This window comes from Bufo gargarizans, chromosome 5, assembly GCF_014858855.1.
Source record: "Bufo gargarizans isolate SCDJY-AF-19 chromosome 5, ASM1485885v1, whole genome shotgun sequence".
Classification (NCBI taxonomy): Eukaryota; Metazoa; Chordata; class Amphibia; order Anura; family Bufonidae; genus Bufo; species Bufo gargarizans.
Genome location: NC_058084.1, coordinates 419812178 through 420100535, shown reverse-complemented (window position 1 = coordinate 420100535; position 288358 = coordinate 419812178). Strand labels below are relative to the sequence as shown.

The window sequence follows — 288358 nt, the reverse complement described above, 5'->3', positions numbered from 1 at the left end:
ATTTTATTTTTTATGGTTAATTATTTTTATGACCATAATTAATAATTCTTAATTGAATTATTATCCCCTGACAAAGTGGTGTTGAGAGTGTTCCGCCTGTGCTATTGGACGAGGTGAAAAGCATGACCAAAAAGCACCCTTACATTCTATTGTAAGCCAAAAACCATTGGCGATAGTTGCAATTGACCATGTGAAGCTGGAACCAAGTCCCTCAGGCTACACATACGCTATGACCATCATTGACCACTACACCAAATTCATTGTAGCCATACCTGTTAAAGACTTGACCGCTAAAACAACTGCAGATGCCTTCTGGAAACATTTCCTGTTACCATACGGATGTCCAGAGAAAATTCTTACAGATCAAGGATCTGCCTTTGAGTCGCAACTCTTCAAAGAACTGTGTTCACTTCACAATTGCCAGAAAATCAGAACGACAGCCTACCATCCCCAAGGTAATGGACATTGTGAAAAGATGAACCAGACCTCAATAGAAATGCTTAGAGCTGTGCCACCTGCTACCAGGAATGATTGGCCTACTCTTCTACCTAAATTGGTGTATACCTATAATAATACCATTCCCTGTTCCACGGGGTATACACCTTACTACCTCATGTTTGGCCAACAAGGAAAACTACCTGCTGACCATACTTTGGACTTACAAGTGCCTGAGGCCATCAATCCATTAAAAACATCTAGCTGATACACAAGAAATTGTTCACCACCACATGGAAAATGCTCACAAAAAGCAGCAAAAAGATTATAACCAATCTGCCAAAGCAGAGCCTCTTGAAATTGGTGATTGTGTGTGGCTAAAGAACAATCATCGCACCAGCAAGTTGGACAGTAAGTGGGAAAGAGACCCCTACATCATTTCTGCTATCCCTAATCCAGCAACTGACACCTATGAGATCACCAGAGAAAACAAATCACCTCAAATAGTTCATCGCAATCGCTTGAAACTGTGTAACAAGGAGAAAGATACTTCAGGAGGAATCCTTCCAGATGAGACTGTTACAGAGGAACATCAGCCTCCAATTCAAGTGCCTGAACTACCAGTTAAGTTTGTAGAGCCTATGCAAACTGTTGAAAAACTAATGACAGAAACAGATCCTCTAAAATGGTTCCTTACACCATGGTTAAACATTGCTGTGCCAGCACCCGTCAGTACAGTGTCACGTCAGCCAGATGAACCACCTCAAGAAGAAGTTTCAGTAGTGCAAGAAACTCTAGAAGTACCAAGTCCCCTTGTGCCAAGGCCAGAAGAAGGACCACCACTTCACAGATCCAGTCAGATTACCAAGGGACAACCACCTGCTCGTTATAGGGAGTATCTACTGCAAACCCAGAGGAGAATTAATGTGGATTACAATTTTGCTTCTTGGTGAGACTACAGAGCCTGGGAAAGAGACTTCTTGACTCTGATTATTTGCCTTACTCCAAGGACTCTCTACAGTCTTTTTTGTTTTGTTTTCACAACATTCAAGCCTGTGCCCAGAGATAGACTCAAACGTACCTGAGCCTCTGTGTTGTTCATCGTCTTTATATCCCCTATGCCCTGTGAGCCTCCTGACCTACATCCCTGTTCATTATTTCCCCATTATAGACTATCCTGGTGTACAATTGTTCCGCTGTGCCAGGTCAGCGCCCCTGTTCACCAGTCTCCAGAGGGAAGGAACGATGCCCCTTTTCACTTGTTTACCACCATTCTTGATGTTTGCCTGATATTTACAATTGTGTCTAACCAATTGCTTTTTAAGATCTCAAGAAAAAGTATTGTTATGGGTTACGGTACTGTTCTTCATGCCTGCAGAATTGTTCCCTTTTGTATTTTTCAGGAGACCTTCATCTTCGTGTCGAGGGCAACACGTGTTGAACAAGGGGGGTATGCAGTGTCCCACTACCCTCGTGGGTACTGCAAAGTTGTGTATTGCTTTGTATTCCTTATCTAGCCTGTTTTATGCTGCAATGCATCTTTATGTCTAATTCCTGCTTACAGATGTATTTAGATTGCATTACACTGAGTCTACCACTACGGGGAGATAATACCTCCCATATATATAGTCCAGCTCAGGCCTAGTCAGTGAGTCTCTAGCCAGTTAGTTCCAGTTCAGTCTGAGTCTGGAGTTTGATCTCTGAGTTGAAGTGCTCCATTTATTCAGCAGGATATTAATTCAAAGAATAAAAAAGGAGATCCCAAAAGGGTTACGGCCATCTCTACAAGTGACTTAGGACCTTTGGATTCAAAAGTGAAAGATTCACCAGCCTCCGGCAGCCTCACTAGCCTGCACTGGGATAGCAAGGACCAGCATGAAAGTCCTCTACCAGTAAGCACATAAATATGTATTATTTAAGAGCTAGAGAGTCACTACACCTGTCAGCAGTGGACCTCTGTCCATCTTAAAGAGACTGTACTATACTTGGATGTTACTGTTACCAGGAGCAACGTTCAGTAAAAGCTATCAGTTGAATTACACCATCATTTTCTCAGTCTTCAGTTCTCCAATTAACACTACAGTAAATGGTTGTACCACCACAAAAGGTACTGGCGTCACGACTACAAGGGACCTTGCCATAGGCACATTAATACAGACCATCAAGGGCACCTCGAACCACTATCTGACCTGTGTCTCTTACACCAGAGTGTGCCCCAGAGAATTCTTGTGCCATTCTCCTCTTCACTTATGCGAGCCTGCCCAAGGATGACGTAACGAGCAACCAGAACTGTATTTACCTCGGCCCACCTATTGCTCACACCGTGACCTCTCGTGTAATTCCCCTGTTTGGTCTAGCATACTGCAGTTTCTTCTTCTTTAAGAAAATGGATGGTTCCCTTCTGCTGTGTGTCAATTACTGCTGTTTGAATAAGATTACTGTAAAAACAAGTACCCTTTGCCCCTATCCCTAAACTGTTTTAAAGACTCCATGGTCTCAGGGTGTTCACAAAGCTGGATCTTTGTGGGGGCTTACAATCTTATCCATATTTGGGAGGGTGAGGAATGGAAGACAGCATTCAATACCTGTGACAGCCATTACACAAATCTTATGCACTTTGACCTGTACAACACTCTTCCAGGAATTGGTCAACGACATCTTCCATTATTTACTTTATGTCTGTGTCATGGTCTACCTGGATGACATCCTAGTTTTCTTCCCAGATCTAAACTCTCATCATAAACATGTCTGGACTGTTCCTCAAAAACAGGTTATATGCCAAGTTGAAAAGTGCCTGTTTTAGAAGACTTCCCTTTCCTTCTTGGGCTACATAATCTCCAACCAAGGCATTCTGATGGACCCAGAGAATGTGACTGCAGTTCTGGAATGGCCTCATCCCACTGGCCTGAGAGAAATCCAACGGTTGTTGGACCTTGCAAATTACTACAGCAATGTATCACTTATTTCTCTACTATAACTGTTTCTATCTCAACTGTTACTCTCAAAGGAGTATGGTAAATGACAAAGAGTGGACACCTCGCCTCCGTTTTGCCAGATTTCACAAAGCAGTTCTTAATAGAGGTGGATGCACCCTCCGTGGGAGCTTGAGCTGTCCTCACCCAGAAGGAATTCTCCAGTAAGATGGTTATCTGTTTTTTTCTCATTGTCCTTTTCCCCTACAGAGCCCAACAATTCTATCAGGGACACAGAACTGATCGTCATCAAGTGTTGGCTCTTGAAGAGTGGAAACATCTCCTATATGCCGCCCCTCATCCTGTGATCATCTACACAGACCACAAGAACCTGGCCTATCTTCCATCTGCTCAGCATCTCAACCCTCATGGTCATTGTTCTTCACCTAATTTTGTTCTACATTTCCACCTAGAAGAATATCAAGGCCAATACCATTTCTCGCTTGTTTGACCCAGCTAGCCAGTTAGAGGAGCCCCAGCACATCATAGATCCTGCTCGCATCATTTCTGTTGCCTCAGTTCTTCTTAAGGACATTCTACTAGATGTTTGTCCCTGTGGCCAAAAGAAAGCAGGTCCTGGCCTGTTGACATCACTGCAAACTTGCTGGCCACCTAGATATCCACTAAACTGCTGCTTTGATCTTTTGACATTGGTGGCTTATGATCTCCAGGGACATCAAGGAATAAGTAGCTTTCTGTACCACCTTTGCCCAGAATAAACCCCCTAAACAAAGACCTGCAGAACTCCTGCTTTCTTCGCCTGTGTCTGAAGCGCCATGGCAGCACATAGCTATCAATTTTATCACCCCAGGATACACTGTAGTCTGATTTTCTAAAGTGGCTCACTTTTTTACCCTTGTCTTTCCTCTGTTAGTCAATTGGCCAGTTGGGCTGCCCTTACACATTGGGGGTCATTTATGGGCGTGGTGGGGAAGGGCCAGTAGGCCCGTCTCATTTACCATTTTTTACACCTGGTTTAGGTGTAAAAAATTGTATAACTATAAGACAGTTAGAAAGCTGTCTTACATTTAGAAGCGGTGGTGGACAAGGTCTGGCCCGCCTCCAAAAACATCAGACCCCTCATACAAGTTGGCACCCAGTTTCATTGGTCTTTTTCAGGATTTGAGACAGTTAAACCTGGTCAGTTAGAAGTTACATCTTCCTTCTTCTCTATGCATCCCTAATTCTTTTCATATTTCCCTTCTCAAACCATTTGCTCCAGACCGTTACTCCAGATGATTGGTTCCTGATTCTGCTCCTGTTGGCACACCAAATGAGCATGAAGTCAAGTTTTTCTGGATATGAAGAAAGTCAGAGTTAAAAGCTTCTTCCTGGTGGACTGAAAACATTTTGGCGCAAAGGAAAGATCTTAAACCAGCAGAAAACATTAATTATCCTGTTCTTCTGAAGAGATTTTTGCCTGTTGCTGCCTCTGCCTTGCTCAGCCAATCTGGTGCCCTAGGTCCTGATTTCCTCTCCCTCCCAGTGGACCTGGCTACTGCCCCTCCTACGCAGGCTGCGGCCTGCTTCTTGCCAGTAAGGCCACTCCTCCTCTACCCATAGGGCACATGCACACATTCTCCCTCCAGCTCTTAGAGTCAGCGCACACACCCTAATCCACACCGGCCAATGACTGGTCCCCTGGGAGTACTTAAGGCACCTTCCCCTATGGTAGGGTGCCCAAATAATAGGTGTCACGGATGATATTGCAGATAGCTGGAAGTTATGGATAAACATCCGACTGGCTTGATCCCAAACTAAGGAGCATAAAGGTGACCCCTGTAAAACCCTAAGAGCTCACCCTGACTGCTAAGCACATACAAGGGTCTCAGAGGTAGACGATTGCATGCCCTCGTACCTAGACTGTGTGACATCTGAAAACCCTATAATAGTGAGGGGACACGACCACCGGCTCCCTGCACTAAATACGGAGGGAGTCAGGGTCACCTAGAATCAAGCCAGCAAAGAAACACAATACAAGGAAGGACTTATCTGAACAAGCAGTAACAGAAGTGTCCATCAGTGATCACTTCAATCCAGGAAGTAGTATAAACCGCAAAGTGAGGCAGTATGGGAGGTAATATAAAGGGAGGCAATTAGTGTGAATAGGTGACAGCTGGGAGAAGGAAAGGAGATGACAAAGTGAAACCAAAACAAAGAACATCATGCAAGAGGTACAGAAGAACGTCTGCCAGACCTTCTCAGAGAGCTGGTGGTGCAATAGGTTCCAGTATGCTAGTATCCTGCCAAGGTATGGTGTTATACATTTTTCTGCCTTCTGGATTTGACCCTTCTGGATTTGACCCTTCACTGACTGACCTGATCTCTGCACTGAACCTGAGCACCCCACCCTGACTTCAGACTGTTTATCAGATTGCAAGTACTCTGCCTACTCCGACCTTGGTTTGTCAATGACTACGGTTTCACTGATAACTTGGTGCTCTGCACCGATGTCTTTTGAATCCATGGGTCAGCTGTCAACCAAACAGTGACTACTTCAAGAGGTAGCAGCGTAGTGGTTCCCCTGCAGCGAAGTCCAGATCCCTGTATAGGTGTCAAAGGGTGAAATCCAGGGACTACTAGTGTAATGCCCTTAGGAGTAGCCCCAAATAGGTTGACATAGTGGTTCCACACCCACTGTGTAACAGATGCTTAGAACTCTGCAACTTAGGTGCCTCAAGGAGACCTTTGTGTATGCATCATTCCTCTGATTTGCCCCCCATGATTGTGGTTCATTCAATGGACTAGGTTTACGTGGATTCTAATTTAAAGTGACCCTCCAGTTCAAGATAAAAAAAAATAGATTAACTGGGGAATGAACAGAATACTTTTCAAGTGATCCGCCTATTCCCAGGCTCCTCTTCTGCCATTCAAGATTGCTGCACTTCTACTTAGACTATCTGATGCACACTGTGCATCACTATCCAAAGACATTTCCTGCTTGTCCAGCCTTGCTCTTGTATTGACCAGAACTCCTAACATGAGCAGTGCAAGCCAATCTGAGGGTGGCAGGAAGTATCTTGAACTGCTTTAATCACCTGAGCTCCCCTAGCTTAAACCACTTTTTACAATTCTGCACTACACTACTTTCACTGTTTATTGCTCGGTCATACAACTTACCAGCCAAATGAATTTTACCTCCTTTTCTTCTCACTAATAGAGCTTTCATTTGGTGGTATTTCATTGCTGTTGACATTTTTACTTTTTTTCATATTAATCAAAATTGACCAAAATGTCTGCACAAAAATGACATTTTTCACTTTCTGTTGTAAAATTTTTCAAATAAAACTACATTTCTATATAAATTTTTCTAAAAATAAGTGTATATTTATTGGTTTGGGTAAAAGTTATAGCGTTTACAAACTATGTACAAACTATGGTGCAAAATTTTTTATTTATGCACTTTGACTTTCTGAGCACCTGTCATGTTTCCTGAGGTTCTACAATGCCCAGACAGTAGAAACACCCCACAAATGACCCCATTTCAGAAGGTAGACACCCCAAGGTATTCGTTGATGGGCATAGTGAGTTCATGGAAGTTTTTATTTTTTGTCACAAGTTAGCGGAAAATGTTTTCACTAACTTGTGGAATCTTCTTTCCAAAATGAGGTCACATAAGGGGTATTTATACTGCCCTTGCATTTTAGGGGCCCTAAAGCGTGAGAAGTAGTTTGGAATCCAAATGCGTAAAAATGCACTGTGAAATCCTAAAAGTACTTATTGGAATTTGGGCCCCTTTGCGCACCTAGGCTGCAAAAAGGTGTCACACATGTGGTATTGCCGTACTCAGGAGAAGTAGGGCAATGTGTTTTGGGGAGTATTTTTACATATACCCATGCTGGGTGAGATAAAAGACAACTTTTCCCATTTTTTTATACATAGTTGTCATTTTACAGAGATATTTCTCTTACCCAGCATAGGTATATGTAAAAAGACACCCCAAAACACATTGCCCTACTTCTCCTGAGTACGGCGATACAACATGTGTGACACTTTTTTGCAGCCTAGGTGCACAAAGGGGCCCAAATTCCAATAAGTACCTTTTAGGAGGGCATTTTTAGACATTTGGATTCCAGACTTCTTCTCACGCTTTAGGGCCCCTAAAATGCCAGGGCAGTATAAATACCCCACATGTGACTCCATTTTGGAAAGAAGATACCCCAAGGTATTCCGTGAGGGGCATGGCGAGTTCATAGATTTCTTTTTTTACACAAGTTAGCGGAAATTGATTTTTTTTTGTTGTTTTTTCTCACAAAGTCTCCCTTTCCGCTAACTTGGGACAAAAACTTCAATCTTTCATGGACTCAATATGCCCCTCAGCGAATACCTTGGGGTGTCTTCTTTCCAAAATTGGGTAATTTGTGGGGTGTTTGTACTGTCCTGGCATTTGAGGGTCTCCACAATTATTACCAGCATTAGGAGTATGGCCAGCATTAGGAGTTTCTGCTATTCTCCTTATATTGAGCATACGGGTAATGAGATTTTTTTTCAGCCTCTGGGCTGAAAGATAAAATGAACGGCACAGATTTCTTCATTCGCATCGATCAATGTGGATGAAAAAATCTCTGCCAAAAAATGTGCAAAAAAAAAAAAGGAGAGGAAAGGCGTCTGCCAGGACATAGGAGCTCCGCCCAACATCCAAACCCACTCAGCCCGTATGCCCTGGCAAACCCGATTTCTCAATTCACATCAATCGATGTGGATGAATAAATCATTGCCGGAATTTTATTTATTTTTATTTTATATACAAAGTGTTTGCCAAAGCATATGAACACCGCCACCTCCTCAGCTCATATGCCTCGGCAAACGTATCTTTTACTGCAGAGGAGAAATCTCGTCTTGCAGCGCCGCATACACCGACTTTTGTGTAATCTGACAGCAGCGCAATGCTTCTGTCAGAATGCACATCAGTGCTGCAGCTGGTTAATCGGTTGGTCGGCCTAGAAGGTAAAAAATAAATTAAAAAAATAACAGGCCGCAATGCAATAAATGTATTAATATCAACTTTATATAACATTTGAAACAGAACATTAACTTTTATAAACTTTATTGAACTTTTGGAACATTAACTTTTTTGCTTACCTGTGATATTTTTTTTTTTTTTTTTACCTTTATAGGACAAACCTCTCCTTCCCCATGGGGCAATGTGCAAAGCGCAAATCGCCCAGAGATGTGGCGAAGTACATTATGCACTTTGTCACAGGTGAAAGGAGAGGTTGGCAGCAGCTCTGTGTGAAAGGGCCCTAATAGCCCTGTGTGCCTGTCCTGTGTCACGCAATCCCTATACTAAGTGTACCTGTGTGTGGTACTTCCGGAAACACTCCCCTAAGCATAGGGCAGGGTGGTCAGGGCAGTCAGGACAGAAATAGCAGGTGTCACGCCTTATTCCACTCCTGCTACAGACACATGTTTTTCAGGGTGACGCTTGGTTTGAGGTACCAGCAACGACATTGGGAAAATGTCGCTCGTGTAGACGGCTCACTACACTGGTGGTTGGGGCCACGGAACCTCCTGGATACAGGAGGTTCGCGATGATCTCTTCCTGAAATTTGAGGAAGGATTCTGTTCTCCCAGCCTTACTGTAGAGAACAAAACTATTATATACAGCCAATTGAATTAGGTATACAGACCAGCGTCTGGTGCGGCGGGACACTAAATAGGGAACCAACATCTGGTCATTGAAGTCCACCCCTCCCATGAGCAAATTATAGTTGTGGACACAGAGGGGCTTTTCAATGACTCCAGTTGCTCGTTCAATTTGGATTGTCGTGTCTGCGTGAATGGAGGAGAGCATGTAAACGTCACGCTTGTCTCTCCATTTCACCAAGAGCAGTTCTTCGTTACACAAGGCAGCCCTCTCCCCCCTTGCAAGACGGGTGGTAACGAGCCGTTGGGGGAAGGCCCGGCGACTAGGTCGCGCGGTGCCACAGCAGCCAATCTGTTCTAGAAACAAATGTCTGAAGAGGGGCACACTTGTGTAGAAATTAGAAGAAAAGACCGGCACTCACTTTATCTTCTGCGACTTAAATCCTTTATTCGTTACATACAACTTGCAATTATCTGTGACGCGCATTTCGGCTCCAATACGAGCCTTTCTCAAACAGATATAGCATGCTATATCTGTTTGAGAAAGGCTCGTATTGGAGCCGAAACGCGCATCACAGAAAATTGCAACTTATATGTGATGAATAAAGGATTTAAGTCGCAGAAGATAAAGTGAGTGACGGTCTTTTCTTCTAATACAAGTGGGATTGTGATCTCGGACACTTGCACCACGCCTCTTGGACAGAGTGCCGGCTGACCACTACCTGATTATGTAGAAATTGTCCACATAAAGATGGTACCCCTTGCCAAATAAGGGTGACACCAAATCCCAGACTGTCTTCCCACTGCTCCCCAGGTAGTCAGGGCTACTGACCGACACCAGGGTCTGATCTTCACCCTCATAGACACGAAATTTGTGCGTATAGCCTGTGGCCCTTTCACAGAGCTTATACAATTTGACCCCATACCGGGCGCGCTTGCTTGGGATGTATTGTTTGAAGCCAAGGCGCCCGGTAAAATGTATCAGGGACTCGTCTATGCAGATGCTTTGCTCAGGGGTATACAAATCTGCAAATTTGGTGTTAAAGTGGTCTATGAGGGGCCGAATTTTGTGGAGCCGGTCAAAAGCTGGGTGGCCTCTGGGACGAGAGGTGCTATTATCACTAAAGTGCAGGAAACACAGGATGGTCTCAAATCGTGTCCTGGACATGGCAGCAGAGAACATGGGCATGTGATGAATTGGGTTCGTGGACCAATATGACCGCAATTCATGCTTTTTTGTCAGGCCCATGTTGAGGAGAAGGCCCAGAAAAGTTTTAAATTCAGAAACTTGGACGGGTTTCCACCGGAAAGACTGGGCATAAAAGCTTCCCGGGTTGGCGGCTATAAATTGAGTGGCATACCGGTATGTTTCTGCCACGACTAAGTCAAAGAGCTCCACAGTAAAGAACAGCTCAAAAAAAAACTGTGCCGATCCGATCTGAGCTGTCTCAACCCGAACTCCAGACTGGGCGGTGAAAGGGGGAACTATTGGTGCGGCTGAAGATGGGGGCTGCCAATCAGGGTTTGCCAGCACCTCAGGGACTCTAGGGGCTCTATGGTCCTGTCTGTGCGGTGGCTGCGACGGGGGAACTACTGTCACCACCAGACATCTGAGAAGCTCTGTCAGACGTTCTTCAGAACCTCCTGCTTGAGGTTCCTTTTGTTTTGCTTTCGTTTTCTCATCTCGTTAGCCTCTCTCAGCTGTCATGTAGTTGCACTGATTGCATCCCTTTAAATCCCTTCCCATACTGCATCACTTTGCGGTTTATACAACTTCCTGAGTGTGTGCATGCTGGATGCAACTACTGAGTCTTCTACAGATAAGTTTTGTTCATTCATTTGTGTTTTCCTGTTTGCTGGATCCCAGGTGACCCTGACTTCTCCGTATCAAGTGTAGGGAGCCGGTGGTCGTGTCCCCTCACTATTATAGGGTGTTCAGATGTTATACAGTCGAGGAACGAGGATATGCTATCATCTACCATTGAGATTTTTGCATAGGCTGAGAAGTTAGGGAGAGAGCCAGGTCTTTTGCAGGGCTTTCCCTTTGGTTACTTAGTTTTGGATCCAGTCAGTCGGATCTTCATTTTGTGTCTTCTAGTTTTCTGTACACCTTCCGTGACAACTACTGCACGTGCCACCGTACCAGCCTCAACTGCCCTTCTGGTGCTCGCCACTTCACCATGTTCTATGGCAGTGCTGGTACTAGGTCCAGGGTGGGCTGCGCTGCTTGTGTATGCCTCACCACGTAATCCGACAGCGCCAGCCCCACTCTGCTGCCCTTGAAGCGGATCCTGCGCAACCTGTGGTCTAGCAACACGGGGCCGGGTACGCCTGGTGGTATCAGGAACCTCAACCTCATCGTCTGAACTTTGGGTCAGACTGCCACTGCTTTCTACAGGTTCGTATTCTGACCCGCTGGATTCGTCAGATGAGGGTTCCCATTCCTCATTCGACTGGGTCAGAAGCCTGTAGGCCTCTTCAGAAGAATACCCCTTATTTGCCATTTGGTCAACTAAATTTAGGGGGTATTCCCTGAGACTACCCAAGAAAAAAAAGTAAGCCTGTCTTACAAATGGGAGGCTAGCGAAGTACAGGAAGCCGCTGCGATTGATAAAAAAAATATAAAAACTGATTTTTTTATCGCCGCAGCGCTTGTGTAGTGATTGTGCAGTGATAAAAAAATAATAATAATTGTCACTGCGGCGGGGCGTGCGTGGGTGAATGCACGTGTGGGTGACTAATCAGGTCTGATCGGGCAAACACTGCGTTTGGGGTGGAGGGCGAGCTAAGGTGACACTAATACTATTATAGATCTGACTGTGATCAGTTCTGATCACTTACAGATACTATAAAAGTACCAATGCTGATTAGCAATACGCTAATCAGCGAATCAGTGACTGCGGTGCGGTGGGCTGGGCGCTAACTGAAGCTAACTGCCTAACCAAGGGGTCTAAACTAACCTAAACCTAACAGTCAATACTGGTGAAAGAAAAAAAAAGTGACAGTTTACACTGATCACTTTTTTTCCTTTCACTAGTGATTGACAGGGGTGATCAAGGGGTTAATTGGGGTGATGGGGGGGTGATCTGTGGCTAAATGTGTTGTGCTTGGTGTACTCACAGTGATCTGTGCTCTCTGCTGGGACCAACCGACGAAAAGGAACCAGCAGAGAGCACAGAAGCCATTTAACACTATATATTTATAAATACAATGTGTTAAATGGCTTGTGATTTGAATTTTTAATAGTCACTAACCTGCCAGCACTGATCATTGGCTGGCAGGCTGGTGACGAACTTCTGCTGTGACTTTTCCCGGCCCGCACTGCGCATGTGCGGGCCGGCTATGCGCGTAATCTTGTGTTTTGCGAGATGACACCTATATATGCGTCTACGAGGAATAAACCGACCGCCCGCAGGACGCATCCCTGCGTTAGGCGGTCGGGAGGCGGTTAAAGGGATTATCCCAGGATTAATGTAAAAAAATTAAATCCGACATCATATAGTACATGCCAATCTCTTTCTAACAAAGCTAGAACCAGCCCTGGACCTCACATGGATCCAGAGATCTCCCCATTCACTGCTCTGCTAGATTTATATAAAGCTGACAGCTCAAGGGGAGTGTCTTTTCTGCTGCAGCTCAGCGGGCGTGTCCATGCTCTGCCTATCACAGCTCAGCGGGCGTGTCCATGCTCTGCCTATCACAGCTCAGAAGGCAGTTGAAGGATGAAACTGAGCATGTGCGGCCTTCTCAGTGAGCTGGACAAAGAAATAAGAAAAAGTTGCTATACTAAATTTTTAATTACATGAAATTACAAAAGTATTCAGATACAGCTGCTGGTTTGAAAACTAGAATATTTTTCGTGGGATAGACCCTTTTTTTTTTTTCTATCTCCAGAGACTGCAGTATATTATAAACTGACTTTTGAGCTGGCGAATGGTCTTGATGAATCATGTGTTGTGACGTGCATCTTCCTTTCCCCCTACCTTCTTACCTTTTTTTATTTTTCTTGCTAAAAAAAAATTTCTTTATTTCTAACTATACTGTCCTTTTTTTTGTCTTTCAGTTTCTTTTTTATCTTTTTACTTTGGGGTGGTTGTAGTGGTGACACTAATTTGTAGTTTTTGTGTTCATAAATCAACATGAATTTACCCTCATAAATGACCCTTGTGGCCCAGAAAATAATCACATTTATTTACACAAAGTAGCAGTAGCTACACAATTCTGTTTGTGGCCGTGTACTTAAAGTAAAACATCACTTTTATTTCTAGATCATTAAAAATTTGTATATTTTTACCTAAAGCCATATGTGATTTTAAAACCATACTGAGAATTGGTATAATTTAACTGATATAGCTACATGTTATGTATGAGAGAGAGCAGTGTGTTGCGGTGGAGAGTAGGAGATGTGTTATTTTCACACTATATCCACTATCATCACCGCCATATTTGGCTTATACTCATTGCCAGATATCCACCTTTTGTAATTTAGCTGAGGTAATAACACTATCTAAACTCAAGTTAGCTACTTTCTTTCTCCCTGAGATATCTGCTTATCACACACTCTCTGTTTGTCAGCGTTATTGCAGTATTATAAGCTATTAGACGTGGGAGAAGACGTCTGCAGTACGTCCCCCAGACATCCCTGTCTATGCATCAGTTATTAAAATCACAGTCCCTTTTGCCCCCCCCCCCCGACATGTTTTGCCTTCATCAGGGGTAAGGAGCAAAAAGCTGATGTCACGAGGGTGTCAAGAGCCACGTCTGACTCCGTTATACCCGGGGTCAGGAAGTCGCAGCGGGTGGCTGCGCGCTCTATGCCTAAAGATCACGGTGTTTCTTAGTGTTTGTTTTCTGTGTTTGCCTTGCTATCCTTTTTGTCTCACTCAGGGATCCGTAGCTTCTCCTCCTCAGCTGTTTCTTGTCTGCCACTCCCAAACTCCTTATATTCTCCTCTCACACTTCTCTTGTTGCCAGTTATAGAGCTTCCTGCCTGGACATCTATGCTGACCCACTGGAGCTGAGAATCTGGTTGTTGTTCCAGAGTGCTACCCTCCGGATCCCTGTTGGGCTTTTGTTGTCTCCTGTTGTTGCCCACCTGGGATTATATGTTTAGTTTGTATTGTCTGTCCTCCCCTTGGTGTTTTCCTCTAGAGCTAGTGGTGCGGACTAGTGTTCCCACCGCCCTGTTCACTATCTAGGGCTCATCCTAGGGAAAGCCAGGGTTTTAGGCACGTGATCGGCGTACGGGTGAGGAACCCGTCTAGGGACGACAGGGCAGCCAGGTGCCAGACGCAAGGTGAGTCAGGGGTCACCACCTTCCCTCTCACTAGGGCAGGGCCTCCCTCTGTTCCTCCCTCCGTGTCACGTATGTGACAGTTACGCCGATCGTGATATTATAACTGGCCCTTATTTTTTGAGAAAAAAAAAAAAAAAAAAAAAATATATTTAATTTTTTTTTTCTCTACTTAGAATCCAATATGGATCCTATTGCTGCTTTGGCAAAACAGCTTCAAGGCCTGTCTTTGGAGGTGGCAGGATTGAAGGCGTCTGTCCTCCAACAGCAGCAGCAAATGCAGCAGACCGTAAGCCCAGCGGTTGCTATGGGTAACCAGGTTGTTACAGAACCCAAGGTTGTTCTTCCTGACAGATTCTCTGGGGGAAGGGACAAATTTGTGTTGTTCCGTGAGGCCTGCAAATTATATTTTAAGCTGCGCCCTTACTCCTCAGGTAATGAAGAACAGCGGGTGGGGATTGTTATTTCCCTGCTTCAGGGGGACCCGCAATCCTGGGCGTTCTCGTTACCCCCTGGTTCCCAGGCTCTCCGGTCAGTGGAGGGATTTTTTGGGGCTTTGGGTCTCATATATGATGACCCTGACCGTGTCGCCCTGGCTGAGTCGAAGTTACGGAGACTCCTACAGGGAGATCGGCCAGCAGAGGAATATTGCTCAGAGTTCCGCAGGTGGGCTACGGATACTCAGTGGAACGACCCGGCTCTCAGGAGTCAGTTCTGCTCTGGGTTATCTGAAAGGGTTAAGGATGCGCTGGCGCTGTATGAGACCCCCCTTTCCCTTGATGCTGTTATGTCCCTCTCTATCAGGATAGATAGACGTCTTAGGGAGAGATCGAAAATTCCTGAGCAATCGGTAACCTCTCCCAAGCAGCAGTTAGTCTGTACTGACTTGGATGAGCCTATGCAGCTAGGAGGAACTTCTCGTCAGGTCCGTCCTCCTGAGGTTCGCCGTAGGTGGGGGGCTTGTTTTTTCTGTGGGGGGAAGGGTCATTTCATTAATGTCTGTCCCTCCTTTCCCAAAAACAAAAGACCGTCGGAAACTACTAACCCCAGGCTGTGCGGAGGATGTCAGCCGGGGGGTATACGTTTCCTCCATACGAACATCTCAATTTGTGTTGCCAGCGGTTATTGTTTTTGGTGTTAAGACGGAGTCTATTTCTTTTTTTCTAGACAGTGGTGCAGGGGTAAATTTGATAGATGCCCATTTTGCCCGCACTATGGGTTTGTCTCTCTGTACGCTGCAGAGACCCATTCCCATATTCGCTATTGACTCTGCTCCTCTGTCTCAGAGAAACCTCACTCACGTTGTCCATAACTTACATCTTCGGGTAGGGGACCACCATAAGGAGCGTCTTTCATGTTACGTTCTGGAGGGCCTTCCCTCTCCTGTGGTATTGGGTCTTCCCTGGTTGGTAGCGCACAATCCAGTGGTGGATTGGCAGGCCAGGGAGATATTGGAGTGGAGTGAGCATTGCAGAGAGAATTGCTTAAATAACAATTGCTTAATCGCCTCCATAGCTTCCCTACCTACATTTATTTCGGACTTTGAGGACGTTTTTTCTGAAAAGGGTTGTCAGAAGCTACCACCTCATCGTCCTTATGATTGCCCGGTTAACCTGATTCCCGGTGCAAAATTACCCAAGTCCAGGTTGTATAATCTTTCGGGTCCCGAGAGACAAGCCATGAAAGATTATATCTCCGAGAGTCTGGCCAAGGGACACATCAGACCCTCTTCTTCACCCGTGGCTGCAGGGTTTTTCTTTGTTAAAAAGAAAGATGGGGGCCTGCGTCCTTGCCTAGATTTCCGTGAGCTAAACCGGATAACCGTCCGAGACCCATACCCTCTTCCTCTCATTCCTGACCTTTTTAATCAGATTGCGGGTGCTAGGTGGTTCTCCAAACTTGATCTTAGGGGGGCCTACAATCTGATTCGTATCAAGGAAGGGGATGAGTGGAAGACAGCTTTTAACACCCCTGAGGGGCATTACGAAAATTTAGTCATGCCTTTCGGTCTGACCAATGCCCCTGCTGTCTTCCAACATTTCGTTAATGATATTTTTAGTCATCTCATCGGCAGGTTTGTAGTCATATACCTAGATGATATCTTAATTTATTCGGCTGATCTGAAAACACATGAAGTACATGTCAGGCAAGTACTGCAGGTCCTACGGACGAATAAATTATATGCGAAAATTGAAAAATGTGTCTTCGCCGTTCAGGAAATACAATTCCTGGGATATCTATTATCTGCTTCAGGTTTCCGTATGGATCCTGGGAAGGTCCAGGCAATTTTAGATTGGGATCTTCCTGAGAACCTTAAAGCTCTACAACGGTTTTTGGGTTTCGCAAATTTCTACAGAAAGTTTATTAAAAATTATTCAGTGATCGTTAAACCCCTTACTGACATGACTAGGAAGGGGACTGATTTTTCTAAATGGTCTGACGCCGCTAAAATTGCATTTTCCTCTCTAAAAGAGAGATTTACCTCGGCACCTGTTCTAATTCAACCTGATGTCTCCCAGCCTTTTATTGTTGAAGTTGATGCGTCGGAGGTGGGAGTGGGGGCTGTATTGTCTCAGGGTCCGTCTCCTGGCAAATGGCGTCCTTGCGCTTTCTTTTCCAAAAAATTATCTGCAGCAGAAAAGAACTATGATATTGGAAATAGGGAACTGTTGGCGATTAAACTGGCGTTTGAAGAGTGGCGTCACTTCTTAGAGGGAGCAATCCACCCCGTCACGGTAATTACGGATCACAAAAACCTTCTGTACCTAGAATCGGCTAAGCGTCTCACCCCTAGACAAGCTAGGTGGTCGCTATTCTTTACCAGATTTAACTTTGTAATCACCTATCGTCCTGGGGCAAAAAATACCAAGGCAGACGCATTGTCTCGTAGTTTCCCTGGAGGGGGTAATGTTAGTGATCCGGTACCTATTTTACAAAGAGGAGTGGTTGTCTCGGCTGTACACTCTGTTCTAGAGGGAAAGGTGTTAGAGGCCCAGGGGGACGCCCCGGCCTCTTGCCCCTCAGAGAAATTGTTTGTACCGTTAAACCTGCGTCTTGAGTTATTGAAGGAACATCATAATTCGGCACTTGCTGGGCACCCAGGGTAGTAAAGCAACCTTGGAGCTATTGTCTCGTCGTTTTTGGTGGCCAAGGTTGCGTCAGGATGTAATAGATTTCGTGTCTACTTGTTCTACTTGTGCACGCGCGAAAGTCTCTCATACACGTCCAGCAGGGTCTTTATTGCCACTTTTCATCCCCAATAGACCATGGACACATCTATCAATGGATTTCATCACTGACTTACCTTTGTCTGCGGGTAAAACAGTTATCTTGGTAGTAGTAGACAGGTTTAGCAAAATGGTACACTTTATTGCGCTACCCGCACTTCCTAATGCTAAGACTCTTGCTCAGGTGTTTATCAGTGAAATCGTGAAGCTTCACGGGGTCCCTTCCGATGTGGTTTCGGATCGGGGAACCCAGTTTATTTCTAAGTTTTGGAAAGCTTTTTGTACCCGTTTAGGGGTACACTTATCCTTTTCCTCAGCTTTCCATCCTCAGTCGAATGGACAGACTGAGCGTACCAACCAAAACCTAGAAACATATTTAAGGTGTTTTGCGTCTGAAAACCAAGAGGTGTGGTCATCATATTTACCGTTAGCCGAGTTTGCCATAAATAATCGCCGTCAGGAATCCACTGGCAAGTCACCATTTCTTGGTGCATACGGTTTTCATCCCCAATTTTGTACTTTCAAAGAGGGGGGGTCTTCTGGGGTTCCCGAAGAGGAACGGTTTTCTTCATCTCTTTCATCGGTATGGCAGAAGGTGCAAGCTAACTTGAAAAATATGAGTGGTAAATACAAATGCATGGCCGATAAGAAACGGTCGCCAGGTCCGGACCTAGGAGTGAATGACTATGTGTGGTTGTCTACTAGGAATATTAAGTTGAAGGTTCCCTCTTGGAAACTGGGTCCTAGGTTCATTGGTCCTTATAAAATTGTAGCCGTCATTAACCCTGTGGCTTTTCGCCTGGAGCTACCTCAGACTTTTAAGATCCATAACGTCTTCCATAAGTCGTTGCTCAAGAAGTATGTTCCACCTCTAGAACCATCACCGCTGCCACCTCCTCCTGTTGTTGTGGATGGTAATCTGGAGTTTCAAATATCCAGAATTGTTGATTCTCGTCGGGTCCGCCGCTCTCTTCAGTATCTGGTGCATTGGAGGGGTTACGGTCCCGAGGAAAGAATGTGGGTTCCAGCGTCAGAGGTAAACGCCAACAGGTTGATTCAGGCTTTCCATGTCTCTCATCCGGAGAGACCTGGTCCTGAGTGTCCGGAGGCCCCTCGTGAAAGGGGGGGTACTGTCACGAGGGTGTCAAGAGCCACGTCTGACTCCGTTATACCCGGGGTCAGGAAGTCGCAGCGGGTGGCTGCGCGCTCTATGTCCTAAAGATCACGGTGTTTCTTAGTGTTTGTTTTCTGTGTTTGCCTTGCTATCCTTTTTGTCTCACTCAGGGATCCGTAGCTTCTCCTCCTCAGCTGTTTCTTGTCTGCCACTCCCAAACTCCTTATATTCTCCTCTCACACTTCTCTTGTTGCCAGTTATAGAGCTTCCTGCCTGGACATCTATGCTGACCCACTGGAGCTGAGAATCTGGTTGTTGTTCCAGAGTGCTACCCTCCGGATCCCTGTTGGGCTTTTGTTGTCTCCTGTTGTTGCCCACCTGGGATTATATGTTTAGTTTGTATTGTCTGTCCTCCCCTTGGTGTTTTCCTCTAGAGCTAGTGGTGCGGACTAGTGTTCCCACCGCCCTGTTCACTATCTAGGGCTCATCCTAGGGAAAGCCAGGGTTTTAGGCACGTGATCGGCGTACGGGTGAGGAACCCGTCTAGGGACGACAGGGCAGCCAGGTGCCAGACGCAAGGTGAGTCAGGGGTCACCACCTTCCCTCTCACTAGGGCAGGGCCTCCCTCTGTTCCTCCCTCCGTGTCACGTATGTGACAGTTACGCCGATCGTGATAGCTGAGCGCTTAAAATGCTAACTACTTATAGCGCGTTTAAACCCTCCTACTTCCTAGTGATCCATTCTAATCGCGCCTCGTATCTAAAAAGGTGGGACAGTGTATCCTTATTGGTGGTAGGATTGTCAATCCTAAAGGAGACACCTATGACTTACCTAAGTCATAGGTGTGCCATTCAGCCAATTCACTCCTTGCTCCGGCGCTTGCGCGCGGGACTTAGAGTTTCACAGTCCGCTCGTCCAGGTTATCAAAGCGCATGTTGGAGGACTTAGACTATTTTATTCCTTTCAGATGTACTGCGCATGTATTCCCACTTAGTCAAAAATGTTGTCTCCTCTGTATGTATACCAATTAATGTTTCTCTGCATGTTTCCCACTTGGTCAGGATTGTTCTCTCTGTATGTATACCAATAAATATCATTCTTAGAAAAACTACCTTCTATTTTTCAAAGGAGATTTTGTTTTGGGCATAATTGAATATTTTATAAAATGTACCGGTAATAACTAAGCTATAAAACTATATAAATATAATAGGTGGCTAATGTTCGCAACCGGTAGTAATGCCGATCGTGGACATTTAACCCCTCAGATGCCGTGGTCAAACCTGACCAAGGCTTCTGAGCGTGCTAGAAACCAAAAGCACGTGCTTCCGGATATGCTCCAGTTCTCCCGTGTGGCAATCGGAGGAGCCAGAGCTTGTGTGCCTGCCTGTAATAGGTCTCCATAGGAAAGTAGTAAAATCATCATAGACTCCAATGTGTAAACAAGTGTAAACAAAAAATTAATAAAGTTTTTACAAAAAAATAAAAAATATATAAAAGTTCAAATCACCCCCCTTTCCTCAAATGTAAAAAAATAAAATAAAAATATAAAAAATAAATAAAAAATACACATAATGGGTATCGTCACGTGCATAAACTATCAAAATATAACATTATTAATGCCATATGGGAAAAATGCGAAACAAAAAAAGGGTCAAAATGGCCGATTTGCTATTTTTTGGTCGCTTCTCCTCCCACAAAAATTTTATAAAAAGTTATCAAAAAGTACACACCCTTGAATGGTATCAATGAAAAGTACAGGCCCCCCCACAAAAAATGAGTCCTCATAGAGCTCCGCACACACTAGAAAAAAGTTATAGGGGTCAGAAAATGACAGAAAAAAAATACATTTTTTTTCCAAGCTTTTTATTCTTTTTTCAGCATCAAAACGCAAGGATAGTATACATGTGGTATCGTCGGATTCGTACTGAACTGGAGAATTAAGTCAGTTTTACTGCATAATGAAAGCTGTAAAAAGAAAAAAGTTAAACTGTGGCAAAATTGTGGGGTTTTTTTCCTATTCCACCACTTTTCCAATGGTGGCATTGGAAAGTACAACTTGTCCTGCAAAAAACAAGCCCTCATATGACTATGTGAACAGAAAAATAAAAAAGTTATGGCTCTAAGAAGGTGGGTAGTGAAAAACGAAAACGCTAAGTAAAAAAAAAACTCTGAGGTATAAAGGGTTAAATCCTAAGATGCCTGGGTCAATAGCATCCACAACATCGGAGCAGTTAGAGAGCGGGAGAGGGCTCACCCTGTCCACTGATCTGAGCCTCAGTGGCGAAATCGCAGGGGGCTCCACTCAGTTGCAATGACAGTCTGCACCGTGTGAAAGTTCCCAGGCCAACCATAGTAAGCTGCCTGAGGCACAGCTTGACGGGCAGCCTGTAAAAATACTATAGACTACAATAGTATTCTATTGCAGTCTATGGTACAAGTGATCAGACTAAAGATTACAGTGAATAAAAAAAAAAAAATATATATATATATATATACGCACATATATATATACTGGTGTGTGTATATATAAAATGCGGATTGGGTGTGGAGCAAAAATACGGCTGTCTGAATGGGGCCGTCTCGCTCCCGTTAATAAAAAAAATGATATATAGACACACACACACACCGGGTATATATATGTGTATATATATACATATATATATATATATACACATATATATATACCGGTGTGTGTGTATATATAATTTTTTTTTCACAGGAACGAGACGGCCCCATTCAGACAGCCGTATTTTTGTTCCACACCTGTTCCGCATTTTTTGTGGATCAGATGTGGACCCGTTAATTTCAATCGGGCTGCAAAAAATGTGGACAGAACACCACCTGCTGTCCACATCCACACCTGCGGTACACATCCATATGTCCGTTTTGGGTACGCAATAAAAAAAAGGTTGCAACACGGGTGTCATCTGGTCGTGTAAATGCAGTAGTGATTTGCAAGTTGTTCTGTATCTCAAGTTACTGTGTTTTTGTATATTTTGTAGCATAAATCCAAAGAGGACACCTGGACGACAGAGGAGCTGAAGAAACACCTAAAGGTAACATTTGTTTTCTGCACATTACGATTATCCTTGGATTGTTTTCTGCCAAATGTTCTGGTCGGCTGCAGGTTTTATACTCCCTGGAGGGTTCCTGCATGCAAACTAAAAACCAAACGGCCACCGGTGAAGCGCAGAGCGGTACGATTTGCCGTAACCTAGGAGACAGCAGAGAACTACATTTTACTTATAAAATTGTCATACATAATACGAGGTGAGAAGGATTCCAGGCTTCACAAGGCCATCAGTCTGTTAGTCTGCTATCTGACAGGTTGTTGCTGGAAGGCAAGTCTCATATAGGCAGAAGACACCAACGGGGGGACCATGGCTCTGAAACTGGCTTCTATCGTCTTAAAATAAAAAACTGAAGAACAGTTTAACCATTTCTAATTGAAATACAGAAATGTAAGTATGTTATGGAAACAATGGATCTTAAAAAGCCATGGACAGTGCCATAATTGGAGGTATAGTAGTATTTACCAACTTACAGGCCAAAGATAGACTGGTGTATGATGAAAAAGAAAAATGTTAATCAGTCCAAATAATTTCAAATCTGTGCAACTGACGCCAATTGGGATCTCACTGTATGCTCCCAGATTGGCCATTTGACCTTCACTGAATCTGAGAAAATATATAAAAATAAACTATAGATAAGATATATAAAAAATCCTCAGCGTTCATCTATAAAAAAGTAAATAAAAATAAGGAATATAAATTAAGGTATGAAATCCATAATTAGAATAAATGCCCTTTCATTAAATCATACTGTAATAAATAGAAAAGATAAAAATAAAATTATAAACTATTAGTATCATGAAATAATAATTTTCCTAAATTATGAATAATGTATTTGAATATCAATTAATTTAATATATCTAAATTTCTGTTGCATGATTTTTTATCCATTTAAAGGGAACCTGTCACCTCCAAAACACATTTTAAACCGTCATCATTACCTTACAGTAGCCCCCAGTGTGTTCTTAATTATGTTTTTCATTCCTCCTATACTCTATAAAAACGCTGTTTTAATCAGTGTTTTCGCTATCCTCAGAGTCGGCTTAAAGTCAAGGGGGCAGCGCCCTCTTTGCGTCAAGTCAAGCTAAGCCCGCCCCTTACCCATCCTCCCTTCACTGTGATTGACATCCTGCTGTGAGGCTGGGATCGTGCAAGCCTCGCGCATGCGTGGTGCGCTCCTTCTCACTGTGCGATTCCAGGTCTGGCTCCCGCACTCAGCTGGCAGCTTTCCTCTCTCTGCGCAAGCACCGGGCTTTTCCATCATATGCACGCGCGCCCGGTCCATGTGCACAGAGATGAAATCGGCTGGCTGAGTGCGGGAGCCGGAATCGCACAGTGACAAGGAGCGCACCGCGCATGCGCAAGACTTGCACGATCCCAGCCTCACAGCAGGATGTCAATCACAGTGAAGAGAGAATGGGTAAGGGGCGGGCTTAGCTTGACTTAAAGCAAGGAGGCCGCTGCCCCTTGACTTCAAGCTGACTCTGAAAGGAATAAAATAGTCTAAGTCCTCCCACATGCGCTCTGATAACCTGGACACGCGGACTGTGAAACTCTAAGTCCTGCGCGCAAGCGCCGGAGCAAGGAGTGAATTGGCCGAATAGCACACCTATGAATTAGGTAAGTCATAGGTGTCTCCTTTAGGATTGACAATCCTACCACCAATAAGGATACACTGTCCCACCTTTTTAGATACGAGGCGCGATTAGAATGGATCACTAGGAAGTAGGAGGGTTTAAACCCGCTATAAGTAGTTAGCATTTTAGCGCTAGGCTTGTTGCTCCTTACCCCTGATGAAGCCACATGTGTGGTGAAACATATCGGGGGGGGGGGGGGGGGTTCAATAGGGACTCTGATTTTAATAACTGAGGCATAGGCAGAGAGGTATGGGGGACGTACTGCAGACGTCTTCTCCCACGTCTAATAGCTTATAATACAGCAATAACGCTGACAAATGAGAGTGTGTGATAAGCAGATATCTCAGGGAGAAAGAAAGTAGCTAACTTGAGTTTAGATAGTGTTATTACCTCAGCTAAATTAGAAAAGGTGGATATCTGGCAATGAGTATAAGCCAAATATGGCGGTGATGATAGTGGATATAGTGTGAAAATAACAGATCTCCTACTCTCCACCGCAACGCACTGCTCTCTCTCATACATAACATGTAGCTATATCAGTTAAATAATACCAATGTCTCAGTATGGTTTTAAAATCACATAGGTAAAAAATACACATTTAATGATCTAGAAATAAAAGGGATATTTTCCTTTAAGTACACGGCCACAAACAGAATTTTGTAGCTACTGCTACTTTGTGTAAATAAACATAAATCAACATGAGACTCCTTTTCTCCTATATAATATGGACTCTGATTCTTTTCGCTGATTTCTCATTCAACATATACCTTTTATATATATTAATTACACCTTGTATGGGGTCACTGTTAATTTGCCTACATAGTTTCACTACATCCCATCTTTTGATCACACAGTAATTTTCATTGCAATATGGAATTATTGATGTACCACACACTACCCCATTGGTATGTTTTCAGTATCTATTTATTTAGTTTGTATTTTATAATAGTTTACTTATACTCTTGTTTTATGTGTGAATTTTACACACTCATAATGCTTGTATCCCCTCCTACATTTACTGTAATTTAATTTTATGTTATTGTATTTATGTTATGAAATTGTAGCATAGTTAACCCCGTAAAGACCAGTGACGTACATGTACGATCGCGGGGGAATCTGGGCACCATGGCTGCTCTTACCGGCAGGCAGCCATGCCAAGCGCTGTGATTGGCTGGTCAATGAAGACCGGCACATCGCAGCGCCGGAAGCTGTATACAGCTGGGGGCGGGGGGAGGTCAGGGGGAGGTGACCGATGCTGGGGATACCAGTGTTTTGCATCCCCTGCCAGCGCTGCGATTGGCTAGAACAACGCTCCAGCCAGTGGCAGCACTATAGCTGCACAGCGTTTTGATGTCCGCCTGACGATGCAGAGCCAAACGGATCCGTCCTGACTTACAATGTAAGTCAATGGGGACGGATCCGTTTTCACTGACACAATATGGTGCAATTGAAAACGGATCCGCCTCCCATTGACTTTCAATGTAAGTCAAAACGGATCCGTTTGCATTGTTCATGGTAATGCAAACGGATCCGTTCTGAACGGATACAATCGTTTGCATTATAGGTGTGGATCCATCTGTGCAGATACCAGACGGATCCGCACCTAACGCAGGTGTGAAAGTAGCCTTATGCGTACGTGCTATTTCAATCTGCAGGCCACACAGGAACTTTCCTTCATTTCTAAGAGGTGGTTATCAAGGCCCTAATTTTTCAAAGCCAGGCCGGGGAGGGTCCCAGTACTTTAGGAAGTCATGGTACTCGTGTTGTACCAGGGCAACATTTTCCAGGTCAAGTCCCCCAGGCAGCAAGGAAGGGAAGGACCCCAAAAAAGATGCAGGGTGTGTTCCAAAAGGGGATGAGGAAAGACACCATTTACCACTGCGAAACCTGCCCGGAAAAACCTGGCCTGTGCATGTAGGAGTGCTTCAGAATCTACCACTCATCCATGGAGTATTAATTTAATTTCATCCATGATGTACATACAGTACAGACCAAAAGTTTGGACACACCTTCTCATTCAAAGAGTTTTCTTTATTTTCAGGACTATGAAAATTGTAGATTCACACTGAAGGCATCAAAACTATGAATTAACACATGTGGAATTATATACATATCAAAAAAGTATGAAACAACTGAAAATATGTCATATTCTAGGTTCTTCAAAGTAGCCACCTTTTGCTTTGATTACTGCTTTGCGCAATCTTGGCATTCTCTTGATGAGCTTTAAGAGGTAGTCACCTTAAATGGTCTTCCAACAGTCTTGAAGGAGTTCCCAGAGATGCTTAGCACTTGTTGGCCCTTTTGCCTTCACTCTGCGGTCCAGCTCACCCCAAACCATCTCGATTGGGTTCAGGTCCGGTGACTGTGGAGGCCAGGTCATCTGGTGCAGCACCCCATCACTCTCCTTCATGGTCAAATAGCCCTTACACAGCGTGGAGGTGTGTTTGGGGTCATTGTCCTGTTGAAAAATAAATGATGGTCCAACTAAACGCAAACAGGATGGAATAGCATGCCGCTGCAAGATGCTGTGGTAGCCATGCTGGTTCAGTATGCCTTCAATTTTGAATAAATCCCCAACAGTGTCACCAGCAAAGCACCCCCACACCATCACACCTCCTCCTCCATGCTTCACGGTGGGAACCAGGCATGTAGAGTCCATCCGTTCACCTTTTCTGCGTCGCACAAAGACACGGTGGTTGGAACCAAAGATCTCAAATTTGGACTCATCAGACCAAAGCACAGATTTCCACTGGTCTAATGTTCATTCCTTGTGTTCTTTAGCTCAAACAAGTCTCTTCTGCTTGTTGTCTGTCCTTAGCAGTGGTTTCCTAGCAGATATTCTACCATGAAGGTCTGATTCACACAGTCTCCTCTTAACAGTAGTTCTAGAGATGTGTCTGCAGCTAGAACTCTGTGTGGCATTGACCTGGTCTCTAATTTGAGCTGCTGTTAACCTGCGATTTCTGAGGCTGGTGACTCGGATGAACTTATCCTCCGCAGCAGAGATGACTCTTGGTCTTTCTTTCCTGTGGCGGTCCGCATGTGAGCCAGTTTCTTTGTAGCACTTGATGGTTTTTGTGACTGCACTTGGAGACACTTTAAAAGTTTTCCCAATTTTTTGGACTGACTGACCTTAATTTCTTAAAGTAATGATGGCCACTCGTTTTTCTTTACTTAGCTGCTTTTTTCTTGCCATATTACAAATTCTAACAGTCTATTCAGTAGGACTATCAGTGTCACGGCCATGACCGTGACTCTCTAACCACATGCGGTTGCCTGCGGTTTCGTGTGGGTTTAAACCACAGGTGAGGGCCGCTGGCGTGTGGCCTAACTTGTGGTTGCCGCGGGCAACTGGTAGTCTCATGTGTATGTGTCAGCAGCAGCCTGAGCGTGGCTAGGCAGCTTGCTGCGGTTGCATGCGTTTGCACCTAACTATCTTTCGGTTAGGTGCGTGTGTGTTTATGCACTGTTGTTTGTCTGTGTGCACGCTGTGTAGTATGTGTGGTGTGCACTGACCCTTCCCCTCACTGTGGTTGTCCGTGGCAACGTTTGCTGGTATTGTGTACATGTGGTGGCACTGTCCCAGCCTCCGGGCTGACTCCCAGGACAGGGTTGCCATCCATGTCGTTGCCAGCGGCAACAGCCACAGTGTGTGATGTTTGTTGGACACTTCCCCTTTATGTTTGTGAGTTTCCCTTCTGTGGTGTTGGAAGGGTTAACTCCCTTCCCAGTGTGTGTGATGTCACTGGGTGTGTCCTTCCGTTGGGTGTGGCTTCTTGGCCTATATAGCCTGGGCCTTTGGCAAGGCTCAGTAGGTTGCCTAAGCCTTGCTAGCTGGAGCAGCCTCCTGTGTTGCTATCTGCCAGTGAGAGCCAAGAACACAGTGGTGTGGTCATAGGTCTATGTTCAGGTCTAAGTTTATGTTCAGCGGGGGGCGTGGCCTGGCTGCTGAGCGAGATGGCCGCATGAAAGAGGAGCTCCTGCACCGCAGCGACATATCCGCAGCCAGCCCTTCATCAACAGCTTCTGAGTGGCTGATCTTCTACCTCCCGCCGTCTCTGCCGTCCCCTGCAGCCATGGGGAAATCGAAAAGGTCCCTACCGAAGCTACAGTACGGGTCAGTGGACTCTTTCTTCACAAGGGGGAGAGGGAAAGATGGCGCCGGCCCCATGACGGAATCCCCGCCAGCGTCTCCTCTCAGCGCTCCGTCGCCTTCACCTGCAGTCCGCTCCCCGTCCCCACCGGACCACTTAGAGCTGACTCACCTCCTCCATGGCCCCCAGCCGTCTCTTCCTCCGACTCCTGCAGACATTGCAGACCCGGCACATGCTGGACAAGATGGCGCCCGATCCCCTTCAGACGGCGCGGGCCTCCGTGAATGGCCACAACTCAGAGACTCCCAGCATCTGAACATGGATGTCTCCGAATCATATGCTGTACAGGTCAGTGACTTTGCTAACAAGTCTCATGCTGCTGAACAGCCGGATGACCCGTTCCACAGTCTCTCTACCTCTGATAAATTAGTCACTGAGGACTCCCTAAAGAATATGCTGCTGGCCTTAAAATTCTCCCTCAGCACTGATATGGGGAAGCTACTTAACCCCATGCTCGCCAGAATGCAGACAGCTGAACGCAAAATTGACCACGTTGAAACGAAAATGGGCGAATTTGCGGCGTCCCAAAACGAGCTTATTGACGCTCATAATGACATGGCGGACCAGATTGAAGCCATTAATTTAAAGATTGCTGATATGGAAGATCGCTCAAGGTGAAATAACATCAAGTTTAGAGGCATCCCTGAAGAGGTGACCCCTGAGGAATTGCAACCATATTTGAAAGGCCTCATGAAATTGCTCCTGCCTCAGATTCCGGGTCCGGACATGATTATAGATCGAGCTCACAGGATTCCAAAGCCCTCTCATTTAGGGTCCCATATCCCGCGCGACACCCTTGCTCGCATCCACTTTTTTCACACCAAGGAAGCCATGATGTCAGCGGCGCGAAGAAAGCAACCACTCCCAGCTCCGTATGAAACAGTGAAGCTTTTTACGGATCTGTCCAGATTTACGCTCCGCCGTCGCAGAGAACTAATACCTATAACTACGGCTCTTCAGGAATGTGATGTTCCTTATAAATGGGGCTACCCCCTGAAAATTCTTATTCGCAGGAATGGGCAAGTTCATGCGATCAAAAATCTGGACGAGGGGAAACATCTCCTCCGGCTCTGGGGTATCCCTTTATCCGCTAAGCCCACTGGGGATAATCCCCCTGTCTCACTATAACCTTGTCCATTCTCCACAGGGACTGATACGTGCCCTTTCCTTGATATGCAGTACTCCTGCTAGGAACGGACGTCTTGAATATATGGAACCCACCGGATGATGGAATTAACATGGCACTTGGACTCTAATAATGGGCTGCTTTCTATTGCTTACACAGGACCGGTGCGATCTCCTACCTCCTTCTACTTGTTCTTTCCCTCGCCAGCCCTGGCAGTAGACTTTCGCCCCTAGTTTGTCTAGGTGACGGGATTTGTCGCCTCCCATCCTAATCTGTCCTAATCCTCTTTCTTTCCTCCCTTTGTCTGTTTAACCCCTCCCTCTCTGTCCAGGGGAGTTGTTCTTATTTCTGTAATTTCAAGGAATATTTGTCTGATTTTATAGTTCCATTTTGTATTGCACTGAGCTGAAGTTGTATCTCCGTTGCTTTCCTAACATATAGGTGTCCTTCATTGTGTAGAGATGGGTCTCAAGATTATGAGCTTCAATGTCAAAGGCCTCAACTGCCCTCAAAAGCGTACCTATCTCTGGGCTGAAGCCTTGGCTTCCCACGCCCATGTGCTGTGTGTACAGGAATCCCACCTGCTCCAAGCAGACGCCTTTCGAGTACGTCATCGCCTCTTTTCAAACGTCTTTCACTCACACTTCTCCAGGAAAAAACGAGGTACTTTTATTGCAGTTAAAAACACGGTAGCATTCACCCTAATTGCCTCCAAGACAGCCCCTTCTGGCCGGTATGTGATATTAGTCTGCTCCATCAATAATATAGTATACACTCTTGTCAATCTATATGCCCCTAATTCACATCAGCGTTTTTACATAAAGTCATGCGTCAGGTTAACTCACTTAAGCAAGGTAAATTGATTATTTGTGGAGACTTCAATTCGGTCCTGCAAACTGCCTTAGATTCTTCCTCCCCCTCCCGTAGAACAGATGTGGGTATAGCCTCCTTTTTGCAGTCAGAGGGATTGAATGACGTATGGAGAGCCCAACATAGCCTGGAGAGAGATTATACCTTTTTCTCGGTCCCACATCTCTCTTATTCTAGAATTGACCTTTTTATGGTGGACCATACCTCCCTGCTACACACCATCTCCTCAGAGATAGGCCTGATAAAGTGGTCTGACCATGCTCCCATCACTATCACTCTGGATGAACAATACCAATCTCATAGGGCCCCAGTGTGGAGAAACAACACTTTTCTTTTTAATAACCCTAAATATATCGAGGAAATGTCTGCCCACCTCCGTGAGTTCTTTCAGTTCAACGTTGGCTCTGTCTCGAATAACTTTGTTTTATGGCAGGCTCATAAAGCCTTCATGAGAGGTTCCCTAATTAAATTGAACATTAATTTAAAGAAGCACAGAGAGAGGGAGATAGCGTTGATCTTGAAGGAAATAACGGATCTGGAAACTACTAATAAGTCCTCCCCCACTTTACAAGGCTCTAATTCCCTCCGGGTGGCGCGAACTAAATTGAGTGCTTTACTGTTACAAAACTATCATAAATCTCTCCTTAGAATGAAATCAAAGTTTTACGCCCAGGGAAATAAGGCGGGCCGTCTCTTGGCCCAGCAGCTTAAAAAACAACAGGCCAAATCCAAAATCCCATACTTACTTCACCCGGTTACAAAGGCGAGATTGATGGACCCGAGAGACATCGCTGATCAATTCAAACTATATTATCAAACCCTGTACAATTTAAAAGACCATACCCCTCTGCCGCAAGACTACCCGACACTAGTGGCAGACTTTCTATCCAAAGCGTCTTTGCCCACTCTAAACGAAGCGCAACTTCAGTCCCTCAATGCCCCTGTTTCCTCCAAGGAATTGACAAAAGTAGTCTTGTCTTTACCGTTGGGTAAGTCCCCGGGCCCTGATGGTTTGTTGAACGAATATTATCGTCATTTTCTACCCGACCTCCTCCCCCACCTGCTAAGTCTGTTTAATAGGGTGATGGAGGGCGACCCCTTCCCTGCAGACATGCTTGAGGCTCTAGTGGTCACAATACCCAAGCCTGGCAAACCCCCTGATATACCCCAACATTTCAGGCCGATCTCCCTGCTAAATTCTGATATAAAACTCTTTGCCAAGCTCATTGCAAGCAGGCTTTCTCCCCTGATTCCTTCCTTGATCCACTCGGACCAGACCGGCTTTGTGGCAGGAAGACAGGCTTCCGACAATACCAGACGCATTGTAGATCTGGTTAATTTCGCGGAGGTTCATTCCCTCCCAATGCTTGCAGTGACTTTGGACGCCGAAAAAGCGTTTGATCGCTTACACTGGGATTACGCCTTTTCCACTCTCCGATGGATGGGGTTCTCGGGTCAGATTATTCATGCCATCGCTAGTCTATACTCGCACCCCTCGGCGAGAGTATGGGTTAATGGAATCCTATCGGACCCTTTTATAATAACTAACGGTTCGAGACAGGGCTGTCCATTGTCCCCGCTTCTATTTATTCTTGCATTGGAGCCACTGGCACAACATATCAGAACCCTGCCCAACATCTCTGGGATTTTAGTTGGTGATAGAGCCCACACCATTACCCTGTATGCTGATGACATCATACTCACGTTGACGAACCCCTCACAATCCCTTTCGGCCACATTCGATGTGATCTCCCATTATGGATCCCTCTCATATTATAAGATTAAAGGGGTTGTCCAGGTTCAGAGCTGAACCTGGACATCCCTCCATTTTCACCCCGGCAGCCCCCCTGACATGAGCATCGGAGCAGTTCATGCTCCGATGCTCTCCTTTGCCCTGCGCTAAATCGCGCAGGGCAAAGGCATTTTTCTGAGTTCCGGTGACATACCGGGCTCTCTATGGAGCTGACAGGCAGCCCGGTGGCGTCACCGGCACTGATGGGCGGGATTTGGCTCTGCCCTAGCCAGTAAAACGGCTAGGGCAGAGCTAAAGCCCGCCCCTCAGAGCCGGTGACGTCACCGAACACACTGCTGGGCGGAAGTTACCGCCCGGCCGTGTGTTATTGAAAACACAAGAGCCTGTGCCCTGCGCGATCTAGCGCAGGGCACTGGAGCGCATCGGAGCCTGAGATGCTCCGATGCCAGGCTCAGGAGGGCTGCCGGGGTGAAAATAAGGGTATGTCCGGGTTCAGCTCTGAACCCGGACAACCCCTTTAACAGCTCGAAATCACAGGCCCTCCCCGTCAACATTTCACCCGCGGATTTAGCCACTCTGAAAGCTTCCCATGACCTTGACTGGCAGTGTTCAGAGATTTCCTATTTAGGAATCAAGATCACCTCGCCCTGTTCTTTATTGTACAAACAGAACTATGTCCCCCTTCTTACCACCCTGTCTATTGACTTCGCGAGCTTCTCTATGCAGACAGTCTCTTGGGTGGGTAGGATTCCAGATGATGACCTTGCCGAAGATGATTTATATCTTTCGGGCCCTCCCAATCCCGATCCCAGCTGCATTTTTTCAGAAAGCCCAAGCATTATTAGGCAAGTACATATGGGGAGGTTCTAAGCCTAGAGTGGCTCGCAAACTCTTGACCAAAAGGAGGCGTGCGGGTGGAGCAGGTCTCCCTAACATTAAAGATTATTTTATAGCAATCGGCCTTTCCTTTGCTAGGGAATGGTGGTCGTCGAATAATGAAAAAGCGTGGCAACAGATTGAAAGCCATGCGCTGCAACATGTTCCGGTTAATACTTAGTCCACCTGTTGTGGGGTCCTGCTTCCCCCGCACGAACTCTTCTCACGATATCACATGTTGGAGCCCTGTGGACCACCATTCATAACACGTCGAAAGATGAATCATCCCAGCTCTTTAAAATTGCTTCCACACGGGCTATCGAGTTGTCCATACCCGACATTAACTTAGCGCCATGGCGAGATAGAGGGATCGTCACTATTTCCCAACTGATGGCAGACCACTCCATTCTCCCGTTTGCTACCATTCAAAGTGCTTTTGCATTACCTCACTCTGAATTCTTCACATATTTAAGGATACGTCACTTCCTTTCAAAGACCCTTCAATCCCCTCCGCAGGTCAACTCATCTGTAATGAGATTATTTCGGTTCCCCTCCCTGTTCAGAAAACACTCCACAAGAAACCTATATGATTTACTGGGGGATAAAGCTACTTTTGTTAAATCCCCTCCCGTCCTTAGATGGGAAAGGGAACTAAATAGGACCTTTCCAGAGGACTCTTGGAATGATGCCATTGGTTTTGTAACATCAAATTTCAAGTGTGTCACTCATTATGAGGCAGGTTTAAAAACCATCCTCCGTTGGTACTTTACCCCCCAGAGACTTCATATAATTTACCCTTCTACATCGCCATACTGTTGGAGGAACTGTGGAGGAGGCGGATCCTTACTCCATATCCTTTGGTCTTGTCCCATCCTCAATGACTATTGGAAGTCAGTCTTCCGTTTGGTTTCTACTCTAGTGGGCGAAAAATAGACCCGTCCCCAGAGTTAGCCTTGTTGTTCATTGGGATTAAGGGGATATCGCTCCCGAATAGACACATCACAGGCCATATTCTGCTCAGCGCCAAACTGGTTGTTACCCGACACTGGAAGAACCAGGCCCCTCCTTCGATTTCCGAAGTTATACAAGAGATTAATCAGACTTGCAGGTATGAACATTCTTTACCCTCATCAATTATTCCCATTAAATTGAGGCAGGCGACTTGGAGTGAGTGGATCCGTAGCCCCTTCTACTCCCCTTGGGGGAGGATCCCTGGATAACGGTGGAAGCAGCGGAGATACAGCTGGAATACAACTCGGGTACCTCTTATCCCCTTCCTTTTGTGTCCTCCTTTCCCTCTCTCCATTATTTCCTCTTCTCAAGAAGTGGCCTTACCCCAGGTTGCTCTGTGGTAACCCACAGTTTTTGGTTCTGTTTAAATTGTTGGTTGTCACTGAACAGTGACTACTTGGTTCACTCTTTTGTGTATCTGTGTGCTCTCAGATCGGTACGACTGCAATGCCTAGGCTGCGGAATGTGGATTACACTTGTAGGTGTTTTAGTGCTACACCTGTATTACGGTCGACATGTACGGCTACTATGTCGAATATACTTGATAGACCTCTGATATCAGTTATTGTTTAATAGTGGCTGCGTCCACAGCTGTATTGTCATTGCTTATGCACTCGTCTGACTGGTGTGCTGTTGTCCATGCTCGTATGCTCCTTTGTTTTTATTTGATAAAATAAAAAACTATTGAAACTAAGTTTATGTTCAGTTTGCCTGTGTGTTTATTTTGTATGTTATATTCTGTTGGGACCTTCCTGTGTATTTGGTACAGCATACGGTTCTGGATTCCTGTCTGCTGAGGGATCCAGTCAGCAAGGCTGTGGCAGGTTGGTGGAACGTCTCGTTCGCCTGCCATTCCCGTATTGCTGTTAATGTTCCTCTTTTCCCAACAGCTCGGCCTTTGAGACTCCTGCTCCTCCGTGCCTAGAAGGAGTAGGTCGTCTTACCCAGCACCTAGCGCAGGGATCTGCGGAGGGTAAGACAAGGCTCCGAGGTTCCTGCGCATGGGCCCTCCTACCTTTAAGGTCGGCCCATGCAGGTTAGGAGTTAGGGTCAGGGTAGGGACGCTGTAGGAGGTGACCTGCTCCCTATCCTGTTCGCATGGCCAAGTAGCCTTTACAACACCTGGCATCTCACGGCTGAGGGTTTCCCCCATCCTCAGCCGTGACAATCAGCTGTGTATTCACCTGACTTCTCCACAACGCAACTGATGGTCCCAACCCAATTTATAAGGCAAGAAATCCCACTTATTAAACCTGACAGGGCACACCTGTGAAGTGAAAACCATTTCAGGTGACTACCTCTTGAAGCTCATCAAGAGAATGCCAAGAGTGTGCAAAGCAGTAATCAAAGCAAAAGGTGGCTACTTTAAAGAACCTAGAATATGACATATTTTTAGTTGTTTCACACTTTTTTGATAAGTATATAATTCCACATGTGTTAATTCATAGTTTTGATGCGTTCAGTGTGAATCTACAATTTTCATAGTCATGAAAATAAAGAAAACTCTTTGAATGAGAAGGTGTGTCAAAACTTTTGGTCTGTACTGTATGTACATTTACTTGAGTTTCAGAGGGGAAGGAAGCAAAGTCCATGTGCTCCTTCTTCTTGGGCCTCAAGTTCAAGATCCAATATGGCGGCGCGTGCATCACGCGAGGCCCAGCGTCTCCTCAGATTTTGCAAGTTAGCATTGTTGGAGCCTACTAGGCAACGCCCTAGCCCCACTTGGGGCAGTCTGATCACCTTTCTTTGTTTCTTACCCCCAAGTACTTGCCACTTATCAACCGTGTGAAACCATCAGTGAAGACAATCAAAGTCTGGCCAGCGGGGGTAGGTTCTATACTCCAGTACAGGTTTAAAGACACGGACTGGAGCATGTTTGCCTCTCAGGCCACCTGTGGTTCTCACACTAATATCGACTCTTAGGGCTCTTTCACACTTGCATTCTTTTCTTCCGGCATAGAGTTCCGTCGTTGGGGCTCTATGCCGGAAGAATCCTGATCAGTTTTATCCTAATGCATTCTGAATGGAGTGAAATCCGTTCAGGATGCATCAGGATGTCTTCAGTTCCAGACCGGGAAGTTTTTTGGCCGGAGAAAATACCGCCAGGCCGAATCCGGAATTAATGCCCATTGAAAGGCATTGATCCGGATCCGGCCTTAAGCTAAACGTCGCTTCGGCGCATTGCCGGATCCGACGTTTAGCTTTTTCTGAATGGTTACCATGGCTGCCGGGACGCTAAAGTCCTGGCAGCCATGGTAAAGTGTAGTGGGGAGCGGGGAGCAGCACAATTACCGTCTGTGCGGCTCCCGGGGCGCTTCAGAGTGACGTCAGGGCGCCCCACGCGCATGGATGACGGGATCACATGGCACGTCATCCATGCGCATGGGGCGCTCTGACGTCATTCTGGAGCGCCCCGGGAGCCGCACGGACTGTAAGTATACCGCTCCCCCGCTCCCCACTACTACTATGGCAACCAGGACTTTAATAGCGTCCTGGCTGCCATAGTAACACTGAAAGCATTTTGAAGACGGATCCGTCTTCAAATGCTTTCAGTTTACTTGCGTTTTTCCGGATCTGGCGTGTAATTCCGGCAAGTGGAGTACACTCCGGATCCGGACAACGCAAGTGTGAAAGAGGCCTTACACATACTCAGTACTGGAGTACATCAACACCACAATTGACAATGTTACCACAGAGAAGCAGATCACAATGTATCCAAATCAGAAACCATGGATGAACAAGGAAGTGTGGCTTCTACTAAAGGCACGTAATGATGCCTTCAGATCAGGTGACGCTCAGGCCTACAGTATGTCCAGGGCAGACCTGAAGGGGGGGCATCAAGAAGGCCAAGCACAGCTACAAGCTGAAAGTGGAGGAACACTTTGTCAACTCTGATCCACAACGCATGTGGCTGGGCATTTAGGCCATCTCTGACTATAAACTCAGCAATTCCACACAGACACCCATGACTATGTCCTCCCTCACTGAGCTAAATGATTTTTATGCTCGTTTTGACAAGGACAATAAGTAAAAGTTTGCCAAAACCCTAACCTCTGATGACTGCCATATCTTTACTTTCACCATCACAGATGTCCATAACGCACTGAGCAGTATCAATGCTCACAAGGCTGCTGGCCCTGACTGCATTCCTGGACGTGTGCTTCGACCATGTGCTTGCAGCTTGCCCAGGCAGTAGTGCAGTACGCCGCCCTGCAGGGTATTGCGATGTGAGGTCACCGTTAATGGGCAAACGAGGGTTACTCACAGTTTGTAGGGAGACCCTGTGCAGGCGTACAGCAGTGATGGAGAGGCTGACACAGGGGTCCTCTGGGGCACTCTCTGTATTTAGGGACCAGGCATGATGGTGCCCTGGATGTTGCAGGTGTTTAATGTGCCTAGGGCAAGGCCCCTTTAAGATTCGTGACGCCAGTGCCTGTAACGGTGGCACACCGATTTATAGTAATAACGAGTGAGGAACACGGTGTTGTGGTGAACCAAACTTTCTTTACTGGAAAACAGTTCAACTTTATACAGTTTGAGTTCAGTTCCACTTTGCAGCAGCAGTTAATAAGCAGGCTTTTACATCAATGGCAGGTACACTGTTCTTTGCAAGATACTCAGAGGGTAAGAACAACGCTCACAGACCAGGCTGCACTCTTCTTTAGAAATCCTGTGCACTATTCCTCCGATATCCTGGCTGTCTCAATCCCAAGGCCCGTATGCCCTAATGCTGGCTTTATCCTTGGTAGAAAACTTCCTCCGGTATATATCCTTGCTTTAGGTTAATGATCCTTCTGCCCTTCAGCTTACTTGTCTGGCTGGAATACTCTTCTGCTCTGCTCTTTGCTCTGTGGGAACTGCAGGTTTCTCCCAGGGGGAAAACCCTTCTCCTGGGGCAAATCTTCTGAGCTAACTCAGGCTCAAGGACTTCAGGCAGGCTAGACTCCTTCCACTAGCCTCCTGGTGGCAACTAGAAGCCTGGGCTGTCTAGCTGCATGTCAGGAGGAGGCCCTCAGCATATCTCTGGCTGGTGCCCTCTCACTTCTGTCTCTCCACAGACTCCTGACTACAGACCTACCCCTCCCTGTCTGGGCCTGAATATATATACTAGGGGCTCCCTATCTCCCTCTAGTGTCTAGGATGATAACTACACCCTAATAGGCCTGCTGCACATGTCACAGGGGAGAATACACATAAATACATATGAAAATGCATTAAAATGGACTGCAAAATACACTGCCACTGTCCCTTAGGAGTAGGAGGACAACGTGGCCCAATTGACCCTTGTGTAGTGCCCACATTCACCTAGTGGGACACTACAGTAGTACCAGCGTGCTTCAAGACCACCTCTAGTGTGCCAGTGACGAAACACTCATCACCAATGTGCCTGAACGACTATCGCCCTGTAACACTCATGCCTATAGTTATGAAGTGGCACACCTCAAGTTATGCTTGCCCCCACACTGGATCCTCACCAATCTGCCTATGGAAGTAATAGGAGTACAGAGGATGCTGTATGTACAGCGCTTCACTGTGTGCTCTCACATCTGGATAACAAGAATACTTATGCAAGAATGCTGTTTGTTGATTTCAGCTCAGCATTCAATACAGTCATTCCCTCCAAGTTGATCACTAAACTTGTGGATCTTGGAATCAGCAACCCTATCTGTAACTGGATCATGGACTTTTTGACCAACAGACCCCAGCATGTTAGATCAGGAAATAACTGTTCCACCATCATCACACTCAACACTGCCACTCCACAGGGCTGTGTGCTGAGCCCGTTCCTCTACTCCTTTTTCACCTATGACTGCAGGCCTAGGCATGGATCCAATTCCATCATTAAAGGTGTTATACCATCTTAGACAATGGGGGGATATCGCTAGGATATGCCCCCATTGTCTGATAGGGACCTGCACCTACAAGGAGAACGGAGCCGGGGAGAGTTGTGGCTGGAGGACCCCACGTTTCCTAGAGTCCGTCCACCACCAGGCGCAGCTCCCGACCTCTCCCATTGAAGTGAATGGGAGCGCACCTCGCATGCGCGGCCACCACTCCCATTCATTTCTATGGGGCCGACGGAAATAGCCAAGCCAGCGCTCAGCTATTTTCAGCAGCTCCATAGAAATGAATGGAGGGCGGCTGCGCATGCGCAGTGCACCCTCCTCTACTTTCTCCGCTCCGTTCTCCTTGTAGGTGCAAGTCCCAGCGGTGGGATCTGCACCTATCAGACAATAGGGGCACATCCTAGCGATATGCCCCCATTGTCTAAGATGGGATAACACCTTTAAGTTTGCAGATGACACCACGGTGATTGGTCTCATCACTGACAACAATGAGTCTGACTATAGGGAAGAGGTAAAGCTCCTAGCTGTGGGGTGCGCTGACAATAACCTGCTCCTGAATACCAGCAAAACAAAAGAGCTCATTGTGGACTTCAGGAAGGAGAAGAGAGACACCCATGACCCCATCCACATAAATGCATGGCTGCTGAACAGTTTTCCAGCTTTAAGTTCCTGGGGACCTACATCTCTGAGGATCTGTCCTGGTCAACCAACATCTCCAGCCTGGTGAAGAAGGCACATCAGAACCTCTTTTTTTTTTAGGACACTGAAGAAAAACCACCTGTCTGCTGACATACTGGGTAACGTCCATGGCTGTGCGACAGAGAGCATCCTGACAACTGTGTTACAGGCTGGTATGGGAACTGCTCTGTTGCCGACCGCAAGGCACTGCAGCGGGTGGTGAAAACCGCCCAACGCATCACAGGGACTCCACTTCCTGCTATTGAGGATGTTCACAAGAAGAGATGTCTACGTCGGGCACGCATCATTCTTAGGGACTCCTCTCATCCTGCCAATAAACTCTTCCAGCTCCTTCCTTCCAGAAGGCGCTACAGGACCCTTCAGACTAAAACCAGCAGGTTTAGGCCTCCTGCCCAGAAACGTTTTTTTCCGTTTAAGTTCCATTTTTTTGCATTCCGTATATGGACTGTATACGGAACCCTTCATTTTAATGGATCCGAAAAAAAAAAAAAAAAATGCCTTCCTTTTTTTCCGTATTTCCGTTCTGTTCAAAGATAGAACATGTCCTATTATTGCCCGCAAATCACATTCCGTGGCTCCATTCAAGTCAATGGGTCCGCAAAAAAAAAACAAATGCATACGGAATGCATCCATATGTTCCGTATGCGTTCTGTTTTTGCTGAGCCATCTATTGAAAATGTTATGTCCAGCCCAATTTTTTTATGTACTTACTGTTTAAACATTATTGTATGCTTCCGTTTCCATTTGCGATCCTCAAAAAGCGGATCACAAACGGAAACCGAATGGCAAAACGGAATGGAAACGGAAACACTACTGAAACAAAAAAAAAAGAGAAACAGATCCTTTTAAAACGGACCGCAAAACCATACAGTCGTGTGCAAGATCCCCACAGCTGTTACTCTACTGAACTCAGTCCCCCGCTGAACCCTTTCATCCACACTCACTTAACCCTCTACACTCCTCCTCCCCTCCATTCTTTCCAATGACCATGATCATGACTGTCATTCATTCTCAATATTCCCGGTATGTTCACATTGGTTACTGCTATAGTTGGGACACTGGCATAGCAAAAGTCTCTGCTATAGTACGTACTTACACTTACATTGTTCACCATTATAGTCTGTTCATAGCGCTACTCTTCCACTTCTGGAGCTATATTCATAGCATTCTGCAGATCTGTTTACTATACATCTGTAAATTTGTATATACGCAGCACATCTGTACACTTGTTCATAGTACTTCTGTATATTTGCCATCTGTATTGCAATATAGAAACAGTTGATCTGTATATATGTATACATCAGTAAATCTGTATATCTCTATACCTCAGCACATCTGTATATATGTATACATCAGTACATCTGTATACCTCAGCACATCTGTATATATGTATACATCAGTACATCTGTATATCTGTATACCTCAGTACATCTGCATATTTGTCCATAGTACATCTGTATATTTTCTCTCTATATAGCAATATAAACACCTGTATACTTAATTTATCTGTACATAATGTGTACATAACTATTCCTACACTATCCTTATCCATATTTAACCTGTTTTTATTGCACTTGCTGCTCTTTGCACTTCTGATTGGATGCAAACTGTATTTCGTTACCCTGTATTATACATGTGGAATGACAATAAAGTTGAATCAAATCAATCAAATCAAAATCAGATCCACTTTTCACCAACCACTACATATTTATTTTTGTAAAACACCTGTTAGGTCAAAAGTGTCCTTTCCACCACTTAACATGTTAGTACAGGGGTGCTCTTTCCAAAATGGGGTCACTTCTTGGGGTTTTTATTTTCTGGGGATCTCAGGAATTTTCTTAATGCGACATGGCACCTAAAATCCATGTCTGCCAATTCAGGCCTGCCAGCAAAAATTGATATATTGCTCTTTGCGCCCATACAGCAGGCTACAAACGAATATGGGGTGTTTCCTGAATGGGGAGAAAATGGGGAACACATACTGGGGTGCATTTTCAACTTTAACCCCTTGTGAAAAAAAAATTGGGGTCTGCTAGTAATTCATTTTTTTTCACAAATGTGTGCTTTAAAATTGTTTAGGCCTTTGCTGGCCATGCCCGTGCTGAGGGCTGCATACAGCGGTTCCGCAATACACGGGTAACCATCCGTGTGCATTCAACATCACGGATGCGGACCCATTCACTTGAATGGGTCCGCAAATCCGGAGATGCAGTGTGGAATGGAACGGAACCCCACGGAAGCACTACGGAGTGCTTCCGCGAGGTTTCGTTCCGTGCTTCCGTTGCGCAAAAAAATAGAACTTGTTCTATCTTTTTGCGAAACGGATAGATCGCAGACCCCATTCAAGCTAATGGGTCCGCGATCCACATGCGGCTGCCCCACGGTCGATGCATTGTGGATCGCAATTTGCGGTCCGCAGCACGGGCACGGCCAGCACACGGCCATGTGCAAGAGGCCTCAACAAGTGTTTCTGCCTTCTGTGAGACACCTGTTTGTTGAAAAGTACCCTTTCTACCACTTAAAATGTCCGTACGGGGGTGCTCTTTCCAAAATGGGGTCACTTCTTGGGGTTTTTAATTTCTGGGGACCTCAGGAATCTTTCAAATGCGACATGGCACCTAAAATCAATGTCTGCCAATTCAGGTTAGCAAAATCCATATTGACTCTACAGCCCTGCTCTGCGCCCATACATAATTTTCTGAGCACATATGGGGTGTTGCTGTATTCGGGGGGAAATGAGTAACAACATTTGGGGTATATTTTGTCCTGTTACACCTTGTGAAAGTGAAAAATGTGGGTATAAAGCAACTTTTTCAGGAAAAAATTGTAATTTTTCCTTTTCACAGCCAAATGTTTCATAAGGCCTCTTGCACACGACCGTATGGCTTTTTCAGTATTTTGCGGTCCATTGTTAACGGATCCGTTGTTCCATTTTTTGTTTTCGTTGTGTTTCCCTTCCTGAGTTCCTCAAAAAAAATCTCCGTATGGTCTCCATATGCAATCCGTTGTTTGCGGATTACAAACAGAAACATAAAATTTTAAATTAATGTAATGTACAGTAATGTGTTTTAACAGTATACACGGGCAAAGTGGGCATGGAGCCGCAAAAAACGGATGACATACGCATGTGTTCCTTATGCATTCCGTAGTTTTTGCGGACCCATTGACTTGAATGGAGCCACGGATCGTTATGTGCAGGCAATAATAGGACAAGTTCTATCTTTCAGCGGAACGGATATACGGAAATACAGAAATGGAATGCATACGGCGTACATTCCGTTTTTCTTTTTTTTGAGGAACCATTGAAATGAATGGTTCCGCATACAGACCGCAAATGGAATCCGCATAAACGGAACGGACAAAAGTGCAAGAGGCCTAATTCTGTGAAACACCTGATGGGTCAAAGTGCTCACTACACACCTTGAAATATTCCTTGACGTTTCCGGAATGGGGTCACTTTTTGGTGGTTTCCACTGTAGGGCCACCTCACGGTGTCTTCATATGCGACATTGCTCCCAATTACCATTCCAGCTAAATCTGCTCTCCGAAAGCCATATAAGGTGCTCCTTCCACTCTGAAGCCTGCTGTGCGCCCATACATTACATACATTATTTTTTGAGCACATATGGGGTGTTGCCATATTCGGGGGGAAATGGGGAACAAAATGTGGGGTGCATTTTGTCCTGTTACCCCTTGTGAAAGTGAAAAATGTTGGTGTAAAGCAACTTTTTCAGGAATAAATTTTAATTTTTACTTTACACAGCCAAGTGTTTCCTAATTCTGTGAATCGCCTGATGGGTCAAAGTGCTCACTACACACCTTGAAATATTCCTTGAGGGGTGTAGTTTCTGGAATGGGGTCACTTTTTGGGGATTTCCACTGTAGGGACACCTCAGGGTGTCTTCATATGGGACATAGCTCCCAATTACCATTCCAGCTAAATTTCTAATATGTAAGCCCCAGAAAGTGACTTCATAATTGAACTGGTCCTGAAAAAATTGGGTTTTGGAAATTTTCTTAAAAATTTTAAGATTTGCTTCTAAACTTCTAAGCCTTCTAATGTCCCCAAAAAAATTAAATGTCATTTTCAAAATGATCCAAACATGAAGTAGACATATGGAGAATAACTATATTTGGAGGTATTACTATGTATTATAAAAGTAGAGAAATAGAAATTTGGAAATGTGCAAATTTTTCTAAATTATTCGCAAATTTGGTATTTTTTTTATAAATAAAAATGAAATGTTTTGACTCAATTTTACCACTGTCATGAAGTATAATATGTGACGAGAAAACAAACTCAGAATTGCCTGGATAAGTAAAAGCGTTTTAAAGTTATTACCACATAAAGTGATACATGTCAGATTTGCAAAAAAATTGGCTGGTCCTTAAGGTGAAAAATGGCTGGGTCCTGAAGGGGTTAAAGCGGTTCTAAGTGACAACAAGCATGCGAAACCCGGTATCCCTGCTGACCATCAACCTTGAAGTTGCAGGAGCTCGTTACTACAGCACTTCTCCATCGACTTCAATGGGAGCAGCCCTGTAGTAGCGAGCTCCCTCCACTACAAGATTGACAATGCTGTGTAGTTTCGGTGACAGTGCCACACTTTAATGGCTGATTGACAAGGGTGCAGGGTTTCAGACACCTGCTAATCAGCTAGTGTTAACCTATCCTGAATATAGGCCACCAATTAAGGCTGGACAACCCCTTTAAGCAGGGCCGTCTTTAATATTTATTGGACACTGGGCAAGAATTTACTTGGGCTCCATGGATCCTGCCTTCCCACACCCTAGCATGTGGCCACTAGAGGTGTTCCTTGGCAGTAATGTAAATACTGCCTTTTTTTCTGAAAAGGCAGTGTTTAAATTAAAAAGCTTGCAGAGACATGTTATAGACACCAGAACTACTACATTTGGCTGTTGTGGTTCTGGTGACTATAGTGTCCCTTAATATAGAGGGGGGGGGGGGGGGAAGAATCAACACAAAAGTATCAAATAAAATGGCTGTATCATTATTCTAAAAATTAAAAAAGCACAACTTCTGACACAAATACATATTATTTAGCAGATTACCTTTTTTTTTTACAATGTGCAGATAGTACTGTACTACTAACCCCTCCCTTCCCCTTCTCCACCCCACCTTCTCAACCACCCAGCACCCTTACTCACATAAAACAAGTAATATATATATACATATATATATATATATATATATATATATATATTTTATAGCTTACAGTGAATTACTGTAAATACATACAGTTCTGAAGACTCCAGCAGGCTCAGGATCAGTGCTGTGGGCAGCTGGGCTCAGGGCTGGAAGTGTGCACCGCTCTGCAGTTCAGGAAGGAGACCGGGACTTCCCCTAGCATTACAGTGCCTCCTCGTGATGTCACGGCGCGCGGCGTGCACAAAGGGCTGGGGAAGTCAGGAGGAGGAGCAAGCAAGTACTGTATTTTTCGTCCTTTAAGACGCACCGGCCCATAAGACGCAGGTTTTAGAGGGGGACAATAAGAAAAGTATATTTTTCATTATACCTCATGTCAGACCACCATTTAGACCCCCAATGTTAATCAGACCTCAGCTAACAGCCCCAATGAAATCCCCAATGTTAATAAGACCTCAGATCAGACCCCAATATGAATGACCCCCAATCAGACCTCAGATAGGAGCCCCATGCCTTTCATCGGCCCTCAGTAGCCTCATATCATCCCCCATTAGACCCATAGCAGCCCCCAGTAGCCTCATAGCAGCCCCCAGTAGCCTCATAGCAGCCCCCAGTAGCCTTATAGCAGCCCCCAGTAGCCTTATAGCAGCCCCCAGTAGCTTCTCATCAGCCCCCAGCAGCCTCTCCATCAGCCCCCAGTGGCTCTCACCAGCCCCCAGAAGTGTCCATCAGCCTCATAAATATAAAACTAAAAACCCACTTACCTCTCCTTCTCCTGGACGACGACGCTCCTCTACTCCAGCGCGATCTGCATCCTCCTGCTGTCGGCTGTGCTGTGAAAGCTGCGCACAGCGTGACGTCACAGAGCGCCTCATGCTGTGCACAGCCCTGCACAGCCGAGGACTAGGAAGCAGTGAGTACAAAACCTTCACCGCTTCCTCCGGAAGATGTCATTGAATTTGTGGGCAGTGGCCAGCAGGGCTCAAGAGGCAGCTGCCCTGGGCCCCCCAGGAGCAACTGGGCCCTTGGCAGCTGCCCCTTTTGCCCCACGTGTTGTAGAAATATTAATAGTTGTAATCTGCTTGCATCAAACTTTGTGTAAAGAAATAGGTAAATCTCTTTTCCCTTAGCCACAGTCAGAGACAGACCCAGGTGTTACCATCTTGATAGAATTCTGAGCAACTCCTCCTCCCTGCCCAGTCTGTCTCTTTTATTTACTAACAAAAGGTGTAAAAGGGGCTGGCCCAAGACAAGGATACAGGAAGTGATGACATAGGAAGACAAGACACCATAATACCCCAGCCAACAAACACATGTATACTATAACCTACCATAACCACTGGAGCTAATTTTATCCAGCCTTGCTCAGTGATCAATGCCAGATGAAGTTACTATGATCCTCATGCATGTTTATTTACAGGACAGCGTCATTATCTCCAGCGGCGGATCAGGCGCACAAGAGACAACAAACGCACGTTCCTTTCATATATTGTTCTCTTACCAAATGCATCCACGCCAAGCCAATAAATCCGCGTCTTGCGCGGGGGCCCTAGCCGGCGTCCATACATCAGTCAACAAAACACCGCTCTGCTGAACACATCAGTCTCCCCCGGCCCACAGCCCAGCGCTTAGCACATGGACCATTCGCCGACGGAGACCTCTGCGCCCAGCAGCTGTGACAGGACCTACACGGGAAGATATCCACTCCAATGGTTTACCCTGACACTGAGAGACATGATGACAATACACAATGTATGAAAATTTCCACAACACGCGTTAAAGACGGGCCTGCCTTTAAGGTATGGGGCAGAGACTTATATGCATTTCTTAAAAATATATGCTATACACCGCATACCAGAAGCATAACTTGTAGCTGCTAGGCACCTGTGCAAAAATATTAATGGTCCCCCCACCATTCATTTATAGAAGTGATCTCCTCATATGAGAGACCATTAATTAAAAAAAAATATTTACAAAACTTGGACAATATCCCTTTAAATATGGTGGCTATTGGAGAGTGGACTAAATATGTAATGACTTGGGATTTAAAGGTATATCACCCTCCATCTACGGGGCCTCTGTGCAACTGCGCAGGTTGCACATGTGGAATATCTGCCCCTGAATCACATAATTTCTGTCATTTTTAACGCTAGAAAAAAGCTGTATTTTAATTGGTTGCCATGTATTAATCCTCTACACCAGGGATGCTCAACCTGCGGCCCTCCAGCGGTTGCAAAACTACAACTCCCAGCATGCCCTAATAGCTGTAGGCTGTCCAGGCATGCTGGGAGTTGTAGTTTTGCAACAGCTGGAGGGCCGCAGGTTGGGCATCCCTGCTCTACACATTTTTTGCCTTTTTCATACATTTTGCCCTGGACTCTCATTTTGCCCTTTGGACACTCATCAACAACGGCAGGACGACCTTTCCTCTTCTGAGTAGAAGTGAGAGTAGCTAGAAATGTAATTGACTTCCATAGAGAACTACATTGTATAACTCAGGGGTCAACAACCTTTGGCACGCCAGCTGCTGTGAAACTACCACTCCCAGCATGCACACTGGCTTAGCAGTTCTTGTAACACCCATAGAAATAATTGGAGCATGCTGGGAATGGTAGTGTCAGAAGAGCTGGAGTGTCGGAAGTTGCTGATCCCTGGTCTAACTGCTGACAAGCACCTGATCTTAATGTCTACTTTTATCTCTAGTGGAGTTTATTGCAGTTCATAGATTTCCTCTTTCACCTAGTAAAGCAGCGATACATTCATCTCAGACACAATACATTTACAAGCCTTATATAGTAAGCAGGGAAATTCCCCATGAAAGCTCCCCTGGGAATCAGCAGAATACATAGATATTTTACAGTGCCTGTATTCTGTGAAAAAGAAGAGTGGCCAAATACAGTAGATGCAGGGGCGGACTGGGAACATAAAGTGACCCTGGAAAAAATACGAAAAGTGGCCGTGTTTTGTAGTTGGGTCCAAATTGATGGGAGGCAGGGCCAGTAATACCATATTGTGGCACATGTTACCACCCCAAATACCACAGACCATCACAAAATACTGTTAGCAGCGCAAAATAAATCCCCCAAAACTTCCACTGGCCAACCATGAGGAGGACCCAGGCAGCCCCCTGGGCATTGGCCCAACTGGAAATTTCCCTGTAAGGTCTATGGCCAATCCGCCCCTGAATAGATGTCAGGACATTTTTTTAGATGGTAAAAGTAAAATAAAAAATAAAATAAACTAAATAAAAAAAACTGTGACAGAATTGCAATTTTTTACCGAACTCACCTCCCCCAATTTTTTTTATAAAAAGTGATCAAATACTCATTTGTACCCTAAAATGGTACCAATAAAACTACAGCCCCCGTCTTACTAAAAACAAGCCCTGAGACAGCTATGTTGACAGAAAAGTTAAAATGTTATGGATGTTAGTATATGGCAATGCAAAATACAACCGATTTTTTTTTATAAAAAGTGATTTTATGATACAAAAGTAGTAAAACACAGAAAAAAAAACAATATAAATTTCTGTATCACCATAATTGTATCAACCTGCAGAATAAAGTTATATATACGACATGGTGAACTCCGTAAAAAGTAAAAATAAAAAAGCACTGACAGAATTGTTATTGTATCTACCTCACCTGTAAAAAAAATTGCTATAAAAAGTTATCAAAAAGCCAAATGTACCTCAAAATGGTACCAATAAAAACTACAGCTTGTGCAACAACAACAAAAAAGCCCTACCACAGCTCGGTCAACAATAAAATAAAAAGTTATGGCTCTTAAAAACCATTTGAACAAATTTCATGCTACAAAATCCAGATGTCGCTCATTCTCTTCTAAGTGCCGCAGTGTCCCCAAACTGCAGTTTTTTTTCAGCACACTTTGGGTATTTCAGTACTCAAGAGAAATTGAGTCAAGTAACATTTTAGGGCCACATGTGGAATATTTCTAAAAACTGCCAGTTCTTTGGTTCTTTTGTTTGGTTCTTTTCCCCCTATTAAGGGCTTATGCACATGGCTGTATTTTGCGGTCCGCGAATTGCGAATCTGTAAAACACAGATCTCGGCTACAGCCTATTTTGATGTATAGCACATAAGCAATATAGGAAAGAGCACAACAGCACTGTATCTGGATTTATAAGGGTGCGTATTTTCCAGCATCAAGAGGCACAATAAAAAATTTGGGGCTAAAGCAACATACTGTTCAATAATTTTTACGGTCAAAGGTTAATAAAGTGAAACACCTGTGGGGTAAAGAACATCATTACGTCCCTAGCTGAATTCATTAAAAAATGGGGTTATTTCTGGGGTTTCCACTATACTGGTATGTTAGGAGTGTTTGGCGACCAAACCCATTCCAGTAAAATCTGGGTTTCAAAAGCCAAATGGTGCTCGTTCCCTTCTGAGCCCTGCTATGTGCCCATACAGCAGGTTAAGACCACATACCCAGTATAGTTGTACTTGGAACAAATTTTAGGGTGCTTTGTTCCTTATTAACACATAAAATAAAAATAAAAAATTAAGCTAAAATATTAGTTCATTCACAGGTGTAGTTTCCAAAATGGGGCCTTTTGAGGATGTTTCTTATGTTTTGTCACCTCAAGGCCTCTGCAAACCTGAAATGGTGCCTAAAAAATTAAGTGGGGGTGGCAAAATTTACAAGGTGCACCTCTGAGAATGGTATTCGAGTCAAACTGCCAACATACAGAGGGTGATGCCCTGCATCAGTCACAGTGGAGTTCAGCCTGCCCTGAGCAGGTTATGGGCATGAAAACTGACATCAAGGTTGGCAGAAGGGGTTAAATGAAATCTGGCCTCTGATGTCGCACTGCCAACATACAGAGGGTGATGCCCTGCATCATATTCATTTGATTGCAGCAGCCCAAATGTATTTTAAAAACATCAATTAGTTATTTAAAGGGGTTCTGCACTTTGTTTAAAGTGATGATCTATTGTCTGGATAGATCATCAGCATCTAATCGGCAGGGGTTCAACACCCGGGACCTCCGCCGATCAGCTGTTTGAGAAGACAGCGGCGCTGGCAGTAGTGCCACGGCCTTCTCACTGTTTACCGCAGGCCCAGTGATGTCACGACTAGTATCACTAACCTGGGCGGGGCTAAGCTCCATTCAGGTAACCAGAGCTTAGCCCCGCCCAGGCCAGTCATATTAGTCGTGACATCACTGGGCCAGTGGTAAACAGTGAGAAGGCCGCAGCGCTGCTAGAGCGCCGCTGCCTTCTCAAACAGCTGATCAGGGGGGGTTCCGGGTGTCGGACCCCTGCCGATCAGAAGCTGAAGATCTATCCAGAGGATAGATCATCACTTTAAACAAAGTGCAGAACCCCTTTAAATCAGTGAAAAGTGTCTGCCCACTTTGATGCCAGTCCTTAGGTCCAGGCTGAGCTCAACTGTATTTGATGCAGGGCATCACCCTCTGTATGATGGCAGTGTGAGATCACTGGCCCAAATTAATTTACCTCATTAAAACCACCAGTTACTTATTCAAATCAATTAAAAGTGTCCGTCTTCCATTCATTTAATTCACACTTTAAATCACACTTTTTTATGCCCACTTTTATGCCAGTCATTTGTATTTGATTTACTTTAGGACAGCTCACTGCAACTTTTTCTATTACATGGGATAAGGTGTCCTCAAAATTCACAAAAAAAAGTCCTCAAAATTTATTTAAACAAATGCAAATAATGTGAATAAGAAACTGAAGAATAAGAAACCAACTTCACCCTCATCTTGGATAAGCAAAAGCATATTTCAAGGTTATTGCCACAGTAACACTTTAGATTTGCAAAAAGGCCTAACTAGGCTTCCTCCTTAAAGAAGGCGAGCTGTGACCTATATGTATGACGTACATGTATTGCACCGTGGGCGGTGACTTAAAGAGAACCTGTCACCAGTTTTATGGTGTCCTAACTAAGGGCAACATAAATAAGTGACTGATTCTCTTAGCAAAATGCTGGGTCACTTTCTTTAATTGACCCAGTCAATCTGCCAACGTCTTGTATTAAAAAGCTCCAGCTGATAATGATGAGTCATTAATATTTATGAGCTCCTGACTCTCCCTGCCTACCTGCTGCTGATTGACAGTTATTCTCCAAATGAATCAGCAGCAGGTGGGCAGGGGAGTGGCTATAGCTCTGAATTAAATAAACGCTGGACTCAATGACATCACGCTGGACTCAAATCAGCTCATTAGCATGCGGCATCTTTGTGTGTATATTATCAGGTAACCATCTGTCACACCAGTAAGTGAATACATCTAAGGCACTTTTTAGTAGTTAATGATTGTATATAATTAGTTAGATTATAATCAAATATCCACATGACAGGTTCCCTTTAAGGACCAGTACTGTACATGTGCGGCGCTCTGATCGGGCAGGTGCAGGAGCTGCGCCCTCTCAATCAGCAGCAGGGGTCTGGCTGTTCCTGACAGTTGAATCTCTGCTGTATACGCCAGCATCAGTGAATACATCAATGCTGACGTATTAACTTTTTGTATGCCATGGTCAGCGTTGACTGCGGCATACACCAGCAGCCCACTGCCTCCTACAGAAGCCAATGAGATCCAGACCCCTTTCCCATAACCAAGTCATAGAAAACTGTAAGAAATAGAAAAAAAAACAACAGAACAACAACAGGTATTGTCAAGTCTGTAACGACTGCCTCTATAAAATTATCACATGACCCACCCAGTCAGGTAACCCTCGTAAAAACCTAAAAACAAAAATAGCAATTTTTTGGTCATCTTGCCTCACATAAAGTTTAATACCAAGTCATCAAAAAGTCGTATGTACCTCAAAATGATACCAATCAAGCCGTCATCTCATCCCCCAAAAACAATCCCCCAAAAAATAAATCGCCCCCAAAAATAATATGGCTTTCAGAAAAAGGCAACACAAAAATGCTTTTACTGTTTAAAACTTAACAAAAAAAAAAATAGACATATTAGGTATGGTAGATTCCATAACGACCTGCTCTATAAAAATATCACATGTAGAAAAAAAAACTGTGCCAGAATAGCCATTTGGTCACCTTGCCTCACAAAAAGTGTAATACCAAGCAATCAAAAAGTCATATGTACTCCAAAACAGTACCAAACCGTCACCTCATCCCGCAAAAAACCCTCAAAGGAGACCATGGCCAGAAAAATAAAAAAATGATGGCTTTCCTAAAATGACAATGCAAAAATATGATTTTTCTTTACCTTTACAAAAATGCATTGTTTAAAAGTGGTAAGACGTAAAAATACTATATAAAATTGGTATCTCTGTAATCCTACTGACCAGCAGAATAAAGATACCGTATTTTTTCGCCCTATAAGACACACCTTTAAAACGCTTTGACTCATCCAGGCCATTCTGAGATTGTGTTTTTTCGTCACATATTGCACTTCATGACAATGGTAAAATGGAGTCCAAAAAATTTATTTTTATTTACCAAATAATACCAAATTTACCCCAAATATGTTAAAAAAAAAAGGAATGCCATACGGTTTTTGGAAGGCAGGTTTTGCTGGACTGATTTTTATTTTTTTACACCATGTCCCATTTGAAGCCCCCCTGATGCACCCCTAGAGTAGAAACTCCATAAAAGTGACCCCATCTAAGAAACTTCACCTCTCAAGGTATTCAAAACAGATTTTACAAACGTTGTTAACCCTTTAGGTGTTCCACAAGAGTTATTGGCAAATGGAGATGAAATTTCAGAATTTAAATTTTTTGCCAAATTTTCCATTTTAATAAATTTTTCCCAGTAACAAAGCAAGGGTTAACAGCCAAACAAAACTCTATATTTATGGCCCTGATTCTGTAGTTTACAGAAACACCCCATATTTGGTCGTAAACTGCACACGGCAGGGCGCAGAACGAAAGGAATGCCATACGGTTTTTGGAAGGCAGATTTTGCTGGACTGTTTTTTTTGACACCATGTCCCATTTGAAGCCCCCCTAATGCACCCCTAGAGTAGAAACTCCAAAAAAGTGACCCCATTATAGAAACTACAGGATAATGTGGCAGTTTTGTTGGTACTAGTTTAGGGTACATATGATTTTTGGTTGCTCTATACTACACTTTTTGTGAGGCAAGGTAACAAGAAATAGCTGTTTTGGCACCGTTTTTATTTTTTGTTATTTACAACATTCATCTGACAGGTTAGATCATGTGATATTTTTATAGACCAGGTTGTCACAGATGCAGCGATACCTAATATGTATACATTTTTTTTCTTTATGTAAGTTCTACACAAAGATTTCTTTTTTTAAGCAAAAATCATGTTTTAGTGTTTCCATAGTCTGAGAGCCATAATTTTTTCAGTTTTTGGGCGATTACCTTGGGTAGGGTATGATTTTTGCGGGATGAGATGACTGTTTTATTGGCACTATTGGCAAACTCCTTTTTGATCGCTTGCTGTTGTACTTTTTGTGATGTAAGGTGACAAATATATTGATTATTTAGCACAGTTTTTATTTATTTTTTACGGTGTTCATCTGAGAGGTTAGGTCATGTGATATGTTTATAGAGCCGGTCGATACGGACGTGGTGATACCTAATATGTATAGTTTTTTTCCCCTCCTATTTTTTACCAATTTTTTTTTAACTTTATTTGGGGAAAATTACATTTTTGTTTATTTTTACTTGAAACTTTTAATTTCTTTGGGGGGAAAACTTTATTTTTCCAACTTTTTTTTTTCACTTTATTTTTTGTCCCACTATATTGGAATGCATTGGCTGTATGAGTAATACTGTGTGTATTACTCATACAGGTCCTGGCCTGTGAGATCCAGGGGGCTGGATCTCACAGGCTCATCACCGGAAGGCAGCGCGATGCCTTCCTTAGACATCGCGCTGCCTTCCATGCCATCGGGTCCCCCCCCCCGATGGCACCACCGCCGCCGCAACTTAGAAAAGCCACAAACCGCAGGTCTGAATTGTAACGGGACTCCCACCCCCCCCCCCCGCGCATTTAGCTGAGGTGCCTGCTCAATGATTTGAGCAGGCACCTTGTTCCGATCACCGCCCGCCGGGCGGCGGTGGTCAGAACAACACATGACGTACCGGTACGTCATGGGTCCTTAAGGACTCGGGAACCATGCCGTCCCGATACGTCATGGGTCCCTAAGGGGTTAAGCAGACCTCAGCTGACAGTCCTAATCAGACCCCTAATGTTAATAAGACCCTCAATCAGACATCAGATCAGACCTCAGCTTAGACCCCAATGTGAACGACCCTCAATAAGACCTCAGATAAGAACCCCAAAATAAATAAGACCCCCCCCCCCCATTGAGACCTCAGATCAGCCCCCATGCTTCTTATCTTCAGCCCCCATGCCTATCATCAGCCCCTATACCTCTTATCACATAAAATAAAATAAAACACTTACCTCTCCTGCTCTGGACGCCGCCGCTCATCACCTCCAGCGCGCTCTGTCTTCTACAGACGGTCGACAGCCGAGGACCAGGAACCCGTGAGTACAGAGCCTTCACTGCTTCCTGGTTCTCCGGTACTAATAAGTCATTAGTATTCGCCTCATAAGACGCTGGGACATTTTTCCCCCACTTTGGGGGCGAAAAATACGGTAACTTGTCATTTTTCCCGCACAGTGTTCTCCACAATAACAAGACACAGAAAGCAATAGCAGTGTTGCTGCCATTTCTTTTTCCTGCTTCGCAAAAAGCTAAATAAAAAGTGAGTTTTATGTACCCCAAAATAGAACCAATGATGATGTCAACTCATCCTGCAAAATATAAGTCCTGACACAGCTCTGTTGAGAGAAAAATAAATGTATGGTTGTCAGTTTTATGTCCAGGCAAAAGATTAGGGCCACATGTAGGGTGTTTATAAAACCAGGAAGCACAGCATAATAATAAGAGGGCTTGATTATTACACTGGCAGATGCGGGGCACAATATATTGGGCACTGAAATGGCATATCTGTGGAAAAATTTAAATTTTTCACTTTGCGTCATCTTCTATTTTCGCAGTCAAGGTTTTCTAAATTCTATGAAACGCCTGTGGGGACAAAGTGCTCACTATACCCCTTGAAAAATTCCATGGGGGGTGCAGTTTCCAAAATGGGGTCACATTTTGGGGTTTTCCAGTGTAGGGGTACATCAAAGTCTCTACAAATGCAGCATGGCTCCTTAAAATTATTACAGTGAAAGCAGCCCTCCAAAAGCTATATGGTACTACTTCCCTTCTGAGCCCTGCCATGTGCCAAAAAAGCAGTTTATTAACACGTCGGGTGTTGCCATATTCAGGAGAAAATAGGTAACAAAATGTGGGGTGCTTTTTCTCCTGTTACCTAAAATTGGACCTAAAGCGACGTTTTCTTGTAAAGTATGTCATTTTTTATTTTCATGGCCAAGTGTTGCTAAATTTGATGAAACACCTATGAAGCCAAAGTGCTTACTACACCCCTTAAAAATGCCATGGGGGGGGGGGGTGCAGTTTCCAAAATGAAGTAACTTTTTGAGGTTTTCTACTGTAGGGGTGCATCAGGGTGTCTTAAAATGCAACATAGCGCCTAAAAATTATTCTAGTGAAATCTGTCTTCCAAAAGCTATATGGTGCCCCTTCTTTCCTAAACCCTGCTTTGTGCCCATTCAGCAATGTATGATCATATATGGTGTGTTTCTATATTCAGGAGAAAATGGGTAACAAATTGTGGGGTGTTTTTCTTTCCTATTACCCCTTGTGAAAAAAAAAATTTGGAGCTAAACAAACATTTTTCATTTTCACAGCCATGTGTTCTAAATTCTATGAAATGCCTGTGGGATCAAAGTATTCACTACACCCCACAAAAAATTACATAACAGGTCACATTTTGGGGGTTTCCACTGTAGGGGTACCTCAGTGTATTTTCAAACGCAACATGGCTCTTGAAAAATACCGGCAAAATATGCCCTCCAAAAACAACATGGCGCTCTTTCCCTTCTGATTCCTGCAGTGTGCTCATACAACAGTTTATGACCACATATGGGGTGTTTCTGTAAACTGCACAATTAGGGTAATAAAAATGTAGGTTTGTTTGGCTGTTAAGCCTTTCTGCATTACAGAATACATTGATTAGAATTAAAAATCTGCAAAAAAAATTGAACTTTTGAAATTTCACCTCCATTTCCCTTTGAATGGATTCTGTCACCAGGATTAACAATATGTAGATATTTATATGTGTCCATTAGTCTTCATGCAGTGTTTACAATAATCCCTCTGTTTATGCTCTGTGTGCCTTATATTCTTATAAAAAGCGATCTAATTTATATGTAAATCACCTCGGTCAGGAGCCCAAGGGGTTGTCCCACGATCTCCTGGAGCCCAGCCGCACACATCGATCCGGAGCCCAGCACTGCCTACCACTTAATTTATTCACTGCACTATCCTGACGTCAGTTCTTCTCAGAGCTGTAATCTCACGCAGAGGGAGCCGGCGCATGCGCAGTTTACTCGTCGAAGCCGCTGCCAGTAGTCCGCACGGGCGCAGACTACAGTGTCCACTGTGCAGTGAATAAATTAAGTAGTAGGCGGTGCTGGGCTTCGGATCGATGGGCGCGGCTGGGCTCCAGGAGATCGTGGGACAACCCCTTGGGCTCCTGACCGAGGTGATTTACATATGAATAAGATCGCTTTTTATAAAAAATATAAGGCACACAGAGCAAAAACAGAGGGATCATTGTAAACACTGCATGAAGACTAATGGGCACATATAAATATCTACATCTCATTAATCCTGGTGACAGAATCCCTTTAACTCCTGTAGATCACCTAAAGAGTTAAAAAAGTTTGTAAAATCAGTTTTAAATATTTTGAGGGGTGAAGTTTCGAAAATGGGGTCATTTATGGCTGGTTTCTTTTGTGTAAGCCCCTGAAAGTGACTTCATAACTTAGTTGGTCCTTTAACTCTTAGGCTACCGGGGTGGAATTGGAAAAAAACACAATTCCTCCATCGTTTTACAGGTTTTGTTAGCACGGTGTTCCATTTGCAGCAAAGCTAACCCATGCTCTTTAGTCTCTGGGTCAGTACAATTACAACGATACCCCATCTGTATAGTTTTTTTATGTCTAAATAGTAAAAATAAATGCAAACTTTGAAAAAAGAAAAATTACATAATCTTTTTTACAGTTATATCTACTGAGCTGTGGGGGGGCTCATTTATTGCGGGACAATTACTAGTTTTTACTGATACCATTTTGGAGTGTGTGTGACTTTTTGATCACATTTTATAAAAAAAAAAATTGAATAAGAGAAGCAATGAAAAAATGGCAAATTGGCCGTTTTGACCCTTTTTTCCGTTATGCTATTCGCCATATAGAAAAAATATTTTTCTATTTTAATAGTATGGGCGTTTTTAGTAGCGGTGATACCCATGATGTTTATATTTTTTGTTATTTTAGGTATTTTTTTATTATTTTACGGAAACGGGGGCGATTTAAACTTTTATATTGTTACCATTTTTTAAATCAATTTTTTTATTGTTTGTAATGATTTTGAAGATCGTATTTGAGCCTACAAAATCTATTTTAGAACAATCATGTATTTTTAAAATGATTTTATCACTGTCTATTGTTCATTTTTTATGTTGGCCTGCCACCTGGTGGCCAAAATAAGAATTGCAGTTTGAATGCTCTCAGCCTCTTCAGCGAGGCCAAGCGCTTTCAAATCAATTACCGGCATCCTCACTGTTAGGGATGAGCGAATCGACTTCAGATGAAACATCCAAAGTCTATTCGCATAAAACTTCATATTGGCTCCGATGAGCCAATGTTATTGCTTCGCAAAGTCTCGTGAGACTTCACGTAATAACTTCATAAATTCATTTGTACTGTAAAAAAAACATTTCCCGAACTCGGGTTCGGTTCCAAGGTACCATTTGGAACCGAACCCAAGTGTGGGAAATGTTTTTTTACAGTACAAATTAATTTATGAAGTTATTATGCAAAGTCTCACGAGACTTCGCAAGGCAATAACTTTGGCTCATCGGAGCCAATACATCTAATACTGTACAGAGCTCCTTCTCCGTACAGTATTAGAACAACGTTTTATGCGAATGAACTTCGGTAACACTCGCGCTTCTGGGTTTTTGCGCATTTAGATGCTGTGATCTTACTTGATCACAGCATCTAAAGGCTTTAATTGTCGGTTGCGGTAGTTAGCCACAGTTCTCTGCTATTTGAAACAGCAGAGACCTGCCGGCCATGACGCCCGGTGCACCTGCGAGCTGGTGCCATGTTTGCCTATTGCTTCAGTGCGGTACATGTACGTCGCTTGTAGCGAAGGGGTTAAAAATTGGGGTTTTGAAAAGGATCTCGAAACCAGAAGAAAACACATCCGTTTGAATAAATCTGTTTATGCAGACTGGTTGCTAAGGGCTGAATCTTATTAAATATGGGATAAGTCAGTCTAATAGTAACTGATTCTGGAATATCATGTTATTAGTAACTACATATGTGAAAATTTAAATTAGGGTCTAAATGTGACAGTTATCCTTTAACCCCTTCCCGACTGCCATACGGCTATATACGTCCTATCTGATAAAAAAAGTTATGGGTCTTAGATTCTGACAGAAATGCAATTTTTGGCGACTTTACCTCCTAAAAAATTGAATAAAAAGCGCTCAAAAAGTCATATAGACCCCAAAATTGTACCATTAAAAATTACAGCCCATCCGGGAAAAAACAAGCTCTCACACAACTACATTGATGGAAAAATCTAAAAGTTATGGGTCTTCAATTTGGTTGAAAATTTAAAAGTTCAATAAAAAGTCATTCTATGATATAAAAGTGGTAGAACATGAATAAAAGAATATAAACTTGGTATCATCATAACCTTATAAACCCACAGAATAAAATTATCTTATCAAATATACCAAATGGTGAACCTCACAAAAATGAAAATAAAAAAACACTGGCAGAATTGCAATATTAGCCCATTTTACCTCATAAAAAATGTAATAAAAAGCGATCAAAAGGCATATGTACCCAAAAATGATACCATTAAAAATGACAGCCCATTCCGAAAAAAATTAGCCCCCTCACAGCTCACTCAACAAAAAAATAAAAACGTTATGGCCCTTAAAATCTATTTTAGCAAATTCTATGTTAGAAAATGCAGATGCTGCTCCTTTCCTTTCAAATTCTGACGTCTTCCCATACAGCAGTTTACGACCACATATGGGGTGCTGCCGTATTCAACTGAAAATGGGTAACAGCTTATGAGGTGCATTTTCTCCTGTTATCTGGCCTAAGTGTCTTTTTCTTGTAAGAAATATAATTTTTCATTTTCACAGCCAAGTGTTTCAATATTAATGTGTCAATATTATGAAACGCATCTGAGGTAAAAGTGGTCATTACACACCTCACTAAATTCTTTGAGGGGTGTAGTTTCCAAAATGGAGTCACTTTTGGGGGGTTTCTACTGTAGGGGTACCTTAGTGTGCCTTTAAATATGACACGACACCTAAAAGCCATTCCAGCAAAATCTGCCTCCCAAAAACCATATGTGGCTCCTTTTCTTCTAAACCCTGCTGTGTGCCCATACAAGCTGTTTACGAACATAAATGGGGTGTTTCTGTAAACTGCAGAATCAGGATAATAAATATTGAGGTTTGTTTTGCTGCTAATCCTTGCTATGTTATAGGAAAAATTGGATTCAAATTAAAAATCTGTACAAAAACAGAAAATTTTAAATTGCGCCTCCATTTTCCTTTAATTCTTGTGGAACACCTAAAGGGTTAACATCGTTTGTATAACCAGATTTAAGTACCGTATTTTTCGCTTTATAAGATGCACTTTTTTCCCCCAAAAGAGGGGGGGGGGGGGGGAATGACAGTGCATCTTATAAAACGATGGTTGACTTTTTTTTTACAGGGCTGACACTGATATATCGCCGGCCGCTATGCTGCACAGTGTGGCCGGCGATACATCAGTCACAGTGCGGGGAGGGAGGAGGGGCTGGAGGCAAGTCACAGCGGGGCCCGGTGCAGCCAATGTATTACACCGGGCCCCGCGCACAGAAGACTCTTTGTATGTAAAATCTTTCATTAATCCTTTATACCGTAAATCGCCCTCCTTTTGATAAACTTTACTAGCCTAATCGCCTGCATCACTATTCACTATGAATACAGCGTGCGGTCCGGCCGGCGTCACGCTCCTCCCACTTCATTAATGAAGCAGGAGCAGGATGAAGTCATGCGCCGGAGGGACCGCACGCTACTTTCATAGTGAGTACTGATGCAGGCGATTAGGCTAGTTTATCAGTAGGAGAGCGATGGATTCAGGAATAATGAAAGATGTTACATACAAAGAGTCTTCTGTGTGCGGGGCCCGGTGTAATACAGTGACTGCACCGGGCCCCGCTGTGACTTGCCTCCAGCCCCTCCTCCCTCCCCGCACTGTGACTGATGTATCGCCGGCCACACTGTGCAGGATAGCGGCCGGCGATATATCAGTGCCAGCTAGTTTATCAAAAGGAGAGCGATTGATTCTACTTTACATACAAAGAATAAAGTACTGTAATGCTGTGAAACATAGGGCCATGAGGGGAACCAGCATAAGATGCTATATGTGTGTCACCCACACATATAGCATCTTATGCTGGCCCCCCTCATGGCCCTATGTTTCACAGCACACATCCCCCATAACAGTGCATCATCCATAGATCCCCCCCATAACAGTGCATCATCCACAGATTCCCGCCACTTTTGAATACAGATTCCCGCCAGATTTGAATACCTTGAGGGGTGTAGTTTCGAAAATAGGATCACTTTTTGGGAGTTTCTACTCTAGGGGTGCACCAGGGGGGTCTTCAAATGTGACGTGGCAACTTAAAATTATCCCAGTGAAATCTGCCTTTAAAAAACCGTATGGCATTCCTTTCCTTCTGCGCCCTGCCGTGTGCCTGTGCAGCGGTTTACGGCCACATATGGGGAGTTTCTGTAAACTACAGAATCAGGGCAATAAGTATTGAGTTTTGTTTGGCTGTTAACCCTTGCTTTGTTATGGGAAAAAAAATATTAAAATGGAAAATCTGCCCAAAAAGTAAAATTTTATCATTTTATCTACATTTCCTTTAATTCTTGTGAAACACCTAAAGGGTTAAGAAAGTTTGTAAAATTAGTTTTGAATACCTTGAGGGGTGTAGTATCTAAAATGGGGCCATTTATGGATGGTTTCTATTATATAAACCTCACAAAGTGACTTGAGCCCTGAACTGGTCCTTAAAAAGTGGGTTTTGGAAATTTTCTGTAAAATTTCAAGCTTTGCTTCTAAACTTCTAACGTCCCCAAAAAAAGGAAAATGTCACTTACAAAATTATCTAAACATGAAGTAGACATATGGGAAATGTAAAGTAACTATTTTAGGAGGTATTACTACCTGTTTTAAAAGCAAATTGAAATTTAAAAAAATTATTTTTTTATTTAATTTTTCTATATTTTTGGTAAATTTGGTATTTTTTCCATGAATACAAATAAAATATTTTGACTCAAATTTACCACTATCATGAAGTACAATATGTGACGAGAAAACAATCTCAGAATGGCGTGGATAAGTAAAAGCGTTTCAACGTTATCACCACATAAAGTGACACCTGTCAGAGTTGGAAAAAAAAATGGCAGTGTCCTGTCTTGGTCTTCAAAGGGTTAATAAACCCAGTCAACATACAAATGACATGAAAGTGACGTGATCTATTTTGCTCTCGCCACATCTGTTTGAATAAAGCTGATTGATTTAAAAAAAAAAAAAAAAAAAAAAAAAAACCTCCAGAGCGCTGCCTCTCCTTTGCACACACATCCTGTGGCCGGCCAGGGGGCGGGGCTGAGAGTGAGTGACACAGGAGCTGTGGGGAGCCAGGTCTGCAGTGGATGTGCATGGCAGTGGCCGGGGACGGCTCAGCAGAGGAAGCCTGTGGCGGGGCGGGAGGAGCGGAGACATTGGCAGCAGTTCCTACGAGACGTAAACCCCAGTGACGGGATGAGCCAGGACGAGGGCGCACAGCAGGGGACGGAGAGCCCCGGGGGGCCCCCGCCTGTGCCCGCCGAGGAGCCCGGCATGATCAGTGTGGATGTCGCAGGACTCTTCTACCAGTTCGCCAAGACTTTCGTGCTGATCTTCCCCGTCTACGTGCTGGGCTACTTCGGGCTGAGCTTCAGCTGGCTGCTCATCGCCCTGGTCTTCCTTCTCTGGTTCAAGAAGAATAAAGGGAATAAAAGTTCCCGTCTGTACCGGGCGCTGGCGTTCCTGGAGGAGGAGGAGAAGGTGATCAAGCACCACATCAGCTCTGCAGACCTACCTGCCTGGGTAAGTGCCCCAGAATGGGTGGTCTGTGCTCCATCAGTTTCAGCTGAAGCTGTGTTCCATGAGGCTGATCTTACTCCAAAAATGTATATGGTTCCCCTAGAAAATGGGCCATTCATATGTCACCTCACCCTGCACCCCTAGGTATGACGGTGCCACCCGAATATTGGCCTTTGGCAAGTTTACCTGTAATACCAGCCAGGATGCCAATGTGGGTGTTGGCATGTTTTCCCCCATCTTAATCTATCGTGGTAGTCGGACAGGGTAATGGGGTGTCATTTGGCATACCCAAAAACTGGTCGTAAAAAAAAAAAAAAAGTAGCAAACCTCCAGTGTGTGCTAAAATTTAGGCGGGGCAGGGTGGGTACAGGGCTATCTGGCAGAAATCTGCTCCAGCTAGGTGGTGATGTAGATTTCATTCTGGCGCAGGGACGGCCGGAGGATGCGCCTGATTTATGACGAGGCCTGCACCTTGTTGGAAATTACGACATCACGGGGGATGTCAAAAGACTAGGCCGGACTTTGACAGATGACCCCCTCTGTGTTTTGTAGGGGAACTAAATGTGATTCCCCCCCGGAGCGCTCCTCCGCTAACTAATTATAGTCCACATGAAATGAGCACTCTAGAGCTTGAATTCTTAGGACTCTGTGCTGTGCCAGTCCTCTATTGTTTCTGCTAGAAGCTTATGACTAAAGGTCCAGAGGGGTGTTACCAGTTGGGGGAGTGTTGCTGCACAGTCTGCCACTATCCAGTCAGTGCTGCCAGTGTCAAACTGGGTAGGGACACCCCGCCAATTGGTAACACTCAGTTGGACCCTTAGGCTACCTGCACACATTATGGATTATGCACAGTTTTCTGCATGGATTCTCGGGCAGAAAAACTGCAGCCTAAAGGCCGCTTTCACACGAGTTTTTCGCGCGGGTGCAATGTGTGGCGGGAATGCATAGCTCCCGCGCTGAATCCGGACCCATTTATTTCAAGGGTTCTCTGTAAGTTTTTTCATGCATCAGTTCTGCCGCGTTAGAATCGCAGTAAGTTCTCTATTCTGCGTTTTTCACGCAGCCCTGGCCCCATAGAAGTGAATGGGGCTCCAGTGAAAAACAGATGTGATCCGGATGCAGTGCGCTATTCACTGATGGTTGCTGGGAGATGTTGTTTGTAAACCTTCATGTTTTTATCACGCAGGTGAAAAGTGCATCAAAACGCATTGCACCTGCGCGGAAAAAACTGAACTAATCCGTATTGTTGGTGTGAAAGAGTTAATGTGATTAGACACATGTCGTGTACACTCTGCTTTTTTTTCCCGTGCAGAAGTTGACCAATTCATTTTTTTATTTTTTTTTGTGTGCGTGGATTTCGCCCGTGCAATGCAGGGATGAGATCCGTGGCAAATCTGCAGCAAAAACCACAAACACATGCATTTTATTTTAATTTTGTTTTGTGTGGATTTGGACAGAAATGACGCGTAACGTGCATGGAGATCTGTGCAGAATATCTGCAATACACGGGGCACCGTGAATGGGTCCGCAAATCCAGAGATGCAGTGTTGCACGGAAGCACTACGGAGTGCTTCCGTGTGGTCTCGTTCCCTGCTTCCGTTGCGCAAAAAAATAGAACTTGTTCTATCTTTTTGCGGAACGTACGGATCGCGGACCCCATTCAAGTGAATGGATCCGCATACGGCTGCCCCACGGTCAGTGCCCGTGCCTTGCGGACAGCAATTTGTGGTCCGTGGCACGGGCAGCACACGGTCGTGTGAATGAGCCCTTAGTCATACATTTCTAGCAGGAATAGTAGAGGAATGACACAACGTAGTCATCGAAATAGATGCTCCCCAGTTATTATTACAAGGGGAATGCTAGTAGTCGCTGTAACAGACATGTCAGGCCCTCTCTAAGACTAGGGCTATGCTGTGTTCAGGCTGTAGACTAGGCTTGTGTTCAGTGGTTTGCATATTTGGCTGCCCTACCATCTGTACTGGAAAACAACCCAAAAGTTAGAGGCCGCCAGGAGAATTCTAGTGTAGGAAGTACCTGGCTTCTGGGATTTGCTTCCGTGCCCATTTGCCCGATGTAAGTTCCATACGTCAGTACTTCTGGCTTCTATGGAGAGGAGAAAAATTGCCCTCACTTTTGCAGCGGGCGTCTCCCGTCCTATCGGTGCTGCTGCCACTGTGCTGACTCGGTTTGCGTTTCTCTTACAGATGTGATTTCCCCCCCCAGACTAGGGCTGTCCGACACATAGGGTACGACTACACCGCAACATGTCGTGCGACATTTTTTATAATTACAGTCTATGGTGTTGCGCTGCGAAGTGCAACATACTGAGACACGACCAATCCATCTCATGTCGTGTCGCAGTGCAACACCATAGGCTATGATTGTAACTGTCGCCATGTAGCCCTAGCCTGGGGGGTCGGAGTATTTGCCTGAGGTTGAGCTGCTTCCTTTTTGGCATTATAAGGGTTAAGTAATTCCCTAAATGCATGCACGTGTGGGCCTCTGTGGTGGACAGGATGACGGGGAATAATAGGTCGTGGAATTTTTTAATTTTTTTTTTTTTAAGGTCCCTGCTAGAAAGTAGTGTTGGCCAGCTATAGAATGGAGCTGCAGTTGGGGAGGTCAGCGACCTTTGACCTGCCCCTGGCTGGAAGGTGATCCTCCCGTCCTGTACTCTTCTGGAACCACTTAAAAACATGTACCAGGCAATTGCATAAATATCAATCCCCGAAGATGAGGTTCTTATAGGAAACAGTCAGTGGATGCCGGACGACAGAGGAACGGGCCGATGAAATCTATTGTATCGTTGCTTAGGTTATTGCTGTTTTTGCAGTTCCCTACTATTTTTTTTTTTTTTTTAAAGCAGTTTCCTAGGCGGTGCTCCACTTTAATAATTGCTCGTGGTGTACCTGCTGATACAGGATCGATCAGCGCCGCAGAAATGACTGCAATTACCGTCCGAGCTCTCGCCAGGCAAGGTTCACCTGCTGAACGTCAAACATCAAAGTCTGCCCTGATAATGCAGGACGAAGGGAGTAGTAGTCCAGAAATACACACAGCATTAGTCACGATAATTTACTCCCTTTATACGGGTCACTTCCTGACCCCTGCAAAGTCATGGAAACAGCCAGGCGTGCGCTCAGTTGTGAGCGAAGACCAGGCTCCCCTCTTCTCGGGGGTCAGAGGTTATTTTGAAACCCACCGGTCACACACTTACGGCATATCTATGTGGGCCAGGGATGGCCAACCTGAGGCTCTCCAGCTGTAGCAAAACTACAACTCCCATCATACCCGGACAGTCTACAGCTTACAGCGGGACATGGTGGGAGTTGTAGTTTTACAACAGCTGGAGAGCGGCAGGTTGGCCATGCCTGGTTTACGCCATTAATATATCCACCATTTAGATAGCCACTTGTGTGTTAGAGAATTGCATAAAGACCAATTCCCTAAAGTTGGAGGGAATGATTCAGCTTGGTCGTACGTTTATGGCTTACTTTTCATGTGAACGCTGGAAAATCCTCCCGACGTACCCCAAACGGTGGGATACAGCGCCCACAGGACCCAGTACACGGCCTGGTCGCTAACACTATTCTGTACTTTTTATTTTTGCGATATCCCAGCCCAACGGAGACCAGAAGGACACGGTTTCGGCCACTGATGGGCTGATGGAGCCCGATGAATGTATTTAGTCTGTGTACGGTGGCATCTTTTCCTGGCATAGTATACAGGCTAGACGAACATGACGAGATTGTGTTCACACGTAGTTTTGTAATGGCGGTTTTAGTGGGGAATCTGCGGTTTTGGTGAGGGTTTTTTTCATTTTTTTTTTCTTCTTGTGAAATCAGATCCGGATGTTTGTTTTTGCTATTACCATTTTTGTTAATTTGGTGGCCATTTTTACGGATCTTTAGCATAATATAACCTTTCGGCAATGTTTTTCTGGCGTTTTGACATCCCCTTCCTTATAGGAAAAAATTTGATTGTTAAAGGGGTTGTGCACATTTGTTTGTGTGGTTGGCAAACCCCCACCTTCTAGGCAGACCTGCAAAGGGAAGTATACCTCCTGCAGCCTCCGGAGCTCCACTCGGGTCCCTCAATGTTTACTCCCGTTTTGACTCTGCTGCTGCTGCCAATTGCTGGCCACAGTGGTGATCTGCTTCCTTCTGACCATTTGACGGAAGGGGAGCAGGTCACCGCTGTGGCCAGCAATTGGCTGCAGAGGCATTGACACAGAAGTTTACATTCAGGGACTCGAGCGGAGCAGCAGGAGCCGGGAAGCGGGTAAGTATACTTCCCTTGCCAAGTCTGCCCAGGAGGTGGGGTGTGCCAACCACCCCTCCCCTAATGTACAAAACCCCTTGAAGATAAATTTAGAAAAAAAACTATAAAAAACACATTTGGTGTGGGGGGAAAAAAAACTGTTTCTATGGGATTTTTTTTAGAGAGTAAAAGACACACAGGACCAATTTTTCTATTTCTATTATTAACCTACTATTACTGGAGTGGGTTCCTTAGTGAGAAGTAGGAACTTCGGGATATGCCTGCAGCCATAGAATACAGTGACTCACGCCGCATGGCCTTGGTTCATGCATTGTATGGACACGAGCCTCCGATGGGGGGTGAGCTGCTCTATGAGAGAGCCCCATTGGCAGCAGAGCGAGGAGTTCCTGTTTGGCAGCTGCGCAGGTATTGCTCTCCTGTAGATGGCTCTCTGGTCGCCGACAGTGCTTTGTCTTACAGGTGTATTTGGGAAGGACAGTAACCCCTGACAGTATAGCTGATAGGAGTTGTTATTTTCTTTTATTTATTTTTTGGCACATTCAGTTTTTATGAAAACCCCCCCACAAACCTGGTGTCTGCAGTGGGGGTGAGGTTGGAGCTGTAGGATTCTCATGAATGAGCAGGGTTTATCCCAAGGCTACGTGACAGCCCACATTGTCCATCTGGGCCCCGCAGTAGTCACGCGCAGTGTTGCTGATGTTCGTTGCCCGGGAAAACCTGGTTGAAGAGTTTGTGGTTTGTGCGGAGCTCACCTGCGGGATTAGTGACATCACTGGTGTCTCCAGGCTATGCTGAGCGTGCACCAGTGTGGAGGGGCGTGAGGTCAGCGACCACTCCCTGTCATCTCAGCGGACCCTGCTGTCAGGGGAGTCTATGAGCAGATTGCGGATGGATCCAAGTTGATGTATTTTTATTGGAAATCTCCAGAAACATGGTCTTCAATTATAAGAAGGAAATCTTAGAATTGCTAATCTGTATTTTTAGGATTTGAAACTCCTTGTCCGAAGGAAATACTTGACTATTGGATGTGGGATTAAAGGACTATTACCGTTTGTGTGACTACTGCCTTTAGGCCATTTCAGAAATCTGGCGCCTAATGGGTGCAATCTATGCTGGATTAAAGGAATTACAGAGATTATTCTACATGACAACGTCTTTCTAACAAAGCTAGAGCCAGCTTTATACCTCTGTATGGATCCAGAGATCTCCCATTCATTGCTCCAATTGCTTTGCTAGATTTTTTTTCAGGATGGGGTGTGCCCTTTCTATTGCTGCTCTCTTCATATCGCAGCTCAGGGGGTGTGCCCTTTCTATTGCTGCTCTCTTCATATCGCAGCTCAGGGGGTATGCCCTTTCTATTGCTGCTCTCTTCATATCGCAGCTCAGGGGGTGTGTCCTTTCTATTGCTGCTCTCTTCATATCGCAGCTAAGGGGGTGTGTCCTTTCTATTGCTGCTCTCTTCATATCGCAGCTCAGGGGGTGTGTCCTTTCTATTGCTGCTCTCTTCATATCGCAGCTCAGGGGGTGTGCCCTTTCTATTGCTGCTCTCTTCATATCGCAGCTCAGGGGGTATGCCCTTTCTATTGCTGCTCTCTTCATATCGCAGCTCAGGGGGTGTGCCCTTTCTATTGCTGCTCTCTTCATATCGCAGCTCAGGGGGTATGCCCTTTCTATTGCTGCTCTCTTCATATCGCAGCTCAGGGGGTGTGTCCTTTCTACTGCAGCTCTCTCTTTGCTGCAGCTCAAGGGAGTTGTTCTCTCTCTTCTGCAGTTGCCACCCTTTCACAGCTCAGGGAGGCATGTCTTTTCTGCTGCAGTTCTCGCCACGAAATGTCTTATCCAATTCTTGTCCATTTTAAAGACAAGGATAGGTTCTATCTTTTTTGCGGGGCCGCAGAACAGACATTGAAATGAGTGGGTCTGCAATCCAGCCGCAAAAAATGCAGATCGGATACAGAACAAAAATACTGTCGTGTGCACGGGCCTAACGGTCACAGCTTCTAACAGTAAATACAACTGGTGGCAGTTGCAGAATAGAACTGAGCATGTGCGGCCACCTCACGGATGTTATTGAGGTGGACGCAGAAATAGGAGGAAGAGCAAACAGCAGGTGGTGCGATACAGATAGATTTTTGTTTAAAGGGAACCTGTAAGCGACAAACCACCCAAACCGCCAGCAGTACTTTCAAGTAGCCGGCAGTGTGTTTCTGAAGATTTTCTTCCTGCAGTCAGATGCGGTAAAAGCAGGAAAAAAACATTATTTTGTCCCCTGAGCGCGCTATTATTTTGTCACGGTAACCGCGCCCCCTTCGCTTGTGACTGACGGCGCTCACGCAGAGAATTCGGCTTGCTTTGCCCCTATAAAAAAGCGGCGGCCCAGCCTAAGGCCCCTTAGTGACCGCCGTTAAAACAGGTATGGGTGGTCACTAAGGGGTTAAGCATACCATGCAGGCTTTCACTGCGTATATGACTGAGGCATCACATATTTCCTAGCCTTGACTGTAGCAGATATTGCGTTGTGGCGGAGCCGTCTCCTTTTCTGCTTGCAGCGCTCGGCTCCGTCTTGTGTTGACCTGATTATCTGCCTCGTGCTTCCAACTTCTAATAAATGAAGTCCATCCATTTTTAATGACATCCGAAATCCAATCTGTCAGCACTGGTTATGGGACGTGTATGCAGAATGGAGCAGTGTTATCCTGCACTGGACAAACTGTGCCAACCGGAAACTGGCAGATTCTTATAATGATTACTATTATGTGTCAGTGGCTATAGGTAAGAATATACAGTGTCATAATTCCTCGTACACATGGATCAGTGTCATCCGTGTGAATTGGAAGCTTACAAGCTGGCGCCGTCTTCCACGATTGTGCAAGTTTGATTATATGAAGAGCGGTAACAAATGAGTTTTAAATGAGAAACATGTATACAATTATAAAGGGAGAGTGCTGCCGAAAATTAGATCGGGTCAAACTCCTTCCTATAGGTCGAGTCTGGGACCACCACCAGTTTCCAGATCCTTTGGACTATTTTGCGGTTTAGAGTGACTGAACCCCTCTAGGACCTGCCAGATTTATCTTCTAATGTGTCGGGTTTCTGATATTCACGGGACAGTTCCACTAACCAGTCTGTAAAAAGACGAGACTAGTGTTGAGAGAACTTCTGTTTTCAAGTTTGGCGTACAAGGTTCGTGATATCTAAGAATTCCGTTACGGATTTCTCTACCACGGACCACAAGTTTATGGTCCGTGGTAGCCAAATCCATAACAGAATTCTTAGAGAACCCAAACCTTGTACACCGAATGTGAAAACAGAAGTTCGCTCATATCTAGACGGGGCCTAAGCTAAGTTGATCCAGAAGGATTCTCTTCTGAGTGTTTTTTAGGCTATGTTCCCAGGTGGACCCAGACGAGGCTTAAAATTTGGTTTTTAATTATTCGAATGGTTTACCTGCTCCATAATTGAGGAAATTAGTTTAAGAGGTTGTCTCACTTTAGTAAGTGGCATTTATCATGTAGAGGAAGTTAATACAAGGCACTTACTAATGTATTGTGATTGTCCATATTGCTTCCTTTGCTGGTTGGATTAATTTTTCCATCACATTATACACTGCTAGTTTCCATGGTTACAGACCACCCTGCAATCCATCAGTGGTAGTCGTGCTTGCACACTATAGGAAAAAGCGTCAACCTTTCTGGTGACTGGGCCGTGGTACTGCACATAGACTAGTGCTTTTTCCTATAGTGTGCAAGCACGACCACCACTGCTGGATTGCAGGGTGGTCTGTAACCATGGAAACGAGCAGTGTATAATGTGATGGAAAAATGAATCCAACCAGCAAAGGAAGCAATATGGGCAATTGCAATACATTAGTAAGTGGCTTGTATTAACTTTCTCTACATGATAAATGCCACTTACTGAAGTGAGATGACCCCTTTAAAGGGGGTTTCTGGGACTAGCTTTGGGATAGTTTATCAACGTCTGATTGGTGAGGGTCCAACTCTCATAACGTCGGTGATCAGCTGTTTTCACAAAGTGCGGTACTGGGCATACACCGCTCCGTGCACACACCTGCACACTGCAGCATCCACCGGAGTGGGAGCAGCGCTGCAGTAACCAAGGAGCGAGTTTTCTATCCGGATACGAGGGTGTAGAGAACGCTTGGCAACCAGACTGAATCCTAACCCATTCAGTTCAGTGGGTCTATGTACATTTTCATGCATAATCTATACGTTGAGGAAAAATTGCAGCATGTTCTATATTGTGCTTTTTTTTTTTTTTTTTCCCCCACACGCAGCCCTGGCTTCATAGAAGTGAATGGGGCTTGTGAGAAAAAAGGATGCAATCCCGAAACAATCCGCCCGGAAAAAATGCACACACTGACCTAAGTCACTAACAAAACTGCCTGAACTTATGAGCTAAACCATCAGTTTTTTTTATCCTGAACAGATCTTGACACAATCTGTATCGCTCGTGTGGAAGAGGCCTAACTGTTTTTTAGATGGGACAATTCAAGGGCGGCCTCTTAAAGGCAGCATGCTGTCTTGTGAAGGGTTAATGGTATTTCTGTATGACTGAAAGCCGTGCTATTTATATGGATGCTATACTGTGACCTTGCTTCTACTGTTACAGTATTCACAAGCCCTCTAAGTGGCATCCATAGTTACCGCCAAGGTTGACCTTGGCACTATTGTTTGGGGGTCAGCTGGGAATTAGGAGTAATTGCGCATCATGAAGACCCCCTGTATAGATGCCAGGCACGCGGTCTTCTCCTCCAGCCAGGATCACAAAGCTTTCCCTGGGTTTGTATATAAGAAACTATGGGTGACTACTCCTGCTGTAGGTCAAGGGGAAGTTCTGCTCAGAAAAATGGTTTGAAAACTTATATTTATTTTTTACATAAAGCGGGCAGAGATGCTCATAAAATAATAAAATCAAAAAAAAAAAAATCTCACCTCCCAAACCCCCTCCATTTCAGCACCACAAAACTGTCGTCCCCGGCAGGTTTTGTTTTCCAGACGGCAGCGGTGACTTGCCTGTCTACTGCACGGATCTGCTGCAGCCAATAAATGGCATTAGTGGTGTCATGTTGTACACTGCTGCAGCCAAAACAGGTCAGCCGGTTTTACAGGTACAAATCTTCTGACAGATGACATTTAAAGAGGTTGTCCGAGTTCAGAGCTGAACCCGGACATACCCATATTTTCACCCAGGCAGCCCCCTGACAAGAGGGGGCTGCCTGGGTGATCCGTAACGCCGCAAGTGAACTGAAAGCATTTGAAGACTGATCCGTCTTCAAAATGCGTTCAGTGTTACTATGGCAGCCAGGACGCTATTAAAGTCCTGGTTGCCATAGTAGTAGTGGGGAGCAGTATACTTACTGTCCGTGCGGCTCCCGGGGCGCTCCAGAATCACTCTGAAGCGCCCCGGGAGCCGCACGGATGGTAAGTATACTGCTCCCCCGCTCCCCACTACACTTTACCATGGCAAACAGGACTTTAGCATCCCGGCAGCCATGGTAACCATTCAGAAAAAGCTAAACGTCGGATCCGGTAATGCGCCGGATCCGACGTTTAAGGCCGGATCCGGATTACTGCCTTTCAATGGGCATTAATTCCGGATCCAGCCTTGCGCCAAGTGTTCAGGATTTTTGGCCGGAGCAAAAAGTGCAGCATGCTGCGGTATTTTCTCCGGCCAAAAAACGTTCCGGTCCTGAACTGAAGACATCCTGATGCATCCTGAACGGATTTCTCTCCATTCAGAATGCATGGGGATAATCCTGATCAGGATTCTTCCGGCATAGAGCCCCGACGACGGAACTCTATGCCGGAACAAAAGAACGCAGGTGTGAAAGAGCCCTAACAGCTACCTAAACTATGGCCACCTCAACTACTCGCTCACTGGTGGTCTTACTACTTACAAGATCCATTGTATATTAGGCTCAGTTCACATCAGCGCTTTTATTTCCTTTGTTCTGCCCCATCATAGGAGTCGGTGCCCAACAGACCCACTGACTGTAATATAAAAACCTGGAATTTTACCTGACAGTGTCTGAAGATTGCTGGATTTGCATTTATTTATTTTTGGGATTCTGGGGTCGGCAGTAGATGGCGAATTCCATTGCATTCTGTAATGTTGAGCTGCTGGCTAAGGACCTGTGGTGACGTCGCATCACATGGTCCCTCACCATGGTGATGGACCATAGTGATGTCACCACAGGTCTTTTGCCAGGTCCTGAAGATAGAACAGAGACCGGCAGCTATGGAGCAGATAAGTTAACTTTATTTTTTATTTTTTTAACCCCTCCATCCCTAATTTACTTTGCATTCTGTAATAAGAATGCTATTATTTTCCCTTTATAACCATGTTATAAGGGAAAATAATAAAATCTACACAACACCTAACCCAAACCTGAACTTCAGGTCCGGGTTTGGGTCTGGGTACCAAAAATGGCGATTTTTCTCACGCGGGTGCAAAACGCATTAAAACACTTTGCACTTTTCGGAAAAATCGCGCATTTTACTGCAACGCACCCGCATCTTATCGGGCCCTCACACGCCACGCTCATGTGAAAGAGGCCTAAGGGAAATTTCTAAAGCAGGACTTTTTTTTAAAATAAAATGTGTCATGTTGTACCAGTGGCATATTTTTATTTTATTTTTTTTCTCCCCCCAAAGCGGTTTCCAATAGCCTTCTCTGTAGGTCTGTAGGGAAAACTGTCCTGAAAAAACACAATTAACGTGTGTAAACAGAAAAAACGCACTATAAAAACACTGACATGAAAAAAGAAGTTTTTTTAATGGCATTTTTTAAGTGACAAAGAAAAATACCAAATCAAATTCAGGTGTTTATTTCTTTTCTTTTTTTTGTTTGGGGGGGGGGGGGGGTGAATACAAAAAAATAATATATATATATATATATATATATATATATATATATATATATATATATATATATATATATATATATATATAAAATAATGAAAAAAATCGGACAGCACTCCAGACGGTTTCTTCAGTAAAGCAAGTGTCTTTAATCACCCATGTGGTGGCAGCAAAAAAGCAACGTTTCGGCTCTACATGAGCCTTTCTCAAGATATATATATATATATATTATTTTTTTTTTGTTTTTTTCCCTTCCACTGGATCAGTTGCTGGCGGTGGCTTTGTTTCATGGGTACATGCAAAATCCAATTAAAAGGAGTAACTGATAGCTCCAAGACTGATGACTAAATATGTGCAAGTGGAGCGGCTGTGTACAGTGTGCCGACTGACCGAGTCATCTCGTCCTTTCATTAGGTCTCTGAACTGTGGACCTTCCGTAACAGCTGGATTTACCATCCGTCTTATCATGACGATTACAAACATTAGTTTGGGTTTTCTTTTCCAGGTGGAACTTAACCACTTAAGGACCACAGGTTTATACCCCCCTAGTGACCAGGCCCTTTTTTACAAATCGGCACTCCACAACTTTAGCGGTTTATTGCTCGGTCATGCAACTTACCACCCAAATGAATTTTACCTCCTTTTCTTCTCACTAATAGAGCTTTCATTTGGTGGTATTTCATTGCCGCTGACATTTTTTACTTTTTTTGTTATTAATCAAAATTTAACGATTTTTTTGCAAAAAAATGACATTTTTCACTTTCAGCTGTAAAATTTTGCAAAAAAAACGACATCCATATATACATTTTTCGCCAAATTTATTGTTCTACATGTCTTTGATAAAAAAATGTTTGGGCAAAAAAAAAATGGTTTGGGTAAAAGTTATAGCATTTACAAACTATGGTACAAAAATGTGAATTTCCGCTTTTTGAAACAGCTCTGACTTTCTGAGCACCTGTCATGATTCCTGAGGTTCTACAATGCCCAAACAGTAGAAAACCCCCACAAATGACCCCATTTCGGAAAGTAGACACCCTAAGGTATTCGCTGATGGGCATAGTGAGTTCATAGAACTTTTTATTTTTTGTCACAAGTTAGCGGAAAATGATGATGATTTTATTTTTTTTATTTTTTCTTACAAAGTCTCATATTCCACTAACTTGCGACAAAAAATAAAAAATTCTAAAAACTTGCCATGCCCCTCACGGAATACCTTGGGGTGTCTTCTTTCCAAAATGGGGTCACTTGTGGCGTAGTTATACTGCCCTGGCAATTTAGGGGCCCAAATGTGTGAGAAGAACTTTGCAATCAAAATGTGTAAAAAATGACCGGTGAAATCCGAAAGGTGCACTTTGGAATATGTGCCCCTTTGCCCACCTTGGCAGCAAAAAAGTGTGACACATCTGGTATCGCCGTACTCAGGAGAAGTTGGGGAATGTGTTTTGGGGTGTCATTTTACATATACCCATGCTGGGTGAGAGAAATATCTTGGCAAAAGACAACTTTTCCCATTTTTTTTTATACAAAGTTGGCATTTGACCAAGATATTTTTCTCACCCAGCATGGGTATATGTAAAATGACACCCCAAAACACATTCCCCAACTTCTCCTGAGTACGGCGATACCACATGTGTCACACTTTTTTGCTGCCAAGGTGGGCAAAGGGGCACATATTCCAAAGTGCACCTTTCGGATTTTGCAGGGCATTTTTTACAGATTTTGATTGCAAAGTACTTCTCACACATTTGGGCCCCTAAATTGCCAGGGCAGTATAACTACGCCACAAGTGACCCCATTTTGGAAAGAAGACACCCCAAGGTATTCCGTGAGGGGCATGGCGAGTTCCTAGAATTTTTTATTTTTTGTCGCAAGTTAGTGGAATATGAGACTTTGTAAGGAAAAAAGAAAAAAAAAGAAAAATCATCATTTTCCGCTAACTTGTGACAAAAAATAAAACATTCTAGGAACTCGCCGTGCCCCTCACGGAATACCTTGGGGTGTCTTCTTTCCAAAATGGGGTCACTTGTGGCGTAGTTATACTGCCCTGGCAATTTAGGGGCCCAAATGTGTAAGAAGTACCTTGCAATCAAAATGTGTAAAAAATGGCCTGCGAAATCCGAAAGGTGCACTTTGGAATATGTGCCCCTTTGCCCACCTTGGCTGCAAAAAAGTGTCACACATCTGGTATCGCCGTACTCAGGAGAAGTTGGGGAATGTGTTTTGGGGTGTCATTTTACATATTCCCATGCTGGGTGAGAGAAATATCTTGGCAAAAGACAACTTTTCCCATTTTTTTATACAAAGTTGGCATTTGACCAAGATTTTTTTCTCACCCAGCATGGGTATATGTAAAATGACACCCCAAAACACATTCCCCAACTTCTCCTGAGTACGGCGATACCACATGTGTGACACTTTTTTGCAGCCTAGATGCGCAAAGGGGCCCAAATTCCTTTTAGGAGGGCATTTTTAGACATTTGGATCCCAGACTTCTTCTCACACTTTCGGGCCCCTAAAAAGCCAGGGCAGTATAAATACCCCACATGTGACCCCACTTTGGAAAGAAGACACCCCAAGGTATTCAATGAGGGGCCTGGCAAGTTCCTAGAATTTTTTTTTTTTTTTGCATAAGTTAGCGGATATTGATTTTTTTTTTTGTTTTTTTCTCACAAAGTCTCACTTTCCGCTAACTTAGGACAAAAATTTCAATCTTTCATGGACTCAATACGCCCCTCACGGAATACCTTGGGGTGTCTTCTTTCCGAAATGGGGTCACATGTGGGGTATTTATACTGCCCTGGCTTTTTAGGGGCCCTAAAGCGTGAGAAGAAGTCTGGAATATAAATGTCTAAAAATGTTTACGCATTTGGATTCCGTGAGGGGTATGGTGCGTCCATGTGAGATTTTATTTTTTGACACAAGTTAGTGGAATATGAGACTTAGTAAGAAAAAACAAAAACAAAAACAAACAAAAAATTTCCGCTAACTTGTGCCAAAAAAAATGTCTGAATGGAGCCTTACCAGGGGGGGGGGGGGGGGGGTGATCAATGACAGGGGGGTGATCACCCATATAGACTCCCTGATCACCCCCCTGTCATTGATCACCCCCCCTGTAAGGCTCCATTCAGACATCCGCATGATTTTTTACGGATCCATGGATACATGGATCGGATCCACAAAACGCATGCGGACGTCTGAATGGAGCCTTACAGGGGGGTTATCAATGACAGGGGGTGATCAGGGTAATCAGGGTGATCACCCCCCTGTCACTGATCACCCCCCCTGTAAGGCTCCATTCAGACATCCGCATGATTTTTTACGGATCCATGGATACATGTATCGGATCCACAAAACGCATGCGGACGTCTGAATGGAGCCTTACAGGGGGGTTATCAATGACAGGGGGTGATCAGGGTAATCACTCCCCTGTCACTGATCACCCCCCCCTGTAAGGCTCCATTCAGACATCCGCATGATTTTTTACGGATCCATGGATACATGTATCGGATCCACAAAACGCATGCGGACGTCTGAATGGAGCCTTACAGGGGGGTTATCAATGACAGGGGGTGATCAGGGTAATCACTCCCCTGTCACTGATCACCCCCCCTGTAAGGCTCCATTCAGACATCCGCATGATTTTTTACGGATCCATGGATACATGTATCGGATCCACAAAACGCATGCGGACGTCTGAATGGAGCCTTACAGGGGGGTTATCAATGACAGGGGGTGATCAGGGTAATCACCCCCCTGTCACTGATCACCCCCCCTGTAAGGCTCCATTCAGACATCCGCATGATTTTTTACGGATCCATGGATACATGTATCGGATCCACAAAACGCATGCTGACGTCTGAATGGAGCCTTACAGGGGGGTTATCAATGACAGGGGGTGATCAGGGTAATCAGGGTGATCACCCCCCTGTCACTGATCACCCCCCCTGTAAGGCTCCATTCAGACATCCGCATGATTTTTTACGGATCCATGGATCGGATCCACAAAACGCATGCGGACATCTGAATGGAGCCTTACAGGGGGGTTATCAATGACAGGGGGTGATCAGGGTAATCAGGGTGATCACCCCCCTGTCACTGATCACCCCCCCTGTAAGGCTCCATTCAGACATCCGCATGATTTTTTACGGATCCATGGATACATGGATCGGATCCACAAAACGCATGCTGACGTCTGAATGGAGCCTTACAGGGGGGTTATCAATGACAGGGGGGTGATCAGGGAGTGTATATGGGTGATCACCCGCCTGTCATTGATCACCCCCCTGTAAGGCTCCATTCAGACGTCCGTATGCTTTTTGCGGATCCGATCCATGTATCCGTGGATCCGTAAAAATCATACGGACGTCTGAACGGAGCCTGACAGGGGGGTGATCAATGACAGGGCGGTGATCAATGACAGGGGGGTGATCAGGGAGTTTATATGGGGTGATCATGGGTGATCAGGGGTTTATAAGGGGTTAATAAGTGACGGGGGGTGTAGTGTAGTGTGGTGTTTGGTGCGACTGTACTGACCTACCTGAGTCCTCTGGTGGTCGATCCTAACAAAAGGGACCACCAGAGGACCAGGTAGGAGGTATATTAGACGCTGTTATGAAAACAGCGTCTAATATACCTGTTAGGGGTTAAAAAATTCGGATCTCCAGCCTGCCAGCGAGCGATCGCCGCTGGCAGGCTGGAGATCCACTCGCTTACCTTCCGTTCCTGTGTGCGCGCGTTCACAGGAAATCTCGGCTCACGCGAGATGACGCCAATCGGCGTTAGCGTAGCCTGGGAGCGCCGCGGAGATGACGCCTTTCGGCGTTAGCTTAGCGGTAAGTGGTTAAAAATAAAAATAAAAAATGAAAACACTTTATTAAAGCAATTTCATGAAAGAATGTGTGCACTTTCCAACCATTTTTGCATGTAAAATGTCTGAAATAAGCAAATATTCTTGAATTAAAGTCCTATAGATTTTATTTTTTGTGCCTACAACGCCTGTGTGCGGACTTATTTGTCTCCATGGTTGCAGACTACAAACATACCCTATGTAGTCTGATCCTGTAGTCGCCCCCCCCTCCCCCGCTTCTTTTAAAAGTACAAATATAGCAGAGTTAACAAGCACACTTGGTGAGTTATCACATCTAGTTACCGCATTATGACTTGATAACTCTGCTGCATCTGTAATTTTGGTAGGTTACAAGAAGCAGCGCCCCGTTCAGAAGAAAATTAGCAGTTTGTCAATTTAAGTTCTCCACGTTGCTCTGCGCGGTCACTTACCTCCTACAACAAGAACCCCAATTGTGTCCTCCCTGCTGACTGCAGGAGTTCTAACGAACAGGAATCCATCAGCAAGTTGTGTAGCGCATGATGACGGTATCCATTTCCGTTTCCATGGGCGGATTGACCATAGACCTTACAGGGAAGTTTTTGGGGCTGTGTATTGTGCGGCACTGTGGTATGTGCTATTTTGCGTTATGTTATTGCTGACCCCTCTACTTTTGTTGCCCCTCCTCCTGTCAATTTAAACCTCCTACAACATGGGGGCCACTTTAAGTAATTTTTTTTTTTTCCAGGGCCACTTTAGGTTCCCAATCTGCCCTGTCCATTTCGTTTGTTGTTGGTGTCCCCTTCCCCCCCCTTAGTAATAACATAAAGGGATCTGACACCGATGAGATCCTGAGGAAAGGCCATCAGTGGTAAAATCGTGGACAGCCGTGCAGCTTTTTCTCCATTGGTGTATGCTCTAATCAGTCATAACTAGGGATGATCGAACTTCTCTTTTCAAGTTCGGCGCACAAGGTTCGGGTTATCTAAGGCTACTTTCACACTTGCGTTCAGAGCGAATCCGTCTGGTGTCTGCACAGACGGATCCGCTCCTATAATGCAGACGATGGGATCCGTTCAGAACGGATCCGTCTGCATTATATTTTAGAAAAAATTGTAAGTGTGAAAGTTACTCAGACGGATCCGTCCAGACTTTACATTGAAAGTCAATGGGGGACGGATCCGTCCCTATTGACTTACATTATAAGTCTGGACGGATCCGTTTGGCTCCGCACTGCCAGGCGGACAGCCTACTGAGCGGAGCGGAGGCCAAAGGGTGCCAGACTGATGCATTCTGAGCGGATTCGCATCCACTCAGAATGCATTGGGGCAGTACGGTTCCGTTCGGGGCCGCGCGGAACTCACAAGCAGAGCCCCGAACGCTAGTGTGAAAGTAGCCTAAGAGTTACATTATGGCAGGGCTTGACAAATTTCCTTGGTATCTAGGAGCCAGCTAAAAAAGTTAGGAGCCAGGCGGCGCCGCGTCATAAAGCCCCCAGTAGATGCCCCCATAGTGCTCCCCCCCCCACTTCTCCATAGAGCCCCCCAATAATGCATGCCAGTACATAGGGCCCCCAGTAGATGCCCCCCATATTGTGCCAGTATATAGGGCCCCCACCCCCCTTCTTGCCACAGTATACTATAAATAATAAAAACAATAAACTCATATGCTTACCTTGTGCTGCTGTCAGTGATGCGATGCAGGCCTCTTCCGGCCTGTGTCCCGCACTGTAGGCTCAGGCGGCGTGATGATGTCATCGCGCCACCTGCACCGGCCTCTGATGGGCTATAGGCACTAGGCCTGTAGCCCATCAGAGGAACGGGCAAAGGGGACTCCTCTCCCCTGCGCCTCCTCACCATTCATCTGTATCGCTGTCCTGAGGACGGCGATGGAGATGAGCGCTTCCACAATGGAGGCGCTCATCTCCACTGCTGCTGCCTCCTGACAGAACGGGCCCCTCTCTGGCGCTCCGCACCGGTCGCCTGTGCGCCTTTTGATAACGGGCTGACAAATACCCAAGCGCCAGGACTAAATTCCTGATCGCCATGGCGACCTGGCGCCTGGAATTTGTCGAGCCCTGCATTATGGATTCCACTAGCATGGTCTGTGGTGGTGGAATCCATAACTGAATTCTTAGATAACCCGAACCTTCTACGCCGAACTTGAAAACAGAAGTTCTCTCAACACTAGTCATAACATCAAAGCCATCTAGCAGATCTTGTGTAGGTGCATCAACTTCAAGAACTGACTGCTCACTTGCCGTCTAATAGATCTCCCCCCTTGACAGGTGCCATTGCAATGAGATGGTTCATATTACTCGCTTCATGTGTCTGTGGTTTCGATGTTCTAGCTGATGGGTGAGTATTGTATAATGATGGTATCCACTATGGATGTATCCTGCCACGACTCCCAAATGCTGAGCGGTGGAAGGAGAAACAATTATCAGCTCGTTCACACCTGGTCCTGGTCATTGATCTGACCCATCAGATTTCCCTACAGTAGCAGTTTTTTTGAGTAGCTAATTAGTTGGTATCTCGGACTGTGTGGTCGGCGTAACTTGGCGTCGCCTAATTGACAATCCATTGAACAGCTGGTCCTGGAGTCCTTTGGGTGTATTAACTGCTTTTCTTCTTGTTTGGTAGTAGTGAACAAATCTGTAGAGCTGGCCGCTGTGCATGACCGAAAACTCGAGTGCTAGAAGGGGCATCATGAAGGAAATACATTTTTAGATGAAGGAATGGGTTACAAGCTGATCCTCAAGTCTAATGCTGGATTTAGGCTACTTTCACATATGCGTTATTGCTGTCCGGTTTTAAGATCTGGTATGGAATCTCAAAACCGGCTGCATCCAGTTGTATTATATCTAAAATGAACATGCATTGGAAAAAAAAAAAAAAAAAAACAGATCCGGCACCTTTGACTTACATGGTTTTTGGTGCCGAATACGGTATGCTCAGTTTCCAATGCCGCACAGAAAAACAGTTTTGTGTCCGGCATGGGAACGCAACATACTGGAACGGAATGCAGTCTGGTGCACTCTGTTCAGCTTTGTCCCCACTGAAAATGAATGGGGGCACAACTGAAGCGTTTTTCTCCGGTTTTGAGATCCTCTGCCAGATCCCAAAACCGGAAAGAAAAAAATGCAGATGTGAAAGTAGCCTTAGGGTCCATTCACACGTCCTGTTTTTTTTCATCCTGAAAAACGGTCCGTTTTTTGCGGATCCGTTGTTCCTGAAAATGTTTCCGTATGTCATCCGTTTTTTGCAGGTCCGCAAAAAACGGAAACATGTATACATTTCAATAATCAAATAAAGTTGTTTGGATTTCTTAAAAAAAAAATTGAAAAAAAAAATAAAATTTTTTTTATGTGTTTCCAGGAACGGAATCCGCAAAAAACGGATGACATACGGAATGACATCCGAATGTCATCCGTTTTTTGCGGATCCATTGACTTTGTATTGTACCAGGATCCGATTTTTCAGGACAAGAATAGGACATGTTTTATATTTAAACGGACATGCGGAACGGAACAACGGAAACGGACAGCACACATTGTGCTGTCCGATTTTTTTCCAGGACCCATTGAAAATGAATGGGTCCAGATCTGGTCCTGATCTGTTCCTGAAAAAACGGAACAGATCAGGAAAGAAAAAACGGACGTGTGAATGGACCCTTACTCGGTCAGATATTCAGACCGATTATCAGGAACGAAAGTTCCTATGAAGCTCATGCCCGATAATGGACCAGTCTGAAGGTGCCGCAGATCACGCAATCAATTGGGTGAAACAATCCTTCATGCAGACACCTAAATTATGCAATGCAGCTGCAGCGATCGCATTAGCCATCACTTGTCCTCATACTGTGGCAATTATCGGGAAGTCACCTTCTCATCGGCGCAGTGTAAGAGCAAGAACATCTTATGTAATACAATAAAACATAAGTGGCTCCAGTACAGCGTCTACAAATATCATAAGCATGACCTGATCATGTTAGTCATGCAGAGGAATGTAGGCGAGGAAATCATTGAAGAATGTTGGAAAATTGCTGACGTATGTTCCACTTAAAGGGATTGTCCAGGATTGGAAAAAATATATAATCTGCTGTGCATCCGTACATAGGCTTTCTCTGACTTTGCTGTTCAACCCCTTCACTTAGATGTGGATGCGTACTCGCAGCGATCTGAATCTGCCTCGCTTTTCCAAAGAGTCTTCTTACTGTTCCGATGTTGGTGTAATGCTACAAGGACTGGGAACCCAGACCATGTTCAGCTCTGTAGTATGGTAGCACGATGTTGTACCATGCCGCTTCACAATGTGTCCCTTGTTGACCACAAGAGTCTCCCTTTGGCCTCCGTCAGGGCCCATATGCATCAGCATATCTTTTTTTTTTTTTTAACCTGAATATGTAAGGGCAGTAAGACTGCTTTGCTATGTATGCTATATTCTGACGTATACGTTGTGAGCATATACTGTACCTCTGCACTGAGATTTTTAGCCACAAAATGTCGTGGTCAGAGCGGTGTACAGTAAGAAAAAGCGACGCACTCGCTGGCAACATTATGTCAGTGTTATCCAATACATCCCAGAACTGTAAGGGTTACATAGCATTATAAATCAATATAATGCTATGTGATCCCGTCAGGGCTGGTGCTGCGCTGTGAGTCCGGGGCGTGACACTCGCTCGTTTGAAAGCGGCTGTGACACAGTGAAGGGTTGTGTCTGGCAAGGCAGGTATTTTCCTCCCAGCATGTGCGGCTGGGCTGATTTCCAGCCAGGTGAGGTCAAATACCGGACCGGATTTTGGCAGCACCTGGCTGTCCTTAAATAGGCAGCTGGGCTTAGCAGAGATGTCTCTTTTTGGGATCTGAGGCTTTGTACCGTGCTGGAGGGCTGAGACCCGCATGTTGGGGTAACAGGCCCCCTAAAGCCTGCTGTGGACTACTGGAGGCAGAACTGCCAGCAAGGTGACTTGTGTGCTATATGAACTTTCCATTGTGTGTGGATGAACACCAAGACTGCAAAGTTACGTGCTGTTTTGTGCAATTGCCTCAAGTGTGAATAAACACTGACGTTTTGAGTTAGGAACTTGGATTTTGCCTCTGTACTGCGCCCGCTTACCCTATCTACCAGAGCGAAAACCCACAGGGCCTAATACAGGCCTTAGATCATAATTGCCAACTTTTTTGGGAGAGACATCCTGGAGGTATAAGAGTATGGCATGATTTTTTTTATTTTTATTTTTTACATTTGCAGCATTTGCCACACCTCTTTTACATTTGCAGACCCTTACGATGTGTTTGGGCACACAGGCTGAGTCTGAAGATGCAGCTTTGTGGTGCCACACATAGGCACTGGGAGGTGTCTGAGGCACTGTGGACATTTTCCAACCTGACTGGGAAGTCTCCCCTATTTTCGGAAGCCTCCTAGACATCCGGGGGAGTCGGAAAGTGTAACTTAGAAGAAGACTCTAGTTTTTTTTTGTTTTTTGTTTTTAGATCCTTGTATTGGTCATTGTATCTGTTGTATGTATACTTTATGCATATTGTGAATGTTTTGTTTAGCGCTCAGGTCATATAACGTATATGCACTTCAAAAGTTACAGTTGTAGTAAAAACTATAATTTTTAATTTTTTGGACCTTTTTTTATTTTTTTTACACGTGAGTGTGTTTTTAAAGTTAAAAAGTTTGCTTTGTTTGCAGTCATCCCTCTGATCACGCTACATATTTGATACATGGAACCGTTCCCTTAGATGGGAGCTACAGGGGTCCGCTTTGTACGTTTTGGGTAGGTTTGGCAGGAAAATCTCCATGACACAGCAGAAAAGAATGCACATTGAGAGTGGTAATAGTTTTCGTGCAGACATTCCTTTGTTGTGAGTCAGGACTTTTGTAGGACTTCTGCATGTGACGGCGTATTCAACCCTAAGCTTCAAAACCCGTCTGCCCTACATCAGCCATCGGACAGGCCGAGCAATCTCATCTGTTATCTGTGGGTGAGCATGTGCTGGAGAGGCTGTCCCCTGCCACGATCAGCAGTAAATCCAGATTCTGTGACCTTCCATGTAATGTCGGGCCATATCTAAGGAAACTCCTGTTTTACAATAGGCTATAACTGTGTGACCTGCGGTGCCTACTTTGATATCTGCAGCATGTCCGTTGCACAAATTTGTAGTGCAGATTGCACCGTTTGCAATGCAAAGTGTGAGATCTGGGGCAAATCCACAACAAAATCTGCAAGTAACACGTGCAGATTTCGCGAAATCCCCATGATAATCTGAGACGAAAATTTGTGTATACTATGCTACTGTGTGCATGTACCCTAAGGTGGCCATACACATTAGACTTACATTGTCCAAACCCTACGATTTCAGCTGTAGCGGCCATCTACTGTGCATGGGGCCTGCCGCTCGTCCGGCAGTGGTAAATGTCGTGGGAGATGTGGATCAGGCTGTTGGATTTCAACATGTCTTATCAATTTGTTCTTGGTGAAATAAGGCTAGTTTTACACATCTCTGGCAGACTGTTTCAGCAGGGAGCGGCAGCGGTGGATCGGGAGAGAGAGCGGTCGGCCTAACGTTTGTAAACCTGGCGTATGTAAGGCTACTTTCACACTCGTGTTTTGGCTTTCCGTTTGTGAGATCCGTTCAGTGCTCTCACAAGCGGTCCAAAACGGATCAGTTTTGCCCTAATGCATTCTGAATGGAAAAGGATCCGCTCAGAATGCATCAGTTTGCCTCCATTCCGCTTTGGAGGCGGACACCAAACGGATCCGTTCTGACACACAATGTAAGTCAATGGAGGACGGATCCGTTTTCACTGACACAATCTGGCACAATAGAAAACTGATCCGTCCTCCATTGACTTTCAATGGTGTTCAAGACAGATCTGTCTTGGCTATGTTAAAGATAATACAAACGGATCCCTTCTGAACGGATGCAGACATTTGTATTAGGCCTCATGCCCACGGACGTTTTTTTTTTGTGGTCCGCAAAAACGGTTTCCGCTGTTCCGTGATCTAAGTCGTTTGCCTTTGAAATGATAGGAAAAAACGGACACGGATCACGGACACGGATGACAATCTTGTGTGCATCCGTGATTTTTCACGGACCCATTGACCTGAATGGGTCCGTGAACCGTTGTCCGTGAAAAAAAATAGGACAGGTCCTATTTTTTTCACGGACGCGGATGCCAAACGGTGCATTTTCCAATTTTTCCACGGACCCATTGAAAGTCAATGGGACAGGGTCAGCAGAAAAAAACGGAACAACGACCTGCGCATGCACGTACCTGGAGGGTAGAAAACATTTGCTGTCATATGAGAGGCGCCATCTGACGAATAAGGTCTGTCAGTGTTTGTTCAGCATTCAATGGCTGATGCTAATGTTGGGGTAGATATGAACTACTGTATTCACACCGGTATAATTGGGCAGGAGTCTCATTTCCGATGGGCAGTAAACCTTAACCACATGACCCTCCCTTGACTTTTAGCTTTTCAATATTGTCTCGCAATTTACGTTGTTATATACAGTACCTTACAAATGTTTTTTAGGCAGGTGTGGAAAAATGCAGCAAAGTAAGAATGCTTTCACATGTAGAAGTGTTAATGGTCTATTTTTATCAATTAACGAAAAGCAAAGTAAATAAACAAAAGACAATGTTTGGGGTGACCACTCTTTGCCTTCATTACAGCATCAGTTCTTCTAGGTACTTGCGCACACTTTTTGAAGGAACTCCATGTAAACATCTTGGAGAACTAACCACAGATCTTCTTTGGATGTAGGCTTGCTCCAATCCTCCTTTCTCTTCATGTAATCCCAAACAGTCGCTTTGATGTTGAGATCAGGGCTCAGTGAGGTCCATATCATCACTTCCAGGGCTCTTGCTCTTCTTCACACAGAAGATAGTTCTTAAAGGGGTTTTGCCATCACAGACAATGGGGGCATATCGCTACACAGAGAACGGAGCGGGGAAAGTAGTGGAGGGCGCACTGCCCATGTGCAGCCACCCTCCATTCATTTCTATGGTGCTGCTGAAAATGGCCAAGCGCTGGCTCTGCTTTTTCCGTCAACCCCGTAGAAATGAATGGGAGCAGGGGCTGCCCATGTGCGGTGCGCTCCTGTTCGCTTGTATGGGAGCAGCTCTTGGTGATGGACGGACCCTGGGAAACCCGGGCTACTCCAGCCACAACTCTCCCCTCTCCGTTCTCGTTGTAGGTGCGGGTCCCATAGGTGGGACCCACACCTATCAGACAATGGGGGGCATATCCCAGCGATATGCCCCCATTGACTGTGATGGGAATTTAATGCCATTGGTTGTATGTTTAGGGTCTCTGTCCTGCTGCAGAATAAATTTGGATCCCTGATGGTATTTCATGATGGATAAGTATCTTCCTGCAATTCTCAGCATTGAAGACACTTTGCATTTCAGAGCTGAACCCGGACATACCCTTATTTTCACCCAGGCAGCCCCCCTGAGGCTAGCATTGTAGCATCTTATGCTCTGATGCTCTCCTTTGCCCTGAGCTAAATCGCGCAGGGCACGGGCTCTTTTGTTTATCATAAGACACTGCTGCGCGGACACTTCCACCGGCAGTGTGTTCGGTGACGTCACCGGCTCTGATGGGCGTGCTTTAGCGCTGCATTTGCCGTTTTACTGGCTAGGGCAGCGCTAAATCCTGCCCATCAGTGACGGTGACGTCACCGGGCTTCCTGGCAGCCCCATGGAGAGCCTGGTACATCACCGGATCTCCAAAGAATGCTTTGGCATGAACTGCTCCGATGCTTAAATCAGGGGGGGCTGCCTGGGTGAAAATGGAGGAATGTCCAGGTTCAATTAAACCCATTTAATTGATAAAAACAAACTATTAAAACTTCTAGCTCAAGACTTTTTAGTATCACTGTGCTGGGATAGATAGATAGATAGATAGATAGATAGATTACAAATGTTACAACGACCCTAGCAAATCAAATAATGTGGTGTACGCCTCACCAAACCTTGGCCCACAAAGTCCGTAGATGGCAGCAAAAAATTGCTGTCCAGGCAGCAATCCAGCAAAGTGGTCCTTTTTGTTATGCCAAATGTTTTTTTGTTTTTTTTTCTGTAGAAATGTCTGAATACTCCATCTTCACTATATAAAAATATGTAATATATAATTGATGAAATGTAGAGCTTTCATCAATTACAGGCAAGAACGGTGATAACGAGGGTGTGAATAGAAAATCTCCGTTGTTCTCTCCTTTAGTTGCTGCTCCTGAAATGTCTAGGTCTGTGCTGCACATGCTCAGTAGTGAAGTTCCTCACCTAATGAGCATAGGAGGACGCTTGCTACCGAACATGCCTCCAGTCTTCTCAGAACGGTTAATACCGATTTATAGCACATAAGCCATATATGAAGGAGTCGGGGGTGTCATTAGCTCCACAGTCACAATACTGTGATGGCCGACCAGACGCTGACTTGTAATGGTGTCTATCAAAGGTTAGGTTACTTTTACATCTGCGCTTTCCCTTTTCGCTATTGAGATCTGTCATAGGATCTCAATAGTGGGAGAAAACGCTTCCGTTTTGTCCCCATTTATTGTCAAAAAGGGGCAAAACTGAACGAAACAGAATGCACTAAAATGCATTCGGTTCCGTTTGGTTGCGTCTCCATCGCAACCAAAGCAGCGTTTTTCTGTCCGCGAAGTGGTGCGGAGCAAGACGGAACAGTCATGACTCACAATGTAAGTCAATGGAGACGGATCCATCCCCCATTGACTTACAGTGGTTTTAGAAACTGATCCGTCTTGGCTATTTTAGAGATGATGCAACCGGACCGGATCCGTTCAGAACGGATGCAGATGGTTGTATTATCACGAGGGAAGCGTTTTTGCTGATCCAGCAAAAACACTGGTGTGAAACTAGCCTTATATTTAGATTAGATTATTTTTGCTACCAAAGGTGACTGAACCCGACAGAATTGCCCTCGTTACAGTTGTGTCAAGGTTTGCGACTCTGCAGCCAAGAAGAAGGGAGGTTGAATAAAGTAGAATTTCTATGGTAAGACGAGCTGGGACATGTGTAATGAAACGTGCACGAGACCAATGCCTGAATGTACCTGTCCGGAGTTCAGTGAATAACATGCTACTAAACACTCTATTAGCTCATAAATGGCGTGAATATACCCACCGGACATACTTTACCTTGATGACCACAATCTACAATAACGCACATGACGTGAGATGTTATTACTCATGGTGGTAACTACATACTGTAACACAGTACTACTGTCTGTGTATGTAGTAGTAATGTACTGTTCTGGTCTGACCATAAAAAATGGGTTAAAGGGGTTCTCTATGATTTACATATTGCTAACTTATCACTTCAGGTCCTTCCACAACATCTCTATTGGATTAAGGTCAGAGCTTTGACGTGGTCATTCCAAAACTTGATCTTTATTCTACTTTAAAGAGTACCTTTTATGGTTTTGTATTAATTGCGATAAATACCTTTACTTAGGGGGTACCCCCCGCTGATGCCACCACCCTGCCTGATTTATTAATTTTTTTAAATATTGCTCCTGCACCCCTCTGCAGTTTTTGCCCTCAGTATGCTAATACCGAGCCATCGGAACAGGGAGGAGGAGATGCCAGGGTTCCTCAATGGGCGTCTCCTTCTCCCTGAGTGTGCCGCAATTCAATCACAGCGGAGAGCGTCGGAGTGAGGGAGAAGGAGACGCCCATTGAGGAACCCTGGTGTCTTCCCCTCGCTGTACCGATGCTCAGTATTAGCATACTGAGGGCAAAAACTGCAGAGGGGCGCAGGAGCAATATTTAAAAAAATCTGGCAAGGTGGCAGATTTGGTACCTCCCAAGTAAAGGTATTTATCGCAATTAATACAAAACCATGAAAGGTCCTCTTTAACCGTTCTTTAGTAGGACAACTTGTGTTCTTAACATTGTCATCTTGCTGCATGACTCACGTTCTCTTGAGACTAAGCTCATGGGCAGATGTGCTGGTATTGGTTAAAATTCATTGTTCCATCAATGATGGCAAGCCCTCCTGGCCCAGATATAGCAGACCATGATACTGCTGTCATCGTGTTTCACAGATGGGATAAGGTAAATCGCTGTGTGGCAGTGATGACATAAAAATTTATGGGGCCGCAGTGTGAGCGGCTGGATTTTTTACAATTCAGGGGTCAAATTTGCGGCACACATGCTATTCACGTTGCGGCCACATAAATTTCTATCTGATCACTGTAAATTTCTATCTGACGCTGCAAAACCCCTGCGATCCTGGCCACGACCCATGTAGCCGTACCCTCCAAGCCGATGTGCAGGACTAATCAGTAATTACCAGAAACCTTCAGTTGCAGTTATTGCTGCCCAAAGGGGTCACACCAGATACTGAAAGCAAAGGTTCACATATGTTTGCCACTCGCAGGTATGTGATACTGAATAATTTTTCTCAATAAATGACCAAGTCTAATATTTTTGACTTGGATATTTCATTTGGTTATTTCTACCTACTTTTAGAACTTTTGTAGGTCAAATTTCAGCAGAAATATAGAACATTCTGAAGGGTTCACAAATTTGCAAGCACCACTGTACATTGAGCGCTACAGTCTGTGGACTTCATTATTTGTATAGTGGGCTGTGTGCACAAGGAAATGTAAAGAAAGAACGCCCCACATGTACTATGCACTGTCCCCATGATGAGCACGTCAGGCAAAACTGAAAATATATTTCCAGCATCTGATGGGGTGATGAGCAGGTTATCCGCCTCCTGTCTTGTGTTAGGGTACTTTCACACTAGCGGTATTCTTTTCCGGTAAAGGATCTTAATACCGGAAAAAAACGCTTACGTTTTATCCCAATACATTCTTAATGTAAATCAATCCGTTCAGTATGCATCAGGAGGTCTTCCGTTCCGTCCCTTGTACTGTATTTGACTGGACAAAATACCGGAACACTACCGCACTTGCCGGATTTCCATTGAAATGTATTAATGCCGGATCCGGTACCAAGTGTTCCGGAAATTTCCGCATCTTTTCCAGTCTGCCCATGCGCAGTTGTTTTTTAGCTTTGAAAAAATGAAATACCGGATCTGTTATTCCAGATGATACCGGAAAGACTGATCCGGTATTTCAATTAATAAACACTTTGCTGACCGGACTGAGGTCGCGTTGCAGTAGTGGGGCAATCACATTTAAATTTTTGATAGCAATATAGAAAATATATTTTTAAGAACTTCTTGTTTGTTTGTCATATCAAATGCGGTCTTACTTTCCATATAGATTTAGCATTTAGTGCTTTGAGAGTGCTGTCCATGGGCAGGACCTGCGGAGCCTGACTCATCTAACATATGCAGCAGAAAACTGGCTCGCATTACACGGAAATCTACTCCGGCTCTTCTTGGCACACGGCGGCCTGACGTTCACCACAATTATTAGGAGGCGTGCTCCTCTTACATGTCGTGGAGCATCTCGCTCCAGTGCTGGACAAATTAACCCTGACGTGCACAATAATAAGTGATCTCACCCTGGAAGTTACAAACGGAAAGGACAGAACCAAGATTGAGGAACCCGTTCCCCAACCTACAACAGGGTCCAGGAACTCCTTCATGATCTAATACATACAATGGGCTTACATATCAACCAACCTAAATGCAGCGTTAGCAAATACAAGCTGGTGTGCATAATCCTACCATGCATAGAGTGGGCAGCCCCCCCCAAAATGCAGTATAACTAGTATAATGCAGTATGATCACTGCAGAAGTCTAGGTAACAATAGGCAATGCTGGAGACAGGTTTGAGGAAGGCCTTGACCTAGTGCACATATGTCTGCAAGCTTTGAGGCTATTCCCTCGGTGGATGGTATGTGACGGGCATGCTTAGAGGTATGCGGAATAAAGCGTACAGCTGGTACGTGTGAAGCTGGTGACATGGAAACCACACATGCCAATGTGCTTTCTGTCCAGAGTACTGACCATGCTCAGCAGGAATGTTCTGTAAAGCAGTGGTCCCCAACCACCGGTCCGCGGCCCAGGATTGGGACGAGGAGAGATGCAAGGCGCATGTGCTCGGGACGCGCACATCACACTCAACTTCAGGTGGCAGAGCAGGAAGGAAGGAGAGCGCTCCTTCCACCCAACTGTGATGCTGGCCAGCCACTGCCACCAATGAAAAGCCTGACAAAGGGTTTGTGAGAGAGGGATTGGTTAGGATGTCACTGCCCCACCAATGGAAATAAACATGGCGGCCCGGGGGTGTCGGCATCCGGGGGCAGAGTTGTTTCAGCTAGTATCGAAGGAAAGGAGTGGGAGAATGACCTTGGAGCGCAGTTCCTCTTCCTGTCATGTGCACCCTTAAAAATATCACAGAGAAAGACAGCAGCAGGGACCCGTGACCACTAGACCCTAGTCGGTTTTGTGCAGCCAATTCAGGTATAGTTACGATGTCAGCCTGAAATAAAGGCAGGCAGATATCAATGTAATAGTAAAGCCTATTTCACACTGCTGGCATAGTTCCTGCATGCTGTTCTAGCAGAGAACAGCCTGCCGGAGCGATCTGGTTCCGGCATTGCCAGATGTTACCAGAATGTCTTCCAGTCCCATGGACTGTAATGGAGTCTGGCAGAGATTTGTTATGTGCGTAAATCAGTCAGCGCCGACCAGCACAACCATGGAAACTTCCATCAGTGGTGGTAGTCCATCAGTGGTGGTAGTCCATCAGTGGTGGTCGTGCTTACACACTATAGGAAAAATCTCCAGCCTTTTTGGTGGTCGGTCCGTGGGAGTGCAAATAGGCCAGTGCTTTTTCTGGCCTATTTGCAGTTCTGAGTTCTGATTGACAGCCTTCTCTATACATATAGCATTACAGGGAAAGCTGTCAATCACTGTGTGTGGGTGGGGCAGGGTGGATAAAAATCAATGATTTAAAAAAAAAAATAATAATCTGATTTCTTTTTTTATTTAAATCGGATTTATTTTTTATATAAAATGCTTTTTGAGGAAAATATATTACCATCCAAAGGTTATTCCATCATGAAATAAAGATTAGTTTTTTTTTTTATTATGTAGAATAAGGCTGTATATGTTTTAATTTTTTTGGTAAATAAATTCCATTAATCCATTTGTAAGATTATTGGGCAGTTTCTCTGCCTACAAGATATTATCACAGATGCTTGGTTTAATTTTGCAGTTCTCAAAAATAAATTTGACTCAGCAGAGATCACATGCCTCTTCACAGCAAAAATGTTCTAACATGAACAGAGTTGAGAAAAAGACCTTAAAGGGAACCTGTCACCTGGAAAAGACAATTTACACTAATCACAGTACCTTAAAGTATCTCTCATAGTGTGCCCAAAGATGTATTCATATCTTCTTTCTGCGTTGTGCTGTCTCATAAAATCGACTTATAAAACTGTGTTTGGCACCTTTTTGAAGTCGTGCTGAAGTGACGGGGGCAGCGGCCTCCTTGACTCAACCGTCGGATAAGCCCGCCCCTATGCCGCTCCTCCGCATATTGATGGACATTTTTCCCTGTAGCCGGGACCGCGCTCTTCTCGCGCATGCGTCGTGCGTGTCCTGCCACAGCATGATCCCGGCTACGGCTCCCTCCCTGGCATCTTCTTGTTCACTGCGCCGTCTCTATTCCCCTGGGGCGTGAGCGCGATCACTGTCTGCTTGCACTGCAGCGCAGGCGCAGTGAACATGCCGATGCCAGGGAGGGCGGGAGCGGCATAGGGGCGGGCTTATCCGACGGTTGAGTCAAGGAGGCCGCTGCCCCCGTGACTTCAGCACGACTTCAAAAAAGATGCCAAACACAGTTTTATAAGTCGATTTTATGAGACAGCACAACGCAGAAAGAAGATATGAATACATCTTTGGGCACACTATGAGAGATACTTTAAGGTAATGTGATTAGTGTAAATTGTCTTTTCCAGGTGACAGGTTCCCTTTAATCCTAACTTCTACGAATACAGAATCAACCTAATCAAACTAATATGAAAAGTTATTCTAAAAATCTTCATCTACTTGCATATTATAAGTTATACCAGCAAGAATTAGTCTTTATGTAGAAAACTATGATTTTAAATCAAGCCTTACCGACAAGTGATTTAAATCGTGATTTAAATCCAATCCACCCTGGGGGTAATCGGTACTCTCGCTGTCTCTCCTAGGAGTCCGGTCAAGATTTACTCTTCTTTTTGCTTACAACTCCTGCTTTAAATCCTATAGCCCTGTGTATCACAGAGGTCCGCTTCTCTTCTCTACTATACCTTGCTGTTAGCGGTAATGCATCCAAATCTGTTACTAGTGTGGTGGCGTTCCTGCTATAGGAAGTGTTAGCACCTATACTGGAGGTCTCTATGGATCCATATTATGTACCTGGGACTCCATGTGCACCATATTTTTTCTATGAGGCCCTGTATCTTTATGCCCACAGCAATTAGGGCTCATGCACATGACCGTTGTTGGCCGGTGCCCGTATTGCGGCTCCCAAACAGCGGACCGCAATATATCAAGTTATCTGCCTTTTGTGCACCCATTCACTTGAACTTAATCAATTTTTTTGCGGTGCGGATGGATCACGGACCCGTTCAAGTTGGACAGGGCTGCATCCGTCGGCGCTAGCCACACAGACGGTACCTGTGCATTGGGGACTGCAATTTGTGGTCCCCAATGCACGGAACATGCGGCACGCGTTTGTGTGCATGAACTGTATAAACTCCCTCTGTATAACATCAGACACGAGGAGGTATATTTTAGCTTCATAGCAGGCTATTGGCGCCTCACTACAGATCTGTGTAGGCTTGTACACGAGGCCTTTATTTATCGTCCGGAGCGTACATTTTTTTTAAAATTATTTTTAGTGAAGATGAATGTGTTAAATAATTTGGGAGGGATATTATTAAAAAGGGCAGAAACTTAATTAATAAAATTGTCCGGAATTCTCCTATTACTAGAAAATGTGTTCTGCTTTTGGTCCAATTATGACTGGTTCTCTGACATCATTTATTTCTTAAAAAATACAGTTAAGGGCTCCTGCACACTAGCATATATTTATTTTATTTTTATTTTTCCCCTTGTCCGTGCATTCCGTATCCATATGTCCACACGGCATCATTTTTTGATGTTTCTCGGGCCCTTTTACACCAGTCAAGGACTAGGCTAATTTTCAGGAACAAACGTTTCTATGAAAGCTCGTTCCTGATAATTAGACAACGTGATGGTGCTGCTGATCATCCGGAACACAAGCGAAATGCTAGTTATTTAGAAGATCACAATTACATCTTCAAAATTGTAATTTCTTGGCAGCATATCTGTGTAAACAGGAGATGTGCTGCTGCCAATATGCAAAGTGAATTGGAAGAACGACCGTAATGACGATAGTTAGTCCCTGTTTCATTATGCATTGGGCTGTGTGAAAGACCCTTGAAGTGAGCTCCACTTAACTTGTATATCAGCGATCGGCACTCGTATTGCCTATCATCAGCCCATGTATGATTTTCAAATGAACGTGAACTCTCCGTATGAGGGTGTCATTTCCCGGCCTGAACTAACTCTGCTGCTGTGACAGGACCTCACGGCATTATAATGGTTTATAATGCCGACATCAGCTGTACCAAAGTGCTGCATGTCTGTGTGATTTTATTTTTATTTTTTTTCCCACTGACCCATGAAGAAGAATACAAAAATTAATGGGTAACTGTGTTTTACTAAATGTTTTCTTAAATTTTACAAATTTTATTTATGTATGTGTAGGTGTGTCTACAGTAAATGTATGTGTAGGTGTGTCTACAGTATGTATGTGTGTGTATATGTGTGTGTGTATATATGTGTGTATATATATATATATATATATATATATATATATATATATACCGTATATATCACAAATATTTGAAAAAGTCCATGTTTTACATGGACAGTATGAACGAAGCCTTAGTGCAAAGTCAGTTGAAGTGAGATGTGCATGACTCTTAAAAATTTGTCGCATTTCTGGCAAAAATGATTTTAAATATGTTGGGCCATGGAGGCCTTGCCCCTTCCTCTAATCCTCACCCACTCCCCCTTTTTTTTTTTTTTTTACCTGAATGGTATAAAAGCTCAAAAAAGAATAACAAAACGGTGCTTCGCAAACATTTACACCAGAAAACTGGCGTACGAATTTAGTAAATGTGCCTCATAGTCTATTATTAGTGAAGACAATTTGCAAAGTTGCTCAGTTTTTTCATTTTACTTTATTTTATTCTAAACTAATTATAAAAATTTAGTTTTTAAAGTGCATGCTCTTGTGTAAACGAGGTAATGTAACGCTTGCTCTTGTTGATGGCACATGTTGGTACAGAGATAAGACACAATTGTTTTGTGCTAAGTCCACGCGATTGGATATTTCCGTTCTGTGAGGTCCTGTAAATCTGCGGCTTATCTGATGCATGCAATAGATCCATGATTAGTGAGTCAAGGACAACGGGTTACAAACTCCCGCTTCCAATGCTTCTATTACATATGTCTCTGGCCATAGAGTCCATAGGACATACTAGTAGCTGCAGAGACTGTTCACTGGCAGGTGCACTGACTGCAGATATTGGGATTTTGGGAATTTAATAGCCATGCATTCACCACAGGCAGCATCCATAAAAGGGGTCTTTCCCCTGAGACCCCCTCCCCTGGGTAAAGCTGCTATTGGCTGCTCAATTTCCTTTCCAGTGGTCACTGCAGGGCATTTGTAATATTATATGCAGCCATTCACCTCAAGGGGGTCCTGATAGAAGACAATCACTTTAAGGGCTCATGCCGACAAGCGTGAGTGCCCTGTGCTGCGGACCGCAAATAGCGGTCCACAATGCACGAGCACCGGCCGTGTGTTCGCTGTTTGCGGATGCGGACCCATTGACTCGAATGGGTCCACGATGCGCAAGGTACTGTCACGGTACGTTCTGTGACAGAGGTTAGAAGATCAGAGAAATACGCTGCACGTGTTGTTGTTTGGTAATGACCACACCTCTTGTCAGGTGCAGCTGGCGGTCATTACTGCTTCCCTATTTAGTTTGGTTTCACACTTCTTACCATGCGGTTGATATTCTCTGCTTGGATTTGGAGAAGTTGGTGTGTGGACCTTGCTTGTGTTCCTGCTCATCCATTTCCTATAAGGCAAGAGCAGTACGTTTTATATTTGGTTGCTCCCTTGTGCTTGTTACTAGGCCTCAGGGAGACGCTGGTTTGTAGTCTCATTCCCTTTCACTACCTTTAGGGCATCTCAGGGCTCCTAGGGTTTAGGTTCCGTCGTATGTATTTTCCCACCTTCAGGGTCTATACATACTGACAGAAGTCAGGGTCAGATCTAGGGTTTTCCTAGGAGGTGACCTTTCCCTTCTCCCTCGCCTTGAGGCCTAGTTCTTCGTCCACTCAATTCTGTTGTCTTTCTGGTGTCCCTCCTCTCCCCATTATTCGAGACAGGTACAGTCTACACTGCAAAAAATAGAACATGTTGTATTTTTTGCGGCGTGTGTGGGCTCGGATCGAAATCCTATGGAAGCGTCGTAGTGCTTCCACACCGATCCGTATGTTGCAGATTGCGGACCCATTCAAGTCATTGGATCTGCATCCGCAGTGCGGCCTGCACACTGCTGGTGCCCGTGTATTTTGAACCTGCCATTTGTGTTCCGCAGTATGGGCACGACTGTCCTACGCTCGTCTGCATGAGCCCTAAGGAAGTATTTGTTTCAGAGCATATTGCAGTTGTTGTTTTTTCCATTCTACCATATATAAAAATCTATAATTACCATCTGTCTTTTATTGACTGCATTTGCTGATTACCTAGATTAAGTTTTTTTTATGTTATTGGCTCATAAAATTCAGGTCTCTTGGGAGTTTTCAGCTTTTAAAATGCTTGTCTGACAGGCAGACACAGGGAAAAGCAAAGGTTCGGAAACATTATACTGTATTTAAAACTTCTGAAATTTCATAATGACGTAGCTAAGACTACTTTCACATCTACATTCCTAGATTTCACCGTATCTGACATAGCTGGATAGGGCCGTGCACCACTGGATCCCCCGTTGACTACCGATGGGGATCCAGCTGGTTTCTGGCATGAGTGCAGACAGACAAAAACATTGCATGCATCATTTTTCACTGCTTTTTGTCAGTCCGAAACCCGGCACTCACGCGGGAAACCGTCAGAATCCCATTATAGTTAATGAAGTCCAGTGGTGAACAGCAGATTCTGGCTATGCGGTGAAATCCAGGAGGCTGTTCCCCTGACGGATTTAAAAATGCTGATGTGAAACTAGCCTAAAGTTTTGATCAGCGGGGATCTGACTGCTGAGACCCTCACCGATCACTAGAACGAGGAGAGAGAAGTGCTTGCATATTGCTTTCTCTCTGCTCGCTGCAGGAGACAACGTGAGACGGACTGAATAGAAAGTGTTATGGTGCGCTATGTGAACGCTTCTCTCTCTCTCCTCGTTCTAGTAATCAGTGGGGGTCTCGGCACTCAGACCCCACCAATCAAAACCTTGGATATGTCACTATATCAAACGTTTTTTTCAAACCTCCGTGACACTAAGTACATGTCATAATGTATAAGCTTACCTTTGATAGATCTTTGACATTCTGTAAGAAATTGCTTAAATAACAATTTATCAATACAGTGTGAAGACCCATGCAATTGGCGGTATTAAGATCCAAATAATTTGGATCTGTAAGTAATACGAGGCATGGCCATGTACTTGTACTCCTAAATGCAATGTCCTTGCAGCAGAATGTGGAGTGTTCACAGCACACACATAATCTAGGGATTTCCTGTGCTGCTCTCTTTACCGTGTGCCTGGACGATATTGGATGGTTTCCAATGCTACAGGGAGCGATTATTATACCATGAAGCTTGCCGTAGGTGATTGGAAATGGCAGTTATGAATCATCTAACAACCACAGTTTGGACATTTTCAGCCTCATATGGTATTTTATTTTAAAGAGATTCCTCAATGTTGTGGTTTCAGTGGCAGACCACCATATCTTAGTTGGACGTGGCCTAAGCAGTTACTGATCAGGACATAATGGCTTAGGGGACTGAAGCAGCAATGCTGGGAATGCCTTAAAGGGAACTTGTCACATTGAACATGGGGCCAGATTTATCATGACTCTGACAGCTCACTCCACTTTCACATGTTGCTAAAGTCAGTTTTAGGCTACATTCACACGTCAGTATTTTTCTATAATCCGAATTTCGGTCCGTTTTTTGCGGATCCGTTGTTCCTGAAAATGTTTCCGTATGTCATCCGTTTTTTGCGGATCCGCAAAAAACGGAAACATGTGTACATTCAATAATCAAATAAAGTTGTTTGGATTTCTTTGAAAAAAAATTGAAAATAAAAATAAAAATTTGTTATGTGTTTCCAGGAACGGATTCCGCATAAAAACGGATGACATACGGAATGACATCCGAATGTCTTCCGTTTTTTGCGGATCCATTGACTTTGTATTGTACCAGGATCTGAATTTTGCGGACAAGAATAGGACATGTTTTATATTTAAACGGACATACGGAACAACGGAAACGGACAGCACACATTGTGCTGTCCGATTTTTTCCAGGGCCCATTAAAAATGAATGGGTCCAGATCTGGTCCTGATCTGTTCCGCAAAAAACGGAACAGATCAGGAAAGAAAAAACGGACGTGTGAATGGACCCTTAGCCAAGTCAGATTTATGATCGGCCCTTTAAGACTGTAATAAATGTGGTTTGACGATGGCAGTTTATCCTTCAGTAAGCAGCTTTACAAAAGTCGCACGTTTTTATGAAAAAGTCGCATGTTCTATTAAAAAGTCTTCTATCATAAGATGAGCATGGTCCTCACTGGAGTGAAATTGCGACTTTTTTTAAATAGTCCAAATAGTAAATCTGTCTAGAGATTCATTTACATAAGAAAACACGCCCACTTTCAGAAAACTGGCGAGGATAGTGCAGAGCAGAAAAAAGTCGCAAATTTGTGCGCAGTTTTAGCGTTTTCGCATTTTTGGGGGACTTTTTCACTCCATTATTCTGACCTGAGCTAATGATAAATCTGGCCCATGGTGTCTGAGCTGAAGGCAGCATGTTATAGAGCAGGAGGAGCTGAGCAAATTGATGTAGAGTTTTGTGGGAAAAGATTCAGTAAAACTTGTATTTCATTCATTTAAAATCCTGCTCTTTATGGACTCATATACAGCGATCCGTACCATTAAAATGAATGGGACGGCTTGGGTGTAATTACACCTGCTCACTGCTGCAGATGCAACGGCGAGAAGGTAAACAGTGAAGAGGAGGCAGCGCTGGCACGGCGTGCGCCTTCTCTTCAAACAGCTGATCGGCAGGGGTGGCTGGTGTTGGACCCCCGCCGATCTGATATTGATGACCTATCCTGAGGATGGTTCATCAATAAATATAACTTGGACAACCCCTTTAAAGTCAAGGAGGCGGTCCTATCAGTGACTAACAGCCTTCCCTCTATGAGGAGGGGGTCCTATCAGTGACTGACAGCCTTCCCTCTAGGAGGAGGTCCTATCAGTGATTGACAGCCTTCCCTCTATGAGGAGGAGGTCCTATCAGTGACTGACATCCTTACCTCTATGAGGAGGTGGTCCTATCAGTGACTGACAGCCTTCCCTCTATGAGGAGACGGTCCTATCAGTGATTGACAGTCTTCCCTCTATGAGGAGGAGGTCCTATCAGTGAGTGACAGCCTTCCCTCTTTGTGGAGGTGGTCCTATCAGCTCTTGTGAAGTCAAATTCGCCGCGCTCCCCTTTCCCGCCCCTATCATGTCAAATGCAAGTTCTAAATCCCGTACATGTACCACGTCCCCGTTATTCCTGCACCTGCGCATTGTTCTCTGCCGCTGTGAGGAAGTTCTCAGTGGCTTATTGCGCATGCACGGCACTAAACATTTACAGACGTGTACGTCATGTGCCTGTGAACGTTTAGTGTCACGCTGGCGGATGCAAGTGCCTAAATCTACTGTATGTCCCATTCGCAATGGGTGGAATAAAACGGGTCGTCTTTTTCTGCACTTCTAAGAATATCACAATTTAAGTAAAACCCCCAATTATATCACCTGTATATATTACATAAAGACATTTGTTTCACATCTTCACAGCGTTGATTCGGTCACATTAATATGGCCGCTGTGGAGGCTGGGATGAGGCTCAAGCCGTGAGGTGCAGGATTTGGTTAGCCGAGGCTCAATGACTTTGTACTTGATGAATGGAGGGGTCTGCTTCCAAATTAGGTCCCAGTAATCTAGATCATTTGAGGCACGTGGTTTTCCTTGGTGTCTCTGAAAATGACCCGCTGCTTGTATTGTAGGCTGGAGGACATGTATTTCTGGCAGTCACACATCCTGTGACGACAGCTGTTGTGATAGTTAACGTGGAGTCCTGACACACTTCTCCGCTCGTCCTGTATGGGAAGTTATATTTACTATTATTAGGGCTAGGCTGTCTTTTTGACTGCTTATTGGACACCAATCTCAAGGCCCAGTGGTGTCCAACTACAAATCTCAGGTCCTCCATTCATGACCCTCATCTATCAGCCATAAAAGAGGACCCGACATGTCAGAGCATTATACCGACAGCTTGTTGATTTCAACCTGAACCTTGTAATGCTTTGTTTCCCCTGCTGCCGGGAAATTGAATACTTACTGGTTGGTTCCCTTAAAGATCGATGTTGATCTTTGGGGTATCTAGCAGTGGGACACCTTGTGATCAGCGTAATGCTGGGAAGCATTTTTTTTTTTTAAATAAGGGATTGTCTATAGAGGACAATAACTTTAAATAGGTTGTTCACCCCTGGGGACCTTTTCTGCAGACCCCCCAGTGTGGTCGGACCAGTGGTGGGAATTATACTTACCTGATCCCCCTCCACTCTGTTCCAGCTACATCACTGCCCCTTGGGTATGGCAGGTCTCCCCACATCAACATTGGGTTTGATCCTGGCCACATGGCTGCTGTAGCCAATGATGTGTCACCCATGCATCGCATGACACATGGGTGACACTGCACCGCTGCGGCCAGTCAATGGCTGCAGTGGCCACATGACCCATGTCAAACCGGATGTTGATGAGGGGAGACGCGAGACCTGCGATGCACAAAGGAAAGCTATGGAGCCAGAACCCTGTGGCAGGGATCAGGTAAGTACGATTCCCACCACAGGTGTGACCACACTGGCAAACTTTTCTGGAGACCCCAGTGTGGTCCTACCCGTGGAGGGAATCCTACTTACCTGATCCCTGCCACAGGGTTCTCTAGGTATAGCTTCTCCTTGGGCATCAGGTAAGTACGATTCCCACCACGGGTGTGACCATAAAAGAAAAGGTCCCCAAGGTGAACAAACCTTTTTATAGATGAAGTCACGTCCTCTGCAGTCCCTGGCGCTCAATGCTACATCTCCTCAGCCATTGACACTGAGTGCAGGGGGCCGCCCACCTAAGGGGACCACCCACCTGACAGTTCATTGATAGCGGTGGAACGTGAGGAGGCAGAAATGGTCGGAGTCAGCGATGATTCGGCGGCACAGGTATGCAGCCTGTTGAACTTCTGAGGGCATGTCAGGTCCTTACTAAATGTGTACAGGCCTGGTGCGTGCAGAGCTAGTAGCCTAAGGACTATATAGTAGTCTGTTAACACTATATTGTCAAGCTGCATTTTTCCATATAAAGCCTTTTATAGACCAGGTTTAATAAATTGCAGGTTAGCCAGCACTTCCAGACTTCACCCAGCAGGCGCCCACCATCCGGTCATGTCACATCATAAGACGTATGGACCATTTTACTGATCTGGTTCTGTTTTAAATGACGGAAGAGCCGAGGTCTAGAAATCAATCTGCATAATGATAGACGTTCATTTGTCATGCTTAAAGATGCGGCTCCTGATGGGAAAACGCAGACGCCATTTCCAGAAAGCTTCACGTCCGGGGGATGGGTGCTTATTGGCGCAGGCACGCCGATGCATCCAATTCTGATTTATGCTGGTAAATGATATGGACTTTCCATTGGAAGTAACGTGGACCTAGATTACAGGGTTTGTTGTACTTTCTGAGTTCTGAATATTTCACTAGGGCATGGCGTAAAACATTAGATTGTTGGGGTGCAGCTGCTGGATCAGGACCATATATATATATATATATATATATATATATAATATATATAATTTTTTTTTTTATTTTTTTTTTTATTGTTTCAATGAATATAAAGTGGATTCGGGTGCATGGTCTCCTCCCCATGAATGATTGGGATGCAGACTGCTACAGCTTTCTCCGTTCTCAGCACAGACCCAATCCATGCTTGAGCTGGGTATTACAAGGGGTTGGAGACTATTTCAACGAGTGGATGTCCTGTCTCCGAGTTTGTCATATTTACAAGCTGTGCTGCAGTTCCCATACAGCCCAATTTTCAGCCCTATAGACACAACTCCTATAGATCATTCGTATCTGATCCGTGACATATCAGACAGGCAGGTGACGGGGGTAGTTAAGGAACCAACGGCCCTTAAAGGTGTTGGTAATATCCAAAATTAAGCAGCACTACCGTTAGGTCCAAATTGTACCGTCCATGAAGTGGCGGTGCCTGCAGTGTTAGGCCTGAGCCCAGCAAGCCCCTGATAATCAAGGATTTAGGAGAAATACTGCAGCACTCGATGTCTTCAATGCGATTCCTAATTTATTCACCAAGAATGCGACGTTTCGACTGCAATGAGTATTTTTTTTTAAAGCAGTTACGCTGCTTGAAAAAGACTCATTGTAGTCGAAATGTCGCATTCTTGGTGAATTAATTAGGAATTGCATTGAAGACATCGAGTGCTACAGTATTTCTCCTAAATCCTTAAGGCCCCTTTCACACAAGCGAGTATTCCGCGCGGGTGCAATGCGTGATGCTTTTTTTTTTTTTTTTTTAAAGCATCAGTTCTGCGTTGCGTGAAAAATGCAGCATGTTCTATATTCTGCGGTTTTCACGCAGCCCTGGCCCCATAGAAGTGAATTGAGCTTCAGTGAAAAACGTATTGCATCTTGAAGCAAGTGCGGATGCCGATGCGTTTTTCACTGATGATTGCTAAGAGATGTTATTTGTAAACCTTCAGTTTTTTATCACTCGTGTGAAAACCGCATTAAAACGCATTGCACCTGCGAAGAAAAAAATGGGACATCTGAACGCAATCGCAGACAAAACTGACTGAAGTTGCTTGCAAAATGGTGTAAGTTTCACTGAACGCACCCTGAGCCAATCCGTCACGCTCGTGTGAAAGGGGCCTAAGGGTGTTGTCCAGATATTTTGAGTAATGGTCCATGCTCCGGATAGGCCATCTCTAGCTGATTGGCAGCGGTCCGGACCCCGCATCAACCATCAGCTGTTCTGTGACGGTGCTCTGTAGCTCAGGTGCCCGATTCCAGTGACTGAGTTACACAGAACATCTGATCGACAGGGGTATTTGGGGCGCGTTACCAGAGGATAGGCTGTCACTGTCACCTAGTCAGAACAACCCCTTTAGAGAGGACCTTTCACCAGGATACATGTATTGAAATAGTTATATTACCTTACAGTGCGGCCCCGGCTGTCTTGTCTTTTTTTTATTTTATTTTTTCTAAAGGACCCCCCTTGTGGTCCCCCTTTGTTTTGGCGCCTCAAATGCTAATGAGGCGATTTGGTTCAACTAGTCGTGGACTTGAATTTCTCCTGGGCGCGGTTATCTTCTTCCTGGCTGTGAGCACATCCAATCAGAGCGCCCTGCTCTTAGCCAGGGAGAAGGTGCTCAAGTTTTCACGAGAACTTGAGCTTTTACACATCACGAGCTGTGAGCCATCTTGGAGTCCCCAGCGGAGAGCATCGCAGTGCCGACGGAGGCTTAGGCCGCCAAGTTGGCGCACGGCTCGGGATGTGTAAAAGCTCAAGTTCTTGAGCTCCTTCTCCCTGGCTAAGAGCGGGGTGCTCTGATTGGATGCGCCCAGGAGAAATACAAGTCCACGCCTAGTATAACTGAGTCGCCTCATTAGCATATGAGGCGCCAAAAGATACGGGGACCACAGCGGACGAACGGGGGGTTCTTTAGAGAAAAAATAAAGTGCCAAGACATCAGTGAGGGCCGCACTGTAAGGTAATATAACTATTTCAATACATGTATCCTGGGGAAAGGTCCTCTTTAAGTAAACTAATTCTAGACAGATCAGCTCGTTTTCTTGTTTACGTATGTTTTTTTTCACTATTTCCGTTTCCCACGTCCTTGGCATCGGAGGGTCTTACTATAAAGGTTTCTATGTATTTTGTGGCATTAGTATTGGTAGACCTGATGTAAGATTTTGTATTGAAGAAACGATCCTGGATGGTAAGTGCTTGCCGCAGTAAATCTCAGCTATAGCTTCCAACTAATGGTCCGTGGGATTGAGTTCTAAAAATGCATTATTATTTTTTCTCTCGGGAGCTACAGAGGAAGGTCGGACCTTCAGTTCTCCACGCAGCTTTTAGTACCTTTCACCAATGATGGCAACGTGTCTGACAAACCATCCCTCCCAGCCTTTCATACACATGGCCGCTAGTTTCATGGTGACGAGGGGAGTAAGTTGCTGCTAGAGGCTTATTTTGGCTTAAGGTACTTTCACGCTAGCGTTTTTCTTTTCCGGCACTGAGTTCTGTCCTAGGGGCTCAATACCGGAAAAGAACTGATCAGTTTCATCCCCATGCATTCTGAATGTAGAGCAATCCGATCAGGAGGTCTTCAGTTTAGTCTTTTTGACTGATCAGGACAGAGATAATACCGCAGCATGCTACAGTTTTATCTCCAGGCCAAAAAACTTGCCTGAATGCAGGATCAGGAATTTTTTTCCATAGGAATTTATTAGTGCCGTATCCGGCATTCAAAATACTGCAATGTCGGATCTGTCCTTCCAGTCTGCGCAGCCCTTTTAAAAATGTGGAGGAAAAAAATAGAAACTGATCCGTTTGTCTGTATGACAAATGGACAGACGGATCTGTTTACAAATGCTGTCCGGTTGCATGCAGATTGCCGGATCCGGCAGGCAGTTCCGGCGACGGGACTGCTTGCCGCATCACTCTGCCGCAAGTGTGAAAGTACCCATAGGCTTCGTTCACAGTTGCATTGGTAATCCGGCAGGCTATACCGTTAGCCTGTTACGGCATGAATGCTGGAATTGGAATCCTTTCTCTTGGAATTTGCAGTGGATTTCCTGGGGATTTGACACTCCTGCATTGAAATAAGTACAATCCTAGGTAAAAATCTGTAGAAAAAAATATTGCGGAACTAAGATCTGCAATGCATAAAAATGCCACCGGTTTGGAGGAGATTTGTTAGGCTGCAAATTGGATATCATCTATGTTCCAATGCAGATTTTCCACCTGCAAATCCATACGGAAATCCTACAGCATTTCCTGTATGTGCATATGTAATCTAATGGTGTGGTGTAAACTAGGGAGCATAGGTGTGCCACGTATCTGTTCTATTGTGGCGCCTAGCGTACATGCCTCGCTTCAGTCCATGAGGACTGTTCTACTGTTCAGGAACTGCGGTAACAATCCGACATGAGAAGTCTGGCAGCTGCTGGATGAGGAGAGGCCTGCGGTGTCTGGGCACAGGCTACAAGCTGACAAAAATAGGGTCGTATGAATAGGCCCTATTGATATCTGCTATGCAGCCTCATAAGCACTATAATCAATTACCATAATCTGGCGCGTACCCAATATATTGAAGTCTGGCGCGTACCCAATATATTGAAGAAAAGGCTGGCCCCTTGCAGTTTACTTTACAGCATGCTGCCTGGGCCCTGTATGCCCCCTTAGTGCCCCCACACAGTAGAATCTCCCTTAGGCGTCTTTCACACGAGCATAACGGATTAGGTCCGGATGCGTTCAGGGTGCGTTCAGTGAAATTCGCACCATTTTGCAAGCAAGTTCAGTCAGGTTTGTCTGCGATTGCGTTCAGTTTTTTCCACGCGGGTGCAATGCTTTTTGATGCGTTTTTTACGCGCGTGATAAACTGAAGGTTTACAAACAACATCTCTTAGCAACCATCAATGAAAAACGCATCGCACCCGCACTTGCTTACAGATGTGATGCGTTTTTCACTGAAGCCCCATTCACTTCTATGGGGCCAGGACTGCGTGAAAAACACTGAATATAGAACATGCTGCGATTTTTCACGCAACGCAGAACTGATATGTGAAAAAAAAAAAACGCTCATGTACACAGACCCATTAAAATGAATGGGTCAGGATTCAGTACGGGTGCTATGCGTACACGTTGCACCTGCGCGGAAAACTCGCTCGTGTGAAAGAGGCCTTAGTGCTCACAGAAGTTATGCCCCCTTAGTGCCCCCACACAGTAGAATCCTTGCTTAGTGCTCACAGAAGTTATACCCTATTAGTGCCCTCTAACAGTGGTAATAGTTTTGAAAAAAAAAAGACGCTTTGAAAAATAGTTTTTGCAGTTTTCTCAAAATTAAACCTAAAAAAGAGGGGGAAATTCTCCCCAAAAATTAGAAATAATAAGTGTAAAAAATTATTTTGATAGTACAACAATTAAAATAAATAAAGTTAGGGTTGTTAAACCACCATGTCTGCTAAAAAAAAAAAAAAGCCCCTGGTCATTGAGGCCGGGGTCACACATTAGCTGTGGATTTGCCATCACGGATTTATCTGCAGCAAACTGCAGTGTTGTCCAGTATCAGTATCAGAATTCACACCCACATGCTACGTAAAAAAAAAAAAAAAAACGCAGAAGAAAAGCTGCAGTATTGCGTTTTTCAAATCTGCAGCATGTCAATTTATACATCGGATTTCTCTTGCGGATTTCACCCTTCTCATTGAACATTAAGATGTCTATTGGCTTTTCTGCAGCAGAAACAACACATGATACTTGCGATCTTGTTGCATTTTTTGCATTGTGGATTTCCAAATCCGCAGCTTGTCAATTGTGTTGGCAGCTTTGCCGAACGTGTGCCGGCCATGCCCCTGCTGCGGGCCACATAATGGGCGATCCTCGACCTGCATTTGACAGTCCGCACCGCACAAAGTTACAGTACTTTTTTGCAGTCCAGTGGCATGGACAGAAAACCCACGGAAGCACTCCGTAGTGCTTCTGTGGACTTCCGATCCGTGCCTCCGTTCCGCACCGTATCTTCCGGATTGCGGACCCATTCAAGTGAATAGGTCCGTACCCGTGATACGGTGCGCACATGGCCGGTGCCCCTATGTTGCAGGCTCCAATATAGGCACAGCTGGTTGTGTGCATGAGGCCTTAGCTGTGGATTTCAACCTGTTCAATGAAAGGGCGACATCTCCAGCAAAACCGCATCATATCTGCAACAAAAAAACGCTGTTAGACATTGCGGATTTTGGTGCGGATATGCTGCAGAAACGCACAAATATCCACACAAAAGTTTGTGCAGATCGTCTGCTCTTTGTTCATCTGCACCCATGTGCAGGTACTCTTGGGTCTCTTGCACATGAAATGCGTTTAGGAAAACTTGAACTATTTTGCAAGCAAGTTCAGTCAGTTTTGTTTGTGATTGAGTTCAGTTGTTCAGTTTTTATTGCACGGTGCAAGGCGTTTTGATGCGTTTTTTCAAGCGCGTGATAGAAAACTGGATCTTTACAAACAACATCTCTTAGCAACCATCAGTGAAAAACGCATTGCATCCGCATTTGCTTGCAGATGTGATGCGTTCTTCATGGAGCGTGAAAAACGCAGAATATAGAACATGCTGCGATTTTCACGCAACGCACAAGTGATGCGTGAAAAACAAAGCTCATGTACACAGCCCCATTGAAATAAATGGGCATCACGCATTGCACCCGCGTGGAAAACTCGCTCATCTGAAAGGGGCCTTATAGTGCCAGCCGACATTACTGCGTCTAGCAATATGATTGTACAGTTAAGTCCATATATATTTGGACAGACACATTTTTCAAATTTTTGTTCTGGGGACTGACTCTGCCATTCAGGAATCTTCCACTTCTTTGGCTTTGTTTTGGGTCATTGGTCGGCGTTTTATAATCAGTTTGACTGGATTTGAGCAGACAGTATGTCTGACAACCCCAGAATTCACCCGGCTGCTTCTGTCCTGTGTCACATCATCAATAAACACTAGAGACCCGGTGCCACTGGCGGCCATGCAGGCTGGAGCCATCACACTGCCTCCGCCGTGTTTTACAGATGATGGGGTATGCTTTGGATTATGAGCTGGACCATGCCTTCGCCATATTTTTTTCTTTCCATCATTCTGGTAGAGGTTGATCTTGGTTTCATCTGTCCAAAGAATGTTCTTCCAGAAGTGTGCTGGTTTTGTTAAGATGTGTGTGTGTGTGTGTGTGTGTGTGTGTGTGTGTGTGTGTGTGTTTTTTTTTTTTTTTTTTTTTTTTTAGCAAAGTCCAATCTAACCTTATTCTTGAGGCTTATGAGGGGCTTGCACCATGCAGTGAACCCTCTGTATTTACTTTCGTGCAGTCTTCTCTTTATGGCAGATTTGGATATTGATACGCCTATATCCTGGAGAGTGTTGTTCACTTGGTTGGCTGTTGTGAAGGGGTTTCTCTTCACCATGGCAATTATTCTGCCATCCTCCTCCACTGTTGTCTTCCGTGGGCGTCCAGGTCTTTTTGCACTGTTTCTCAGGATGTACTAAATAGTAAATGTTGCCACTCCTAATAGTGGAGCAATGTCTTGGATGGGTTTTTGCAGATTAAGGATGGCTGGTTTCATCTGTATGGAGAGCTTCTTTGACCGCATGTTTACTTTTCTGAAAAATCTTCAAAATGCAAGCACCACACCTCAAATCAACTCCAGGCCTTTTATGTGCTTAATTGGGAATGAAAAAATAAAGGAATTACCCAAACCTGCCCATGAATAAGCCTTTGAGTCAATTGTCCAATTACTTTTGGTCCCTTTTAAAAACAGGGTGCCACATGTAAAGGATCTGAAACTCCTAAACCCTTCATCCAATTTTAATACCCCCAAATGAAAGCTAAAAGTTTGGACTTTATGTCCATTATAGAACTATAACTAGAATATGTTTTAGTAAACGGGTAACAAAAACTAAATTTGTGTCAGTGTCCAAATATATATGGACCTAACTGTATGTGTCATATGGCCGTACCGCACTGGTTAATAGAGGGGGTCCCAGTGCGCATATATATATTTTGTGTAGTGCCGCGTATCTTCTAAAAGAACGCGCCAGAGCCTGGGATTTCTGGGCATGATGTAGCTAATCCCTCGTCCTGGATTATGAATGTGATCCAACATCTCTCCGGGGCTTATGTGTCACATAGTCGGTTCAGTTCATTGCAGAAAATATTGTATTGACGACTTATCCTGTATACGTGAAAATGTCTATTCTATAAACTATTACCACGTGTATAATGTGAGCGCCTCTCACTTCCCAGCGCTGCAGCCGGCTGGGGTTTCTGTGCGAGACGTGTTAATTCTGTTTACATTGACGATGTTAAGCCGCCGACTTCATCAGGAAATTAATTGGGATCAAGTGTAACCGTAATTAGTCATTCGTTTTCATTCATTTCCATATGATTGGTGGTTGTAAACGCACTGATTAGGTAATTGTTTTATGACACTTTGAAGCCAAGTTTCTAGAAATTAAGAAGAAAAAAAAATCCAGAGTAAAAGAAAAGGAAGGAACAAGAATTGAGAAGGAAAGTCTAAGATGTGAAATGTCCAGAGGGGACGTCATGTTCCCCTTCAGAGCAATGTACTTCCATGTAGTTACCAAACAGGCTAAGGCCGCGTTTCGGACATGTTAGACAAAAAAAAAAGGCATCCAGTAAAACCTGTTATCCTGCAAAGTTAAGCCAATTTTCCTTGTTTTTCCTGACCACAAATCTGGTCCATCCATTTGCAGGACGCACACGGCCAGTCCTATGATAGAAATGCCTATTCTTGCTCTATCTGTTTTGCAGGGCCGCGGAACAGAAGTATGGATGTGAACAGCACACTGTGCTGCCCGCCTCTTTTGCAGCCCCATTGAAAATTAATGGGTCCGCACCCGTTCCGCAAAATTGCGGAATTGATGCGGACCCATTTTGCGGACGTGTGAATGGACCCTTATTCTGGATCCGTAATGCAGTGTAGTTTTGTTCTGTATGTAAATTTCAAAGGTGAGCAGTAAACGTTATTTTGCATTATGTATTATTGTGACTCAACGGTTTGAGATCTTGATAGTCAGTGGAGGAGACCTCTGCATTTACATTCAGAGATCCCCTCCACAGTATGGGGAGGAGCGATCGCTATTGCCATCGCTCGTCCCCATACAGACTCATTGTTTTCCAGCAGCAGGGGCTGTTTAGATGGCTTGATCTGCTCCCGGCAAATGCTGATTTTGTTGCCGGCGGCACAAATGAGCATATTACCCGACTTCTGGTAATCGTTTACACTGCCACATAATGACTGACCAAGATTATCTGGCGGATTCCTGGCCTGTGTAAAGAGGCTGTTACCCGCAGTCCTAAAATCACAGGTCACACATCATGATTATCCGTAACACCTATTCAACTCTGCTGCATCTGTGTCACTTACAGTACTGAGGCTGGTGGTAGGGCACGGCCTAGAAGAGCTCATGTCATGCTGTTCTTCAGCCTCACCCTACTGAGGAATCTTTTCCTGGCATCCTCATCTCTTCTTAGCCAGGAAGGGTTAGTGAAGTGCCATCAGCAGAACAAAGAGAAGTAGAATATGAGGTAGATGTAGACCTGTGCGCCCAGCAAGCGTTATGTTGTGTACACGAAACCAGAAAGTCCTGAGCGTTGAGACAAGCCAGCAATACAACGGGGAACTTTCGCTGCCTAGGAAGCCATTCTGTTGTGTGGCACCAAAGCTGGTCATACACATCTGGTGGAACCCTTCAATGTCGGTGGGAAAAGCTGACCATCTAATGTGCATGGGGTTGTTCCCACTCTCTCCCGATGGCACATGTCAGGGAAGAGGAGGATCAGGTTGTTGGATTTCAACATGCCCAATCCTTTTGTTCTCAGGGGAGATTAGCAACAACCAGAGTTGCCTAGCAGCGGCTTTGTCCTCTTTCCCCAATCAGAACAGCCAACCCGAGCATACATGTGTATGTAGAAATGTAGAGATTACTGAAGACCACTCTGCTGCATTTTGTCTTCAGTTCTCCATGATGATTTGGAGAGAAAAAAAGGTTAAAGGAGCAGTCACATCTAGATCGGCGGATCCAGCAGGCAGTTCCGCCGACGGAACTGCTTGCCGGATCACGATGCCGCAAGTGTGAAAGTAGCCTTAAGAAGGTTTAATATCTATTCGAAGTCTGAAAACAAAAATATAGGAGTGGCTCTTAGAAAAAGAGTCTGGAGCAGGTTAATTCCTGGAATAACCTCTCATGGTCCCATGGGGCATTTCTGGGCCCGGCCTTCACCCAGTAACCAGACATTACAGATGATTACATGCATCAGACACTGGCTTCAGATGATCAGCTTGGGGTGGTCTGTCAGCATGGGGTCTGTCCCTTAGCAGAAGAAGCAGATGTATGTAGGCCAAATGCGCCAACTTCCTAATGTGTATGGGGACCTCCTGATGGATTTTAACATGCTTGATGCTTTTGTACGCAGAAGATAAGCCATCGTTGGAAGGGTCTGGCAACTGCTTATTTCATCTCTCCGTATTGAGAACACATGCATGCTCGGCCAGGCTGAATGTGTACGGGAGAGTAAGGAGAGATATCTATCAGCTGAATCAGGGTTCGGTCAACAGCTATCCAAGGTGTATAATCGATGTTAAAAGGGGGTCCCGCAAATTGTGGTCCCCAATGCACATGCACTGTCCGTTTGGCCAGCACCAATGGATGCAGACCCATTTAACTTGAATGGCTCCGCGATCCGCCTGCACCGCAAAAAATAGAGCATGTTCTGTTTTTTTTTTTTGCGGTGCGTAGGCAAGGGCCGAAATGCCTCGGAAGCGCTCCGCAGTGTTTCTGTAGTCTTCTGCTCCATGCCTCCGCTCTGTATCTTCCGGTGTGTCGGACCCATTCAAGTGAGAGCTGTTTGTCGGCTGCAATCCAACAACCTGGCCCTCCTCTTCCCTGATATCTTCCATCGGGAGAGAGCGAGGACAACCCCATGCACATTAGTTCCACCAGAAGTGTATGGCCAGCTTTAGTGCCACACAACAGGACTGCTTCCTACGAGCAAGGCACCCAACGTTCCCCGTTGTATTGCCGGCTTGTCTCACAACGCTCAAGACTGGTCAAATCCCAAGGCTTGTTGGAAAGTTGGATCTCGACTCATAGGTAGCCACTTCCAAACTTTCTTGGGAGATCCCTCATTGCATATTCGTTTCCCATGGAGCATTGCCAGTAAGTCTCCATACCTGGAGTACTTCCAGTAAGTCTCTATACAGGACTGGTCTCTTTAAGGAGATTCAGCACCCTCCCTAATCCACTGTCTAGAGATAGATATAGCTATATACTTCTGTAAATTTAGAAGTAGGAATGAAGAATGTCTGAGCCTCTTCACTCTGCAGCCTGTGAGGGCAGGGAAGCTACTGAGCATGTCTGTCCACCTCTGTATACAGGACAACATAGACCAGCAGGGGGCGCAACCAGAGTGGGAAATGTCATGTATGTAACAACCCAGGTCTCTTGCAGCAATACTTCATATGAAATGCCCTGTTCATTGCATGGATCTGGATAACCCCCATATGTCCTGGAAAGCCCAAACTAAAATAAATGACCTTTTTTAAAAGTAAAGTTTTGTGAGTCTTTGTGTGTAATTGCTGTATGGCAAATGTAGAAAATAGCTTATTTTATTTCAGGCTATAAGAATTTGCTTCTTACTGGGCAAAATGCCCATCTGTGTCACAAGTCATGTATGTCACACTAGTCTCCATTTCACAATGTATATTTCTCAGCATTAGGCCTCTTGCCCACGAACGTAAGGGCCACATACGGTGATTCTGCAATACACGGGTCACTAGCCGTGTGCTTTCTGCATCACGGATGCGGACCTATTCACTTGATGCGGTGTGGAACGGAATCCCACGGGAGCACTACGGAGTGCTTCTGTGGTGGTCCGTTCCGTGCTTCCACTCCGTAAAAAGATAGAACTTGTTCCATCTTTTTGTGGAATGGACGGATCGCGGACCTATTTGAGTGAATTAAAGTTCAATGGGTCTGCAATCTGCATGTGGCTGCCCCACGGCCGGTGCCGCAATTTGCGGTCCACAGCACGGGCATTGCCCTTACGTTTGTGGGCAAGAGGCCTTACAGTGGAAATATTCATACATATCATTGGATGTAATCGCCTCTCACACTGAGACGCCCCGCGGTGGCTGGAGAGGCGCGGCAGGGGATGCTTGTAGTGCGCCAGTCTCTGGTTTAGCAGATTTGGCTCCTTTTGTGTTGGCCTTCATGGTATGCTGGGCTCAGAAGACACGGGACGGATAGATTGAGATGTATATTTAGACTTTTGGCTTGGACTTTAATCAGTGGAGAGGCCCCAGTAGGAAACGTCTGAGAAGACCTGCTCTACAGTGTTTGCAGTGCGTCTGCGGGCTTACGTGCACGGACTATGCGCAGCGTTAGTCTCTATGGCAGCTGGCACGCGTAAACTTGTGACAATGTATGGTGCCAAGGTAAAGCATGGTATCATACCCTAGAGGCAATGTGTCATCCAGAATTTGCAGGGACTGTTTCTGAGAACTAGAGGCAGTCCCTACAAATCTGGCCTGTCCAGAATTGGGCATAATATAATGGTGACCAAACTTGTCACAGAAGCAGAGGACTAGTGAACAGTCGGAAGCGGTGTTCCCTGCCAAGCATTAAAGAGCATCCGTCGGCAGATTTGCACCTATGACACTGGCTGACCTGTTACATGTGCACTGGCAGCTGAAGACATCTGTGTTGGTCCCATGTTCATATGTGTCCGCATTGCTGAGGAAAAAAAAGTAGTTTTAATATATGCAAATGAGCCTCTAGGAGCAACGGGGGCGTTACCATTACACCTAGAGACTCTGCTCTCTCTGCAACTTTGACAGAGCCAGGCAGTGTAAAATGTCATGATGTAAATGTTGGAGTTGTTCTCGCCAAGCACACGGACTGCTGTAGATTTGCCCAATTTATAACTAGGCGCACCCCTCGTCAGTTGTCCGAATCTTATGGCAGCGTAGGGGGAATGTAAGATTGGTGTAAAAAGCCAGTTTTAGTAAATGGCCCCTAGTATCCCAGCCTGCCGGGGTTAACCGGATCCGACCTAGCACTTTTTTGTCCACCTGATATCCAGCACTCATCCCAGAAAGTGTCCAGATTCTCCCTGGATCCCATTATAGGCAATGAAGTCCTGCGGTGTATGGCAGTATCCGGCTAGGCCACGTCTGGTGAACTCCAGGAGAGAACAGTTAAACGGAGGTGTGAACCTACCCTTAGGGTGCTTTCACACTAGCGGTTTTCTTTTCCGGCACTGAGCTCCGTCCTAGGGGCTCAATACCGGAAAAGAACTGATCAGCTTTATCCCCATGCATTCTGAATGGAGAGCAATCCGATCAGGATGCATCAGGATGTCTTCAGTTCAGTCTTTTTGACTTTTCAGGACGGAGATTATACTGCAGCATGCTGTGGTTTTATCTCCGTACAAAATTCCAGAACACATGACGGATCTGGCATTTTTTCCCATTGACATGCATTAATTCCGGATCCGGCCCGAGTGTGCCAGCAAAACGGATCCGTTTTTGTGGTCTGCGCATGCTCAGACTGCAAAAAATTAGAAAAAAAATAAATGCCGGATCCGTTTTTCCGGATGACACCGGAGAGACTGATCCGGCATTTCAGTGCATTTGTCAGACGGATCAGGATCCTGTTCTGTCTGACAAATGCCAATAGTTTGCATGCGTTTTGACGGATCCGGCGGACAGTTCCGGCGATGGAACTGCCTGCCGGAGTCCTCTGCTCCAAGTGGGAAAGTACCCTTATTCATTAACAGCACTGCTTTAGCTTAGGAGATCATTAGGCGGTCCGGCTCAGTGACTGACAGCTCTTTATGCATGCTCCTATAGGTAAGGCCGAATGCACACATCAGTTTGCCTCCACTCCGTCTCCAGCCAAACGGATCCGTCCTGACTTAGGCCTCATGCACACAACCGTTGTATGCATCCACGGCCGTTGTTCCGTTTTCTGTTTTTTTTTTTTCTGCAGACCCATTGACTTTCAAATGCTCCGTTTGGCATCCCCGTCTGTGATCCGTGTTTTCAGTCCGTGAAAAAAATAGGACCTGTCCTATTTTTTTCACGGACAACGGTTCACAGACCCATTCAAGTCAATGGGTCCGTGAAAGATCACGGCTGCACACAAGATTGTCATCCGCGTCCGTGATTTCAAAGGCAAACTTGTTTTTGTTTGATTTTTCATGTCCGTGGATCCTCCAAAAATCAAGGAAGACCCACGGAAGAAAAAACTGACACGGATCACGGAACAACGGAAACCGTTTTTGCGGACTGCAAAAAAAAAAGTCTGTGTGCATATCTCCTTACAATGTAAGTCAATGGGGGGATGGATCCGTTTTCACTGACACAATCTGGCACAATAGAAAACTGATCCGTCCTCCATTAACTTTCAATGGTGTTAAAGATGGATCCGTCTTGGCTATGTTACAGATAATACAAACAGATCCGTTCTGAACGGATGCAGACGGTTTTCTGAACGGATCCGTCTGTCCGCACCAAACGCGAGTGTGAAAGTAGCCTTAGGCTAGGTCTACACCACGACATTTGTCGCATGACATTTTGTTGCAGCAATGTCGCACGACAATTTTTATAATGGCAGTCTATGGTGTCGCACTGCAACATGCTGCAACTGTGACAGTCGCAGAAAATCTATTCCAGATGGATTTTTCTGCGACTGTCGCGTTGCAGTATGTTGCAGTGCGACACCATAGAGTGCCATTATAATGTTGCAGTGTAGTTGTGCCCTATCCGTCGCGCGACAAATGTCGTCGTGTAGACCTAGCCTTAGTCGGTCTGCATTGTTAACAGCCACGTGGTATTGAAGGTGCTGCATGGCCATTAACAATGCAGATCAACTTCGAGGCCACACAGGCTGTAAGGTCGTACCCGTGGGACTGTCGCAGGTAAACCCTTTAGCAGCAATGTATAGTGCCTTCATGGTGCTGGTCCTCTGCGATCCACAACCTGTCCTCCTTCCCTGTCCATACAGCAGTCACTCTCTCAGGTCACTTTACAAGCTGCTCTTCCATTGCTGAATCCTGTACGTTCTGAGGACTCCGCAGCCCCATGTACTACAAGCCCCATTATCTGCTCTGTGTACAGTAGCCGTGTGCCTGGAGACCTGGCTTGGCGTAACATGCCAGGCTGCAGTGTAGCAATGGTATGACTCAGAAAGGAAACAGACTGGCTTTGCGAGCTGTCTGGGTGGGGCGGTTGGTTTTTCGATTACACTTCATGATTCATAGTATTGTGCTGCAGCTGCTTTCTTTATGCACTTTTGCATTTTTAGTGTTTTTTTGCGCCCAAATTATTGGGTTTTATTTTTTTTTTTTGTGGTAAAAACACCAGCTCCAGATGTTGTTGAAGGTCTATGGGAAATATGAAATGCAGGACACACGAGTGCTTTTTTTTTTTTTTTTTTTTTGCTGCTGGAGTTTTTGTTCATTAGGTTGTGGTTCTTTTTGTCTTGTTTCTTTTTTTAAAAAAATGCAGCATGCCGGAGCTCTTGGTGTTTTTACATCATTATCTCTATAGGGGGGAAATGTGGTCAGCTGCACTGTATGCAGGTGGTCATTAAAAAAAAAAAAGGGTGTGCGCTCTTTCTGGCTTTTTTAAATTTTATATATACTGATAACTTGCAAATTTGAGTGTGTAGGGACCGTATGGCCTGGGCTTGGGGGTGTTGCTGGCTCCTTGTAATTAACTAAACCACATTCTTAAGGATTATAGTCATTGTGCGGTACGGTGCTATGGATTCCTTACCTGTATGACCTGGAGCTATTACACGCCATCCGTCATCCTGTCATTGCGCTATGCTCCAAATATACTGGAAATTAAAGGGGTCTTCCAGGATTGCACTATTGATGTCCTGTCCTCAGGATGGGTCATCGGTTTCAGATCGGTGGGAGTCCATCTCTCGGCATCTTCGCCAATCAGTCGTTTGAAAAGACCGCAGCGCTCACCAGAGCGTCCTCGCGGTATAGCTGTGGCTTAGTTTGGTATTGCAGCCCAGGACCAGTCACTTGAATAGGACTGAACCGTACGTAAGCCACGTGACCGATGAACGTGACATATCAGGCCAAGGAGGAGGCCGCAGTGATACCTGGAGCGCTGCGTCGTCTTCTAACAGCTGATAGGTGGGGAGCCAGGAGTCAGACCCCCGCCAATCTGATACTGATGATCTAGCCTGAGGATATGTCATCAGAACCTGATCATTGGCTGCTAATAGCAGAACCCCCTGCCAAACGCTGTACGCCCAGGACTCTGTGGCGATTTGCCCGGATGCCACATTATGCAGTCTGATATTGCAGCATGAATTCCCCACCATACACCAGCTGCCAACAAGTGGAGATGATTGTAATGGTTTTATGTGATCCTTGCAAAAGATCCAATACTGTCACATTATTGCGGATGTATTACATTGCATGTACTTGAGCGATCTCATGCCATCTGATAGAAGTACGCTGCATGCCGTTATCTCATGTTATCTATGATATCGCACACATATAATCACAGGTCTGTTTTATGTGGTAGATCCTTCACCCTCTTGTGATTTGTGCCATGTTTTTGCCTCTGAAGTAATGTAAATTTTGCATGGAAGTTACACTGCAGTGAATAGGATTTTATTGGGTTCCATTTACGTTTTAAGGCTGTGATTTTGGTTTTGTTAAAACTGTAGCATATCCAAATCTGGAGATTTGGGAGAGGTTTTCCCGATGGACAGAAACCACAGACGTTATAAAGCATTTTTTTCAGACTGCTGTAGTAATATCGGACCCTAGACCCCCCCCCTATACTAATATCCGATATTAGGCACTTAAACCAGACCCCAGACCACACTCCTCTGTATATTCAGTCCCCTATATTAGTTTCAGACATTGACCAGTTTCCTATCTTAGTCCCCATTCACACTACCGTATTTTTTTGTCCGCATTCAGTCCACATTTTTTGTAGATCGGATGCAGACCCATTCTTTTCAATGGGGCCACAAAAAAAAGTGGACAGCACACAGTGTACTGTCCTCATCCGTATGTCCATTTCACAGTTCCGCAAAAAAAAGATTGAACACGAATAGTTATTGTTTACAATGGGTCCGTAAAAAAAGGATGCCACACAAACGTCTCAGATTTGTGGACTGCAAAATACATACGGTTGTGTGAATGCACCTTTAAAGGGGTATTCCCATCTCGGTGATCATAGTTTAAGTTAATAAATATGTCCCATTGAGCATTTTTGTAAATCTATCCTATTAAAAATTTCCAAGCGTTCCCCCTAAAATTTGCCTCCTACTTCATTGTATTTGTTTGGTATCCCATGGATACGGCCACCTCTTGGCTGCAGCATCCTTGGGCCACGCTTGTGCAGAACTAGCTACCTCCAGTGTCAGACACCCAATCTCCGGTGCCGCGGCCAAAACAGAGCAACTTTAGCAGCGCTACCAAGAAACACACATCCGCACATGAGCGGCCGCCTGAAGACTGCTGAAACTACAGAGTAGTGTGAGGACGTGCCGGAGAAGGATCGGAGGCAAGTTCAAAAGAGGTGAGTATTATTTTTAATTAAAATACTATATGCACCCACAAATCCACCAATTATATAACATTATAACAATATATGATAATAAAAGAGAATCAACAGGAAGACAAATATGGAGTGAATAGAACAAAGGGTCCACATTTAGGGAATAGGAGGACATGGAAAAGCAGGCTGCTGATGACAATCCGCATGAACGAGCTTGCAGCACAGAGCTCGCAGAGTGATGTCATAAGGAGGCGTGGCCGGCTTACATTTAAGCCCGCCCAGCCTTAGGGAGCATTCACACGAACGTGTTTTTCTTCCGTGTCCGTTCCGCAATTTTGATGGACAATGCACGGACCCATTCATTTCTATGGGTCCGTGAAAATTGCGGTATGCCTTTTTATTCTCATCCGTGTGCTGTCTGTTCCGTGTGTTTTAGAACATGTCCTATACTTGGCCGCAAATCGCGGTCCGTGGCCCCATAGAAAGTCATTGGGTCCGTGAAAAACGGATAGCACATGGAAATGCATCTGTGTGTCATCCGTTTTTAACGGACCCTTGGACTGAAAACATTCTAGGAAACCCCATTTCATTACCCATCCGTTTTTTTTGCGGACCGTGAATAACGGATGACACACGGAAGCACCACGTCCGTATTATACGGACTTGCGGAACGGAAAATGAAAGATAACTGAAGACATACGGAACACACGGATCCGTGATTTACGGACCGCAAAACCAACACGGTCGTGTGGATGCTCCCTTAGTAGAAGGAAACCAGGAAGTGAACAGGATAGCTGGCTACAGGTGATGATGAAATAGCAAGATGGGAATACCCCTTTAATTTAGACCCCCAGATCAAACTCTATATAATTGCCCCCCTTTCTCTGCTCTGGGTCCGGACTCCATCCAGCATCAGGACGGTGCGTGCACAGTCAATGGCTTTTGACTTTCTTCCATTTTTTTTCTTCTTATTTTTCCACTTTTTGGCTGCACCTACGCTTTATTTTTAGCTTTGTTAACTGTGTGAAAAAAAGATATTTCTGAGTCTAAATATAGGGGCACTCCCAATAAAACTGGGTGAACTGGGACTCCCAGTGGTTTGCTGGCTCACTATTATCTTTGGCGGCTATGTTCACATAAAATTTGCCCCACCTGTCAGGCTGGAGGGACAAAAGAAGAATTTTGTGTCGCTATCGCCTCATCTCTGCCTCATGCAGCCTTGTTCAAAGTAGTCACCTTTACACCCGTTTTCCTTTACACCCGTTTTCCTTTACACCCGTTTTCCTTTACACCCGTTTTCCTTTACACCCGTTTGATAAATCTCCCTCCACTGAGCTCAAACCTACCACGTCCTTGCAGCACCTATCCCGGACAGCCGTGTGTGTCCTGCACTTTCCGCGAGCCCTGTACAAGAAATGCCTATTCTTGTCCGCCAAATGGACCTGTTCTAGTGTTCTAGAATTTGCAGAATGGCTGAATTACACCGACCCCATAGAAGTAAATGCGGGCCAGAAATACAGTCGTGGGCATGAGGCCAAAAGCTGGCAGACTGCACCGTTCTCCAATCACTTCCGTCCTTTAGATGTGGGGAAGGTAAGGAGCGGGGACTCTTACGTTTCCAGCCAAGAGATACATTTTCCGTTTTTGCCTTGTGATTGACTGTAATTGAATTCCAAATGTCGCACCGGTCTTTTCCGTCCCGCACAACATGACTTTTTTGCAGAGAGGAGCTGTTTGCGGCGCGGCCTTTAATTCTAGGACCTGCCGGCCGAGCAGCAGATCAGGTCACAGCGACGATGCTGAGAAACCAATGCTCCAGTCCAGTATGTAAAATAATTCAGTCTGTGCCGCGATAAGCAAATTGGCGTTATTGGCTTGTCTGGATCAGCAGCTGCCATGTTTACTGCTCCTCCGGCCTGAGGGTGTGGAGAGCCTGGCTTCAGCTTCATCTTGCATTATGTGCTCGGGGATGTGCACATTATTGCAGATTCCAGCATTATAATGTATTATCGCCATTCATTATTGGGGGAGTACGGCGCCATGGATGACTGGCCTTAATGGAGTCCAGTAGCATGTGGTTGCCCCACTCTATCGGGCTGGATTTGTAGCTTAAATGAAATGTGTCACCAAAAATGTTATCCGCCAGTTAAAACCAGATAGTAGCACATATGGGGGCGGCCATCTTGCCTGAGCCATTCTTAACAGCATTTACACGACATTTACAAAATTCCTTTACCGCAGCCCCACAGGCCATACACACAATGGACAGGAGGAGACCTCAGTGACTTCTATGGGACAGTTTTCTAGACATGCTCTGTGTCCTGTGCAGAGGTCATTGTACAAGGAAAGAAGAGATGAGCTCTGACTATCACCAATTGTAAATGGTGGATCCTGTCTTATCTATACACAGAGGTGATATCATTACAGGCAGGATTAGAATGATAAGCAGATAGCTGCAGTAAAGTGATCTGTACGGACCAAGAAGTGGTGCCTATTAGGCTTAGTGGGCAGTGTGAATACTACAAGATTTTATGTTTTTTGTTTAATCATAGATATTGACATGGAAAATTAAAAATAACGAAAAATTATTTAAAAATATGTTAAACATTAAACCATGATTTTAAAAAATAGCTCATTTTCCGATGACACATTTCCTTTGAATGGAGTGTGTCGCCTATATTTTTTTTTCTGCCGGTTAAAACCAGAACGCGGCACATCCTTTTTTCCAATCTGTTTTGATTTTCTGATTGGTACCGTGTAGATTTATTTTTTATTCTATTTCCTAAACTTGATTATGGGGGCTGCCATCTTGCCTGAATTGTTTTTAACAACATTCAGAGAAATGCTTTACTGCAGACCCCATGGCCGTTGGACAAAATGGACAGGAAGGGACCTTGCTGAATTTTATTGGAGACTTTTCAGTGAAGATGGCATTGTGCAGGGAGGGCAGTAGATAAGCTGTGATATCGCCTATTGTGAATGGTCGATCCTGTATAGTCTATGCAGAAGTGATATCTGTCATTGTAATCCTACCTCTGATAATAATGAGGCGACTGTTAAAAAGTGATCCGTAGAGACCGAGATGTGGTGCCTGTTATTAGGTTTAATGGCCTCTCTCTCTGTCTCTCTCTCTCTGTCTCTGTCTCTCTCTCTCTGTCTCTGTCTCTCTCTCTCTGTCTCTGGGTCTCTCTCTCTCTCTGTCTCTGGGTCTCTCTCTCTCTCTGTCTCTGGGTCTCTCTCTCTCTCTGTCTCTGGGTCTCTCTCTCTCTGTCTCTGTGTCTCTCTCTCTCTGTCTCTGGGTCTCTCTCTCTCTGTCTCTGTGTCTCTCTCTCTCTGTCTCTGGGTCTCTCTCTCTCTGTCTCTGGGTCTCTCTCTCTCTGTCTCTGGGTCTCTCTCTCTCTGTCTCTGGGTCTCTCTGTCTCTGTCTCTCTCTGTCTCTGTCTCTCCCATTTTCCCCCCTTCTTTAAAGGCAAAAAGTGCATCTTATAAAGTGAAAAATACTGTAGTAAAGAATTGTATTCCTCATGGAAAAATAATTCAAAGGAATACCACAACATAGGGTTCTGTTATTCCTCCTAGAAATTTAGGAATAAATTGACAACAGGGTGTGGACAGTTGGGGGAAGGGGGGTGTACCTCCACAGTCTGACACTAGTCACTCACAGTATCAGACTGTGTAGGGAAATAGCTCATTGACGATGGGAAATGGTAACACCCAGATGTCAATGCATTCCTAAATTTTTAGGAGGCATAAATGAGGAAAAATACAACACAGTGTTAAGAGAAAAGATGCTCCAGAATTTTTGTTTAGTGTGTAATTCAAGTACCGTAGTTGCTAAAACAGACGGGAGAGATGACGAGTCCTCTTTACTTGTCATTAGAGGTCAAACTGAACAGAGTGAGGTGCCTCCAAGGGGACCCGCTTCAGTTGGTTTGGGCTCTGTGTATGTATCTATGGGGTCTTTGTAGGGTTTGTATCGTCTCGTGCTCATCACAGTTGCTTTTCTTTTCCAGGTCCATTTCCCTGACAATGAAAGAGCTGAATGGCTGAACAAGGTATGGCTGCTCATTTCTAGAGTCTCATGAATGTGTCTCCAGTGGAAATAACCTCTTTAAAAAATGTTGTTGTTTTTTTCCAAACAAATTTGTATTGAGTTTTCACTGTATATTTCAACATTCTCGCACAGAAAATAGATACAGAACAGTCCCTTGATGCCTTTTTAGTGCAATGTCCTTGCATGGTAGAGATCATTGGAGGTCAACATGAATAATTTATGCGCAACACACATGTAGTACATTATTGCCATATATGTAAAAAAATTTAAGACCCCCCCCCCCCAAAAAAAAAGTAAAAATGAGTTGATAGCCAGGAATGTCTTAAAATAAAAAGATCCTTGCCATTATGCATAAACTCTCTCAATTGGCCACTGCAGCCACTAACTGGCGCCAGCTGTCACGAGTGCATCATCAATGAAGCAGGGCTAGACCGGAGATATGCACTCCTGAACGTTAAAGTTGCAACAGAAGCCCGCTCCACTCAGCTAATCCTGGCATGGTACAGGTTACCCATGTGTTATGCCAGGAGGTAGTAAACCACCGGGAGGGCACAGGCAGGAGCAGTAATATGCGCTCCTGCCCGTACTCACAGCTGCTGCGGCCCCATTCATAAACTTCACAGTCCGTACCCCGTACCCCGCTGAGCAGTCAGCAATGTACAGGAAATGGTGCGCTGTATGTAGGGAAAAGTCTAATAAAAATACAAAATACATTAAGGTATATTAGAAAAACTTTTATTAAGGCATTAGGGGCATCTTATTAAAGTTTTAGTCAAAGGTTTAGTTACTCTTTAAAACTCTGCATTATGTTGTTCCCCTGTTATTCCTCCTGGAAGTCTATGTATAAACTGACAAATGGGCTCTAACATTCCAACAGAAAACAGAGCAGCCTTAGCGATACCACGGAGAAGGAGCGCAGAAGTAATTGTTGACTGAATGCCCTCTTCATTATTATGTTCACACACTCAGGATTTAGGTGCAGATTTCAAAACCCCTCCACACGTAGCGGAAAAATCCCATGTGGATTTTCCCTCTTCAATGTATTAGGGTGAAAATTCACAGCACACTCGGCAGCAGAATCCGCATGTAAGGCACAGCAGGACGCCCGGCAGTGAGAGATGTCGTCAGGGCGTAGCTATAGGGGGTGCAGAGGTAGCAGTTGCCACCTTAGAACACATTGGTATTATAGAAAGTGCATGCTGATCAAGTTAAGCCTCTGGCTGGAGGAAAGGGGTTAGTTCAAGAATTTGGCATGGGAGGGGTTGTTTCAATTTTTGTCCCAGGAAGCTATGTGCTTCGCTGCCCCTGGTCACAAAGCACTGAAGGAAAGGGGGGGAGGTCCAAACTGAACTCTTGTACCAGGCCCATAAGCAGTTAGCTACGCCCCTGGATGTCGTGATTGGATGTCCCCAATTAACCATAACTCAAACTATTAATTTCTTAGTACATTATTAAAAATACAGCTTTTTCTTAATTTTAAAGTGAATTCCCAGGCAACAGATATTGATGTCTGATCACCAGATAAGTCATCACTATTAGATCGGCTCGGTGGTCTGACACCCAGCACTTCCACTGTCAGCGTTTAGGGCCGGCTGGAAACTATTGGTACAGATGGAAGCAGGAGGCTCCATACACTGTGTGGTTTTTTCCAGCATCAGCTTACTGAAGCTCTACTCCCATTGACTTGAATGGGAACCAAGCTGCAGTACCCCAGCACGACCACTACACAGTGTATGGCGCTGTCTGCCTCCAGCTACGTACACTGTACCGTTTACGGTGCTGTGGAAGTCCGAAACATCTGATCATGGAGATGCTGAGCATCGGAACCACCACCGATCTGATATTGATGACCTATCTGGAAGGTGGGTCAATATCTGTAGTTCAGAGAACCCCTTTAATCTAAAAATGACTTGGCGTGCCATGTTTATTTTTTTTTTATTATGTCAGTGTGAAGACCCCTGTGTTATTAATGCTTATTTTTAGCATCACTCTTGGCTCTGTATTTCGAGCACATGAGGTAGTGTTTCCGACTGCAGTCATCGGCTCCTCTCTACAGGGTTGTCGCACGTGATTTCTTTTTGATACTGAGATGAGTCCATGGGAACATTCTTTAAATCAGCAGCTCAATGGAAGAGGAGCGCCGTCTTTATAATAGAACCGAGTAGACTAGAAATGCATCTCGTTTCTTCAACTGGCGCGACTGGTGCCCTTCGCAATTATTGTATTTAGATATGATAGATTTAGATCTACAGTGAGGTGAAGGCGAAAGGATGAAGGAAACCAATAAATGTCCTTTGTTTTGTTCTTTATAGACCGTGAAACACATGTGGCCCTTCATTTGCCAGTTCATAGACAAGCTGTTCAGAGAGACCATAGAGCCAGCGGTCAGAGGGGCCAATGCCCATCTCAGCACATTCTGTTTTACCAAGATTGACATGGGCACTCAGGTAGGTGGCGGTAGAGTTTATGCTTTGGGAAACCAAGTGATGAGAACCGATGATATAGTTGATTGTAATACACGTATACAATGACTATTATAACTGTAAAGATTGCTGTCCCCTCTCCTGACTTGTCCGCTTTAGTAACTACTTGCATTCCCCATGTAAAACAAAATTCTGAAGCTTCTGTTCTTATGACTGTATGCTGTGCTATTCCTCTGTTATCCCTGCTAGAAGAGTATGAATGAATTGACAAGAGTCTGCAGTGAAGGTTCAGATGGGTGTTACCTGCTGGGGGGGGGGAGGAGTTCTGCACAGTTCGCCTCTGGCAGCACTGATTGGTTAGTGCCGCGGTGCTCAGCCTCTTCTAACAGCTGATCGACGGAGGTCCTGGGTGTCGTACCGCCGCCCATCTGATGTTGATGATCTAGGTAAAAGTTAAAAAAGAGAAAAAAAACTAGATGCGTATACAAAACACATATATGACTGAAGACTGTCAGGTGAGATCTGAATGCTGGACGTGTTTTGTGTATGCATTGTGGTTTTTTTTTGTATCTTTTTATTTTTTATTATTATTCTTTTTTACCATTCCAGACATAACATTGTTATTGGTGTGATAATAGTGTTATTAATATGAAGATTATATGTGGTTTCTTGATATTATTTGTTTTGTCTATGGGCTCTCAGGGTTAGATTTATGCTGACTCCACTCTTTCCTATTGGTTGACTGTATATTTGGTTTATTACTGAATTCCATGACCACCCAGTCTAATAAATCATCCCTTTGTTTAACCCACGCAGTGAACACCATAAAAACAATAGTGTCAGAATTTGTCACCTTGCCTCCCCCAAAAAATTTTGTAAAAAATGATCACAAGGTTGTATATATCCTAAAATGATATTAACAACAATTACAGATTGCCTCACACAGCTCCGTCGGTAGAAATATAGAAAAAGTTATGGCTGTTAGTTTGCTTTGTGTTGCCGTATTCTATTGTCCAAAAAAAGATATTTTTAAAAGGTATTAAAGCATTAAAAAAAAATGTAAATTTGGTATCTCAATAATTGTACTGATCACAAAAATGAAACTAAAAAAACAACAACGTTGGGGACTTTTTTGTTTGTTTGTTTTTAGACTGCCATTTTTTGGTATACATTTAATGTATATGCAAACGTAAATTATAAAATGGGTTGTGACCCCCCCCCCCCCCCCCCCCCCCCAAGCTGGCAGGACTGTCTATAACAGGTATTACAGTTGTGGCAGGTGTTAACCTAAATGTCATTGGCCGCTGTAGACCTCCTTTTGAGGGTAAGCTGTCTACGGTTCTTCGCACAGTACAATCCCAGGTTTCTTGAGATGCCATCATGAAGTAGCCTGAAGTAATTATACAATCACGGTGACCATCTCCTCTCTTGCTTTCTGTGACAGCCCCTGAGGGTGAACGGTGTCAAAGTCTACACGGAGAACGTTGACAAGAGGCAGGTTATACTGGATCTCCAGATAAGGTGAGGTTTGGATCTATACGGTGTATCTGGTTTTCATATAAAAAAAAAAAAAAAAAGTCAAATAATCACAGTGGTCAGAAAAAGATGACGTTAAAGCTTTTAAGATGAACATTAAAAATATAGCATTATTAATATCTACTGTGCTGAGATTTAAAAAAAAAATTATATACAAAATGGCCATAGAGCAGGGCGACAGTACCAGAAATCTTTACTCTTTAGGTGTCCTGCAGCTCCAGCGCCGTGCTCTAGTACCCACCTTTCAGTCATGTTTATCAGTCATGTGACCGCTGCAACCAATCAGTGGCCTCAGCGGTCACATGTGCATGAACGGCAAGTGACTGCTGAGGGCATTGATTGTCAGCAGTGGTCACAATTATGGATATAATACCGGGGACCAAATGGTCAAGGTCTGGATCATCAGGATATTTAAAAGGATTTATTTTATTTTTTTTGGTGCCTATTTTTATTTTATTTTTTTCTTCAAAAAAATCATAAGAAAACCCCTTCAAAGTTACAGGTCCAATTTCTGAGACTGCACTACTGAGAGATTCTTGTGACCTGTTTTCTGTCAGCTGCACCTGCTTCATACCGTAATATTGCATCCTACATGGCTTGAAAGGCATCAATGTGAATAGGGACATGAAAGGGAATGGGCATTTGTATCTGAAAAGAATATCAATGACAAAACTTGACAGAAAACCGAGCAGGAAACGTCATGAATAGGGATGAGCGAACTTCATATTTTGAAGTTCGGATTGGGGTTTATGCCGAATTGCGTTATGGGTTCCGTTACCACGGACCATAACGCAATTCCATGACGGAATGCCTTTAGAGGCATTCATCATTCATTCCTTCATAATAGAAGTCTATGGCCTGCATAACGGATCCGTCCCATTTACGTTATGCTGGAGTCCTCTCCTGCATAACGTAAACGGCATGGATCCGTTATGTAGGCCATAGACTTCTATTATGAAGGAATGAATTACGAATGCCTCTAAAGGCATTCTGTCATGGAATTGCGTTATGGTCCGTGGTAACGGAATCCATAACGCAATTCAGCGTATACCCCAACCCGAACTTCAAAATATGAAGTTCGCTCATCCCTAGTCATGAACTTCTCTCAGTAGTGCAGCCTTAGGCTTCAGGCATGTATCTCCTGATAGAATGCATAACAGTTTTCACGTTTTAGTCAATACTTTAAAGGGGGTGTCCTATTTCAAGTGGATCAAAGTTTTTTCCATATCTGCATTATAAATTCTGTATACAGGCTGAAAAAAAGGAGATAACGCCCAAATAAATTTATAAAAGGCACTTACAAGAGGAAACCGGACAACTCAGAGGATCGACCTATAATGAAGAACAGATGATAACTTACCTGGCAGATCCCACGCTTCTTTTCCTGTTCTCCTGGCAGTACTCTGTTTTATCAGCAGGCGTGATGATGTCATGTCAACATGTGCCGCTGCAGCCAATCACGGCCTCCTCAGTACATCACTGAAGTTAGTGATTGGCTGCAGTGGTCAAGTGTTGTTAATGTGATATCACTGCTGCAGCCGAGAAAACGAAGAACTGCTGGGAAAACCTGAGCAGTGGTGTGGGATCTGTCAGGTAGGTAATCGTCTGTTCTTTATTACAGGTCCATGCCCTGAGTTGTCTGGTTTCCTTGGTGCTGTTTTCTTTGTATCACTGCTGTCCGAGATGGTGCTGCTTTACAGGCGCATAACTAGAATTCAAAGGGATCCATAACAATGTCTGTATTGGGCCCCCCTTAATTGACGGCAGCAAAGCAAACAGCGGCATGTCTACTTCTACATCACAAGATAGTCCGCACAAGGGTGAACCCACATAGTAGTCCTATATAGCAGCCCCCTCAGCGTCTGCACCCCGGGGCTTCTACTGTGTGTGCTACAGCTATAGTCACCCCTGTGGCCCCGTATTATATTATAGTGATTCCCAGTGTCGGACTGGGGTGCCTAGGGCCCACCAGTAAAATGTATTATGGGGGCTGACCCATTCAAATATTACCTGCTCACACAGCAGCAAGATGCTGCCAGATGATTGAATATGAGGTCCCTGCAGCAACTTTGAGAAGGTAGGTCCTGGGGAAAAGAGGACACTGGCAGCTTTCCTCTACACCTAGAAGACATCTCAGCTCTGATCGTGTCTATAATAATAAACGGGAGTTTCTTTAATAATCTACTGTGTTATGTGCCACTTGTGGCGGGGGTGGGAGACTAGGGGCCCACCGGGGGATTCACCTGTACCCCTGTGGGCCAGTCCGAACCTGGTGATTCCTCTGTGTGTCACACTGGTTAAATGTGATCCTTTTTCGTCTTTTTTTTCTGACCCATGTTATAATACACTGTCTGTACTCCTGAAATCTGACGTCACCGTTCATGTCGGCAGCTCACGGACCTCTCATGTCTGTAATTACTTCAGTGTGGCAGCAAATTGGATGATTTTCAATGACCTCTTTGTTCTTTCCCTTTTTTCAGTTTTGTAGGAAACACAGAAATTGATTTGGAAGTTAAAAGATATTTCTGCAGAGCAGGTGTGAAAAGTATCCAGGTAAATGAGCGTATACATACAAGCAGTGCTAGAATGGTTGTGGCTAATCTCAGGACCCCCCCTTTCCTCCCCCGAACTACCAGACGGGGCACTGAGAGGCCCCAAGAGGTTGTGACGCTGGCTATTTAGTGGACACTTTATATCAGTGCCCCTAATGGAAGACGTATGCCCCTGCTGATATGATTTTAAAAGAGCACCAAAGTTTTTCCCCCAAACTGTAGCTCTGCCATCATACACACGTTTTTTTTTCTTGCTCCCTTGCATCTAAATTAAGAACTGGAAACACGTTTGTGTCTGCAGCTCCTGTGCAGACCTATATGTTTCCATGACATCCATCTGTTCCTCCATAGGGGATGCAGTAAAGGAAACCTGACTGCAGGACTAGACTGATACTACATTTCCCCTACTGAGGAAATGTACTAATACCTGATGCCCCTTTAATGGGTGCCATGTAATGCATGTCTGAGCTGAGTCGGCTCGCGCTGGTATAGACAATCTCGTCTCCATGAAGTATTAAAGTATCTTTTCTTCCATTCCAGCTCCACGGTACGGTGAGGGTAATTCTGGAGCCTTTGCTTGGCGACGTACCAATAATTGGGGCACTTTCTTTATTTTTTCTGAAGAAGCCGGTAAGTAGGATGCATTCATTATTGTAATTTACTCTTCCCATTAAAGGGATTTTCCAGGATTTTGATACTGATGGGTCATTAGTATCTGATTGGTGATACCTCTCGCTGATCAGCTGTTTGAGAAGGCAGCGGTGCTACTGTGCGTGCCACAGCCTTCTCCGTCCTGGGTGTCAGACCCCCACCAATCACATACTGATGAGTGTGTGGAGGTCATCAGTATCAAAATCCCAGAAAGCCCCTTTACAGTTGATTAAAGGCGTGCGACCTACTAGAAGATATTGGGCAGATTTAGTATTGCAAATGACCAGAATTATGGCTCTGAGTCAGTAGTCTGGTACACATACCTTACAATGCATTTTTATAAGGGTTTTAGAGGCTATTTCAAGTCCTTCCAACAGGGCAGCATGGCTTAGAGTGGTTGTGCGTTATGCCTTGACGTCAGCAGATCATGTCGCACTAACCGGCCCCTTGTCCTTACCAATGGGGCTTCCTATGTTATAAGGCTCCAGTGCAGGACGTAACCAACAGTGACTAAAAAAGCTAAACAGATTTTCCACAGGGTGCAATGGTAGGCTAATAAGTATTTAAAAAGGCAGTTTTACATTACATTAGTAGCACAACCCCTTTGAGTGAAAACTTTTTTGCCATAAGTAAGTATACAAAAATAACAAAAGAAGCAATACTTACCGCATTTCTCTATTGCTGCTTCCAGCATCCTGGTCCTGCAGCGCTAGCGCCATCTTCCTGGCTGCAGCGGTGGCGTCCAATACACACCCTAGGTCACCGTGCAGTCACTGGCCTCAGCAGTATACGGGACAAGAAAGCGGAGCCCAGTTATTGCCTGAAATGATGACCTGGTGTGTACAGGACCCTGCACGCAGGCAAAAAAGTCGGGGTGAATATCGCTTCTTTTGTTCATTTACTGCTGCTGACAAAGTTTTAATTTAACTTGGACAACCCCTTTAAGATGTGACACCGTGCGCCACCTTATAAGTGGTATTCGTTTAGGCTTCTTTCACACTAGCGTTAGCAGTGCCCGGCTAGCGCACTATAAAGGGGACGGGACGGAGATCCGGCCGCAGCCGGCAAACATGCCGAGAGGCGGCCGTAGAAAAACCGCAGCGTTCTGCCGGACACTCCTAACGCTAATGTGAAAGTAGCTTTAGACTAAACACTAACAATGCACAGAATTCATCCTCCAGCGTCTAAATCGTAGACCATATTACTAGATCTGCCCCAGTGTATGCCATTGTGTCTCTGTACTGTAGCCCCGGAGATGAACAGCATTATTTTATAGAAACCTTTCAGTGGTATGTACTGTACTAAGTACTATTGGCGGCAGTATGAGGCCAATTACTGCAGACTGGATTTCTGATTGGCCACAGACTTTAGACTGCATTGCCTTCTGTAAAATAAAGTTTTTACCGCTATGTTTCATTGTGCCATCACTGAACTACATTGCCCAGCATGTATTTTAACGGGAAGCCGTCGGTGCCTATCCATATATTATTTAGTATGTGTCGTGCTCGTGTGCATTATTTATGTGTCTTTCATATAAAACTGTTTGAGTTTACTTTAGCTAGGTCTGCAACACGTGTCTCTCCAGCTGTCGTTTAGTGTCTTCAGCTATTATAGCATGCCGGGACTTTGTTTCTCTGCAGCTGGAGAATAATAAGGTTACACTGAAACGTTTCTTTATTGTAGTCGGATCATACAGTCTATGGGTCATGCACATGGGTTTGTCTACATTTTGGCCCTCAACCATGGATCCTCAGGATACTGAAACCTTTTGTGTGTACGCAACATTTTTCACTGTATTGCCCGATTCACACAACTGTATTTTTGCACATTGGATGCGGACCCATTAATTTCAGTGGCGCTAAAAAAAATGCAGACAGCACACCGTGTGCTGTCCAGATCCGTATATCCATTTCGCAGCCCCGCAAGAAAGATAGAACATGTCTTATTCTTATCTGTTTTGCAGACAAGAATAGGCATTGCTACAATGGGTCCGCAAAAATATTAAGAAAACGGATGCAACACGGACGTCATCCTTGTTTTTTGTGGATCCGTGGTTTGCTGACCTCAAAATGCATACGGTCGTGTGAATGCACCCTCATCGATAGAAATAACTACCGTATTCTCCTCCACAATGCAGTCCACGTGTACCCACAGAAAATACGGATGTTTGCCTGGCCCCAAAGAAATAAATGGGTCAGTGTGCTATCCGCCAAAAATACGATTAAGAATGCAGTCGTCTGTATGAGGCCAGGTAAGTGTTCAGATCAGCATAAGTCACATACATGAAAGGTTGATCCTTTGGCAGATGCAGCATTGATGGAAAAAACGGGAAATTGAAGTGGACATGAATAGTTAATGGGGTTATAAAGCAGTGCAAGGACACAGGGGGGTAGGTTCAAAGAGCAAAATAAGTGTCTTGGGAATATCAGTTGCAGACCTTTAGAAGCTCCTGTAGACATCAGGAGCACCGACCAGATACAGGGCTTAAATGGAACCAGGAGACACCAGGTACAGTGACCAAGAGCAGGCACGGGTCAGAACCAGGAAATACCATGAGCAGCCCCCAAAACCGGCCAGGTTAGAAAACAGGATGGTGGTCATGGCCCAGATACATGGTCACCCAGGTGGAGACTGTCTGTCTGATATCGGGTAGCAGTAGCTGGAACTTTAAGCAGGACACATGGCCAAATGCAGAAGCTTGGTCAGCAGGACATAGTCAAGAACATACCCAAGGGTTGTCACCAAGAGGTGAAGAAATTCAGGAACCAAACGTGATCAAAGGACAAGGCAGGCAGGGCATAGTCACTGCTACCCAGTAGTACCACAAATACCAGGAATAGCTTAGTTTGAGCTAGAAACAATCTTGATTCAAGCCGGCATGAGCCAAAATACACAAGAGCAAAGGAGAGGACGGGTTCATCCAAGAATATAGTTGGGAAATTTACATCCTCAGGCAACTGTAATGAGAGAACCAGCTGCATATTTATCACAGATCATGAGGAGAGAGCAGCACCAACCATTCATGACACATAGGTTGCACCCCATTTATGTGAAAGGCATACGCATTCCTGTTTATGGTATCTTGCATTGGCACCTACTTCATCCATGTTCAGGACACCTCTCTCTGTGGTGATAGACCAACACTCTGCATCAGGTGTACATGCAGTTCGGCAGGTCCGTGCAGAATGAGAAGGTTGACCAAGTGATTGGCCACCAGGGGTTGGAGACAGAGGGATGGGGAGTAGAAGAAGACAGGAGGGACTACCTGCAAACACAGATTTGTAGGCTCCTTGCTTTGACACAGATATAAACCCTATGGGAACTGATTTGGCTTTGTGGTGATGTGCTCTCACCCCTCCTCCATACGTTGTGGATTATGGCATGTCTTTCACCGAGTGGTTTATGATCTGTTCACAAATGTAAGATTAGATGAAGATCACACAACACAATTAATGCATTTATGTAAGGAACAAGTTACCTAAAACCAATACCACCCATGTGAGAAATTACCTGGCCTCAAAATAACTGGTTACTCCACCTGTGGAAAATATGAAGGTAGATATCGAGAAGGAGGGGTGAATACCTCAAGATTATCAAGAGTCAGAAGAGGTCAACTTGTTCTGAGCACACTGGATGCTGAACTTACGTGTAGAAGCCTACCATAGATACTGTAATAACTATTCTCATTTTTGCAATTACAAAAGTATTCAGATCCAGGAGGTGGTTTGAAAAAATGCTGAATATTTTTGTGGCACCCAGTGGAATTTTTCACCTCCCATAGTTAAGTTCTGCAGTTCCTCAAATACATTTAAAGTACTTGTAGTCTTTATATTAGCGTTTACCTCTGTGAATATGAACGAGGCTTGTGCACAGTATGCATCAATCCATTTTCCTAAGATTAGATTTTTCTCCCCATTAGTATTAGATGAAATAGAAGAGCGCTCCGTCTCGTCTTCAGGACAGTGGAATTTGCAGGCTGCGTCCATAAGCCAGAATTTTTGTCCCTCTCATATTTTCCAGCCCAGCATAATTGGCAGAGGTTCGTGGTGTTGTCCCCGGAGTGTTTGCAGGACCTCGCTCCCCTTATAAGGCAATCTAGTCCAAATTAATAATTATGTGCATTCTTATCAAATGCGTCGGAGCAGACCCCGCGGCTTCTTGTTTGGACATGCTGTAGCCTCCGCTCAGATACACTTGGCAACGCTTCACATAACCTTGTGTAGCTGAGGAGAAACTTGTTGTCATTTACAGTAGATTAAAAGCTTTATTATTCAGGAAAGAGATGTCTTTGTATGGAGAGGAGTCTGAACCCTCTACCCGAGGAAGGGACGGCCAATGGAGCGAGTTGCGGACCTGGCTTATACTATAATAGACTGGAGCTTAAGAGCGCGTCTGTGGGGTAACAGGCTGATCATGGGGCATTATATTCGTAATCCCAGCACAGTCAGTACTTCTCTAGCTTGAAATGGTTTTTTATAAAATTACCTATAAAGCAATTTACTAACATAAAAGTGATTTTTAAAATATGCATCAGTGCGATCTCATTACTTTAACATACAACCGCCAGAGTCCGATAATACAGGCCTCCCTAAAACAGGAAATGCTTCCTGTGCAATCTTATATACAAAACCATGACTATTAAAGCATTACTGATGCTTTAGTCGACCTGAAAATTCACCAGAAAATAACTTCTAAACTAACTACACAGACATGTAGAGCGGCGCCCAGGGACCCCCCTGCACTTACTGTTATACCTGGGCGCCGCTTCGATCTCCCGTTATTGCCTCCGGTATCTTCATAGTTAAGCTCCACCCAGGGGAACCTGCCGGCGTCTCATTCTCCCATGCTGTAGCGCTGGCCAATTGCAGCGCTCAGCTCATAGCCTGAGAGAGAAAAAAGCCTCTCAGGCTATGAGCTGAGCGCTGCGATTGGCCAGCGCTACAGCACAGGAGAAGGAGGCGCCGGCAGGTTCCCCTGAGTGGAGCCTAATTATGAAGATACCAGAGGCAATAACGGGAGAACGGAGCGGCGCCCAGGTATAACAGTAAGTGCAGGGGGGTCCCTGGGCGCCGCTCTACATGTCTGTGTAGTTAGTTTAGAATTTTTTTTTCTGGTGAAAGGTCCTCTTTAAGGCTCATGCTCAGGAACGTTTTTTTTTTTTTTTATTTTCTGTGTCCTTTCCATTTTTTTTTTGTGAAAATAAGGCGTCATGCACACAACCGTGCCGTTTTTTTTGCAAACCGTGGATCCGCAAAAAATGGAAGCCGCCCGTGCGCCTTCCTCAATTTGCGGAACGGGCGGCCGTCAATATAATGCCTATTCTTTTCCGCAAAGCGCAAACAAGAATAGGACACGTTATATTTTTTTAGCTGGGCCGCGGAACGGAACAACGGATGCGGACAGCACACAGAGTGCTGTCCGCATCTTTTGCGGCCCTATTGAAGTGAATGGGTCCGCATCCGAGCCGCCAAAACAGCGTTGCATGAGGCCTAACTCGGTGTGCATTACGTGTCCGTGTGTCCGCATGCCCGTTCTGCAAAAAAAATAAAAAATAATAGAACATGTCCTATTATGGACAAGAATAGGACTGTTCTAGTAGGGGCCAGATGCTCTGTTCCACAAAATGCGGAATGCACACGGGCGGTATGCGTGTTTTGTGGATCTGCAATTTGCAGACCGCAAAACAGTCAATGGTCGTGTGCATGAGCCCTTAGTTTTCTAACATGCGCTGTAAAAACCAAGGGTATGTTCACACATCTTTTGATTGGCATAGAAGCCACCTCCCATTGTTTTTGAAATCACGTCCTTTCTTGGTGCAGTTGCCACTATAGACCGGTGCCACGCGAACAGCAGCACCGCCTCCCATTTAGAATATTTTGAGCCGGATTCCACACGGCTGCCTAGTGGGTTTTTGGTTGTGGGGAACGGTGCCTAAAGCTGGAATCTGGTTACTGTGGGTCACGGTGTCCCTTTTTATTTGCCCTCTGTTATACACACAGGCAGTGTTGTGCAGGTATACGTATAATAACGTGGCAGGAACGCCAGTTGTCCACTTGTGTGCTGAACGGCCTCTATGTGGCAATGATGAGTGTCAGCTAGGACGCAGCACATTGTGCTGTGGTTACGATACTGGTGCATGCCCGTCGTGTGAGTGACACGAGTTGTAGGAAATATCTGTGGTCAGCTGTAGAAGAGATATGACTAGAACTTGAAGGTTTCTAGGCACAGTGCCTACTTCTCCACAAAACGGCCTTGTGTATAACGTTTTCCGCAGCAATAAACCGCCATTAGAAGAGGAGTCTATGAGCACAGACCCCTGCTGCAACGAGCAGCTATGGCCTTTTCCACGTTCTTTGTAAGTTTTGTGGACGTTACATTCTACATTGTTATCTCTTTGTAATAATGGGGGCTAATTATCAGTAGGACGTATGGCTGGGGGCCTAAGGCGTCAAACAAACCAGGATCGGAGGTGGATGGCGTATCGCCGTTGTCAGATTATAATTCGCAGCAGGCGCCTCCTGTGTGTATTGGGACTTGTGGATCTGAAAGCTGCCAAGACCCAAATGAATGTGTGAGGCACGTCCGAGAAGCTGAGGGTATCTTTCCAGTCATTGTGAAAGGCTGTCTGTGGTTTGACGTTTCCTGTCGTTAGTTGGAATGGGAAAAATGAAATCATAATGACAGAAATGTGAAGTTTTTCTCCAGCTGCTTGTTCTTGGCCTGCAGAAAAAGAGTCACGGTAATAACGCTCAGTTTTTCTTCACTAGGCTTATACTTTTAAAATCCATTATGTGTTGTGAAAAGTAAAACCTATGCAGAGGTAGCAGAGCTTAATTTGTCATTTAAAAGAAAACTTAAGCCAGGGATCTTAAGAAACCTTACTCGTATGTATGGAGCCAGGGGTCATTTAATGTATAAAAAATTCTGAAAGCACTCAGGTCACCAACCATATCTGCTCGACGTGATCTCCTCGTGTTAATCGTCTTTAGAATTTTGTCATTGTTTTTGTTTTTGTTTTGTTGCTTTTGGATATAATGATACTCTTACCAAATGTACAAACTGCCTTGTATGAGATGCACTGATTTTGTACTCTATATACGATACCACATATATATGATTATTATTCTTATGAATAAATAAAATACTTTGAAACTAAAAGAAAACTTAAAGGGGTTGTCTGAGATGATTAAAAATCTTGGACGTGGCTCAGAATGGTGTAAAATAAAAGAAAAAAAATATTATATTTACCTGTGCACCACTGCACTTGATGAAAACCGGAGTTATTAATATTGGCTTAATTCTATAGAACAGGGATCAGCAACATTCGGCACTCCAGGTGTTATGAAACTACAACTCCCAGCATGCCAACTTACTCGGCTGTTCTTGTAACTTCCAGAAAAGTGAAAGGAGGCTTCTGGGAGTTGTAGTTACACCGGAGGTTGCTGATCCCTGCTATAGAAGTAGGGTTCATATTGATTTTATGGCTGCTGCTTCTCGCAGGCCAGTGACGTCATGACCCGTAACATGGCCTGGACGTAGGTCAGCCCCATTGAAGCGATACCAATGTATACAATGTACGCCGCTGTGCTTGGTAAGCTGCGAGAAGGCGTGTCGCTCACAGGAGCGCTGGTGCCGTCTCAAACAGCTGATCGGCTGGGGTCCCGGTTGTCGCGCGGACCCCCACAATCAGATACTGATGACCGGTGCAGAGGATACGGAGTCAGTATATAAGTCTTAGGAATACCTTTTTGTTTAGTCTGCAGTAGTCCCTCACCGTCTGTGTACAAGAGGATCTAGGCAGAGGAACTGAGCTCCTGAGCATGTGACACATTAGGTGGACATTCTGAAAGGGAATCCCAACAACAGGGGGCGCCATTACACGTATGTACAAGAAATATCTAAATGCCTGGTACTGCAGCTCAGTCCCATTTGGGACAGTACGAGACACCGTTTCGTGCAAACAAGCTGCTGTGCCTGTGTAAACAATTGAGGGTGCACGCCCCGAACTGTCCTGTTCAGCAGTTCTGTGGGGCCCGCACTGACTAAATATTGATGGCCTATGTGTTTAACCCCTTCCCAACAGCTGGAGCGGAGCAGGTGCTATAACCCCTGGGTGCCTTCTGTTTTACAGAGCAGACGACCAGGGCTAATGTCTGCACACAACCTAAGTCTGCAGATGCCGTGGTCAATTAATGGCATCTGATTGGCCTGAAGGTGACAGGGCTCCAAAGGAAAAGACTGAATTCATCATAACCTGCTATGTAAAGTCACAGTAGAATAGGAGTAATAACCTCTGAGGGAAGGGGAGGTTGTTTAAAAAGGTTAAAAAAATAAATAAATAATGTTTTAAAAAGTATTTAAAAAATATATAAAAATTAAAATCACCCCCTTTCACAATAATAAAAATAAACAAAAAGTAAATAAGGATCATGGGCATCGCCACATCCTAAAATGTCTAAACTATCATAATAGAAATGTATTTATCCTATACGGTGAACGCCGTACTGGAAAAAAAAGTTAAAATGGCCAATTTGCTGTTTTTTTTGTTTTGTTTTTGTTTCTCAACCTCCCTAAAAAATGTTTAATAAAAAGTGATAGTCGCATCCCAAATGGTATCACTGGAAACTACAGGTCGCCCGCAAGCAATGAGCCCTTATACGGCGTATAAGCATATTAAATAAAAGCATTCCAGTATGTGGAGAAGCTAATGCCATCACTCGTCATTTCCGGCAGGAGATCGTGTTTACGCACAAACGATTGAATTACCTGATGAATGACTGTTTCTATCATCGCTAATGAGCGTTATTATGAATGCTCGTTAGCGATAGACGGACCGAGAATCGCACAGATTAAAGGGCCCGTAAGAGAGATGTTATAGTGTCATCCCAATTTTACACCTACTATAATCAGGAGGATGACTTTTCAAATAACATCTTCACAGCAGCAATGGATTACTTATATAAGTAGGTAAGTACCTGGCAATGTAGGGCAAATTGAGGAGCTGTGATATCGCTTATTTTTTTTTCCTGATGGGCTGCTCCATTCTCTCGCTGTGCCCCACGTTCTGGTTTCCCACCCTGTATGCTAATTCATACCATCCGTACAGGGAGGCGGACACAGGCGTGTTCCTCAGGGGGCGTCTCCTTCTCCCTGGCTGTGAGCAGGCCAATCGCAGCGGAGTGTGTCACTGCCAGGGAGAAGGTGAGTTTTTTTTTCTGAGAAACTTGGCGGTCTCCCTGTCCCGATGGTATGGATTAGCATACAGGGTGGGAAACCAGAACGTGGGACACAGCAAAAGAATGGAGCAGCCCATCAGAAAAAAATAAGGGACATCACATCTCCTCAATATGCCAGCTATTTATATGGTAATGTCAGGACCGGTGAAAGGTCTTTTATGCATCATATGTAAATTTTGTCCGGTCTTACCTGATGGGGATAGAACACTGTGAAAAACAAAACCTGATGGATCCCATTATTCCAGACTTTACAAATAAAAATCTGTCATGTGAGCCAGTGGAAAACCATAAAGCATGTGTGAACAGAGCCTTATAATTCTACAGCCTATGGCTGTCATCTTGTACAATATTTCTAAAACGAGTTCAGTTTTACCCGTGCTTTTCCGCCATTCTTTTGGATCCTGAAGAAGAGCTCACAGGAGTTCTCCCTTGTATGTACATGTAAGGTGGCGTATGCCATTCAGTTAGAGGGGTGTTAAGGTTAATTATTTGCTATACAGAGGTGGCTATATGTTTAGATACACCAGTGCATATGGGTTTCTGGGTTTTGGTAAGTTGAACCATTTGTCACTTTATCATTTTTACAAATAAGTATTTATTTTCCATTTTAGCTCCTTGATATCAACTGGACAGGACTTACAAATATGTTGGATATTCCCGGTCTGAAGTGAGTACAAATAGAAAATAATTTCAAACGTCATTTAATCGAGTATAAAAGTTAATAATGCACACGTGTATCAAAAATAGGGGAACAGGATTTAATAAATGACATCTGATTAATGACCCTATAACAGCTTGTTTCAGTAAACTATGTCGCTTGGTAATCAGATTAAGAGTCCGATGGCTTTCCCCATAGAGTCCGATGGCTTTCCCCATAGAGTCCGATGGCTTTCCCCATAGAGTCCCATGGCTTTCCCCATAGAGTCCGATGGCTTTCCCCATAGAGTCCGATGGCTTTCCCCATAGAGTCCGATGGCTTTCCCCATAGAGTCCGATGGCTTTCCCCATAGAGTCCGATGGCTTTCCCCATAGAGTCCGATGGCTTTCCCCATAGAGTCCGATGGCTTTCCCCATAGAGTCCGATGGCTTTCCCCATAGAGTCCGATGGCTTTCCCCATAGAGTCCGATGGCTTTCCCCATAGAGTCCCATGGCTTTCCCCATAGAGTCCGATGGCTTTCCCCATAGAGTCCGATGGCTTTCCCCATAGAGTCCGATGGCTTTCCCCATAGAGTCCGATGGCTTTCCCCATAGAGTCCGATGGCTTTCCCCATCACTTTCATGTTGACACACATCACCACTAGGGATGAGTGAATTGATTTTGGATTAAACATCCGAAGTCGATTCGCATGAAACTTCGTTCTAATACTGTACGGAGCAGGATCTCCGTACAGTATTAGAATGTATTGGCTCCAATGAGTGGTACCTTGGAACCGAACCAGAGTAAGGGAAATGTTTTTTTACATTACAAATTAATTTATGAAGGTATTGCGCAAAGTCTCACGAGACTTCGCGAAGCATTAACTTTGGCTCATTAGAGCCAATACATTCTAATACTGTACAGAGCTCCTGCTCCGTACAGTATTAGAACGAAGTTTTATGCGAATCGACTTCGGATGTTTCATCCGAAGTCTATTCGCTCATCCCTAATCACCTCCTTACTCTCCAGAATCCCACAATGCCTATCTTCTATATCCTCCTCTTTCTCCTCTTGCTTTCTAAAACTTAACATGGATAAAACAGAATTCATCATCTTTCCCCCATCTTGCTCACCCCCCCCCCCTCCCCCAACAGACCTTTCTATCGCAATCAATGGCTGCACACACTCCCCGATCAACCAGGTCCGCTGCCTTGGAGTGACCTTGGATTCTGCCCTCTTCTTCCGACCGCACATCCAAGCCCTTTCCACCCCCTTCCGCCTCCATCAACTTTGAGTCTGCGAAAATGCTTGTACATGCCCCCATCATCTCCCGCCTAGACTACTGCAACATCCTCCTCTGTGGCCTTCCATCTAGCACTCTCGCACCCCTCCAATCTATCCTCAACTCTGCTGCCCGACTAATACACCTCTAACCCTGTGATTCCTCTGCCTCTCCCCTCTGCCAATCCCTTCACTGGCTCCACATTGCCCAGTGAATTCCGTTCAAAATACTAACAAATACATACAAGGCCGTCCACAACCTGTCCCCTTCCTACATCTCTGAGCTACTCTCCCGATACACCCCCACACGCAATCTCCGATTCTCACAAGACCTCTTTCTCCCCTCTTCCCACAATCGCCTCCAAGATTTCCCTCGTGCATCCCCCACACTCTGGAACTCGCTACCCCAACATATCAGACTCTCACCTACTGTGGAATCCTTCAAAAGAAACCTAAAAACCCACCTCTTCAGACAAGCCTACAACCATTGACCTTGCTGCCTCTATACCGCCATGACCAGCTTCACCCGCACCTACTGTGTCCTTCTCCCATACCATGTAGGTTGTAAGCCCTCACGGGCAGGGCCCTCTCTCCTTCTGTACCAGTTTGTAACTCGTCTTGTTTATGATTAGTGCAATTGTCTGTATTATGTATGTGCACCTCTTCTCATGTGTACAGCGCTATGGAATGAATGGCGCTTTAATAATAATAAAAGTACGCAAAGTGTATTTCAGACTTTGTACTGCCACCTTGTGGAAGGGATAGGACATTACTGCCACTGTGCAAATTTGTTGATGAATACCAACTAATAATCATCCATAATATAAATATTACATTTTTAACATTGCTTTATGAATATACTGTTGTAACTTAATGTGTTAATGACCAGAGCAAAATTGGCAACCTATTTTAGCGAAGAAAAGACATGTGAAAAAAAAAATATATATATAATGATTTTTCTTTTCTTTTACTTTTCCTACAATTTAAAGGGGTTTTCGTAAAGTTTCTCTTTATTTTTTATTTTTTATCCTTAGGATAAGTCATCAGTTTCTGATTGTTGGGATTCCAACAGCTGGGACCTCCAGTGATCGGCTGTTTGAGAAGCCACTGACCATCGCAGTAGCACTGCGGCCTTCTCTCAGCTCCATACATCGTATAGCGGTTGTGCTATTCACTTCTTTGGGGCTGAGCTGCGCCTAGGCCTTGAGACTGATGAACGTGATGTCACACGGCCTAGTAAAAGCTTGAGAAGGCCGTGGCGCTACTTCAAGCACCAGTGCCTTCTCGACCCCCACCAATCGGATACCGATGAACTATTAAAAAGATAGTTATTTTTACTGATGATCTATCAGAAAACCCCTTTAATCCAAATAATTAAGAAAAAGTATTAGCATGAAAAATAGGCCATCATACAACAAAAAACTGCAGAGGTTGTTTTGGTTGCTCAGCAAATAAAAAGGCTATTGCTATTAAACCACCCCATGTGCAAAACCCTTAAAAGTATCAGGCATTTAAAGGGAATCTGTCACAGCAACCTCCCCATCCAACTGTTTGTGTAGACACATAGCTGTGGACACCTGATTAAAACACTTTCTTCTGTTGATCTAAAGCTCCATTCCCGTGTTATGACCCTTTTCCTTTTATGCAAATTAGGCCATTGGTGCAATGAAGGAGTCACGATTGCACTTGTTGCATCCCGGCTTTGCTCTTTTCTTTCCCCTACCTTGCTGCTTTGCCACTGCCTGACCCTGTCAATCAAAGCAATGAGGGAGGGGCTGGTCACAGAAAGGAGCGAAGCTTGGGTGCAACAAGAGCAACGGTAACGGCCTCGTTGCACCAAAGGCCTAATTTGCATATTGAGAAAAATATATCATAACTCGGGAATGGAGCCTCGGATCGACTAAAGAAAAACGGCATTTTAATCTGGTGAACTACAGCTATGTATCTATGCAAGTAGTTTGATGAGAAGGTCGCTGGTAACAGATTCCCTTTGAAACAGGCGTAGAAAATGGTAAATCGGATGGGCCTGCCAGCCTGTTCCCTTCCCTGCCCACGCTGGCCCACTTTTTTAGACCTGGCATGAGCGGAGAGAAGTTGCAGATTGCGGCGCAATGAAGTACACCTAATATAAATGATCCCCAGAATCCCTCCTATAGTTCCAGTGTATTGATAAGCTGTGGTTATATAAATGCATAAAGATCCTATGAAAATTCATATTTAAAAGCTCTGCAATTTTTTTTATATACTTTGGTGTCAGTGTCTCTTCATTTTCAGTATATGGGCTTTCTGTCAGTGAATGGAAACCGTTTAGCTTACATCTAGTGTTAGGTACAGGATACTGGTTTTTACCGCCAAATGAATTGATATCTCTATAAAGCACTTTTTATTATTATTATTAACAGTGGAATCTGCGACACTATAATTTTGGATATTATATCCAACTATTTGGTTCTTCCGAATCACATCACTATTCCGCTTGTAAGTGACCTACAGATTGCTCAGCTGCGCTTCCCTATTCCCAAGGTGAGTAGAAAAGGCAGAAACGGATTGTGATTCATTATATACAATGTTCTAGCACTTACCTGACGTGGCCTTGCCCATTTTACTAACATATAAAATGTTAACTGAGTGCGGGGTGTTCTTCTACCGGGACCCCAGTGATCAGATGTAATCTGTTGGGGAGCCTGGCAGCAAGTGTTCAACCTCACTGCAGCGCCCCCACGGGGTAAAATATGCATTACATGCTACCCATGGTTATTGGTGGACTGTCTTGTGTCCTCCAGAGTCACATTCTGGCTGTGCACATTATAGTCCTCTCGAATGCAGGACCTCCTCAGTCAGAACTGTATGGAAGGTTTACTAAGACTTGCGCAACAAAAGTGGCACTAAAAAGTTGCAAATAATGGCGGACTCCATGTTTGCACCATCATGAGTTGCGGGTTTTTGTGCTTTCTCACCCAGGGTTTAGCGGGAGGTGGTGTCATCGCTGGATTTACTATAATTTACACCACAATATGGCAGAAATGTGTTGCTCAGATCTACACCAGCCCCTAGGTGGCAGAGATTTGATTTTCTGGTCCTGGAGGACCAGAGATTTGCTTAATTTATTAGGCTACTTTCACACTCGCGTTTGGTGCGGATCCGTCATGGATCTGCACAGACGGATCCGCACCGATAATACAACCGCATTCATCCGTTCAGGACGGATCCGTTTGTATTATCTTTAACATTGCCAAAACTGATCCATCTTGAACTCCATTGAAAGTCAATGGAGGGCAGATCCGTTTTGCATTGTGTCAGTGAAAACTGATCCGTCCTCATTGACTTACAGCGTTTTGGTGCCGCATCTAGAGCGGAATGATGACTGAACGGAGGCAAACTGATGCATTCTGAGCGGATCCTTTTCTATTCAGAATGCATTGGGGCAAAACTGATCCGTTTTGGACCGCTAGTGAGCCCTGAACAGATCTCACAAACGGACCCAGAAACACCAGTGTGAAAGTAGCCCTAGGAGGCATCTGCCTCTTAATAAAGTAGGCACATCTCACTCTGGTGCACAGGAGATTGATTTAAGAAATGCCAGTTATGATAAATCTCCCCCTGTTTCTAAACCAGAAAACCACCTTTAAAGGGGTTGTCTGACTTCAGGAAATGGCCTTTATCATGTAGACAAAGGCACTTACTAATGTATTGTGGTTGTCCATATTGCCTGCTTTGCTGGCTTGATCTAGGGGTTATGGCCCTAGAGAGGTGCAGGCCTCTCTGGTGGCCGGGACCGTGGGAGTGAGCATAGGCCATTGCTTTTTCCTATAGTGTGAAGCACGGCCACCTCTGCTGGATTGGTACATTTATTTTTCTAATTTCAAATTTATTCAGGTGGAGGATTTTACCAGTCCGTCTCCGGCAGTCCGGAATGAATGGAGGTGCAGTGGACATGTGTATAGGACCCTTGTTCTTGTGATCGTGGGAGTCTCAACTATTGGACCCTCCGCTCAGGCCTATTGCACACTACTGTATATATTTTGCAGATCTGCCAGATACATCCCAGAATTTCTGCGGGCACCATTGTCAAAACTGCAAGAATAGGATGTGTGGTTTTTTTTATAAATTTTTTTGTGGGGTGGACATACGGCTGCGGACACCACGCGGTGTGTTGTCCCAATTTTTTTTAGGCCCCATTGAAAAGAATGGGTCTGTATCCAATCCACAAAAAATGCAGATTGGATGCAGAAAAAAAAATAGGGTTGCATGCATGGGTCCATGTGACCAATTCAAGAAACTGTTTGTCCTGTTTTGGTCCAAATAAAATGGTACGCACAAGGAAGGTATCCGATTTTCGCAGACCTGTTTTTCACCGACAGAAAATCTGCCAGCCTTGTTAATAAGCTCTTGCGATGGCACATTTAAAAAATTGAATCCCCCGTCCGGTATGTTTTTTGGAGTGTGAGAAATCATATGATGAGGGATTCCACAGGAATGCGCAGAAAATATAGACTCCATGCACATGTTGCCTTGTTGAAGTCCATTATCTCTTCATGGATAGAGAGGCCGAGAGAATATAAGTGATACCTGAATTCATCTGACACTTTACCTCCATCCCTGTCACTGTCAATCACATTCTCTGCTTCATGTTTCACAGGGGGTTTTGCGGATACATTTTATAGAAGCCCAGGATTTGATGTGGAAGGACACGTACATGAAAGGCCTTGTGAAGGGGAAGTCTGACCCTTATGGCGTCCTCAGGATCGGCAATCAGGTGTTCCAGAGTAAAGTCATCAAAGAGAATCTGAACCCCAAGTGGAATGAAGTATATGAGGTGAGCACCGCAGGGGGTGACGGTGCAGGTGGAACACGTGAAGGCACACACCCTGCCTGAGCTAAATTTTGCTACATTTTAGGGAGTTTTCAGCTCCGCTGACCTTTTTCTAAAAAGTGATCACGGCAGGAGTAGTGTGGGGCTGGGCTTAGCCGCCCTGGCACATTTATTGTAATCTACTCCAGGAAACCACATGTAGATTCCAGTTCTGACACATGGATCTGCAAGTGTGAGCTTCATAATAATTGTGACTTATCTGACACCTGCAGGCGATAGTTTTAAAGACCAGTCTTAACACGTTCAGGACCTTGGACGAGAATGCTTGTCCTAACTTGCAGGTACTTAACGCACTAGGACGAGCATTCTCGTTCTAGGGATAACGCGCTGCCCCACAAGTGCTTCCGCAATCAGCAGCAGGGGCCCGGCTGATGCTGACAGCTGGGCCCCTGATGTATCTGCCAACATCGGTGAAAACACAAATGCCGGCGGATTAACCCCCCTGTATGCCACGGTCATGTTGACCGCGGCATATAGGGGGTTTGCTGCAGCTTGTACATCCCCATCGAGTCCCCGTGCTGTGGTGACGGGGACCTGATGGTTGCTATGGCAGCCCCCGATGCTTTGAACAGCCATCTCGGACTGCCAGCTACGGAAGCCCAGGAGATCCAGCCCCAGGGCTGGGTCTCCTAGGCAACTGTTAGTGTCTTACAGTGTAAGACGCTGACAGTTCAATACAGCACAATACATATGTATTGTGCTGTATTGAAACAGGGATCAGACCCTGAGATTTTTAAGTCCCCGAAAAGAAAAAAAAAAGTGAAAAAAGTTAAAAAAATTAACTTTTACAAAAAATTTAGTTTTAAGTAAAAAAAAACGCCCTATTCCCAAAATGAAGTAAAAAAAAAAATTGGAGGGAAAGAAAAGTAGACATATTAGGTATTAACGCATCTGTATCGACTGGCTCTATAAAAATATCACATGACCTACCGTTACTCCTCAAGTGAACACCGTAAAAAAAAAAAAAAAAAAATCTGTGTTAAAAATTTTTTTTGTCACCTTACATCACTAAAAGTGCAACACCAAGCTTTCAAAAAGGCGTATGACCCCAAAATATTACCAATCTAACCGTTGCCTCATCCCACAAAAAATGAGCCCGCTACCTAAGACAATTGCCCAAAAAATAAAAAAACTATGGAGCAAAGACTATGGAGACACTAAAACATGATTTTTTTTATTTTGTTTAAAAAATTCTTATTGTGTTAATTGTAAAAAAGAAAGAAAAAATAGACATATTCGGTATCTTTGCGTCCGTAACAACCTGCTCTATAAAAATACCACATGACCTTACCCCTCAGATGAACACCGTAAAAAATTGAGAAAAAAAAACCAAAAGCCATTTTTGGGTCACCTTGCATCGTAAAAAGTGTACTAGCAAGCGATCAATAAGTCATACTAAACCCATAATAGTGCCAATCAAACCGTCATCTCATCCCGCAAAAAATGAGATAAAAAATAACTATGGCATTTAGAATATGAAGACACTAAAACATGATTTTTTTTTTATGCTTATTGTGTAAATAAATTTAAAAAAAGTATAGATATTAGGTATTACCGCGTCTGTAACAACCTGCTCTATAAAAATACCCTCAGATTAACACAGTAAAAAATAAAAAAATAAAAAAGTAAAAAATAAAAAGTGTCAAAAAAGCCATTTGCACCCTAAAATAGTGCCAATCAGTCATCTCATACTGAAAAAAATGAGCCCCTACATAAGACAGTTGCCCAAAAAAATAAACTATGGCTGTCAGAATATGGAGAAACTAAAAAAATCTTTTTTTTTTTTTAAATGCTTTATTATGTAAAACTGAAACAAACAACAAAAAAATCATTTTTGGTATTGTCACGTCCGTAACAACCTGCTCTATAAAAATACCACATGATCTAACCTGTCAGATAAACATTGTAAATGACAAAAAATAAAAACTGTTCTAAAACAGCTATTTTTTTTGTTACCCTGCCTCACAAAAAGTGTAATATAGAGCAACTAAAAATCATATGTACCCTAAAATAGTACTAACAAAACTGCCACCTTATCTCTTAGTTTCCAAAATGGGGTCATTTTTTTGGAGTTTCTACTCTAGGGGGGCTTCAAATGTGACATGGCAGCTTAAAATTATCCCAGTGAAATCTGCCTTCCAAAAACCATATGGCTTTCTTTTCCTTCTGCGCCCTGCCATTTGCCCGTACAGCAGTTTACGATCACATATGGGGTGTTTCTGTAAACTACAGAATCAGGGCAATAAATATTGAGTTTTGTTTGACTGTTAATCCTTGCTTTGTTAGTTAAAAAAAATTGTTTAAAATTGAAAATGTGCCAAAAAAGTGAAATTCTGAAATGTCCTCTCCATTTTCCATTAATTCTTGTGGAACACCTAAGGGGTTAACAAAGTTTGTAAAATCAGTTTTGAATACCTTGAGAGGTGTAGTTTGTGAGGCTTACATAATAGAAACCACTCACAAAGTGACTTCAGACCTGAACTGGTCATTAAAAAGTGGGTTTTGGAAATTTTCCGAAAAATTTCAAGATTTGCTTCTAAAACTCTAAGCCTTGTAACGTCCCCAAAAAATAAAATGGCATTCACAAAATAATCCAAACATGAAGTAGACATATGGGAAATGTAAAGTAATACATATTTTTGAAGTTATTACGTTCTATTATAAAAGTAGAGAAATTTAAATTTGCAAATTTTGCCAAATTTGTGGTGAATTTGGTATTTTTTTAAATAAATTAAAAAATAAATTTTTGGACTCACTTTTTCCACTGTCATGAAGTACCATATGTGACAAAAAAACTCAGAATGGCCTGGATAAGTAAAAGCGTTTTAAAGTTATTACCACATAAAAGTGACACATGTCAGATTTGCTAAAAATGGCCTGGTCCTTAAGGTGAAAAATGGCTGGGTCCTTAAGGGGTTAATATGAACCCTGTATATATGTCCCATATCTCTATCCATATCTTTCAAGCTGTGCCTTTCGTTGAAACGTAAGGAGCTTGCATTACTGGCTGTGATGTAACGCTCCTGTCTCCGTATAGCAGCTCCTTCCCTTTTATGTTCACCCAATAAACATAGGGCTATGACTATGGGAGTAATAGACACAAAAAAGGCAAAATAGGGCAAGAAAGAGTCTGTCTGTACTTGTATTCTGCATGAGACCTGGACCTCAATAAGGGGTGACTCGCTGCAACTATCTGTCCCCAAAAAATATTAGGAAGAACAGCTGTATTATTTTTGTATTTTTGTATTTTATTGTATTACTTTTGTATTCTTATACTTACAGTATATTACTTTCATTGTTTTGTTTTATAATTTTTTCACCATTTCCTGTTTACAGGCTTTAATTTATGAGCACCCAGGCTCTGAACTTGAGATAGAACTCTTTGATGAGGATACTGATAAAGATGATTTCTTGGGAAAGTGAGTATCTAAATTAACTTCTTTACTTCTGCTATATATCCCTCTGTATTTATCACTGTTGAGATGTTCGATATAAAAAAACTAAAACTAAAAAAAATGCATCATACATGTGCACATATCAGGTCTGATAGGGGGGAGTCTTTTGTGCTTTTTGGACCTGTAAGTAGGCTTGATCTAAGATTTGAAGTCGATTTGTTCAAATACTTACATTTTATTGTTGTATCCGTACAGCATTAAAATGTGTTGGTTTTGTGGAGCCAGTTAATTTCGCCTGAAGTCCCGCAAGACTTTGGATAATTCCTACTGTATGCATGTCTGCGTATTGAAAAATAATTTAAAACAACAATCTGAACTGGGCTTTTGACATTCACCATGTATTATCCATAGATACACAATATAACAAAATATGTGTGGGATCATATCAGAAAACCTAAAAGTACACATAGATAAATACAAAAATAACATCTTTATTAGTCAATACAACAATGAGAAAAAAATCCAGGGAGTGTTGAATAGTAGAGAAAACAGGCAAACCCCAAAGCGGAGGTAATATGTGGTAATAAATATTTCATAGGTATAATCGTGACTTGAGACATATTGTATCACCAGTTAATCCAACACAGAAAGTACTGATCAATGAGATAAAATACAATAACAGTGGTGTGGGGGATACCAGGTATTGATAGTGGGGTGACAATAAACCTAAATCATCTACCACATAAATGGATCATCCCTTTTCCCAGGAAAAAATTTCCCTTTGCAACTCGATGTGAACAGCAAAATTCACTGTGGGAAAAACTGGATATAGCAGGGTATATGTGGTGGCATGGCCGACAACCAACCACACCCTGAGCATAAATACAAGAGGCAAAATACCTGTAATAATGAATACCAACCAGTTTGGGGAGAGCCAACGTGCGCATATACCTATGAAATATTTATTACCACATATTACCTCTGCTTTGGGGTTTGCCTGTTTTTCTACTATTCAACACTCCCTGCATTTTTTACTCATTGTTGTATTGACTAATAAAGATGTTGTTTTTGTATTTATCTATGTGTGGTTTTGATTACTTTTAGGTTTTCACATTCACCATGTAATAACATTTCTTGAACAATTGCCATTCCTTTATTTTTCCCTCTACAATTTTATGAGTGAATTACTAGCCGTTAGCAATAAGTTAGCTTCTGGGTTAGGGCTGAAACAATTACTCAATTAAATCGAGTAATTCAACACAAAAAAATTCCTTGATGCATATTTTTTGCATCAAAGATTTGTTTGTGTCATGTGACCACGGAGCGGGAGTGAAGCACTTGCTATTACTCCCGCTCCGTGGTCTCCCACTGCGCTTCGAATACTCACCTTTCCAGCAGGGGGCCTCCGGACACTTCACAGCATGTCCATGGTCCAGCGCTGCACTGACCTGACGTACGCCGTGACCTGACGCGTTGTGTGACGTCAGGGACAGAGCAGCGCGGAACAATAGTGTCGTCAGCGCCCCTACTGGAAAGGTAAGTTGGTAAAACCGAGGGGGTGGGGGTGCGACTAAGGCCGGGCGCCCGGAGTGCACAGCGTCATAGCGACCAATGACGCTGTGCAATCCGGGTGTCGGGAGGAGCAGGCCAGCAGAGACTATGGCACAATGGGGGGAGCTTGGGGGAAGAGCTGGTGGCACAATGCGGGGAGAGCTGGTGGCACAGTGGGGGGGGAGCTGGTGGCACAGTGGGGGGGGGGGGAGCTGGTGGCACAGTGGGGGGGGGGGAGCTGGTGGCACAGTGGGGGGGGGGAGCTGGTGGCACAGTGGGGGGGGGGGGGGGAGCTGGTGGCACAGTGGGGGGGGGGGGAGCTGGTGGCACAGTGGGGGGGGGGAGCTGGTGGCACAGTGGGGGGGGGGGAGCTGGTGGCACAGTGGGGGGGGAGCTGGTGGCACAGTGGGGGGGGGAGCTGGTGGCACAGTGGGGGGGGGGAGCTGGTGGCACAGTGGGGGGGGGAGCTGGTGGCACAGTGGGGGGGGGAGCTGGTGGCACAGTGGGGGGGGGAGCTGGTGGCACAGTGGGGGGGGGAGCTGGTGGCACAGTGGGGGGGGGAGCTGGTGGCACAGTGGGGGGGGGAGCTGGTGGCACAGTGGGGGGGGAGCTGGTGGCACAGTGGTGGGGGGGGAGCTGGTGGCACAGTGGTGGGGGGGGAGCTGGTGGCACAGTGGTGGGGGGGGAGCTGGTGGCACAGTGGTGGGGGGGGAGCTGGTGGCACAGTGGGGGGGGGATCTGGTGGCACAGTGGTGGGGGGGGAGCTGGTGGCACAGTGGTGGGGGGGAGCTGGTGGCACAGTGGTGGGGGGGGAGCTGGTGGCACAGTGGTGGGGGGGGGAGCTGGTGGCACAGTGGTGGGGGGGGGAGCTGGTGGCACAGTGGTGGGGGGGGGAGCTGGTGGCACAGTGGTGGGGGGGGAGCTGGTGGCACAGTGGGGGGGGAGCTGGTGGCACAGTGGGGGGGGAGATGGTGGCACAGTGGGGGGGGGAGATGGTGGCACAGTGGGGGGGAGAGCTTGTGGCACAGTGGGGGGGGGGAGAGCTTGTGGCACAGTGGGGGGGGGGAGAGCTTGTGGCACAGTGGGGGGGGGGGAGAGCTTGTGGCACAGTGGGGGGGGGGAGAGCTTGTGGCACAGTGGGGGGGGGAGAGCTGGTGGCACAGTGGGGGGAGGAGAGCTGGTGGCACAATGGTGGCTGAGCTGATGGGACAAGGAGGTAGAGATGATGGCACAAGGGGGGGAGCTGATGGCACAAGGAGGGACAGATTACTAAAATGATTGTTTACTGCAGCCCTATTCTGGGTGTTACCAGTTGGGGGGGTCCCTGCACAGTCTGACACTATCCAATCAGTGCTGTCAGTATAGGACTGTGTAGGGACATCCTCGGCCCCCAACTGGTAATACCTAGCTGCACCTTCACTGCAGGCTGCTGCCAATTCATTTATAACTTCTAGCAGGAATAATAAAAGAATAGTACAAAATATTGTCATAGGAATAGATGTTCCAGAATAGTAATTACATGGGGAATGCAAGTAGTTACTAAAACAGACATGTCAGGAGGGGGTGACGGCTCCTCTTTAAATGCTACAATAATTACCGTATGTTAATCATCAATGACTGAGAAACATTCAAGTCCAGCTCCAAATCAGGTGACGGAGGAACAAATAGTGGCAGCAAAGGGCCAAACAAAAATGGTCAAACGTGGAAGCAATTCTGCTGAGTGTAACATCGAACCATCTGTATGAACAGTAAAGTAACGACAAGCAGGAAGTGGTCAGGACGAGAGAAAAACGGACAATCCTCAAGAAAGCAGCCGTTGTCATAGGGTGTTGTGTGCGGCCCTGTAGAGGGGACAGATTTTTGAAAAGGAGAATCTAGTCTGCCAAGTATGGGAGGCATCGGTATTCCAGGGATCCCTGATCTTTTGGAATCTCCTCATAATTCGGTGGTACGTTTTTCAAGAAACATGTAATAATTCATTCAGACAGATTAAAGGTACGGTCACACACAGTGTATATGCTGTGGATTTTCTGCAACTGATTCGCATGCAGAGAATCCACAGTGATTAGAATAGCAGTGAACTGGATCCGCTTTTAAAAATCTTATTCACACACTCCACAACAGTTTCTGCCCATCGCTGGACATGCCATGAGCATTTTAAATTCGCAGCTTATCAATGTATGCTATGAATATCTCCCACTGATCTGATTTCACCCTTCACAACGAGTGAAATCGGCACCAAACGGCGGCATTTCTGTAACAAAATCTGCACCGTTTGCGGATCTGCCGCAGATTTTTCCGCACTGGATCTACCACGTGTGCCCGGACCCTGGTTGGTTATTTCCAGTTATGGGCTACGGTTCTCAATGAGCTTCCTGCTAATACGGAGGGAACTCTTTCAATGCCCTTGGGGGCACTTTGTTAAATAATGGCTTGTGACTCCTCAATTGGCGAGTTTGTAATATTTTAATGAGAACCTCTGGAGGCAGCTATTTATTCATCGACCCAGTGTTGCTAAGAATGTAAAACCTGCCCCTGTGGTTCACGTTGCAGAGAACAGTGGACCAATGCGTGTGGTAAATTTCAACAGTTAAAAATATATAATCTCCTCATTCAAGATATTTAACACTTCTGGTTTCTTGCAGCCTTGTGATCAATCTGACTGAAGTAGAGAAGGAACGAGTGGTAGATGAGGTAAGTAACCATGTGGTGTATTCAGTGGGTGTATGTATATATGCCTTGCACCATCTACCATAGCGTTAGGGCACGTTCACACGACCGTATGTTTCTTTCCGCATTTTTGCAGATCGGATGCGGACCTATTCATTTCAATGGGGCCGCAAAAGATGTGGACAGCACATCGTGCGCTGTCTGCATCCGTGCTTCTGTTCCCTGGCCCCACAAAACAGATAGACCATGTCCTATTCTTGTCCGCTTTGCAGACAAGAATATGCATTTCTATCATAGGGCAGGACCTTCAGATCCACAAAATGCAGAACGCACACGGCCAGTATCCGCGTTTTTTTTGCAGACCCGCTATTTGCAGTTTGGCGAAAACGGATACGGTATTGTGAATGAGCCCTTAGTCTGCAGCACTGAAAGCAGTGCAGTGAATTTATTTTATTTTTTTCATACGAAGCCCAGGAGATGTGACGATAAAGCATTTCCTTTTCACGTGCAGCGTAGTTATGCTTTAATATTGTACTAACCAGATCAGTACTTGATCAATGCCTGATCTGTGCACATTTCAGGAATCAGCGTTTCACTCAATACATAACAATTCTAGGGCATTTTTCTGAGAACTGTTTTGTACCTTTCCTCCTGGAAATGTATGAATAAAATGATCATCGGGTATGAGTTTTTCATTATCTTATATTGACCTCATGCTAACTTAAAAAAAATATCAACTGACAGAGGCTAAAGATGCAGCCCTACTCCGTTTGAATATAATTTGTGAACAGACTCTGTATAAGGCCTCATGCACACAACCGTTGTGTGTTTTGCGGTCCGCAAATCACGGATGGCGTCCGTGTGCGTTACGCAATTTTCGGGACGGCACGGACAGCCATTGATATAACTGGCTATTCTTGTCCACAAAACGGACAAGAATAGGACAGGTTATATTTTTTTGGACGAACCACGGAACGGAGCAATGGATGCAGAAAGCACATGGAGTGCTCTCCACATCTTTTGCGTCCCCGTTGAAGTGAATGGGTCCGCATCCAAGCCGCAAATACAAAACAACGGTCGTGTGCATGAGGCCTAATAATGAAATAAGCCACAGAGCTGTGAGTCTATTGGTTTATGTTTTTATAGTGGTTCACACTTGATGAAGCAACTTCTGGCAGACTTCATTTAAAGCTTGAGTGGCTTTCTCCAAAGTCCACCACCGAGAACCTGGACAAGGTAAGTACACAGTACCAGACGTACCTCTAGATATGGATGAGGAAGAGCCAAAAAAACCACTTTTTTTATTTTTTTTAATCTCCTACAAAAGCTCTTGCACTTAGGGGTAGGTTCAAATGACTTTTTTATTTCTTTTTTGGCATGAATTTGGTGGTATAAACAATGCCATTGTATTCAGTGAGAGGCCGCGCTGCAGTTCATGTGACCGATGATTTTTACTGTGTGGTTTTTCCATTCAATGGAGCTAAATCAAGAGCTGCACTGCACAATTCAGAATGAAAACCCAAGGCAGAAACCGTAGCAGTTTCTGCTGTGGGATACGCAGCGGATTTTGACATAGTCTACACCCCCTCGGTACAGGTCCTTCAAAGTGGACCTGTGCCGAGCCTTAAAGGGCACCTGTCACCATGACATGGAGTTTAATCTACATTCAGCATGTTATAGGGCAAGAGGAGCTGAGCAGATGAATAAGTCATTTCGTGGGGAAAAATTTGGTATGAATTTTATTTTATTCATTTAAATCTCTGCTCCTTCTATGCTTAGGAGTCCAGTGGGAGGTCACACTTAGTGATTGAGACCGCTAACTGTGTATGCACTCGTACCGCCCACTGGACTCCTAAGCTCAGAAAAAAAGAGATTTAAATGAATAAATTAAGTTTGACTAAATTCTATACCAATTTGCTCAGCTCCTGCTGCTCTATAACATGCTGCCTGCTTGCTCTGCATTTCATGGTGGCAGGTTCACTTTAGTAGGGTTTCCATTTAGAGATGTGTGAGATCTTAACTTTATCTCCTTATGCCTCCTTATTTTGGATTCCATACAAACCTGACAGCTCCATCAGACTCCTTATGTATGGAGGTATTCTTCACTGGAAGCATTGCTACTATGGTAGAAGGTCTCCATCCACTAAACTGACAAAACCTATATGGCAGTTCATGAAGGCCGTAAGGTTCTGTATTAAAGGAGCCATATAGGCTCTGTGCCAATGAGTGTGTATGAGCCCTTAGAATAGTGACCAGGCATGATTCTTGCCAGGCATGCACATTTTCACCTTTGTTAATGTAGATGAGCGATTAGAATGTAAAAAAGGGTTTCTGATCTATGATTTTCTTAATGTAGGTCCTGACCAGCATTAAAGCTGACAAGGACCAGGCAGACGATGGCCTCTCTGCGGCTCTGCTTATACTGTACCTGGATTCAGCCAGAAATTTGCCTGTAAGTACCATCTGTGTCTAGGTATTGGGTTGTCACCTACTTCTCTCCATTCTTAAACTATTCCTTCCTTAGATTCAGCTGAGAATATATCCCATGGTTTTATCTGGAAAAGGTTAAAGGAGTAAAGAGGCACAAGGTCTATAAGTGCGCCCGCCAGGGTCAAAGTAGATGTCTCCTGCCCTGGCAAAAAAAAAAAAGAGGCATTAGATAGAAAATATTGGCAAAAGAAAAAAGTTCTAAGGTGAAACTCGTCTAGAATAGCAAGAGTCAAGAGGTTATTTCCACTTTATGAAGCAGACGTCACCCATACAAATCATCGTGCCAACCTGGGTGACTGATACTGAGCTTGAGTCTGTTCCAGAGCCTGTCCTCTGACAACCCTGCGAAAGGCTTGACGTATAAGACAGTGCCATTATGTTTGAATTTAATTTCCCCTTCACTTTTCTGTGTTTCTTCCTCACAAACATTCAATCATCACATTTAATTCCCTATCTTAAGTTAATTATTAACCCTTTGGGTACCATTCACAGCTTTTTCCATTCAGGCGGGTGTAATTTGTTCCAGTTCTGCTGTCTTCATGTTTTTTTCCATTGTGTGTTTGCTCATTGTATCATTACTGTTATTATGTTTTGCTTTGCTTTGGTCCTTCTTTGCTTCCTTGCTTCGTTCTCATCTTCCAAGAGTATCTACCAGGGGAATTTGGGGTGTGGCAACTTAAAAGAAAGGAAAGGTTCTGGACTGATCTTTTGTGAGAACACCTCCTCCCTATCTAGAGCGTTATTTGTGAGTTTCCTGGTGGCGGCAGCTGAGTGCTGCAATAGACATGCATGTGTGTACAGTGCATGTTTTTCAGCATGTCCTCAGCACGATCCATGTCAAACATCAGTGAGACTAAGCGATCGTCCGTTTATGTTGTTTTCTTCTAATTTGGATGTAAGACTTTCCAGTTTTGTGATCTGTCTTAGGAAAATAGATTTACGCTCCAGGCCAAGTTATGTAGCAGTAGAAATTCCACCTTGGGGAAAAGTAAAACTATATATCTGGGTATACGTTGTGAGAAAAGGACGAAAGCAAGGAATTCCAATTTAAAGGGCATCTGTCAGCGGATCTGTAGCTATGACACTGGCTGACCTGTTACATGTGCGCTTGGCAGCTGAAGACATCTGTGTTGGTCCCATGTTCATAGGTGCCCGCATTGCTGAGAAAAATGCAGTTTTTAATATATACAAATGAGTCTCTAGGAGCAACGGGGGCATTACCTTTAGACCTAGAGGCTCCGCTCTCTCTGCAACTGCCGCATCCTCTGCACTTAGACAGGGCCAGGCAGTCTAAATGTCATCACACCTGGCCCTGTCAATCAAAATGCAGAGAGCGCTGCAGTTGCAGAGAGAGCAGAGCCTCTAGGTGTAATGGTAACGCCCCCGTTGCTCCTAGAGGCTCATTTGCATATATTAAAAACATAATTTTTCTCAGCAAAGCGGACACATATTACCATGGGACCAACACAGATGCCTTCAGCTGCCAAGTGCACATGTAACAGGTCAGCCAGTGTCATAGGGACAGATCTGCCGACAGACGCCCTTTAAGATCTAGAACTACTTTTATGAGAAATGCTCATAAGGCAATTCCTTAAACTAGGGAGAAATTACAGAGGCTTTACTGATAATAAAAACACGGATTGGTGCTCTCTCCAAAATTGGCAGTACCTAATGCCAAAATTTGATATATTGTAAAATTGTATAGGATGGAGGGCACTCAAATGGCTGGGTATATATAAAAAAGTCTGATATAATATGTAACTTAAGACTTGTTATTTATTGTTAGCATTAAAATTAGTCAACAGGGTCAAGACCACTCAATCTTTCAATAATAGTGGTGTGATGGTCACAAAATGAAATGAATATACTCTGTATAATTCACCACTAGAAAAAATATATTAGGGTGTATAACACATTAAGACATTAAAAAGGGACTTGCTTATGCAGGAGATCAGTCTGCATACAAGTCATAAATAGACGTGCACGGTATGCTAAAACCAGAAATAAAAATCTTGCTGGTGTAAGTTCGTTTGTGTCCCAGGGAAGCAGTCACTTTGCAAAGAGGAGAAAAGGAGAGAAGGAACAGTCTTACCCCGTACAGCTGAATCCGGAAAGCTGTTGCAGAGGGGTACCTGTGTTGGCGATGATCCGGTCCTGTTGTAAAGTTGGTGCGCACGTGGTCCTCGGCGTCCTCGGTGTATTCTTCTTTCACGGCTTCCAGAGTCTGTATTGTCTTGCTCGTATTCCCGGAAGTGATGATTCCGTGTAACCGGAAGTGACGATCTTTTGTGTCAATCAAATAGGCCGATTTTTTTCTTCTTTCTTTCCAGCGGGTTATGTTCTATTTAGATATTATAGAACGGGTCTCTCTCAATTTATTCACAGTCCATATGCTATCCTTTAGACCAAACGCGTTTCGGTGCACTCTTGCACCTTCATCAGTGGTGGATAGCACTACTGATCTCCTTCCTTTTTATAGGGGAGGGATCATTGGGATATCTGAGTTGGAATAAAACTGCGGAGTGGATACGATATCTTAATGAATCAGTGGGATGTAGAATAATTATATGAAATTAATAACATTATGTCAAAAATTATCAAGTAGTAATATATGGGAACATTTATGTCTAAACCATATTAAAATATAGGAAATATACTATTATGTTATCATAGGGGGAATATTTGGTACATAATTAATGTCAATAAAAATATATAATTAATGTCAATAAAAATATATATATGAATATATAAAGGATTCAATGTAAATATCCAATAAATTTTTTTTATTTTTTTCTTAAATTTTCCAGGGATTCCATAAGAATACAATAAAAATTCAATAAAAAAATTTAATAAAAATTCAATGAAAGATTCAATAAAAAACACAATAAAAGATTCTATAGATTCCTCTTGCTGGTCGAGATAGTCATTGGATATATACATTGATCTCATACTGGTTTCAGATGTGTGGATGGGGAGAGGGGCCCAACAGGGAGAGGCCGTCGAGCTGCTGGTAAACAGCCTGAACTCGACGGACCATCCCCGGAGGGCACCCCCCCCTATAGAAATCCAAATAGTTCTAATTCTGCATTTAGACCAGCCGGGGTGATAGTCTCAAATTCAAAAATCTTGCGAGATTCTGCTCTTGACATGCTTGATATATGGTTTCCCCCTCTCCAAGATTTATTAATTTTTTCCAATGCTATATAAATTAGTCCGGAGGGGTCTTTATTATGATGTGTTTTAAAATGATAAGACAATATGTGATTCTCATAGCCCTTTTTGATGTTACCTATATGTTCGGCTACCCTTTTTTTAAAAAGTCTTTTAGTTCGCCCTACGTATTGTTTGTGGCACGGACATTCCAAAATGTAGATAACATCTGAAGAGTTGCAAGACAGACTATCTTTAATTGAATTAAAGATAGTCTGTCTTGCAACTCTTCAGATGTTATCTACATTTTGGAATGTCCGTGCCACAAACAATACGTAGGGCGAACTAAAAGACTTTTTAAAAAAAGGGTAGCCGAACATATAGGTAACATCAAAAAGGGCTATGAGAATCACATATTGTCTTATCATTTTAAAACACATCATAATAAAGACCCCTCCGGACTAATTTATATAGCATTGGAAAAAATTAATAAATCTTGGAGAGGGGGAAACCATATATCAAGCATGTCAAGAGCAGAATCTCGCAAGATTTTTGAATTTGAGACTATCACCCCGGCTGGTCTAAATGCAGAATTAGAACTATTTGGATTTCTATAGGGGGGGGTGCCCTCCGGGGATGGTCCGTCGAGTTCAGGCTGTTTACCAGCAGCTCGACGGCCTCTCCCTGTTGGGCCCCTCTCCCCATCCACACATCTGAAACCAGTATGAGATCAATGTATATATCCAATGACTATCTCGACCAGCAAGAGGAATCTATAGAATCTTTTATTGTGTTTTTTATTGAATCTTTCATTGAATTTTTATTAAATTTTTTTATTGAATTTTTATTGTATTCTTATGGAATCCCTGGAAAATTTAAGAAAAAAATAAAAAAAATTTATTGGATATTTACATTGAATCCTTTATATATTCATATATATATTTTTATTGACATTAATTATATATTTTTATTGACATTAATTATGTACCAAATATTCCCCCTATGATAACATAATAGTATATTTCCTATATTTTAATATGGTTTAGACATAAATGTTCCCATATATTACTACTTGATAATTTTTGACATAATGTTATTAATTTCATATAATTATTCTACATCCCACTGATTCATTAAGATATCGTATCCACTCCGCAGTTTTATTCCAACTCAGATATCCCAATGATCCCTCCCCTATAAAAAGGAAGGAGATCAGTAGTGCTATCCACCACTGATGAAGGTGCAAGAGTGCACCGAAACGCGTTTGGTCTAAAGGATAGCATATGGACTGTGAATAAATTGAGAGAGACCCGTTCTATAATATCTAAATAGAACATAACCCGCTGGAAAGAAAGAAGAAAAAAATCGGCCTATTTGATTGACACAAAAGATCGTCACTTCCGGTTACACGGAATCATCACTTCCGGGAATACGAGCAAGACAATACAGACTCTGGAAGCCGCGAAAGAAGAATACACCGAGGACGCCGAGGACCACGTGCGCACCAACTTTACAACAGGACCGGATCATCGCCAACACAGGTACCCCTCTGCAACAGCTTTCCGGATTCAGCTGTACGGGGTAAGACTGTTCCTTCTCTCCTTTTCTCCTCTTTGCAAAGTGACTGCTTCCCTGGGACACAAACGAACTTACACCAGCAAGATTTTTATTTCTGGTTTTAGCATACCGTGCACGTCTATTTATGACTTGTATGCAGACTGATCTCCTGCATAAGCAAGTCCCTTTTTAATGTCTTAATGTGTTATACACCCTAATATATTTTTTCTAGTGGTGAATTATACAGAGTATATTCATTTCATTTTGTGACCATCACACCACTATTATTGAAAGATTGAGTGGTCTTGACCCTGTTGACTAATTTTAATGCTAACAATAAATAACAAGTCTTAAGTTACATATTATATCGGACTTTTTTATATATACCCAGCCATTTGAGTGCCCTCCATCCTATACAATTTTACAATTCCTTAAACTAACTGCCCAGTATGGCTGTCACCTTAGGGTCCATTTACACTAGCAGATTTATCATTGCTGATCGTTGAGCAGCACACAGTGTATATGGAGCAATCATCAGTATTATATGTGAGTGAAGGATTTCTGGTGCACTCTTTCGGGCACATACAGATTCGTTGTCAGTGGTACATCTCTGAGAACCTATTATTCCATGCCTGCATATGCATGCACTAGTTCATGTGCAGGCTGATCGCTGTTACATCCACTCCCCCACAAGCCTGCAGTACAAGGTGGTAGTTCTGATGACTTCAGACTTCCACATAATGGAGCAGTAGGTAAAAGGAGTTTGGCATCAGGAAATTCACTAGTAAGTCAGACACCATGTCTTGTGGGACTAGCTCAGCTGAATGTAATGATACCTCTCACTTAGTGATAAGTTGCTTCATTTTGGAAAAAAAGTACTGTTAATCCATATGGAAATGTGCAGTTAAAAAAAGGGTTTTCAAACATTTTAAAAGTGATGACCTATCCTCAGGATAGGTCATCAGTATCTGATCGGTGGAGGTCCAACACCCGGAACCCCCGCCGATAAGCCGTTTGAGAAGACACCAGCACTCCTGTGAGCGCTGCGGCCTTCTCTCTGCTCACCAAGCACAGCGCCTTACATTGTATATGGCGTTTGGTATCGCACTCGGGCCCCATTCACTTCTATGAGGCTGAGCTGCACCTAGGCCATGTGACCGAGGAACGTGTCATCACACAGCCTAGGAAAAGCTGTGAAAAGTCTGAGATGTTCACAGGAGTGCTGGTGCCTCCTCAAACAGCTGATCAGCGGGGGTCCTGGGTGTCAGATCATTTACTGATGACCTATCTAGGGGATAGGTCATCAGTTATATCTTTACGTGCAACAAGAACAGGCCCAACCGCTCTGTGCACCCTTTCCCCTCCTTGCTTCCTCTACCAGCCCCTCTCTCTCCTTGATTGACATGGCCAGGTATGGTGACTATGCAGGAAGCTGACCCTGTCGCTCACAAAGCGGGAGGAGCTGGAAGAGGAAGCAGGAGTGGGATTACTGAGCGGCCCTCCCTCTCTGCACTTAACCACTCATTTACATACGAAGTCTCCAGAATGAAACAGATCACTGAGGGGTATCATTACTTTCAGCTGTACTAGCCCTACAAGGCATTGTCTAGCAGTCAATTTCCTGGCAAAAGATTCCCTTTAACCCCTTCAGGCCTCATGCACACGACCGTGCCGTTTTTTGCAGTCCGCAAACCGCGGATCCGCAAAAAACGTAAGGCGCCCGTGTTGCCTTCCGCAATTTGCGGAACGGGCGCCGGCAATATAAATGCCTATTCTTGTCTGCAAAGCACGGACAAGAATAAGACATGTTATATTTTTTTAGCGGGGCCGCGGAACGGATCCGGAGCCACGGATGCGGACAGCACACTGGGTGCTGTCCACATCTTTTGCGGCCCCGTTGAAATGAATGGGTCCGCATCCGAGCTGCCAAAACGGCAGCTCGGACCCGGACCCAAACAACGGTCGTGTGCATGAGGCCTTAAGCATAATACCGTACATGTACGGCATTAGTGTGCAAGGGATGTATGGAGCAGGCTCACGTTCTGAACTTGCGCCGTACATTGTGGTGGTGGCTATATAATACAGCTGACATCCATCATCAGTGACCAGGATTGGCGATGATGCTGATGCCATCATTTAATTCCTCAAGTGCCTCTGTCAGTAATGACCGCAGTATCTGTGGGGTTAGACCAGGCATGTCCAAAGTGCAGCCCTCCAGCTGTTGCAAAACTGCAACTCCCAGCATGCCTGGATAGCTTACAGCTATTAGGGCATGCTGGGAGTTGTAGTTTTGCAATAGCTGGAGGGCCGCACTTTGGACAAGCCTGGGTTAGACAGAGGGAGCCTCCAAACTGAGTCACAGGCAAAATTGTGAGGCTCCGATTGGTTACTTTGACAGCCTGAGGCCTTGTGAAGGCTCCCAGTGCTGTCATAGTGAGCTGCCTGAAAGTAATTCATATTGAGCTGCTGATTGTATTGGGTTCCAGCATTGTCTACTATGATAGAAATGTCCCTGCTTTTCGCCATATTAGATTTGGTGTTACGGTAACCATTTTTGTGTTCACTTCACAGTGACCGGACATGCGATGGTGCCTTTAGTCTCTTCCCCTATTGTCCATGTTGTCCATGTTATGTCTTGTGTCAATATGAACCTTCCTCGATTCAGTTTGTGTCGTCCTGTGGTTAATCCTCCATAGCTTGGTTTATTAACCCTGCGTGTGTTCATTTTTCCCATTATAAGAATAATCCATTAGACCTTAACCGGGATGGCATGAAGAAGTCTGCTGTTGACAAAGCTAAAAAGGTAAAACAATCCAGTTACACCCTTTGGACCTTTAAAGGCTAATTCAAAGCAGTTTATGTTTAATGGGATTCTATATATAAAGGGTGCATAGCCGTTCCCATAAAGTGACAGGCAAGTGGGCATGAGTATGCCAGGTGTGCTATCACCCACTCACAGTGGTCAAGGCACAAAACCAGATCACATGTAAAAAAAGTGGCCAGTAGAGGAATGTTGGCAGAACCTGACCATTTTGGAGGGATCGGTTGACCATTTAATGTGTATGGGGTATCCCGTCTCTATCCTGCTAGCAGATGTTGGGGGGGGGGGGGGATCAGACATGCTGGATTTCAACAGGTTAGGGGTCCTCTTTAACAATGAACAGACAGACTGACTTTTCAGTGGCTGCCACATGCTTGAATGCTGCTGTCAGTTCCTCGTGAATTGATTGGACATTGGCGCACCATACGGAGCAGCTGCCACCTCTATGAGTAGGTGATAGTTTCCTAATGCTATGATATTAACCTGCTTAGACCTTTGCCCATGACAGGAGATAAGAGTTATGGGGAGCATGTCATTACATTTATGAGACATGTATTGTTACTCCAGTGCATGGACAAGGCTCCCCATAAAGGGCATGCGTCAGATACAGGATAGAGCTGCTACGGCATGCAACACGAGGCAAAATGAATGGACCCATGAGCAGGCCTCCGCCACTTTAAGAGTTAACTCGGTTAACAGATGGCTTCATTCACAGGTCTCATCTTTTCACAATGTACTGGAGCTGTTAAAGGGAATCTGTCGGCACATCTACAAATTGGGCTAGCTTCATTTACAGGTATGTGCTGACAGATTCCCTTTTAAAAAAAAAAGTAAGAAATAGGAGGGTTTTTTGATAAAATATCACAGCACCCAGATATGTCAGTAGCTAAATTCTTCCTGCAATAAAGAAATAACCGTTTGGCTCTTACTCTCAGATGTCGGCAATCTGTGGCCTGCTAAGGGGCTGCAGGGAATCTGAGGTCCCTGCAGCGTCCCAAGTCTGTGTTTGGGTCCTTCTTGCAGTGGGAGTAAATTGGCGGTCGTCAGTATGTTAGGCAACGGACCATAAGGAAATGTCCTAATATTTTGGCACAGCTACCCCCATATGCTGCAGTATGATTCCACTTGCCTTATATTGGTTGTAATAACACAGCATGTATGACGATTACACTACACAGAGCACATCATTATTCACCAAAACTGAAGCAAAAATCACCATACCCTTAAAGTGGAAATCCTCAAATTGCTGACAGTCCATGTCAGAACATCACCCCGCTGGTCTCAGACCACCACTGATTTCAAGACGTATAGATACCTTAAAAGTGCTTTCTGCTGCTCTATCTGAAAGCTTGGTATGGTAGAGTGAATGAAGCTGAGCTCTGATATATAGGGGTTCATATGATTTAGAGAAGGAGAGTAAGTCCTACAGGACTCCTAGGAAAGAAAGTGAGAGTCCTGATTACCCCTCCCACACACAGTGTGTATACACTGATACAGGGAGATCTATTAATCATTGTGTGGGGCAAGAGTCAGCAGGACTCTTACTGTCTCACCTAGGAGTCCTGTCAGGATGTACTTTGCTTTCAGGCCTGATTCAGGCAGCCACATTTTTCATTCACATCTATTGTGCATATGGACCCATACAAGAAAATGGTTCTATGCACGTCTGCATTTTTCTGCACAGATCGAGATTCCTTGTGGATAGACTCAGGGAATGCACTACCTTGGTCCCTATGGCATGGAGCAAAGATCTGGAGATACTTGTTTGTGGTGGTCACCAGTTCAGTGTACTACATAGAAAGGCGGATCTCACTGCTGCCACATGGAGGATTTTTAATACAGCCATTGGAATCTGGTCTTACTAAGAAATCCTGCTATAAATCATATAAACCTATCCCTCACAGAGCTCAGTGTCCCTCCCACTATCATACCCTGCTCTCAGATAGAATTCCTACAGCAGAATTCCCCAGACAGGTCCTCTTTGAACCCCTATGGGGTAGCTTATAGATTTCACTGGCAATCTCTCATAAAACAATCAAAACAAAGGTTTTTCTTTAGAGGGGCCCATAAGCGAGATCTGCTGAATTTGACCAGTTTTAGCCATTTGGGCCACTGACATTTAAAAATTAAACTTTCGCGATGGCAGTTTGCCTAAAATTTTAATCCGTCAGGTTGAACAATTTTGTCCATGGTCAGCTGAAAGTGTATGACATGGCAAGCCGAATTTGACCACTTTGTACAAACTATTTGTAATTGGCTGTAATGTGGAATTGTTCATATGAACAGTCCAGTGGGTATAGGCAGCGTTAAAGGGATCCTGTCACCATACAAAATGCGAAGTAATCTGCCAGAAGCATGTTATAGAGCAGGAAGAGCTGAGCAGACTGATCTATAGTTTTGTGGGAAGAGTCAGTATACTTTGTATTTTATTCATTTAAATACCTGCTCATTCAGGGCTTTGTAGTCAAGAAGGCGGTCCTATCGGTGAGTGACAGCCTTCCCTCTATGAGGAGGTGGTCCTATAAGTGAGTGACAGCCTCCCCTCTATGAGGAGGGGGTCCTATCAGTGATTGACAGCCTTCCCTCTATAAGGGAAGGCTGTCACTTACTGATAGGACCGTCTCCTTATAGGGAGAAGGCTGTCAGTCACTGATAGGACCTCCTCCTCATAGAGGGAAGACTGTCAATCACTGATAGGACCTCCTCCTCCTAGAGGGAAGACTTTCAGCCACTGATAGGACCTCCTCCTCATGGAGGAAGTCAGTCACTCACTGATAGGACCTCCTCATAGAGGGAATGCTGTCAATCACTGATAGGACCTCCTCCTCATAGAGGGAAGGCTGTCGGTCACTGATAGGACCTCCTCCTCATAGAGGGAAGGCTGTCAATCACTGATAGGACCCCCTCCTCATAGAGGGAAGGCTGTCACTCACTGATAGGACCTCCTCCTCATAGAGGCAAGGCTGTCACTTACTGATAGGACCACCTCCTCATAGAGGGAAGGCTGTCACTCACTGATAGGACCCCCTCCTCATAGAGGGAAGGCTGTCACTCACTTATAGGACCACCTCCTCATAGAGGGAAGGCTGTCACTCACTTATAGGACCACCTCCTCATAGAGGGAAGGCTGTCACTTACTTATAGGACCACCTCCTCATAGAGGGAAGGCTGTCACTCACTGATAGGACCTCCTCCTCATAGAGGGAAGGCTGGCAATCACTGATAGGACTACCTTGATGTCAAAACACAGATTGATCAGGAATTTTAATTAATAATTTGCAACTTATGCTGAATGTTTTTCTATAAAAATATCAATTTGCTCAGCTCTTCCTGCTCTGTAACATGCTGCCCTCAGCTCAAACACCATATTCAATGTTGCAGGTTTACTTTAAGGCAGCCATACTTATTCAATAGCTGTCGGCTGAACATGTATTCAATGGGGGATAGAGGAGAACGCTACAGCTGGACACTTCTGGTGGCTTAACTCAAAGGAGAAGTAAAGGATCGGGCGAAAATATTCACTTTGCCTTATCCTTCTCTCCCCGACATCTATTGAGTGAAAGTTGGGACCTCCCCACACACATTAGACTGTTAGCAAAACCTGGCAAAATTGGCCAACAATGGGGCCTTTAGACTCTATTCCCATCTGTCTGTGACTCTGTCAAAGTTTAATCACTTGTACAGTGGAAACTCCGATGCACCCTGCACAGAACTCATTAGTCAGCAAGGTTCACCAGAATGTAGTTTAAAACTCTGCACACTAAAAAATGCAGATAAACTTTTTTTCTATTCAGTCTTTAGGCAGATCAGACAGCTAAACGTGTTCGGTCAGGTTTCCAATGAAAACATTTGTGAGCACTCTGGCTCCTTGGTTCTGAAATTGGTGGTGGTCTAATCTGAAGGAATCCATTAAGGATTGGAATTCCCCTTTTAAAAGCCCCATTTTGATTACCTTCTCTATATCAGCACAGTTTTATCTCCACATCATTCTACATACCATTCCTGATGTAATAACTATATTTTAGTACTTAATGTAAAATCTGTTTCTCTTCCGTTCATTGGGGGACACAGGCTTGACCTTGGATATAGCCGTTGCCACTAGGAGGCGACACTAAGCTCAAAAGTGTAAGTTCCTCCTCCAGCTATTCTCATCCTACAGGGACTAAGCTAAAACAGTAAAACCAAACAATGTACAAACCCAGAATCACGCAAGGCCACAACGAGGCCTGTAGCCCGAGAGAATGGGTGGGAGCTGTGTCCCCCAATGAACAGAAGAGAAACAGATTTTACGATAAGTACAAAAATCTATATTTCTCATCCGTATCATTGGGGGACACAGGCTTGACCTTAGGACATTACAGAGCAGTCCCAGGGGTGTGTCATAAACAAAGAAGCCATCCGGCCAATCAGAGAACTGCCGTCTGCAAAACTGTACGCCCCAGAGAAGCGTCAGAGGATGCAAAGTGTGCACTCTGTAAAATTTGAAAAGGTGTGCACACCTGAAGGGCCGAAGCCCCATGATGTACTGCCCAAGAGGCCACCACTGCCCGAGCCGAATAAGCAGTAACCCGGAAGGGTGGAGCCCGGTCACTGATGCGGTACGCTTCCACAATGGCCAAACGAATAAATCTCAATAATTAGAAGGAGCTCTTACGCACCCACTGGAGGTCTCTCCTTCTCACTCCCTGTATAGCGGTGCTGCCGTGAGGAGCCCCGGCCGGGTGAGAAGTACCCGTGGTGAGCGGATCTGAAGTAGGCTGCAGTAGAAGCCGGGGCCTCAATTCACACGTGGCCCTGGCAGAGGAGAGAGAAACAGGTGGGGGTGTGGGCTTCCTGGGTGGGGGGGGGGGGGGGGGCTACAGAAAGAAGTTTGGCAAGCACAGAGGGCTACCCTTCACCTGAGAAGAAGGATAGGGGGGTTGGAGCCAGGAATACTTACCCGTCTGACGTGTTCTGCCCCCCGGTTCCAGCCAGAAGCAGAGGGGACTTGTGGGCGGCTGTGGTGACCCGAAGGCTGGCAGGATGCAGAGGCTTTAGGAACCTCTGGTCCTCCTCGTCTTATGAAGACCAGGAAGGGGTAGCAGGCTTGGGGACCCCCTGGTCTCCCGTCTCCTGGGTGGGAGTGCAGGCAGCTAGGGCTGCCTGTAATACCGCTAGAAGAAAAGAGGAAAAAGGAAAAAATCTGCAGACCTGCAAAGCAGGGAAGTCTGCCTCCTACGGACACGAAGCTGAAACTGTTTTATCTTAGTCCCTGTAGGAAGGGTATAGCTGGAGGGAGGAGCTCACACTTTTCTGCTTAGTGTCACCTCCTAGTGGCAACAGCTCTACCAAGGTCCAGCCTGTGTCCCCCAATGATACGGATGAGAAACACATATCCTAGTCCTTGTATAGGTGGCATTCATAGGCCATGACAATGGTTGGCTGTCTCAGCTATGTGTAGTTGACGTGTACTTTACCATAGATGGTCCTAACCCACGACCAAGAGGTCTCACCAGGACGGAACAGTGTAAGCAAGAACAGCAGCTTCCTGACCAACTCATATTTTTCCCCTCCCCCATTTGCGCTGTTTCTTTTAACCAAATGTACAATTGCGCAGCTTGGAAGCTTTGTACATTTGCATCCTTGCATACATTCTCCGATGGTGTCTTTACCAGTTCTAACCTGCATGGGCTTGCTGTTTTTTTTTTTTTTTTTATTGCATTTACATCTATGTTTCTTTGACCAACCTCATTTGGAATGAAAGAAATTTTATTTTATCAGATGTAATGTCAGATTTTGCTTCGCACAATAACCCGGTCCCTAATATGTACTCGCTGGATTAATCTGCTTATTGTCTCAGCGTAATATTTGCCGTTTGGTTCTGTTCCAGTCAGGAAAGAAGATGGGCAGCACACCTAATCCCTACGTGCTGTTTTCTCTGGGTCATAATGTGCAAGAAAGCAAGGTAGGTTTGGAAGATCTCAGTACAACGATTGCTTTGTGAATGGTGGTAGCAAGTTACTCTGCATATAAAAATATCACAGGTACTCTGACATTAAAGGGGCGTGAGATTTTTTTTAACCTCCACAGATCACCCAAAGCTTTGGCAAGGGGTGGCCACATGTCTTTGATCCTTGTGGGCCTTCTGTCTCAGAAGACTAGGAGAAATTCAGGGGGTTGTCCCAAATATACATCTTATCCCCTGTTGATAGAATAGTAGATAAGTGTCTGATCTGTGGGAGGTCTTGAATGGGCCGGGCCGTCATGCGTGTGCGCCACTGCTCTTTTCAAACCTCTGGCAGTCCCATAGAGTTTTTTATGAGGCAGCAGACACGACGGACATACGGATGTGGAATACATACGGTTGCGTAAATATATATTGACACACGGAACATTTATTTCAGAACTTTCTGCGCCTGTTCCATGTAACTGAATCAGGCCTGCAGAAATCCACACGTGAGAGTAGGGACATGCGTGGTGCAAAAACAACATAGCTCACGTGTATGGGAAGCTTTATCAGTTGAAATGATGTGCAACAAACCTGCCATATGTGATTATACTCGCACTTCTTGCATCGTATGAAGAAATAATATGAACAGTTATTGGCCCAGATTTACTAATTCTATAAATGGCGTAAACTAAGCCAGGCTGTCTAGACCTGCACCAGATGTATCACTGGATGATAAATGTGGGGCAGGGATATTAGACACTTTTGTCAAACTCTATAACAACTATTGTTTGACTTAAATTTTGAGACAGAATTTTACTCACAATGTTGGCACAATTTTGGTGCAAAATGGCAATATTGAAGTCCACACCCCTTACCAACATAGCCCTGCCCCTTTTAGATATGCCCCACCGCTTTCTGACTAGTTTATAAAAAAAAAAAGTGTAGAAACCCTAGTTACGCCAAAAAGTGTAAAGTTGCAACGCTTTTTAGACATACTAGTAAATCCAGGACACTCATCAACAGTTATCACTAAAGATGACCCTATTCAGCACCATGTCATCTGTAGGTCCAGCATTCTATGTTTAAAGGGGTTGTACAGGATTAGAAACACATGGCTGCTTTTTACTCGCAGGAACAGTGCCACACCAGTCCATGGTTTGTGTCTGGTACTGCAGTTCAGCTCTGTGTTGGTTAATGGGACTCATCTGCAACACCAGGTACAACCCATTTTTCTGCAGATCGCACGCGGACCCGTTCATTTTTATGGTGCCGTCAAATATGTGAACAGCACCCAGATGTCATCCGCTTGCTGTCTGCATCCTTTCGGCTGTCCCAAATATTGCAGAACACGTCCTATGCTTGTCAGTTTTGCAGACAAGAATCAACATTTCTACAAACAAGTTGCAGCAGGCACGCGGCAGGTTTCCGTATTTTGCAGATTAAATATATACAGTCGTGTGCTTGAGGCCTTAATATAATACAGTAAGGCCTCATTCACATGGACGTATTTCGTATTTTTGGTCCGAGTCTGATCTGTATTTTTTTGCGGATCCATTCATTTCTAGGGGGCAGCAAAACATGTGGACAGCACATGGGTGTCATCCATTTGCTGTCCACATTTGTATGTCCGTTCTGCAAATATAGAACATCTCCTATTCTCGTTCACTTTGCGGACAGGAATAGGCATTTTGACAATGGGGCCTGTGGAAAGTGCGGGATGCACACGGCCGGTATCTTGCGTATCTGCGGTTTGCAATAAATACTGTTGTTTGCATGATGCCTAAGACTCCAGGAAAGACTGACGCATTAGGTTATGCTTGGTGGAGGGCCTAATGGGGCTACATCACAAATGAAACCTAGCCATTCTTATATGATTCTTCCTCTCCCCCCAACAGGTAAAACACAAGACTATTGAGCCCATATGGGAACAGACGTTTACTTTCTTTGTCCATAATCCTAAGAGGCAGAACCTGGAAGTGGAGGTAGGTCACTTGGCACCGTACTACCCCCTTAGGGCTTTTTGTAGGACATGGATGACGCAGGCACGCTCATGTGATAATTGTTCTCTTGTCTTGCCAGCCGGAGACTGCACATAAAGGAGCGTGGGCCGTGCACACCTCTTTCCTCATGACATTTTGCTTGTGCCATCTGTCTGTTTTAGTTTAGCGGCCCACTTTGCAGTGGTATTGCTCATTTGTTAGGCTGCTGATTTACTGTTTGCAGGTGATAAATGTATGCTTCACCCTCCTGGGTTATAAACTTACTAGGTGCTAAGAGCACCCTGTGTACAGCTCGCCAAAGCAAGGTGCCCTCTAGGTTCACATATTTTTATCTAAATAATAAAACCCATGTATTCATTATTTTCTCTGAAGGATTTTTCCATCGTTTGTATGCAGAGAACTTTTTGGACCTGCATTCTCCTGCATTAAGTTCTCTGCATACAAACGATGCCCTATTAGACTGTGTGGATCTAATAAAAGGGGGTCTTGGCAACAGGCTAATGTTGGGTCAAATATGTTGAACTTCAACATGCCCAATCCTTTTTTTTCTGCAAAGATATCCGCCCCTATCCCCTCTTCCTATGGAGAGCACATGCTTGCTTTGCTTGGTCTAGCGTGCTTGTGTATGCGCCTGGGATCAGCTGAGAGAACGCTCAAATGCTTATATGTGTGGCCAACTGCATTATTCTGGTCAGGTTTAAAGGGGATGTCCAGGATTTTACTATTGACGGCGGCCTATCCTTAAAATGCGCCATCAATATCTGAATGGCAGGGGTCCAACACCCAGCACCACCAGCGATCAGCTGGGTAAGAGTAGCCCTGGCTCTGGAACTACAGAGCTGGTTACTGCAGCACTGCTTCAGTTCACTTAAAGGGGTTGTCCCACCAAAAATATTTTACAGTTTTGAAACCAGCACCTGGATCTGAATTCTTTTGCAATTGCGTTTATTATTGCTACTGAGGTATTCAATGAAATCTATCTGTATAGCGCCACCTGCTGTTTCCCCCCCTAATTTCTCTGCCCTGCTCACCGAGATGGAAGCACATGCTCAGCTCCATCCTTCAACTGCCACCAGCTGCAGCAGCAGAAAAGACAGACCCATAAGAAAGGACACAACCCCTAAGCTTACAGATTGAAATTAATCTAGCAGAGCAATTGGGCCACTAGATGGGGAGATCTCTGGATCCATGTGAGGTATAGGGCCGGTTCTAGCTTAATTAGAAAGAGGTTGTCATGGACTAGATTATGTATATTTTCATTTCTTACATTATTCATGGAATAACCCCTTTAAGTGGGAGCAGCGCTGCAATTACCAGCTCCGTTCACTACACAGTGGACAGAACGTTGCCGTTTCAGCACCAAAGTGGGTTGTCTTACCCAATATCTATGGCCTATCCTCAGGATGGGCCCTTAATAATCAAATCCTGGACAACCCCTTTAAAGAGGTTGTCCCACTTCAGCAAATGACATTTACCATGTAGAGAAAGTTAATACAAGGCACTTACTAATGTACTGTTATTATCTATATAGCAATGTGTAATGTGATGGAAAAATGAATCCAGCCAGCAAAGGAAGCAATACGGACAATCACAATACATTAGTAAGTGGCTTATATTAACTTTCTCTACATGATAAGTGCCACTTACTGAAGTGAGACAACCCCTGGCATTCGCAATAGTGTAGCAGTGGTTGGTATTCAGCAGGGGAAAAAATGGATCCAGTGAAAATCCCCCGGATTATTTATTTTATTTCACAAAATGTATTTTTATTTAACAGCTGCCATTGTTTTTAGTGATTACAATTTGTTAATGATTGATGTACATATTTTATTGATTGTTTTATATTTCATAAAGAAATTTTGTGAAAGAAATTATCCAGGGGACATAATCTTTCACTACTGGAAACCTGACAGACTCAATATGGCAGCACAGTGGCTCAGTGGTTAGCACTGGTGCCTTGCAGCAAAAATAAATAGGGAGCAATTAAAATTCTCCCTTTTACAGGTTAAGGATGAATACCATCAAAGTTCCATGGGAAACGTGAAGATCCCATTGAGTCAGCTTCTGACCAGCGAAGATCTGACCATTAAACAAAGGTTTCAGCTGAACAACTCTGGGCCGAACAGCGTCCTAAGCATGAAGATTGCCCTGAGGGTACGGACATGTTTTTCGCCAGTCTCTCTCTTGCAGTGATTTCCATTCTCTCTTTGTAGGGTACCTTACAGAGTGTCGTTTGTCTCGCTGCTTGGTCTGTCATCTGCAGTTTTCCTTCTTTGCGATACTGGTCCTCCAGGCGCTCCCCACAAGGCAGTCATTTTGTAAGATGCCAACCATAACCCAAACAGTGAAGCCAGTCTATTTAAATATGTTTTCAAGGGAACTTGTCATCGAGATCATGTTGCACTAACCGCAGGCAGTGTGACTTGATGACATGTCTCACGATTCTGATGAATTATCTTTTACTCTGCATGTTATAGGAAACATTACATTTAACACTGGGTCGTGTCCATTGTTGTGTGTCGGACCTGGAAAGATATTCTCTAGGTGGCTCTGCTCCTGCTCCCAGCCCACTATCCTTGACAGATCTCCTTCTATGGTACTGCTCCCAGTGTAATACCTTGTCATCTCCTTGGGGGATGATGTAGGCACAAAAACTCCCTGTCGCTCCCTAAACAGAATTTCCTCCCTGTGTGGAAAGTGATGCTACAGCCGTCTATATTTTTTCACACTCTACACATTAGGCTACTTTCACACAAAACGGATCAGTTTTGCCCTAATGCATTCTGAAAGAGATCCGCTCAGAATGCATCAGTTTGCCTCCGTTCAGTCACCATTCCGCTCTGGAGGCGGACACCAAAACGCTGCTTTCACCGTTTTACTGTCCACCTGACGAATCAGAGCCAAATCTAAGTCAATGGGGACGGCACACAATCTAAGTCAATGGCGACGGATCCATTTTCTCTGACACATTAGAAAACGGATCCGTCCCCCATTGACTTTCAATGGTGTTCAAGACGAATCCTTAATGGCTATAGAAGACATAGTACAGCCGGATCCGTTCATGACGGATGCATGCGGTTGTATTATTGTAATGGAAGCGTTTTTGCAGATCCATGACGGATCCGCAAATAACGCTAATGTGAAAGTAGCCTTAGATAAATGTCACCTGAACCCAGCAATTCAGAAGGACCAGATGACCATCCAGTGTCTATGGGGACCTCCCATCTCTCCCCTATTAGCAGATGTTGGTGGATATAAGAATAGGGCACTTGGATTTCAACTTCCTGATTGTTTTGTTCTTGGGGTCTTGGGGGGGGGGGGGGGGGGGGGTTGGTGACAAAGTTTCTGGCCAGTTTAATAAACACTCTCCCCATTCACAACACGTGCATACTTGGCCAAGCAGCCCTGTGTATTGGGGGTGGGGACAGATAGCCAAATGAGCATTCAGATACCCTCAGGGGATTTTCCAATTTCTTGATACTGATGACCTATCATGAGGATAGATAATCAGCATCAAAATGTTGAAGGGGGAGATGTCTGACTGCTGCTCTCCAGCCGATCTGCTGTTTCTGCCGCAGCCACTGGTGCCAGAATCAACACAGAGTATGGAGCTGGAAAGAGAAAGCTCTGTCTGCTGTATAGCGGCCATGCTGGCTTACTGCAGCTCGGCTCCCAGAAGCAGAAGTAGCCATGCCGGCTTACTGCAACTCTGCTTCCATTCACTGAAATGGGCGCTGAGCTGCAGTACACAGACAGAGCCACTACACAATGTATGGAGCCTTCTGCTTCTGGTTCCATTCACTGTCTTGTTTTCCGATGTCAGCAACTTTCAAACTCAGCTGATCGGCAGGGGTGTCGGGTGTGTGAACCAATTTGATATTTATGACCTATCTGAAGGAGAGGTTATCATTATCTAGTAACCAAAAGCCTGTTTAAGTAATGAAAGCTGGAAAATGGCTGCTAGGTTCAGACATTGGGTAGTTGAATATGTAAAGGGGTATTCCAGCTAAAAATAATAGCTTATTCATGTTGGAGCAGTTATGTGGTCCCCCACCAATCTGTTATAAATCACCTATCCATTCATCCGAGTCAAGTGCAGCCAGGAAGGGTCCAAGCAATTAATCAGTGAGAAAAAAAACATCTGATTGTAGAATTCATCTTCTCCTAGATCCTGTATGTGGATAGACCAGTGCGGTCTCCTGATGAGCAGCATACATCTCAAGTCAAGAGACCATCCATATTCAAGGGGAAATCGCCTCCACCAGTGCCGACCACATCGTCATCAACTGTAGCAGAAGCACAGAAGCCTCCACCCACACCTAAGATGGAGCCTAATAAAAAGATTGAAAATGGGGAGAAAGAAAGCCCCCAAAACCCTGGTCCCCAGAGTCCAACAGAGCTGCACAAAAGCACCTCTAGCCTCTCAGGTTCCAGTTTTACATATTCTCCTTCACACCTGTCTATGAAGGAGCCAACACCCAGCATCGCCTCAGATATATCTTTGCCCATAGCCACCCACGAGCTCCGGCAGCGATTGCGGCAGCTTCAGAAGTAAGTCACGTTTCGGTGTCAGTTATACTACATTTTAAGCAGCGTCCGTAAATACATAGGGAACAATTTACTAAGACCTGCATTTCATATGCTAGTCCAAAGATTGCTGGAGCAAGATTCAGCAGATTTATTAAGAGACTTAGGCCTCATACCAAATGTCTGGTCTGTGCGCCAGAAAATTAAATCCATGCCAGCTAGGAGGTGTCCCCGATATGGGCTATAATTTTTGCCAGTCTCTGGGTATTCACACCCCTTCCAATAAACCCCTTTTTTTTTTTTTTTTTTTAAAGGCTTCAGAACCAAGAATGTCCTAAATTTTTTGCACAAACATTTGCAGTTTTTTGCCAGTTTCCGTGCACAAAGGCTTTGATAAATCTTCCCCATAGTTTTATACATTTACTGATAAATTGGTTTAGCCTTGGCTCACTGAACTATTGTCTTCTATAGTAGTTACATAGGGAGTGAGACTAGATTACAGGATCATTACAGTGTCCTAACAAATCAGATTAGTTGGTGTAATTGCATCCATTTAATGCCCATTTAATTGCCAATTAGGGAACCTTAAGACTCAGTCCCTACTGTGAACACATACATATTAATGACTACTTGGTACGCTTTTCTGTTTACAGCGGGACCTCCTTGGGACAGTCTCCTCTAGGACAGATCCAATTAACTCTTCGATACAGCTCTCACAGAAACAGGCTGATGGTTGTGGTACATTCCTGCAGGTAGGGGCCATAAGGCATGGTGATAATTGCTCAGCATTGTATTACCTTAAAGGGTTATCCCTTTAGGACAACTTATCCCCTATCCACAGGGTAGGGGTTAAATCCTCCGTTACATTGCCCGATGTTCGGGCAGATTATCACTAATGAACATTTGTACGAACACTCGTTGGCGATAATCTGCAGGTGTAAAGGTGCTGCCTATGAAAGAGCGAAACGCTTGTTCATCAGGTAATAGATCGTAGGTGCGGGCACCTAAATCATCATTAGCGGCAGCATATCGTGATGTCTCAACACCAGCAAACGATGATGTATGGGGATGAGATATGGCATTAGCAATCCCTTCTCCGCATATCGTGAAGGGGATTGCTGCATGTAAATGCAGTGGTCTCCTACACAAGGGATCAGCAACCTTCCGCGCTCCAACTGCTGTAAAACTACAACTCCCAGAATGCACACTTACTCGGTTGTTCTTGTAACTCCCATAGAATTGAAAGGAGGATTCTGGGAGTTGTAGTTTCAGAACAACTGGAGTGGCTGATAATCGCCTGCTCCATCGAGCAGTGTAACGGTGCCTTAAGCGTCTGATCGGCAGGGGTCTGACTGCATGGCCACATGCCAATCACGAGAACTGGCGCCCATGCTCCACATTTGAATGGAGCGGCGGACATGCATGTGCTTCGTTCAACTCTAAGGAACTGCCAGAGATAGCCAAGTACAAGCAGCTGCCCAATAGTGCTAAATGTATGACTTCCATTCATTCAAGCGGGGAAGCACGGGCCCCTTTTCTAGTGATTGGTGGGGGCAACAGCCAATCAGAAACTTAGATAGGTTGTCTTAACAGGAAAACCCCTTTAAATACTAGTAGTGGTGTGGTCACTACAATTAGCTATTCTCTTACAAAAAAAAGTATCAATGTTGCTCGTGGCAACCATTCATATTCGACATAAAAAAATAAAATAAGTATTGGTCTGATAAGACCGTTTCCTAGCTGTTTTATGTTTAGACCATTTTCTACGCCTAAAATGGTAAATGAGATGAGATGGGCCTGCCAGCCTGTCCCCACCCACGCCACACCCAGTGGAGTGATCATGGAAAGTCGCAGCTTGCAGCGCCACAATCTGGGCCAGAAATATGCCTAATATAGATATATTTCTGTTTACTAAATGACCCCTTTGTTTTCTTCTTATAGAAACCTTATAGCATTCTCTGAAGAAGGGTCTGATCCATACGTAAGAATGTATTTATTACCAGACAAGCGGAGATCAGGAAGAAGAAAAACCCACGTGTATAAGAAGACGCTGAATCCAGTCTTTGATCAGACGTATGTTTTCTCCTACCTCTCTGTTGTTGCTCTTTGTACTGCCAGTAGTAAACCTTTACTATGACTCCATAGTTCTCTTCTACATCTGTCACCAAATGCGTCTGCATGTGGGGAAATAGTTTTATAATGAATATATTATGTAACATCATTCCTAGAACCATGACCATTAATATGGGATTGCACTCCCCTAGCTGCTGCTACTACACTGCTGCACGTGACCATGGAGCCAGTGAACTGGGCCTAACACTTCATTTCAAAGATCACCCACAAGCAATGCCCTTAACCAAAGCTTTTTATGTGTTCTTTGCAGGTTTGAGTTTAATGTGTCCCTGCCTGATCTGCAGAGGAGAACACTAGATGTTGCTGTAAAGAATAGCGGAGGGTTTTTGTCTAGAGACAAAGGTTTGCTTGGAAAGGTGAGTTCTCCGGTTCTTCCATGTCTGGAAGTAACCCTGGTTTAAAGGGTTTGTCCATATGATATTTGATCAAAAATTGGCTTAGAATGTTGTAAAGAAAAATGTAAAAAGTCATACTCACCGATCCCCCACCAGCACTTCTCTATGCCCATCTTGGATTCCTGGTCTCTACCAACATCCACCCAGTGGCTGACCACAGAGGTCATCTGCCTCAGCCGGTCATTTCCTGAGCAGCCATTTGCTTTGTTGTTGATCAAGACCAGGGAGTTGAGATCGGCAGAGGACCCGAGAAGCCTCGGAATAGAAAAAGCTGGGAACTGGTTTACAGCATCCTGAGCCTGTTTATAATAACAGACAATCATCTTGTAGAAAGATGTGACCATATTTACACACTTCATCCGACAGTCGCTAGTACATCAATGTATAATATAGTTTAGTTAGTCTTTACCCAAATGATCATTCTGAAAAAGAAAGTTAGTCCTTCGCCTGGTGTCATTGAACATGCCTGGCCAGTTTGCCTGACTGTAACTGCCTGTATGGACTAATAGGCATATGGCTGCATTGTTCAGCAGAAGATTGCTTGTTCAGCAGTTCTTCAACCATCACCCTGCTTCCGTCTAATTTGTATGACCAAGTTAGGGTCCATTCACACGTCAGTATTTTTACCTTTCCAGATAAACGTTCCTGTTTTTTTGCGGATCCGAAAATCTGGATGACATGAGGATGCTTTTAGCATGTCTTCCAGATTTTCGACAGATCCATTGACTAGAATGGGATGACGGAACGCAAAATCGGACAAATAGTAGGACAGGGTATATTTTTTTCCAGGATCCGAATAACGGAACCCACGGAACGGAACTGAATTGGAGAGCACCATGAGTGCTGTCCGATTATTTGCGGATTCCATTGAAAATGAATGGATCCGCATAACGTTCAGTTTTTAATCGGAACGGATGCGGAACACCAAAACGGACGTGTGAATGGACCCTTAGTTGTATTATCAAATGGGAATCGGAAATAGTTTGAAATTGCCCTGCTCTCATGAGAGGCTCAGGTAGTTGTTCTCCCATCACATGCTTTACACTGCAACCCTGATTGTTCAGAACGGCTGCTGCATATAAACATAAACCAAGCACATGTCAGTGCATAGAGGGCGAATAAGCAACTAGTGTCTGTGATTGAGGAGCTTGGAGACCTGACTTAAAGGGAACCTGTCACCGGGATTTTGGGTATACAGCTGAGGACATGGGTTGCTAGATGGCCGCTAGCACATCCGCAATACCCAGTCCCCATAGCTCTGTGTGCTTTTATTGGGTAAAAAAAACTATTTGATACATATGCAAATTAACCTGAGATGAGTCCTGTACGTGAGATGAGTCAGGGACAGGACTCATCTCAGGTTAATTTGCATATGTATCAAATTGCTTTTTTTACACAACAACAACACACAGAGCTATGGGGACTGGGTATTACAGATGTGCTAGCGGCCATCTAGCAACCCATGTCCTCAGCTCTATACCCAAAATCCCGGTGACAGGTTCCCTTTAAGTAGAAACTTTTAAGGGTTATTCCCATCTGGGACATTGATGGCATATCACTAGGAAGTGCCATCAATGTCAGATAGGTGCGGGTCCCTCCTCTGGGACCCACTCCTATCTAGAGAACAAAAATAGTCAAGCAGGCGCACATGACTATTTTCGTAAGTCCCACATTTCTCCATTTACCGTTATGGGACTGTCATAAATGGCTGAGCTGGTGCTTGGCTATTTTTGGAACAACCATAGCACTGGGGATGGTTGCGCTTGTGCAGTTGCTCTCTATTCATCTCTGGGGTCCCATGCTGGAGATAGTAGTGGGTCTCAGACACGGGACCTGCACCTCTCTGACATTGATGGCATATTCTAGTGATATGCCATCAGTGTTACAGATGAGAATGCCCCTTTAATTCAGACTTGCAGACAGCTGTCAAGAAGTGCTTAAAGGGGTTGTCTCACTTCAGTAAGTAGCATTTATCATGTAGCGAAAGCTACTTACTAATGTATTGTGATTGTCCATATTGCCTCCTTTGCTGGCTGGATTCATTTTTCCATCACATTATACACTGCTCGTTTCCATGGTTACAGACCACCCTGCAATCCATCAGTGGTGGTCATGTTTGCACACTATAGGAAAAAGCACTAGCCTATGTACGCTCCCATCGTTTTGGCCACCAGAGAGGGCAGCACTTTTTCCTATAGTGTGTAAGCACGACCACCACTGATGGATTGCAGGATGGTCGTAGCCATGGAAACGAGCAGTGTATAATGTGATTGAAAAAATGAATCCAGCCAGCACAGAAAGCAATATGGACAATCGCAATACATTAGTAAGTGCCTTGTATTAACTTTCTCTACATGAAAAATGCCACTTACTGAAGTGAGACAAACCCTTTAAGGTAAGTGATATAGTAAAGAAATTCAAAAATGGTATTTCCTAATATAGAGCCTGAAAATAAATGTCTATCTTTTTACTACCATTTTTTTTTTTCTTGCATACGTGGGACCTTACGCTCCCCCTGCTGAAGCCTTTATCTCCTGTTCATATATGCCACAGAGCTGTGACAGATCCATCACATGACATACACCTTGATTGCCAACTTTTTGGGACATTAAGGCTCAACCCCAGGATGCCTAGATATGCCTGGGAACCCCCCAGCCCCACCTCCATGACCACCCCCAAATCACCCAAGAAGCTCCTATAAACCATTCACTTTTGGGGTAATTTGCAGAAACCCGGCCTCTATTGGTGGTCGGTCCTGCCTCCTTGAGACTATTGGCAACTATGCGTATACCTATTGATTTCAAAACTATCGGTTTCTGTCAAACTCTTCTGTTTTAACTGTGTTCCAATTGCTAAGCCCTCTGTTATATACCTGATGAACATATGGTTATTAAAATCCCTAAAACCACAATACATGGAAAAGATTGGCATTATTCATTTTTTTCAATTTTTCAGTTATTACTCGATCTCAGTTCAGAAGACGTTGCCAAAGGATGTACACAATGGTAAGAAGGAAATTATTAGAAGCGGCACATCGATAATATGTCTGTAAATCAGATTTTCTCCCGTTCTGATGTCATAACTGATTATACATAGACAATGCCCATCTCTTTCTACAGAGAGGTCTACCACTGATGGCTTCTGTAGGACCTGTGCCAATCATTGACTGACATGCATCCTTTCTCATTAAAAAAGAGGTTCTGCAGTAGTGAAAATGTGTATTATAAGAAAAAACTTATTGCCTTCTATAAAGTTAAAATATAAGAAGACACCCTCCCTGGCAATGGATTAATTATTTCCTATGTAAAGTTTACAGCAAGATATGCCATAAATGTCTGATGATGTGGACAATGGGGGTCCCCCGACTAGCCTGGCCAGCCAGGCGCTGGCTGCTTTGCGAAGAATGAATGGAGAGGTGTCGTGGCTCTCTCCATTCACTTCTATGGGAGTTACACCCACCTCTTCATTCATTCTCTACGTGCATACACCACATGGATCAGGAGACCCCTGTTTCCCACATAGGTGCGGTCCCAGAGGTGTAACTCAGATCCTATAGATATGCCATAACGGTGAGGATACCCTTTTAATATGCTAATGTTAAAAACAGCTAGTATCTGGGCAGGAGGGCAAATAGAAAATATTATCATAATCAATAAAGGTCAGTTTAATTTTTCTAGGACATGACAGGTCCTGTTTGAAGGATTGCCCCACTTATTATGGACACCCATTCAGTTACAGGCATCTGTTCTGCTGTAGAGTCACATTCAGTTACAAGCGTCTGTGCTGCTGTAGAGTCACATTCAGTTACAGGCGCCCGTACTGCTGTAGAGTCACATTCAGTTACAGGTGTCTGTGCTGCTGTAGAGTCACATTCAGTTACAGGCGTCTGTGCTGCTGTAGAGTCACATTCAGTTACAGGTGTCTGTGCTGCTGTAGAGTCACATTCAGTTACAGGCGTCTGTGCTGCTGTAGAGTCACATTCAGTTACAGGCGTCTGTGCTGCTGTAGAGTCACATTCAGTTACAGGCGTCTGTGCTGCTGTAGAGTCGCATTCAGTTACAGGCATCTGTGCTGCTGTAGAGTCGCATTCAGTTACAGACGCCTGTACTGCTGTAGAGTCACATTCAGTTACAGACGCCTGTGCTGCTGTAGAGTCACATTCAGTTACAGACGCCTGTACTGCTGTAGAGTCACATTCAGTTACAGGCGCCCGTACTGCTGTAGAATCACATTCAGTTACAGGCATCTGTTCTGCTGTAGAGTCACATTCAGTTACAAGCGTCTGTGCTGCTGTAGAGTCACATTCAGTTACAGGCGCCCGTACTGCTGTAGAGTCACATTCAGTTACAGGCGCCCGTACTGCTGTAGAGTCACATTCAGTTACAGGTGTCTGTGCTGCTGTAGAGTCACATTCAGTTACAGGCGTCTGTGCTGCTGTAGAGTCACATTCAGTTACAAGCGTCTGTGCTGCTGTAGAGTCACATTCAGTTACAGGCGTCTGTGCTGCTGTAGAGTCACATTCAGTTACAGGCGTCTGTGCTGCTGTAGAGTCGCATTCAGTTACAGGCATCTGTGCTGCTGTAGAGTCGCATTCAGTTACAGACGCCTGTACTGCTGTAGAGTCACATTCAGTTACAGACGCCTGTGCTGCTGTAGAGTCACATTTAGTTACAGGCGCCCGTACTGCTGTAGAGTCACATTTAGTTACAGGCGCCCGTACTGCTGTAGAGTCACATTTAGTTACAGGCGCCCGTACTGCTGTAGAGTCACATTCAGTTACAGGCATCTGTGCTGCTGTAGAGTCACATTCAGTTACAGGCATCTGTGCTGCTGTAGAGTCACATTCAGTTACAGGCGTCTGTGCTGCTGTAGAGTCACATTCAGTTACAGGCGTCTGTGCTGCTGTAGAGTCACATTCAGTTACAGGCGTCTGTGCTGCTGTAGAGTCACATTCAGTTACAGGCGTCTGTGCTGCTGTAGTCACATTCAGTTACAGGCGTCTGTGCTGCTGTAGAGTCACATTCAGTTACAGGCGTCTGTGCTGCTGTAGAGTCACATTCAGTTACAGGCGTCTGTGCTGCTGTAGAGTCACATTCAGTTACAGGCGTCTGTGCTGCTGTAGAGTCACATTCACTTACTTATGTATTATGCTTTATTATCTTTTTTACCAGTGAATATTCTTTTTGCTTTCAGGTATGATTTAACCGAGGATGGAGCAAGGACGTTGGTCTCAAACTAACCCATCAAAGGCGTCACATAGCACCTTTTATCTACAGCCACATATGATGAATGCATTGCGCTCACGGGATTTATCAATATATATTTTTATTTTATTACCCAACTTCACACTCATTTTTACCTCTTTTTTACATTGTTTTTGCAGACTTTGGTAAACCCTGTTATTGAGTTTTATTAGCTGTTCAGCTTTACCTTTTGTCTAATAATGTGCAATAGGGTGTTTTAACTGCATTAAAATATAAAAGATGTTTATCCTTTTATAAACCGGGAAATATGTCTGTTTGCTTACTGCAGGTGGAGTTTTGTACTTTGCCTATGTGCACCGTGTAAATATGTACTATTATATTTTATATTTTTCTTTATTGGTTCAGTATCCGTTTGCATTTTTGGTTATACTGACATCCAGTTTCATAGGGCCTAGCAGTGGTAACGTCTCAAGCCTACGGATTAGCGGAAACTCTTCATTGCTCTGAATTGGTGATCCTTTTAGATGTGGGGATTACAACGGCGGTACGGTGTTTATTCTGCTGTTTCCATGTTAAAATAATTGATCCTGTCCTTTGCAAGAATCTTGCTTTAATCATATATTCGTACCGTGGCTGTAAGCAGCTGAAATAATAAGCATTTCCAACGTTAAATTGGCAACGAGAAAGCAGTGATTACCCCGGATGGCTGAAATGCCCAGATTAAATTGAATGTTTCCAATATATCTGAACCATGATCCGTGCAAATGATTTAAAGGGCAGATGTTGCCATTACTCAACTAAAGGAATTATTTTTGCTTTTTGCATTATTTTATAATTTAGCATTCCAGAAAATGTATATTAAACCCACAAAACTGCTAAGTGGACATTTCCCGTTCATCTGCCATGGGTTTTAGTCCTCTTTTATCAGAATGTTATGTATGCTAGGATGCAGCCATATACAATATTTTAAGTGAATCTGTAAGTGCATTTATTGTATTTTTCTAGGACCCCTATCTGTCTAGATTAGGGGAAAAATAGGATTCCAATGTGACCCTATTCTCTAGGGTAATGATGCGTTATTTAGCATGCTGAAAGTGCAATATGTATGCTGGAGAGCTGCGAGATGTGAATGATACCAGTCTTTCATGGCATCTGTAACATTTACTGTCGGCCGTGGTACATAGGGATATATAGGATTTTAATGTTCTGATATGACAATGTGGGCAACAGTGGGGCCTCATAATGCCATCTGATCAGCCTTTTTAATGGTCACATTATGAAAAGTCTCTTAAAGATTATGTAATACAAGAAGTGATAGCAAGCCAGTGGAGCCGAGAACCTGAAGGTAACATCTCCGACCAAAAGTATCAATGAGACATTACAAAAAAACTATAATTTGCTGCAGACTTTTATTGATTAATTTAAGGATTAGGATTTTGGAAAAGCTTAATGTTTCTCCCATCATTTTTGCATGTCCTTTCCTCAAGAATCATTCAGCCAGAATATGGCTCAAAATGTATTTGCTTAACACAAATCTGTGGCACAGGATAAGGTCTTAGATGTCTGTGGTTGCCATATTAGTATTTTGGGAATTCTCTGGCATGTCCAGTCAGTGATGCTTTGTATTGTTTGAGCCACACAAAAACTCCGAACAATGTGCTGTAACCAGTGGAAGCCATTTAAAAGGATGCTTTAATGTTTTTTTTTTTTTGTCTGTTTGCTTACAATTGGCTTGTAAAAAAAATTCTTAAAAAGGTTTCACAGAATTTTATACTGTCCTCTAGGTCATCAGTATCTGATCGGTGGGGGTCCGACCCCCGGGACCCCCATCCATCCATCAGCTGTTTGAGAAGGCACCAGTGCTACTGTGAGCGCCGCGGCCTCTTTGTGCTCACTCAGCTCTATTCACTTCTATGGGGATGAGCTGCGCCTAGGCTATGTGACTGAGCATGTCGTCACATGGCCTAGGTAAAGCAGGACTATTCCCCCGCACTACTGCGAGTACTGGTACCTTCTCAAACAGGGGTCCCAGATTTCAGGTCCCCTACCGATCAGATACTGAGGATAGGTCATCAGTATTAAAGTCTCTGAAAAACCCTTTAATCTTGTTTTTATTTATTTTTAGTCCCATATTTTACTTGCTTTTTTATTCATGCATCTCTTTTCTAAGGCCTCAGGCACACGACTGTATGTATTTAGCAGTCTACAAAATGCAGATTCGCAATTATGGATACTATCTATGTTGCATCCGCAGTTTTTGCGGACCCAATGACTTCAACGGGTCTGTGATCCACATTTCCAAGTATAGGATATGTTCCATCTTTTTGCGAAACGGACATATGGATGCGCAGAGCACACGGATCAACCATGTGCTTTCAGCACTTGTTCCGCAAAACGATAGATTACGTCTGCGAAACGCAGACTACTGACTTATTGAAGTCAATGGGTCCGCAAAAAATGCAGGATGTACGCGGACTGCATCCATATATTGCAGATCCAGGATTTGTGGACTGCAAAACTTTATACAGTCGTGTGCATAGGGCCTGTCATTGAGAAAACAGCATGTCATGATTTGAAGAAGAAAAAAAAAGGAAATGGGGCAAAAAAAATTATAAATTGGGCCAAAACCAGTACAAAGAAAAGCAGTGCTTGTATGGGCATCTGCTGTGAATTTCAGAGCGTCGCCATTGTTTGTATGTCAGTCAAGGCTGGTTTACTTTGAAGCTGCTGAAAATGAATGAATGTTGTCAGGTAAAGCAATGTTAGAAGAGTAATAAAATGTGTGTGTTGATTAGGAAGATGATGTTGAACTATGCAATTAGATAAAACCTGCACCTTAAAGGGAAAATCCGCTTCCATGTTCTCATTACTGCTGTATACAGGGGGGTACATAAGTAGGTATACAGTTTAATTAGGTGAATATTATAAAAATATTCTAAAAATTATATATTTATGTATATTACAGGCATACAGTTTAAATAAATTATTACATAACAGTACAATTAAGTACAATCTCTTATGCTGAATTTGGCGCCCCTCACTTTGGGATGAAGTTCTTTGGTGGCATTAGCTTCTTTTATGAACTGAAATGTTATCAGCTGTGCGTGAAAAAAAGTTCAATGGCGGAAAAGTCTGGTGATCATGGTGGCCATTCGTCTACCTATCCACCTATTGTTTTTTTTTTTGGCATTGCTAAAGCATAGTGAGGAGGGGCTCCATCTTCATGCTCCAACTGCAGTTGTGGTATTACATGGTTGGTACAGGTCTGATGTAACACTTTTAGCGAAAGATAGGTCCAAATACCCCTTCACCTGCAAGACCGGCCTACGCTGTGACCCAGAGTGGATTTCACTGTTCTCCAGTTGTTGAGTAATAAACACGGTTGTGCCTTTTTAACAGAACCTGAAGGTTTAACGTTGGCCAGACACAGGTATTTTTCCATTATGACCATCTCCTTGTGTTTCATCCTTCAAAGTTACTTCATAGAATTGTAAACGCCGATCCGGATCATCCTCTAATAATCCATGGATTAATCTTGGTTGATACATTAGACGACCCAAAGGTCTATTGGCAATCAATCAATCCCAGCACAGCTTTCACTTCTGATAATGCTCAGAAACGAAATGTGTTTAAAACCGCCCCCTATATACCTACTTATACACCCCCACCCCCGATGATATTGAAATGAGTCCCCTTCTTGTACTTACCTCTCCTGACGGAAGTCTGTTCAGGTGATCTCTGAAGTGCTAGAACCTTTTAGCGCTGTTTTTTGGCGCACAGCTAAAAACGCCTTGCATTTCTTAACAGCCTTGTGGTGATTTCGTTGGTGTACAGAAAGATGCAGATTGGGTACATGCTACATATACACTAAAACAGTGATGGTGAACCTTTTAGAGACCGAGTGCCCAAACTGCAACCTGAAACCCACTTATGTATCGCAAAGTGCCAACGCGGCAATTTAACCTTAATACTACAGTCCAATATAGTATATGTTCCATGTACTTTATCATTTAGCTATAATAGCCTGCATTCAATGCGCTGCCTGCTCTGTTCATAGTGCGCCCTGCGCTAATGAATGGCAGGAAAAGCCTAAGGCATATTGGAACACCATAGACTTTTTCCAAGAAGTGGGTGCCTACAGAAAGGGCTCCGAGTGCCACCTCTGGCACCCGTGCCATAGGTTCGCCACCACTGCACTAAAATGTGCAACCGTTCTCGCCTCTTCCCATATTGTGAAATTGGTAGTTAAAGTAATAGGGGACGGGAGAGGCGATGTCAACAGGTTTCCATCTGATTTAGGCCTCATGCACAGGACCATAGTTTTGGTCCGTGTCTGATCCACATTTGAAGACCACAAAACTAATAAGGTTGTGTGCAGGAGGCCTTATTATCCGATAGAAAATGGTACACAGTGGACACCTGGCCACAAAAGATGGAGATTGCATTTTCTGGCTGTAGGACAGCCCAAGACTCGTTCATCTATTAAAGCATTTGGCACAATTCACTCCAACATAGTATGGGTTAGGACCGGCAGTAATAAATCTTCCTCACTGAGTTCCTTGGGCTGTGCTGTGTCTTTTCCTGTAGATTTGTCACATATCTACGAGGAACCATGAATTGACCTCCAGTAAATTGTCAGCGTTGAAGGCTCCAGGCCCTGTATTTTTATAATAATTCTACCATAGGGCAAAATGCTAGTATCAGTTACTGTATAAAAACATTATTCCAGGCGCGCAGAGGCAATGACCTACTTTGCAATCTGCTCCCAAGCTGTGGAGCAAAAAGGATTGCTGGGAATTATCCTTCCCACCACGCAAGCATTCTTCTAGTGAGAGGGATTCAGAGATCTAAAACCGGAATATAGGCAGAGATTTATTATAATACAGAGTGGAGTGGGAAGTTGCTCCACAGTATCTTTATTAGGATCAACCCATACAGGTACCTCACGCCGCGGTAATAGCAGCAGATCCAAGTGGATTGAAAGCTTAGTTTTCTCTATATGTTAACCAGTGATGTGGAGGAGGCAATTATTTCATACTTCTTGCGCTGCCACCAGAGTAAGGCTGTGTTAATGCTTGTTTACCTTGCTGCCCGTAGCAACCAGAGTTTACTTGTCATTGTTTGATGGTTGCTATAGACAATAAGACGTGTTTTCTCAAATCTGGTCCTTACTTGGGTGTTTATTGTCAAGGACGATAGTTCAGAGACCTACAATACAGGAGAAAGTCTGCCTGGGACCGAGCATAACTATTATAACTATTGAGGTACTGATTTCAGTATGCTGCATCCCAGGCAGACACCCCTGATCTTCTTCACTGGAAGAGTCTCATATTTTAGGCGAGGTCCAGGTATGCCACCATTTGCAGTACAATGCATGAGGATGGAGTTTTCAAAACCCCATCCATATAGGGCAGAAATATGAGCATGTTGGAGAGTCCTAAATGTGCAGCATGCTCCTTAGGTCAGGCCTTTACCCTCTGCAATGTGGATTTGCTGCAAAAGTATCTGCAGCATCTGAACCTGGAAATGAATGTTGGATAGAATCAACAGTTTAAAGGGGCGTTTCCATCAAAAGACATTAATGCATATCCACAGGATAGACCATATAAATGTCTGATGGGTGCAGGTCCCACCTCTGCAAGACTGAGTGAAAGTGGATACGGAAGTATATTTGCTTTTTGGCTTGTTATTTTAAATATTGTTTTGCAATAATATTGTGTAGAAAAGAAGTAAGATAATATTTGTTTCTAGCTTTAAAAAATTATTTTACTACTTATTTTCTTTTATGTGATATCGGTTTAATATGCAGGCCATCACATATGACATTGTGTAGGTATGGAGCCCCTTTAAGGTATGAGAGTTTAACAACATTAACTGGTACTTCCCTGTTAAATCCCTCGCTGATGCTTTCATTGATGGTCCTGATTTTTTATTTTATTTTTATTATTTTTGAAGTAATGGTGTGCTACACATCCACGGGGGGGGGGGGGGGGGCAGTGGAAGTTTTTGGTGATTTTATTTTGTTTCTGCTAGCAGTATCTTATTATGGACTGTGGTATTTGGCTCTGTTAGGGTGGTATAATGTGCCACAATATGGTATTGCTGGCTCTGCCTTCCATAAACTTGGGGCCACTTTTAGTATTTCCAGTCCGGCCCTGGTCATAGGCCATACGTACTATCATCACTGGTGAGGCCAGTGATTGGCAGCAAACAGCCATGTGGATGAACAGCATGTCACTGTTCCAGGAAAATAGAAAGAGACTGGTGAGGACCACTGGAGCAGAAGTGGCGGGGGATTTAATAGGGGAGTCATTTTATATTTTATAACATTTCCTGCTGCCAGTTTAATTTCTTAAACTCTGACAACCCTTTAAAAGGGATTTTCCGACTCTTTCTTTCATCAGTATCTGATCTGTGGGGTCTGACACCCGGGACCCCTGCCAATCAGCGGTTTGAGAAGGCACTGGTACTCCTGTAAGTGCCTTGGGCTTCTCACAACTTGCCAAGCACAGCGCCATCCATTTGATAGCAGATAAGCTGCGAGAAGGCCACAGTGCTCATAGAAGTGCCGTGCCTCCTCATACAGTTGATCGGTGGGGGTCCCAGGTGTCGGACCACGAACATTCAGATACTGATGGCCTATCCAGAGGATAGGTCATTCGTTAAAAATATGCTAATAGAGCATTCTATAAGTAGCTAATATCTGTGAACTCTACCTTTTTCTGTTAAGCCTCATTCACACGTCCGTGCTCAAATCCGCGAGCAGGTGGTCAGTGATGTATCCGTGAAGCTGTCCGTGTTGGGTCTGTGTGTCAGTTTTTTACTGTCCATGTTGCATCCGTGTTTCACTGACACTGAACAGCTGAAAAATAATTTTCAAAGACTCTCTTCTTAATGATCCGTGAAACACGGATGGCATCCGTGGTTTTCACGGACCCATAGACTATACACAGACAAAATAGAGCATGCATCTGTGCTAAAAAAAACAAAAAAAAACGGACCCATGGACTGATGTGTGAATACACACATTAAAATGAATAGGAACGTGTGCTGTCCGTGGAGAACACGTACAGCACACGTCCGTGAAACACTGACGTGTGAATGAGGCTTTAGTTGACTGTTATAAAAAGTAGTACCACCCGCTGGACAGACACTTTTCCATCAATTCTTATGCTGATATGAAATGAATTTCTACTACCGAAGATATAAAGAGCTACCTTTGAGCTCTTCTTTGCTGTCCCAAAAAGACATTAACTGAAAAAAAAATATATAAACTTTTCTGCTGCTGCTTTATTCATCTGTACACGCTAAATGCATAGCCGTCTGACTACATCCAACTGGAGGAGCCTTTGATATGTTATATATTTTTATCTTGTGCCTTAAATTACTAAATGTATCCTCATAAAATGTTTACTGTATATCAACTGCATTGATATTTTTGTGTATATAAGTGCCACCGGAAGGCGGTGAGCAGGTTAGCCATATAAAGAGAGCGTGAAATCCAGATATGAATCAGTGTATCACTTGGATTTGGATTAAAGGATTATAAATGGTATTTGTCGGATTTTTCATTCCCAAGGATACTATAGGGCACATACACAGTATACGCTACATGGTCCAGTATGGTATTACAATGCCTGGAATATAGCCAGTGTATAATTTGTACTGAAGTCACTCAGTTGTGATGACACTAATCGTGCTAGTCACAGATTTAAGCCTCTTGCACAGGGCCGCAAGTGTGAAAGTAGCCTTACCAGCCTCAGAAATTGCAAATTAACAGCACCTCAAATTAGAGCCCTAGATTAATGCTTTAAGCCTCATTCACCCGTCAGTGTTCGGTCAGTGATTTCCATCAGTGATTTGGAGCCCAAACCAGGTGTGGCTCTAAACACAACAGGTGCCGATCTTTCTCTTATACCTGATGTCTCTGGAGGCTCCAATCCTGGTTTTGGCTCACAATCACTGATGGAAATCACTGACGTGTGAATGAGGCTTAAAGCATTCATCTAGGCCAGGCATGCTCAACCTGCGGCCCTCCAGCTGTTGTAAAACTACAACTCCCACAATGCCCTGCTGTAGGCTGATAGCTGTAGGCTGTTCGGGTATGCTGGGAGTTGTAGTTTTGCAACAGCTGGAGGGCCGCAGGTTGAGCATGCCTGAGATTCTAGGCTCTAATTTGAGGTGCTGTTAATTTGCAATTTCTGAGGCTGGTAAGGCTACTTTCCCACAGAGTGATCCGGCAATCTGCATGCAAACGGACAGCATTTGTAGACAGATCTGGATCAGTCTTACAAATGCATTGCAAGAACAGATCTGTCTCTCCGGATGTAATCCGGAGAAACTGATCCGTTATATACAGTGGGATGCGAAAGTTTGGGCAACCTTGTTAATCGTCATGATTTTCCTGTATAAATCGTTGGTTATTACGATAAAAAATGTCAGTTAAATATATCATATAGGAGACACACACAGTGATATTTGAGAAGTGAAATGAAGTTTATTGCATTTACAGAAAGTGTGCTATAATTGTTTAAACAAAATTAGGCAGGTGCATAAATTTGGGCACTGTTGTCATTTTATTGATTCCAAAACCTTTAGAACTAATTATTGGAACTCAAATTGTCTTGGTAAGCTCAGTGACCCCTGACCTACATACACAGGTGAATCCAATTATGAGAAAGAGTATTTAAGGGGGTCAATTGTAAGTTTCCCTCCTTTTTTAATTTTCTCTGAAGAGAAGCAACATGGGGGTCTCAAAACAACTCTCAAATGACCTGAAGACAAAGATTGTTCACCATCATGGTCTAGGGGAAGGATACAGAAAGCTGTCTCAGAGATTTCAGCTGTCTGTTTCCACAGTTAGGAACATATTGAGGAAATGGAAGACCACAGGCTCAGTTCAAGTTAAGGCTCGAAGTGGCAGACCAAGAAAAATCTCGGATAGACAGAAGCGACGAATGGTGAGAAGTGTCAGAGTCAACCCACAGACCAGCACCAAAGACCTACAACATCATCTTGCTGCAGATGGAGTCACTGTGCATCGTTTAACCATTCGGCGCACTTTACACAAGGAGATGCTGTATGCAAGAGTGATGCAGAGGAAGCCTTTTCTCCGCCCACAGCACAAAAAGTGCCGCTTGAGGTGGGCTAAAGCACATTTGGACAAGCCAGCTTCATTTTGGAATAAGGTGCTGTGGACTGATGAAACTAAAATTTGGCCAAAACAAGGGGCGTTATGCATGGAGGAAAAAGAACACAGCATTCCATGAAAAACACCTGCTACCTACAGTAAAATATGGTGGTGGTTCCATCATGCTGTGGGGCTGTGTGGCCAGTGCAGGGACTGGGAATCTTGTCAAAGTTGAGGGACGCATGGATTCCACTCAGTATCAGCAGATTCTGGAGACCAATGTCCAGGAATCAGTGACAAAGCAGAAGCTGCATCGGGGCTGGATCTTTCAACAAGACAACGACCCTAAACACTGCTTAAAATCCACTAAGGCATTTATGCAGAGGAACAAGTACAACGTTCTGGAATGGCCATCTCAGTCCCCAGACCTGAATATAATTGTAAATCTGTGGTGTGACTTAGAGAGAGCTGTCCATGCTCGGAAGCCATCAAACCTGAATGAACTAAAGATGTTTTGTATAGAGGAATGGTCCAAAATACCTTCAGCCAGAATCCAGACTCTCATTGTAACCTACAGGAAGCGTTTAGAGGCTGTAATTTCTGCAAAAGGAGGATCTACTAAATATTGATTTAATTTCTTTTTTGTGGTGCCCAAATTTATGCACCTGCCTAACTTTGTTTAAACAATTATAGCACACTTTCTGTAAATCCAATAAACTTTATTTCACTTCTCAAATATCACTGTGTGTGTCTCCTATATGATATATTTAACTGATATTTTTTATCGTAACAACCGATTTATACAGGAAAATCCTGACTATTAACAAGGTTGCCCAAACTTTCGCATCCCACTGTATTTTATTTCACATTTTTTCCGCTCTGCGCATGCGTAGACCGGAAAGACAGATCCGGCATTGCTGTATTTTTAATGCTGGATCCGAAACTAATACATTTCAATGTAAATTAAAGCTGGATCCAGCATTCCGGTTACTGATCTGGAATTTTGGACGGAGAGATTACTGCAGCATGCTGCGGTATTTCCTCCTTCCAAAACTCTGTTCAATGACTGAACTGAAGACCTCCTGATGCATCCTGAATGGATTTCTCTCCATTCAGAATGCATTAGGCTGGGTTCACACCTGAGCGTTTTACAGCGCGTTCCTACGCGCTGTAAAACGCTCAACAAGGAGAAACCAATGATTCCCTATGGGAATGGTTCACACTTGGGCGTTTTACAGCGCGTACGATCGCGCTGTAAAACGCCCGACGCTCCAAAAAGTACATGAGCGACTTTTGGGGCGTTTGTGGCCATAGGACACTGTAGTGAATCACACAAACGCGCATAAAAACTATTACAAAAACGCGCGTAAAACGCGCGTTTGCGCAACGCTCAAGTGTGAACCCAGCCTTAGGAATTCAGAATGCATTAGGATAAAACTGATCAGTTCTTTTCCGGTATTGAGCCCCTAGGACGGAACTCGGTGCCGGAAAAGAAAAACACTAGTGTGAAAGTACCTTAACTCTAATGTACTTATTCGCTGCAGCAGAGGTAATTTTTGGTCTTTCTTTCCTGAGGTGGTCCTCCTCAGAGGCTGTTTCATCAAAGGACTGCACTTGAGGACACCGTCAAAGTTCTAGAAATTGTCTGGTCTGACTCACCTTCATGTCTTAAAGTAATGATAGTTTGTCGTTTCTTTTTTACTTAGTTGATAATGTGGATTAGAACTGTAGAAAAATATGGTTAAACACTATATGGACTGTGGACCAATCCGACCTCTGCAAAACACAACTGATGGCCTCAAACACACTATGAAGGCAAGAAATTCCACAAATTAAGGGCTCATGCACACGACCGTGTGCTGGCTGTGGTTATATTGCAGCCCGCATATACCGCAATACACGGGCAACGGCCATGTGCATCCCGCATCACGGACCCATTCGCTTGAATGGGTCCGCAATCCGGGAGATGCGGAATGGAGGCATGGATCGGAAGCCCACAGAAGCACTACAGAGTGCTTCCGTATGTTAACTGTACATGCCTGCGCACCGCAAAAAAGTAGCGCATGAACTACTTTTTTGCGGACTGTCTGATGCAGATCGCAGACCCCATTCAATGGGGCCACGATCCGCATGCGGCTTCCCCACGGTCATTGCGGACAGCAATTTGCTGTCCGCAGCATGGGCCCGGCCAGCACACGGTCATGTGCATGAGCCCTAACTCTTGACAATGCTTACCTAACTGAAAACTAGGGATGAGCGAACTTATGTTTTCAAGTTTGGCGTACAAGGTTCGTGTTCGGGTTATCTAAGAATTCTGTTATGGATTCCGCTACCATGGACCATAAGTTATGGTCCGTGATGGCGGAATCCATAACGGAATTCTTAGATAACCTGGCCCTTGTACACCGAACTTGAAAACACAAGTTCACTCAACACTACTGAAAACCATTCCAGGCAATTGAGAGAATGCCAAGAGTGCACAAAGCTGTCATCAAAGAGAAAAGCAGCTACTTTGAAGAATGTAAAATATAAAACATTCTGGTGTTTTTAACACTTTTCTGTTTTCTACCTTAATTCTATATGTGTTCCTTCATCGTGTTCATCTCTTCAATGTAGAAAAGAAAAACCATGGAATGAAGAGCTGTGTCCAAACTTTTGACTGGTACTAAGGACTCATGCACACGACCGTATGTATTTTGCGGTCTGCAAAAAAACAGATCTGCAAAAAATACGGATGACCTTCGTGTGCATTCCGTATTTTGCGGAACGCAACAGCTGGCCCCTAATGGAACAGTACCATCCTTGTCCATAATGCGGACAATAATAAGACATGTTCTATTATTTTTATTTTTTTGAACGGAAATACGGAAACGGAATGCACACTGAGTAACTTCAGGTGTTTTTTGCAGACCCATTGAAATTAATAGTTCCGCATACGGTCTGCAAAAAACCCAGAACGGAGACAGAAAGAAAATGCGTTCGTGAGCATGAGCCCTAAGATTTATCTAGGCTGCTATTCTTTAACCTCGTTGCACACCTTGATATAATAGTACTTCAAGGTGCTGAGGTAGTTGTCACTCCTTGATGTACTATTAGGCCTCTTGCAGACGAGCATGTCCGGATGCGTTGCGGATGTGTTTAGTTGTTACTGCGCAATTTCACAAACAAGTTCATTCAGTTTTGTTTGCGATCGCGTTCAGTTGTTTTTGCGCGGGTGCAATGCGATTCGATGCATTTTGCGCGTGATAAAAAACTGTTTACAAACAACATCTCTTAGCAACTATCCGTGAAAAATGCATCGCATCTGCACTTGTGATGTGATTTTCACGCAGCTCCATTCACTTCTATGGGGCCAGTGTTGCGTGAAAAACATCGCTCATGTACACAGCCCCATTGAAATGAATGGGTCCGGATTCCATGCGGGCGCAATGTGTTCGCATCACGAATTGCACACGCGCGGAATACTCGCTCGTGTGTTTTTTTTATTACAAGCAATTTTTTAAGCAATGGATTAGTGAAGTCCATGGTCTTCACTAGAATGAGCATGTTCTGCATCAGAGTAGTACATGGCACCACACTTTTCCTGCACATATAGAATTTGATGGATCTGTGTGGTGTCTCTGGAGGACATGGCCGATACACGGGTGTGAATAAGCCTTTACACATCAGCTCTCCTGGCCCAACTGCTAGGATTAGAAAAGTCTCCAACTCCAGGCGGTTGAAGGGAATGTCACATTGTGCTATACATGCAATACTGTCTGAGAAGCATGGTGTAGAGCAGGAGAAGCATGGTGTAGAGCAGGAGAAGCTGAGTTTGATTGCATTTTATTAATTAAAAGACCTGTGCAGCCTGCGAGCTGACAGCCCCTCAGTCTTAACCACTGCCCCGTAAAATATAAAAAAAAACCAATCACCTGTCCGAAGTCCTACTGCTGCCCCATTCCTGGCCGCTTTCAGACGAGCAAGTTGCATACTGCAGACGGGCAAAGGCCTCATGTACGCGGCCGTTGCCCGACCAGCAATATGTGGGCACTGGCTGTGTTCTCCCCTCATCACGGATGCGGACCCATTCACTTGAATAGGTCCGCAATCCGGGGGTACGGAACCCCACAGAAGCACTACGGAGGCCTAAGACAGCTCCTGTCCTGACCCCCCCAGTGCTGCCGGGGTTGCATAGCATCATATTAATTTACCATGGACCGTAATGCAATTCTATAACGTCATAATAGAAGTCTATGGCCTGCATAACGGATCCGTCCCGTTTCCGTTATGCAGGAGAGGACTCCCCTGCATAACAGAAATGGGACGGAGCTGTTTTGCAGCCCATAGACTTCTATTATGACAGAATGCCTCTAAAGGCATTCCGTTATAGAATTGCGTTATGGTCACGGAATCCATAACGCAATTCTGTTTTTACCACCAAACAAAGCGTGAACGAATTTCAAAATATGAAATTCGCTTATCTCTAATCCAGTACATTCCAGAATTGTAAGGGTTACATAGCACCATAAATCAATGTGATGCTATGCGACCCCGGCAGTGCCGGGAGGTCAGGACGGGAGCTGTCTTATACTAACGCAGCGAGTCCGCAGTATGCAACTTGCTCGTCTGAAAGTGGCCAAAAACCAGGAAGCGGCTTAGTCCCGTTGATAGATGCTGCCAATCACAGACCTCAGCAGTCACTGGCTCGGACGATACATCATAGCATCGTTCAAGCGGATGTGAAACGCACTAAATAATGATTATGCATGGGCAGTGGCATAGCCGTATGGTAGCGGCAGGGATATCAGTTGCACCCACACCCTGGCGCCTGAAAATATCTGAATGCCCCTCTGCCAGTAATAAACATAGTAGGTGGGGGCCCAGTTGCAGATATTTAGATTTTGCATTGGGGCCCAAGACCTGAGGTCTTTTTTAAACAACAATTATGGTCATCCCTGGAGTCATTTATCAAACTGGTGTAAAGTAGAACTGGCTTAGTTGCCCATAGCAACCAATCAGATTCCACCTTTCATTTTTGACAGCTCGTTTGGGAAATGAAAGGTGAAATCTGATTGGTCGCTATGGGCAACTAAGCCAGTTCTACTTTACACCAGTTTGATAAATGACACCCACCCCTTATTCATCTACGGCTCGAGATCTAGACGTGTGAAATTCATCCACTAACACTTTAGATTCATTGTGAAAGTGATTTCTTCATGATTGTAATCTAATCCTTTCCCACTAGATGGCGCACATGTTCTTATTACATATAAGCAAGGGGGGGGGGGGGGGGATGTAAGCAGTAGGTAACCAATTTATACTGTATGTATACCCATGGGTGCTGGCAAATACGCTACAGCAAGTTACAAAATATCATTAAACAGACACTGATTCTAATATTGCTGACATAGAAAAGACATGATTCTACTGTAGGGGAGGCAGACATATTAAAGGGGTTGGCCAGTTTCTTGCTCACTGGGGCAATATTGATGGCGGCCAGGTGAACAGTGATGAGATGGCAGCGCTCATTCCACATTGGGTATATGATGATTTTTTTTTCTTATACATGTCCCTTTAAATATCTTCAGCCATTGGAAGATGCGTGAATAAGTGAGTGATCACTAGCTGCTCTACCTATACCGTCCAGCTTCACAGGCACAGGCCATGCTCTATATTGGCTACATGTTCTTACTCACATGCAGTCCTTGTACATGAGATGAAGTCGGTGTTTTCTGGTGATATTTTCCTCCGTTTGTTGTTGCTGGGATCTCTGTCTGCATTTCTTCTACAGCAGGAGGATCTGATGCCAATTATTCCTGCCCCATCTGTGCCATCATCTGTACTTGTTACAGTGATAAGAAAAGAAAATCTTTCAAATATAAGCTGCTGTTACCCAGATTGACACGTCTGACGGCTGCGCTTCGTCCCTGCCATTGCCTTAGGCTTCTTGCACACAAACGTATTTTATTTCTGTTTTCATTCCGTTTTTGCGGTTTATGTTTGCGGTCTGTATGCGGAATCATTAACTTCAATTGTTCTGCAAAAAAAAAAAAAAAAGATATCCGTTCCGCTAAAAGATAGAACTTGTTCTATTATTTTTCGCAAATAACGTTCCATCTCTCCATTCAAGTCAATACAGAATGCATACGGAACACATCCGTATTTTGCAGATCCATGCCCACTTTGCCCATGTGTTTACTGTTTACAAACATTACAGTAATGATTACAAATATTCAGTTTCCGGTTGCGATCCTCAAAAAACGGAAACCATGCAGAGACAACGGATCAGTGAAAAACGGACCGCAAAATACATAGTCGTGTGGAAGAGGCCTCAGAAGGTGAGAATATTGAGAATCGAGGACGTCTTGTGTTTAGTCATACACAAACGTGATCCTATGGATTTGATCTATTACATTTTATCATTGGAATAACTAACTTCAAGATAGCAGCACGTTCACAAACTGCTGTAAATGGCGCTGTGATCGGTGCCTAAACCAGCAGGGTCCTGCTGTGCCCCTCTGCTCCCCGCTTCCATCTGTATGTTGTACCCAGCTCTGTCCTCTCCACGGCTCTTTTCCTCTGTGATATGATATATATTAGAAGGCATCATTTTTAATAACCAATCTCTCAATAATAAGGGTTTGTTGGTGCGGGGGTTTTTTTTTGTGTGCGGATTTCACCTTTTTCAATGGAGGGGTCAGAACTGCGTCAAAACCTCATCAAATCTGCTCCAAAAAAGCGAAAGAACAGCAAAAAAGGCACCAAAATCAGGACAAATTGTGTCGATTTATACACGCTTTTTGGGCGATTTTGGTGCAGACTTTCTACATACAAATCTGCACAGTGGGCAGCCATCATAAGGTTGGATTCACACGTGACTGATTAGTTGCAGATTTTCTGCAGAGTTTCTGCATCAGAAAAAAAAAATGGACCACTGCGGATTTTGTTACAGATTAATTGCAGTTTCATTCTTTGAATTGCTTTTTTTTTTTTTGCTTTTTTTTTATTTCCGTGGCATGTGGATAAGAATTCTGAAATTCTCTTCCACTTTGCTGGTACTGTGCAATGTTGCGGATTTGCCGCACGAAAATCCGCAAAAGCATATCCACAGATAATCAGTCATGTGTGAACCCAGCCTATAGGGGTTTTCCGTGATTACTATGGTTTTTAACAGAAATGCTTGTGTAGTTGCTTCCCCATGATTTTATTTTTTTTGTTTGGACTCTCCTGACCCATTTTCGCCACGTAAACCCATCCCTCTGGTTTGTTTCCATCCTGTATGTAGCACTTCCAGTTGCTGTGTCCAACCAATCCCATGATACACCTCGCCTTTCTGTGCTCCAGCACCGCCCGTAACAACGCTCAGCGTTTGGCGATCTCCAGAGCTCCCATAGAATTGAATGGAACAGCAATGCATGTCCGACCAGCCGCTCTGTTTATTTTGGGTGCGCCACAGAGTATGAGGTCTAGTGATTGTGGGGTCCCACCATTAGGAACCCCACCGATCTAATAATTATCCCCTATTCCAGGGGTCAGCAACCTTCGGCACTCCAGCTGTTGTGAAACTACAATTCCCAGCATGCTCTATTAATTTCTATGAGAGTTCTTAGCCAGTATGCATGCTGTGAGTTGTAGTTTCCCAACAGCTGGAATGCTGGAGGTTGCCTATCCTATAACCGGAATACCGTTTTAAATCGCAGAACGTTCTCGGTGTGAAGTTTTTTGTTCAGGCATTTTTCCATAGATTTGATTATAGGAAAAAAAAAAAAGGGCTAAAGCACGTGAATAAAAACAACCACCCTAAATAAACGCTTGTTGAAAACATCAGATTTTCATTTTTATTTTTTTTTAACCAAGGAAAAGAAGTAGTGTGACAGCAGCCTGAGACCAGGGCTCCATAGTGACATCAAATCTGCTGCTTTCTGATGTGATTTCCAACAAACTCGTATGCAGGAGATATACGTATGGCATGATATACAATATGGCATGTGTGAAATCGCAAGCAAATTTGTGGTGGAAAAATATAAAAATTGCATTGCAATTTAACCGAATCCATTGTACAGCAAGCACAGCGCCATACATTGTATAGTGGTTGTGCTTGGTACTACAGTTCAATTCAATACACATGATGGGACTGAGATGCACAAAGGCTATATGAACCAGATGAACGCGACAACGGCACGGTGGAAGGTGGCGGACAAATGGGAGGAGAAGTAGAAGAGGCAGGACGTGGAGCGCCGGGAGTGTGGCTTTGTGGGTTCTGACGGTGTTGCTCCCACTGGGCTCGGTGATGGGAGGACAGGTGCCTTCTTAAGGCGGTCGTCCCTAGGTGAGTGTTGGGCTTACCACGACTTCTGCGTTGACAGCACAGGCTGCAGATGGCAACACTATTGTCAGCAGCTGACACGTTAAATAAGCCCACACTGCGGAGCCATGGGCCGGCGTCCTGGGAGCGCCAGATGTGACCGTGTATGGTGGATGGCTCGCTCCAGATACATTTGCAGTCTACTTTTTGCCTCCTGTGCACTGCGAGTTCTGCCTGCTTCTCCTCCCTATCTGCTGCTCTGTCTCTCCCTCTGAACTCCCCTCCTCTTCCTCTCTTGTGGGCACCCACGTGACGTCCAACGACACGTCATTGTTACCTTCACCAACACTGACATTAGAGATATCTGAGTAAGCAGCAACAGCGCGGACCACCCTCCTTTGGCTGAACTGGGTACTGTCGTCAGACCACTGGGTGGCGGCCGTTGCTACCTCCTCTTCCTCATCCGATGCCAAGAATGGCTGCGCATCGGTAAGGTCTGGAAATTGATGGGAAAATAATTCCTCTGACTCGAGTAGATGGGCTATGGTGGTGGTGGTGTCTTTGGGGGTGCACACAGCAGAGAGAGAGGAGGGTGCAGATACAGAGGATGAGGAGGGTGCAGAAGCAGAAGGCTGAGTGAGCCACTCAATCAACTGTGGTACGTCCTTTGACGTAATCACACGCACCTTCTCCAACTTCCCACTTAGGCTCCGGCCTGGTGCATCTGCCCATCCCCTACCACCCCTACGGAATGGCCTGCCTCTTCCTCTGCCTGTCATTTTCAAAATGACCCTGTGACAAAGTCCCTATAGAAGAGCAGTATTTGTAGAAGCAGGTATATAGAATCCCTTAATGAGTATTTGCTGGAAGCAGGTATATCAAACACCTTAATCAGTTTTTTGGGGGGCAACAGGTCGTCCCTAGGTGAGTGTTGGGCTTACCACGACTTCTGCGTTGACAGCACAGGCTATTAGTTGTTCCAATAGCGTTTGTACTTATGTATAGCTGCGGTATCTCAGCATAACCGCACACAAATGCTGCACAATACAAATGCACTATATATAAATTATATTATGGGTATATTACACTCCTGCCTCAATCAGTTTTTTGGGGGGGGCTACTGGTATATCACACCAGTTGAAATTAGTTGTTCCAGTAGCGTTTGTCCCTCTGTATAGCTGCGGTATCTCAGCAGGACCGCGCACAAATGCTGCACATGCACTATATATGAATTATATTATAGGTATATCACACCCCTGCCTCAATCAGTTTTTTGGGGGGGCAACTGGCATATCACAAAAGTTGCAATTAGTTGTTCCAATAGCGTTTGTCCCTCTGTATAGCTGCGGTATCACAGCAGAACCGCACACAACTGCTGCACAATACAATTGCACTATAATATATTTTCTGTTAGAAAGTATATTATAAGTATATCACACCACCCAGTATGTCACACATATTGATAGCACATATATTCCAGTCCTTAATAGGACTTTTGTGGCCCTATTTGCTAGCATTTGGTGTCCCTAAGGCCTCTTTCACACGGGCGTCATGTTTTTTGCCCGGATAAGAGGCGGGTGCGTTGCGGGAACACTCACGATTTTTCCACGCGAGTGCAAAACATTGTAATGCGTTTTGCACTCGCGTGAGAAAAATTGCGCGTGTTTGGTACCCAAACCCAAACTTCTTCACAGAAGTTCGGGCTTGGGATCGGTGTTTTGTAGATTGTATTATTTTCCCTTATAACATGGTTATAAGGGAAAATAATAGCATTCTGACTACAGAATGCATAGTATAATAGTGCTGGAGGGGTTAAAAAAATAATAATTTAACTCACCTTAGTCCACTTGCTCGCGTAGCCCGGCATCTCCTTCTGTCTTCATCTTAGCTTTTTGTAGCAACAGGACCTGTGGTGACGTCACTCCGGTCATCACATGATCCATCACCATGGTAAAAGATCATGTGACGGACCATGTGATGACTGTGACGTCCGGAGGCGGTTAAGTACCAGACAACCCCTTCAAGAAAAATTAATAATATAAATAAAAAATTACAAAAAACAAAAAGGCTGCACACCATTATATATACAAACAATAGAGCTAAGAAATGGGGGTTATTCTAGATAAAAGTGGTACGATACCGACTATGAGTAATGGAAGCTCTTAGCGCACATACGTGTCGGGCCCATCTACCAGGCGTCAAGGTGGCTTCCGCAGATGGGTCCCTACCACTAAATATACTGCCTCACTTTGGACTTACTTAAGCCTACAATATTCACGGCAGTGTAGGAACCAGCTACAAACGTACTCTGCTCAGATTTATGAAACCTTTTTTCCATAGCAACCAATCACAGCACAGCTTTAATGTTTCAAGAGCACTGTTGGAAGCGAAAGCTGTACGGTTATTGGTTGCTATGGGCAACACCATTTCCCCTTTAGACAGTCTCAGAAATCTCCCTGTGTACATCATATACACCTCAGTACTACAGTCCCTGTTTTTTTTTTTTTGTTAATAAATCACTCAGCATTATTGACAGCAGTAAAACGCGCACTGACAACACACCGGTTTCCATGGTGCCCAAAAGAAATCAGGAAGCGCTCGGTATCGTCTCTTCTGAGCACTTCCTGTTTTGGTTTGGCACCAGCGTGATGACGCACTTCCGGTGAGGCGGCGGGCGCGCTGTAGGAATTTGAATTGAGCATCGGGCGGGAATTGGATGAGCGCTGTGTATAAAGAGGTACCGGAGGGTGCGAGGGCACATAGATGTATGTGTGTAATATGTGTATCTGTGTGCAGGGGCCTGTACGAGTTGCAAAGCGGACGTCAGTATAGTTGGTGGACCACAAGTCCCAGCCCCGGGTTGTGAGGTCATTATAGATTCTGTTATGACATCAGCTGATTCAGAGCTGCCCAGGGACACTGTCAGTCACTGCGGTAATCAGTACGTCTTTGATGCGGTTGTGATGGTGTCCGAGCAGTGGAGTTGTGTCCTCCTGCGGCCCAATTGAACATGTGCGTTCTGTTTTTTTTTCTGCTCGTATGTGGAACCATTCACTTCTATGGGGTCGCAAAAAAACAACAACAAATGACTCCGCGTGCATTCCGTGTCTGTATGTCCGTTCTGCATAGACGGTGTCCTATTATTGTCCACATCACGGACAAGGCTAGGACTGTTCTGTTCCATCCTCCAAAATACGGGATGCACGCGACCGGTATCTGGGTTCTGTGGATCCGCAACTTACAGACCACAAAACGTCTAAGGGTCGTGTACATGAGCCCTAAGGCATAGACCATCTATCATACATGGGCCCCTACCGTAACTTGCGGTCCGCAGAACGGAAGGACTGGCCCTCAGTTTACCAGTTCTGTCCTTTTCCGTGATACAAACAAGAATAGGACGTTTTCTATTTATTTTTTTTTCTGGGGCCACGGGATGGAGGTACGGATGGGGACCGCGTGCGGTGTGCTGTCCGCATCTTTTGGGTGAATGGGTCTGCGTCCGAGCCTTAAAAAATGTGGACTCGGAACAATTCGTGTGCATGAGGCCCTAGAAGGGAATAAAGGCGGCTCCAGTATACTGGATATGTGGGCTTTGCTTGTCCTTTAATGCCCCTCCATGAGATGTGGCCTGCGGTTCCCACACATGATGGGCATTCTGCTGTAGGTACTGCATGCAGTAAGGAGACTATCCTCTGCATAGGACATTAGGCCGCACCGTAATGTTTTTCCGCATCTAATCTGAATTTTAACAGATTGAATGCTAGTTTTCTGGCGTACAGGGGATGAGTGCCCCCCGGGACAGTTTACACTGTGCATTTCTCAAAGGGGTATTCCCATCTCAGACATTGACAGGATATTGCTAGAGTTAGTGTCAGATAGGTGCGGACCCCACATCTGGACCTGCTCTTATCTCTCTAATAGGCCCCCCAAAGTGAAGGAAAGAGCAGCGTGCATTCATGGTGCGCTCTCCCTCACTTCAGGGGCCCAGCTGTGGGACTATATGACGTTGGTGGTGCATGCTAGCTATATACCGCCAATGTCTGATATAGGGAGAACCCTTTAATTGTCTCTTCTCGCTGCTGAAGACTGGCTCAATGGAATGTCTATGAAGCTGTCTTCAGCATTGAGGAGTTGTGGCCCCTGACTGTCGTGAGAACAGGGCCCATGTCCCCCTGTTTGAATGGGCATGTCACTCCAGTCAACTGTATGGGGCTGCAGAAGATAGCCGAGCTCATGTACTCGGTTCTGTCTGGTGGTCCCATAGAGCTCCTTTTCAAACTGTGGGACACGGCTTCCGTTCTCACGACTGGCAGGGGCCCCAGCGCTCGGACCCTCACCAACGAGCCGTCTGTGGACACGGGTAGTCCTGATCTAGCTGTGACTAATACGTAGGACGCACGGTCTGTGGACACGGGTAGTCCTGATCTAGCTGTGACTAATACGTAGGACGCGCGGTCTATGGACACGGGTAGTCCTGATCTAGCTGTGACTAATTCGTAGGACGCGCGGTCTATGGACACGGGTAGTCCTGATCTAGCTGTGACTAATACGTAGGACGCGCGGTCTATGGACACGGGTAGTCCTGATCTAGCTGTGACTAATACGTAGGACGCGCGGTCTATGGACACGGGTAGTCCTGATCTAGCTGTGACTAATACGTAGGACGCGCGGTCTATGGACACGGGTAGTCCTGATCTAGCTGTGACTAATACGTAGGACGCACGGTCTGTGGACACGGGTGGTCCTGATCTAGCTGTGACTAATACGTAGGACGCACGGTCTGTGGACACGGGTGGTCCTGATCTAGCTGCAGTGTTTCCATGCCAGGACAATCCAGCAGGTCATTTACATGACCCCTGGTGCCACACTTGTGTCCTAGGACACCAGGTAAGTCCCACAGTACTGCCACACTGATGGTCCTCTTCAGATCTCTACTGATAACGGCAGGGATATGTCATCTTATCGGCCGCTCACTTTCTGCAATTTGTATATACTGTATATATACTTCTCAAGGATTTGATTTTGTTTCTTCATGTTAAAGGTATAGTGCTGGGGTTTAATATTAATGACCTATCCTCAGGATAGGTCGTCAATATCTGATCGGCGGGGGTGCCAGAGGAGTGTAATGAAGAGGACGCGGCTCTTGCATGTAGTGCTGCCTTCTTTTTAAACAGCTGGTTGACCAGGTTGCCGGGTGTCGGACCACCACTGATCAGATACTGATCCTGAGGATAGCTCATCAATACTAACACTGCTATTCAGATGTGCCAGGAGTCCTAGAGACGGCTTGTCCTTCCCTTGCTCACGTACGGTATGAGTTTGGTGCTCTCATCAGTTTTCACCAGTGTCATAGACCTTGAATGGAGTGGCAGGTGCATGCTGGACTGCTGCTTTATTAAACCTCCTCCTAGCCCTGGTCTTGTGGCTTAGAGCTTCATTGACCGGATCCTAGTGATTGGTGACCCCTACCACGTGTAATCTCCTCCTCCCCGCTATGCCCTGCTGTAGGGACTGGTTCCTGTTTCTCTCGTGGACTACAGGCGGTAACAACCACCTTTTACCCACACATGAGGGAAGACCAGTGGGTTACCAAGCCTGCTGTTCGGAGAAGAAATGGTAGATTGCAAATCTGCGGTTGCCCGCCAGCAATTGGGTCGCCTTTTCACCGCTAAGTCCTCCCTATTTCCGACGTAGCTTCTCTCCCCAAGGGGCAGCACGCAGATGAATGTGACGCTGCTGGGACTAGGGTGAGCAAAAATAGTCAGACAGATAAGAATTACAGAGTGGCAGGTAAGTATATGTAGAGATCCCCCCCACCCTACTGTTCTGCCCTCGCCCACAGCCCTGAGAAGTGCATGGTGCCACCACTGACTACCTGTTTATTTCAGAGCTGCTTCTTTCTCTCCAGAGCTTCTAGGGCAGGGGTGGTGAACCTATGGCACGGGTGACAGAGGCGGCACTCTGAGCCCTCTCTGTGGGCACCCGCACCCTGTAAAAAATCTATAGTGTACCAATCTTCTCTGCCATTCATCAGCGCAGTGCGCACTATGAACAGCGCAGGCAGCGCACTCAATGTAGGCAGCTGTTATAGCTAAATAATAAAGTACATGGAAGATGCATTGTATTGGACTGTAGTATTCAGGTTAAATTGCTGTGTTTGCACTTACATAAGTGGGTTTTGGGTTGCAGTTTGGGCACTCAGGCTCTAAAAGGTCCCCCTTCACTGTTCTATGGTATTTTGAAGCTTTAGCTCAGTAGAACAGGGCCCATCCTTGTCTTGCCCTTGTCAAGATGGCACAACTTCTCCGCTCCACTCAGGCTGGCCTTTCTCTCTTTTCTTGGAGGGAGTTCGGTGCCCAGTTTTGGACCCCCGCTGATCTGATATTGATTACCTGTCCTGAGGGTAGGTCACCAATATTAAAATCTCCCGGAAAACCCCTTTAACCTCAAGTTGCCATGTTGTGTTTTTTTTTTTTTTTTGCTAAATATTGATTGCCCATTAGGCAATTTACCAATAATGTGAGGCACATGGAAGTGTAAGATGATAAAACCATGTGCCTCACATAAGGGTCCATTCACACGTCAGTTGTTTCTTTCCTGATCTGTTCCGTTTTTTGCGGAACAGATCTGGACCAGATCTGTACCCATTAATTTTCAATGGGTCCTGAAAAAAAACGGACAGCACAATGTCAGTTTTGTTTTCAGGACCCATTGAAAATGAATGGGTACAGATCTGGTCCAGATCTGTTCAGAAAAAAACGGAACAGATCAGGAAAGAAACAACGGACGTGTGAATGGACCCGAATAGTAACCCCATCAATATAGTGGGCAGCATGGAGTTAATGTGAGGCACATGATGGAGTTACATACTAGTAGGACTCGTTCACACAACCGTGCCGTTTTTTGAAGTCTGCAAATTGCGGATGCGCAAAACATGGATGGCGCATGTGTGCCTTCCGCAATTTGCAGAACGTAACAGGAGGCCTATTATAGAAATGCCTATTCTTGTCCGCAAAACAGACAAGAATAGGAAAGGAATCATAATTTTTGCGGGGCCACGGAACGAAGCAACGGATGTGGACAGCACACAGAGTCCGCATCTTTTGCGGACCTGTTGAAATGAATGGTTCCGTTTACAGACTGTATGCGGAACGCGAAATACGTTTGTGTGCACGAGCCCTTAATGTGAGGCACATGCTTTTATCAGTTTGGATATCCATGTGCTTCACATTAAGGGCTCATGCACACGACCGCGGGGCTGCCACTTGCGGATGACGGACCCATTCACTTGACTGGGGTTCACGATCCGTATCCAACGGTCCACACAGCAAAAAGTTGTGAATGCACTTCTTTATTTGTGGTGTGTAGGCACGGACAGAAAACCGACTGACGCACTCCGTAGTGCTTCCGATTCGTGCCTCTGTTCCTGCACCGCATTTCCCGGATTGCGGACCCATTCAAGTGAAGTGGGGTGCACACACCGGCCGGGCAACGGCTGTGTGCATGAGCCCTAATAGTAAATGATTCCATCATGTTCCTGACATTAACCCCATGTTGTCCACTATGTGAATAGGTACACAGTGGGGTTACTATTGGGCCTCATGCACACAGTTTATTTTTTACGATTAATCGAGTAATCTAATAAGAAAAACCTTCTTGAAATAACGTATTGCTTTATAAAAACAATAATTTTAATTCTTACAGTGGTATAGCAAATAATTGCACACACAAGGCTTCTTTCACAGCTGCAATATGCATTCTGTCAGAACAGCCGAAATGTACCGTATCGGGTATAGCGGGATACTGCCGGCTGCTGCAGCGATGACTGTAATGGGGTCCGGCCTTGTTACAGCATTCAAGCTGGGTTAGGCTGGACAAAAACAAACGCTTTGGACGATACCCAGCATGTATACTGGAAGATGGCCTTGGACCACATTATAGTCAATGAGAGCATATAGCTGGTTGTATCCGGCTATACCCAATACTGTATACTCCAGCAGGCTGTTCTTCTGCCAGAATGTGTAGCTAAGGCTATGTTGTGAACTCTGTCCGTCTGTCCCGGTGGAGGATCATACTGCCGGAGTTCATTGGCTGCCATGATGTTCTCCTTCACCCGGTGCCTCCATGCCATCCACCATGTCCCCCACTCCCCCAGATCAGCCCCTCCATGCCAAATCACAGGTGCCCCCATTAACCCCCCCGCCAATAACTTTATAAATGCCATTGCCAAATCATAGGTGTCCCCATTAACCCCTCTTATTGTAACTGAAGTAGGATAGATATCATCTAAGAAATCTTAACCTCTTCTCTTTTGGTGTCGCCAGGTTACAATGTCAAAGCGGGAAGCATTTATACAGGCCACGGAAAAGGAGAAAGTAGAACAATTCTTAAACTTCATCAGGCTACATGTAAGTACTGTGCTAGCGATCATGTAAAGGGGGTCTCCGCTTTGGACGATCTCTACTGATAAGAAAAGGGTAAAACTAAGCATTACACAATACTAGTTCAAACCAAAGAGTTGTCCTTTTGATGCACGGTACAATACAGGAGCTGCTTTCACGTCTGCGCTGTTAACTCATAACTGGAGTTAAATGGATCCGTGTCATGTAATACATCCAGATGCATCAGTTTCGGCCGGATCCAGTTGTATTGAATCAAAACTGAACAAACCGGATCTGGTATGAAAACCATTGTAAGTCAATATGCGCCTGATCCGTTTTTTTCACTAACAAAAAAACTGATCCGGCACCATTTACTTACATTGATTTATACGCTGCATCCGTTTTGTTCCGTTTTTAACAGACACAAAACCACAGCTTGCAGCGGATTTGTGTCCGGCATCAAAACGGAACGGATGCATACTGAAGCATCATGATCAGTTTTGTCCCCATTGACAATGATTGGGGACAGAAATGAACCGTTTAATTCCGGTTTTGAGGTCCTCTGCTGCATCTCAAAACCAGAATTGAAAACCCAGATGTGAAAGTAGCCATGTTCAGCACCAGTCGGCTACTTCCAATGAGAGCAAACTTTCTATGCATTCATCTGGATCTCTCCAGGATTAGACACTTCATTATGGAGGCCGCATGGAACGCGCCTTATCCAATGACCTGACTTATGTAACATTATTAGAGAATAGTGTGAATCGGATATTGAATATCGCATTTCTAACATTTCACAGAATGATGCGTCCGATCCTTTTGATCTGAATGAATTACTTCAAGAGTTGCCAAGGAAGCAGAAAGAGGAATTATGGCAGAAGCTGAAGACTTTACTGTCAGACACTTTGGTGGCAAATCCAGTGGAATCGTGGAACATACTAGACGATGACAGTGATGATGACATGGAAGTGGAAGGAGCTTCGGATGTGGTAAATACCGTTATAGATTCATTTTTTTTATTCATATGTCGCACATAAAATGTTCTGCAGCGCAGTTCAGGTACCCATTGGGACACACCAAGGGGGAGATTTATCAAGACCGGCCTCGTCATAAATTAGGCACATCCTCCATACGCCTAAACAGATCTACGGCAGCTCAGATCTGCTGTAGATTTCGGACTTTATTTGTGCCTGAAAACTGCCATAAATAAAGATTAATTTGCTGCGCCTGTGGGCCACGCCCCTTCCTGCCCCCTATCCACACACCCTTAATGGGGTTTTCCCATCTCAGACAATGGGGGCATATCGCTAGGATATGCCCCCACTGTCTGATAGGTGCTGTTCCCACCGCTGGGACCCACACCCACAATGAGAAAGGAGCCAGGAAATGAACGGAGGGTGCACCGCGCATGCGCAGCCGCCCTCCATTCTTTTCTATGGGGCCTCCGAAAATAGAAGAGCGCTGGCTGGGCTATTCGCGTCTGCCCCATAGAAATGAATGGCAGCATGGGCCGAGCTTGTGCGGTTTGCTGCCATTCACTTCTATGGGAGCAGCGCTTGGTGGTGGACGGACCACTGGAAATCCAGGGTCCTTCAGCCACAGTGCTCCCCGCTTAGGTCTCGTTGCAGGTGCGGGTCCCAGCGTTGGGACCAGCACCTATAAGACAATGGGGGCATATCCTAGCGATATGCCCCCATTGTCTGAGATGGGAATACCCCTTTAATGAAAATTGGTGAGGAGGGCATAAAAACTGGGAGAGAAGAAAATGTAAAAACTATTTGCGAACATAATTTCAGGTGCATTAAAGATAATACATTTCCCACTACGTTCCAGTTTATTATATATATTTTTTTTGTGTGTGTGTGGTAGGAAACGGGAGAACCCATTGAAACCCACACAGACAAATGGAGAGCATACCCGCTCCATACAGAAGTTGCTTGATACAGTGCTAGTTACTGAGCAACTCTGCTGCCCCCTATAGATCAACACCTTCCATCCATGCAATAATTTCTCATGGGAGAGTTTAATCTGTTTTATGGTAGATATTTACTGAAATGTAAATTGCTTAGATATCACTTTGCTAATATGTTATTCTATAGCTGCAGGCGCAGCCATTGGCACCTGCACATTATAGGCAGCTAGTCATAGACTGTTTATTAAACCAATATTTATTCAACATAATGCTGGTTTAGAGCATTGATTGTTACCTACAACCTGACGCTCTCGTCTCTGATTGAGGGTCATGTATCTAGTCCCGTCCATCAGCAAGCTCCGTTGACTAACACTGTACATGACATTAGAAACTAGCACATTGGAGGCCCCTGGTAGACAAGACTGGTCACGTGGCTCTCTATCGGTGGTCAGAGCACGGGCGGTAAGTAATAGTCCTGTAATCATGTATTACACATTTTAACTCCTTCACTCACCTAGATGTAACTGTATGTCACAGGTGTGTGAAGAGTATATAGAACTAAACCACCTGCATACGTGGTGGGGGTCAGCTGACCACAGTAGTCCGTCTGTCCTGCAATCACCCACCTCACTCCCTGCGGCAGAATCGTGGATGCAGAACAGTTGTCATGGCCTTCTGAATGCCCCCAGGCCTGCCATGTTACCACAACTATTACATGCATAATGTGCCATTAAAATCACCACTCACAGCAATACAGAATTATTACTGTGAATAGTACAAATTATTGCAGGTTTAAGTCACCTGAGCACGGCTGTGGAGTCGGTACACCAAAGGTCCAACTCGGACTCCTCTTTTATCAGAGTCCGACTCCTTCATAAATGGCCAATAATTAATAATAATAAATTTCCTGTGGTAAAAGGGTAATATTGGGCTTTTTCCCGCCGTTATATCAATAATCAGGCTGCTTAGAACGTAAAGAAGACTTGTTGAAATACAATTTTTGAACAAATGACTTAAAGGGAAAGTGTCACCTAGAAAACACAGCCAACTGGTGACATGGCTGCATAGGGATGAAAGCAGTGACACTATATAGACCTCTACTGTACTTTTTAGTGGCCGGAATTATGTAGAAAATGCTTTTTGTTGCTGCTGTGATGGGTCAAGGCGGCACTTTAAAGGGGTATTTCCATATTGAAAGACATGACCGCAGGGCCCCAGCCTCTATGTCCTAAGCTGGGGACACCGGGAGGCCGGAGAAAGCCAAAGCAGTGGAGTTGCGCAGTTTGGTAACTCCCATTGACTTGAGTTTACAAATGATGTAGCTCCAGAAGCTATGCTGTTTACATAACTATCGATGGCCTCCTGGTGTCCCCGGGTCGGGACATAGAGGCCGGAGAGAACCTCGGCAGACATGTTTTTTCAAAATTTAAATGCACCGGCCCAACACCTCTCTCGACTCTGCTACACCACCCTCTTCATCCTCTCCCATCGTGATTGACGGACAGAGCTCACCGAGCCCTGCTAAAAACCTGTGCCTGTACCATCCGAGAGATACAGCTTACTTGTCACTGAGCGGGTCCAGAGCAGGCGGTTTCTGTCACTGACGGCATAGGTGCGGGTTTTCAGCAGGCCGGGCACTTCAGTGCCTCATTCACTCCTCTTTGACCCTTCACAATGACAATAAAAAGCATTTTTTTTTAGAAGGTTTCAGCCATGGACAAGTACAGTAAAGGTAGGGATAGACTCACGACCTCTGTAGCTATGTCACCAGTTTTAAGTTCCCCTTTTAAATTCCTGTAACTAACCATGCAATAACTGGAAAACTTTTGTTTTGCGTTAATAATAAGAAATCTTTATATTTGTCCTCAGAAAGTGTTGCCTTAGTCAGATCCTCCTTCATGGATGCCCCGAGAGCAGAGAACAACCTCTCTACTACTCTCTGGTGGCAAGGCAAAGTACAAAATATAAAAAATCTAATCGCCCCATTTCTCATTTATCATATTACGAAAAAAATTACAAATATACATAATTGGTGTCAGAGCATCTGAAATGTCCAGTCTACTAAAATGTCATGTTTGTTACCCTGTACAGGGAACACTGTAAAAAAAAATCCCAACGCCTCCCCCCAAAAAAATGACCATGAAACAAAGGATCCCGAGAATGCCATGGCTGTATGCCTATTAGGTTTGCCAAAGGCAAGAATTGATTGCTTTGGGGGCTTTCCTGGATTTTGATATTGATTGCCTGTCCACAGGATAGGTCATGAATATCTGATTGGTGGGGATCTGACTCCTGGCCCCCCAGCTGATCAGTTGTACAAAGAGGCAGTGGTGCTCCATGACTGCTTAGACCTCTTTATAGGCCGTGTGAAGTAACGTTCATCAGTCACATGGCCTATGGGGGCTGAGCTGCGATACCGAGCGCAACGGACAGCACTGTGCTTGAAAAGCTGCGAGGCCGTTGTACTCACCAGAGCGCCAGTAAGCGCCACAACTTCCTCAAACGGCTGAGTCGGACCACTGCCGATCTAATATAGATGACCCTTTCCGAGGAAAGGCCATCAAAATAAAAATTACGGAAACCCCCTTTAATTTTCCCCACCCTAAAATGAAGTAATAAAAGTTAGTAACAATTTTTATGTGCCCCAAAGTTATGGCTCTTGAAATCAGGTGAAAAGAGGTATTCTGGTAATTTCAAGTTATCCTCTCCAGTACTTAAATGGTAAAACTGTGGGTATATCTATGCTCTCTACTATGATTACTGAATTACTCAGATGTTCTTTTTCTGCTCTTCTTAGAAACGCACAATGGAGGTCATACATGGAGTAACCACTGTTGCCACAGTGTCTGTGTCTGTAATAGATGGCGATATAACCTACGGAGCTCTTCTAGAATGTGCCACCATTCTCCGAGGTAGGGTTCTGTGGATTTTTTTCCTTTCCCATCTAGTGTTTTGTTGCGCCAAATTAAATGACAAACGTCACGGCTGACAATCGAGAGGCAGCATGCTTGGTAACAGATTAGTGGGGTTCTCTGATATTTGAAAGGTTTGCCAAAATCAAGCTGCTGGGCACACCCACAGTCTGCTGTTAGCGCTGGACAGGGTGGCTAAAAATCAAAGATTTAAAAAAAAAAAATAATCCCAATTTTTTTTTTTTTATTTAAATCAGATTTTTTTTTTATATAAAATGCTTTTTGAGGATAATATATTACCATCCAAAGGTTATTCTATCATGAAATAAAGATTTGTTTTTTAATTATGTAGAATAAGGCTGTATATGTTACATTTTTTGGGTAAATAAATCCCATTAATCCAGTCACAATGTCATGCTCTTCCAGAGGTTTTTGTAAGATTATTGGGCAGTTTCTCTGCCTACAAGATATTATCACAGATTCTTGGTTTACTTTTGCAGTTCTCAAAACTGAATTTGACTCGGCAGAGATCACATGCCTCTTCTTCACAGCAAAAATGTTATAACATGAACAGAGTTGGGAAAAATACCTTAAAGGGACACTGACAGGCCCGATAAACATATTTAGTTATTCCTATGCAGTCATAGGTCTGTGTATTCCAATCACATAAGAGTACCCCCTGTCCGCATTTTAAACCATGTAAAAACAACTTTATAATCAGCTGTCAATCACATTCCTTTATGCCCAAGGGGCGGTTTTTCACATTTCTTTATGCCCAAGGGGAGTTTTTACTCCTACCTTTGTGCCCAGCCGTGCCCCAACTGTCGCTTCCTAGCGCCGCCCAGCTCATTTTTATTCACTGCGTTGGGCGGCTTTTACAGTCCCCGAGCCGGCGCAGCAGGAGACGCTGGCATTGAATAAGGGACGCAGGCGCACTGCGAGTGAGGTTGCCGGGCAAGTTATCCGGCACACGCGCAGAAGGTACAAGTGAGTTCAATGCAGCAGGAGACCCTGGCATTGAACTCACTTGTACCTTCTGCGCGTGCGCCGGATAACTTGCCCGGCACCCTCACTCGCAGTGCGCCTGCGTCCCTTATTCAATGCCAGCGTCTCCTGCTGCGCCTGCGCTGGCTCGGGAGGATCGGGGACTGTAAAAGCCGCCCAGCGCAGTGAATAATAATGAGCTGGGCGGCGCTAGGAAGCGACAGTTGGGGTGCGGCTGGGCAAAGGTAGGAGTAAAAACGCCCCTTGGGCATAAAGGAAGGTGATTGACAGATGATTATAAAGTTGTTTTTACATGGTTTAAAATGCGGACAGGGGGTACTCTTATGTGATTGGAATACACTTTAATAGACCTATGACTGCATAGGAATAACTAAATATGTTTATCGGGCCTGTCAGTGTCCCTTTAATCCTAACTTCTACAAACCTATGAATACAGAATCAACCTAATCAAACTAATATGAAATGTTGTTATTCTTAAAATCTTCATCTACTTGCATATTATAAGTTATACCAGCAAGAATTAGTCTTTATGTAGAAAACTATGATTTAAATCAAGCCTTACGACAAGTGATTTAAATTGTGATTTAAATCAAATCCACCCTGGTGCTGGAGGACTGGGGAATCCTTTCCAAAACGAAACGTTCCCATTCATGCCACCGATTAATGTAGCTCTGGCGTGGCTCCATAAATGAGCCCTAAGGATAAAATCCATTTGAATGCAGTCCAGGCAGGAATTGCTCTTAATCTTGTGTACAAAAGAATCCAAACAGTCTGGGCTAGATACAGACTCCGCCACTGAGCATGTCTGACCATGTTAGGTGGACGTTTTGAGAGGAAATACCAAAAAAAATAAAAATAATAATTGCCGGGGGGCATCATCACAGCACCATGGGTATACGCCCAGCTACCACTAGGAGGCGACACTAGATATGAAAAAGGTTGGCTCCGCCCAGGTAGGCTATACACAGATCTCCACAGACTCTAGGCTAAACAGTTTTAGTCTAGTTTCTGTAGGAGGCAGACATGACCTGCTGTATTTTTGCAAGTCTTGCTGCTTTTTTATGTTTATTCTTTTATTTTATTCCTTTTTCTTTTTGTCTGCAGGTCTCTGCCTGCTGCAGGATGGGGCTCCATTGTGGATATCCACATTAGTTGCACCCCTGCAGGCGCGTACTTTGAGTACCTTGCCGGTCACCCAGTCCTCCGTTACAGCACTCACAGTGGCATGCAGGTAATCCCTGCGGCGCCTGAAGACGTCGGGCGGTCAGTATGACCCCCCTGCGTCCCTGTCCCATGGGGTCTCAGGTTAGTTCCCCTTCTTGGCTGGGGGTGGGTTTCACTTCATTCGGGGGGCTGGGAAACCCTTCTCCTCCTGGCCACCCATGCCCCCCTCCTCGGACTTCCCTTCTACCTTAGTCCCCCTCTTCTTCTGGGACTACGCCGCTTCTCTCTGGCCTGTCCTCGGGTCCCAGGTGTGCCTTTTGCCCTGTTTTTCCCCTCCCTGAGTGTCGCTTCTCCTCAGGAGCCCCCCATACCAGTTTTTTTTTTCTTTCCGGAGGGCCCCCGGCTTCCCGTGGTTCCGTCCCGCTGACAGCTCACTTTTTACGGCCGCTTTATTATCCAAAACCCCGGCCTTTACCTTGACTAGGCCGCATCACTCCCCCCCCGCCCCCCCCCCCCCCAATCATTCAAGTGCCAGCTTTAGTCCCGTGGGCAGAGTTTTTACTTAACTCTGGCTTCAGGGCCTCCATCTTGCCAGCATCAAAGATCAGCCCACGCAGCACTCCTTCGGGGACACAGCACCTGGGGCCCAGTAGGACAGCCGCCGGCTGACTGTGTGTTTTTTGTTTGTTACGGCTTTCAGGCTGACAATGCTGAGAAGCCCCCCATTCCCAGCCCACCTTCTCGGTTGCCACGTAGGTCCCGCTCACCCCCTACATCCTGGTTTTCTCCCAGGAAGGGACTAGCACTGAGGGAAACGCCTCAGGTTTCTCCTGCCTCATTGGTGGACTCCTCTGCACTGAGTCTGATTTTGAACAGAGCACCAGGTGGTCTTTCATCATACAGAATCTCTCTGGGTGGTCAAAGACAGATGTCCACTTAGGAACCTCTCCTCTCCAGGGTTGGAACCCCCTTTAGTGGATTTTCAGATGGCAGTCCCCTGGTTGCACAGGTAATTATCCACACAGGTAAGTCAGCTTGCTGCCTCTCCAGTAGGTGGTGCTTTACCCGCCACTGAGTTTAGCACGCCGTTCGCTTGGGCCTTGCCGTTGTCTGCACCTGTCAATTCCTTCCCCCTTCCTTGGGGGTTTAATTGTGCTCTGCTGGTAGCTGGTTTCTACTTGTCAGTGCAGTCTCTCCTGGCTTCCCCAGGCGAATTTGGCATCCTTTTCTGACATATGGATGTCTGCCGATTCTTTTACAAAATCCAGGGTGCTGTACGTGCCCTTTCCAGGACAGTGTTATACAGTATGCTAGTCACTACACTTCGGATGGTTGGTTAACCAGCGCTGATGTTTTTTACCCTATGGTTGCTACATTTAATTTTTCCTTTGATAATCTGGCTATTATTGTCCTCATGTGGTCCAGTTCTGTGGACCCTACTTGAGCCCCTGACTGGATAATCCTGCTTGGAGTCCCTGCCCCAATGGTTCTTAGACCATCTAGCTACCCTGGCCTTCACTGGTCGGTTCCCTCTGGGGAAACTACTCATGGCATCTCTGACTGCACATGCTCTGTATGACAGCTGCTTCTAGGCTTGTTTCCCTCTTGAGATTCTAATCTCTCTTCCCATCTCCCCAGGTTCAGGTCCTGGTACCTTGGAGTTGTTGCTCCGGTTTGCGATTTACATTTGTTTTGGCCACTTCTGGGATGGAGCTTTCCCTCGATTTGAGAACTGTTCCTCTTTAGGCTGTTTGGAACCCCCTCTCTTCTACTTCAATATCTCTCAGACGAGTGCGTCTCCAGTTGTATCACCAGGGCCTGAGACTGGTTCCTTTTTTCCTGAGGCTTTATGTGGCCAGGGATTCTCTGGTCTTACATTTCACAGTGATGTTTTGTTCCAGTTTTTCTGAGGCTAGTCTCGCCTCCTTTGTACGGGACGCATGTCTTTACGTTCCATTCTCCTGGCTATTACCGAGGACCCTCTTCTCCCCCCAGAGCTTGGCTGCTTTCTCTGGCAGAATGGGGTTTCCACCTTCTCCTAGGGTGTTTCCCTTTTCCCACCTGCCTTGCAGTGGAAGGAGTCTTGCTCCCTTCCCATAGTGAGTCTTTGCTATTATTTCTCTCAATCGTTCAGCCTCCAGTGCTTCCCCTGGCCTTCACATGGTGTTTGCCACGGACAGGCCACGTTTTTGGTCTGAAACAATTTAGAGGTTTTTTTTCCTTGCCGGATCCTCTTACTGGTCGGGTTCCCTTGCTTCCAGGCCTTATGGTATCGCCTTCCTTTTGCCGAGGGGTGGTCCACTAGGTCTTCCTTTAGCTTGTCTCCAGGATTTTTTTTTTTCCCTTGGTTTAGGGCTGCTGCTGTCCTTTTCCCAGACATATTCGGCAGACTCGATGGGCCAAATGGTTCTTATCTGCCGACACATTCTATGTTTCTATGTTTCTTTCCCCCCTGGTCCCCTCATAGTCTAATTTTTCTTGTTGGGTCTGTCCTCTTATAGATCCTCCACTTGGAGCATCCTTTTATGTGCAGAGCGCTAGGTCATTACCAACAGATGCCTTCCAATTGTGCTGCTCTCCTGTTTCTTCAGGGGGAGCCCTGGCTCTTCCAGATCCTTCCTCGGGCTCTCTAGTGCGCACTTGTTCAACTCTTGGTTCTTGCGCAGGACATCTAGCCCTGCTCACTATTCTCTAGCTACTTATTTTTACCACCTTGGTTGGAGCTGGGTGCTTCCCCTTGTTCCCTTCTTGCATATGGCCTTTTTTCCCCAGGCACTTGTCCTTGGGATCTTGGCGGTCTCCCATCATTTTTTTCTTTGGACTCTTCCTGGTCCTGGAGCCTCTCGGCTCACTTCCTTAGTTTTCTATCTACCATTTCATTCTGTGGCCTCTCCTGGTCATGTTGGGTCACATGGTTCTCCTGCACCTGTGTGCCCAACTTTTTTGCATGAGATTTCCTTCCCACCCTCGGGGACTGCTTTGGGACGTCCCGTGGTGCTGTGTCCCCCAATGACATTAACGAGAAAATTGGCATTTCTCGCCCAGTTTCCTTGGGGGACACAGAAGACCTTGGGTATAGCTCATCTCCATAGGAGGCGTGACACTAAGTGAAAACTGTTAAGCCCCTCCTCCACAGCTATACCCTCAGCCTGGAGAGAGAGACTGCCAGTTTTTTGCTTAGTGTCCAAGGAGGCAAGACACTCCCTGCTACTGCAGGGCTGTTTTCTCCTTTGTTTAATTTTTAGATTTTTACTTTTTTATTTCTTTTTGTTCCAGATCATCAGGGACAACAGAGTCGCACTAGACCTCTCTGTTCTCCCGGGGTTGAGCTGCGCCAGTGCCGGGCTCCCGCACTGCTGCCTCCCCCACAGAAGGCAAGGTGGACCAGGGCAGCCCAGCTCCCCTGCATCCCGCCAGCGCAAGGGTCGCCCGCACGCCAAGTCCCTCGCCAGCGTCCTGCCACTACGGTGCCAGTAGCTGAAGGGGCGACCCTGCTGGAACGGACCGAGGGTGAAGACGGCTGTGGTAAGAGAGAGGCTTCTCCAGCCCTACGTCCCCCTCCCTGGCCATCCTGCGTGCTGGACTCCCATGCTGGTCCCGGCGGACCTACGCTGGCTCCTGGGCTAGCTGTTGCCCAATAATTATATAGCCCCACACCACCACCATACTGGTGGCCGCAGGGCGACAATACAATGCCCCTCCATAGGGGATTGCACAGGGGTGAGCATGGCATTGCTGTGGAGGAATATAGGGCCAGAGACCTGCTCCTAGCTGCCCCTAACACAGGGGTTATGCCGTCCATCCCCCTTGCCGGTCGCAGTTCAGTAGGGGGCCCACGCTAGCTGCCCCTGTCTCTCTCTCCCTCCTTAGGGGAACTACAGATGTCCATTAGGGCAGGGGGTGCAGTGCTGGCTTCCGGGGTCTCCCTCCTTACCGGTGTGCTAGAGCCAAAGGGCCGCTCCAGGCGCTGCCAGACGCAGGGCCTCGCGGCCTGCACGATGCTCCAACAGGCCCCGGCCGACTGCTGATGCTTCCGATCGGCCGGGTGCCGCAGACTTTGACCCAGGCTTTGGCCTGCTGCTCCGGACCTCTGTCTCTGCCGGCCCGCGGGTTGGGCACCCGCGGCCGTTTGGTACATGCGACAGCCGGCTCCCTCCAGGTCCCGGCTCACCGTCGTTGCCTCTTGGCCGGCCGGGCGCCGCAAAAATCTAGGCCCCGGCTTCGGGTCCTACTAGGCCGCAACATCCCGGCCTCTGTTGGAGGGGGCGGGAACGTCTCGCGGCGCGAATTCTTCCCGCCCGCACGTCCTCCGCCCCCCCAGAGGATCGCAGCGCCGCCCCCCAGGCCGGATCTTTGTTAACCTGTTGGGTGCCGGCTATCTCCAAGGGCCGGCTCCCTTCTGGAGGACCCCCTCTATGTCCTGGTGGGCTTCCTAATAAGCCTATACGAGGCTATGTCTCTCAGTGCCTTGGGAGGACTGTATGGTGGCCCTTTCTTGCCTCAGAGTGGCTATGTTTTAAAAAAAAAAAAAAAAAAAAAAAAAGGGCTTCCATGGCGGAGTTATTAAATAACGGAATGGCTGCGCAGGACGCTGCAGCATGATACAGTGGTGCTGGCTGCATGCTATGCTTCCCTTCCGTAGGCGGCATGTCGCGCTCCCCGGCTGCGGTGCTGACCGGCTGCAAGTCTCCTCTTTAGGCGGACCCTTGCCATCTACCGGGATACGGCGCTAGCCAAGTGTAGGCGCCCCCTCTTCCGCCCGTCCTATGGCAGGACATCACCTTTCCAGTTATGGTGCTGGCCATGGGCATGAACCCCTTCCTGAGTGGAATTCTGCGCTCTCTGGCCGCAGGCTAGCCATGTGCATAACCCCCTTCTATAGGTGGAATACTACATTCACCGGATCGGTGCTGACCATGGCACGACACCCCCCTTCCTTAGGGGAACGCTGCACTCACTGGTTGTAATGCTGGACAGGTGCATGTCCCCCTTCTGGGGCGGAATAATTGCACTCACCGGATTCAGTGTTGGCCATGGGTACGACACCCCCCCCCCCCCTCCTTAGGGGAACGCGGCACTCTCACTGGATTCCCTGCCGGCCATGTATGTAACCCCCTTCGGCGGAACGCTGCACTCCCGCTGTGTTCGCTGTCGGCCATGTGTATGAAACCCTTCTATAGGAGGAATTCCGAATTCTCGCCAGATGCGGTGCTGGCCATGTGCACGTCCCCCTTCCATAAGCGGAACACTGCTCTCTTACTGGATTTACTGCCGGCCATGTGCATGACTTCCTTTCGTAAGCGGACGGCTGCACTCTTATTGGTTTGCATTTCTCGCGGTAGGTTGCTGGCCACGTGCCTGAATGCTTGCACTCTCACCAGATCCGCTGACGGCTATATGCATGGCCCCCTTCCGTGGGCGGTGTTCCGCACTCGCGCTGGATTGCTGCCGGCGTGGCCATGCCTCTTCTCCTCAGGCGACATTCATGCACCTTTTTTACTGACTGGGTGTCATTGTGCCAGCACGTTGCCGGCCAGGTGCATGACCCCCATCCATGGCGGATGCTCGCGCTCTCCTGGGATGCGATGGTAGCCTTGTGCACCTCCCCCCTTTTTGTTTGGGTCACTGCATTTTCACCAAATGCGTTGCGGGCCGTGAGCATGGCTCTAGCAGGGGTGCGCTGCTTGCACCCCCTTTGGGAATGGTGCTGGCCTTGTGCTTCATTCCATGGGCGGAAATTTGTACGCTCACGAGATTCACGGCTGTCCGTGTGTATGCTGTACTGGACGTTCCCCTTTCATGGGCGGAGTAGTTGCACTCTCGCGAAATTCGGTGTTGGGTAGATTATTGCACAATCTTTTATTGCTAGGATATCCGGTGCATGCCCCCCCTTTTCAGGGCCTTTCCACTCTTGCCATCGGCAGAGTTGCCAGGTACCTTCCCCCCCTTTTTTTCCGGGCGGACTACTTGCGTTCCTTCGCATGCCGGTACTGGTCTTGTGCATAACTCCCTTTCGGGCTGCACTTTACACTTCCGTGGATACTGTGGGACGCTGTGGCTGTGCGCTCTGTGCGTTGTTTTGGGCCGTGTATGCCTTCTCCTCCCTTGGGTGGGTTGGCCTTCTCGCTACCTGCAGGGTTGCTAGTACGTATGCCTCCCTTCTTCCTGCGACATACTTTTTTTCTCTCTGGGGTGTGTTTGCTTGTCGCAAGCTTGCACTTTCTCTGAGGAGATCGTTCTGTCCACTTGTGAGCCTAAGGTGTTGTTGTCCGACACGCGACAATGGATGCTCAATGTATTCACAGCTGTATATCTTGTATGTACGTAGACGGGCTCTGCTGGCTCGCTACTGCACTGAGCTGAGTGGTACCCATTCTCCGGTGGGGTCCCGTTGTTGTCGGCACCCACCATGTTCGTTGGCCTTTCCACCTGGGGAGTGTTCGGGGTTCCTTGATGCGTACCCATTCGTCATTTAGTGGCATTGTTTCCCTACGCAACCGGTCGGGGTCGAGAGTGTTGTCTACAGTGCCGCTCGACCTCTACGTTGGCTCTGGCGGGACTACGGTTCCCTCGCCTACTACCATTTCCTCTTCTCGGATGCAGTGTGGTGTGGGTCCTTCCTATTGGCGCCCTTTGCGCTCCAGTCTGTTGCTGCCAGGTTCAGACTGCTCCTCTCGGGTAGGTCGCCCAACTCTTCTTGGGTGCTTGATTGTCCAGGTCCTGGGGACCTCCACCTTGGTTTCTTCAGGGTATTCGCCTGCTGCGACGGTGTGCAGGTAGTCTCACAGAGTAGAGGGGATTCGGCTCTTCCTTTCCTCGCCGGCTCGGTTTTTTTTTTTGGCTTCTGCTCTGGGTTTGTCGTTCCAATGTGGCTGCTGCCCCGGCCAGGCCTCAGTGGCTGTTCCGTCGTTGCCCCCCCCCCCCCCCCCCCTCCTCTGGGGTGAGCATGGTTGTTCGCTTGGATGGTTCCGGTGTTACTTGCGGTCTCGTACCATCTCCCTCGTTCTCGCTGGCGGTGCTAGCGGTTTGCCGGGCCTACCGCGTTTTGTCCTCCCACTGGGTGCAGGTTGCCTTTCCGTTCTGGGTGTATGGTCCTGTGGGACTTACTTTCTCAGTGCCTTGGGAGGACTGCCCTTCGGTCAGGATTGTCCTTGGATCTGCTACATCGACTTGGACTTGGCCTGTCTGGTTTGGGCATCTGTCGGATGCTGGGCAGACCCTTCGGGTTTCTTCCGTCTGTCCTTCTGCTCCCCCACTCCGGTCGGATACGGGGCTATGTTGTTCGGGGGCCGACAGGACCGTGGTTTCCGATCCTTCGGCCGTGTTACTGGTCTGCGCCTGATCCCATTGGGTTTTCTCCCGCTTGCTGGGTGATTCCTGCGAGCACGCTAGTGTTCGCTCCCGACTGTTTAGTACAGGTTTGGTTGTCGGGCTTAGGGTTCTTACCTGGGGTTTTGTGGGAAGCGGGGCATTCCCCCACTCTGCCTTCTCGCCCTTGGTTCTGTCTTTCGCTAGTCCGGCCTGACCCTGGGACTTCTGTTACTTGAAGTGTCAAGTGTCTGCGCTGTCCTTCCCCTTCCAGCGTTTCCTGGCCCTCTTGGGCCTTGTCATGTCCTTCTGCCACAGAGTGGCTCTGTGGTTCCTCTTTATCGTTTCCTGGTTCCGCCCTGGGAACTACATACTGAGCTCTCTGCGCTCCGGTCTTTCCCTTGGAGCCGTTGCAGGAGTTCTTCCTACTCCTTCTGTCTTGTACGGTTGTGTTTCTGTTGCCATCATGTCTGACGGGTGCCTGATTGATGGCCCTTCGTGTTCTGTGCCTTCTGTCCTTTTCCAGGACAGGGCTGTTCTCCGTCCTGTTCCTTTCTTCCTTCCTTCCTTCTGAAGGTGTTATCTGCCTTCTTATCAACGAGGCTTTCGTCCTTTTCCACCCATCCCCGGGTACGGACGCTTTGCCGTTGGGAGGTTGTTGGACCTTGCGGTTGTTTACTTGGAGATCTCCGACTCCGGTCGGCGTTCGGTCTCTTGTGTTTCCAGGAGGTCAGTGCAAAGGTTGATGGCCTCCAGGGTGGCCTCCTCCGCTTTCTCAGTGTGGCTTTTTGCTGTGGTTATCGCACCAATGGCAGGGTTCTGCTTTCGGTGTCACCGTTCATTTCATCAGAGCAGTCGGTGCCTCCTGGGGCGGGGGTGTTAGGTTTCGGCCATTCATTTGTGCAGGGCGGTCACTTCTTCCTTGCACACCTTACCGAGTTCTACTGGGGGCATACTCGGGCTTCGGCGTATGCTGCCTTGGGCCGCCTGGTCTGCATGCGGTGTTTTCTTGATGCCTTCGGGTGCTTCGCCTTGGTGCTGTGGTCCCTCCCCTCTTGGACTGCTATTGAACGTCCCAAGGTCTTCTGTGTCCCCCAAGGAAACTGGGCGAGAAAACAAGATTTTTGTATTACTTACCAGTAAAATCTCTTTCTCGCTCTTTCCTTGGGGGACACAGCACCCACCCATTCTTGTTTTTTCTTTGCACGGTTTCAGAGTTTATTTTACCCGTTGGGTAGTTGGCTTGTTGGTTCCACTTTTGGACTTTGCCTTTTCTCACTGCTTGGACACGCAACTGGCAGTCTCTCTCTCCAGGCTGAGGGTATAGCTGTGGAGGAGGGGCTTAACAGTTTTCACTTAGTGTCACGCCTCCTATGGAGATGAGCTATACCCAAGGTCTTCTGTGTCCCCCAAGGAAAGAGCGAGAAAGAGATTTTACTGGTAAGTAATACAAAAATCTCGTTTTTGTACTCGCCGTAAAGTCTGTTTCTCGTTCAATTCATTGGAGGACACAGATCCCTCCGTCTGTTTTCATTTCTCTTTCTGTCACCGGGCTGCTGCTCTTCTTTCTTCCCCCGCTCCATGACCTGTTGGCTCTTTGCCTTTGTTTCTCTCTCCTACTGCTATTGGTATAAACTGATTAGCCTAGTGTCTGTGGAGGGGGTATAGCCCACCTGGGCAGAGCCAACCTTTTTGATATCTAGTGTCGCCTCCTAGTGGTAGCTGGGCATATACCCATGGTGCTGTGTCACTGAATGAATTGAACGAGAAACAGATTTTACAGTGAGTACAACAATTCAATTATAATAGAAATATCTAGACACAATAGCATTTTTTTTTTATGATTCCAGTTAAACACTACCTATGTTTTGCCTGATCTAAGAGAGGAAACTAGTATTCATGGGGCAACCCCTTTAAATCTTTTTCTCTCTGATGTTATTTGCGGTTTCGTTCTGCTGTCTACAAATAATATTCTGCTTCGTTTCAGAACTTTTGGAAGCTTTGCCAACGTCTGAGTCCAAGTTGCGTGTTGCCATCCAGCGTCTTTGTGAAGCCTGGTGGGAAAAGGAGCTGGAAGAGAAGGATGAGTTTGGAAAAATGGCTTTTGTTTTGCTGCTGGCAAAGTCGCTTGATGCAAAGTGTATAGTATGTAGCAGTTGTCAGTCTTCATTCCTTCATACATCTATATTATATGTGTTTTCTATGACAGTATAGCAGTTCCTTTTCTAATTTTAGATACCCTTCCTTTTATCAGGTCGCGGACATTGCTCGCTTATGGCAACTGCATTCCTCTCTTCTCAGCTATAATTACAACGCGGCTGAGAGCAGCGACGTGAAGGATTTGTTGCTCCAGTGTTTTATGAGTATTAACCACATTAAGAGAGAAGAGGTAATCATTTGCACCATAATGAACATTTTTACTTTCTAATCGTAGTAATGTCTGTTTGGTAAAGCATTACTACACGGAAGTTTTCATTTTGGCTTTGTATGTGTCAAGCTTTTTCGCACAGCTCTATCTGTTTCTTGGTCCGTTGGACATTGAGCTAAGCTATAGACACCTCTGACATGGAAAATATATATTAGTGGTTATCTTGATCAAAAAAGTTTGTCTGCAGCCTTCTTTCCTTTGTTCAGATCCCCTGATATTCAGTTTACAACTTATCCTAATTTCAGACTTTCCATGTGGCATCATCTCCAGTAATACATGCTGGACGTAAGATCTGTGTGTCCAGGATGCTGCTGTCTTTTCTAGCTGTCTTATATCAGCACTGCTTCATTCCAGAACTGATTTCTCCTTCTACAGCTCTTGAGGGATATCCTCTCACTTGTACTGACAGTCACTAAGTACTTTTAGGAAGCAAATGAGCATTAAAACAGTGGAAAGGTGTCCATAGCCTTTTTTATTGCTTTATGGCCAAGAATAGTGGCTCAGCAATAAGCTTTCACTACTTCAACACGTGTAAGCTCTAGAGCCTCTTTCACATAGGCGTAGCCTGTGAGGGCCGGACAAGATGCGGATGCGTTGCGGGAAAATGTGTTATTTTTTTTCCGTGCGAGAGCAAAACGTTTTAATGCGGTTTTTCACAGAAGTTCAGGTTCAGGTTAGGTGTTTTGTAGATTTTATTATTTTCCCTTCTAACATGGTTATAAGGGAAAAAAAGTAAGTAAATAAGGGATGGAGAGGTTAAAAATAAAAATTAAACTCACCTCATCCACTTGTTCGTGAAGCCTGGCTTGTCTTCTTTCTTCTTCTTTGTGGACCTGGGAGGAAAAGGACCTTTGGTGACGTCACTGCACTCATCACATGGTCCATCACCATGGCGAAGGACCATGTGATGAGTGCAGTGACGTCACCAAAGGTCCTTTTCCACCCAGGTCCTCAATCAAGAAGAAAGAAGATGAGCCAGGCTTCGTGAGCAAGTGGATGAGGTGAGTTTAATTATTATTATAAATTTTTTTATCTTTAATCCTACTGCTGGATACATAGAGCTGTGTCCATTAGTATTGCATCCAAACTTGTAACATTTGAATAATGCATTTAACAAAGTGCATATGTGCATAAATAAAGTGCATAAAGATACAAAGAAGATAAATCATGTATTAATGTTTAAAATCATACACCACGGAGACTGAGGGAAAACAGTGAAGGTTTGACCATGTCCGACAAAATCGCATGTCCATGTGAATACTGGCCAAGAGCAGCACTGTTAACTAATACTGCCAATACCACAAAATGTCAAAGACAGACCTCTGCCTCCACTGTGCGCTCGCAACTTAGCTCCATTACATCATCAGCAACCAGATTTCATAATGTTGCCGTGTAGGGGCTATTGCACGCGCATAATGTGACATTATTTCAAGGCATCGTCTTTGGAATCAGGCACTTAACACTGTGTAAACCTCACTGTCTGGGCCCATCGGAAAGGGATCCAACCTCCCGGGTGGATCAACCCCTCCAAAATTATGGACAGGTAAGGGGGACACCACATGTGAGTGTAGTGTACCCCGAACCGTCTCACTGTTTCGGTCCATAGACAGTGTAATGGGGATCTCCCATATAGACCACTTAATAGCAGAGATTAATTTTGACACAGCGTGGATACAGTAACAGAGGAAAATCTATCCAGTTAATTCTATACACATAGAACACCGCGAGCTGTCACATATGTCCAAACTTCTATGTTCACTGTTTCCGCATCAGTCTGCATGGTGTCTAAAAGACAAAAAGAGAAAATTACTCGTATGCTTGTGAATCTTATCTAAATTCCACCTTCACAGCAGGGATCATGTCAGAGAGCATAAGTTATGGGGTATCAGGCAAACAGTCATCTAAATACATCCAGGATTATATTCCACATTTAACCCTTTAGGTTTTAGGCTGTCAAGAGTATAAATCCACCACATTTCTTTATTTTTCAATATTTTTAATCGATTACCCCCTCTCCTGGGGGGAGGTACATGGTCTACTATCCAGCATATTAATTCACGTTCTGTGTGTTTCTGCTCAGAAAAATGCTTCGGTACTGGTAGATCACGTCGTTTTTGACGTATTGAAAATCTATGATTATTCAACCTGGTTTTCAGATCAGTGGAGGTTTCTCCCACATATAAATATTACATGGGCAGGTTAACACATAAATTACAAAATTTGAATTACACGTCAAATGAAAGTTGATAGGGTAAGTTCTGCCAGTGGCAGGATGTGTGAAGCTGCGTCCCTTGCTTATGTATTTGCAATTTACGCAGCTTAAACACGGAAAGCTGCCCAATCCATATTTTGACAATTTCATTTGACGTGTTCGCTGCTTTGTACCACAATCCGCTCTCACCAATTGATCTTTCAGACTGCTAGCTCTCCGGTATGAAAACAGGGGAGGCAGTCTGAATTCTTGAATATCACTGAAGGTATTTCCCAGTATACTCCAATGCTTTTTAATAATCTTACTGATAGCTGCACTTTCCTCCGTGTGTATGGAGATAAAAGGAATCCGACGTTGGGGATTTTCTTTATCTTTCCTCACTAAGGTCAACCCTCTATCCATCTCCAAGGCCTTCTGCTTTGTGTGTGCGTAGCAACATTGGCGGATAGCCCCTATCTTCAAACTTCCTTGACATTTCTTCAAGGGCCTCCGTCAAATTGCTATCCTCTGACGTTATCCTACGTACCCGCAAAAATTGCGAGTACGGTAAATGCCTGACCATATTTTTCGGATGATTACTAGTCATATCTTAATATGGTGTTCTTGTCAGTGGGCTTAGTGTATAATTTAGTGAGGAATTTTTCCCCAGACCAGACGACCGTGGTATCAAGGAACTGTACCTCCGTATGTGAAAAAATCGATGTGAATTGAAGATCACTATTTTACTGTTTAAATACATATGAAAGTCAACCAGTTCCTTCTCCTGTACCGGTCCAAATGAGGAAGACGTCATCGATATAACGCCACCACCGCAGCACATGTCTGAAGTGGTGTGAAACATAGATGACGTCTTCCTCAAATTTTCGCATAAAAATATTCGCGAACGTTGGGGCCACATTCGACCCCATCGCTACTCCCCTTAATTGCTTATAAAAGGAATCTTGAAACAGAAAATAATTCCAATGTAGAACAATACGCAAGAGAGATAGAATGAAATGCATGGCAGGTTCAGTCATTGAGGAGAGTTCTAACATATATTCCACAGCCGCTATGCCCAGTGTGTGATCAATTGAGGTGTAGAGAGAGACTACATCAAAAGATGCAAGAATATATGTCTGCTCTCTATCCACCTCAATCGCATTAAGTTTGCACAAAAAATCGGTCGTGTCTTGAATATATGAGACTGCCCCTGTCGCAAAATTGCGAAGTATCTTATCCAAGAATATGGCGATATTGCTGAATATTGACTCAGAGCCAGATACTATCGGCCGGCCAGGGGGATCAACCAGAGATTTGTGGACCTTGGGGAGCACATACATCACTGGTGTGACTGGATGTGCCACTACAAGGTACTCACAAAGATCCTGGTCAATCACCCCCGCCACCAATGCATCGGTAAGACACTGTCCAATAATCCTAGCGATATCAAATTTGGGGTCATAATTAATCGGCAAATACACATTTGTGTCACTGAGCTGCCGCTCTATTTCCGCAATATACTTCTGTTTATCCAGGATGACTACCCCCCCCCCCCCCCACCCTTATCGGCAGGTTTAATTACCAAATGGGGATCATTCCTTAATTGATCTAATGCGGCTATTTCAAACTTCGTCATATTGGGACGGGTAAATCTACTAGTGACAGATGATTTGAGAGCGGATAAATCCTTTTTGACCACATTCATAAAGGCCTCCAATGCAGGGTTTTTGACCACTGGTGTGAAGGCACTTTTCCCCGGCAGACTGAGTCTCCTCATGCAAAACTCGCTCGCCGGAGGGGAGTCAGTCTGCACTTTATTGTGAAACCATATTTTCAATTTTATAGATCTAAAAAAAGCATATAGGTCCGTCTCAAGATTAAACCAATTGACATGTGCATTTGGACAATATGATAATCCCTTAGAAAGTACACTCGCTTGAAACGGTGTGAGTAGCTTGGAGGATAAATTAATGACAGTCATTTCTTCCTTTGCTGCGGTTTGCTCTGTGGTCGTAGCTTGCTGTTCCGGGTTTTTATGCCGTCTGTATCTGCGTCCTCCTCTTCGGGTCCGGTTCCGTTTGCAAGTTTTGGTTCCTTCCCTAAAAAAGGGGCGCGAGACGATGTGGGCAACTGTGACATTCTTTTCTTTCTTTTATTATCATTATAATTCACATTAGGATTTCTAGTGTCGGTCTGCCAGGTATAGATGTTCCCTTTCTTATAGTCGTCTAGATCTCTGTTCCATTTGGATCGCTTGTGGTCAAAAAGGATTTATCCGCTCTCAAATCATCTGTCACTAGTAGATTTACCCGTCCCAATATGACGAAGTTTGAAATAGCCGCATTAGATCAATTAAGGAATGATCCCCATTTGGTAATTAAACCTGCCGATAAGGGTGGGGGGGGGGGGGGGGTAGTCATCCTGGATAAACAGAAGTATATTGCGGAAATAGAGAGGCAGCTCAGTGACACAAATGTGTATTTGCCGATTAATTATGACCCCAAATTTGATATCGCTAGAATTATTGGACAGTGTCTTACCGATGCATTGGCGGCGGGGGTGATTGACCAGGATCTTTGTGAGTACCTTGTAGTGGCACATCCAGTCACACCAGTGATGTATGTGCTCCCCAAGGTCCACAAATCTCTGGTTGATCCCCCTGGCCGGCCGATAGTATCTGGCTCTGAGTCAATATTCAGCAATATCGCCATATTCTTGGATAAGATACTTCGCAATTTTGCGACAGGGGCAGTCTCATATATTCAAGACACGACCGATTTTTTTGTGCAAACTTAACGCGATTGAGGTGGATAGAGAGCAGACATATATTCTTGCATCTTTTGATGTAGTCTCTCTCTACACCTCAATTGATCACACACTGGGCATAGCGGCTGTTGAATATATGCTAGAACTCTCCTCAATGACTGAACCTGCCATGCATTTCATTTTATCTCTCTTGCGTATTGTTCTACATTGGAATTATTTTCTGTTTCAAGATTCCTTTTATAAGCAATTAAGGGGAGTAGCGATGGGGTCGAATGTGGCCCCAACGTTCGCGAATATTTTTATGCGAAAATTTGAGGAAGACGTCATCTATGTTTCACACCACTTCAGACATGTTCTGCGGTGGTGGCGTTATATCGATGACGTCTTCCTCATTTGGACCGGTACAGAGAAGGAACTGGTTGACTTTCATATGTATTTAAACAGTAAATATAGTGATCTTCAATTCACATTGATTTTTTCACATACGGAGGTACAGTTCCTTGATACCACGGTCGTCTGGTCTGGGGAAAAATTCCTCACTAAATTATACACTAAGCCCACGGACAAGAACACCATATTAAGATATGATAGTAATCATCCGAAAAATATGGTCAGACATTTACCGTACTCGCAATTTTTGCGGGTACGTAGGATAACGTCAGAGGATAGCAATTTGACGGAGGCCTTTGAAGAAATGTCAAGGAAGTTTAACCACTTCAGCCCCGCTAGGTGAAACCCCCTTCATGACCAGGCCACTTTTTACACTTCGGCACTACACTCCTTTCACCGTTTATCGCTCGGTCATGCAACTTACCACCCAAATGAATTTTACCTCCTTTTCTTCTCACTAATGGAGCTTTCATTTGGTGGTATTTTATTGCTGCTGACATTTTTACTTTTTTTTGTTATTAATCAAAATATAACGATTTTTTTGCAAAAAAATGACATTTTTCACTTTCAGCTGTGAAATTTTGCAAAAAAAAACGACATCCATATATAAATTTTTCGCTAAATTTATAGTTCTACATGTCTTTGATAAAAAAAAATTTGGGCAAAAAAATGGTTTGGGTAAAAGTTATAGCATTTACAAACTATGGTACAAAAATGTGAATTTCCGCTTTTTGAAACGGCTCTGATTTTCTGAGCACCTGTCATGTTTCCTGAGGTTCTACAATGCCCAAACAGTATAACTACCCCACAAATGACCCCATTTCGGAAAGTAGACACCCTAAGGTATTCGCTGATGGGCATAGTGAGTTCATAGAACTTTTTATTTTTTGTCACAAGTTAGCGGAAAATGATGATGATTTTTATTTTTTTTTTTCTTACAAAGTCTCATATTCCACTAACTTGCGACAAAAAATAAAAAATTCTAGGAACTCACCATGCCCCTCACAGAATACCTTGGGGTGTCTTCTTTCCAAAATGGGGTCACTTGTGGGGTAGTTATACTGCCCTGGCAATTTAGGGGCCCAAATGTGTGAGAAGAACTTTGCAATCAAAATGTGTAAGAAATGACCGGTGAAATCCGAAAGGTGCACTTTGGAATATGCGCCCCTTTGCCCACCTTGGCAGCAAAAAAGTGTCACACATGTGGTATCGCCGTACTCAGGAGAAGTTGGGGAATGTGTTTTGGGGTGTCATTTTACATATACCCATGCTGGGTGAGAGAAATATCTTGGCAAAAGACAACTTTTCCCATTTTTTTATACAAAGTTGGCATTTGACCAAGATATTTTTCTCACCCAGCATGGGTATATGTAAAATGACACCCCAAAACACATTCCCCAACTTCTCCTGAGTACGGCGATACCAGATGTGTCACACTTTTTTGCTGCCAAGGTGGGCAAAGGGGCACATATTCCAAAGTGCACCTTTCGGATTTTGCAGGGCATTTTTTACACATTTTGATTGCAAGGTACTTCTCACACATTTGGGCCCCTAAATTGCCAGGGCAGTATAACTACGCCACAAGTGACCCCATTTTGGAAAGAAGACACCCTAAGGTATTCCGTGAGGGGCACTGCGAGTTCCTAGAATTTTTTTTTTTTTGTCACAAGTTAGCGGAAAATGATGATTTTTTTTTTTTCTTTTTTTTACAAAGTCTCATATTCCACTAACTTGCGACAAAAAATAAAAAATTCTAGGAACTCACCATGCCCCTCACAGAACTACCTTGGGGTGTCTTCTTTCCAAAATGGGGTCACTTGTGGGGTAGTTATACTGCCCTGGCAATTTAGGGGCCCATATGTGTGAGAAGTACTTTGCAATCAAAATGTGTAAAAAATGGCCTGCAAATCCGAAAGGTGCACTTTGGAATATGTGCCCCTTTGCCCACCTTGGCAGCAAAAAAGTGTGACACATCTGGTATCGCCGTACTCAGGAGAAGTTGGGGAATGTGTTTTGGGGTGTCATTTTACATATACCCATGCTGGGTGAGAGAAATATCTTGGCAAACGACAACTTTTCCCATTTTTTTATACAAAGTTGGCATTTGACCAAGATATTTTTCTCACCCAGCATGGGTATATGTAAAATGACACCCCAAAACACATTCCCCAACTTCTTCTGAGTACGGCGATACCAGATGTGTCACACTTTTTTGCAGCCTAGATGCGCAAAGGGGCCCAAATTCCTTTTAGGAGGGCATTTTTAGACATTTGGATCCCAGACTTCTTCTCACGCTTTAGGGCCCCTAAAAAGCCAGGGCAGTATAAATACCCCACATGTGACCCCACTTTGGAAAGAAGACACCCCAAGGTATCCAATGAGGGGCCTGGCAAGTTCATAGAATTTTTTTTTTTTTCGCATAAGTTAGCGGAAATTGATTTTTTTTTTGTTTTTTCTCACAAAGTCTCACTTTCCGCTAACTTAGGACAAAAATTTCAATCTTTCATGGACTCAATATGCCCCTCAGCAAATACCTTGGGGTGTCTTCTTTCCAAAATGGGGTCAGTTGTGGGGTGTTTGTACTGCCCTGGCATTTGAGGGTCTCCGCAATCATTACATGTATGGCCAGCATTAGGAGTTTCTGCTATTCTCCTTATATTGAGCATACAGGTAATGAGATTTTTTTTTCCGTTCAGCCTCTGGGCTGAAAGAAAAAAATGAACGGCACAGATTTCTTCATTCGCATCGATCAATGTGGATGAAAAAATCTCTGCCAAAAAAAAAAAATGGAGGGGAAAGGCGTCTGCCAGGACATAGGAGCTCCGCCCTACATCCATACCCACTTAGCTCGTATGCCCTGGCAAACCAGATTTCTCCATTCGCATCAATCGATGTGGATGAATAAATCATTGCCGGGATTTTTTTTTATATATATATATATATATATACAAAGTGCTTGCCAAAGCATAGGAACGCCGCCTCCTCCTCAGCTCGTATGCCTCGGCAAACGTATCTGTCACTGCAGAGGAGAAAATCCCGTCTTGCAGCGCCGCATACACCGACTTGCGTGTAATCTGACAGCAGCGCAATGCTTCTGTCAGAATGCACATCGGTGCTGCAGCTAGTAGATCGGTTGGTCCACCTGGAAGGTAAAAAGACAAAAAAAAAAAAAAAGAAAAAACCAGGCCACAACGCAATAATTTTATTAACTTTGGAACAGAACATGTAACTTTAACTTTTGGAACTAAACATTAACCTGTTTGCTTACCTGTTTTTTTTTTTGTTTTTTTTTTTGTTTTTTTACCTTTATAGAACAAACCTCTCCTTCCCCATGGGTCAATGTGCAAAGCGCAAATCGCCCAAAGATGTGGCGAAGTGCGTTATGCACTTTGTCCCATGTGAAAGGAGACGTTTGCAGCAGCTGTGAGTGAATGGGCCCTAATAGCCCTGTGTGCCTATCCTGGTGAGATGTGATCCCTATGCTAGGTGTACCTGTGTGTGGTACTTTCGGAAACACTCCCCTAAGCATAGGGCAGGGTGGTCGGGACAGTCAGGACAGAAATAGCGGGTGTCACGCCTTATTCCACTCCTGCTACAGACACGACATTTTTTTCGGGGTGGCGGTCGGTTTGAGGTACCAGCAACGACACTGGGGAAGTGTCGCTCGTGTAGACGGCTAACTACACTGGTGGATGGGGCCACGGAACCTCCTGGATACAGGAGGTTCGCGATGATCTCTTCCTGAAATTTGAGGAAGGATCCAGTTCTCCCAGCCTTACTGTAGAGAACAAAACTATTGTACAGAGCCAATTGAATTAAATATACAGACACCTTCTTATACCAGCGTCTGGTGCGTCGGGAAACTAAATACGGAGCCAACATCTGGTCATTGAAGTCGACCCCTCCCATGTGGAGGTTATAGTCGTGGACTGAGAGGGGCTTTTCAATGACACGGGTTGCTCGCTCAATTTGTATTGTCGTGTCTGCGTGAATGGAGGAGAGCATGTAAACGTCACGCTTGTCTCTCCATTTCACCGCGAGCAGTTCTTCGTTACACAGTGCGGCCCTCTGCCCCCTTGCAAGACGGGTGCTAACGAGCCGTTGGGGGAAGCCCGCGCGACTAGTTCGCGCGGTACCACAGGCGCCAATCCGTTCTAGAAACAAATGCCTAAAGAGGGCCACACTTGTGTAGAAATTGTCCACATAAAGATGGTACCCCTTGCCGAATAAGGGTGACACCAAGTCCCAAACTGTCTTCCCACTGCTCCCCAGGTAGTCAGGGCAACCGACCGGCTCCAGGGTCTGATCTTTTCCCTCATAGACCCGAAATTTGTGGGTATAGCCTGTGGCCCTTTCACAGAGCTTATACAATTTGACCCCATACCGGGCGCGCTTGCTTGGGATGTATTGTTTGAAGCCAAGGCGCCCGGTAAAATGTATTAGGGACTCGTCTATGCAGATGTTTTGCTCAGGGGTATACAAATCTGCAAATTTCTGGTTGAAATGGTCTATGAGGGGCCGAATTTTGTGGAGCCGGTCAAAAGCAGGGTGGCCCCTGGGACGGGAGGCGGTGTTGTCGCTAAAGTGCAGGAAACGCAGGATGACCTCAAATCGTGTCCTGGACATAGCAGCAGAGAACATGGGCATGTGATGAATCGGGTTCGTGGACCAATATGACCTCAATTCATGCTTTTTTGTCAGGCCCATGTTGAGGAGGAGGCCCAGAAAAGTTTTAAATTCGGAAACTTGGACTGGTTTCCACCGGAAAGGCTGGGCATAAAAGCTTTCCGGGTTAGCGGTGATAAATTGTGTGGCATACCTGTTTGTCTCTGCCACGACTAAGTCTAAAAGCTCCGCAGTCAAGAACAGCTCAAAAAATCCCAGGGCCGAATCGATCTGAGCTGTCTCAACCCGAACTCCAGACTGGGCGGTGAAAGGGAAAACTACGGGTGCGGCTGAAGTTGGGGACTGCCAATCAGGGTTTGCCAGCACCTCTGGGATTCTAGGGGCTCTACGGGCACGTCTTTGCGGTGGCTGCGACGGGGTCACTACTGCACGTGCCACCGTACCAGCTTCAACTGCCCTTCTGGTGCTCGCTACTTCACCAGGTTGTACGGCAGTGCTGGTACTAGGTCCAGGAAGGGCTGGGCTGCTGGTGTATGCCTCACCACGTAATCCGACAGCACCAGCCCCACTCTGCTGCTCTTGAAGCGGATCCTGCGCAACCTGCGGTCTAGCGACACGGGGCCGGGTACGCCTGGTGCTATCAGGGACCTCAGCCTCCTCGTCCGAACTTTGGGTCAGAGAGCCACTGCTTTCTACAGGTTCGTATTCTGACCCGCTGGATTCATCAGATGAGGGTTCCCACTCCTCATCCGACTGGGTCAGAAGCCTGTAGGCCTCTTCAGAAGAATACCCCCTGTTAGACATGTGGGCAACTAAATTTCGGGGTATTCCCTGAGACTACCCAAGAAAAAAAAAGCAAGCCTGTCTTACAAATGGGAGGCTAGCGAAGTACCGGAGGCTGCTGCGGTTGATAAAAAATATCAAAACTGATTTTTTTATCGCCGCAGTGCGTGTAAAGTGAATGTGCAGTGATCAAAAAAAAATAATTTTTTGTCACTGCGGTGGGGCGGGCGTGGGCAAACGCACGTGTGGGCGACCGATCAGGCCTGATCGGGCAAACACTGCGTTTTGGGTGGAGGGCGAACTAAAGTGACACTAGTACTATTATAGATCTGACCGTGATCAGTTTTGATCACTTTCAGATACTATAAAAGTACAAATGCTGATTAGCGATACGCTAATCAGCGAATAACGGACTGCGGTGCGGTGGGCTGGGCGCTAACTGATCGCTAACTACCTAACCAAGGGACCTAAACTATACCTAAAACCTAACGGTCAATAACAGTGAAAAAAAAAAGTGACAGTTTGCACTGATCACTTTTTTCCTTTCACTAGTGATTGACAGGGGGGGATAAAAGGGGTGATCAAAGGGTTAATTGGGGTGATCTGGGGGCTAAATGTGGTGTGGTGGGTACTCACAGTAATGATGTGCTCCTCTGCTGGAACCAACCGACCAAAAGAAGGAGCAGAGGAGCACAGCAGCCATATAACCCCATCATATTTACTAATATGTGGGGTTATATGGCTGCTGATTGGTTTTTTTAAAAATCAGCAGCCTGCCAGCCAATGATCGTGGCCGGCAGGCTGCTGACGAAATACTCTTCTGCGAAATGCCGGCCCGCGATGCGCATGCGCGGGCCGGCTGTGACGTAATCTCGCGTCTCGCGAGAGGACGCGCCGATGCGTCCAGGAGGAACTAAACAACCACCTCCCGGACGCATCGGTGCGTACAGCGGTCGGGAGGTGGTTAAAGACAGGGGCTATCCGCCAATGTTGCTACACACACACACAAACAGAAGGCCTTGGAGATGGATAGAGGGTTGACCTTAGTGAGGAAAGATAAAGAAAATCCCCAACGTCGGATTCCTTTTATCTCCATACACACGGAGGAAAGTGCAGCTATCAGTAAGATTATTAAAAAGCATTGGAGTATACTGGGAAATACCTTCAGTGATATTCAAGAATTCAGACTGCCTCCCCTGTTTTCATACCGGAGAGCTAGCAGTCTGAAAGATCAATTGGTGAGAGCGGATTGTGGTACAAAGCAGCGAACACGTCAAATGAAATTGTCAAAATATGGATTGGGCAGCTTTCCGTGTTTAGGCTGCGTAAATTGCAAATACATAAGCAAGGGACGCAGCTTCACACATCCTGCCACTGGCAGAACTTACCCTATCAACTTTCATTTGACGTGTAATTCAAATTTTGTAATTTATGTGTTAACCTGCCCATGTAATATTTTATATGTGGGAGAAACCTCCACTGATCTGAAAACCAGGTTGAATAATCATAGATTTTCAATACGTCAAAAACGACGTGATCTACCAGTACCGAAGCATTTTTCTGAGCAGAAACACACAGAACGTGAATTAATATGCTGGATAGTAGACCATGTACCTCCCCCCAGGAGAGGGGGTAATCGATTAAAAATATTGAAAAATAAAGAAATGTGGTGGATTTATACTCTTGACAGCCTAAAACCTAAAGGGTTAAATGTGGAATATAATCCTGGATGTATTTAGATGACTGTTTGTGGTCGTGGCAACCAGGGGAGCGTCCCTGCCCTACCTAACTACCCTGTCCCTCAGCGGTTAGAGTTGTGCCGCAACCGCGCCGTAGTGGGGACGCCTGAAAGAGGGCATCCCTTCTGGGGGTAGTAAACAGGAAGGGAGGGTGGGTGGGGAACGCTGAACGACGTACACGGTGGGAGGGGCGCAAGCCGTTGAAGTAGGCCGGCCAGCCCCTCCCACAAATCCAGGCCAATGAATCGGCCTTTCACTTGTGGTCGTGGCAACCAGGGGAGCGTCCCTGCCCTACCTAACTACCCTGTCCCTCAGCGGTTAGAGTTGTGCCGCAACCGCGCCGTAGTGGGGACGCCTGAAAGAGGGCAAAAAGACACACTGGTTAGCAGGAATAATTTATTACAATAAACTCACAAAACCAAACTTTGAAAAGCCATAGACATCTCAGTACTGGGATGAGGTACATATCGGCTAAAACACGCGGAGCGCCAACGCCCTAACTTCTGGATGACATGTGCTGGCACCTGATTCTTAGAGGCCGCGGACGCGGCACCTATACGAAATGAGTGTCCTGAGATTGTGGCTGGATCGCCGCCCAGACTGGCCACTAAGGAGCGGACATGGGACACGAACTGATGCGTAGTGAGTGGCATCACTCCGAACGGCAGTAAAGGACTATCCGGCCCGTGCCCAGATAACGCAGACTGCAGCTGACGGAGGACTGCAACGGGGCACCACTGATGAGCCGTGGGGAAGAAAGACACCGGAACTGGGGGACCTGTCTGAGAGGTTTTGGACGTCCTGAGTAGTAGCACGAAACCCTCGGTGCACTGAACCAGCTGACTGACCGTGAGAAACCTGTCACTACCAGGAGAACAGGTGAACTCCCCCGGTCTTAAGAAACCATAGAAGGCTAAATAAATAGCGGACTTGAGCACCAGGCTAGGCAAGGCCCCGAAAGGGCTCCTATCCAGGACGTCGGACAAGTTACGGAAAAGGAGCCCGGTGACAGCTTGTCTGCGCACTTGGCCTCCAGATCCACATCTGCCCAGACCCCTCAGTGCAGCTTTGACGGCATGTATGGAGAAAACCGAAGCCCGTTCGGGATGACTGACCGAAAGGAAATGCTGCACCCCCGACAAGTATGTCTTGACTGTGGTATGGGATAGCCTAAGCTCTGCGTGGCAGTAGCCAATGAAAGAAAGGATGTATTCCACGAAACTGGACTCCCCCTGAGGACACTCCTGCTGAAACCTACAAAACACCCTCCACCCGGTGTTATAAGCCCTGGTTGTGTTTGCTGACAGGGACTTGGCTATTAAGGCGTGGGCCGTCTCTAGGTGTCTGGTCACATTAGTACTAATGACTCGTGGGGAGGGATGGCAGCACCCACGACATCTGCCTCTGGCATGACCTGAAAGAAAAGGGAGAAATTAGCCCTAGATAAGGCGTCAGCAGCCACGTTTTGTGAGCCTGGTACATGCGTGCTACAGACACGGAAATGATAATGAAGGGAGAGTTGCACTAAACGTCTCAAGAGACACATGACATGCAAGGATTTAGACAACCCACTATTCAAAATGTCAACCAGCGCGGCGTTATCAGTAACAAACAAGACCGAGCGGTTGACCCAGCTACTGCCCCACACATGGGCGGCTACCACGATGGGGTACAGTTCGAACAGCGCTGAGGTATGAAGGAACCCTGGGATCTGTCTGACCTCAGCCGGCCATTCGTCTGCGACCCAGTGGGTGCCAAAAATAGCAGAAAACCCTGAACTAGCAGCCGCATCAGAAAACACTACCGGGGATTGGCTGGTCAACTCAGGGATAAACAAAGACACCCCATTCCATTGGCAGAGAAAGTGGTCCCACATGTGAAGGTCTGCCAAGGCCTGACTGTCCAGACGCACTGGGCTGTCCTGTTCCGGAGCCGTGGCGAGAAGCACCAGCAACCGGGAGATGAAAGACCTGCCCTGCGGGATAATGCGCATGGCGAAAATTCAGCATGCCCAGTAGCGACTGTAAGTCCGCCTTGGAGACCACCGTCGTGACTGAGAACCTGTGGATGACTTCCCTAACCCTAGCCAACTTGTCTGACGGCAACCTGGCTAACATGCCCTGCGAGTCAAGCTCAATGCCCAGGAAGGTGATGACTGTGGACGGGCCTTCGACTTTCTTGGGGGAGACTGGTACACCTAGCTGAGAGAAACACCTAGTAACTTCCCCAAGCCTAGGGGAGCTGCCCCTGGCCTTTCAATCAGCAGGAAGTCATCGAGATAATGAATGACGAACTCGCAACAGGACTTTTTGTTCTAATATCCAATGAAGGGCCTGAGCCAGCTGATCAAAGAGCCAGGGGCTGCTCTTGGAACCGAAGGTGAGCTTGGTGGAGAAATAATATTGGTCTCTTCCACTTAATGCCGTGCCACTGCCAGAGCGCTGGCATAATGGGTAGTAACTTAAAGGCGTCTGAAATATCAGCCTTGGACAACATAGCACCGGGCCCTAACTGTAAGATAATGGCGATGGCCTGATCGATGGAAGAATACCTCATGCCCACTTCCTCAGAAGGGATGAGGGAGTTAAGACTAGGGACGTGGGAACCATGTGGGGCTGATAGGTCAATGATGAGTCTCTCCTTCTTACTGAATTTACCCGTGACTACCCCCACAGGACTGACTCTCCATCGCTGAAAGGGGGGCACCTTGAAAGGACCAATCAAGAAACCCTTAACCAGCTCGGACTCGATTAGTTTGTCAACAGGACTCTGGGTACCTGTCGGCAGACTGGAGATTCCTGCACTCATACGTGTACTCAGGTGTGGTGATCAACCCCGTATGAAAGCCCTTGCAGAATCCAGCAACTAGAAACTGCACGAACCCTGGATTATGATGTCCCTGTAAAAGCTCTAATAAACAATCGGTATTGACCACGCTCATGTAGGCTTTAACTGATTTTAATGAGCATGCAGTTCTGGGGTGGGCCCTAAAGCAATTGGTACAGATATGAAGAAGACGGCATTGACCAAAATTACAAGACCCGAAATTAAAATTATTACAAATCTGGGACCTACCCAACTGCACGATGGGCCGGCCTAACTTGTCGACTGAGCTGGGAGGCCTGAACACATCGAGAGGCCCAGCCGACGAGCCGGAAGGGAAAGACTGAGTACTGCTTGCTGATTTGTGGCACCACTCGGTAGAGTGGAAGATGGACTGACAGGCCGAACAGGAGGGAGCTTTAAGACCTGCGAAATGCCGGCAAAATAATTCAGTATCCAGGTTGGACCAATCTGTGACATAACCAAACTGAGTAAAAGCCGCTGCTGCTTTGGCCGAAAAGGAACAATGGTAGTCATAAAACGAAACCCCTCCATACTTATGACCCAACTCCGTCACACGAAAAAGGTAAAGATCAAGCTCCTCCCTCCTATCCGGCCTAGCCGAACATACAACATCTCTGAAAAGGCTAAAAGCCATTACAAATTCGGGAATGGTTAACTTGCGGTTAAGCCTGTGGTCGCGGCCTCGCAGTACCACCGAGACTTCCCCGCAAGCTATAACCTTGTTATCGGAGATATCCCTGGATGCTATCAGTAAAGATGCAAGGTTAACATCCCTACCCTCTAGGATGTCTTTCCTGACGTTGGTCGGGACAAAATGAGAGGGCGCCACACTGGGAACAGCCAGGGCAGTACGGGTTTCCCCTAGGGCAGAGGTAGTGGCTACCGGAACCTCGGGGGGGAGCAGGAACGACCGAGTCGCGAGACTCCACTGACTCCAACCTCGCTTGTAAGGAAGTTACGGCTGCTGTAAGGCCGTTCAGCATGACGTGTAGCTGCTCAAGCGATGTTTGCACCGTGGACATGGGGAGTACGTCTTGACTGGAGGCCACAGAGTCTTTCCATAACCGATATAATTCCGCCTTCCTGGCGGCAGCCGGGAAGGGGACACCCTTCTTAGTTAGTTCCGACATGAGTCTAGGGATAGTCCAAGCTCTCAGAGACGGTAAACTGCCCCCTTCAGACACTCCTGCCACATTCTCCTCCACGGACGCCTCGACAATGTCCGATGCGTGCGACATCACAGCGGCTTGGAAACTACAGAAAGACCACCGCAGGGGAGTTAGAAAATAAGGAAACCGACAGGCCACAACCTCAGGACGTAAGTTAGACCGACTATGACCTAGAAACAAAACGATAAGCATCAACTCTGGATGCACATGCAAAGCAGAACAACCAAGCGAAAAGTAAGACATGAAGACGTGGTAGAACCTGGAGAGCAGCCAGTAGGAGGAGGCCAGCGGACGGTTAACGCCCGTACCCCCTGGCCGACCTTGATGTAAACACGGATCCCTGCCTGTCTAAGCGGCACGGCGGCCCGTGCCAGACTTTAAGGCGAGTGAGGGGCGGGACCACCGCGCCACCCACGCCCCCCCCCACGATGACCACGTGGGGAGCGCGAAACTCCCAGGCATCAAGGGACGGCGCGGGGGAACACTCTCTGCTCGGTGGCCTCCACCCCACACGAACGCCATTCGTGAGCCACGTGGGGAGCACGCGCTCCTCCCTGATAGAGAGCCCGGTGCGGGGGGGGGCCCTTCGATCTCCATGGCCGACCCACCCGCCGGCCGGGCGCATCTATCACGTGGGGAGCAGCGCTGCACCCTGGCATGGACCGGTAAGGGGGGTGGCCCGGCAAACGTGGGCCCCGCCCCCACCGGTCGGTGAAATGTTGCCACGTGGGGGGCCGCACCGTTCCCTGGCAGAGCGCCCAGTGCGGGGGAGCCCCCCAAGCCTGAGGGACTGACCCTCCGCCGGCTGGGCACCCCACCACGTGGGGACACGGCGCAAACCCCCTGACATAGCCGGGCAGGGGGAGGCACTAACATCAAGCCCCGCCCCCCCCGCCGGGAAATAGCGTGCCACGAGGGGGGCAGCACTGCACCCAGGCAGAGCGCCCAGAGCGGGGGACCCCCATAGCCTAAGGGGCTGACCCTCCGCCGGCTGGGCGCTCTACCACGTGGGGACCCAGCGCAACCCCCAGACACAAGCCGAGCGGGGGGAGGCCCGAACATTCTGACTCCGCCCCCCGCCGGACGAACTAGCGTGTCACGTGGGAGGCCGCCCTGCTCCCAGCAGAACACACAGTGCGGGGGAGCCCCCCCCTCTGCCTGAGGGGCTGACCCGCCGCCGGCTGTGTGCACTGCAGTGAGGGGAGCCGGCGCGGCCTCCTGACATGAAGCCGGAGCGGAGAGCTCCCCGGCGTGCGCCGCCCCCCGCTGCCAGCAAACTCGCCGGCACCACGAGGGGGGGGGAGGAGAACCGCTGTACCAACGGCCGTGCACAGTCCGGAGCACGGAGTCCCCACTCACCAAGGGGACGACCGTGCTTACCGGACCCGAACGATGCTTACCGTCGCCTTGCAGGATCGTGCCAGGTACGTGCTCGAACGCTGAACGACGTACACGGTGGGAGGGGCGCAAGCCGTTGAAGTAGGCCGGCCAGCCCCTCCCACAAATCCAGGCCAATGAATCGGCCTTTCACTTGCCTGATACCCCATAACTTATGCTCTCTGACATGATCCCTGCTGTGAAGGTGGAATTTAGATAAGATTCACAAGCATACGAGTAATTTTCTCTTTTTGTCTTTTAGACACCATGCAGACTGATGCGGAAACAGTGAACATAGAAGTTTGGACATATGTGACAGCTCGCGGTGTTCTATGTGTATAGAATTAACTGGATAGATTTTCCTCTGTTACTGTATCCACGCTGTGTCAAAATTAATCTCTGCTATTAAGTGGTCTATATGGGAGATCCCCATTACACTGTCTATGGACCGAAACAGTGAGACGGTTCGGGGTACACTACACTCACATGTGGTGTCCCCCTTACCTGTCCATAATTTTGGAGGGGTTGATCCACCCGGGAGGTTGGATCCCTTTCCGATGGGCCCAGACAGTGAGGTTTACACAGTGTTAAGTGCCTGATTCCAAAGACGATGCCTTGAAATAATGTCACATTATGCGCGTGCAATAGCCCCTACACGGCAACATTATGAAATCTGGTTGCTGATGATGTAATGGAGCTAAGTTGCGAGCGCACAGTGGAGGCAGAGGTCTGTCTTTGACATTTTGTGGTATTGGCAGTATTAGTTAACAGTGCTGCTCTTGGCCAGTATTCACATGGACATGCGATTTTGTCGGACATGGTCAAACCTTCACTGTTTTCCCTCAGTCTCCGTGGTGTATGATTTTAAACATTAATACATGATTTATCTTCTTTGTATCTTTATGCACATATGCACTTTGTTAAATGCATTATTCAAATGTGACAAGTTTGGATGCAATACTAATGGACACAGCTCTATGTATCCAGCAGTAGGATACTTTGCATAAGTAATTGTTCACATGACCTAATGAGGTGAATTAGTTTCACATGTCGAATAGTCACATGTTTTTGATTTGTAAAATTCATTGGTTACCTGATTTTTGAGAAAGCTGTATAAGACATGCACAGGCTTGTGTTTCTTTGCTTGAGAAAGGCTCAGTTGTAAGCTGAAACGTTGCAATTATTTTTCACATGGGTGAATAAAGATTTCTACTTTTTTCAAGTCTTGGAGTGCTGTCCCATTCTCTACATATATAAGAAGGTTGAAGCTCATTCCTTTGGACATAGCACCTGAGCCAACAGACTGGTGCCGCCGAATCCTCTTTCTGCTATATATATATATATATATATATATATATATATATATATATATATATATATATATATATATATATATATATATATATATATATATATATATATATATATATATAATTTTTTTTTTTTTTTTTTTTTTTGGCGACTGTCTTATTTAGGGTCTTATTTTTTTTCAGTATGAGATGATGGTTTGATTGGTACTATTTTAGGGTGCATATGACTTTTGATTGCTTGGTATTACACTTTTTGTGATGTAGGGTGACAAAAAATAGCTTTTTTTTTTTTTTTTTTACACAGTTTTAATATTTCTTTATTTTTACGGTGTTCACCTGAGAGGTTAGTTCATGTGATATTTTTATACAGCAGGTTCTTACGGATGCGGCGATACCTAATATGTATACTTTTTTTATTTAAGTTTTACACAATAACTGCATTTTTTTAACAAAAAAAATAAATCATGTTTTAGTGTCTCCATATTCTGAGAGCCATAGATTTTTTTGGGCATTTGTCTTAGGTAGGGTCTCATTTTTTGGATGAGATGACTGTTTGGTATGATTTTGGGGTGCGTATGACTTTTTGATCGCTTGCTATTACACTTTGTGATGTAAGGTGACAAAAAAATTTTGACACTGTTTTTATCTTATCTTTTTTACGTTGTTTCCCCGAGGGGTTAGGTCATGGGATACATTGTGTGCCAGGACGGATCCGTTTGGCTCAGTTTCATCAGACGGACACCAAAACGCTGCAAGCAGCGTTTTGGTGTCCGTTTATAAAGCGGAATGGAGACTGAACTGATGCATTCTGAGCGGATCCTTTTCCATTCAGAATGCATTAGAATGCAAACTGATGGACCGCTTGTGAGAGCCCTGAACGGATCTCGCAAACGGAAAGCCAAAACGCGTGTGAAAGTAGACTAACACAATATTATTATTGAAACAAAAAAATCATGTTTTAGTGTCTCCATAGTCTGAGAGCCATAGGTTTTTATTTTTTTCTCGTGTTCACCTGAGGGATTAGATCATGTGATATTTCTTTATAGAGCAAGTCGGGAAAATACACCAAAATGACAAAAAAAAGGGGTTTATATGATTTTACTTGAAAAATTTTGTTCAAAGGCCATATTAAAACAAATTGTGAATGGGGGATCTGTGGATGGCACGGTTATGAAGGGGATCTGTGGATGGCACGGTTATGGAGGGGATCTGTGGATGGCACTGTTATGGAGGGGATCTGTGGATGGCACGGTTATGAAGGGGATCTGTGGATGGCACGGTTATGGAGGGGATCTGTGGATGGCACGGTTATGGAGGGGATCTGTGGATGGCAGGGTTATGGAGGGGATCTGTGGATGGCACGGTTATGGAGGGGATCTGTGGATGGCACGGTTATGGAGGGTATCTGTGGATGGCACGGTTATGGAGGGGATCTGTGGATGGCACTATATAGCATCTTATGCTATATGTGTCATCCACAGATCTCCCCCATAGCAGCGTCATCCACAGATTCCCCTCCCCATAACAGCCCTTGCCCCGACGCTCACAGCAGTAGACTATTCCTTAACTGGCAGTAACTTTTACTTTAAATCGCCGCATCTTCTTTTACCTTACAATGAAGCTCCAGTAACAGGCGGTGACGTAACGTCACTTACTCACGTGATGCGCATGCTCCGCCTACTTTATGAATAAGGCAGGCGGAGCATGCGCGTCACGTGAGTAAGTGACGTTACGCCGCCGCCCGCTCTGGAGCTTCATTGTAAGGTAAAAGAAGATGCAGTGATTTAAAGTTCAAGGACCTGCAGGCAGTGAGCCTGACCGCCCGCATATCAACGAATCGGCTGATTATTCGATAACTGGATTCGTTGACAACGAATCCCGTTATCTATTGTAATAGATAACGTTGATTAATCGTCGCAGCCCTACTAATATGTATACTATTTTTTAATTTAAGTTTTACACAATAATATAATTTTTGGGAAAAAAAAAAACAAACACGTTTTAATGTCTCCATAGTCTAAGAGCCATAGTTTATTTTTATTTTCTCGCCCATTTTCCTTGGGGGACACAGACCTTGGGTATAGCTCAGCTCCCTAGGAGGCGTGACACTAAGTAAAACTGTTAAGCCCCTCCTCCATCAGCTATACCCTCAGCCTGGAGATAGAGGCTACCAGTTTTAGCTTAGTGTCCAAGGAGGCAAGACACTCCCTGCTACTGCAGGGCTGTTTTCTCCTTGTTTTATTTTTTTCTTCTAATTTTGTTATTTTATTTTTTTGTTTTTTCCTAGGGATACCAGAGACGCATTGGACCTCTCTGCTCTCCCGGGGTTGAGCTGCGCCAGTGCCAACTTATCTGCACTGCTGCCTCCCCCACAGAAGCAATAGGAGGATCTGGGCAGCACTGGCTCCCCTACATCCCGCCAGCTAGGGGGTCGCCCGCACGCCAAGCCCCTCTTCCAGCTTCCTGCCACTGCGGTGCCAGTGGCTGAAGGGGCGACCCTGCTGGAAGGAACTGAGGGTGAAGACAGGTAAGATGGCTTTTCCAGCCCATACCCCGTCCCTATCTGCATCTATCCCTCTGGGTACGGGGGGGGCACCCGTGGTCGCTCATTTGAGCGCTCTGCCAGACTCTCCCCATGTATCCTCCGCACCCCCACGCCGTTCCCCCCACGCTGTCTCTACAGGGCCCGGCATGCTCTCCTCCTTTCTCCCTTCCCGCCGCCGCCCGCTCCGTTCCGTGATCGGGGGGCGGGGCTTAGGCCCGACATCGGCGGATCGGGCTCGGCGGGGCGAGGGACATGGTGACGGAAGGGTCACCCATCTGAACATATCGCCGCGCTCTTGGGGCCTGCGGGCCTTTATTCTACGGCATGTTTTCTTCTTCACCGCTTCCTGCATAGCCTGAGAGTCTTCGGCAGCAGGGGGCGTGTTTTTTTCGCGCGCGCGTCATTTGGGGGCGGTGTTACGTTCTCCTTCACAGGAGACATTCAAGCGTGGAGGGGGCGGAGCTTGTTCCCGCGCCTCTGCTGAGGTTTTTGCCGCGCTTCCTCACTCCTGACTGGAAGCTGGGACACGTGGGGGACTCTGACTCCTGTGTGCATTGCTCGGTTTTCTGTGGACGCACGCTGGCTCTCTGCTGTTGCTGCCTTCTGCTGCTGCTGATCCGGACCTTCTTACTCCTGACGTTATTCTGAGGCACTGGTAGGACAGTTAACCCTCTCCTAACCCTCCTGGTCATAGCTGCTGCAACCCCTTGTGGTCTCTATATCAGTGTACGACCACATTTCAGCATGTCAGATCCCACGGGTGCCCCCAAACCCTGGTACCATGCCTGTACCGCCTGCAAGGAACTTTTTCCGCGTGGGCAATCTGAGCCGCATTGCCTTGCATGTCAGGCCCCGGTGCAGGGCCCGCTTCCCGCTGCGCCCCCCGTTGTCTCTGAACCCCCTGACTGGGCTAGGTCTCTGTCTCAGGCAGTGGAAAGCCTTACACACGTAGTGGGCCGTCTCGTGGATAGACCGCCTCTCCCGCAGGCTGCCGCAATCCCTGTCGCACCCGCTGGGAATACCGTTTCTGCCGCCCCCACTGATTCCCTGCCTCCCAGTGAATCTTCCAGGGCCCGGCATACTCAGAAACGTTCAAGGGTTGAGCGCACATCTTCTCCAGATGCTTCGCTCTCTCCGCCATGCGTGCGAGCTCAGTCAAGTCTATCCTCTCAAAGGGATACGCCTTCTGAGGGAGAACTGGCGGATTCGGACGTGGACATGGACTCAGAGCTTCCGTCCAAATTGTCGTCCGCGGTGGGGCATCTTATCACTAGCATCCGTGATACCTTTCAGATACACGATGACCCCCCCAGCTCTGAACAGGCCGGCGTGTCCTTTCTCCGCCCCAGACAGGCCTCCAAGGTTTTTCCCATACACGCTGATTTTTCTTCTGTGGTATCCAAGGCTTGGACTCGGCCTAACGTCCGCTTTATTACACCCAAGAAGCTGGACATTTGCTATCCCTTTCCAGCGGATTCTGTGACCACGTGGACATCCCCGCCTAAGGTTGATCCTCCCGTGGCTCGCCTGTCCAAAAGCACTACTATTCCTGTACAAGACGGATCTTCCCTCCAGTCTGCTGAGGACCGTCGTACGGAATCCCTCTCCAAGGCCATATTTACTGCCTCTGGTTCGGCCCTTAGACCGGTCTTTGCCTCCGCCTGGGTGGGTAAAGCGGTCTCTGAATGGGGTTTGCAACTGGAACGGGAGTTAGGGTCGGACGTCCCTGTTCAGGACCTCCGTTCCTTAGCCCAACTAATTGTTCAGGCCGGAAAATTAGTCTGTGAGGCCTCCCTTGATGCGGGTGCCCTCATTGCCCGTTCCTCTGCCCTGGCAGTTTCTGTCAGGAGGGAACTCTGGCTGAAGGTTTGGGCGGCGGACGCCGCTTCCAAACGCTCTTTGGCCGGCCTACCATTCACGGGTTCCCGCCTTGTTCGGGACCCGTCTGGACGAACTTATATCAGAGGCCACGGGTGGGAAGAGTACTCACCTCCCCCAGTCCAGGCCAAAGGGCGCCCCCCGTGGTCGCGCTGGTTCGTCCCGGTTTCGGTCCTTTCGCAAGCCCACCGGGTCTAGACCCGCGGCCGGTTCTTCTTCCTCTGGCCCAGCCCAGGATAGACGCAAGAAGCCGTTTTTTCGGACGCAACCTACCTGGCGCAAGTCCCAGCCTGCACGGGCTCCCACAGGCCAGCAGCCCTCTGCCTGAAGGTGCGCCCCCACCCACCCGGGTGGGGGGCCGCCTTCTCCTGTTCAGGAACGTATGGCGGGCCCACATCTCAGACGCATGGGCGCTCGAGATTGTATCTTGCGGATACAAGATCGAATTTGCGTCCATTCCGCCAGACCGTTTCTTCCGATCCCGTCCTCCGCGGATCCCGTACGAGCGGCCGCCTTCTTCGCGGCCATTCGCTCTCTAATGGACAAGGGTGTCGTCGCCCCCGTGCCTCCGACGGAAAGGTTCAGGGGGTTCTACTCGAACCTCTTTGTGGTTCCCAAGAAGGAAGGCTCAGTGCGTCCGATCTTGGACCTAAACGCCTGAACCGTTTTCTCCGACTGCAGAGATTCCGGATGGAGTCTCTCAGGTCCGCAGTGGCCTCCCTGGAAAGAGGGGATTTCATGGCCTCAATCGACATTCAGGATGCATACCTCCACGTTCCGGTTGCTCCATGTCATCACCGCTTCCTGCGCTTCGCGGTGGGGGACGATCACTTCCAATTCGTCGCCCTTCCCTTTGGTCTGGCGACGGCTCCTCGAGTGTTCACCAAGGTCCTGGCCCCTGTCTTGGCCCTTCTACGTTCAAGAAGTGTTTTTCTTCTCCCATACTTGGATGACATCCTGGTCAAGGCACCCTCCTTCTCTCAGGCATCCGGCAGTGTGGAACTCACTCTGGAGACCCTGACGCGGTTCGGTTGGATTATCAACCACCCCAAGTCTTCCCTTACCCCCTCCAGACGGCTGATCTTCCTGGGGATGCTCCTGGATACAGAGTTGGCGGAGGTCCGCCTTCCGTCGGACAAGCGTCTGGCCCTTCGCGGGTCGGTTCGCAGTCTCCTCCGTCATCACCGCCCTTCCCTCAGATCCAGCATGCGGTTGTTGGGAAAGATGGTTGCCTGTTTCGAAGCGGTGCCGTTCGCACAATTCCGATCCCGCACCTTTCAGAGGGCAATTCTGTCGGCCTGGGACAAATCACCGAGGAGTCTGGACAGGACCTTTCTTCTGCCTCCCCTGGCTCGGGCTTCCCTCAGCTGGTGGTTGCATATCCCTCTAAGGGGGAAGTCCTTCCTTCCACTGAACTGGCTGGTGATTACCACCGATGCCAGCTTACGGGGGTGGGGGGGGGGTTTTCCCTCCCCGGTCCGTCCAGGGCGTTTGGTCTCTATCGGAGTCCAGACTTCCAATCAATATTCTGGAACTGAGGGCGATTCTTCTGTCCCTCAGACACTGGACCCATCTACTGAGGGGCCACCCTGTTCGGATCCAATCGGACAATGCCACGGCTGTGGCATACATAAACCATCAGGGAGGCACCGCAGCGCTGCAGCGATGCAAGAGGTGACCCTCATTCTCCTCTGGGCGGAGACGCACGTGCCGGCCTTATCTGCGATTTACATCCCGGGGGTGGACAACTGGGCGGCGGATTTCCTCAGCCGGTCCACCATCGACCCGGGAGAATGGTCCCTGCACCCAGAGGTGTTCGAAGCCCTTTGTCTTCGCTGGGGTCGCCCCGACGTGGACCTCATGGCCTCCAAATTCAACCACAAGGTCCCCCTATACCTGGCCAGGGCACGGGACCCGAAGGCATACGGCGCCGACGCGCTCGTCCTTCCGTGGCGCGAATTCTCCCATCTGTACGTCTTTCCTCCTTTTCCCCTCCTGCCACGGGTTCTTCGGAGGATCGCGGCAGAGGGCGTTCCCGCGATTCTAATCGCCCCGGATTGGCCCCGCCGGTCTTGGTACGCCGACCTAATGTTGCTGTTGGCAGACGCACCGTGGCCACTGCCCTCCAGGGAAGACCTTCTCTCTCAGGGACCGATCTTCCACGAGCATTTAGGCTCGCTACGTTTGACGGCGTGGCTATTGAGACCGCCGTCTTAACGCGACGGGGTTTCTCCGCGGACGTAGTCCGCACCATGATCCGTGCTCGTAAGCCCGTATCCTCTAGGATCTACTATCGGGTTTGGAGGTCCTATCTGGGGTTCTGTGAGTCCCGGAGCATCCCACCTCTCCGGTTTTCTCTTCCCACAATCCTGTCCTTCCTCCAGTCGGGTCTGGACCTGGGGCTGTGCCTCAGTTCTCTGAAGGGACAGATTTCGGCGCTGTCTATTCTTCTCCAGCGTCCCCTGGCCCCTCTAGGGCCAATTAAGACCTTTTACAAGGGGTGGCTCACTCTGTTCCGCCGTACCGCCCTCCAGTTCCTTCCTGGGACCTGAATGTGGTGCTCTCGGCGCTCCAATCAGCCCCCTTCGAGCCTTTACGGGAGGTCTCCCTTCGCCTTCTGTCCTGCAAGGTCATCTTTCTTGTGGCCATCACGTCTCTCCGACGGGTGTCGGAGTTAGCGGCTCTTTCTTGCTCCGAACCTTTCCTGATCTTCCACCAGGATAAGGTTGTGCTTCGGCCTGTCCCGACTTTCCTGCCAAAGGTGGTCTCCGCCTTTCACATCAATGAGGACATCGTCCTTCCGTCGCTCTGTCCCTCTCCTTCCCACCCCAGAGAACGGGAACTGCACCGTCTGGATGTGGTCAGGGCGTTGAGGATTTACTTGGAGGTCACCGGGATCCTTTCGGCGCACGGACTCCCTGTTTGTGGTTCCGGAGGGTTCGCGCAAGGGTTGGCGGTCTCCAAGGTGGCTATTGCCCGTTTCATTAAACTGGCGGTGTCTGAGGCTTATCGAGCCAAGGGCAGAGCCTCCGCCTTTCGGCGTCACTGCTCATTCCACCAGAGCAGTCGGAGCTTCCTGGGCGCAGAGGCATCGGGCCTCGGCTGAACAGTTGTGCAAAGCAGCCACTTGGTCCTCTCTGCACACTTTCACAAAGTTCTATAGGGTGCATACGCATGCATCAGCGGATGCTGCTTTGGGCCGCCTGGTTTTGCAGGCAGCGGTTTCCTGATGCTCTGGTGGTGTTCCGCCTTGGGTTTGTGGTCCCTCCCTTCTTGGACTGCTCTTGAACGTCCCAAGGTCTGTGTCCCCCAAGGAAAATGGGCGAGAAAAGGAGATTTTTGTATAACTTACCAGTTAAATCTCTTTCTCGCTCTTCCTTGGGGGACACAGCACCCACCCTTCTGTGTTTGGTTACAGGGTTATGGTCTGGCGCCCCGTTGGGTTGCTGGCTGGTTGTTTCCATTATTGGTTGTTATCCTTTCACTACTTGGACACGCAACTGGTAGCCTCTATCTCCAGGCTGAGGGTATAGCTGATGGAGGAGGGGCTTAACAGTTCTACTTAGTGTCACGCCTCCTATGGAGCTGAGCTATACCCAAGGTCTGTGTCCCCCAAGGAAGAGCGAGAAAGAGATTTAACTGGTAAGTTATACAAAAATCTCCTTTTTTGGGCAATTGTCTTAGGTAGTCTATGATTTTTGCGGGATGAGATGACGGTTTGATTGACACTATTTTGGGATGCATTTGACTTTTTGATCGCTTGCTATTACACTGTTAGTGATGTAAGGTGACAAAATGGTTTTTCACCTGAGGGTTTAGGTCATGTGATATTTTTATAGAGCCGGTTGATACGGACGCAGCGATACTAATATGTATACTTTTCTTACTTTTCTTATTTTCCCTATTTTTTACCCAAATTTTTTTTACACAATTTTGGGAAAAGGACGCTCCCCCCCCCCCCCACTTTTTATATTTGTCCCACTGTGGGACTTCACCTTTTCAGGGTTTGATCCCTGTTTCAATTCAGTACAATACATTCTGTATTGTACTGAATTGAACTGTCAGCGTCTTACACAGTAAGACATGTGGTGCCATTCCCATATTATTCCTGGGCTTCCGCACCTGGCAGGCTCCAATGCCTGTGGAAGGCATCGGGGCTGCCATGGCAACCATCAACCCCTTGTCAATGCAGCGTGAGCCCCCTCCCTCTGTAAACCCAGCACCTGCTGCAGTCAGCGTTGACCGCGGCATGTGAAAGGGTTAATCCGCCGGTATCGCCACATACCGCAATGCCGGTAGATGCAGCAGGGGCCCGGCTATCAGTAAGCTGGGCCTGTGGTGCGGATGCAGGAGCTGCACCCGCCCTATTACATCAAGTACATGCACGTGGGAATGTGGGAAGGGGTTAAAGATATTATATACACTACATTTTACATTTACATTTTTTTCTATTTGTTAATAGGGACGGAGATTTCTCAGCTTTCTGTTCAGCTGGGATGTCAACTTCATCAAGATGATCCATGAAACCATCAAAAATCAACTGCAGTGTTTTCCAAAGTAAGTTATCGTATTGTAGTTGCAGCTCCGTTCTTCTGTCTGAACACCTTTACACATTTCTCCCTTTCCTGCACATTCTTTCATGTCAGTCAAATTTGTTAGCAGGTGAGCAAAGTAAAATTGCGGTATCCGATGTGCAGTCTGCTGCCCTTTCCTTCCTTACTAATTAGAAAAGTATGCCAATGTGACCCCGACAGAAGGCAAAAGGACACCCTTTTGTACTCCATTAAGTAAATGCATTGCCTTTTGCATCGACGTCGGGAACCTTTCTCCCAAATACGCAGTCACAAAACGTCATGTGAACAGAGCCTCAGCCTAGCAATAATTAAATGTCTATAACCAGTTTACTGCATAGTCATTTATATTACAGTTTAAAAGTACCATAATTGATGGCTATTTCAGATCTAGCAATTTGCACTTAAAGGGGTTGTCTGCTTTTGGCAATGCCTTTTTAGAAAAAAAAAAGTTCCATTTGCTCTATTCTTATGACTGTATGGGGTGCCATTCCCATAGTATTCCTGCTAGGTGTTATTGATGAATTTCTAGCAGTCTGCGGTCAAGTTCCATCTGGGTGTCACCAGTTGTCAGAATGCGCAGGGACACACCCCTAACTGGTAATACCCAGATGGACCTTTATCAAATGCCTCATTCACACATCTCGGTCAGTGTTCGGTTAGTGATTTCCATCAGTGATTTTGAGCCAAAACCAGAAGTGGATCTAAATACAGAACTGGTGCCGATCTTTCCCTTATACCTAATGTCTCTGGAGGCTCCAATCCTGGTTTTGGCTCACAATCACTGTCCAAAACACAGGCGTGTAAATAAGGCATAAGACTGCTGGCAATTGATTTGTAAACTGCTAGTAGTAATAATAGAGCCGTAGCACAACATAGAGGCATAAGAATAGATGCTCCAGCATTGTAGTGTAGTGTAAGTAGATACTAAAACAACTTGGCCAGGATTGCTGACAGGTCCTCTTTATACTGGACAAACCCCTAATTGTCTTTAATGCAACTCAATATGAATTCCATACATCTGAATATCAAGTTCCTGCAGCAGGTGATTACTGTAGACTGCATCCCGATGAATGTGGTATATCTGCTGCATGTGAGTATACTCCTATACTACTGCGGTGTATCCCGGCTCATTTAGATTGGTGAGGACCAGGACTCGGGAAGGGCAGAACCCTGATCTTTTTCTTAGATAGTGATATTTTTTGTAATTATCTTTTCTCGCCCATTTTCCTTGGGGGACACAGACCTTGGGTATAGCTCAGCTCCCTAGGAGGCGTGACACTAAGTAAAACTGTTAAGCCCCTCCTCCAGCTATACCCTCAGCCTGGAGATAGAGGCTACCAGTTTTAGCTTAGTGTCAAAGGAGGCAAGACACTCCCTGCTACTGCAGGGCTGTTTTCTCCTTGTTATTTTTACTTTTTCTTCTAATTTTGTTATTTTATTTTTTCCTAGGGATACCAGAGACGCATTAGACCTCTCTGCTCTCCCGGGGTTGAGCTGCGCCAGTGCCAACTTATCTGCACTGCTGCCTCCCCCACAGAAGCAATAGGAGGATCTGGGCAGCAATGGCTCCCCTACATCCCGCCAGCTAGGGGGTCGCCCGCACGCCAAGCCCCTCTTCCAGCTTCCTGCCACTGCGGTGCCAGTGGCTGAAGGGGCGACCCTGCTGGAAAGGACTGAGGGTGAAGACGTCGGACGGTGAGATGGCTATTCCAGCCCATACCCCGTCCCTATCTGCAGCATCTACCCCTCTGGGTAAGGGGGGCACCCGTGGTCGCTCATTCTGAGCGCTCATCTGCAGGACAATGCAGCACAGCAGCATCCTCAGCACCCCCACGCCGTTCCCCCCCACGCTGCTATCTTTCTGCCCCCCCCCCCCCCCTCATTCGGGGCTGACTCCATTTTTCTCTTCTCTCTCTCCCCCTTCCCGCCGAGAACGGGGGGCGGGGCTTAGCGGTCCCGGCAGGGGGCGGGGCTTACGCGCGCGTCATTTTGGGGGCGGAGCTACGTTCTCCTTCACAGGAGACATTTCAAGCGCTGGAGGGGGCAGAGCTTGTTCCCCGTGCTTTCTGCTGAGGTTTCCCGCGCTTCCTCACTCCTGACAGGAAGCTGGGACACGGTGGGGGACTCTAACCTCCTGTGTACATCGCTCGGCTTCTGTGGGCGCTCTCTGCTGCTCTCTGCTGCTCACTGCTGTTCACTGCTTCTCTGCTGCTGCTGATCTGGGCCATCTCCTGACGTTCTTCTGAGGCACTGGTAGGACAGTTAACCCTCTCCTAACCCTCCTGGTCATAGCTGCTATAACCCTTTGTGGTCTCTATATTAGAGTACAACCACACTTCAGCATGTCAGATCCCACAGGTGCCCCCAAACCCTGGTACCATGCCTGTACCGCCTGTAAGGAACTTTTTCCGCGTGGGCAATCTGAGCCGCATTGCCTTGCATGTCAGGCCCCGGTGCAGGGCCCGCTTCCCGCTGCGCCCCCCGGTGCCTCTGAACCCCCTGACTGGGCTAGGTCTCTGTCTCAGGCGGTGGAAAGCCTTACACACGTAGTGGGCCGTCTCGTGGATAGACCGCCTCTCCCGCAGGCTGCCACAATCCCTGTCGCACCCGCTGGGACTACCGTTTCTGCCGCCCCCACTGGTTCCCTGCCTCCCAGCGAATCTTCCAGGGCCCGGCATACTCAGAAACGTTCAAGGGTTGAGCGCACATCTTCTCCAGATGCTTCGCTCTCTCCGCCATGCGTGCGAGCTCAGTCAAGTCTATCCTCTCAAAGGGATACGCTTTCTGAGGGAGAACTGGCGGATTCGGACGTGGACATGGACTCAGAGCTTCCGTCCAAATTGGCGTCCGCGGTGGGGCATCTTGTCACTAGCATCCGTGATACCTTTCAGCTACACGATGACCCCCCCAGCTCTGAACAGGCCGGCGTGTCCTTTCTCCGCCCCAAACAGGCCTCCAAGGTTTTTCCCATACACGCTGATTTTTCTTCTGTGGTATCCAAGGCTTGGACTCGGCCTAACGTCCGCTTTATTACACCCAAAAAGCTGGACATTTGTTATCCCTTTCCAGCGGATTCTGTGACCACGTGGACATCCCCGCCTAAGGTTGATCCTCCCGTGGCTCGCCTGTCCAAAAGCACTACTATTCCTGTACAGGACGGATCTTCCCTCCAGTCTGTTGAGGACCGTCGTACGGAATCCCTCTCCAAGGCCATATTTACTGCCTCTGGTTCGGCCCTTAGACCGGTCTTTGCCTCCGCCTGGGTTGGCAAAGCGGTCTCTGAATGGGGTTTGCAACTGGAACGGGAGTTAGGGTCGGACGTCCCTGTTCAGGACCTCCGTTCCTTAGCCCAACTAATTGTTCAGGCCGGAAAATTCGTCTGTGAGGCCTCCCTTGATGCGGGTGCCCTCATTGCCCGTTCCTCTGCCCTGGCAGTTTCTGTCAGGAGGGAACTCTGGCTGAAGGTTTGGGCGGCGGACGCCGCTTCCAAACGCTCTTTGGCCGGCCTACCATTCACGGGTTCCCGCCTGTTCGGAACCCGTCTGGACGAACTTATATCAGAGGCCACGGGTGGGAAGAGTACTCACCTCCCCCAGTCCAGGCCAATGGGCGCCCCCCGTGGTCGCGCTGGTTCGTCCCGTTTTCGGTCCTTTCGCAAGCCCACCGGGTCTAGACCCGCGGCCAGTTCTTCTTCCTCTGGCCCAGCCCAGGATAGACGCAAGAAGCCGTTTTTTCGGACGCAACCTACCTGGCGCAAGTCCCAGCCTGCACGGGCTCCCACAGGCCAGCAGCCCTCTGCCTGAAGGTGCGCCCCCACCCACCCGGGTGGGGGGCCGCCTTCTCCTATTCAGGAACGTATGGCGGGCCCACATCTCAGACGCATGGGCGCTCGAGATTGTATCTTGCGGATACAAAATCGAATTTGCGTCCATTCCGCCAGACCGTTTCTTCCGATCCCGTCCTCCGCGAGATCCCGTACGAGTGGCCGCCTTCTTCGCGGCCATTCACTCTCTAATGGACAAGGGTGTCGTCGCCCCCGTGCCTCCGACGGAAAGGTTCAGGGGGTTCTACTCGAACCTCTTTGTGGTTCCCAAGAAGGAAGGCTCAGTGCGTCCGATCTTGGACCTAAAACGCCTGAACCGTTTTCTCCGACTGCAGAGATTCCGGATGGAGTCTCTCAGGTCCGCAGTGGCCTCCCTGGAAAGAGGGGATTTCATGGCCTCAATCGACATTCAGGATGCATACCTCCACGTTCCGGTTGCTCCATGTCATCACCGCTTCCTGCGCTTCGCGGTGGGGGACGATCACTTCCAATTCGTCGCCCTTCCCTTTGGTCTGGCGACGGCTCCTCGAGTGTTCACCAAGGTCCTGGCCCCTGTCTTGGCCCTTCTACGTTCAAGAAGTGTTTTTCTTCTCCCATACTTGGACGACATCCTGGTCAAGGCACCCTCCTTCTCTCAGACATCCCGCAGTGTGGAACTCACTCTGGAGACCCTGACGCGGTTCGGTTGGATTATCAACCACCCCAAATCTTCCCTTACCCCCTCCAGACGGCTGATCTTCCTGGGGATGCTCCTGGATACAGAGTTGGCGGAGGTCCGCCTTCCGTCGGACAAGCGTCTGGCCCTTCGCGGGTCGGTTCGCAGTCTCCTCCGTCATCACCGCCCTTCCCTCAGATCCAGCATGCGGTTGTTGGGAAAGATGGTTGCCTGTTTCGAAGCGGTGCCGTTCGCACAATTCCGATCCCGCACCTTTCAGAGGGCAATTCTGTCGGCCTGGGACAAATCACCGAGGAGTCTGGACAGGACCTTTCTTCTGCCTCCCCTGGCTCGGGCTTCCCTCGGCTGGTGGTTGCATATCCCTCTAAGGGGGAAGTCCTTCCTTCCACTGAACTGGCTGGTGATTACCACAATTAGGTAAGCAATTAAGGTATGGTAGATCATATAACAAAGTCAGGGTAACCAGGAGAAGAAGGTGAACCCAGTAACCAATAGACACATCAATAAGGCGTCCTAAAGTGAACAATGAGTAAAAGTATTCACATATGGTTAACCTATAAGGTATATTGGAAAAGCCAAGGAGTAGTCAACTCACTTCACGGGGGGTGGCCAGCTGGATAAGCTCAAGACACCAGCATGAACACAAACCCCCCAATCCGGAGTGCCTGTAGAGTCGTCCAACACTGATGGTTGCCCAGTATGGAAAGGAAAGGCTTCACTTCAGTGGTGTTGTTTGAAGACTTTTGCTTCTTTATTGATTCATAAAAGGCTCTTCATAAAAGGCTCAACGCGTTTCGGGGTATGCAAACCCCTTCTTCAGGAGCAAGTACAGACAGAATAAAAACAAGCTTTATAATAATAATACCTGGTGGCCCTATATATAGGGCTTGTGAAAGGATGCCAATGTGGAGTCTTTCACGATGCCAGCTTACGGGGGTGGGGGGGGGGTTTTCCCTCCCCGGTCCGTCCAGGGCGTTTGGTCTCTATCGGAGTCCAGACTTCCAATCAATATTCTGGAACTGAGGGCGATTCTTCTGTCCCTCAGACACTGGACCCATCTGCTGAAGGGCCACCCTGTTCGGATCCAATCGGACAATGCCACGGCTGTGGCATACATAAACCATCAGGGAGGCACTCGCAGCGCTGCAGCGATGCAAGAGGTGACCCTCATTCTCCTCTGGGCGGAGACGCACGTGCCGGCCTTATCTGCGATTTACATCCCGGGGGTGGACAACTGGGCGGCGGATTTCCTCAGCCGGTCCACCATCGACCCGGGAGAATGGTCCCTGCACCCAGAGGTGTTCGAAGCCCTTTGTCTTCGCTGGGGTCGCCCCGACGTGGACCTCATGGCCTTCCAAATTCAACCACAAGGTCCCCCTATACCTGGCCAGGGCACGGGACCCGAAGGCATACGGCGCCGACGCGCTCGTCCTTCCGTGGCGCGAATTCTCCCTTCTGTACGTCTTTCCTCCTTTTCCCCTCCTGCCACGGGTTCTTCGGAGGATCGCGGCAGAGGGCGTTCCCGCGATTTTAATCGCCCCGGATTGGCCCCGCCGGTCTTGGTACGCCGACCTAATGTTGCTGTTGGCAGACGCACCGTGGCCACTGCCCTCCAGGGAAGACCTTCTCTCTCAGGGACCGATCTTCCACGAGCATTTAGGCTCGCTACGTTTGACGGCGTGGCTATTGAGACCGCCGTCTTAACGCGACGGGGTTTCTCCGCGGACGTAATCCGCACCATGATCCGTGCTCGTAAGCCTGTATCCTCTAGGATCTACTATCGGGTTTGGAGGTCCTATCTGGGGTTCTGTGAGTCCCGGAGCATCCCTCCTCTCCGATTCTCCCTTCCCACACTCCTGTCCTTCCTCCAGTCGGGTCTGGACCTGGGGCTGAGCCTCAGTTCTCTGAAGGGACAGATTTCGGCGCTGTCTATTCTTCTCCAGCGTCCCCTGGCCCCTCTAGGGCCCATTAAGACCTTCTTACAAGGGGTGGCTCACTCTGTTCCGCCGTACCGCCCTCCAGTTCCTTCCTGGGACCTGAATGTGGTGCTCTCGGCGCTCCAATCCGCCCCCTTCGAGCCTTTACGGGAAGTCTCCCTTCGTCTTCTGTCCTGCAAGGTCATCTTTCTTGTGGCCATCACGTCTCTCCGACGGGTGTCGGAGTTAGCGGCTCTTTCTTGCTCCGACCCTTTCCTGGTCTTCCACCAGGATAAGGTTGTGCTTCGGCCTGTCCTGACCTTCCTGCCAAAGGTGGTTTCCGCCTTTCACATCAATGAGGACATCGTCCTTCCGTCGCTCTGTCCCTCTCCTTCCCACCCCAGAGAACGGGAACTGCACCGTCTGGATGTGGTCAGGGCGTTGAGGATTTACTTGGAGGTCACCGGATCCTTTCCGCGCACGGACTCCCTGTTTTTGGTTCCGGAGGGTTCGCGCAAGGGTTTGGCGGTCTCCAAGGTGGCTATTGCCCGTTTCATTAAACTGGCGGTGTCTGAGGCTTATCGAGCCCAGGGACAGAGCTCCGCCTTTCGGCATCACTGCTCATTCCACCAGAGCAGTCGGTGCTTCCTGGGCGCAGAGGCATCGGGCCTCGGCTGAACAGTTGTGCAAGGCAGCCACTTGGTCCTCTCTGCACACTTTCACAAAGTTCTATAGAGTGCATACGCATGCATCAGCGGATGCTGCTTTGGGCCGCCTGGTTTTGCAGACAGCGGTTTCCTGATGCTCTGGTGGTGTTCCGCCTTGGGTTTGTGGTCCCTCCCTTCTTGGACTGCTCTTGAACGTCCCAAGGTCTGTGTCCCCCAAGGAAAATAGGGCGAGAAAAGGAGATTTTTGTATAACTTACCAGTTAAATCTCTTTCTCGCTCTTCCTTGGGGGACACAGCACCCACCCTTCTGTGTTTGGTTACAGGGTTATGGTCTGGCGCCCCGTTGGGTTGCTGGCTGGTTGTTTCCGTTATTGGTTGTTATCCTTTCACTACTTGGACACGCAACTGGTAGCCTCTATCTCCAGGCTGAGGGTATAGCTGATGGAGGAGGGGCTTAACAGTTTTACTTAGTGTCACGCCTCCTAGGGAGCTGAGCTATACCCAAGGTCTGTGTCCCCCAAGGAAGAGCGAGAAAGAGATTTAACTGGTAAGTTATACAAAAATCTCCTTTTTGTTATATTTAGTAATAACCATTTCATTATTATTATTCAATCCTAGGTCATTGATGAATCACGTTGCAGACATATATTTCAGAGCCTGGAAAAAAGCATCTGGTGACATTTTGACGGTGACTTTGTGTTTCTTTTGTAACTTGTTATAATTAATTCAGGGGGGGGGGGTTAGTGTGTAAATTGGAATTTAAAGGGATTGTCCCATCTCGCTGTTACTAAGGCGAGATGAGACACAGTCCCGACCACCTCTAGGCTGGGAAACAGCGGAGCGCTCCTGCGCTCTGCTGTTCAGGAGTTCTCATTGCCGTGCATGAGCGCTACGGAAACGGTAGCACAACAAGCTCTGCTGTTTGAGTCAGGAAGACGGCAGAGCTTTTTGTGCTACAGTTTCAGTAGCGCATGCACAGCAATGAGCGCTACTGAAAAAGGAGAGCGCTGGAGCAGAGGTGGTCGGGACTGTGTCTCATCTTGCCTTAGTAACAGCGAGGTAAGACAACCCCTTTAATCATAACTGAGTTTACAAACCATGGCTGCAGCATTAACAGATCTCAATGGGTCATTTTCATTGGAGTTTTGCTATACTGCAAAATTATTTACATACAATAATCCGTTTTGTTAACGAAAACGCATGAAACCAATAGAATTGTCTTTTTTTCCCCCTCTACCAAAAGACAATTGAACAAGCGTGTATCCAGGACCTAATGCACCATGGTGTTCATTTACCCAGGAACTCTCCAGTGCACCCCAAAGTGAGAGAGGTAGGCACCAGCGTGTTTCACATTACCGCTATGTTGTGCTGCATGTCAGTAGATCCCAGACTTCTACCGATGGAATCTGAGACCTTCAACACAACACAAATTGTACCAGGCTATTGCTATTTTATGGGTGTATTTACACACCTCAGGAATATCCATTCTATTCTTCTAAGTGGGGTTGCACTAAGGGTACTTTCACACTTGCGGCAGAGTTATCCGGCAAGCAGTTCCGTCGTTGGAACTGCCTGCCGGATCTGGCAAAACGTATGCCAACTGATGGCATTTGTAAGACTGATCAGGATCCTGATCAGTCAGAAAAATGCATTGAAATGCTGGATCAGTCTTTCTGGTGTCATCCTGCAAAACGGATCCAGCATTTATTTCTTTCACCGGATCCAGCATTCAGGCAAGTCTTCAGTTTTTTTTGCCGGAGATAAAACCGTAGCATGCTGCGGTTTTATCTTTTGCCTGATCAGTCAAAATGACTGAACTGAAGACATCCTGATGCATCCTGAACGGATTACCCTCCATTCAGAATGCATAGGGATTTACCTGATCAGTTCTTTTTCGGTATTGAGCCCTTTTGGCGCAACTCAGTGCCGGAAAAGAATAACGCTAGTGTGAAAGTACCCTAATAGTGTTACCCTAAAAAAAAATAACTTGTTCAGCATGTATGTAGTATATCTATTTTTTTATGTTAATGGAGTAGTCCAGGCTAATAAAAATGTGGGCAATGCAGGCAAAGCATAGCTGCAGCAGTGACTTACCTGTATGCCCACATGGCTGCTGGTGCCAGTGAGGGGCCTCAGCGGTCTCATTCTGTACCTGTGGGTAGATAGACCCATCATCCTAAAGACTGGCGGGGAATACCAGAGTGGTTTTGGGGGAGTAGTGGGGGAGTATTGGTTAGGACAACCCCATTAATCTTAAAATACAAATTCTTAAAATTATTTTTACAAACTTCAGGACCCGCATTAGTTGACAGAGGAGTGTGCAACGTGAAGCAATGTCATAACTGGACTGCAGAAAGTAACCAAATGTAATTGTTTGCTGAAAGTTTCTTGTGCTTTTTGCCACCTGCTCCTTTAGTGTCACTTGACAAAGACTGTATTTGTGTCATGGAATAGACCTCTCTGATTACATTTCATTTGTTCAGATACTGAGCTACTTTCACCAGCAAAAACTGCGTCAGGGAGTGGAGGGGATGCTGTACAGACTCTACCAGCCCATCATCTGGAGAGGACTAAAGGTGAGGTTTCTGGGGTTTTTCATGGTTTTGCTGTAAAAGCCGCATACAGAACAATGCTAATATTGGTCAAGTCAGGACAAAGTTTAAACCCTAATGTGACTTACTGAAGAGGGCCTTCCATGTATTTTTTTAATTTTTGTTTAATTAAATACCTTTACTTGCGGGGAACGCTCCGCTGATGCTGCCATCCTTGTTCTTCTTTTCAAATGCCCTGCTGTGCCCCCCCTGCAGTTTTCACACTTAGTATATTAACACTGAGCATTGATACAGGGAGGAGGAGATGCCAAGGATTCTCAGCGGGCGTCTCCTTCTCCCTCTCTGTGCCGTTGACCACATCACGGAGAAGGAGAGCAGTTTTTTTTTCTCCAAGAGCTGTAACGTTTTTTTTGTCTTTTTTTTTCCCCCATCAACATTGCCATCGACCTTTAAAAGCATATATTTCCATCTTGGACATTGGGGGCATATTGCTAGGATATGCCTCCAATGTCTGATAGTCCCACCTCTATACTTAGAACAGACCCCGCAAAGTGCCAGAAGGCACACTGTGCATGCAGAGCTGCCCTCCATTCATTTCTATGGGACTGCCGAAAATAGCCGACCGGCACGTTCGGCTATCTTCAGCAGTCCCATTGAAATGAATTGAAAGTGCACTGTGCAAGCGTGGCCACTGCACTGTTTACTTTTATGGCGCTGATGGAAATAGCCATCCCAGCAGTCGTCTACTTTCAGCAGTCCCATAGAAATAAATGGAGAGCTTTTTTTCAACTAAAAAAGACATGCACAGAAGGCCATTGTTAGGCAATCCTTTATACACCACAGTTTTTGTATATTTTTTCAGCAGAAATTATTAACATAATATATTTCCTTTTTGAAAATAGGCAAGAAATTCAGATGTTCGATCCAATGCTGCATTGTTATTTGTCGAAGCGTTTCCTCTGCGGGACCCCAATATGAATCATGAGGACATGGACAATGAAATCCAGAAGCAGTTTGAAGAACTTTTTGTAAGTGTCTCATTGTTTTGCTGTTTACATTTAGAATAAAGTAAAAGGAATGATACAATTTATATCTGTTTTCATTTTGCAGAACCTGTTGGAAGACCCCCAGCCTGTTGTGCGATCCACTGGAGTTTTGGGCGTTTGTAAAATTTCGGCTAAATACTGGGAGATGATTCCATATTTAATCCTGGCAGATCTTATGAAAAAAATCCTTGGTGACCTTGCAGCTGATGTTAGCTCTGCTGATGTGCGCTGTTCTGTTTTTAAGGTAATTCTAGGTTCCTATTTAAACAAGAAAAAAGCTCCCCAAGATACTCAGTCAGGTCCACATATATTTGGACAGAGACAACCTTTTTCTAGTTTTTGTTTCGTACATTACCACAATGGATTTTGAACAAAACGATTCAGATGCAGTTGAAGTTCAGACTTTCATCTTTAATTCAGTGGGTTGAACAAAATGATTGCATAAAAATGTGAGGAACTAAAGCATTTTTAAAACTCAATCCCTTCATTTCAGGGTCTGCAAAAGTAATTGGACAAATCAAATAATTGTAAATAAAATGTTAATTTTTAATACTTGGTTGAAAACCCTTTGTTGGCAATGACTGCCTGAAGTCTTAACCTCATGGACATCACCGGACGCCGTGTTTCCTCCTCTTTAATACTGCCGCGGTTTTCAGTTGCTGTTTGTTTGTGGCCTTTCTGTTTGAGGTTTAGTCTTTAACAAGTGAAATGCTCTATTGGGTTCAGATCCGGTGACTGACTCGGCCATTCAGGAATATTCCACTTCTTTGCTTTAATAAACTCCTGGGTCGCTTTGGCTTTATGTTTTGGGTCATTGTCCATCTGTATTATGAAACGCCGACCAATCAGTTTGGCTGGATTTGAGCGCACAGTATGTCTGACAACCCCAGTTCTGTCCTGTGTCACATCATCAGTAAACACTAGGGACCCGGTGCCACTGGCGGCCATGCATGCCCGAGCCATCACACTGCCCTGTGACGTGTTTTACAGATGATGGGGTATGCTTTAGATCATGAGCTGGACCATGCCTTCGCCATACTTTTTCTTTCCATCATTCTGGTAGAGGTTGATCTTGGTTTCATCTGTCCAAAGAATGTTCTTCCAGAAATGTGCTGGTTTTTTAAGATTTTTTTTTTTTTTTTTTTTTTTTTTTAGCAAAATCCAAGCTAACCTTATTCTTGAGGCTTATGAGTGGCTTGCGCCGTGCAGTGAACCCTCTGTATTTACTTTCGTGCAGTCTTCTCGATTACAAACATGTTACCCAAATTGAACTCGGCATGAACTCATCTTGGCCTATTTCAATTCTATAGAGAAATATTAGACTCTTGGTTCAGTCTGACTTCCCTCCTAAAGGCAATGATATTTAGATTATAATATCTTCAGATAAGACTGTACACTTATGAAAATGCATGACATATATGAATTTTGTGGTATAAATAAGAGTATAATTTCTCGCCCAGTTTCCTTGGGGGACACAGAAGACCTTGGGTATAGCTCATCTCCATAGGAGGCGTGACACTAAGTGAAAACTGTTAAGCCCCTCCTCCACAGCTATACCCTCAGCCTGGAGAGAGAGACTGCCAGTTTTTAGCTTAGTGTCCAAGGAGGCAAGACACTCCCTGCTCTGCAGGGCTGTTTTCTCCTTGTTTAAATTTTAGATTTTTACTTTTTTCTTTCTTTTTTGTTCCAGATCATCAGGGACAACAGAGACGCACTAGACCTCTCTGTTTCTCCCGGGGTTGAGCTGCGCCAGTGCCGGTCACCGCACTGCTGCCTCCCCCACAGAAGGCAAGGTGGATCAGGGCAGCCTAGCTCCCTTACATCCCGCCAGCGCAAGGGTCGCCCGCACGCCAAGCCCCTCTTCCAGCGTCCTGCCACTACGGTGCCAGTAGCTGAAGGGGCGACCCTGCTGGAATGGACCGAGGGTGAAGACGGCTGTGGTAAGAGAGTGGCTTCTCCAGCCCTACGTCCCCACCCAATGGTCTCCTGCGTGCCTGACCCCCATACTGGGCCTCTGGACCCTTCCCCTGCTGGACATAGGCATGGGGTGCTGCTGTGCGGCAATCTGCTCCCCTTTTCTCCTGGCCTCATAGGACATGCTGCTAGTGAGGGGACTATATCCTGACCTCTCCGTCTCTGGGTTCCCCCCTGGCATCTGCGCTTCCCCCCATCTCGCCTAATCACATTGGGCTTACCGGAGGGGCAGGACGCTGCAGTGGAGTAAGGAGGACCCCTTACTCTTCCGGCCGGCGGGGTGGGCTCCCGCGGCCAGCGAGCCGCTATTCCGGCCCTCCTGTCTTTTCTGGCGGCGGGGTGGGCTCCCGCGGCCGGCAAAACCGCATTCCGGCCCCTGTTTTTTCCGGCCGGCCGGGTGGGCTCCCGCGGCCAGCAGAACCGCCACTCCGGGCCCCTGTATCTTCCGGCCGGCGGGGTGGGCTCCCGCGGCCAGCGAGCCGCCATTCCGGCCCTCCTGTCTCTTCTGGTGGCGGGGTGGGCTCCCGCGACCGGCAATGCCACGTTCCGGCCCCTGTCTTCTCCGGCCGGCCGGGTGGGCTCCGCGGCCGGCAGAACCGCCACTCCGGGCCCCTGTCTCTTTCGGCCGGCGGGGTGGGCTCCCGCGGCCGGCATTGGGCTTGACTATGCCCCAGCAGGTGCCGGTCGGCGGGGCTCCGCTAATTGGTCCCAGGCTTCGCGGCCTGCTGGGCCGCAATCCCGACCGGCCCGCGGGGTGGGCTAGGTGGGTTGGCCCTCTCCCGCGGCCGGTTTGAACCGCCATTCCGCCTCAGGTCCCGGCGGTATGACGGGCCGGACTCCGCAAATTTAGCCCCCGGCTTCGCGGCCTACTAGGCCGCACTTTTCCGGTCTCTGGTGGAGGGGGCGGGAACTTCTCCAGGCGCGATTTTTTCCCGCCTGGAGGTTCCTCCGCCCTCAGGGGATCGCACGCCGCCCTCCAGGCCGGATCCCTGTTAACCCTTTGGGTGCAGGCCGGCTCCCACAAATGGGTCTGTATAGTTGGCCCCCCTTTTTTTCTTTTTTTCTCCTCTCTCAGGGCCCCTATATAGTGGCTCCCCTTTAGCCTCAGAAGCTGGGTTTAAATGAAATTTAAAAAAAAAAAAAAATTTATAATGATGCAATAATTAATAATAGATCATGATTTCTATTGGGCTGCGCAGGACGCTGCAGCCTCATCAGTAATGCTGCATGTCTGCATGACCTCTTTCCTCAGGCGGCATGGTGTTGCGCTCCCAGCCTGCGTCGCTGCTAGGGCATTTCCCCTTTTAGGCGGTTTTTTCTTGCCTCTTCCAGGATACGGCGCTGGCCAAATGCATTCGGACCTTCTGTAGGCAGCATTCATCGTCTCTCCAGTTATGGTGCCTGCCATGTGCATTCCCCCCCCTCCTAGGCGGGCTACTGCACTCTCCCTGGCTGGCCATGTGCATGACCCCCTTCTTAGGCGGAATACTGCACCTTCACCGGATACGGTGCTGGCCATGTGCACGACCCCCTTCCATAAGCGGAACGCTGCACTCTCTGGATTTGCTGCCGGCCATGTGCGGGACCCCCTTCCTGGGCGGAACGCAGCACTCACTGGATTCGCTGCCGGCCATGTGCGTGACCCCCTTCCTGGGCGGAACGCAGCACTCTCACTGGATCTGTTGCCGATCATGTGCATGACCCCCTTTTTTAGGCGGAATACTGCACTCTCACCGGATACGGTACTGGCTATGTGCACGTCCCCCTTCCATTGGCGGAATGCTGCACTCTCGCTGATGTGCTATGATGTACTTATGTACTATGTTATTGTGCTGCACTCTCACTGGTTTCGCTGCCGGCCATTTCTTTGGCGGTATGCTGCACCCTTGTTGGATTCCCTGCCGGCCTTAGGTATGCCTCCTTCCCTCAGGCAGCATACATACATCCCTCTGTCGTTGGTTGTTTCCTCGCAGGTACGTTGCTGGCCACGTGCATGTACCCCATACATGGCAGGGTGCTTGCACTCTCGCTGGATCCGCTGTCGGCCATATGCATGGCCCTCTTCCGTAGGCGGTGTACGCACTCTTGCTGGATTCTCTGCCAGCCCGGGGCATGCCTTCCTTCCTCAGGCGACATGCACACATCCTTAGTGACTGTGTTTGTCTCTTGCCGGTACATTGCTGGCCATGTGTATGACTCCCATGCATGGCGGTGTGCTCGCACTCTCCCTGGATGAGATGCTGGCCATGTGCTTTACCCTCCCTTTTTCTGGGCGTTGTGCTACACTCTCACCGGATACATTGCTGGCCATGAGAATGGCCCTCTAACATGGGTGGAACGCTTGCACTTCCATTGGTTACGGTGCTGGCCTTGTGCGTGACCACCTCTCACTTCAAGGGCAGAATTTGGCACGCTCATGAGATTCACGGCTGTCCTTATATGGCTGTGCTGGACTTGTACATGTCCCCCTTCGTTGGCAGAGTAGTTGCACTCTCGCTGAGTTCAGTGTTGGGTGTATTATTGCACACTCATTTAATGCTAGGATATCCCTGTGCATGTTCCCCTTTCGCTAGGTGGACCTCCTGCGTTCCTGCTGGTTTATAGGGTAATGTCCTGCTTCTCTGAAGTAGGTACGGCCTTAGGCATCACTCCCTTTTGGGACGGGTCTTTGCACTCTTGCCGACTGCTGTTGGCCAGGTACAATTTCCCCCCTTTCAGGGTGGACTGATTGCGTTCCTTCGCATGCTATGCTAGGTTTGTGCATAACTCCCTTTCAGGTTGCATTTTGCAATTCCGTACATGCTGTGGCACTCTGGGACGAGCCCCCCCCTTTTTTCTAGGTGGGTTGGCCCTCTCGCTGCTTACGGGGCTGCTCGTACGTATGCCTCACCTGCTTCCTGCGGCATACCTTTGTTTCTTGGGAGACGATGCTTGCCGCCAGCCTTGCACTCGTCCCTAGTGTTCGTGGGTCCTAGATGCATGCCCATGCGTCCTTCTGCGGCATTACTTCCCTGCGCTAGTGGTCACATGGTCGAGAGTGCTGTTGTCTGCAGCGCCTCTCGAATTCTTCATTGGCTCTGGCAGGACTGCGGTTCCCTTGCCTGCTGCAATTTCCTCCTCTTCGGATGCAGTGTGGTATAAGTCCGTCCTCTTGGCGCCTCTACGCTTCTGTCTGATCTGCTACCGGGTTCGGGCTGCTCTTCTCGGGAAGGTCACCCGACTTCTCTTGGGTGCTGGATTGCCCAGGTCCGGGGACCTCCGCCTTGGGTTCTTCAAGGTATTCGCCTTCTGCGAGACGGTGGACCGGGCGTCTCACAGTGTAGCGGGTTCTGCTTTTGAGTCCTATGGCTTCCCTGTTGCCCACTCCTCCTCCTTTCGGTTGGAGGGTGTTTTGTCGGCCTCTGTCTCGACGGCCTTATCTCGCCGGCTTTGTTCGGCTCCCGCTCTATACGAATCACTCCGATGTGGCTTCTCGCCAGCCTTCGGGGGCTGTATTTTCACTGTCCTCCCCTCTGGGGAGAGCATGATTGTTCATGTGGATGGTTCCGGTGTTCCTTTTGGCCTCGTACCGTCTCCCTTGTTCACGCTGGCTGTATTAGCTGTGTGCCTATTTACCGAGTCTACCGCGTTCTGTCCCCCCACTGAGTGCAGATTGCGTGGCCCGTTCTAAGACGATGGTCCTGATGTAGACTTGCTTTTCTCGATAACTTGGGGGGACTACCTCGGTCCAGATTGTCCTTTGATCTCCCTCACCGGGACTGTACAACGTGGTTGCATCAGCATGGACTTTAGCCTGCCTTCCCCTCGCGTCTGGCGGATCCTTTGGGTTCTTTCCCTCTGTCCTCTGCTCCTCCACTCGGGTGGATACGGGACAACGTTGTTCGAGGGCCGACGGGGCTAGTTTTGTCGACCCTTGTGCCCGTGTTACTGGTCTGCGCCTGATCACATTGGGTTTTCGCCTGCTTGCCAGGCGACTGTCCACTCCTGGCTGGGTTTCGTCCAGGATCTGTCGTAAGACTTAGGGTTTTTTTGTCTGGGGTTCTGTGGGAAGCTGTGCATTCCCCACTCTGAAGTTCTTTCCCCAAGGTTCTGTCTTTTCCTTGAGGTGTCAAGTGTCGGCGCTGTTCTTCCTCTTCCAGCGTTCCCGGCCCTCTGGCCTGCCAAGACCTTCTTCCTCGGAGTGGCTCTTGGTTCCTCTGTACTGTCCTTCTGTACCGCCCTGGGGACTGTATTCTGAGCTCTCGGCGCTCCAATCTTGTCCTTGGAGCCGTTACAGGAGTTCTCTCTATCCCTTCTGTCCTGTACGGTTGTGTTCCGTATCAGTCGTGTCTCTGACGGGTGCCGGAATGGCCCCTTTTTTTGTTACGAGCTTTCTGTCTTTTCCAGGACAGGGCTGTTCTGCATCCCGTTTCTTCCTTCCTTCCTTCTGAAGGTGGCGTTTGCCTTTCGCTTCAACACCTCACCTATTTGGACGTTGTTTGGGCCTTGCCGTTTTTACTTGGAGATCTCCGACTCTTGCAGACGTTCGGCCTCTTGGGTTTCCAGGAGGTCTGTGCATAGGGTTGACAGACTCCAGGGTGTTTTTCCTCCGCTTGATCAGATTGGCTGTTGCTGAGGTTACCGCACCTAGGGCAGGATTCTGTCTTTGGTGTCACCGTTCCTTTCACCAGAGCGGTCGGTGCCTCCTGGGCGGAGGCATTGGGCTTCGGCTGGGCATTTGGGCACGGCGGCCACAGGTCTGCCTTGCACGCCTTACTGAGTTTTACAGGGTGCATACTCTGGCGGATGCTGCCTTACCCCGCCTGGGTTTACAGGCGGCGGTTCATTGATGCCTTTCGGGTGCTTCACCTTGGTGCTGTGGTCCCTCCCCCTTTTGGACTGCTTTTGAACGTCCCAAGGTCTTCTGTGTCCCCCAAGGAAACTGGGCGAGAAAACGAGATTTTTGTATAACTTACCAGTAAAATCTCTTTCTCGCTCTTTCCTTGGGGGACACAGCACCCACCCATTCATTGTTTTTTCTCTGTGCGTTTTCCGAGTTTTTGTTACCCGTTGGGTAGTTGGCTTTTTGGTTCCTTGTTGGTCTTTGCCTTTTCTCACTGCTTGGACACGCAACTGGCAGTCTCTCTCTCCAGGCTGAGGGTATAGCTGTGGAGGAGGGGCTTAACAGTTTTCACTTAGTGTCACGCCTCCTATGGAGATGAGCTATACCCAAGGTCTTCTGTGTCCCCCAAGGAAAGAGCGAGAAAGAGATTTTACTGGTAAGTTATACAAAAATCTCGTTTTTATTGTACCTACAATTAGGAACCAGCAGAAGAGAGCTCCATTACAGTGAGTGCTCCATTACTTTAGTAAATGTGAAACATCTCAGCTGCTTGTTGTCATTACTATGAGATTCAAATTGATCTTAAAGGGGTTGTGCAGTGCTAAAATATGAATGACCTGTCCTCAGGATAGGTCTTCAGTATCGGATTGGCAGGGGTCTGACTCCCTCCACCCCCCCTTTAGCTGTTTAAAAAGGTAGTAATGCTCCTGTGAGCGCTGCTTCCACTTTAAAATTACCCATGCACCATCTCCTTTGCAGCGCCGGCACAGTATAATTATAACTGTTTGTCCCATTCTCTTGCACTGCGCCACCTCTTCAAGTTACACAACGTGCAGGTAATTTTTTTCAGAGGAAGCAGCGCTCACACAATTTACTTTCTCTTTAAAACAGCAAATTTGCTGGGGTGACGGAAGTCAGACCCCAGCCGATCCTATATTGATGACCGTCCTATCCCAAGGGCAGGTCATTAATATTTTAGCACTGCTCAACCCCTTTAATATGAACTAAGTACAGATTGGCATCGTAATGGTGACAACATGCAGCCAAGATTTGAGTGTGTGATGGGTATTATTGCTTTTTACAAAAGAACTGTAATATGAAGCGTATTGGGAAATTTTTTTTTGCTGGTGGCTTCTTTCAGAAATATTGTAATGGTAAGTATGCTTTAAGGACACCATTGCATTGAAAAGATTTTTGTTAAATTGCTTCTGAAATGCAAAATGAAAAAACCTTAAATAGGCATTTTATGAAAATAAATTCCTAGCATTTCTTTGCTGTAGGATCTGTGTAACTCACATACACCCCCCTGCCATTCTTTCGGTTAGAGACATGAAGAAAGTTGTAATCGGTAGATCAGAGTGTGGAAAGAGGGAAATGTCTAAGTCTTCAGGAAGGAAGATCCCACAAGGGTGAATCACACAAGTTGTGTAGTTAGGGAGAGGGAAAATCGCACACTCTTCAACATCACTGTCAGTCACCACAAGGAGGAAGATATCCCTCCAGGGCTGTAGCAGTGAGGAGCAGTCCAGGTATGAAGCTGTAGTGATAAATGAGAGCTAGTGAAGATAGCAGCATCCTGGACACACAGGCCTCACATCGAGCAAGTGTTACTGAGAGGGACACAACCACATGACAAAAGTCTGAAGCTAGGAGCAGGTTGTAAACTGTAAGTAATGGAGATTTCAACATGAAATCTTGTGCATTTTATTTTTTTTCATCACAAAAGGTAACCTCTAACATGCAGTATGCAAAAAAAGATAATTATATATTAATGTTTTTCAAAGCTTTCCGCTTCAGTCTGCACTAACAAAGGTCTAGATATTAATGAATATATATTTCCCCTCTCACACACAGTGCCTGACCATTCTTTTGGATAACAAATTGAGTCATCCTTTATTAGAGCAAATGTTGCCAGCACTGAAAAACAGTCTCCATGATAACTCTGAGAAGGTCCGAGTGGCTTTTGTTGACATGCTGCTAAAGATAAAAGCCGTCCGAGCTGCTAAGGTATTTCACCATTTGTGATTTTATGTGGTTCTCTAATTCACTGCAGCATTCTGTCACCTAACACAATACACCATTAGTGACGAAAAATGTAAAGTAAATGTCACAACACCTGAATAGATTTAAAATTTATCAACAGGAGTTTACTGCATACTCAAGTTCAATGTTTGCAATAAGCTCCTAAACCCTCTTCAAATCTGTGTAAGGGTCCATTCACACTTCCGTATGTGTTTTGCGGACCGCACATCGCCGGCACTCTCATAGAAAATGTCTTTTCTTGTCCGCAATTGTGGACAAGAATAGGACATGTTCTATTTTTTTGTGTGGAACCGAAGTGCGGATGAGAACAGCACATTCCGGCCCCATTGAAAATTAATGGGTCCACACCTGTTCCGCAAAATGCGGAACAGATGCGGACCCGTTTTGCGGATGTGTGAATGGACCCTTAGGTATATAGTGCTTAGTGACAGAAAATCAAAACTTTGATTGCTATAAAAGTATATTGATAAGTTAATTGCTGCAGAATTTTGAACATATAAAGAGAGAAAAGATGGTCATTCACTTTAAGGAGGCCATGCCAAGTATTAGTTATCCCCTATCCTAAGGATAGGGGATAACTGATCGCTGGGGAGACTCCTAAAAAAATCTTTATTCTTTGACCCATTAGAAAGGTACTTGATGTAAATTGCAGTGAAGGTATTTGTGAGTTACAAACTCCCTTCTGACTCTTATCTGTGTCCAGCACTCTGCCTTCAGCTGACACAGCACAGGAAGTCAGTTACTTCTCTATTCATTCATATGAGACTGACATTGAGGCCCACATAGGAATACATAGAGAAACAGACTTCACATCTACACATAAGAAGCTGTGTTATTTGAAGTGTCAGTGTTGGTCACTTGACACAGCTGAGGATCAGAAGGGAGGTTATAACTCACAAATACAGTCACCGGTAAGAAGATTACCTTCACTACAGTTTACATCATGGACCTTTCTAACCAATCAGAGAATAACATTTTTTGTGGGAGTGCTTCTTTAAGGAATAAAAAAATAAAGTCCTTGGTTTATGTCTTCTGGATCATAGTGCACTTCTGTTTTTACAATCAGTGAAAGTGTATGTGTGAGAGCGTGCACACATTCTATATTTTTTTATATTAAACCTATAATTCAGTTTGATTCTTTTTTTTTTTCCTTTCAGTTTTGGAAAGTGTGCCCCATGGAACACCTCTTAGCTCGCCTGGAAACCGATTCACGACCTGTTTGTCGCCGTATTGTGAACCTTATGTTTAACTCTTTCTTTCCTGTAAGTCAACCAGAGGAGACCTGGTGTGAACGATGTGTAGCACTTGTACAAATGAACCCTGCAGCCGCACGAAAGTTTTATCAGTACACCTTCGAACACACTGCTCCCACCAATATAGGTAAAAGTCACATGTTTCTGTGTAACTTTGTGTTTTTTCGCCCTTTATCCATGTACTTTAACGGAATAATTTTGACTCCTTCAGCTAAACTAATGCTGACTATAAGGCGCTGCTTGAATGCGTGCCTGCAGAAAGCCGTCCGTAATGAAGACGAAGAGAATGATGATGGCAACAAGGAGGCGGCTGAAAAGAAAAGTAATAAGAGTGTAAGTGGAAACTTGTTCTGTAGTATAGTCCATACCTGTTTTGGCAGTATTTGTAATGTAAGGGACTGGTTGTCTGTGAGTTAGCACACATGAGACCACACTCTGACACCCAACATTTTGGTGGATATGTTTTGCAGCCTTAGGTCCTCTGATAAAGAGATTGCCCATAGAACTCATTGGGGCAGATGTAAGTAGACTGGCATTGACAATGGCAGGTTATAGTCCTCTGGTGTGAAATTTGCAAAATTTATTAAGAACAGGGTACAGCTTTTTTCCCCCCTCATTTCTGTGTTTTTCCTCCCCGCTTTCCAAGAGCCATGACTTGTTTACGTTTCCATTCACATATCCATATGAGGGATTCTTTTTTTTTTTTCAGGACAAGTTGCATTTTTTTTAATGATGCAATTAATTTACTGTATTTACTAGTAAAAAATAGGGGGCGGATTCTTTTGGGGGGGGGGGGGCGGCGAAGTTTAAAAAAAAAAAAAAATGCAATTCCGAAGTTGTTTTGTTTTTTGGGCGATACAAATGCAGATTTTTTTTTTTTATTACGGTATTGTTTAACGCTATATGTAAAATTAGCAATGTATGTGATTATTTTTAATATTTTTTGTTTTTTTAATTTATTTTTTAACTGTCATTTTTAGTCCCTTTAGGGGACTTAAATATGCAAGCCTGGGGGCCTTCACAAGAGCCCGGGCTATCACAGCAACCAATCAGAGCCCTATGATTTTGCTGCGGGGGTTCTTATACGAGGATAGAGGGAGCCCCTCTCTCTGTTTAGCTTACCAGATTTTGCAGCCATGTATGGAGCAGGCACAGCTCCATACATTCTCTGGACACCAACAATATACAGTAACCAGGCTAGGTCTTATTTGTGGGGGTCCGATAGCCCCAGTAGTGCTGTGGCCTTCTCAGCTTTTCCTAGGCCACTGATTGCACGTTCATCGGTCACGTGGCTGAGGTCCAGCTCAGCCCCATAGAAGTGAATGGGGTTCAGTGCGATACCAAGCATAGCTGCTATACAATGTACGGAGCTGTGCTTGGTAAGCTCCAAGAAGGCCTCGGCACTCACAGGAGCACTGTTGCCTTCTCAAACACCCCTGATGTTAGTATCCCCTAAACGTTCAGTCTTTTTATAGGATGTGGGACTTTGCTGCAGAATAATTATGTCGGTTTTCAGGTGTTGGAAAATGTGCTGTCAACTGAAGATGCTGCATCTATGGCCAGTTTACTGGAAATCGTGGTCATTTTGTGGAGAAGTATCAAAAAAGCTCTTGATCAGAATGAAGAGGCCCAAAAGTACACAATAAGCAAATTTGCGTCCGTGCTGCCTGAATACTTCCGAGTGTTTAAGGTAAGTGTGCAAATAAGGTTTTCAATGAACATCTGAGTAAAGATAGGCAAGAGGTCGTCTCAACCAAAATCGGAAAATTTTTTCATTAGCTGCTCTCATTGCTTATAAGCAACCAGCCAAAGCTAAGCTTTCGTTTCTTAAAATGAAGGCATTGCGATGTGGATATGGGGTTGGAGATGCCACAAAGTGCATTTTTCAGCCATATTGTTCAGTGAATATGTAGGAATTTCCTATCATTCTATGTCGTGATCTGTAGAGCAGTTTTTATGTCTCCACATATGTTTTCATCTTGTGTAAATGCTCCATTTGGTAGAGTAACATGATGTACATTCTCATTTTACCTGCAGGACGAGCGCTGCACTGTAGCATTAATAATCCTGGCCTCTTTTATGCCTCCATCTGCTGTTCCAACATTCAGGTACACATTACTCAGATAGTTGGCGTCTGCATTTACGGTTTCATAATCCTTTCACTTATCCTTTCATTTCTACATCCATTATCCTGTAGCTGCTCTGTCCTCTCTAAGCTGAGAAACTTACATAATGGCGCTGAAGAAAACAAGTACGCCACGCTCATAGACTGCTTGTGTCGCTGGGGGCAAGTGGGCCACATACTGGAGCTTATAAACGACTGGCTATCTGAGACTTTCCCAGACAAGAAGGTAAAGCAGGTTACAGCTTATGATCAGTAACAAAACATGCAACTTACCGAACAGATACAACATGCCCTGCTTTCATGTATGCTGCTCTCTTTCTGCTGCAAGTAATTTAAAGGGAATCTGTCAGCAGTTTTGTGGAGTCCTCAGTAAGGGCAAAATAAACTCGTGAAAGATGTCCTTAGCAAAATGCTGGGTCACTCTCTACAATTGTCATTTTGCTACAATTTTGTATTGAACATCTCCAGCACATGCCAATGAGTCCTGAATATTCATGAGCTCCTGTCTTTGTCCTCCCCCTGCTGCTAATTTAGTTGGAAAAAGACTGTCAATCAGAGGCAGGAGGCGGAGAAAGCCAGAAGCTCATGAATATCAGGACTCATTGGCACGTGCTGGAGCTGTTAGAACCTAGCAGCATAAAACTGCTGACAGATTCCCAATCTGTGGATAGAAATATATTGTTTAAAGGATTATTCCCATCTCAGAGTCGTGGCACATTGCTAGTATATGTCATCACCGACTTCTTGGACCCGCACCTTACCTGAGATTGAAGGGACTGCAGTACAGGGGCCCTTCACAGTACTTCCCTGCACAGTGGTGCCTCAACCACCCAGTGAACAGAATTCTCTTCAGCTTCCCAAACTGTGGGTGGCTGGGACAACAATGTACAGTGAAGAAGCTGCAGCTCTAAACCAAGATTGTGGCGCCTTCAATCCCAGGTCAGACCCCCAGTGATCATACAGTGAAGGCCTATCCTACTAAGATGTCATCACTTCAAAAGAGGAAGAATGATACTTTAAGCCCAAAGGCTGAAAAGGTATAGATACGATTCTTACTGTATCCAGTCTAGGCAGTGCTCTGTAGTGAAACAGCATAAATGTCCCTGGTAGTTTGGTACAGTGTACTAGGCTGCAGTCCAGGCTCTTTGGCTTGGGGCGGATTGCCTTCAGTGGATACAGTTATATCTACTTAGTTGAGAGGAGAACTGGGTCTGTCCAGGGTTTTCTTTATCCATCGGTGGATTCATTCTTTCAGCAAACAAAGATCAGGAAAATGAAGAGGATACTAAAGGTGTTGTCTTACTTACAAAGTTGATAAAAGACACTTACCGGTGTATTGTCTATGGGAGTTACAAGAATAGCCGAGTCACTCAGGGTCCATTCACACGTCCGCAAGTGTTTTGCTGTCTGCAAATTGCGGATCTGCAAAACACTGACACCGGCCATGTTCGTTCCGCATGTTGCTGATCGCACTTGGCCGGTCCTGTGATAGAAATGCCTATTCTTGTCCATGGCTGTGGACAAGAATAGGACATGCTCTATCCTTTTTGCAGGGCCATGGAGCGGAAGTGCGGATGCGGACAGCACACGGTGTGCTGTCCGCATTTTTTTGCGGCCACATTGAAATAATTGGGTCGGCACCAGTTATGCGGAACAGATGCAGAGCCATTCATGCAGATGTGTGAATGGATCCTCAGTGTGCATGCTGGGAGTTGTATTTTCACAGCAACTGGAGCGCCGAAGGTTGCTGATCCCAGGTCTACATGATAAATGCCATTTGCTGAAGTGAGAGAACCCGTTCAATATGTATTACAGAGTCTCACAAAGCCCCCTTGTTTAAATCCACCCCTGTGAACCTGCTTCAATAGGATTTTCTTGTATTAATATAATGTATTTTCTTGTAGTTATTAGTTTTTTCCCCCTTCTAATAGAGTCCAAAGGATTCTCGACGAAAGGTCCGCATTCAGGATACGATAGAGAGTAAGCCGGAGCTAGCTCTTGATTACATGGAGTACATTATAACCCACACTATGAGTCGAGAGTGCCTTCTGTCTGTACCAACTAAAAAGTTAAATGGCTTTTTAAAGGTTCTGGGGCTTATAAAAGTAAGTTATAAACTACATCTGTATGTATGGTTTACATCTCTAGAGCGTTTTAGAAAATTTCTCGAAGCTGACAAGATAAAGTATTAGTTTGTAAAAATGTCCCATATGGGGCCATCCGCTTTCTGTTAGACTTTACTTCCAGTCGTGTGATGATCTCGTAGGTGCAGAACTCATTACTAGACTCTGATAACTGTACTATCACTGGCGCAAAGCATGCACCATTTCTAAAACTAATTGCCCCTTTAATACCTTACTGTTAACGTTTCCACTACATCCAGTCAAGAGGAGAACAGATTTTTTTATATCCACTTTTGCATGTATTAATCATTTTTACAGCTGTATCACTATTTTGTGCTCATACTATGGGCGCACTTATGTACTATCTTCTCATATGGTGGATTGAAGTGTCTTTCCTCTGACCAGGCTTTTATCTTCATTTTAGGAGGTCCTGTGCTCATTTGTGAAGCCAACGAAAGATACAGATCATAAGATTACTCAAGAAACTGCGCTTAGAACTTTCAGCCTTTATTGCCGGCTCAGCATCCACCTCCAGTACAAGGTAATGTTGTTACATTAGTCATTAGGAGCATGGAGAACCATCCCTCAAAAACCATACATTATATTAGGTGTTGCTGATGTGTGTTTTAAAAAAATATATATTTTTTTTATATATATATATATATACAGGTTAGCTCAGAAGGGAGAATATACCTGTCAGTCTTGGAGGACACGGGGTCCTGGATTGAAAATGAAGTTCTTGCATTTCTTGCTTCTGATGAGGTCATTTCAGATGAGCAGAGCGATTTGTCTAAAGAAATACTTAAGGTAATTTTTTTTTATTTTTTTTATTTTACTTTTGTTCAATAGACACATGGAAGGCTTAAAGGGGTTCATCTCAGACAATGGGGGGGGGGGGGGAGGGGGGGAATCACTAGGATATGCCTCCAATGTCTGATAGGCGCGGGTGGAGGGCGCATTACGCATGCGCAGCCGTCTGCTCCCCATATAGGTGCGGGTCCCAGCGGAATCCAGTATATTCGATTCCTCTTTACCCTAACATCGTCCATCTTGGGACAGGAGGGAGGTCCAGATCACTGATCTGAACTTTGGCTGACTGTTTTATCCAATATATTCATTGTGTAATATTATTGCTGAGCTGCTGTACATTTACTTTAATTCCAGCCTCCTTGATATTGAAAATGAACCCACGCCTATCAGACAATGGTGGCATAGCCTAGTGATATGCCCCATTGTCTGAGATGAGACAACCCTTTTAAGGCTCCTTTACACTGCCCAAACATCAGGCAGATCATCGCTAACAAGAGTTCATAGGAGCGTTAATATGCTGGCGTGCAGAAGCCACCGATTACCCGATGAACGAGTGAAACGCGGTCACCTAAATCATCATTTGCGGGCGGCAGATCGTGATGTCTAAACAGCACTCTGCTGCCAGCAAACAGTGATTCTGTATGGGGAGGAGGGTATGGCATTAGCGAACATTCCTTCCCATACTGTGGAGGAGATCTCTGCAAGTAAATGAACGCCTCCTTCCCAACAATCGTCTGTAAGGGGCCTTTACTTGTTTCTTACCAGAATAATCAAATGTGTTTTGCAACTTTGAAAGCAAATCTTCACATCTGCATCAGATGTTCCATAGTTTACTGTGCTGTTCTTTACATCAGTACAATGGACAGCCCGACAGACTATCATAAAGCTGTGAGGTCCATCAGACACCGCTGCCGTCTGTCGTGTTATAAGCAGAAGAAACAATATGAGCAGAAAGTTTAGTGCAAATCTTTAGTCAATGATCTATATGTAGTGTATATTTTTTGTTTTCATTAGACATACCTTACTGTTTGTAAAGATGTGGTAATGGTTGGCCTTGGAGACTCAGAATTTCAAGCACACGTCCTTCAAATTGTCATCTCAACAATGAATACTGGTGAGTATGACTAGCATGGTGTGATGCATACAGTCAGCAAGTGTCCCTGTAACAGAGTGACTAAAAACCTGGAGCATCATTACTGTGTTGAATATCTACGCACAAATGCATATTTATATTTATACCATAATTGCTTGACATGTGCAGGTCCCACCTATTTGAAATCACTTATCAGGCATTTATGGCCTATCCTGTAGATATAGATCATAGATGCTCAGAATTGGAATACAGAAGGTATGCAGGGACACATCTGTATTTGACATTGAGCCAGGACTTATAAGGTTTTTCAAGGACTCAATTGCTGAGGCACCCCCGCAGATCAGCGTTTTTTTTTTTTTACTAGATGCAGCGCTAGCACCAGAACTACACATCTGCATCTACTGTGTAGTGGCCGTGCCTGGTTACTGCAGCATTTGTATTAAAAACAACTGATCGGCAGGGGGGCCAGAAGCCAGCACCAGGCCGATCTGAGTTTAATGACTTATCCTAAGGCCTCCTGCACACGACCGTTGTGTTCACCTGTGGCCGTTGTCCCGTTTAACATGTTTTTCTGCGGTCACATTGACTTTCAATGGGTCCGTGGAAAAATCGGAAAATGCACCGTTTGGCAGCCGCATCCGTGATCCGTGTTTCCTGGCCGTGAAAAAAATATGACCTGTCCTATTTTTTTTCACGGCCAACGGTTCACGGACCCATTCAAGTCAATAGGTCCGTGAAAAATCACGGATGCACACAAGATTGTCGTCCGTGATCCGTGTCCGTTTTTTCCTATCATTTCAATGGCAAACTTGACTTAGATTATTATTATTTTTTTTCATTTTTCATGTCCGTGGATCCTCCAAAAATCACAGAAGAAAAAACGGGCACGGATCACGGTACAACGGAACCACGTTTTGCGGGACGTTAAAAAATACTGTCGTGTGCAGGAGGCCTTATGCTAATATTACACTAGCAGATAATCATACAGATCATCGCTAGCAAGAGTTCATAGGAACGCTCGTTAACGATGATACTGCCGCCGATTATCAGATGAACAGGCAAACACTTGTTCATCGTGCATTCGGAATCTTCCTGCGAGTTTAAAGCTCATCGTCTGGTGGCGGCAAATCTTGCTGTTTAATCGCGAACTGCTCCAATCAAACAGTGATTCGGTATGGAGACGAGTCATGGCATTAGTAATCACTCCTCCCTGTACTGTGGAGGAGATCGCTGTATGTAATAGCGTTCTCCCCCACTACAAGCAGGCGGTTGCTGGGAAGGAACGCTTCCCTCATAACAATCGCCTGCCTGTAATATAAGTCTAAGGATAGGTCTTCAGTAAGTAAGTCCTGGAAATGCCCTTCAAGCTTTAGGTAAATTTACAATCGCATGCGCTGCATGATATTCTGTTTTTCAGAGACGTCCTACACGTGCCTACCAATGCTGATTTCTGTACTGAAAGAGATAACCGAAGTCTGTTTGGCTCAGAAGATGAGTAATGCCTGTACGGACTTGACTAAATACCTTGAAGCTATTCAGACAATCTTCCATAAAGCACTGGAGACTACAGCTCGTAGGCTGAGGAAACATCGTGAAGAGGCTCTACAGGTATACATGACTACACGGGTCTTGTAATGTAAACTGAAAGCCATCAGGAAGTTTCTTCTTGCTCCCTCGGCTTAAAACGTTTTCCAGTTGAAAACGGAATGAGGAACACACCACAGACAGAAATGGTCATATATGCAGGGTTTTCATCATCCACCCCTACAATAGGTATATCCAGTTAAATTGATGATGTCCTAGATATTTGTTAAACTAAGGCATTGGTGAACTTTTGTCATTAGTTTACCGCTGATTTCCAGAATCAAATGATTTTGAAAAGAATCTAATCTGAGATTTCTATTACTCTAATATACAAAAATCCAATCCAAGGCAATTTATTTAGATAGGAGGATGTCCAGGCATACTCTCCTGCCTGATCTAATGTCAGATGAGGAGCGTTGTAACTGTTCGACATCCAATGAGGATTGTGTAGGACCTGTGCACAAAGCTCATGGGCTGTCAAGCAGGGTACTATGTATGGAAACCCCTTTTAAGTACTTTTTATCTTTTAAATGTGTTTTCTGTCAGTCTGTATTTCACGGTCTTGATAAAGACTTCTATTTCTCTTTTGCTTCAGCTCCTTCAGTCCATGCAAGTCCCTCTTAGCCAGTTCATACAGACCGTTCAGTGCTGGAATGCTGCATCTCGTGAGGTCCACCGAGGAATGCTCTCCACCCTCGTGGCTGCTCTTGTTGTGGAAATAGGCTCTGCTTTGCGCAAAGTACGTATTGCGGGATATTTTCTATTGATTGTCAATCGGTCCATTCATCTTGCTGTTGTAGTGGTTGGCATTGCTCCACGGTGAAAAGTTATCACATGGAGTCAGTGTGAAATCTCATGCGGAGTATCTTAAATAAAGTACCATTGACTGGTCTCATAGGTGGTCCAGCAGCGATGTGCTGCTTGGGGACACGTCACTGCTGAAGACAGTCACTTATCCACGTCCAGTGATAAATGTGTGTGTGGGGTGGGGGGGCCTAGAAAACTCTCCCATAGAAGTCACTGAGGTCCCCTCCTGACCATTGGGTCTATGGCCCATGGAGCTGCCATAAAGCAATTTTCTTAATGTTTTCTAAATGCTGTTGAGAACCGTTCAGGCAAGATGACTGCCCCCCATAATCATGTTCAGAAAATAGAATTAAAAAAAACAATCAGAAAATAAAAACAGATTGGAAAAATAGGATATGTGTTACTATCTGGTTTTACCTGGCAGATAAAAATTTTGGTGACACATTTCCTTTAACGAACACAAGAGCAGACAGAATATGCCCCATATTTGTTTTGTTTCTGAGCTTTTAGCCACCATCATAGATAAGACTTAGGGGTCTTGAATGGTCAATTTACATCTAAATAATACCAATTTTAGATTTCAGATCCGAGTGAAATTACGACACCAGCTTCCGTTTCAGATCTCCCTCCTCTATCACGCTGCTTATTGTCCATTGTTATAAAGACATCCAGTGTACTGAGGTAAGATTACTGCCCTGTATCTTGTACATCATTTGTACTCCTCACACGTTCCTAGAGCTTTTGTATGTTGTCTGTAGCTGATCCCTAAAGCTGATATTGTCACAATGTGGTCTCGGTAGTCATGTCATGTTCATGGTCTAGCTGCTTCTGTCCCACTTCTCACAGGCAGCAGCATTTCATGGTTTATAGCACCGAGAAAGGTTCACACATGAAGACTATAAAATGCATGGTTTATTTTAGGGTTTGTGTTTTCATTCCCACCTTCTATTTTGTATCTCTTCAAGTTCATTTTTAGGGGAATTGGCAGAATGCATCTCTATGGGAGAGATTGAAGGAATCCTGAGTTTGACTGCATCACTACATATCATTATGATCAGTTCCAAAGGTACATGTATTACATATACTTTAAAGTGAATGTCCATCTTTTTATATAACACCTTGTCATTTAAACTATTCTGTGCCGATTATTTTTGTAATACGGCTTATTAAGAGGTTGATGCTACATTTTTGTGTTGCAAATCTCCAAATCGCGCTCAAACATAGTCTGGATGTTACTCCCGATATATGTCCCAAACCATAACACAAATAGGCTAGACTGGATACAAATTTATAAATATCTTTTATTATCACATGAAAAATATCACACAATTAAAGCAATATTAAAATAGTTCAATTCGTCAACGTAGACCTAAAGATAAGTGTTTCAAAGAAAAGTGATAATTGGATCGGTATTGCAGATGCCCACTAGTTGTACATTCACTGACCTCCATAACTTCATCCTCTCCCGTTTTAGCCCCCCTACTGTAGTTACTGACCCTTTTGAAAGCTTTTCTGAGAGGCGCTTCATCTTGGAGCACATGATTACCTGTTTAACACTAAAAACTACAATTCCCATGAGCATACTGTCATCCAGTGCATGCTGTACTCCTCCCAAGACCATCATCATCACTGTTATAAAATTAGGACTTTATGTACCTAAAAAGCTACTAAATAGTATTGCTGTTTAGTAGCTTTTTAGGCACTGAAAATCTTATCCTTATAATCGTGATTCTATAGAGTAAAGGTAAAACCGCCACCTGCTGGGCAAAAGCTATAGAGTAAAGGTAAATCTGCTACCTGCTGGGTAAAGGCTATAGAGGAATGGTACATCTGCTGCCTGCTGGTTGAAAGATCTGCAGTTTATTTAATTTTTATTTAATATTTTTTAAAGGTTATGGCAGAAAACTGAATTTTCACTTTCCATATTTAGTTTTATGGTAAAACTTCAAATGTTATGCCATAGCCAAAAATTCCAAATATGTTATAGGTCTCTGTTGGGAAATTACCACATCACTATAGAAGCTCGCTGTGGAAAGGATATCATTTTCTCTGCATAACAAGCTACTAAATTGTATTGCTGTTTAGCCTTTTAGGCAACGAAAATCCGATCACTAAATTCACACAGAGTTGTTGGAGCAGGTTTTGAGGCAGATTTCGAGTCAGGCTTTTCAGCCAAGGCCAGAAAAACCTGAAGGGAAATCTACCTCAAAACCTACTCCAAAAACTCTGTGAACCTACGCTTACAAATTCTATAGTGTTGTGGTAAACCTGCTGCCTGACTGGCAGAAGGTCTGGGCTTCAGCTGTCAAGACAATCAATCGTCATCTTGCAATTGTACCATAGGGAGTCAGTGGAGAACTGAGAGGACCACTCAAGATGGTGAGGTCACAATTTATTTATATCTTATCCCAGCCAATGCAAGCGGGTGTCAGCTGTGAAACACAACCACACCCATCATGTATGGATCTCACTCCACACACTCCCCTGCAGCCAATGATATACATGTATGTCACTGGTCCTTAAGGGGTTAAAGATGCATTTAAAAATCGGCTCAGAATTATTTTATTTTTTTAAGCTGGCTATACAGGTAAGATCAATGCAAATTCTTTCAACTGTCTAACTGACTGTAATAGTAGATTTTAACAAAAATGATAATTATGGCCTCCCTCTGCTCATTTGGTCGAGGCACTCGTGCATGCTTGTGGGGAGGTTAGGGAAATCGTTTTAATGAAACAATACTAACATTTAAGGATATGGAGAGCAAGTCTCATACTGTGATGTGTATTAACGAAGTAACAAACAGAAAAAGTCACCTTTACTGAAAGACCATTTGGACTGTAAAGATTTTCAGCTTCATTTTGGTTTCCTTTTAGGAGTTAAAATTTATTTTGTATTTTAAGCAGTTTTCTAAAAATACCGTATTTGGTTAGGTAAAGCATTCTCTGCTGCTACAAAAGACATCGCCGCAATGATTCTTCGGAGGCTGAAAACGTATAGAGAGATCACAATGGAAGATGAGGAAAATATAGAAAGGTAAATTATTATTTGGTAACTAAGGTACAGATTTTAACAACCGCTTCAAGGGATTCTGTCACCAGGATTAACGATATAGCGATATTTATATGTGCCCATTAGTCTCCATGCAGTGTTTAAAAGTATCCCACTGTTACTGCTCTGTGTGTGTTAGATTCGTATAAAAACCGATCTTATTGATATGTAAATCACCTCTGCCAGGAACCCAAGGGGTTGTCCCACGATCTCCTGGAGCCCAGCCGCGCCCATCGATCCGGAGCCCAGCACCGCCTACTACTTAATTTATTCCCTCCACTATCCCTGACGTCAGTTCTTCTCAGTGCCGTAATCTCGCGCAGGCGCAGTGGACACTGCAGTCTGCGCCCGTGTGGACTACTGGCACTGGCTTCGACGAGTCAACTGCGCATGCGCTGGCTCCCTCTGCGCGAGATTACGGCACGGAGAAGAACTGACGTCAGGGATAGTGCAGTGAATAAATTAAGTGGTAGGCGGTGCTAGGCTCCGGATCGATGGGCGCGGCTGGGCTCCAGAAGATCGTGGGACGACCCCTTGGGCTCCTGACAGGAGATTTACATATCAATGAGATCGTTTTTTATAAGAATCTAACACACACAGAGCAGTAACAGTGGGATACTTTTAAACACTGCATGGAGACTAATGGGCACATATAGCGATATTTATATCGTTAATCCTGGTGACAGAATCCCTTTAAATGACTCTCTCTCTCTCTCTCTCTGAGATCATAGATAACTTTGATTCCACCTGTTTAACCCCCCTAGATGCTACAGTCAATAGCAACCTTAATATCTAGGCAGTGGGGTGCTGATGCATTGCTATGACTGGCGGGCGCCTGAATCCCAGACTTGCCGTGACTGGATTAGCCTGTGAGTCTTAAAGTGACAGGCTAGAATGCATTGGTATGTAAGAGATACTAGTGCATTCTAAAAATAATTGCAGTGGGACAAAAATAATGAATAAATAAAGGTTAAAAAAAATAAAAAGATTATTACGACCCAAAATGGTGTTACTAAATATACAATTTGTCCTGTGAAAAACAAGCCCTCTTACTGTTACATCAACAGAAAAAAAGTTATGCCTGTAGAATGCCATGACAAAACAACTTTAAGCACTTTAGGAGTTAAACTTATCATGGGGGTATAAAGTTACCCCTCAGCAGTGAGGGTCTGAGCGCTGGGACCCCCACCAAAACAGAGAACAAGGGTCTTATGCCCCTGTTTTAATGGACCCGCGCCCTACTGCTCCATTTATTTTCTATAGGACTGCAGGAGTGCAGAAAAAAAAAAAGTAACCAAGCCAAATGTAAAGAGAGGTAAATGAAGCATCTGAAGAATCCTCCTCTGCACAGGCACCGATAAATGTACACAGCTTGTGAGATGATCCAAAATGCTCCATGGGACATCATAAACCTTACAGATTTATGGTCCATTCACACGTCCGTTGTGTATTGCGGATCCGCAATACACCGGGCCGGCACTCCTATAGAAATGCCTATTCTTGTCTGCAATAGCAGACAAGAATAGGACATGTTCTATTTTTTTTCGGGAGCCGCGGACCGGAAGATCGGGGCTGCGCATCGGAAATGCGGATTCAGACAGCACACTGTGCTGTCCGCATCTCTTCTGGACCAATTTAAAATGAATGGGTCCGGATCCGTTACGCAATGTTGTGGAACGGATCCGGACCCATTCTACGGACTTGTATATGGACCCTTAAGCTGGTTTCCGATAGACCCCCGGTGACGTAACATTATCAGGACTGTTGTGAAAATAACCCTGACAGCGTGCATTGTAATGCCGTAAGGGGAAGGCTCTGTGTCGTAAGCTAGACTGACGTACAATAATGTAAATGTCTTTTCTCTTTTCAGGGCCATATATGAATCATCGGTGAGAACTTTAGAACAGCTCCTCCCGCCTTAACTTCAGCATATTCTGTTATATTACTAAGGCAATGTACAGACTGTTAACGATAAGAAGGAGGGAGCATGATTTTTTGTAATGTACATTTATATTTTAGGTGTTTTCCGCTATGTAAATATAAAATATATTATTAAGATAGAATGTTCTGAATTCTGATTTTGTTTTTTGTTTGTGCCTTTTCTGATCATGAACACTACAACAGTAATTCCACATCCACCCAGTGAGCAACCTGTATCCTCTGTGCTGGGCCTGGCAACAAACCATTACAACAAATCTAGCTTATCTAAGTAATGGTGTCATGGACCGGGCTCTGCTTCATTTAAAATTCCTCTTAAATGCAACATAATGGGTCTGATATATGAAAAGTAGTGGAATAATAGCTGATAGCAGCCAATTTCTAACTTGTTCCGAAAAGTGAAAGCTGTAATCTG

The 288358-nt window shown here is 45.5% G+C and overlaps 2 protein-coding genes across 5 annotated transcripts; both read left to right on the top strand.

The window, feature by feature from the left end:
• The first annotated feature begins 60656 nt into the window (after positions 1–60656).
• On the top strand, positions 60657–185003 carry ESYT2 (extended synaptotagmin 2). Of its 3 annotated transcripts, XM_044293471.1 has the most exons (24): positions 60657–61150; positions 121868–121909; positions 124221–124355; positions 125776–125852; positions 128348–128420; positions 128960–129049; positions 138918–138973; positions 142628–142748; positions 144865–145041; positions 148435–148517; positions 152690–152738; positions 153861–153950; positions 155071–155166; positions 162652–162714; positions 168194–168238; positions 168602–168676; positions 170557–170643; positions 172666–172815; positions 174830–175212; positions 175842–175940; positions 177130–177261; positions 177572–177677; positions 180672–180721; positions 182910–185003. In XM_044293471.1, the coding sequence occupies exons 1-24, from the start codon at positions 60824–60826 to the stop codon at positions 182953–182955; spliced, it is 2652 nt and encodes an 883-aa protein (XP_044149406.1). In that variant the 5' UTR covers positions 60657–60823; the 3' UTR covers positions 182956–185003. The 3 variants fall into 3 exon arrangements, with proteins under 3 accessions (XP_044149406.1, XP_044149407.1, XP_044149408.1); XM_044293472.1 differs by lacking the exon at positions 168194–168238; XM_044293473.1 differs by lacking the exons at positions 162652–162714; positions 168194–168238.
• Positions 185004–202979: 17976 nt separating this feature from the next.
• Positions 202980–288068, top strand: NCAPG2 (non-SMC condensin II complex subunit G2). 2 transcript variants are annotated; one of them, XM_044294277.1, is made up of 28 exons: positions 202980–203074; positions 208662–208745; positions 209519–209707; positions 213428–213542; positions 225007–225164; positions 225274–225408; positions 253531–253625; positions 261344–261413; positions 261969–262055; positions 263209–263301; positions 264180–264305; positions 264388–264567; positions 272974–273126; positions 274320–274542; positions 274627–274748; positions 275932–276105; positions 276453–276523; positions 276613–276766; positions 278472–278645; positions 279088–279204; positions 279333–279470; positions 280488–280587; positions 281984–282174; positions 282746–282889; positions 283535–283638; positions 283923–284023; positions 285888–285990; positions 287876–288068. In XM_044294277.1, the coding sequence occupies exons 1-28, from the start codon at positions 203054–203056 to the stop codon at positions 287925–287927; spliced, it is 3474 nt and encodes a 1157-aa protein (XP_044150212.1). In that variant the 5' UTR covers positions 202980–203053; the 3' UTR covers positions 287928–288068. The 2 variants fall into 2 exon arrangements, with proteins under 2 accessions (XP_044150212.1, XP_044150213.1); XM_044294278.1 differs by having other exon boundaries at positions 203071–203102.
• Positions 288069–288358: the final 290 nt, after the last annotated feature.

Bases quoted from the DNA above. Each gene is read 5' to 3' on its own strand.
- NCAPG2 (XM_044294277.1), top strand. From the start codon at position 203,054: ATGAGCGCTGTGTATAAAGAG. The intron at 225,409-253,530 runs GTAATCATTTGC...ATTTGTTAATAG, and splicing joins ACCACATTAAGAGAGAAGAG to GGACGGAGATTTCTCAGCTT. The intron at 282,890-283,534 runs GTACGTATTGCG...TACCAATTTTAG, and splicing joins TAGGCTCTGCTTTGCGCAAA to ATTTCAGATCCGAGTGAAAT.
- ESYT2 (XM_044293471.1), top strand. From the start codon at position 60,824: ATGAGCCAGGACGAGGGCGCACAGCAGGGGACGGAGAGCCCCGGGGGG. The intron at 129,050-138,917 runs GTAAGTAGGATG...TTTCCATTTTAG, and splicing joins TATTTTTTCTGAAGAAGCCG to CTCCTTGATATCAACTGGAC. The intron at 177,678-180,671 runs GTGAGTTCTCCG...TCAATTTTTCAG, and splicing joins ACAAAGGTTTGCTTGGAAAG to TTATTACTCGATCTCAGTTC.